General features: G+C 47.4%; 2 protein-coding genes and 6 long non-coding RNA genes across 12 annotated transcripts; 5 read left to right on the top strand and 3 right to left on the bottom strand.

The window, feature by feature from the left end:
- Positions 1-52,221: 52,221 nt before the first annotated feature.
- LOC107034373 (uncharacterized) lies at positions 52,222-58,532 on the bottom strand. Of its 2 annotated transcripts, none has more exons than XR_012076721.1 (4): positions 58,383-58,532; positions 57,520-57,605; positions 56,934-57,000; positions 52,222-56,056 (listed from the first exon to the last, which is right to left on the bottom strand). It is a non-coding gene; the product is annotated as an uncharacterized lncRNA (long non-coding RNA). The 2 variants fall into 2 exon arrangements; XR_004195137.2 differs by having other exon boundaries at positions 52,222-55,969.
- A 2-nt stretch (positions 58,533-58,534) lies between these two features.
- On the top strand, positions 58,535-62,053 carry LOC140698777 (uncharacterized). Its single transcript, XR_012076722.1, has 3 exons — positions 58,535-58,792; positions 60,757-60,919; positions 61,803-62,053. It is a non-coding gene; the product is annotated as an uncharacterized lncRNA (long non-coding RNA).
- Positions 62,054-88,489: 26,436 nt separating this feature from the next.
- Positions 88,490-89,552, top strand: LOC140699029 (uncharacterized). The gene is made up of 2 exons (XR_012077063.1): positions 88,490-88,721; positions 88,803-89,552. It is a non-coding gene; the product is annotated as an uncharacterized lncRNA (long non-coding RNA).
- A 29,925-nt stretch (positions 89,553-119,477) lies between these two features.
- Positions 119,478-154,212, top strand: SYT13 (synaptotagmin 13). Of its 3 annotated transcripts, XM_031690597.2 has the most exons (6): positions 119,478-119,729; positions 141,760-141,985; positions 145,112-145,246; positions 146,792-147,093; positions 151,047-151,176; positions 153,031-154,212. In XM_031690597.2, the coding sequence occupies exons 1-6, from the start codon at positions 119,547-119,549 to the stop codon at positions 153,333-153,335; spliced, it is 1,281 nt and encodes a 426-aa protein (XP_031546457.1). In that variant the 5' UTR covers positions 119,478-119,546; the 3' UTR covers positions 153,336-154,212. The 3 variants fall into 3 exon arrangements, with proteins under 3 accessions (XP_031546457.1, XP_072825943.1, XP_072825944.1); XM_072969842.1 differs by lacking the exons at positions 119,478-119,729; positions 141,760-141,985 and adding an exon at positions 143,862-144,018; XM_072969843.1 differs by lacking the exons at positions 119,478-119,729; positions 141,760-141,985 and adding an exon at positions 144,652-144,734.
- A 5,221-nt stretch (positions 154,213-159,433) lies between these two features.
- Positions 159,434-245,059, bottom strand: PRDM11 (PR/SET domain 11). 2 transcript variants are annotated; one of them, XM_072969840.1, is made up of 9 exons: positions 213,819-213,870; positions 212,576-212,700; positions 212,111-212,214; positions 211,284-211,546; positions 188,885-188,952; positions 173,926-174,113; positions 169,380-170,006; positions 165,889-168,401; positions 159,434-159,584 (listed from the first exon to the last, which is right to left on the bottom strand). In XM_072969840.1, exons 2-8 carry the CDS (start codon positions 212,692-212,694, stop codon positions 166,237-166,239), a joined length of 3,534 nt encoding a protein of 1,177 aa, XP_072825941.1. In that variant the 5' UTR covers positions 212,695-212,700; positions 213,819-213,870; the 3' UTR covers positions 159,434-159,584; positions 165,889-166,236. The 2 variants fall into 2 exon arrangements, with proteins under 2 accessions (XP_072825941.1, XP_072825942.1); XM_072969841.1 differs by lacking the exons at positions 159,434-159,584; positions 165,889-168,401; positions 169,380-170,006; positions 173,926-174,113; positions 213,819-213,870 and adding exons at positions 179,124-181,343; positions 184,437-184,858; positions 244,837-245,059.
- Positions 159,975-177,307, top strand: LOC140698776 (uncharacterized). Its single transcript, XR_012076719.1, has 3 exons — positions 159,975-160,182; positions 174,320-174,428; positions 177,212-177,307. It is a non-coding gene; the product is annotated as an uncharacterized lncRNA (long non-coding RNA).
- Positions 215,247-225,546, top strand: LOC140698775 (uncharacterized). Its single transcript, XR_012076718.1, has 4 exons — positions 215,247-215,365; positions 219,839-219,905; positions 221,002-221,144; positions 224,827-225,546. It is a non-coding gene; the product is annotated as an uncharacterized lncRNA (long non-coding RNA).
- Positions 242,386-244,243, bottom strand: LOC140699028 (uncharacterized). Its single transcript, XR_012077062.1, has 2 exons — positions 244,075-244,243; positions 242,386-242,595 (listed from the first exon to the last, which is right to left on the bottom strand). It is a non-coding gene; the product is annotated as an uncharacterized lncRNA (long non-coding RNA).
- Positions 245,060-288,358: the final 43,299 nt, after the last annotated feature.

Raw genomic sequence — 288,358 nt, 5'->3', positions numbered from 1 at the left:
CCTGACCCTTCTGCTGCTGCTTGGTCTGCTCCCAGCCAGGCAGCCTGCCCAAGAGCTGATCATTCACATAGCAGCCAGGACCAGGGCCAGCGTCACCAAGATCGGTAAGATGTGGTCCACGTCCCTGAAGAGCAGGGGACATGCCAGGAACGTCTCTCCCACCAGCCAGTGGGTTCTGGAAGTAATGACTTTTGTAGTCTCTACAGTTTATGGAGAGCTTACTGTGTTCTAAGTGCTCTTCAGGCATTACTGCATTGAGTTATTATCAGCCAATCAAAGGAGAGTCCTGTTTCTCACTCCATTTAGCAGATGCGGAGACTGAGGTGCGGAGAGGTTAACTCAAACAGTAAGCAAAAGAGTGGAGACTTGAACCCAAGTCTGATACCCAACCTTCACTCTTGACTAAGCCCTGCTGTGCACACCCAGGATGTTTGGAGTGAGACCCCACCTCGACCAAGTCCATACACTCCGGCTCCTGCCTTAGTTTCTGTATACCAGATATTCTCAGCCGGGGCAAGATCAACAACAGAGGGCAACAATGGGTTGAGGTGGGTGGCAAAAAAATCTTACTTTTTATGTACAAAGCGTATTGGTAGGGTTAAAAGTCCCAGGTTCAATCACCAGTACTTCCATTTAAAAAAAAAGTTAATGAAGAGTACAATTAAGAATAAGTGCCTGGAACATAGTAGGTGCTCAGTAAATGGTTATTTCCTTCCTTCACTGCCCACTGGAGCCAAATGTGAACTGGTTCCACTGGGAGCTTTTGTATATCGGCTCCAGTCTCTGCCTAGTCCCACCAAACTCCTCCCTTCCCCCTTTAGCCCTTGATGTAGAGGCCCTGGCATGCTCCTTGCCCGAGTCTACCCCCATTAGGACCCAAGTCCACCCCAACACCCCTGGTTCCTCCTTGGTGGCCCCAGCCCCGCAGAGTTCCCTGTTGGGACTTGTTACAGGTTAAACAGGTACAGGCTTAGCTCAGCTCAAATGAAACTTGAACACTTCAGGTCGCCGTTGTCAATTCTCCCAACACAGGGAAAAAGGTAATTGTCAATTAACGAGCCCATCAGCTGAAGCGGGGGGAAAATCAATAACACGGACCAATATAGAGCGTTCTAATGCCAGTCAGGATTCCAGGAGCGGGTGCCTTTCAAATGGGTACATGGAGTAATTAGCTTCTCCCTTGTGACCCGTCCCGCGGACTCTACAACTCTCCAATTAACATGTACTGTTGACAGGCACACAATTATTTGGGTTCACTGTGCCCCAGTCAGTGTTTGTTCAATCAGAACTTGCAAATATGTGGAAAGTGCACAGCATAGTAAGTGCAGGATGGCTCTGGGGGCTGCCAAACAGTGAGTGGGGCTTAAAGGAGCCTGGGACTTGGGATTTCCCTTTCAGAGAGCTGCCCTGGGTCTCAGCCCAGATGCCGGTTCAGCCCACCTTGTTCTAGCCAGACCGTTAATTAGACCAGTTCCCGTCCCTACGGACAAACTCAGAGAGGGCTGCTCATGGCTTGGACCACACTGTCCCCCACAATCTAATAGAAAAGAACTATCCCTGCCCTGTTAAACTGCTGGGCCCGTGCCCTTACCTAGGAGGCTCCTTCTGCCTGGAAGGCTGTGTCTCATCTCTTCCACCTGAATCATTCTGAACTCTCCAAAGCAGTCTCTAAATCCTCCAAGATTCTTTCTGGGCTTCCCCCAGGCGGCCGTAGCACTGCGGACTCATTTCATGCTTAGCACTTACACCACTGGGTTACTCCCCTGGTTCATCTCCCAGTTTCCCTCACAAAAGAGTAAGCTGTTTGATGTCAGAGACTGAGTATCCTTCCTCTCTAAACGTCAGCACTTAGCACAGAAGGTGCTTCGTGAATGGTTGTTGAATGGACACATGGGTAGGTGGTGCAAGAGTGAGTGGGTAAGTGGGTGGATGGATTTGTGGGCACATGGAAGAACAGATAGGAAAACAGATAACTGATTAGGAGGGAAGGTGCATGAGAGGGTAGAGTGGAGGGGATGCACTGGGTTGGGTGGGTAGAGTAGGAGCGCAGGTGGGTGATAGACGGAAGGATGGGCAAAAATACTGATGGGGGATTGGATGGGTAGTGTGTGGGTATGTATTTGAAAGCCCATTTAGCACACAGGTTAGATGTGTGGGCTCTGGAGCCAGATCTCTTGTGTTGAATCTTGGCTCTGGTATTTCCTGGCTATGGGGCCATGGGCAAATGCATCAGTCTATCTGGGCCTCAGTTTTCTTACCTGTAAAATGGAAATGATAATAGAATTTCCTCTTAAGCTTGCTGCAAGGACTAAATTATACCTATGAAACACTTAAAACAGTGGCTGGCATAAAGAAGGACTAAATAACTATTAGCCACTATAATTTTTATGATTATCATCATTACTATTAATAAAATGAGAAGTGAACAGATGCATGGAAGGATAGATGAATCTGCAGATGGTTAGGTGGGTGGATCCATGGATGGAGGATTTGATAGGAGAATGGGCAGATGGACAGGTTGATGTGTACATAGATGGGTGATGGGTGAATGGGTGGATGATGAGGGAGGGAGAGAATGAAAAGAGGGATGGACAGAGGACTGGATCTCTGTGCCAAGGGTAGTGGGTGGACCTACTGCATGGGAAGCCCTATTCTGAACTCACCCCCAGGTCATCAGAGATTGCTGCCTACTGAAGCCCCTCCATTTATTCAGGTTTTATTGTTCCCGATGGGAAATCCTATTGGATTCCTCCCTCCCAAATACCCAGGCCGGCTCTTGGTATGGTTCTTCATAATTCACATATCCAGGCTGTCCTTTTCTGAGGGTCCTCCTGGAACTGACCAGCTGGTAACTTGGTCCCTGGCCTCCTCTCATAGAGACACACCCCACAGCCTAGACCAATTCTCTTCCTAGATGCCGACACCCCATGCGCCTGGTCTGAAGTCCAAGCTTTGCCTGTGTCATTCTTTATTACTTGTAAGTCATGTAATTACCCCCAGCCTCCCAGGCAACTGAGGAAATTGACTGAGCATCTACTATGTGCCAGACTCTTGGCATTTATCATCACATTTAATCCCTATTACAACCCTAGAAGGTAGAGTGTAATTATCCTTGTTTCACACATAAAGTCAAGGACTCGCAGTCACAGAGAGCAAGCAGAGGAGTAAGGCTTTGAACCCAGGTTTCCTTCTCTGATACCAAGGCTCTCTCTACAATCTCAGCCTTCTTGGAGTCCTCAGAAGATGATCCTATCTTCCATGGTGTATGTACACACCATTCCAGGGAACAAAAGCTGGAACCGTGCCACAATTCTGGACAAAACAAACTGAAAAAAATACCTTCTAGGGATAAATTTATATTTCTTATTGATTTTATGTTAGAACAACTTGGCTAGAAGACACTCTGTTCATCAGTTGAAAGAGTTCAACCACCCTCCACCCACTAAGCTTACTTCATGTGATGGTGAGAAAAGTGGATATAAATCCCCACCACTATCTGATGTGGTATCTCCCCACGGGAAGTGGTCCATACTGGTAAAGCAGTGAATCAGCTCTTGTCTGCCCTGTCTCATAGGCTGGCTGCTAATCCTGAAATTAGTTTCAGCTGTGACCCAATCAAAGGGGTTCTTGGGTCTTAATGACAAAAAGCCCTCAAGAATCAAGGGTGAATGCTGAATTGTGGAATTCCAGACACTGTGCCAGTCAGGGGCCTCTCACAATGTCTCATGCATAGAGTTTAATACAACTCCTGCTCCTGCTCAGGCAGAGCCTCCTCCTTGAGCCATACTACAAACCCTTTGATGTAATTGTTAAATATCTAAAAATTTGGAGTGCTCTATGATGTTCAAAACACCATGTCATTAGATCCTCAAAATAGCCCCAATACAAAAACAGGAAACTATAGACCAATCTCACTTCTGAACTTGAGCAGGAAAATTCTAAATAAAATATTAGCTAATGAGATTCAGCAATACATTTCAAAAAATACATCATACACAAGTAATGTGTAACTCAGGAATTCAGGGTTAGTTCAATACCAGAACATCTATTAGAGGATCATATCAGAAGAGGCAGAAAATGCACTTAATAAAATTCAACACATATTCACGATTTTAAAAAATACAGAAACTCTTGGTAAAGTAGTAAAAGAAGGGAATTTTCCTAATCTAATAAAGGGTATCTATTTTTTTTTAAAGTAAGCAAACACTGTACTCAGCGACAAAGCTTTGGGCAGAGTTTCACCAAAGTCAGAAACAAGACAAAGATGTTCAGGGGTGGAGGGTATAGCTCAGTGGTACAACACATGCTTGGCATGCACAAAGTCCTGGGTTCAATCCCCAGTACCTCCATTAAAATAAACAAATAAACCTAATAACTACCCCCCACCAAAAAAAAAAAAAAAGATAAAGATGTTCAGCATTGAACCAGAGATCCTAATCACTTTCAAAAACCAAGTCAGAACTCTAATAGGGGCGGTGGGTATTTGGAGGGTGGATGGTAGAGCCCCAAATAAAAAAGAAGAGAAAGCACTTCAGCTGAAGACCAGGCGTAGCACGTATGCAGTTGCCATGATAATTTCCCCACAGAGCCCATCCTGGGGATCATCAACTTGTGTTTTAGCCAGAAAACCCCATTCCTGGCAGAGTGCTCCACCCTTGCTGAGGTTTTGGGGCATCTGAAGTCAGTCCATTAGACAATGTCATGACCCATCTTTTTAGCATAACTGCCAGCCGGAAACTTGGAAACCCTCCCTCAGTTTTTGCTTACAGTGGGGAGCCTGCCTTGTGGAAGTTAACTTGCTTCTGGCCCTTTCTAGCCCCTCTCTCACTGAATCATGGGGATTTAGCAATGCAAGGGAATCCAGAAGCTGTATCCTTTGTCACTGGAGAAGCTGTAGCACAAAGTAGTGAGGTGACCGACCCAAGTTCCCATTACCAGGAGCAGCAGAGCCTGGATTATGCAGCCATCCATCCCTCCATGCATCCTTCCATCCATCCATCCATCCACCCACATGTACGTGCATGTGACTCAATACACACTTACACGAACCCGCCGGGTGCCAGGTGCTATGCTAAATCCTGGGGTGACAGTGATGGTTAAGATAGCCCCTACCCATGCTTTCTTAGACCTTACAGTCCTGTAGAAAAGACAGCCATGAGCAAATAAATTGCATTAATAAAATGTTCCCAAATAAAGAAATTAAATGGCCCCAAATGAAAACTGTGAGAGTTGGGAAGGAGACATTCATGGTTCTGGGAGGTGCGGGGAGTTAGAGATTGCTCCAAGATGGACTTAACATAAAGTCCATCTGTGACCCAAAGAAGGCTCCACTGAAAAACAAGAAAACAAAACTGTAATAGAAAAAAAAAAAAGACTTCTTTCAAAATAGCAAAACAATTTGAAAGATAACCTGGGAATAATCCTAGCAAAAGATGGGCCTGATTTTTATGGAGAAATTTGTAAAGCATTACAGAAGAAAATAAAAGAAGTGGGAAGGCTGAGGGGACGATGGGAGATGAGGAGGAGGGAGAGAAGGCAGGCAAGAGCGTGCCAACACCCACACCAGGGGGACTCAGTCTGGACTGAGACAAAAGTCAATGGAAAAAGCAAAGAATGATTCGGATTCTGGGCTCTAGGCCCTTGAGTAAGATTTTCTTTCTGGTAATGGGCTGTACTTTCATGCCCACTTGTTACAAGCATAGCTAATGCACATGTGAATTTGTAACCATCTTTCTTCCCACTTAACAATAGAGCATGGCTATTTCCCGTATCATTAAATAGAGTTTGATGAAAAATCATAAAAACGGTTCTCTAAGGCAGACAAGCCTGGGTATTTCCTCTGTTTCAGAGACGAGGAGGACCATGAGGGGTGAGGGAAGGAGGTGCCCACCCATGGGGCATCTATCACATGCTGTCTAATTCTCACATCCACACTGGGATGAAGAACATTTCCCCTCATCTTGCAAAGGAGGGAAAGGGGTTGGGTCCCAGGGCTGGGACTTGAACCTGGGTCCCCAGAGGTCTTGGCTCTGTGCTGTTTCCCAAGCTGAGGGAAGGGGCACACCATGCCCATCCTCCTTTGTCTCCCTCAGAGTTCCATCACTGCGCTGGGTGAAAGGACATTCATTTAGTCATTCAACACGCAGGAGATGAGGGCCCACTCTGCCTGGCATTGGGCTAGAACTTGGGATGCAGCAGGGGATGAAACTAAGGCCCTGCCTTAGTCTCCTAAGATGGAGACAACAAATTACCACAAGCTTGGCAGCTTAAAACAGGAGAAATGTGTTGTCTTGTGGTTCTGGAGGCCAGCAGTCTGAAATCAAGGTGTTGGCAGGGCCTTGCTCCCTCTGAAGTCTCCAGGGGAAGATCCTTCTTTGCGTTGCCCAGCTTCCAGTGGCTCTTTGAGTTTCTTGATTTGTGCCAGCATCACTCCCTCTCTGTCTCCATGTTAAATGGCCTTTCCCCGGTGACTCTTTGCCTCAGATATCTCTCTCTATTCTCTGATGTGGCCCCAGTCATTGGCTTTAGGGTTGTCCCTACATTCAGGCTGACCTCTTCTTGAGACCATTAACTTAATTAAATCTGCAAAGACTATTTCCAGATAAGGTCAAATCACAGCTACAGGGCATCAGGACAGCGACATACATTTCTTTTTGGGAGACACAATTCAGCCCATCACACTGCCCTACATTCCAGTGGAGGAAAATGAAGAACTAATAAATAAATAGCACTTTAGATGGCAGGAAGTGCTGTGCCAAAGAGGGGAGAAAAGTAGGGAAGGAAGACAGAATATGTGGGGGCAGGTGTAGCAGTTCTAAATGGATGGGCTTGCTGGGAAGGTAACATCTGAGGAAAGATGTGAAGGCGGTGACAGAAAAAGCCATGCAGGTATCTGCAGAGAAAGTGTTCCAGGGAGAGAGATTAGCAAATTTTAAAAGCCTAAGGAGTGAACAGACCTGGAAAGAATCAAGCATGGAGAAGAGAAGGAGGGAGGAAATTCAGGCCGTGGTGGGGCCAGCATCAGGGAGGGTCTGTGGATCATGGCTACTCCGAGCAATGGGGCCAGAGCAGGGTTTTGAGAAGAGGTTGATATAACTGGTATGGAGACCAGTGAGGAGGCAACTATAAAAATCTAGGTGAGAGATGCTGGCTTGGACCAAGGTGGGGAGGGGGTTGATTGGGGAGGTGGTTCTGGATACATTTTGGAGGTAAGGTCAACAGAATGTCCTGATGGATGTGGAATGTGAGGAGAAAAAAAGAGAGGAGTCCAGATACCAGAAAGGTGTTTTCATCTGAGAAAGTCAAGGATGGAGATGCCATTAACTGAGTTGGAGAAGGGCTGTGGGTGGAGCAGAATTATAGGAAAGATTAAGACCTGAGTTTTGGGTATGTTGAGTGCAAGAGGTCAAGTAAGAAGAGATGCTGGTTGGGCAGCTGGATATTTGATTCTGGGGTTTGGGGCGAGGTCTGGTCTGAGATAAAATGGTAGGCGTTGTCAGCCCAGAGACAGTTTCAAATTATGAGGGGAGTGAATGTCAATAGAGAAGAGGCCCAAGGAACGAATTTCATGTGGAACACCTCAATGTTAAGAGACCGGAGAGGGAAACCAACAAAGGAGGTGGAAGCCGTGACCAATGAGGTGGGAATTAAGCCAGGGAAGTGTGGCACCTTGGAAACCACATGAAAAACGATTTAAAGAGGAGGTGGTGCTCAATTATGTCAAACGCTGCTGAGTGGTCAAGGGAGATGAGTGCAGAGGAGAGACTCTTGGGGTCTCAGAGGTCTTTGGTGTCTTTGCTGAGAGCAGTTTCACTTGGAGGGTTAGGAATGGAAGCTGATTGGAGCTGATTAAAAGGAGTAGAGGAGAGAAACTGGAGACAGCCCACAGAGACAGCTTTCATAGTGTTTTGATGTAAAAGGGAAGAGAAATGGAACAGTACCAGAGAAGAGAGCGGGGTCCAGAGATACTTTATAACTTTCTGGGAATGGAGAGGTAACAGTGTGTTTGTATGCTGATGGAGATGATCCAGGAGAGAGTGCAAATTGGTGACGGAGGATAAAGCAGAAAATCTTCGGACAATGTGCTCAAGGGAACCAGAGTGGTTGGGATCCGGAACACAGAGAGGGGTGGCCTTAGACTCAGGGACAGTCCATGTTGGTAACAAGGGAAAAGGCAGAGGACTCGGGCACACATGCTGGAAAGTGGGTACATGGGAGGCAGGAGCTTGTAGAAGGTCTCTTTCGATTGCTTCTATTTTCCAAGTGAACCAAAGTAAGATCTTCAGCTGAGGGTGGGGATGGAGGAGGAAATGCTGAGGGTATGAGGCAAAAGGAAATGACAGTTCTAGGAGAGGGCGCGTAACTGTTGGGGAAAAAGACCACCTGATTGCAGGTAGCATAAAAGGCTCGCTTGAGAGTTGTTTTCTATGTGATGGTTGGAAGGATAAGTGAATGAATTAATGATTTTTGAGATCCATGAGGGCAGGAAACCCTCTCTTTTGGTCACCACTATGTATGTTCCTAGCCCCTAGCACAGAGCCTGGTACGTAGTACACATTTCTTGATGACTGAATGAGCAAATAAGCATGTGGCTAGTGGAAGGACGGGGTAGTTCTGGCTGAGAGTGTTTTTCTTTTGACCACCATGATCGCCTTGCAGAAGATGGAGTGCAACCCTGAGCAGCTGTAAGGCCTGTAGCACTAGCCATCTTGCAGGAAGTTAATCAACTCTGGGGTGTTTCTCCTTTCTGTTCTCAACAGTGGAGAGCGAGCCTTTGTTCCTGACAACCTCAATTAGCGCCCGCTTCTCCTGAGCTCCCCCACCGTGACGAGAAGGCTGGTGCTGTGGTAGCCAGCATGTCTGGGGACAAGTGAGATAGCCTGGCTTCCCCTGAGGCTGACCCACCCTCTCAGACCCAGTAGGCACCCTCTGTGCTGGGTGTGCCCAGGGACAATGGCAAGAGGGTGCCGACCCTCCCTCCCAATCCACCCCACTGATCAGTGGTCTGGACGGCGAAGGGCTGCCCAGGCTCGCTGCAAAGCCCAGGCTCCCGGCCCCGCCCCCAGCCCCTGCCACAGTCTTCTGACTCCTAAAGAAGACCCTCTCTTGGGCTATTCCTCCAAGTCAACCAGGTCCCCCTTGAGCCTCTGCTTCTTCACATCTTGGGCAGCTCTTCCTATCCTGTCTGGACAGGGAGCCTTTGACCAAACACACCAGGGCTAAACCCCGGGAAGTGTCTGGGATGGGGGTGGAGGTGGGGGTGGGGGTGGGGGCTCCAGCATCCATAGTTTAAAAAGTTCCCCAGATGATTTTGAAACACTGCTAAGGTTAAGAACCACTTCATCATTTATAAAACCAGACTAATCATACCTTTCTCATTAGAAGGAATAAAAAGGAAAGCAGTGTGGATGCTCTTTACCTCGCAGGCATAATGCGCCCAGAATGTTAGTTACACCTTCTTTAACCTCCATAGCAGTCCTATGAGGTAAGTATCACTAGCCCCATTTTAGAGATGAGGAAGCAGGCTCAAAGAGGTGAGTGAATTTGTCCTTGGGCACTACACTGCTAAGTGGCAGAGCAAAGGTTTGAACCCAGATCCATGTGCCTCTAAGGTAGCTTTCCATCTGTACCTGGCACGTGGTGGGCCTTTGTTCACAGGGGCTGTTTTATCTCTCTTCTATCAAGTATGCAGATAAAGATAGTCCCAGGGAGAAAGGGGGAAGTGGGTTTTTTATTGGGCTACAGACATGGTCATATGGAGGTTAGAGAGATGATGTAGTCCATCCCACCTGGAAGGTGTCAGGAGGGCTGTGTGAAGGAGGGGAGGGGGGCATTTGAATTGGCAGTTTAGGGGCCACTGAAATCTTGGAAGAAGAAAGGGATGTGATCAGAGCAGGAAGAATCAATGTCAGGGAGGGAATCAACTAGGGAGACCAGTTGGGAGCCTATCCTACTGCACTGACTGGCTACTGCAATAGTCTGGGCAGGGAGGAGGGGACAGGCAGGAGTCGAGCTGCAAACCAGCCAGCAAAAGGCATACAGGACAGGCCCCTGTGCCCAGCTGCCTTTCTGCTGGAAAGCCAAGCTGTTCTCACAAGGCAGCTGGAAGCGCACTTGGGCAATCTCATCTCCAAACGACTGCATTTCATTATCATTTAAGTCTTTCTTGGGTTTCATCAAAGTATACGAGTGTCTTGAAAAAGAGAAGTGTCTCTTCTCTCAGGTGAGGGGAAAACACGCCAGAGCTTTCTCTTCTAATATAAACTAGACAAGAAGATGCAGCTGAACTTGGCAGAGCCTGCCGGAGAACGCTAATAGACTGGACGAGAAGAGAATTATAGGAAGAGACAGCTCCAGAGGGTGGTGGGGTAGGGAGGGAAAGAGACCCCAGGACTGTTGGCCCCAAGGAGGCTCACAGCGAGCTGGGATCAGTGTCAGGAGCAGAAGCAGCCCCAGAGTCTGGAAGGGCTCAGCTTCTCACCCGGCTAGAAGACTTTCTTCCTGGAATGTAGAGAGATGAGACCCCTCGCTCCCTAGCAAACTTCTTGGTGGGTTTCCAGTGATCCCATTAATTGTGGAGGCTCAGGGACTAGAACGGAATCCACGGCGTTTCCTGCATGGAAGCTTATTCATTGTGGGAGGATGGAAGCGACCTAAAAACATTAAGCCAGGAAAAAACAAACCAACCAACCCACACAGGTTTGACATGCCCGCCAGAGACCGGGAAGGGGTTGGGGTCTATTGTGTGTATATATATGTGTGCATATATATATATGCTGTAAAATACTATCTCAGGTAGGGAGATGTCCCACGGAACATTTGGCTTATATGTTGGTGCTTTGCTTTTATAAAATCAGATTATTTTCCTTCTGCCTTTAATAAAAACCAGCACTGGTCTCTGACACACAGGCTCCCAGCAGCCTGAGCTGGTGACAGAGGCCGAGAATTCAGCAGTGCCACAGGCTGGAACTGTTCTGAAATAGGAAATCGAAGACTGGGAGAAAAAGGAGGGGGAGGGAGGGGGAAGGGAAGGCAGAGCAGGAAATAAATGCAGAGTTGATGCAGCTAGGACTTTAAGGAGGCTGGCTCCTGGGTGCCCCAGAAATGCTGCTCAGACCCAGGGGTGAGGGAAGCAGGGTCTCGGCTCCCTGCTGGGAACCCATGAGTCCCTTGCCAGCCAGCCCTCACACCTCATGCTCACCCCAGCTCATGTCAGAGGCTCCTGAGTCTTAAGTAGATGCCCTGTTGCGCGCTACTGAGGGAGAGGCTGTCACCTCCACCAGGAGGGCGCCGTCACTCACGGTTGATGGGGTGGCTGCAAGGCTGTGGGGCTGGGGGGCAGGGGCTGGGAGGCAGGGCTGGGGTGGGGTGAGAGGCTCAGGGGAGGCTGGAGGTGGCTGCTAAGAGAGGTGTTCCCTGTTCTGTCTTGCCTCGCTCTCTCTCCCTCTCTCTGCCTTACTTTGTCTCCCTTTTCTGTCTTCCTTTGAGTCTCTGGCTCGCTTTATCTCATTGTCTCTCATTCTTTGTCTCCTTCCCTCTTTCTCTGTCTGAATCTCTTTTAGTTTCAGAAGAAAAATGGCTGAACTTGTTAAACCAGAGATCAAACACCCCAATGGGCTGGCTGTGTAAGAAGGGAGACTGGCTTTAACCTCTGGGCTCTCCCTCTGCTGTGCGCGGTGGGTCCTCAGTGCAGAGGGCGGGCAGGGAGGGGGTGGAGGTGGCTGAAAATAATCATTGCAAACCATGTCATCTTCTGGGCCTGGTAACATGGGCTGGAGGGGTGAGAAGCGCAGGGAAGCCTAAGAAGGGCCAGACACTGGCTCCAACCAAGGCTGCACAATCAGGGAGGCCCCCACCCCGCAGGAGGAAGTAGCCTATGAAAGGCAGCGATGCCCCGGCGAAGTCAGGAGGCTCGAAGCTGCGGCCCCACAACCAGCCGGGTCCATCTGCCTTTGCATGAAGAGAAATAAGGCATTTATAGGGGTGAAGGACAAGGATAGAAGGTTCCAGAACCAGGGGCATTAGGAATATTATTTCACTAATCCTTCAAACAGCCCTGTGAGGGGTATTCTCCTCGTCTGACAGATCAGTGAGGCTCGGGCCACGGAGCATGTCCAGTGCACCCGGCTGGGAGGAGCAGGGCTGGCGCGCTGGTCTGGGCTTTTCCTGGTAGGATTTATTCCTGTAACAGACGGAAACTCTGCCCGTCGTAGGTTCAGAGTAAAGGCGATCAGGTGAGGATGAGCCCAGAGGAGGGGACGGTGGTGGCAGGCAGGGGAAGGGGGAAAGATGCCATAGACACTTGCATCAAGAGACCTGCCCTCCGGACTTCGCCTTTTAGAGGCCGGAAGGGAATGCAGCTCACTGTGCTCGTGTCCATTTTGAGAGATGGATCCGTTCTGTTGCTCCGAGGAAAGCGAAGAGGGAGCGGGGAAGAGGCGGCAGAGGGAAACACAGTCTTTTGCACTTGCTCCTGACCCTCCTCCCGCCCTGGAATGCAGGCCTGTGGGCAACCGGGAAAGACAGAAGAGAGCTTTTACTGAGCTCACCGTGTGCCTGTGCTAGGTGTGGTCACAGAGGTGCTCTTCTCACCATTGTAACACGTGATCTTATTTTACAGAGAAGTGAACTAAGGCACAGAGAGGTTAAGCAATTTGCTCAAAGTCACACAGCTAGTAAGTGGCAGAGCCAGAGACTTCACTCACCCTTCTTCTATTGTCCATGGTCCCAGGCTCTGTCTCTCTGTCTATTTCTCTCCTTTCCCATCTCCAAGCATGGAGCTGAGGGTGAGTGGTCAAAGCAAGGGGACACATCAATCCATCTACTTGCCCCCAAGGCTGGTTGGATGCATCAGAGGCTGAGCCAGGCCTGCTGGGGCAGCGCCTGCCCCTGGGAGAGGAGGAGACAAATGACAGAGTGGGCCCCCAGGCAACCCCAGCCACCTTCTTCCCAGCACCATGTGCAGTCTGATGAAGTGTAATTTGTAATAGCAGTGGGCCTGTCTCGGCCCCTCCTTTGCCGGCTGGAGGAGCGGATGGCATCAGGCATCTCCTTCAAGGAGCATGAGGAGGCTGAGCATGGCTTTGGCCGTGGCAGGTGGGGCGGCTGAGCTTGGGAGCAGGCTGTGGTAGGTGGGATTTCAGGGAGTCTGAGAGCTGTGCACCTTCAGCCCCTGGGCTAGGCTGCAGGATGTGCTTTGGATCCCCAAGCATCTGGGCTAGAGATGGAAGGTGGGGGCTTCCACAGAGCCACCGGACAGGCTCTGGGAGGGAGAGGATGCCATTCCTGTGAGGTGGGGGGGGTGCAGAGGGCCAGACGAGGGGCTGGCTCCAGACAGGTCCGCAGAGTACACTTCTTGCACCACCATGTGAGCTGACCCTGAGCTATTCATGTAACATATCAGCACCCACCACCTGGCTCTAAGATGACACCGACACGTAGCACTAACATGTGGCTGTTGTACCACTAACATCCACTTCCAGCTGGAACATCGCACCCAAATCTGACACACTTGCAAGATTGAAACTCAAAAATGTGCTCCTGACCTTCAACACTGTTTATTTATCCCACAAGTGATAAGTGGTTTTTCCCTACATTAAACAAGTTTTGAAACCAATTTTTCAAACTCAGAAGATTCACATCCAAATCGTAAGGTCTGGCTCTCCTAGGTGCCTGTTCCCACAGGGCTTCATGGGCTGGTGCTGAGCAGGGCACCCCCTCCACGCTGGGCAGGGCTCTCCCAGCTGACCAGGAACTCTGCCTGCTTGGCCCTGCAAACCCCGGGGTTTGGGACAAAGGTCTGGCACATGCCTGTGGTGGTCCCCATATCACAATCCTTCTGGATGTGGCAGTGAAGGGAGAAGGTTTCTGGAAGAGGGGAAGGATGGATATAAGAGGAGAACAAGGAAGGGAGGAGGGACTATGTCTTTAAGAAACATATCTGGAATCAGTTGGAGCTGTAACTGATGGTGTGTAAGGAAAGCTGGATGACTGGGCAGAGCTTGCAAAAGCATGATACTGTTTCAGCAAGCGCTGTCAACAGATGAGGGAGAACAGAATTTGTTAAAGACTCAGGCCTATAAAGAATGGAAACGACCTGCACATCCATCACTAGAGGGGACTGGTTAAATAAATTAAGGGGCTCTCTATAACAGACGGTGGAACCAGATCTAAGAACAAGGAAACTCGCTATGGATGGATAAGGAACTGTCTCCAAGATGTACTGTGACAAAGCAAGGCAGAGGCAGTGGGCACTGCACGTGGCTATTTGTATCAGAGAGAGGGAAATGTACAAATAGAAATCTACAAATACAAAATGTAAATATATTCTCTTCTGGACTATAAATAAACTATCTCTTAGAAGCACACAAGAAACTGAAAATGTTTGTTGCCTCCAAGAAGGATAACAAGAGGAGGAAGAGACTTTTCACTCTATATCCTTCTGTGCCTTTTGGGTTTTCAACCATGACAATGAATTATTAAACAATTAATAATTACCATTAAAGAATATATTCTGGCTTAAAGATTAACCAGCTGTCACTAAAATGTGTAGATCTGAAGAGCTGCTGTCAGGGAGGACTTCGGCCACTCTGATGAGGCCCCACTCACTCACTATGTCCCCTCCCCCTCCCCCATATCACCCCCATCCCCAGCGGGCAGGACTATTGGGCTGTGGTACCAGCTGCAGATTTCTGCAGTTTTGATTGTCGCTATTAAAATTGATTTTTTTTTTCTTGAAATCACCTAATATGCAGAAAATATACGATCAGTGTCACAGCAGCCAATAGCCTGAATCAACCCACTCCGAGGTCAGAATTCCAAGCCAAAAAGTTTCCACTGAGAACAGTTTCACGTGTCACCCGTGGGTGAGGCAGTCCTCCTTATGCCCTTGGGGGCCAAAAGCCTGGTGAACCTGGGAAGGAGCCAGCCACCGCTGGGGTGGGACAGCCAGAAGGAGCCCCCTGAATTAGGTGGTCCCTAATGGATCAGTAATGGGCCCCTGTGCCCAAACCAGAACAGGGCAAAAGCACAAGTTGGGAGAGAGGAACGTGGGCCAGGATTTGCAGGACCCAGTGCAGAATGAAAAGGAAAGGCCTCTGCTCAAGAATGAGTAGATTTCAAAACGGCAAGAGCAGAGCACGTAGGCAAGCACAGGGCCCTTCTATGCACACGGCCCCCTGTGACGACACAAGTCCCACACCCAAGAAGCAGGTCCTGCAACCACCCTTCAGGGCAGGCAACCCAGGCGAGGCTCAAATGAGGTTCAGAAAAATACCTAAGGTCGCAGGCAACTTAGTGGATGCACTAGGATGTGAACCCTGGTAAAGCCCATGTTTCTTACACGACACTGCTCTCTAACAATAGTAATCAACGTCCTGGGCGCTCCCTCCTTGCAGGGCCCCATTCTAAGTGTTATCCATGTATTCATTTGATGCACAAACCACCTGCCATGTACTATCAGTATCTCTATATTACAGAAACTTTTCCAAGGACACACAGCTTGTGAATGGCAGAACGAGGATTCAGACCCAGGCGGTCTGATCTCCAGAGCCTACTCTTACCACCACACACTCCTGGGAGAGGTGGTTCAGGGGTTCAAAGGGCTGAAATCAACTCAGCCATCCAGAGCGGGTGGGTCAGACTTGGGAGCAGAGAAGGAAAAAACAGAGAAGGCTTTACCATGACTGGTTTCTAGATTTGTGTGGGATAGCGCGGGAAGCTCTGCATCATGGCCATAGGCCCATTGTGCAGGTCCTATACACCCTGACTGTTACAGGAAAATGGGTGGGCAGCCACGTCTTCACTGATGGCCTTGGGCTGATGGGACAGCAGTTTGCAAAGAGGAGGGAAAAAACAACGGAAAATACTGAGAGAAGCTGGAATGTTTACTCCTTGCTCCAGTTTTCTCCCATGAAGACAGGCAGTGACTAACACTATGGAAAAAAGTCCCCACCCCTCCCACAAATGGCAGCCCCATGCAATGGGCACACGAGCCCGCCCAGCCCACAGCTGCCTGCGTGTCCTTGCAGGGCAAAGGGACAGTGAAGGGGGGTGAGGAGGAGGGGGTGGCCTCTGGCAGGTTAGGGCAGGAAACAGGTATTTTGTGCCTGTGGCTAATGGGGAAGATGGTGTCTTCGTCGAAGTCACGGCAGACCCAAGAAGCAAGAATTAGACTGACTTCATCTCCTCGCTCCTTCTCATCTCAGTACTGTGGGAGCCCTGTGCTGTTTACCGTGTGATTCGTTGTATTCTCACCCAAAGCTTAAGGGATAACTATGTTAGTATTTCCATTCTATCAGTGTGGAAGCTGATGCCCTTGGAACATTAAGTAATCTGTTCAAGAACACGAAGACGACAGGGGCCAGAGCTGAGATCCCATGACAGGTCTGTCTGACTCCAACCTGTGAGTGGGTAACCACTATGTTATTCAACCACACTAGGTAACCTGGCAAGTTCCCACGTGTGCATCTGAACATGAGGACTGAGGAGCTGTACCACGCAGGATTGTGGGAACACTCAAATAAGACACTGTATGGAGAGCTCTTTGCACAGCAGCTGGTATGTAGTAAGTGTTTGAGACATGAGCTGCGTAAAAAAGACTGCTTGGCTTCAGGCCTGTCAAACCTCCCCTACCGAGTGTGAATTTCATCTCAGACACTGGAGTTTGGACCCTAAGCTTCAGCACACTGATGGATGTCAATGAAATGAAAATCAAGCTGTCCCCTGATAAACAGGAAACCAGGTATCTCTGACCACCTCTCTTCTTCTGGAGATCAAGGGATGGGCTGTCTCTGAAGACACTCCAAAGCTCACATCTGACTGATTTATTGGCCACCACCAGTTCTCCCAAACAAACGATGGCATCTCCAAGCACTTAACCACGACAGGGGTGCTTTCAGGGGACCAATTCTGGGCCCCTCCTTTCCTCTCTGGGCTCTTTCAGGAGCCAAGTGTTCACAGGTCTTGGTCCAACCTGCTCTGAAGATACAGTGCAATATCCTCTTGCTCAGGACTCAGCGACTGAGATCCACTCCAACTGAGATAGCACCACCAGAAGCATCCACGTGACAAGGGAAACTCTGACAATCACAGGAGTAGATGGAGCTTGGCGTAGTGTGATGAGGTGCAGAGGGGCAACATGCTAATGACATGCAAACACCTAGAAGTAACATGCAACTAAACCAGGTGGGCGGAAAGAAACCAGCAGCGCAGCCCCGGGACCCTCGGAGTCTGGAAGCAGTGGGATCTGGGGTGAAGGTGAGCATCTGCCCTGTGTCCAGCAGGCACCCCCACTACACAGGAGCTGCATGTCCAGACAGGCTGGTATTTCCAAAGATGCTGCAGATCTTGGCTTTGAATGTGACCTTCCTGATTTCTGATTCAATTCGCTGTACTACCACTACACTTTTTAACAAAAGGTTTTAACAAAAGGTTGAGGTTTTCTGGCTCATGGGCCTCTTGCTTATAGAACATCTTATGTAAGTAGGTTCCCAACCTTCTCTGGGGTCATGGACCCTTCAAATACGATGAATAAATTCCAAGGAAAAGTCACGGTGGGAGAAGACATTTGCAACTCATATAACTGCAAAGGATTGATGTCTAGACTCTATTAAGACAAAAACAAACAAGAAGTCCTATATGAATCAATCATAAGAAACATACAACTCAATAGAAAAATGGGTACTAGGTCTGAACTATGCTTTACAGAAAGGAGACCCCAATGGACAAGAAACATACAAAAAGTGCTCACTCTTCCTAATCATCAAGGAAATGCAAATTAAATAACATTAGCAACACACACACAGAGACACACACAAGACTGGCAGAAATCAAGATGCCCGACATATGGACAAACAGTGAGATGTGGAGGAATTGGAACTCTCATCCACTGCTGATGGGAATGTAAACTAGAAAACAGGCTGGCACTGCCTGTTAAAGCTGCATATCCATGTATCTCGTGACCCGTTTCCTTAGACAAACTCCTGCACCTATAAGAAACGTCCACAGAACACTGTTCATAGAAGTCAAATCCTGGAACTGTCCCTCATTTCCAGAAGCCGATGAGCCGTGGCTGAGTCACATAGTACAAGACAATAGAACAGAGAAAAGGATCGAACCTCAGGTTCATTCGTGACAGGGATGGATCTCAAAAACAATGTAACGTGGCACTCGAGAAGCAAGTCCAAATGTTCACAGTATAAATCCATTTAAAGTTCAAAAACAGGCCCAAGTCAAACAAGATGTTGTTTAGGAATAGGTTTAAAGGTGGGAAAACTACAGAGAAAGCAAGGGAATGGTAATTAAAAAAAAATTCAGGAGAGTAGTTACCTTTGGGGGAAGGAGGGAGATGCCATCAAGGAGGGGCTGGTGGGGGCATCTAAGATGCTGACAGCATCTTATTTCTCAATGGGGAGGATTGGTGCCCAACAGTTGTTCCATTATTCTTTACGAAATACACTTTGTATACTCTTCTTTATGTATATTTCATCACAAAGTAAACATAAAGAGATCAATCTTCCTTCTTTCTGCCATTAAAAAAAAGATCTGATGAAATCTATGGGTCCTCCTTCCAGAACAATGGAAAACAATCCAAGTGCTCTGTCTAAATGCGGAAGCTCATGGACCCCTTAGAGGTCCGCTGCAGGAAGAGCTCAAATATGCTGCTACAGTTGATTCACACATTTGTCATCCCTGGAGGTGGGTGGCCATCCTTATTTCACCAGCACAGTGATATGGTTCAGGTAGCAGTGTGGAGAGGAATGTTCCAGTACCGGCAGAACCAAGCCAGCATCCTTAAAGAGCAACTCCCCACATCTGCGTAGCCTCCCACCACCAGCCTCAGCTCCCCTCCCTCCCTGGAGCACTTCCAGATCCAGGATCTCTGCACCCGTGTTTCCTGCTCAGCCAGCACCCCTACTTGCTGGGCCCTCTGCAACCCCCCAGAATCTCAACTCTTTGGGAATGAGAGAAGTAAGGAAATGCTAGAAGGTAGCTAATTGCTTGTGTTACAAATAGTAATCTTGCTTTTTAAACCTTAGGAAGATAATGATCTGTTTTTGCTATATTAAAGCTGAATTGTTTAAGTGGGGGCGTAAAAATCGACTGCCAAACAGGGCAACCTAGAAGCAGAACAGACTTCCTGGAGAAGCAACGTTGTGAAGTAAAGTAAGAAGACCCGCCTTGTGGCCTGGGGAAGACACTCCATCACCCCTGGGCCTCAGTTGCCCGTCTGCTCAGTGGAGAAGTTGGGCTTCTAGAAGATGCCTATGAAATCGCCAGCCCTGACATCCCCACGGTTCTGTCTCTTAGCTTCATCTGCTCCCTTCCGGAAAGATATAAGAACAATTTTCCTGACCACAGCCCAGTGCCTAGTAGATGCTGGACTAATCGAATTGTTGACCTGTATTCTACCTGCTCCTTATTGCTTGAAGGGTCTGTCACAGACACAAGCCGTTAGCTGTCCTCATCTATAAAGTGGGGAGTACCACTTAGGGCCAAAGTGAGCTAGAAAGGATGTGAAAGACCTTGCCCCGTGCTTACTACACACGAGGTCCCATCTGGTTGGTTCCTGTATTTCCTTGTCCTTCACTGGCCACCTGAAATAGTGCCTCTGTTCTGCGGAGCCTGCCCTCCCCCGGCACGCACAGAGCAGTGCTCCATCCCCGGGCCTGAGCACCATCCGACTGGATGGCCTGTGCCTGGAGCTGGGGGCAGGCAGGCCCCTATGATGTTGGCCAGTGACTCCGGGTACAGATGGAATGCTAAGCATCTCCACTCTGGGAGGCCCTGGGAGCCTCTGTTTGTTGGACACGGTTCCCAGAATGACTGGGACCCCAACACTGAAACATCCAACTCCACACTTCCCTCCCTTGGAGCCAAAGCCCAGAAATATTGAGTCAAAAGTGAGGGCAATAAATCCATCTAGTAAATGAAACCCTCTGTAATGGACCCATCAAGTTCCTTAAAATGTAAAGACAAAATAACGAAACAAACAAACAAAGGTGAGGGCAGTTCTGCCTGGAAAGTAGTTCTTTTGAGGAGTTGGCTGTTAAGGGAGGTCAAATGTGAGGGATTGGGGGAGAAAGACAGAGAGAGAAGAGGAAGAAGATGGGGGGAGGGAGGTAAAGAGATAGAGGAAAGAAAAGAAGGGGGAGAGGGAGATGGGATGTAGCAAGAGGAAGGATAACTTCAGGTCCTGGTGAGAGCTGTGGATAAATTTGTTTTGGCATCAGTGGCCTGCCTTGGCTTCCCTGTCTGCTTCGGTCTGGGTGAGGCGGCTGGGGTCAAGTATGAATCCACGCTGACCTTAGGATAGGCTGATTGTTGGCTGGGGCTGCTCCCTGCTTCTCTCACACCCTGAGGTGGCACACACTCAAGCTCTTGTGGCACAGACTACGGAAGACCAGGGGAACAAGGCTCAGAATTAGAATGGGTGGGATGTCGGGGTGCTGCTGCATTCCCAGACTGAAGGTCCCAGCTCCTGTCAGGTGGCCCTCCCCACACAGGTCTGTGGGTGGTAACCAGACGCATTGCTACCTGGGGCATTGCACGGGCCCTGGAGATTTCCCTCCATCCCACCCAGATCTTTGTGAACAGTTTATTAAACTCTCCTCCAGGTATCCAATTTGAGTGAGCCGCCTGTTTCCCGCTGGGACTCACCTGAAACAAACACACCGTTTGTGACCCTCAAGTCAGCCCTGCCTCCAGATTATCTCATTTCCAGATAAGGAAACTGAGCCCAGAAGCTCAGAGAGGGGAAGTGACTTGTCTGAGGTTGCACAGCTGGTAACAGAGGAGCTGGGATAGAACTTATGTCTGCTGGTCCGCCAACCTGGCATCTTTACATTATTCAAGTTTCCTAACCAGAGACAGACAGAGTGGTTCAGCAATGGTGGACCAGGCTGGAGGTCAGGAAGTTCAAAGGTCAGGAAGCTGCTGTCCTACCTGGGTTCTCCCTAAGATGGAACCTCAGAGGCAGCTGGGAACCCGCTTTCCTCATTCCTCAAAGCCTTATCAATTCTTCTATCAAAATGTCTCTATCAAATCTTCCGTCCTCACTGCAGACTTTCCTTCATTGCACCCTGCCTGGCCATAGCCACAGCCCCTTGTCTGCCTCCTGCCACCATCAGCGTCCCTACACTGGGAGGGATCTTTCTAGAGTGCCCACCTGCCTTTGACATTTCTTCCTAGACTCTGTCTCTGCTTCTTCATTGCCCATGAGATAAAGTCCAAAGTATTTGGCATCAAAACTCTCCCCAGCCTGGCACCTGCCGACCACCTTCAGTGGCCTCCTTACCACCCTGCATGGCAGCCACCAGAATGTTTGCAAGTGTGCCCTGCTCTTTTCCACCTCCGTGACTTTGCACAGACCTTCTCCACCTGGAGCGCCCTTCTGAGTTCTTGGTCCGGGTAAACTCCCATTTCTCTTTCCAGATCAAGCTCAAGCATGATTAAGAGGAGGGTCTCCTTAGTTCACCTCCACTACCCCTGTTCCGCCCAACCGCCAACACACACAGACCACCTCTTCCACTATGGCTCTAGAATCCTTGTTCCTGCCTCTGATACAGCATTTTTTTTTTTTATTTTCGCTAAGCCAAAAATCCCTCAGGGAGCGAACCATGGCAGTAAATCTAAAATTCACCATGAATCTTTATACCCTGCATGATTGCCTTTCTCCCTTGCTGTCCCATGAATTTCTGAGGGTAAGGAGGTATCTTCATCTTCTGTGTCCCCTGGTCAGGGTCTGGGCGCTACCGGTGCTCAGTACATCTTGCTGACTAAGCCACTAAGATGAATGATTCTCAGCTGCGTGAGTGAGGAGCCTTTGGACCTGCAGCTGCTGTGTGGCCTGGGGCAAGTGCCTGAACCTCTCTGTGCCCTTCCTGGAGTCTGCATAGTAAGACCTGCCACTTGCTCATAAACACGTAACTACCCTTCTCCTCCCCTTCCTCAGAGCCCAAGCCCTCTCCCAAATGCTGCAGCACTTTATATTTTATGTCTATCCAGAGCCTTCTTTTAAATTCTCCTCTTTGAGTTTCCCTAAATCCTCCTACAGTTGATTTATTTATGCTCAAAGGAGAGCTTATTGGATCACAAAGGTGCCGCTGGCAGAGCCTGGGAGCCCCCACGCATGCCCAGAAGAGTTCTCCCATCCATAAAGGATTTTGGCTCCTAAGCCAACATGATGGGCCCTGGGAAAAACACAGTCCTTCTTGGTACCCATAGACACGTGAGGGCATCCTGGACAAGGACTCTGAACTCTCTGGAAACCCAGCTTGGGGTGGGGCAGAGGAAGTGTTCAGGACAGCATTCCACCTCTTCATAGAATCATCAGGCAGAGTTTGGGGGTGACAAATCTCATTCTCCTCCTGTGGTTCACTTTTCCCTATAGCCGCCCCCCACCCCCTGTATCCCCCAGCCTCCCAGTAAATGTGCTGCCCCTCCCTGAGGCAGAAATCCAGAAGCAAGGCTGTGTGAAATATCAGGCTGGTGGAGGATACCCCCTGGGAAGACCTGGGCTCCCCTGTTGCCTCATTATAGCAAACTTTCCCAAACACTGCCTCCGATCACAGATCCCAGGAAGCTAGGAAGCCATCCACTTGCAGTAATGGGACTTATGATTTATGGTTATGATTATGATTCCCTACCCATCCCCCACCTTTTTTCTTTTTTTTTTTGGCAAAACATCTGATTTAATGGGGAAAATGCTATTCAGAGGAGCTGTGGGCTGTAAAAATGCAATAGCAGGGAAAAAATGCTGCTAATGGTGTTTACTAGTCACAGAGCCTCAGAGATCAGCTGTCAGGCCTGAAACAGAAGCTTCTCTGGAACTGGTGTGTGACATTCCTGCCAGTGGTGGAGAGACACCCAGGCTCAGCCCCAGCCTGGAGAGGTGGCCCAGAAGTCGGCGGTCTGGGCCTGCCTTTTAAGGCCCATCTCTGCCTCCTAGCGGGCCTGTGCCCTTTCATCACCTCCTGGCCCTGCCTGGCCCACATCAATGGTGGGAAAGGGCAGGGACCCTAGACTCTGGGTCCAGTAGCCTCTTGCCAGGCTCCTCGGCTGAAGCAGGCAGCCAGCAGCTGTTGACAGAGCTTTCAGATCTACCTCTTTCCTCTAATTACAAGATGAACAACCCTGACCCAGACGTGCTTTTACCTCCTTTAACTCCTGTGAGCAGTCTGGGGCGATGGGAGCCCTGCTGGGTAGCACCCAGAGCGCTTGGGTTCAAGGACTTGCTTTATGACCCTGGGCAAGTCTCTTCCCCCTCTAGGTTTGCTTCTCTGCAAAATTAAGCAGTTGAATGAGATCTCAGGGGCTTCCAGGTAAGCCATGCAGTGCCTGTTTTCTCTTCATCGGACTGGGAACTCCCAGAGGGCAGGATTCTCTTACCTGCTATGTGTCCAGCACCTAACGTAAAATACTTGTCCCCTGGAAGTCACTCAGAAAGTATTGGATGTATGCATTCTGCAGAGCAGCAAACTGATGGCCTGAAGTTCCCAGGGCAGAGGTTTGAGAAGGAACTCGGAGCAACTCAGAGGCCCCAGCTGAGGCAAGTGCTTGTCCAGACCTCCCCTACTCGCCTGCCGACCCCCAGCTGCCTCACAGGATGTGTCTTCATTTTGCTTAAAAGAAAGTCACACTCCTGAGCTGATGCTCCCAACCCCAGGTCAGCCAGCGGGGTGAAGGGTCCCCATGATTCCTGGCTTCCGCACCAAGAGAAGCAGGCCTGGCCCGTGGGCCTGGGTCTCAGGCCCTCAGAGCCGCTGCCTCTCTTCTAAGAGTTCTGACTTGGGGAGAGGATTGCTCCGTCCCTGTGTCTGGATGGGCCTCTTGAAGCTCTGGCTGCTCAGCAAGTGGAAAAGCAAACAGGCAGTTTCCAAAATCCAAACCATTTGCCTTTGATGCTTGAAGGTCACTGTGGATAAACAGATGAAGGAGATCTCAGGACAAGGGAGGTGATGGGGTCAGGGGCTTTGACTGGACAGTGGACAGTGTCCTGCTGTCCCATCAGTCCCAGCTCGAGACAGCTGCAGTGACCTGAAGGAGCTGAAGGAGAGAACAGAGGACCTAGCAGCTCTCTCCAGACCCGGCCAGTCTGTTCCCCATCCCCCACCCCCACCCCAACAGGCTCCCGTGCCCCAGGCTTCCAGGCATCACTTGGCAGAGGAGGGCTCCGGCCCTCCCTTTGTCCAGACCTCTCTCTTGAGCTCTGGCAGTTAGATACCTGCCCCTTCTGCTCCTCCCAGTAATGTGTCAAAAATCAGACTCAACATTTCCATCCCAACTGGGCCTCCAGGGGCTAAAGATCAGGCTGTGGGGGAATCCTCATAGGCCCCTCCCTCACCTTCATTTCCTGCCTCTAATCCACTGTGAAGCCCTGTGGATTCTGTCTCTTAATCATCCTCAATCTGCCCCCTCTTCTCCATCATACTGCACTGCCCCTCTCCTGGCTTCATCGCCCCTCTCCTGGCCCCATCGCCCCTCTCCTGGCCCCATCGCCCCTCTGCTGAAGAATCTCCTGTGAAGGCCTCCCCAGTGGCCTCCCGCCTCCAGTCTGCTCTCATCAGTGAGGGCCTGCGTACAGAACTTCAGCTGAAATCCTGTTCTGAGAGGGCTGAGAGTGGAGGTGGGAGCCTGCGGAGGTGGGGGCACAGTATCCAGAGGTGGGCGTGAGGCAAGAAGGTTGTCTTGTTCTCCACAGCTATGGGGGTGGTGGATTGGAGGGGGGGAGTGGATTGGATAGGGGGAGGTGGAGGATGAGGGAGGGACCTCAGAGGCGCACCGACAGCAGCCATGGTGGGTCCCCCTCAGACAGACAGGTGGTCCCAGTGACTCAGGCCGAGTCACTCCCCACACAGAGTCTGAACGTGAACGTCTCCCTCCTGAGCACTGATGTGCCTACCACCTGTGGGAAGGGATGAGCGATGAGAGCTGATGGCGCACTGGCGGGGCCCCGGGTGCTGCAGAAGCTCAGAGAGGTTGCAAAATGTCCCCATATTGGCTGGTCAGTGGTGGAGGCCGGGTTCAGAGTCCCATTCCTCTAATTCTCACTCCCTGTAGTGTATGTGAAGCAGCGACTTAAGCTGTGCCTCAGCTTCTTCAACTTCAGAAACATCATGACGCTGCTGCTGCTGGTACTTCTACTGCCTCAAGACAGTTATGGGGATCAAATGAGGTGATGGATGTGTAAGTCAAGGTCAAGAGCACAAAAGCAAGCTGATCGGTGAGGGACCTGGGGTCCTAACCCTAGTCTGGGTCTCGAAGGGCTTACCAGACACTGTGTATCCTCCACCATCGTCACCACATGGCTGTCCCCATCTCTTATGCAAATGACACTATAGGAGGAAAAGGGCAGAGTCCTGGGAACTGAGCCCCAGCCTCCCCTGCGCTTCTGGTGGAGGAGAGAGACGGCGCAGAGGAAACCAGCAGCGCAGCAACCTTCCAGTTCGCGTGAGGAAGGCCTGGATGTGGACCCTTCCTTTGGGTCTGGGGTCCCGTGGCTGAGATTCTCTAGACCCCTGGCCCAGCCTAGCTTGGGAGGAGCTGTACCTCCCTTCGCCCTCAGACAGGAGACTCCAGGACTCCTCTGAGGCCTGGGGGACAGTTTGCAATTTTTACAAAACATAGAGGGAGAAAGGATGCTGCCTGATCACCGCATCCTGAGAAACAATCTGGTCTTTGGAACAAACACGTTCTCACGGTGTAAAATTTTACTGGTGGATACACTGTAACTGAACGTGCTGCAACAGGAAATCGCTGATGACATGACAGGGAGGGAAGAGAGCCGACGCCAAAGTGGTACCTCCACGCTGGCTGCACCTATTTATTTGATAGTCTTCCTTGCCAGTGGAAGGGGATCAGCCAACGGCAAAGCTGTTCATGGGCAGCCCTTTCCCACAGTGGTCTTTAATGTCCTTGCTGCACTGTGTTTTTGCTTTTGTTTTCAAATCGTGTTTCAGACCTTTCTGAAGCTGTGGCAATTGTGTTTTGGAACTTCCAGCCTCCCTTGCAAACTCTGAAAAAGTAACTTTTTGGGAATCAGAGGCAGAAAGGGGGCAGAGCGTGGCTTCAGCAAAGAAGCAGCTGAAGCATTGAGGGAACAAATACATCGATTGGCAGGAACTTCACCTCCTGTCTGCACCGGGTGAGCTGGGGTGACCTAAGATGCCCGAAGTGAAATTGGAAACCCTGGATTCATAGATACTAACTGCTATAAATAACAGATAAACAACAAAGTTCTACTGTATAGCACAGGGGACTATACTCAATATCTTGTGGTATCCTGTAATGAAAAAGAATATGAAAATGAATATATGTATGTATATGTATGACTGAAACACTATGCTGTACACTGGAAATTGACACATTGTAAACTGACTATACTTTAATAAAAAAAAGAATGCAAATAAACTCTAAAAAAAATGGATAGACAAGGTCTGACTGTATAGCACGAGAACTATATTCAATACTTTGTAATGGTCTATAGTGAAAAAGAATATGAAAAGAAATATATATATGCATAAGTGAATCACAATGCTGCACACCAGAAATTAACACAATATTGTAAATTGAATATGCGTCAATAAAGAAAAAAGATTCCCAAAGGAGACCGTCAGAGAGGTGGTGGCTACAATCCTTACCAGGCTCTGTGGGTGTCAGGTGCCGAGATGCTGGGGCAGGGACCTCCTCGGGGCCAGCCTTGTGACTGATGGCTTTCCTATGTCTGGGGTGATGACCAGCATGAAGGGATGGTCCTGCCTAATTGCTTTTAATTTTAAAATGCTGATTTTGCTAAATACTAAAGGAATTTCCCATCATAATTCCCAAATTATTCCAGTGGTTCAGGGAGAGAAAGAAATGCCTTCCTCTCAGGGAATACAATCATAGTCCCGCTGAGGCACCTTGAGACTATGAAGGGGAGGGTGTAGCCCCTCACCTAGGGTTCCCAGCGCTCTGACCGGCATCTCCAAGGCTGATATTTGCCCCTGGGGGAAAGGTTGAGTGGCCCAGCACAGGAGGCAGGTCTCCTTTGTGACCAGACAACGTAGGATCAAGTCCTAGCTCCCTCAAGACAGGGAACCTCTCTGAGCCTCAGTACCCTCATCTGTAAAATGGGGCTGCTAGTCCTTGGCCCCAGCACCTCCCGGGAGCCTTGTGAGGCTATCATGTGAACCTGGATAGGGCAGTGCTTTGGCGGTGGTCAAAACTTGCGTGTTGTCAGGAGGGCTGCTTCTCCTGCAACTGGCAGACTCTGCTCGCCAAAACTTGCAGTGTCTGTGAAATCTGTACCAGTCAAATGCGTGTGGCTATGGATTCTAGCTTGTCTCCCTCCGCTGGGGATTAGGGTAAGGGGAGATGGGGTCCTGGCAAAGGCTGCAGGCAACTTGGGCTGGTGGAGAGAAACAGAGGCTTCCTGGGGGAAGGACTGGTCATCAATCACCACAAATAAATGTCATTTTGAGCACTTTTTCTGTGCCATGCTCTTTATATCCAGTATCTTTTCTAATCCTCACCACAAACCCTATGGTGAAGAAATTATCCTTTTTCAGATGGGGACATTGAGGCACAGAGGGATTCAAAAGTTACTTGCTGGTCACACAGCTAGGATGGGATCCCAGGACTGTCTGAGTATGGAGGTCACACTCTCCACCACTAGGCAAATTGCCTCTCTAGACAATGGCCCTGGTGACCTGCAAGGAAGAGGACACTAGGTGTTTCTCTATCTCTTCACGGAAAATACAAAGGTCAAAGAGGCTGTGGGACAGATAACATCACTGTGTCAGTAAGCTCTTGCTGTGTAACAAAACATACCCCAAACTTATGGCTTAAAACAATAGCTGTTTGTTATTGCTCACAACTGACAGTTTGGCTGGCTGACTTTCCTGTTCTCTGTGGTGAGGCACAGGTTGGGACAGGGCCCTGCTGATCTTGGTTGTAGGCTGGTCTGGAATGCCTTGACTTCCCTACGGGTCTCTCAAATCCTTCCAGCACACTGGCCGGGATACCTTCTTGTGACAACAGCAGAGGAGCAACAGGGACGTGGAAATAACCAAGTGGTTTTTCGAGCTCTCTGCTTACATCGAGATTTTGGCTGTACCATTAGCCAAAGCAAGTCACGGGGCCATGCCAGCGTCCGTGTGAGAGGGCACTACCCAAGGGCCAGTAGACTGGGAGGCATGCAAAACTGGGGCTCTTGTCACCATCAGCTGAGCCCAGCCTCGTCAAGCAGCTCTATCTCTGCCAGCTCATGAGACTGATCAAACGAGGGTCCCCCAGGGAGCTCATCCGGTCTCACAGACCATACCCTTCTAAGCAGGGGAAGTCTTTCTGCTTCGCAAAGAGCCGGTGTCTTCATCTGTCCTCAGGACAACCCTGAGGGGTTGGGACCAGGAGCCCATTCTACAGGTGAAGAGACTGCAGCTGACAGACCTTACCAGCCAGTCACAGGGCTCGAAAGTGCTCAAGGCTGCTCACTCACTTGTTCCACCAGGTCCTCATCAATGCTCCCTGGGAGCCAAACACAGTGCAAGGGGCTGGGGCTGTGGGGCTGATGGACACACCACTCCTGGTGGCTAAAGAGCCCAGGTTGTCTACTTTGGGAACCAGAGCCCCTTGACAGCAACTTCCTGCAGGCAGGAACCTTTCCAAAGGCTCTCCTGTCCATCCTGCCATGGACTTCCCACTGTGCTGGTGTGAGGTGGACCGGGCGGGGACAGTTCCTCCCATTTACAAATGACAACCCTGAGACCCAGAGAGGCCATCTGACTCACTTGCTGGGGGTCAAACAGCAATGGCACAGGAGAGTCCAGACTAAAACCAGGGTCTTCTGGAACTCAAAGGCTTTCAGAAAAGTCCTGTTCCCCCTCCTCCCTCCTGCGCGTTCTCAGCCCCCGCCCCCCTCACTGCAGGATTCTGCGCATCTCTCTGCCCTCATCCCACCCTCTGCGAGCTCTCACTTCACGGGCAGGAGAGGGGAGGCATGACCACAGAAGGAGTTAAAATTCCCTGAGTCTCTTATAAATATTTCCTGAAAACTATCTGCTGAGATAACCTCAGACTGTTGATGTCGACATGACTGCACTTGCACATTTTAATTGGTCCAAGAGAGCCGGCCCATAATTGCTGCCTGGAAATCAGCACCAACCTGACTTGGTTATAAAAAGGGATGGGTGGGGACTCCAGAGAATTGGGGGTGGTGGAGGGGTTGGAAAGGGTGGGGGAGAGTTGGACAGGGAGAGAAGGAGAGGGCCAGCCCTCCCCTGAATGTGCCAGGCCCCCAGACTCGTCCAAGCTTCTGATTCTGATGGGCTCAGGAAGACCAGGAAAGATGAGTCACTGGTTAGGAGCACAGGGCTGGGGGCAGGGTGACTTAACCTTCTCAGTGCCATGATCCCTGTGACCGATCGGTCAAGACTGTGGACTCTTATAAGCATAAAATATGTGTGATTACAAAACAAGACAATTTTATTAAAAAAAAACAGTGATCAAACAGTTTTAAATTCGGCTATAGCAAAGCATGTGCTTCCTTATTAGTGCATTAAATTGCAAGCCCTAATGTCAGGTGTCAACACCACTGTTGCTTGCAAAGTAGTAATGAGCGCAGATGATATTTCAGGATATCTGCCACCAGTGTAGTGTGACATGAAAATGTCTGTGATTTCGATTGATGATAAAGTCAGAGGAGCTGCTAATATAACTGGCGTGTTGCTTACACTCACGCTTGAAGGAAATGCCAGATTTCAGTGAAGAGTGAACAGAAAGCTGTATTTCTTTTCCACTTAAGTTCAGGGAACCCGGGTTCAGAATTCTGGCCTCAGAGCCCGGCAGCGCTGATATTTACTAGCTGGATGGCCTGGGCCTCCCCTGGCCTCGGTTTCTTCATCTGCAAAGTGAGCTTGGGAGGCGGGCTGAGTTGGCTTTTAAAACTGCTCCGTCACTTGCTTGGGTGTGTCCTGTGAAAGTGACTGGGACTCGCTAAGCCTCACTGGCTGGAGAATAGGGCTCCTGACAGTGCCATCCTCAGGCTGTTCTGGGCTGGATGAGACAGTGCAGGCAAAGTGCCTAGCAGAGTGCCCAGCTGAGGGGCTCAGTCCGTGGTAACAACGCCGAGGATGAACTTGGTGCTTTGGCATCCAACTCAGGCCACCCAGAGTGACAGGCAGATGGGAAGTCTGCATCTCGAATGCTCACTATGCTCAATCTTCTGTCCTTTGAGCATCTTCTGTCCTGTGTGCATCTACTATCCTGGCCTCTGCTGCTTCCTGCCATCACCCAGTCTAAGAGGTCCTAGAACTCTGGAACATATCATCTCCAGAGTGTGGTTGCTCCAGGACCCTTTCAAGTCAGTTCCAACCAAGCAGCTGCGGTGGAGAAACCAGACAAGCCCATGCGGTAACTGGCACATCCCTGTCTCACGCAGAAGTGCCACCTTTAGGACTTTAAATACGTTTCCAGCTCTTGCACAGCACATGCAGTGACATCACCTTCCCTCTCGCTCCTCCCTGGGTCTGCTGGGGGGCCACGTGCAGGCATCTGGCCTCACCCGGACTCTTCTAATGATGGGGAGACAGGACCAACCTCAAATGAGACAACTCCAGGGGGATGGGTATAGCTCAAGTGGTAGAGTGCATGCTTAGCATGCATGAGGTCCTGGGTTCAATCCCCAGTACCTCCTCTAAGAATAAACAAATAAATAAACCGAATTACCTCCCCACAACCTCTAGCTCCCCCCTCAAAAAAGGAGAAGAAGAAGAGAGACAACTCCAGCAGTCAGTAAAGTGGGAGAAGTGGCGACCTTGGCCCCACTGGCCCTCTCTGGGCCTCATCCTAGATACAGAAGGTAAAGGGGCATCTTCTATTTTGGAGTGTCAGGAAAGGTTGCCATGGCTACCTGCCTGTTCTGAATCCCATCCAGCCCAAGTCCCGCCCCTTTCCTTGATGGGCAGCTACAGAGCTGAGCAGCAGCTCCTCCCCATCCTCTTCTGCTCTGAAGTGCAAAGGCATTCAGAGCCCCCTGGAAGGCAACACCCCCACTGCCAATCCCAGGGGAGCCCTCCATTTCCCAAGAGACCTGTCTTCCTCTGGGACTTGCTGTGGGCCCTGGAGGGAGCCATCATCTCATTTTGGAGGCCTGTAGGGCCCATTAGTGCCACAGTGAGCAGAGAGATGGCACCTCAGGGGAGCTGAGGCTGTGGGGAGGTTGCCGTGGGGGCTGACGTGGAGGGAGGTGGAAACATCCTTGGGATGCACGTCCTGCAGGCCCAGGCTGGGTAATGGGGGTGGGGAGACAAGAGGGAACAGACAGGTCGGTCGAGGGAAGAGGGAACAATGGCCCTTCTGCCTGACCAAGTACCCCTGCCTCTGCCTCGGGCTTCCGGGCTTTTGCGGGCTCCCCACAGCCCCTCTGGAAGGAGGGAAAGGGGAACTAATGAGCCTAGATGCCCTCTCTGTGCTGGTCACTGTGCCCTGCTTTACGGACGCAACCTCATACCACGTCACGGTGACTCTCTGAGGTCAGGGGAGTGCTGTTTGAGCCCCATTTTACAAACAGGAAACTGCGTTTCAGACAGATTAAGTGATTTGCTTAAGATCACGGAGCAAGGAAGTGGCAGCACCAGAATTCAAACCCCGGCCTACCTGACACACGTGGCCTCCACGGACCATAGAATCCCCACTCCAAACCTGCCCTTCAGAAGCCTGCCTGCCTGTCGTTGGATCGTGTCTGTGGGTCAGGCACTGTTCTGGGCTCTGCAGGCACCGCACCTCCTTAGACCCCCAGGAATGCTCTACTTTATGGAAGAGGAGAGGGAATCAGAGCCTAGTGTCACACAGCCCCTCATCGGAATTTAACCTGATTCGTCCATCCCCCAAAACAATGATCTTAGTTCAATTCAGCAAAAACTAATTAAGCGCCCAGCCTTGACTTAGTAGGTTTATGGGAGTAAACAAAATTAAGACACCCCCCACCTCCCAACCACTGACCTGTGGAGCTTACTTTCTAGTCGGGGAAACAGACCAACATGATAGACAAAAGGTAGATCACCCAGTGTAGTAGAAGGTGGTAGGTGCTGGGGGAAAAGTCAAGCAGAGTAAAGGGGAGGGGGTGGTGAGCCCGGAGGGGGAAGGAGGCGGACGGTATTAAATAGGGCAGACAGAGGAGACCCAGGGAGAAGGTGACATTCTAGCAATGACTTAAAAGAGCTGAGGGAGTGAGCCAGGTGGACAGCAGTACCTGGCACTTAAGAGATGCTTAGTAAATAGTTGCTGAAAGAAGGAATCAATTCTAGGATCCACCCGGTCGGTCGCTGGTAGTTGCAAGCTCTTCCTAAATATTAACAGTTACTACGTGTTAGCATCTCTATGCGCTGTGCTCCACTTGGCGTTTTGCAGACTTCATTTACTGCCTGTGTGGACACGGCATTCTGTGCTCAATTGTGGCCTTAAAGACGAAAGGCACGCAGGCACAGAGGGGATGCCTGGTGCATGATCACATTAGCTTCTCCCCCAGGATGGCTCAATTCTGCTCTCTCTGCGACTCCTGACCTTTCTACCAACCACAGAAATGCGTGCTGGGCAGAGACCTGTGGGAAGGCGGGACTATCTGAAGGTGGCAGGGTGGGGACTGTGGCTTTGTGGACGGCAGTTAAGCAAGGGGTTGGGCCCCTGGCTCTATGGGGGACCCAGGTTCCTCTCAAGGCTGTTCAGGGCAGTTCATCACAGCCTCGCTCACTGCTGAGAGACCAGCTGAGATGGTTTTTCTGAGGTTAATGCCCAGAGAGATTCGGGCAGGGGCGTGGGGGTTGGAACATTATCTGCAGACTTGGCTTGCAGGGGAAATCCTGACAGGGCTGCAAAAGTAAACTGTGCTTTCCTATAATTAGATACATATTTATTTTAAAAGGTTATAATTTCCTACTGGTTTGCTGCTTGATAAATACAGAGTTTATTATTATTATTTTTTCCTTAACTGCAGTTCAGGGAAAACAAATCCAGGTTTAGACTTGAATAGGGATGTATGTCATCATGATCTCAGGCAGCAGTTTTCCTCCAAACCCCAGCAAACCCAAGAGCAAGATGAGATGGAGCTGGAGTGAGTCTGGGGTAAACAAGATGTGGGGGAGGGGCTGGCAGGCAGAAGGGTGAGAGCGAGGACTGGTTATAACTGGAGTGACATCATTACTGCCCTGTAATGCCCTCCTCCATGCTTTACTCCTGCCTGGAGGAGTCACCCTCTGCCCGGAATGCCTTTCTTTCTCCATAGCTGCTGTCTAAATCCTACTTATCAATAAATGGATAAAAGGCCTCCTCCTCCAGGAAGCTATCCGGGATTCTCCTGCTTGGTGAGTGTTCCCTGTAGCCTGATTTCCCTCAGCCCATCGTTGACTCATCTAAGGCAGTTGCCATGATACGCTGTGGTTACTTGGTGTTGTGGGTTGAATTCTGTCCCATTCCCAGAAGATATGGTTCTTGTGAATGCAACCTTATTTGGAAGTCGAGTCTTTGCAGATGTAATTAGTTAAGAAGAGGTAATCAGTTAAGGTGAGACCTAGTCCGATACGACTGGTGTCTTTATAAGAAAAAGATGAACAATACAGAGACAGATGCCCAGAGAATGCCAGGTGACAACAGAGGCAGAGATTGCACTGATACAGCTGCAAACCATGGAATGTCAAGGGTTAATGGCCCACCGGAAGCTGGGAAGAGGCAGGGGAGGATTCTACAAAGAGTCTCAGAGAAAGCATGGCCTTGCTGACATCTTGATTTTAGATTTGCAGCCTCAAGAACACTGAGAGAATAAATTTATGTTGTTTTCATCCATTCAGTCCATGTTAGTTTCCTACAGCTGTCCTAGGGAGCTAATACACTGGGGTGCAGGCCTTGGCCTCCTCCTGGAAAGTTCCCCGCTGTAACACAATGTGGCACGGGATCGGTGCTCAGTTAACATTGAGAGAGGAGTAAACGGCTGGATGGATGTCTCCCTGGAGAGGAGGCTCCACATCCGGCTGGTCTTTGTGTCCCCAGACTGCCTCGCATGGACCCAGGTACTGTACTAGTTTGTGTCCCTGTGGCCCCCAGGCTGGTCACCACAGTGGACGCCCAACTGGCCTCCCTACCTCCACCCTTGTCTTCCAGCCACTTCCTCAAATTTTGCCGAACTCCTAGGTAATTCCAAACTGATTGGACTTTTCAGTCGCTGGACCATTGCCCACTCCATGTTCTCGGCCTAGAGTGCCCCCACCTTGTCCATCAGGCAAACCCCGACTCGTCCCTTGAGCTCCCCTGCGCTCTCTGGCCGTGGTGTCTGTAGGACAGTTGCTATCAACCTGGATGACAATGATTTGTCTCCTTGTCTGTCCACCCTGCTGACCTGTTAGTGTCTTGAGATGAAAATATCTTTTATTTCTCACCTCTGTGTCCCTATGCCTTCCAATAAAGGAGGCGCTGGTGGATGCCTGAGGGGTGAATGAGGGTGTGAATCTGGGCTGAGTGGTGAGGAGGAACAGTCCTCTTTTCCCTTAGGGAGCCTGTTAGATGATTTTCACATCTGCCTCACTCCCTTCCAGGGCTCAGTGTCCCAAAGGACCGCGAGGCTTGTGGGGAGATCTGACGGGCAGAACTGGAAGGGGCCTTCGTGTGACCTTCTGGTCTACCTTTCTAAGGTCTGTGATGAGGGACCCAAGATCAGAAGAAAGGAAACGGCTTGTCCTTTCACACTGGGGCAGGTGTCCAAAGCCCCACAATTTTGGTTGGAGCCTCTGGTCACTTTACTTGATAGGACTCTGCAGCATTAGGGGCTAGAATTGGGGGACTTGATGGGGAAAGATGGAAGGAGAAGAAAACTTAGAACCTAGAGAGAACTTAGACTTACGGTGCACCTACTTTGTGCCAGGCCCTGGGTGAGCTGCTTTGAGACTTTATCTGGAATTCTCAGCACAGCCCTAGGAGGCAGGTACTATTTATGGATGAATGAACGGAGGCTCAGTTGCCCCAATGCCCACAGCTGGTGGAGCTGGGATTTGAACCTAAGCCCACCTGGCCCCAAGGCTCTGAGCTTTCTGCTACATTACAGTGGACCCTCCATAAAGGGCTCTGGACTCTAGGTCAGGTCATGGCCTCAGGGGTGGCCAATCCGAAAGGGCAGCAAACTCTGTATTCCCAGATTCCTGGAGAACATTCTGCAGTTTGTGTTTTTCAAAATGGAAGCAAAAGCTCTGGGGTTCTCAGGCCCTTGAAGAAGCTCTTCTTCCCACGGGAGCAATTAAGTCAAGAGGGGGGAGGAGTAGGATTGAGGCTGGGGGCTCAGACTTAAAGGATTTTATCCACAGCCTGATGGGGCTAATATAAGAGGCTACCGCAAAGGTCACATTAATGGAGGTGGAGTGTCCAGGGGGAGGGAGGTGATTATTCTGCTGGGCATTGCAGGAGCCAAACAGTAGTCTGAGCAGGGCCCACTCCTGGGATCTCACACTGAGAGAGACATCGCCTGGTGAGGGGGTTGGGGATTTTTCACCCAGAAAAGACACAGCAGGAAATGAGAACTGTCATCAATACCTCAAGGGCTCTCCAGTGGAAGAGTAATTAGACAGATTCCTTCTGGTTCTAAGAGCCGGAGCAAGGACCAGCAGCTGGAAGGTATGGGAAGCCAGACTTCATGTCTCTCCTCTTAAAACACAAGGGGCTCCCTTGGTGGGAATAATACCTCTATCACAGGAGTCATTCAAGAGAGATGGTAAAAAGTTGAGTCAGCATGAAATTATGGGTTGGACCAGGTGCCTCACTGCAGATGATGAGAATGTCTGGCCTCGGGAGATGCTCCTAACTCGACTCTCATTATGAAATTTTCTATGGCAATACATTAAGTACTTGCTAAAAAGCCAGAGGCCCTGGTCTTTTGAATCAGGCATTTCCCTTGAGCGTGGGGTCTGGGAAACTGCCTTTTAAGGTGATTCTGATATGCAACTGGGCACTGTCTATGAGGTCAAGGGGGCAGCAACCTCCTTCAACCCCTTCTCCCAATTCTCCTTAGAGAGATGCTCAGTGCCTCCCACTCCACCCCTCAGCCCCTCAGGCCTTCAGTCCCAGGCCTGATCTACTGCAGGCCACGAGGCCCTGACTGGCTGAGGCAGAGTCTACACCTGGTGGTTGGTCCCTTTCCATCATGATGTTCTGGAAAAGCAGGAACAAAGTGCTGACATGACCTGGTCTGGAACACAGGGTCAGGAGAAGCATCCCTGAGGCCTGGACTATTTCTCTGGCATTTGCCAGTAACACGGGGTGGTGGCTAATTGTTGTGTCAACTTGACTGGGCCATGGTGCCCAGATATAAGGTGCAGCATCATTCTGGATGTTTCTGTGAAGATATTTGCAGATGACATTAACATTTAAGTCAGTGGATTTTGGCCAGATGGCCCTCCATCACGTGCATGGGCCTCATCCAGTCAGGTGAAGGCCTGACTAGAAAAAAAGACTGACCTCCCCCAAGCAGGAGGAAATTCTGTAGCCTTCAAACTTGAACCATGGCATTGACTCTTTTCTGTGTCTCTGGCCTATTTACTCACCCTGTAGATTTTGGACTTGCCAGCATTCACAATTGTGTAAGCCAATTCCTTTAAATAAATCTTTTATACACTCACACCTCAACCACTATACCTGGCAGTGTAATATATGTATATACACACACACATTATTATACACACACACACACACACATTATTATATACACATACACACATCCTATAGGCTCTGTTTCTCTGGAGAATCATGACTGAAACACAGCGAGACAGACCAAGGAGATCAGTAGAGGAGTCCCGCAGAGCCGAGCTCCCTGGGCACCAGGAACTGCCAGGCAGAGAGGCGGCACAGAGAATACAAAAGCTCATTCTGCCAAAGCCATTTCCCTCTGCTCTGAAGTCGGCTTCAGAAACGTAGAGCGCGGGCAGGCGGGGAGATGTACATGAAGTTCCTCAGAACATTCTTAGGAAATGCAGGATGAAGCCAAGCCAGAAAGCCAGTAATTGGGGAGCCAGTGGAGGGGCTGGGCCAGCTGGTTGAGAGCACATGCCTTAACCTGTCCGGACACAGGAGGGGATGCAGAAAGTCAGGGCTGGAGAGAGGGAGCCTCCAGAAAACTTGGAAAAACTAGAGACAGAGACCTGCAGAGGCCAGCTCCCAAATCACCTGGAGAATCCAAGTGAGGAAAGTTCACAGAGAATGTTCCCAAGCCCTTGAGATCCCAAATTCTCAAACCAGAGAGACCTACGGGGTCATCCAATCCAGCCCTCTGCCTTCAGACTGCAGAGCTGGCAGCCCAGACAAGAGGATCCATGTATTGGGAGTATTTGCAAAGAACATTAGGGAGGAAGAGAGGGAAAGAGAGAGGAAGGAGGGGCATCTTGATGATATGGCGACCACGACCTTAGCAGGTTTTGAGCACCTGCTGGGCACCAGGCACTGACCTCAGAGCTCTCTGTGCACTGTCTCTTTGCACTGTGAATATGGACACTAACGATATGCAGCAGGTACTGCATAGTCCTGTGCCCACTTTACAGATGAGGAGACTAAGGCACTGGTGAAGCAACATCCAGGTAGAGAGTGATGGGCCTGAAATTCACACCCAGATAAGTCGGATTCCAAAGCCATGTTCTTAACCAACAAAGAAGAAGAAGAGTGTGTGGAAGGGAAAAGAAATAATGTAATCCAGACATTTTATGAATAAGGAAGCAGGCCCAGGAAGGACAAAGAACTTTCCTGGGGTCTTGAAGCTGGCAGTGAGAGCTTGACGTGAAGGTGGTCAGTGGGGAGACTAGGCGCAGGGTCCACTACTGAAGGCTGCAGAGCTGGACCAGGGGTCAACTGGGAAAAGACGCAAGAGGGAGGGCCCCAGGAATGGATGGTCCCCCAACCCCAGCAAGTGTGTTCTCAAGCTCTGGGGAAGGGCTCCTGCCAAATCTCTCTCCTGACAACCCTGGAATTCCACCTTTCATGTCCCTCTTCTCCCAGGTTTCTCCTAAATGTACAAACACCCCAGGGAGGCATGCACACTGCAGTCCAGCTCGGACACCTTCAGCAAGGGTGCACCTACGTGGTGACTTTTTACAAATGTCTCTGGCACCTGGAAGTGAAAAAAAATTAGCCCAACTTCAGGCTACCCCTTGAACATAGGTTTAGGTAGTAAGTCTGAGGATAATCCACAGAGAGAGCAGTCTGGGGAGAAGGGGAAAGAGGAGGAAGGGGCTGCTACAAATGCTCGGAGGTACCCCCAGGCTTCTCTGACTAGCATTTCCTAAACTAAACATCATCTTTCCTCCCAGACTTCATCCTCCTCCTTGGCTGATGGCGCTGTGATTCTGGGAGTCATCCCCGACTAGCTCTCTCTCTCCCCCATCCCGTCAGCAAATGTGTCCTGCCAATTCTCCCACGTCGACAGATCCTGAATCCTTCTGCTTCTCATCCCTCCACTGCTGCCAGTTAGTCCAAGTCATCACTTCGCACCTGGACTAATGCTACCGCCTCCTACCTGATCTCCCTGATCTCGCCTTGCAACCATCCATTTTCACTCTGCAGCCTAAGTCATCTTTTCAAAACACAGATCTGGTCCGGTCCTTGCCTCCTAAAACCCTTTCCATGATGCTTCACTGTCTGCGGGATAAAGCCCAGACTGCTATGCAGGGCTCATTAGGCCCTCCGGGATCTGACAGCTACCAGCCTGCCCAGCCCCACCTCCTGCCCCTGCCCAGGGCACCCTCCACTCCAGCCACCTGTGCTCCCTGGGGTTCCCTCCCTGAGGACCGCCCTCCAGCATCTCCCTGCGTTTGCCCCTGCTGTTCCACCACACTAAAATCTCTCCTTCTTCCCCATCCCCTGGCTCTTTCGTGGAGCCCATCCCCTAAGAGATAAGCCAGGCATCATCGCCTCCGGGAAGTCTTCCTGGATGTCCCCCGCCCTCAGCCCCAGCCCAGGGAGATAGCCTGGCCTCTCGGCATTCAAGGCAGTCTGTGTTTTAATTATGTGTTGACTTGTCTGTCTCTGCTAGACTGTGAGCATGTGAGCTTTTTAAGTAATACAGGGATTGTATCTTTCTCATCACCAATGACTAGCTCTGCCACGTAATTAGAGCTCAACAAGCATCTCCAGGATGAAGGCAGGTGTGTAAGCAGCCGTGATGCCAGGTAGAAGGTGATAAGAGATGCGGTTATAATGAGAGGTACCAAGGAGACAGAGGATTGATTCTAAGTCTTTCTGGAAGCAATGGCATTGGCGAGGGGCCCCAAAGCATGGGGAGGGTTTCCACAAACAGAGATGGGAAAACAAGAGGCAGCTGGGGGCTCTGCCGAACGTTTGTATAAACACACTGTAGATGCTGGCACTGCGGGCCTAGAAGCAGGTCTGAGACCCGACCTTAGCATCCAGTCCACTTTGATCTCTGACCTTGCCCTTCCGACCATGACACTAGCGGACCTGGATCCCCAGGGCAGACTGCTTTTCCTTTGTACCACTGGAAGAAGCAATACATTTGGACCTTTAAATGGCCTGGCCAAATTCTTCATTGTACTGATTTGTCTTTATTCACCAGGCAGCTTGGTCTCACTCAGCCACTCTTCTGTTTCCTTGTTTTATCCTCTGTGGGTCCAAGGCCTGCAAGTAGCTGGAAGGGAACCAGAGCCTCAGGGGAGTCGGGGCTTAGGATGACCCAGTGGCTGAGTGTTTCCTGCTGCTTCCTGAGGCCCTCTGTTCTTCGGGGCTCTGCGGATCCTGCTGAGAAGACAAGCTTCTGCGCTAAGAGGCGTATTTGAATGTGCTGACAAGGTCTCTATATTAACCAGGACTTGAATGAGTGTCACCAGAAACCCACAGACAAGAAGATGTATTTTCTCCCAAATTGGTTGTTCGTATTCAGGAAGCTGGCCGTGCGTTGGGGGCTTAGCACGCATGCGTGCAATTAGAAGCCAGGCAATCGTGCCCCTTGGCTGACTGGCACTGGGAGCTTAGCTGAGTGCAGAGGCTCACCTGGTGCCCAGGAGCACAGGATCAAGAGATTTGCTTTGCTGGCAATTCAGCTGCGCTTTTGATTATGGAACGAAAAATTTAAAAAGCAAAACCAACATCAAAACAGAGGAGAAAAACGATTCAAGGTGAAATAGTCAAGTTGTGTGGACTTTCAGTGTCTGAGAAACCACAGTACACTGTTTCTGGAACCCCCTCTTGGGAGCAAGAAGCAGGTGGCTGAGGACAGTAGGGAAAAGGGGGGGGGGCTGGACCTTTCTGGAGCACCTACATGCTAAGCACTGGGAGTTGCCTAAATTGCGGGGCCAGAGGGCAGAGTGGTTAAGAGTAGGATGTCAGCGCCAGTCAACCTGGGTGCAGAATCTGGCACTGTCCTCTCCAACTGTGTCTCCTTGGGCACTGCTTAACCACCCTGAGCCTTTTTTCTCAGCAGTGCAATAGAAGTAGTTACAATGATTAAATAAGCAAATACATATAGTTTAGAACCCAACCGGGCCCACACTCCATGTTCACTAAGTATTGCCTATAATTATTGCATTAACTTTATTAATCTTCACAATAACCTATGAAGTATGTACTTTTTTCTCCTTGGCTCTCAAACAAGGAAACAGGCTCAGAGAGAGCAATTTCCTGTCCAGGTCACACAGCTGGTAAAAGGCAGGGATGGAATCAACTCCACGTTGGACAATCTCCTTAACACCTGATGCCTGTGGTAGGAGCCTACTCCACCACTGACGTTTGGTGTCAGGGCTTGTCCTGGCTCCAGAGATCTCAGTCCTATAATGGAGGCACCATTCATTCCCAGTACATGATCCCCACATGATGGGGTCCCTGGAGCAGAGCAGGCCTCCCTTGGGGAACCCCTCATTCTATTCTCCTCACAGATGTAGAAATCATGGACCAGAAGGGATCAAGACAGCATCCTGTGGACCTTCCTTCTCACCTGGGATGACAGAGCAGTGGGCTGGGAGTCAGCAGATACAGGTTCCAGCCCCAGCTCTGCCACTAACCCAATGAGTGACATTGGGTTAGTCACTTTCCCCATCTCTAAAGTGAAGGAGTTGGGTTCAACCATCCTGAGCTCTCTGAGGCTCTATGTTTACAGTTCTGAGGATCAGTGTCACATCTCACACATTAAGATGAGAAAGTAAGTGTTTCAGCCAGTTGATCGCAATGAGAAGTGATAAGTCATCCATTAAGTGCCCATTGGAAGCACATCCTTTTCGCACATACCATAAACTCAATGGGCTTTGAGAAGGGTTGGGAGAGCCCGGACAGAATCACTGTTTACGCTGCACAGCGCAGACTTGATGCTTCACTCACCAGAGCTCATTGCATCCCCAACCCCGCCCCACAGCACCCTAGTGACACAGGGACTGTTGGTGAGGCCATTTCACAAAGGAGACAACTGAGACTCAGAGAGGTTAGGTTGAACTGTTACCAACCAGGGTTCCTGGTCTCCTTAATCAATAGAAATTGATAAGAGGCCAGATGAGAAATTCAGGGATGGCTTTACTGGGACTCGGGCTACAGCACAAACGAGGGAAAACAAGTAACAGGGTCCTTTTCTCGCTCCCTAAGGTGGGGCGAGCTGGTCCCTTAAATGGGGTGAGGGTAGGGGCGGGTCCAGGGGTAGGGCTAGAAGGGCGGCTTAGGTGGTCTGCCCACCCCCTTGGAGGTGCTGTGTGCAGGGATGATGCACAGTATCTTGCTTCTGCTCCCGGCACCCTACTTTTGCTCCCGGCACCTCAGAAGTGGCAGTTGGGTTTTTGAGTTTTTTGTATCTTACTGCTCATAACTTGCCCTAACTGCGCATGCACATAGTTAATTTTAGTACTGTATAGTTTCTTTGTATCCTATTGTTCCGTCTGGGTCCCAGTATAAGTACTCAGCCCAGGGTCCCAGGTCTCTGGTCCCAACCTGTCTCAGAACCAGTATCCTTTGAATCCTTTGAATTTGATCACCTTTGAATCCTTAGATTTCTGACTCCAATTCTATGCTCCTTAGAAGTTTCCACACAAACAAAAATTTCCAAGCAAACAAATGACCTCCATTATTTGTTCTTTTTAAAGCATCGTGCTATTCTTCCACAATCTCTCTTCCACCTGCAAAGCAGGAACCGAGCTCCAGTTCATATTTAATAGCTCCAAACCCTGTCTGCCCTGGAACCAAACAGTCTGATCAGGGCCCGGAAAGCTTGAGCCTGAATGTCTAGCACATGGCTGGCCGGTGTCTTCCGAAGCTAGCCAAGTTGGAGCTTGCCTGGGGGCGGAGTGATCATTTCCCTGGCGGGGCAGAACCCACTCCCCATGTGTTTCCCATCTTCCATAGCTCTCCTGTCCTAGCCGGGTTCCTTCTTTTCAGATCTTTACCAGATATCCGGCACCAGCCCCGTCTTGTGTATCTGGCCTGGTCCTCTGTGCAGCGGGTGGAGCCACAGCTCCTTCCTGCCCCACCTTAGGAAGCAGAGAACCCACTGTCTTCCAGGCAGAGGTGGGGGCTCTGGAGTCAGGGGTGCCTGGGCCCTCTGCCTTTTATTAGTCATGTGATCCTGGCAAATCACCTCATTTCTCTGGGCCTCAGCCTTTATATTTGAAAAACTGGGAGGCTATTTCCTCTAAGAGCTATATACAGGTTAATGTGCACAGTGCTTTAGATCTGGCTTTGGTGGAAGCACCAGAGGATCTTCTGGGAGGTAAGGAGGGACGGGATGGGGAGGTGAGGGGCAGGTCCCTCGGTGCCCCAGCCGTTCCACCAGAGCAGTTCCCCTGGTATCTGGTTTAGGTGGCGGGTTTGGCTTGTGATTTGGCATGGAGGAAAGGGTGATGCAGCTGAAAGGAAGTATAAAACTCACGGCTATTGTGTTATTGTGTGGGAGCACTGGGCACCCAGCAGGCATTTCATTAATGTTAGCACTTTCCCCGTGCCTTTGGTCTGCCTCCATCAATCTCTTCCCCTGGATTCGTTATTCAGTGGCTCAACTAAAAAGCGAAACCAAATGAATGGAGAGAAGGTAGTAGTGGGAAGAAAAGTGCTTTAAAAATATCAGGTGAATCCCTCACAAGGTATCATGTCACAGACCCCATGGCAGCTCCACACCGAGGGCCCCCTGCCTGCAATAAGCACCAGAAAACACAGGCACAGACCCCTGGTCCACCCACACGCCATTCACAACAGGCGTTCCTCCTCCTCTCCTGAAGGGAGGGCCCACAGGGAAACAGCTTTGAAGATGTGGGAAGGGGCTCAGGAGGTGAGAAGGCCCGAGGGGCCTGGCCTGGCTGCTTCCTGCAAACGAGCAGGGGCTGCTGGACTGTGAGGGTCCCACGAAAGAACAGAATTTGCCCCAGTTGCCACAGATACTCTGAAAACAAGAGACCGACTCCAGAGAGCAGCTCCGCAATTGGAGCCACAGCGCCACCTCCAGGCTTCCATCCACATTGCACTTCCCCTGCCAAACAGCTGCTGGGCTGCACAGACCATGCTGGGGGCTCAAATCAAATCCGCTAATCCTGCAAGATGTTGTGCTGCTGATGTGCTGAGATAGACCAGCTTGGAGTGGAGAGGAAGGTCGTTTCTAATAAGTGCATTGCAGCCAGGATGTTGGGGCGGTGCTCCAGGCAGAAACTGGCAGAGCTGGAAGCCTGAATCTTTCATCTTAGAGATGGGGAAACTGAGGCTCAGAGCCCTGCCCACAGTTACATAGTGAGTTGTAGGCAGAGCTAGGACCTGAACACAGGCTCTTAAGATTCCTGTTCCTCTCGTCTTGGACAGTTGTTTACATGTTAATTCCACAATAACTTTACTGTGTAAGACACAGCCACCATGAGCCTGCCATACACACTGAGTGGTTCCTTTTCACTCCAAAGGACCAGAAGCAGGCTGAGGTTGCAGCTTCAGATGAGCATCAGAACGTGGGCTCCAAAAAGCCCAAGGAGAGATATTTGCTCTCATAGTGGACGCGAAGGGATTTCATTCACAGGACCCACCTACCTTCCTACGCAGCCTCACACTCATTCTCTCCATCTGGCAAACTCCTACTCCCATGGCTACTCACCAATTGCCATCCTGTGAGGCCTTCTCTGACCCTTTCTCCATGTGGAATCCATCATTTCTGCCTTGTGCCATCCCTGTACCTACTGGAGAATTACTCATTGGGTGGATCCCCACGTAGCAGGATGTTTTGCATTTCTATTTATCTAGATGGGAAATTCTGGCCAGGAACCAGATTTTATTCTTCCCTGTGTCTCCAAAGCCCAGCAAGAGCCAGGCAAAGAGCAGGTAGGTACTAAGAAAATGATGGATGATGGATAGATGCGTGGATGGATGGGTGGATGGGTGGATGGATTGGAAACGGGGTAAGTCTAGGGGATGGGGTATCACTCTTTAGATCTTAGAACAGTGATATCGTCTGTTCTAAGAAGACATACATCTAAGAACATCTGTTTCTAAGCCAATGTTAAAAAAGCATAACTGCTGCTGTGCATGTGAAGAGGACTGGGGCGCTGACATCACCTATAAGCCCCTCCTCCTGACCACCTCATTCCCCTGGTTGCCCAGGGAACCTGCTGAAATTCCGACAGTGATTATGGAGGTGTTTTACCAGATGGTACTGCGATGCCTGTACAAGAATCACCTGAAGAGTTCCTTAAAATGCAGTTTCCTGGGCTCTGCCTTCAGGGTTTCTGACTCAGTGAGTCTGGGGCAGGGCCTGGCAATCTGAGTTTTTTCATTAACCCCACTCAGGTGATTTCCAATGCATAGGTAACTTTGGCAGCCACTCACTAAAGAGGATCGGCACACAGGGGCATGCCAGGAATTGCCTTTGCTGACTGGCCCATCCAGAGAGGCTGAGAAATTGATCTAAAGTGCCGCAGATGTTAAATGGCAGAAAGTGCCTGACGGGCCCTCCAGCACCTAGCGGCCAGGAGGTGGGTAAGGCGGAAGCTGCCACACTCACTGAAAAGGTGGCCTTCCCCCACCCCTACAAGCTGCTGTGAGCCGGGCCTGCCTTGCGCTCCGTCCCCTCGCAAAGCCCAAAGTGGCAGGGCTTACTCTGTGTTTACCAAGGCAGACAAGCCAGCAGCTGTTTTCAGTGTCTGTTTCTACCTAAACAGAGCTGTCGTTCCCAAACATGGACTCTGCCAGCAAATGTTACCAGACCTGGAACACTGGCCCCAGTTGTGTTCAGGCTGGAAAGAGCTCAAGGATGATGACAGAACCGGAAGATCATTCTGGACCCGGGGAATGGCCAAACATCCTGGCAACTCTGAGTGGGCAAGCAGCCCTCCCAGGCCAGCTGGTGAGCTCCAGGAAGGAGGGGAAAGGGCTCACTGCAAGGCAAAAGAAGACATATGGCAGCGCCCAAATCTCTGCTTGTGCCCATGTTCCAACAGGACCTATGCTCTGGTCATACTGGGCCTTTTGTTGAGCACCTACTATGTGCCAAGCATTATATTTGGTGCCTTGCTGTCTTGGCTCAGCCTCACAATAACCCCAGGAGACAGATAATATCACTGTGCCTGTTCCACATATAAGGAAACTAAGATCCAAGAGACAAAGAGACTTGCCTAGATCCTGAGCTTGCCTAGATCCCTTGCCTAGATCCTGGTCAGACCAGATGCAGAGTCAGAACTTGAGTCCAGGTTCCTCTCCTTTTCCCAGGCTTCCCTGCTGCCAGCTGCGCTGGTCCCCACATTCATCCCAGGCTGTCTGGTCTCCCTGTTTCTGTCCATACTGTTCCCTTGATCCAGAATGCCTTGTCCCGATTGCCACTGAGCATCATCCTTCTGGTTCTTCAGACTCAAGTCACAGGCTGCCACTTCCTGGAAGCCATCCTGGATCCCATCTCCCATCAGAGTAGAGAAGTTAATTGCTACATTTCCACAGCACATGGTCAGCCTGGTATTTAGCCCCATTTTCACCTGCCTTGCAGTCACTGATTTCCATGACAATCCCCCTAAGTCTCAATCGCCAGCCCCACCATCACCACCACCCAGCTCCTGCTCATCACGCCCCTGTCCCCAGTGCCAAACTTAGGCACTTTTTCCCTCACCAGGCTTTCAGGCTGTCCCTTTGGTGAACTCCACAGGTCCACGGCCCATATGCAGACTGAGTACCTGTACCCCCTCCCCCCTCCCCCCACCATCTCAATGGCCAGTGGCTGCTGGTCACTACTGAGGGCAAGCTGGTCTGTTGGTCTAATGGAGGAGCACTGACTTCTAAGCCAGAAGATTGAGGTTTGAGTCTTGGTTCTGAAACAAATTCACTGGGTGACCTTGGCTAAGTCACTGAGCTTCTCTGGGTCTCAAGCTCCATCTGTAGAATGCGTGGGAGGATGGAATAGATGATCTCTCTGTTACATTGCTTGTCAAGCACTGACTATGCATTGAATGGGGCATCCTATATATGGCATTTGCATCTTTACCAAGGATCTAATCCATTGAGCCCTCGAGTAGCTACGGAATACCTGCCTGATGGAGATGAAGGCGGGCTCAGCCAGAGGAGCGGGGTCTGCCTGTGAGTGAGAAGAATTGAATTTGGGTGGGTGAGCTGAGGGCCGTGAATGCCCTGGCACTGGGGTATGATGCCTTGCACAATGAGCCTCATAAACGTTGACCATTATCACCGGGAGGAGCGCGCCCTCCACTTTTACCCACAGTGTAATAATAGCAGCTACCATTAACTGACCACCCGCCACATGCCAGGCAATGTGATAAGTAATTTGTTTGTACTCATGATCTGAATTCTTCTTCCCCCAAACTCTACGAGATCCCCTCCATTTTGGGGGTCTGGGGGTCTGAAGATCAGAGAAAGGAGACAACTTTCCCCAAATCTCACAGCTGCAAAGGGGCAGCACCCCCAACAAGCTTTAGTAAGCACCTAACAGGTCCCGGGCAGTGGCTGGAACACAAAGGGTGTAGAATCTGGCTTGGGCCTTCGGGGTACCTCCTGGCAGCCACCAGCCAACCGAGGAACAGGTCTCTACCAGCTATTCGTTCTGGAATGCTATTTTCTCCTCTGTGAATGTTGATAGACAGGGGACAGATAGCTCCTAGCTTGACTCTCTGCCAGCTGGGCACCGGGAAAGGATGTCAAGTCCGGAGAGCATTGTTCACGATCCGCGGCTGCGCCCGCCCGCCTGCCCCACCCACCCTACCCCACCCCGCATTTTATCCGACTTCGCTGGATGCTATTATTCAGCGCTGAGCCATCACCGGGAGCCGCAAAGCAGTTAATTATACACGTATAATCCCCTTCTTCACAAGAAGCTGATCTTCTAGGGTTGCGAGAAGATAAGATTTATGTCTCTTTCAATTCCTTTATTCTCTCATCAACATAGATTCATATTTCAGTTTCCCGCATCGGAAACAAAAAGGAAACCCGCTCGGCCCACTGCTGCCGGAGGGAGATAAATTAGGCTACACAAAGAGCCAGTCCTATAAACTCAATCTCTTTCCCTTCCTTTCATGTTTGTGATTATAAACAGAGTCAAGGGCAGTTGAAATATATCCCTCTGCCTGCCTGCCTGCCTTGTTCCGCTCAAAGCAGACAAACGCGGCGATAGCAAACCGCGTGGTACCGGGGAAAGAGGAACATAGGCCCCCACGATCCGACGCCAGCCTGGTGAGTGGATCAGATAGAAAGGCCTTTGTCTCCTGCCTTTCCGCGGTCACCCAATTGTTTCAAAACGCCTTGGAGAGAAGCTGGACGCGGCGCCACTGCGAGGGCGTTCATTTTCTCCACGGCCACGTGCGCGATGCTATTTGCTGGAAAGAAAGGGCCTTGCAAGTTGGCCGCCCGCGCGGCGTGGTGGTGCCAGGGCCCCCGGCCAGTTTTAGTCACGCGGACAGAGGTTGCCAGCAGATCAGGCCACAGAGCAAGGCCAGTTTTAGCAGCCCCTAGGAACAGATTCCAGGCTCTTCAGAGAAAAAAAAAAGGCCCACTTACTGAGAGCGGTCCCCAGTGAAAGGACACTACCCTTCTGTAGAGGAACTGGGGTGGGCTATTTTGATCATTGTCCTTGCTGTTCCACTGCTTTTGTTGCTTTTTTTGGCTTCACTGGAGTTACTAACTGTCAAGAGCTCCGCTGGCATATGAGGAACAAGGGGCCCACAGAAATGAACTGATTTGCTTGGGGAAATGGAGCAAATTGGTGGCAGAACTGGGAATGACAAAAGTTCTGATGCTAACGGTGACCGGGACTTACTGCAGAGGGCCAGGCACTGTGCTGAGAGTCATCTTATGTCAGCTTCATAGCAACAAAGAAGGAAACATCATCACGCTCTACAGGAAAGGAAATTGAGTCTTGGAGGAGGTAAGATACAGGCTGGAGGCCATAGAGTTAGTGGCCATCTCCCAGAGTCCCCGTGCTAAACTGTAACGCAATGCCACTTCCCCCAGGTACTCTTTTCAGGCATCCTGACTCTCCTCTGAGGCTATTTTTTAAAACTTCTGATTGGGGGAAGGGAAAATCTAATTTTTGAAAGGTAAGAAAGGGAGGAAGGGAAGAGAAGAAACTGAATACAGGATCCAGGTTAGCCTCTGTAATACAATGTCATCCCGTGAGATGCAAGACAACAGTCTTTAATAGACTTTGAGATTCAATTATCCTTTTATATTTCCAGCAGACTTGTCATCATCTAAATCATTCTTTCACTGTAAACACACCCCCATTCACGAATAGAATATAAAACAAATCATGTTTGAAAGTCGTGTCACTTCTGAGCCATCACTCTTCAAAGACACACACCGCGGCATTGGCTCCCGAGGGAAGAGGGTTAATAAAAGCCTTGGGCACCGTCTTCAGTTCAAAGCCTGGGGCCTGTCTCCCAGATGGATGGGAAGTGCACTCTGATGCTGAGGCTGAATCAGTCTTTTCCATTCTGGAGCTGTGAAAGGCTGTTCTCTCTGCTCCGAGCCACCCTCTTCCAGCCCTCAAAGGAAGGATAGCAACTCCTGACTCTGTCTGGATCATTCCAATTATTTTTTCCAAAAGCCTTTCCAAGTCTGATATCGCAGGTGAATGCCAACACATTCGATCTCTCTAACAGATCGAATGTTAGAGAGATGCCCAGCCCGGCCCCACTCTTTTAGGAAGCTGGGTTCTTCCCATGAAGAATGCACCAGCCTCGCCAAGAGAGGGAACCCAACCTTACACAAGGCCTACCCAGAAACTGGCTCCTAAACTTCCCTTCTCATTCCAGTCCTCTCCAGCACTTTTTTCCTCTTTTTTTAGCTTTTGCCATTTTTTAAAAAAGTTACAAAATAGTACCTGCTCATTGAAACATATTATTTGACTGAGCTGTGGGAAGCAGAAGTTTCCTCATTCTTCTCTAACCCAATTCCACGTTCCTGAGTAGCCAGTTACCAGCAGTCTGATGTGTGTCCCTCCACATATTTCTTTTGCTTCATGTAGATATTAGAGATTCCCCAGAACCTAATTTTTGCCCTTTTTATAAATATGGGATCGAACCATACATGTTGCTCTACAACTTACTGTTTAGAATGAACAAACCAGCATGGATATCTTTTTAGGTCAATACAGAGATGCTGGATTCATTCTGTTTAATGAGGTTGCAAGCATGAGATTATGTAGTATGACTGTACCACAATGTTCCAGACCATCATGTATCCTTTGGCTCTTCTGGATAGTATGTCTCCTGGATATCACGATATTATATCATGCCTGACCAATCATATCTATGAAAGCTATGGTTTCTCTCCATTTATAAACTGTCTCTCTTTGGCAAGGCTTTCCAGGCTGGCCCAGCCTTAGGGAGAGAACTCCTTATTCATATGATGTTCCCCGAAGTGGTCCCTGCCACAGTAGTCCTCACCTTTCAGGCAGAACTCAGACAGACTTGTAAAAGCAGGTTTCACTGCCATGAAATCTGGACTTCCTTTCGGCAATGGAAAAAGAAAAAAAAAAAAAACCAGAAAGCATAGCTAAATCCTTAAAACGTCATAAGCAGGCGTGGAAAAATACTACACGCAATTCTAGACATAAACCCACTACCCACCAGGAAGACTTCAGAAAAACAATCCCTGAGAACACAAAAAGGGGCTGTTTACCAAAGAATTGCTTTCATAATGCTGTTGCTGCATTTTATTAGAGAGGGAAGAAGCCTGAAGTGGAGACAGGCTACAGAAGATTTCTGTGTTCATTTAAACTGAATGCTAAAACACTCTGGGTCTGAAACGTTTCAAAACTGGAAGTAAATTCTTTGAAGCATTCTGCTTTTCTAGAGCTCTTTTATGGAAGTTACATTCGAATGGTTTTAGAAATCAAAATGAAATCTCACGAAATGTATTAAGACTCTGTATCCTTTAGAACTAGTTATTCCTTTTCCGGGACTCTATCCTAAGGAAATAGTCAGCAATGCTAATAAAATACATGGAAAAGGATGTTTATCTCAGCAATACTTATAATTTTGAAAAATAGAAAACAAACTAAATGGTCTACAACAGGGAAATGTAATAGTACACAACTATTTGAAAAGATAGGCACAAAGTGTTGAATGTTAAGAACAAATGATTCTGTTGTGCTGTTAAGTAAAAAAGAAATATAAATTGTATATTAAAACTATGCAAAAATATACATAGAAAACACTGGGAGGAAATACATTAACATATTAACAGTGGTTATCTCTGGGTGGTAGCACAATGTCTTGTTTTTCTTCCTCTTTTACTTTTCTGTAATCTATAAATTTTCTAAAATGAACCTGCATTATTTTTATAATGGAGTAAATTAAATATTCTTAAACCACACACAACAGATAGAGCTGATTCTGCTATTCTGGGGATCATGGGGTGGTATGTATGAAAAAGGATGGGTGTGGATAAGGTTAAGGGTTTACTGGGATGGGGGTAGTGATGGAGAAGGCCCCTCCACTCTGCCATCTTTAAGAGTGTGGGTCATAAAATGCAGTATCTTCTGCAGAACAACCAGTACGCCAAGAAACGTCAAAGGGATGATACCGTCAATTCACTCAACATGTAGTGTGCCCCTACTAGGTGCCAGGCACTTGGGGAAATGACCAACTTCACATCCGAGTTTATTAAAAAGCAAGACTGCACTCTGTCCCCATCATCATACATGACTTGCAGCACACTGATTATCTTGATTTTTCCCTCTATTGTTCTCAGAAAGGCAAGCAAAAAGAAAAATGAACAAGTTGTGATTTGCAATGGATTCAAGAAAGAACATATTGGAAGTAGCCTCAGGACTTTCAACTGACTCTGCTAAGAGGGTATGTTTATCATTGGAGCCAGCTCGGGGAGGGGAAAGACGTAGCCAGGCAGTTATCAAACTCTGATTTGCAGTTTCTGCTATCTGTTCTGAAAATTCTTGACTGATGTGTGATCTCATTCAGCGAATATTTACTGAATACCTATTATGTGTTGATGATATTCCAGGAGGTGGGGGTAGTGAAGCAAATCAGAGTCCCCCCACTGATAGCACTTATATTCTATTGCAGGAATAGGCAATAAATAAAAACATGAACTAAAATCAGCCAGGTCGTGATCACTGCTATGGAAAAAATAAATAAATAAAACCAGGCTATAAGAAAAAACTGACAAGACTATTTTCTAGACAGAGTATTAAAAAACAAAAGTCTTCCCCACAGAGGTGACATTTGAGCAGCGACCTGAATAAACTGATTGAGTGACACGAACATCTAGAGTAGTGTTCTGTGTTGAAAGAACAAGTGCAAAGGCCCTGGGGCAGGAATGCAGCAAGAAAACCAATCTAGCTGAAGCACTGTGAGGAAGGAGTGGAGGGAAACTGAAGTCAGGGATGTAGTTAGGAGCCAGATCATGCAGAACATGGTAACAACTTCACATTTTATTCTAAGAGTAGAAAGGGGTCCCTGGATGGTTTTGAGATGGCGAGTAAAGTGATTTGATTTAGATTTTAAAAGATTACTCTGGCTACCATGTGGGGGATGAGAATATAAACAAGAATTCATAAGAGGAAGCTATTGCAGAAATCTAGTGAAAGATCATGGTAGAGCTGGTGAGAAGTCATAGGATTCAAGATATACTTTGAAAATGGAATTCACAGGATTTGGCAATAGGCTGAATGTGTGACAAGAGCAGAAAACCAAACAACAAAACAAACAAACAAAAAACATGTCAAGGATAATTGTAAGGTCTTTGGCATGAGAGACTGAGTAAATGATGATACATTTAATGATAATGGGGAACACTGGGGGAGGACTGGATGTTTTGTTTTAACATAGTGGATGTTGTTGGTACCCAGCCCACATCCCTAGGCCTTGCCACTTCGATGTACACTGGTTGACTTCCAACTGCCAGCATTCGCATCTCTGCCTGACAGCTTTCTCCCAAGCTGCAGAAACCACTCGGTGTGTGCCCAGCACGCATCATGGGAGCAGCCCTCCATTGCTGACACTCAGAAGTTGGTGTATAAATATCCTAGATTCCTCCCCTGGGTAGGATGGGGGAATGACGGATAATTCTGACACACATAATCTACACCACTTTTCCCAGGTTTCACCAGTGGGATTAAGCTGTGGTCCACACATTATAACTTGATAACACATCCTTTTATTGGTCTTTTCCCCTTTCCAGTTCATTCTCCCCAATTCCCTACCAATGGTTCCTGCACCTCCCAAATAAATTACCTACACTTGAATCCTTGACTCTGGGTCTGGTCTGGGGGAGTCCAAACTAAGAGGGAAAACAAGAACATCTTCCAGTTCCTTAGACCCCGTTCTTTTTCACAGCCACTGATAATCTCATCTGTTGGTCATTCTTTCTCATTGCCTCTACCAGAACAGTAATAGCAGAGTCAAGATAATCAGTGAATCTCAGTCATATGTGGTAGAGACAAAACAGAGTAGTTTTAATAAACCAGATCACCAACAGATCTCCCTACCTTGTTCCCTGGCCTTGCTAATAATATTTTCCTTTTCTTTTCCAATCACTAAGTGCATTTGCATTACTTTTGCATTTTCAAAACCAACAAGAAATGGAAAGAACAACATGGGAGCATCTCAGGAGATGTCAAAATGGAAGATGTAAGAAAAAGATGGACCTCTTCTGTCCCCTCCGTCACTGGACAGTTCAGCAAATGCCCTGCGACGTGAAGGCCACAAACTATTAGCAGCAGCAGCAAGTACTGTTTTTTAAGCATTGATTCTAGGAGGAACTAAACTCTCTGATCAAAAGCCAGTAGGCAGGGAGACCTGACTTGCCGTATGCCATACATCTTGGGGACGTGTGCTTTTTTGTGCAGTAGCATTTTATATGTCACAAATGATTCAGAATCATCCCCTTCTATTTTCCTGCTGTTGACATGGACTGACTGTGGGATGAGGTGGTTGAAAAACAGAAAAGCGAAAGCTGCACAAAGATCCCTTGATTTGAGCAAAAAAAACTTGTTACGAATGCACCGTTGTCAGCATCCATCAGGCACGATGTGAACACAATCATCCTTTCCAGCAACGAGAAGACAACAGGTGCACGGTCCCATCAGCGGTGAGGATGCTGGAATCTGGAGCCCCTGGTGTATCAAGGGGTACCGAAGACCTCAGCATCAGCTGGATCTGGGATTCAACTCCAGTTTAACCACTTACTAGCTGGTGACTTTGGGTATGTTATTTAGCCCCTAGGAGCCTTGGTATTCTCAAGAGCTAAGGGGAGAAAATACAGCCACTTCATAGGGTGGCTGAGATAAATAGCGCCAGTGAGAGGCAGAGCAAGCACGCTATCAATGTTAGCTCCCTTCTCTGGTTAACTATTTGTGCCAAAGTCAAATCTACCCTGATTCAGTGAAGACCTGAGAAAAACCTGCTCAGTGATTCTCAGGAAGAAAGGATGACACCCACAAGAAACCATTCTTCCCAGGGCCTTCTGTGCTTCTTCCAAAGGCCCCCGTGCTGTAGCACGAGCTCTCCTTGAACGTGTGCCTTATGCTTCTGTATCCTCAGCACTGATCACTGGTTGGCACACAGTAGGGGAGCAAGCTTAGTGTCGTGGAAATGGCACACTTTTGAGTTAGACGGGCCTGAGTTCAAATTCCAGCTCTGCCACATGCCCTTGAGCCACTTCCTTAAACCTCAGAATCCTTATCAGTAAAATGGGTAATAATGTCTAAAGTGTTGTGCATATGAACTGAGGTAACAGATGAGCAGCCTGGCACCAGTGCCTGGCCAACTGCAGACACTAGAAAAAAAGTTAGGCTTTATTAATAAACATTTGCTGAATGAACTCATGGATAAAAAGAATTCCATTCAAAGTACACCCCTCCTTGCCAGACACAGTAGAAACACGCCATGTCACATTTTCCTTTATGTCCATCAAGATGCAGCCAGTTTTTTTCTCACAGTGGCAAAGGTTTCTTCCATTCTGACTGTGCAGTGGGATTATAGCAAGCTCTGATCTGCTTTTGGGATGTACACTGAACAAAACACATCGCCTGCCCTACCTCCATCCCAACGTACACATAGAAGGATTACAAATGGTTGCAGATAATGCTGGAGTCTCACAGCATCTCCCCGCTGATCGATATTAATTCCACATGGAATTCTCCACTTTACAGCGAAAGACCTGATAGACACCACCTTAACCAAGTCATCCAGGTTATCATCACCAGGGATGAAACATGCTGACGGCAGGGACCCCTGAATGGTGCACTGAGGCGGACACATCACTTCTGTGGTTTTCTTACAGAAACTCCAAAACCCCAGTCTCATCATGAGAAAACATCAGACAAGTCCAAACTGAGGGGCAGTCTACAAAATAACTGACCAGAACTCTTCAAAAAAGTGTCAAGGTCATGAAAGACAGGGAAATGATGAGGAGTTGGTACAGGTTGGAAAAGATGAAGGAAATGCAGTGTGGGACCCTGGATCGGATCTGTATAAAGTTTGCAGTTCAGCTTTAAAAAAAAAACATTGAGGGCATCCTCACAGGGGAAAAGGGGTGACAATAGGTCCCACCAAGCATTGCGTGGGAGAGAGGAGGCTAATCCCAGGAATTTAGTGACCAACTTGGGGTGAGAATGTTTTATGAAAGGATTAAGGTCTAAGCTCCATTTTTTCTTCATTGTTTTAAACCTGAGCACCAGTGATAGTCACTTTCTCTCTTCCACCCCTAGCCCCTCAAGTCCACCTGAGTCAGGGAATACATCTGAGCCACTTCCGCATAATTTGCTCCTGATGTTTTCATCAATTCTCAGTATAAATATTAGATGAGAGAATGTGGTAAAGTGCTTTTTGGAGAAAACATATCATTTAGGTGGAATCACCAAATTGGGATGTAGCCTCAGATTCAAGGTTTTCTAAAAAGTAGCCCACCCCCCCAGCTCCTCAGGGAGGAGGGAACCCCACATACCCGATTTCAGAGAAGTCTGAGTGTTACAGTTACTCGGGGGTCCAGCTAAGGCCTTCACTTTATAGTTGAGGGAAACTGAGGTCCATGGAGGGAAGTTGCTCAGGCTGACCCGACAGGGTGGTTTAACAGAAGCACTGCAGGATGCCATGCTGCCTTCTCCAAGCTGCTAGTATTCACAGCAGCCTATTGTCCTGACCAAGAATGAGCCCAGCTTACAAGTATTACATGGCAGCAGACACGTGGGCCTGACCTAGACCTCTGATTCAGACTCCTTGGACAGTGAAGGCTACACACCTCTAGCAGGGAGGTGTTCTGGAAGATACAGGCACAGAGCAAACATTGAGAGCTGCTCTTCTTCAATCTAGGCCGGGTGTGAGTAAGTGCATGCAGGTGCATGCTTGTGCAAGTTTTAGGATTTCTAGGATACATCTGAAGAGCTACCCTCTATCATTTCCATGTCCCTTCATCGCTCCCCTGTCCTCCCCACCCCTGATGATGTTTCTCTTGTCCTTCTCCATTCTGTGTCCTTGCTGGTCTCATGTCTTAAGGTCCACTCTGTGTGGCATTTGGTCTCCTGATCTCTCCCAGCCTTCTTGTGTCCGGGTACCTGAGATGAGATGGTAACAGCTTGGTGACAACAGAATCCATTCATTCACATATTCTTTCATTCATGCACCGAGGACTATTTGGGGCCCTGGGGATGGAGTAACACACAAGAAAGACATGATCTTTACTTTCATGGAGTTTACATATTGGTAGGAGGACTTAGGCAATACACAAAGGAAGAAAGATACAAGAGAAGTGCAATCATGAGGAGTGCTGTGATGAAAGGAAATCTGAATGATGTGATGGGAAAATAAAGGACGCTACTTTAGTTTGGGTGGTGAAGGAAGGGCCTATTTGAGGAGGTAACATTTAAGCTTATATCTAAACAAGAGAGATTCAGCTTTGCAAAAATCTGGGGTTCCAGGCAAAGGGAATAATTAGTGTAAGGGCCCTGAGGCAGGTCCAAACCTGGCAGATTGAAGAAAGACCGTGTGGTGGATCACAGTGAGTGGAGAGGTAGAGAATGGTCACAGATGAATCCAGATCATGTAGGGTCTTACAGGGCTAGACAATTAGTATGGGAAGACAGTGGGTGGTTCTAGACAGAGGAGTTATAGAATCTAATATACGTTACACACAAATACTCGGGCTGTTATGTGGAGAATGGACTAGGGGTGGCACGTGTTGGAGGAAATGAGTCATGAGATTTGTAGCAGGGATACCAGATTAAGAGAGGTTGCAGTGAGGTGCCTGGGTTAGGATGGTAGAGATGTGAACAGTCAGTGGTTTTTAGATATGTTTTGGAGGAAAAACTTACAAGACTTGTTGATGGGCAGGCTGTAGGGAATGAGAGAAAGAGGGTTTCAAGATTACTCTTGGGTTTTTGCTTTGAGCACACTAATGCATGGTGTTGCCACTTGTCCAAATAAAGAACCCAGGGAGAGGAAGAGGTCTGGAAATGGACAGTTTTATTTTAGACATGTTAAGTTTTAGATATTTAATAATGAATTAACTGAAGCTCCCACCTCATACTTCATATGTATCACCAGACATAGGGCTGTGCGATCCCAGACCTTGCCTTCCTTTTCAAACCTTGTTAAGCAGGAATGAAGAGAAAGATAACCGAATAAAATATTCAGTCTTTTGTAAAACACTTTTATGCTCAGAGCTTTGGTAGTAGAACCACATCCTACCTGGGCAGGCGTAAGTAGCCAATCCATCACCGTGTCACCCCATGCAATTGTTCAGGGGGCAAACTAATTAAAAATTTAATTTCATGATTTTCATCTTAATCTCTTTTTCCCATTAGCTTTGATCAATGCCCACAAATACAATTTAGCAGAACTTTTCATTTAGATAAATGACCGAGTGGGGTTCCTAATTAGTCTGTTTGTTATGAACCAATAACTCAAATTATATGCTAATTACTAAAAATCACACACTAATTTTTAAAGCACTTTATTGGCACAAAAGCTATGTTCCTGTTATCAAATGAAATGTCCTTTCTATGTTACACTCACCAATTACTCAAACCTATTTCTTTTGCCTTTTTGAAATCAAGTCTCCATGTGCTGTGTATGTGAACAGTGTGCTTGAGAAATGTCTGCTCACCTGTACCCCACACAAACAATAGTGAAAGTTGTACCAATAAGGAGATTCCATGAACTTCTCAGCTACTTGGGAGCTTCCGCTGCACCCTGACAAAAAACAAACAGACCAGGAACCACATAAAACAATTAAGCAAAACTGAATGTGGGGATGTGATGAGTGGTTGAGGACGGGTAACTTTTACAGCCTGTTCCAATGCCAAGGTTACAGCTGAGGACAATCACGGCTCTACTCACTAAGTCTGTAAGTCAGGGGCTATATATTTGGTTACCATCTTTCTTGTCATCTATAGCAAAATATCTACTGCTTTCAAGTACCATGGCACTTCTTAAGATGCCAAAATCCTAACGTTCCTTTAAGGAAGAGATGTTCATTTTAAAAATAGAAGTCAATGGCTCTGGTCTCCTGTAGTCCTTTCAGCCCCTTTACAGTGCTTTCTCCTCTTGCGTTTTCACTGTCATGTCAGTGAAGGATAAGAAGCTTGAAGAATAGTGCCTGGCATCAATGAAAACCAATACAGACGCTTCTTGCTGGACATGACCCCAGAAACAGGAGGAAAAGTTACCAGAAATGTGAGTGGTGGCTGGGCCCATTTCCTGAATAAATCTTAAAGGAGAAGAAAATGGTTTTCAAGCTGCGGAGGCCTGGGTATACACATATTTTATGGAGATAAATCCTAGCTACTAAGCATCATGTCTCCGCCTGCAGATTGCATCTGTCACTTTCAGCAGCCCGATAATAACCGGTTCTGGGGTCGGTTTTCAACTTCAACTTACTTGACCTGCCTCCGGGCCACCTCCCCCGCCTCCGTCCCCCTCCCCCCCCCCCCAAAGCCGCGTCCTTTCTTCCCTCCGCCCTCCTCTTACCGACAAGCCGCGGGTCGCCCGGTCAAGCTGAGCGGAGTGGAGGCAAGAAGAGAAGGGGAAAGTAGCAGACGCTCCTTACACTGTTAGCTTCCAAGAGGCTCCTGGGCAACCGGAGAGGTTCAGCCCCGGAAACGGAAGTAGGGAAGTGGGGCCAGGTGGCCGCCATGTTGTGTGTGGCGGAGGGAATGGCGGCCCCGAGGCCCTGAGCTCCTGCTGCGGTGCACAGAGGGTGAACGCTCCCTCTGACTGTCATTCTCTCGTTCTGTCGTTCTCACTGACACCTCACGGGGAGCAAGATCCTGTACTGTGCTTCAGAACCCGGTGAACAGTACCCACGGGCGCTTTCCCTCCTGACAGTCCAACCTCTTAAGACAGATACGGAAGGACTCACCACGCGGTGCCTGTGGAAGGTTTGAAGCATGAGGCCCACGGACCACATGGGCCCTGTGATATGGGGCATATTTAGAGGCTCTGTGGACTTTGGTTACTTGGTCTGGGGCCTTGGCATTGTGAATAGAGGGAGGGATGTTTGGAAAGGTAGTTGGGAAGTAGGCAGTGGTGTGTTGGTTGTGTGGAATGTAAAGAATTGAGTGACTTCCAGGCTTCTGGGTTGATAGCTGGGGGAGTATTAGAGTTCCACATACTGGAAGGGGTCACAGGAGATGAAGCAGATTTGTGGAAATAGTATGAGTTTAGACAGGGTGAGCCTGTGGGACCCTCTAGAGCAGAAGTTCAGCAGCCATGGAATGCACCTATTTGGATCTCCTAGACAAGAGACCTGAGCTGGAAGTCTCTGTTTTAGATTCGTGCACAGGGATAGGAATGGAGCAGAAGCATGGAAGAGATTGCCTGGTGGAGAGAATACTATTTGGGAACCAGGCGCAGTGCTACCCCCAAGAGCTTCTCCACTTAAAGGAGAAGAGGAGAAGGATCAGGTAGCCTTAGGACCAAAACCAGGAGAGTATGACATTGCAGAAGATAAGAGAAGAGCGCTTCAAAGAAGTGTAGTAAAGTGGGTCAGTTTTCTTGGGAAATTAGTGAGTTGAAGACTGAGAGATGCTATGATTGAACAGTCATTGCCATTACCTAGGGCAGGTTCATTGGACTGCAGGGAGGAGGCCAGTTTGGACTGAATTGAGGAGTAGTGAGGGTGGTGGTGAGAAAACAGAGACGAACGAGCATAGACAGGCCTTCCAAGGAGTTGTTCATGAAGAAGTGAGAAGGAAACTGGAAGGAGGATGTTAATTTTTTTTCTCTATTTTTAAGATTGGAGAGACATAAGCTTGTTTAAATATTGATGATTACGAAATAAAATTCATATTTTAAGGCAAGATAATAAAAATTTAAATGGATTTTTTTCTGCCCACTTGGGTCTCCTTCCTTGCTGCTAGTGTGCTTTGTGCATCTGCATTATGCATTAACCAGACCTCCCCAATGGCAGAAATTCTTGCTCAGCCATAAAGAAAATTTTTTCTTCTTCCAGGGCCAGCTGTGAAACTCACTAGATGATAACACTACTTACTTATGACCTTATTAATGTCACTAGGTATATTACTTGTATTCTGCCTATTTCACAAGATTATTGTTTCATACATTACCAAAAATGTGACTGAACCTCTGATAAAAATAATAACTAGGCAACTTGAAGCAATTGGCCAAATATATAATCCTATAAGGTCAATGATTATAATGTATAACTCCAGATATGGGATGAAACGACAAGAGGGAATAATTCCTGGACCATGACAGACTGTTAGGACAGGTGGTCTAGAGACTTTGGCTACTGTTAATGGGGCCAAGTCCAGTAATAGCACAGTGAGTGGCCTATCAACAAAATTCTTTCCTGACCTGGGAATGAGCATTCCTAGTGCCAGGGGACAAATTGGTCATGAAGTGCCTCCCAAACCTTGGTCAAAATTAAGACCAAGAGGGAGGGACTTTTGAAATAAAGAATGTTGCCCACTACCCAGTTCTACAAGAATCAAGTCATCGACCACTACAGTTGCTGACCTGTAATACACCGTGAAAGGAATTCAGGGCAAAAATCAGGATGAGGCATTTTGTGCTCAGGGAAAACTGGCAGAACTGGCCCTAGATAGTTAGATATTTTCAGGAGAAAATTTTGTGAACACAGTTTCTTGCATCTTCCCATACTTAGAAAAGGACTAAAACCTATTAACTATGGTATCTTTTCCTCGCAAATAGCAACAACCTTCTACCAAGATGTGTGCTGGATTGCACGTCCCCTCTCACCAAATCACGTATATACTGGGCTCCCCACTTACTTCTTTGAGCATTCCTCAGAGCTTTCTGAAAGACTCCCAAGCTGTAATCCTCAGGTTGGCTCAAATAAATGTTTCCATTTCTTTCTTAGGTTGACTACTGATTAATTTTTCATCGACAATGAGAAGGACTTTTGGTGTTGATTATCCCATGACCAAACTGACCCATTCCCATGAAGAATGAAGAAATTTCTTAATAAGGCAGGAGAACAGGAGAAGGAGTTATGCATAGCACAAGTGAGGAGCTGATCTCAGGTAGTAACCCTGAGAAAGGAATATGGAAAGGGGCAGGCCCAGGTAGATTTGTAGGATCTGTGCTGTTGAGCAGGTTGTGCATTTCACAAATCAGAGGGTACTGTTGACAGCAGGGTCATCATAATTTTGAATGGTAACTGACTATTAAGGAAAGAGTATTTTCTAATTTACACAAAGTGGTCATGGCAGCCATAAGTAATGGAGGCTTGGTGCTGAAAATAGAGGTGCTTCTGGTCTCATGGTGTGTATTCTACCTGGGAAAAGGTTAGATCATTGAAGGAAGACAGTGGAGTCTCTGAGAGGCTTGGGGACAGTGGAAGTGTGTGTAGTTGTTGGATTTTGGGGAAGGTGGAGAAGAACAAGCAGATTTTAGCCATGTAGATCCCAGACAAGTGAGATCTGTATGGATAGTGGAGAAAATCACCAATGTTCACATTATCTCATTTTCTCAGGGCATTTCTAGCAAACAGAGGTAGCTTTCTGCCACTAGTGTAATGTCTTGACAGGCAACTTGGAAAGGTCTAAACCTTGCTAATCGTCTTGTCTCCTACTGCAAGCTTGTTTTTCATTTCTTTTGAAGGACACTGGGATGCTGCCCCTATTTCACAGGGAAATTTTTGTGTGTGTGTGTGTGTGAAAGTGGAACTATAGGCCAGCTTTTAAAAAATGCCTCAGGACTACTTCTTCAAGGGAGATGGAGTAGATGTACTTTCCTGTCTTTGTCCCGCAAAGTGCAGCTGAGAACTCTGGACATTTTATATAAAGCAAATATAAGAAGACTCTGAAAGGTGGGAGGGAAGACACAATGACTAGGAACCTTGAGACCCAAGGAGCAGCTTGGTGACAAGTTACTTGGGTTTTCTTTTTGCCTCCCATATCCTAGAATTGGAGCCAAAGAAGCCAGTGACCCAGAAATGCTAAGGGATGCAGACCAAGAATAAAGCCCCAACAAAAGCCTGCTCTCTCTAACTAAAAGACCGGGAAAAGGATGGCCTGGCAAGACAGAATAAATTTTGACAATAACTACTCTGCTCCAGGCAAACACCATACATGAAACAAACAAATGAAGAACAGTGCCCCCTCGCCCATACCTGCTTACCCAGGCATACCTTGGTGGTACTGCAGGCTTGGCTTTTACTGCAATAAAACGAGTCACACAAAATTTTTGGCTTCCCAGTGCATATAAAGGTTATGTTTACATTATACTGTATTAAGTGTGCAATAGTATTATGTCTAAAAGAGATGTATATATCTAAATTTTTAAAATATTTTATTGCTAAAAAGTGCTAACCATGATCTGACAACACAAGGTTGATACAACCCTTCAATTTTTAAAAAATGCAACATTCGTGAAGTGCAGTGAAATGAGGTATGCCTGTATCTAAATATATGTAGAGAAAATATTGAAGACAAATGTATTATAAATGAGAGTGGGTAAAGAGAAGCAAAGAATGGTAATGTTTCTCCACTTAAACAGATAAAACCGTAACACCATTTGAATGTAATATTATAGATACATAAAATTTAATACCTAAAGTAACCATTAAAAAAGCTATATGGAGAGGTATCAGAAACACTGTAGATAAATCAAAATGGAATTATTTTTAAAAGTTCAGGTAACTCACTGAAAGGCAGGAAGAAGAAAACAAATTAAAAGCAGAAAAAAACAAAAACAGCAAATAAAATGATATATTAAGCCCTAACATATCAATAACTACATTGAATGTAAATGGTCTAAGTTTATATTAAAATTTACCAACTAAAACGTAGATTGCAACATTGATTGAAAAGTGACCTAACTATATTCTGTCTGTAAGAAACTCACTTCAAATATATCAGTATAGGCAGATTGAAAGTAAAATGATGGAAAAAATATATTACGCAAACAATCAACAGGAAGCAGAAGTGGCTATATTAACATCAGATAGATTTTAGAGCAAAGAAAATTACCACACAAAGAGAGGAATATGGCAGAAGGTCAGTCCACCAAGAAAACATTGCAATCCTAAATGCATATGCACCAAATAACAGAGCTGCAAAATATGTTAAGCAAAAGTCAAAATGAGAAATAGATATATACCAAAAAAAGAAATAGACAAATCCACAATTAAAGACTTCAACATCTCTCTCAACAATTATTAGGACAACTAGAATCTAATCAGCAGTTATAGAACACTCCACCCAACAACAGCAGAAGGTGCTGGATCAAATGCCCATGGGAAATATACCAAAATAGACCATAGCTTGGCTATGATACACACTTCAACTAATTTTTAAAAATTAAAAATCTTGCAGAGTATGTTCTCTAACCACAAAGGAATAAAACTTGAGATCAGTAACTGAAAGATGACAGCAAAATCACCAAACACTTCAAAACTAAACAACACACTTCTGAATAATCCATAGGTCAAAGAGGAAGTCTTAACGGTAACAAAAGAATAGATTAAACTAGATGAAAATAAAAGTATTCATATCAAAATATGTGGGACACAGTTAAGCAGTGTTGAAAGAAATTTATAGTACTAAATGCATACATTTAAAAATAGGAAAACTCTCCAATTTTCTTCCATCCTAGAGAAGAAAGAGAAAAGCCCATCACAAGCAGAAGGAAGGAAATATAATAGAAATGAATGAGACAGAATAGAAATGAATGGAAATGAAATACAGGAGAAAAACAAAAGAGAAAAGTAGTTTAAAAAAACTGGTTCTTTGAGAAGATTTTTTAAATAAACAAACCTCTAGCAAGAGAGAGAGAGGAGATACAGATCACCGATATTAGGAATGAAACAGGATATGACTACAGCTTCTGCAGACATAAAGAGATAATAAGGGAATACCACAAACAACTTCACACACATAAATTTGACAACTTAAATGAGATGGACTAAGTCTTCAAAAAACACAAACTACCACACCTCATGCAATATGAAATAGATCATTTGAATGCCCTGTAACTACTAAGGAAATTGAATTTGTAATTTAAAATCTCCCAACAATGAAATCTCCAGGCCAAATGATTTCACTGGATAATTCTATCAAATATTTAAAGAACAATTCACACCAATTCTATACAATCTTTTCCAAAAAATAGAAGAGGAAGGACTACTTCCTAATTCATTTTATTAATCTAATATTACTCTGACACAAAAACCATATCAAAAAAAAAAAAAAAGACCACCACAAACCAACATCCCTTGTGAACACACACACACAAATCCTTCACAAAGTATTAGTAAACAAAATTCAGCAATATATAAGAAGAATTATGTGCCATGACCAAGTGGGGTTCATTCCAAGGATGTAAGGCTTGTTCAATATTGTAAAAATCAATATAATTCAACATATTGACATTCTAAAGAAGAAAAATCACATGATCAAACCAATCAATACAGAAAAGAAAAACTGAAAATATTCAACAACCATTCATGAGAAAAAACTCAGAAAAATAGGGAGGGAGGGAAACTTCTTCATCTTGATATGGAGCATCTACAAAATCCAACAGCCAGCACTGTACTTAATGGTGAAAAACTGAATGTTCTCCTTCTGAGGTCAGAACAAGGCAAGAATGTCCAATAAAATGCAGGAAATTCTAACCAGTGTAATAAGGCACAAAAAGGAAATAAAAAATACACATACCAGAAAGGAAGAAATAAAACTGTCACTACTTGCAGATGAAATAATTGTCTACCTAGAAAATCCCAAGGTTTCTACAAAAAACCCTCAAAACCATATAGAACTAATACGTGAAGTTCTGCAAGGTCAAATGCAATAAGATAAACACACAAAAGTCAATTGTACTTCTGTATACTAGTAATGAACCCTTGGGACATTGAAATTAAAAATACAATAACACTTATAATCACTCAAAAACATGAAATACTTAGGTATAAATCTAACAAAACTTGGAGGATTTCTATGCTGCAAACCACAAAATGCTGATAAAAGAAATCAAAAATCCAAGTAAATGGAGAGACATATCATGTTCATGTGTTGGAAGAGTCAACATACAAAAGATGTCACTTCTTCCCCTAAATTGATATACAACATTAACAATTCTTACCAAAAATCCCAGAAAGGTTTTTTGTAGATATGAACAGGTTATTCTAAAACTGATATGGTAAAACAAACTAAAATAACTAAAAATATTTTGGGAAAAGAATAAAGTGGGAAAAATTAGTCTACTTGATTTCAAGAGCACACTATTGAGACTAAATGATATTGGCAGAGGGATAGACACAGAGATCAATGGAATAGAATAAAGAACTTGTATATAGACCCATACTAATATGCTTAACTGGTTTTGGAGAAAAGTGCAAAAATAAATCAATGGATGGATAGCCTTTTCAACAAATAGTGCTGGAGTGACTGGTCATCCACAGGAAAACAAACAAACAAAACAAGATGCCCAAACCCTCAATTTAAGTCTCACACACAAAAATTAACTCAAAATGGATTACAAACTTAAATGTAAAACATAACTATAAAACTTTTAGGGAAAAAAATCAGGGGAAAATCTTCTGGATCCAGGGCTAGGCAAAGAGTTCTTAGACTTGATACCAAAAGCATGATCTGTAAAAGGATACACTGAACTTCATCAAAATTAAAAACTTTTGTTCTGCAAAAGATCCTGTAAAGAGGATGAAAAGACAAGCTACAGACTGGAAGAAAATATTGGCAAACCATATATCTGATGAAGAAATATCATCTAGAATAAAGAACTCAAACTGAACTGTAAAACAAACAAACAAAAAACAAACAAACAAACAAAAAAAACCCAAAACATAAAACCCCTGCAAAACAACAACAACTAGAAAATGGGCAAAAGACATGAAGAGACATTTCACCAAAGAGGATATACTGATGGCACATGAAAACAAATTCAACATCATTAACTATTAGGGACATGCAAATTAAAACTACAATAAGATAGTGCTATATATCAATCAGAATGGCTAAGAAAAGATAGTAACAACACCAAATGCTGGTGAGAATTCAGAGAAGCTGGATCACTCATACATTACTGGTGGGGGTGTAAAATGGTACAACAACTTTGGAAAACAGCTCAGTAGTTTCTTAAGAATCTAAAGGTGCAGCTGCTGTATGGCCCAGCAGTTGCATACTTGGGCATATATCCTAGATAATTGAAAACTCACATTCACTCAAAAACCTGCACATGAATGTTTATAAGAACTCTATTTATAATGGCCAAAACACCCTGGCTACTCTTTGGCTGGTGAATGGTTAAATTAACTGCGGTAGGTACATACAATGAAATACAACTTCGCCATAAAAAGGGCCAAATTAATGACACATACAACAACCTGGATGAATTGCAGAAAATTGTGTGGAGTGAAAAAGTCAGTTCAAAATGTTACATACTGTATGATTCCATTTATATAATGTTCTTGAAATGACAAAGCAATTCAAAGGGAGAAGGCATAATGTTTAACAAAAGGTGTTGGAATAATTGGACAATCATATGCAAAAAAGAAAGAAAGAGAAAAGAACATTGACAGTTACCTCAACCACATACAAAACTTAATTCAAAATTAATCATTGACCAAAATATAAGGGCTTAAAATATAAAACTTCTAGAAGAAAACATAGAAGAAAATCTTAGTGGCTTTAGGTTGTTAAAAATTTCTTTAAAATAACACAGAAGTATGAGCAATTAAAAAAAATTAATACACTGGAGTTCATTAAAATGTTTTGCTCTTTAGAAAACATCATTAAGAAAATGAAAATCAAGCCACAGACTGGGACACAATAATTGCAGAACAAGCATCTGATAAATGGCTTCTTTCTAAAATATGTAAGAACTCTTACAGCTCAAAAATATTAAGACAAGTAACAATTTTTTAAATGGGAAAAATATTTGAACAGACACTTTAACAAAAATACATGGATGGCAAATAATGTATGAAAAGATGCTCAATATCTTTATTCATTAGGAAAATGCAAATTTAAACCACAATGAGATACAACCACACACCTACTAGAATGGCTAAAATTAAAATGACTGATGACACCAAGTGTTGGAAAGGATGTGGAACAATTAGAATTCTCATACATTGCTAGTGGGGACATTAAAAGGTACATTCCCAATGGTACAATATGGAAAACATTCTGGCAGTTCTTTGAAAAGTTAAAAAATGCACCTAACATATAACCCAGACATTCCATTTCTAAGTATTTACTGAAGAAAAGTAAAAGCATATATCCACACAAAGACTTGTACACAAATGTTTGCAGCAGCTTTATTTTAATGGCCCCTAACTGGAAACAACCTAAATGATAGCTAACAGAAGAAAGGATAAACCAATTCTAGTCTAGCCATAAAATGGAAAACTGCTCAGTAATGAAAAAGGAATGAACTAGGATACACCCACCCACATGGATGGATCTCAGAATAACTATGCTGGGTGAAAGAAGCCAAATGAAAAAAGAAAAAGAATGCATATTATCTGACATACATTTCAAAAATTTTCTCCTAGAAGAAATAAAAGCGAGAATAAACAAATGGGACCTGATGAAACTTACAAGCTTCTGCAGAGCAAAGGAAACCAGAAATAAAACAAGAAGAAAACCTACGGAATGGGAGAAAATTTTTGCAATGGGAGAAACCGACAAAGGCTTGATCTCCAAAATATATAAGCAGCTCATACGACTCAATAAGAAAAAAATAAACAACCCAATCCAAAAATGGGCAGAAGACTTAAACAAACAATTCTCCAAGGAAGACATACAAATGATCAAAAAGCACATGAAAAAATGTTCAATATCACTAATTATCAGAGAAATGCAAATCAAAACTACAATGAGGTATCACCTCACACCAGTCAGAATGGCCATCATTCAAAAATCCAAAAATGACAAATGCTGGAGAGGCTGTGGAGAAAGGGGAACCCTCCTACACTGCTGGTGGGAATGCAGTTTGGTGCAGCCACTATGGAAAACAGTGTGGAGATTCCTCAAAAGACTAGGAATAGACTTACCGTATGACCCAGGAATCCCACTTCTGGGCTTGTATCCAGAAGGAAATCTACTTCAGGATGACACCTGCACTCAATGTTCATAGCAGCACTATTTACAATAGCCAAAACATGGAAACAGCCTAAATGTCCATCAACAGGTGACTGGATAAAGAAGAGGTGGTATATTTATACAATGGAATACTACTCAGCCATAAAAACCGACAACATAATGCCATTTGCAGCAACATGGATGTTTCTGGAGAATGTCATTCTAAGTGAAGTAAGCCAGAAAGAGAAAGAAAAATACCATATGAGATCGCTCATATGTGGAATCTAAAAAACAAAAACAAACAAACAAACAAACAAAAAGCATAAATACGGGACAGAAATAGACTCATGGACAGAGAATACAGACTTGTGGTTACCAGGGGGGTAGAGGGTGGGAAGGGATAGACTGGGATTTCAAAATTGTAGAATAGATAAACAAGATTACACTGTATAGCACAGGGAAATATACACAAAATGTTATGATAAATCACAGAGAAAAAAATGTGACAATGAGTGTGTATATGTCCATGAATGACTGAAAGATTGTGCTGAACACTGGAATTTGACACAACATTGTAAAATGATTATAAATCAATAAAAAATGTTAAAAAAAAAAAGAAAAAGAATGCATAGCTCATAATTTCAGTTACAGAAAATTCTAGAAAACTCAAACTAATCAATTGTGACAGAAATCAGGTCAGTAATTGTTGCCGGGAACCAGGGATGGGGAAAGGCAGGATGGAGAGATTACAAAGGGGCCTGAGGGAACTTTTGGAGTTGATGGATATGTTCATAATCTTGACTGTAGTGATGATTTCATGAGTGTGCACATATGTCAAAAGTTTTTAAGCTGTACATTTTAAAATGTTGATTATAGGTTGCTTACATAAAGCTTAAAAAAGAACCCACTGCTGAGCTTCATCAAATATTAACGTTTGCCACATGTATTTGTTTCAGATTTTTCCCTCATCTGTATGCCTCCCAAGTCTATTTCCCTCCATCTCCCAGATGTAAGCACTAGGAAATGGAATTTGGTTATTTATCATCCTCCTGCGTGACTTTCTATTTTACTACATGTCTTTGTCTATAAACATCATATAACATTGTTTTGCATTAACTTTCTTTTGTCGTGAAAAAAAGAAAATTTTGTTTTTATCATGAAAATTTCAGTCTAATGAGTTTTGCACTGTTCATCAGAGGGAAAAAATTGAAAATTAAAGCATTTTCAGATTCTATAGTTTTTTGAAGCTTTGAACTTCTTAGCTTGCCTGAAATGCTGTGAGAATTAGATGGGGAAACTTTGGGGAGGCATTTTATAGGATCCTTAATCAAATTCATTTCACTATCTGCCTAAATTTTTACGAGGGTTCCAAGCATCTTTTAACTATAATCACCTGCACCTCAATGCTGCAGATTGGTCAATCTCCTTTTTGCATCAAAGGCAAGCGAACACTAGCTTTCTTTGTTCAACATTATATTTATGAATAAATTATTTAACTTTAGCAAAATGTTGGGGCAAGTATTATTATTACCATTTTACAGATGGGAAAACTAAGATTCACCATGATTAGGTGAGTTGCCCAAGGTGAGTGAGGAAGGCGAGACTGAACCAGGTCTGACTCAAATCAGTCAGAGCTTCAAAAAATGACCACAGCTTCTCTAAAGGGCGGGGAGTTTGCCCTCTAGGCTCCAGTTTCATGTGTACAACAAAGTGATTCAGTTATGCATACACATGCATATATACATATATATTCAGGTTCTTTTCCATTATATGTTATTACAAGAAATTGGATATAGTTCCCTGTGCTATACAGTAGGTCCTTGTTGTTTATCTATTTTATATATAGTAGTGTGTATCTGTTAATCCCAAACCCTAATTTATCCCTCCCTGCTCCCTTTCCTTTTTGGTAATCATAAGTTTATTTTCTACATCCGTGAGTCTATTTCTGGTTTGTAAATAAAACCAGAAATTGATACCTGTTTTTTTTTTTGATTCCACACATCAGTGATATATTTTTTCCCCATCCAAGTTCACAGATTCCTTGAATTCCCTGCATGAATGTGTTAGGGGTCTGTGGGCCCCAGGATAAGAGTCCCCGAGAGCAGAACCAGGGAGCAGAGGCGCTTGGAAACAGCTGGTTTTGCAGGCAGACAGAAAGCTGGTCCCAAAAAGGCCCCAGTTTCATGTTCAGGACAATCATCTCTCCATTTCCCTCGTCAAGAGCTACAGCGGGGCCTCATGCACTGCTTAACATTCCGAGGAACTTCAAAAACAGATGCCTGGAAAGAATAACTCTTAACTCTTAGATTTAGGGCAGAGCATGTTATCAAAGGCCTAAGCAAAGCTTTGCAAATTGCCAATTTTCAGTGATCTGGCCTAATTCTGTGGGGCATTTGTTACAGACACATTTTTTTTCCAAAGAAAATTATTTTATGGCTTAATGTGAAAGTAACCACCCAGCCCACTCCCTCCTGCTTCCACCAAAGCCCCTGGCAGGGCCCCTCCTGTTCCTGGCCTCAAAGAATGCCTTGCAGTTGGCAGGGAGCCCACGGGGTCTGCTTTAAACAGATCAGGCGCTGTGTTTTGTCATTTATGAGGCTTTCAGTCTCCCTGCAGCTCAATTAACTGCTGACAATTCCTTCCAGTGTGCCAGGGCCCAAGGCCCTCTTCTCTCTGCCTCATTATTTTATACATTTTGAAATGCTGGTTTTTTAAGTTAAAGTTCAATTTTACTGCTTTTTTTTTTTTTTTTTTTTTTTTTTTTTTTTGGTAGGGGAGAGAGAAGCATACTTGCTCTTGGTAGGAAAACTGGAAAATACAGATAAGAAAAAAAAAATCCTCCAATGTGGTTGTAACAATTTCTATCCCATCAACAGTATGTGGAAATTTTAGTTCCACATTTTGGTCAGCATTTGGTGTTTTCTGTCATTTTTATATTCGCCATTATGTTCACGTTTCCATGTCACGTGTTTACTGGTCATTTGGCATCCTCTTTTTTAAATGTCTAGTCAAATCTCTCACATTTTTCTATTGTGTTGTATTCCTTTTTCTTATTGATTTGCAAGAATTTGTTATAAATCCTGGATGTGCAACAATATAATAATATTCCATTGTCAGGTATATGAATTGCAAATATCTTCCCAAAGTGCATTTTGCCTTTTCATTCTCTGAACAGTGTCTTGTAATGAACAAAAGATCTCAATTGAAATAATGTCCAGTTTATTCTTTTTTCCTTTGTGACTGTTGCTGCTGTTAAGAATTTTTAAGAAAGAATTTGGGCAGCCTCACTGAAATTAAGATGCAGTGATGCAGTGATGCAGTGATGCAGTGATGCAGTGTTTGGTCTGCTGGGCCTGTCCTGTGTAGGACTTGGGTACACGGGAGAGGTCCGTGTGTTGCTAGGGAAGCACGGTGTTGGAGCAGCACTGCCCGATAAAAATATAACGCAAGCCACCTGGGAAATTTACATTTTTCTAGCAGCCACATTTAAGAAGAGTAAAAAAGCAAACAAAATTCACTTTGTATTGGTGGACAGTTTTAATCCAATACATTCTGGAACCCAGGTCATTTCAACATTTAATAATTTTCCCTGCTTTTTCAGTTTCAATTTGAGTCACACTAGCTACGTGCTTGGTAGCCATGCCTAGTGGCTGTCACAGTGGACTACATGGGTTAAGAGGTTGACAATGAGCTCTGGAGGCAAATGACCGAGGTTCCAATGTGACTCTGTCACTTAATACCAACAGCTGATATCTATGAATTGCTTCCTCCATGTGAGGCTCTGTCCATAAGAACTAAAGATCCTGAGTACTTAAGACACTCCAGTTCTGTACACACATCATCTCATTTATTCCTCCCTAAACTTTATGAGGGAGGAGATATTCTTACCACCTGAGGTGGTTAATTTTATGTGCAAGCTTAGGTGGACTTTAATGCCCAGCTGCTTGGTCCAACACCATTGTAGGTGTTGCTGGGAAGGGATTTTCTTTTTAGATATGATTGATATTTAAATCAGTAGACTGATTAAAGCAGATTACCCCCCATAATGTGGGTGGTCTTCATGTAATCAGATGGTCTTAAGAGAACAGACTGAGGTCTCCCAAAGAGGAGGGAATTCTGACTCCAGAGTGACTTTTGACTTAAGACTTAAAACATCGACTCCTGCTGGAATTTCCAGCCTGCCAGCTGGCCCTGCAAATTTTGCATTTTTCAGCCCCACAATCACATGAGCCAACTCCTTAAAATTAAATCTCTCTCTCTCCACGTATATGTATATGTATCGGTACACACACATATATAATACATATAGAAGGTACGTATCCTGTTGGTTCGGTTTCTCTGGAGAACCCTGACGAATACCCCACGTCTCCTGATCCCCTTCAGTGGGAAGCCTGGCTCCAGACCCCGTACTTGTAACCCCTCTGCCTCTTCCAGTCATTTGGAAAACTCTTTAACTTCTGTAGGTCTCAAATGTTTTCACTGGCAAACTAAGACGAATTATGGTACCTACCCTGTAGGGTTGTTATGAAGACAATTCAAGACAATAGAAAGTACCCGGAGTGTAGTAAGTGCTCAATAAAAATTACTGTTGTTTATTGCTGTCTTCCATCTTAAAATGCTCTGAGCAGAATTTATTGCTGGTTGCACTGTAGACACGGAAGAATTAAAAGTTTAGAAAAGTACATTATATTAGACTTACCGATGATCTTTATCACAGGCACTTTGAGAATAAACTTTTGCTCTGCTCAGTCAGTACAAAGCACCATTTTTCAGGGATTCAGGCACCGTGTGCCCAGCACTTGCATTCCATTGTCTATTGAAATCGTCATATTAACCCTACTCAGGAGAAGTCACTGCGGTTTCCCAGTTTACAGATGAGAAATGGAGGCTCTGAGTGACTCAGAAACTCACTCGGCTTCTAAGTGACAACCCCTCAGGAAATAATTTCCCTCTACCTTCATATATCAAGCCATCAGGTTATTTGTTTTCTTTAATAATCCTTTCCAAAGCGGTACATAAGTGAATTGAAATTAACATCAACTCCTTGTGGGGAAATTGAAAATCTAATCATTTCCCCCTTCTCTCTCATTTTCATCCGCTGCCGGGAGCATGCGTTAGTCATTCAGCTTTGAAACTGTCATGTGATCTTATAATTTTTTCCCTTGCAATTTTGTGCAGGTAATCCTAAAGAGGATTTTTCATATTATTGTGTATAATGGAAATTGAATGTCGCTTGTAGAAGAAATGAATTGTTAATACCTGAGACAGCCTTGTGTTCCTTGCAACTATTTGTTGTTAAACGAAAAGAGACTTCAGAATGTCAATACATTTCACTTTGTTTGTTTTGCCCCCTTTTTCATTCTTGTATTCTTCCCATACATTTCAGATTGCTGTAATCCACAGATTAACTTTAAGGTATTTCTTTGAGTTATGTTCATAAATGGCAGGTTTTATAGAAAGATTATTTTTGCGCGTTTTAATACATTTTTCTCCTTCAGTCTCCTCTCTTTGATGTCAAGGTTTGTCTAAATCCAGTTTAATATGACTTTTCATTTGTGAGGCTTAACATAGAAACCATTGTCAGGCTGAACCAAGCCTCCTTCTGTTTTTCAGTGATTATCTTTTGCTGTCAAAACGAACCAAGCCCTCTAGGCCTAGGATTTGTTAAAAAAAAAAAAAAGTCTAACAAATAGAAATCAAAGCTTAGAGGATGAGCCCAGATGGTATCTTAGTGCTCCTTTATCTTTGTACCCACACTTCTGTGAAGCGCTTTCCGTAGGCTGGTTATGCTGCCAATCGAAGGCAGAGTGTATTCTTGAGTGGAGATTCTATGATGTTTATTCTGAAGTTGAATGTTACAATAGTTTTTATTGCACGGTCCTCAACCTCTGAGCCTGGTACATTTATGTACATGGTTTTTGCCCAGCAGAGTTACATTAGGTTGTTTTAAATAATTTAGACTCTAATTTATGTTGGAACATACATATTCATAACTGACCGCTTACACCTGTATTTCAAAGAGAGTGATGGATGGAATGACCTGGGGCATCATTAAGTGGCACGCTCCCCTGAGACAGCATCCCTCTTCCTCTTCGTGACCTCTTCCCTTCCTCTCATTTTTACCAGCAAATCTCGGCTCTATCTCTGGGAGCTAAACAGAAGACAGCAGCAGAACGGCAGAGAGCGTGCTTGGAAGAGTCGGAGTTGATTATGCTCAAATTACAATCCATGCATATTTATTAAGCTCCTGCTACATGGAATGCTTTGTTCTAATCCTGTGTTTGAAGATCAGCACAGTCCCCTTAAATGTCTGTCCCCAAGGTGTAATTTACTACTGCTTTTCTTGGGGTTAGTTAAGCAACGTACATCAAAGCCACAAAAACGTGCATATCCTTTGATCAAGAAACTCCATCTTTAGAAATGTAACTTATGTGAGTAAATGAGGATGTGGGTAAATACTTAGCCAGAAGGATGTTCATCACAGTTGTTTCGAATAATGAAAATTGAAAAACAACCTAAATATTCAATAGTAAGGGATTGGTCATTAAGGTAACTGTATTTTCTGTTAAAACACACACAGAGACCAGACTTGAAAAAAATCCCTGAGCAGACAAAAGCAGTTTAGTCAGACAAGCAAGGCTTAATTTAGCTTATTTTGCAAGACAAATGAAGCTAATTTGACCTGGGTCACTTCTTGCTTATGCGTCTGAAAATCAAATCAAAACTTAAATTGTTTCCCCAAATTGAAATGAGGTAACCATTAATCAATTCCCTTTCATTTAAGAAAAATTCTAATATTGTAACCCATCACTGTGAAGACTAAACATTCACTGTCTCCACACTAGATGAGTTGCTTTGTAGCAATATACCACTGAGCCTCATCCCACATTTTGGTTTGATGCTTCTGGTTTGCAAACTGTCTGATGTGTGCACAACACACTTTTCTTAATCACTACTTCAATGATCCATTTGTTTTCCTTCTATTTTTTCTAAACTTCTGACAGCTCACACAATGGAATATTATATAGCCACGAAGAAGGAAACTGTAGATGGTTGATAGGAAAGGATGTTGATTACCTACTGCCACAGGAAGAAAGAAAAGGTTACAGTGGGGATACAGTGTGTGGTTCAATTTTTGTCAGTGAATAAATGAATTCATGTTCATAGAGAAAAGGCCAGATGGACATTAAGTGTAAAGAGTGGTTCTCGTTGGGTGGTAGGATCATAAATGCATTTTTATTTTCTTGCTTTTGCTTTGCTTATCTGAATTTTCTAACTGTTCTCTAGGTGTTACTTTTGACACCAGAAAATCCTCTAAAAGTTACTTTTAATGGAAAATAAATTAGAGAGCCCATCCGTGAGGTTACAGGGCAGCCATCTGTGTAGGAAGGATGTACACTGTAGGCAGTCAGATGTCCTGTCTGTCCTCTACTGTCACTTCTGTCCTCCCTTATCTGCCCCTTCCTGCCCTTCCCAAGGCTTGATTTCTTGGCTTCAGAAAGCCACACCTTCCTTCTTGATCACTGCAAATTACAGAACAGCCAGCTTGATCCTGGGTCAGACAGATCTGAGTTTGCTTCTCCTCATGCAACAAGAAGTCTAGCATTTTGGTGTCTGACTCTGCCCTCCTGGACCTCGTCTTCAGAAACCTCCTCTAGGCAGAATCCAAAATGAAACACAATCCATGAACCTGAGGACCTCTAGGCCTACAGGGACACAGACTCTGGAATATGAGATCATGGCTCTGTCACCGACAGGGACACATGACTTTGGGCCTGACCACAGGGCTTGCTCTGGTCAATGGACATGATGTGACATGACATGATTGTGACCTTGAACTGGGCTGGCACATTGGGCCTGCCTTCTTATGCTCCACTGATTGCCACAAGACGACATGCCCCAAGTAGCCATCGCCCCTTCGCTTGGGTACCAGGGTGAGACATGGAGTGTAGACAACCCACCCTAAGTAGCCACTGGCCCAAGGAAGATGAAAGACAGATGGCGCAGATCTGAACTCAACCTGCAACCTAAACAAACTGGAACCAGGGGTCCAGCTCAGCTCAGTCATGTTGGCCTGCTGACCATGAGCATGAGAATAATGGATTTTAGTTTTAAGTCACTGAGTTTGGGGATGGTTGTTATGCAGCATTGTTGTAGGAACAGCTGACTGACAGTTTCCTCTCCTCTTCCTTTCTTCTTTCCTTCCAAAAATATTTGAGCAGTGACAATGTGCCAGGACCTGTGCTAGGGGCTGGAGATGCTGTAACAGTGTATAGACCATCTGATTTACACAACAGCCCTGCGTAATAGATCTTATCACTGTCATCGCTTTTCTACAGATGTGGAAACGCTGCACAGAGAGGTTCAGTCACCAGTGTGAGGCCACAGAGCCAGCAAATGGCACAGCTGGGATCCACAGGCCCTTCTATTATCTCCATAGTTTTGCCTTTTCTAGAATGTCATGTAGTTGAAATAATGCAGTATTTAGCCTTTTCAGATTCGCTCCTTTCACTTAGTCGTATGTATGTGAGTTTCCTTTGTGTATTTTCATGGCTTATTAGCGCACCTCTTTTTACTGCTCAGTGACATTCCATTGTCTGGATGGACCACAGCCTGTTAATCCATTTACCTATTGAAAGACATCTTGGTCATTCAAGATTTGGCAAATATGAATAAGGTTATTATAAACATCTGTGTGCAGGTTTGGTGTGGACATACGTTTTCAGCTCATTTGGATAAATACCAAGGAGTGTGATTGCTGGACGGTATGGCAAAAGTATGTTTGGTTGTGTTAGAAACTGCCAAACAGTCTTCCAAAGTGGCCTTTTGCATTCCCACCCGCAGTGTACGTGAGTTCCTGTGGCCCCACACCCTGACCAGCATCTGGTGGTGTCAGTGCTTTGGATTTCAGACTCTCTAGAATGTAAACAGTGGTACCTGATTGTTGTTTTAATTCGCAGTTCCCTGATGACTCATGATGCTGAGCATCTTTTCATATGCTTACCTGCCGTGTATCTATCTTCTCTGGTGAGGTGTCTGTCCAGATCTTTTGCTCATTTTTGCACTGAACTCCTTTAGCTGTTTATTTTCTTATTGTTGAATTTTAAGAGTCTTTGCCTATTTTGGATATCAGTTCCTCCATCAGACATATTTTGCAAATATTTTCTCCCAGTCTGTGGCCTGTCTTTTCATTCTCTTAACAGTGAAATTCAAATTTTAGTATCCCTCAAAAGTTTTATTGCAACATGGACATGCTTATTTGTTTACCTGTTGTCTGTGGCTAATCTCTCTCTGTGTCTGCACTGTTGTGACAGAGCCCTACAGCCCGCAAAGCCTAAAATATTTACTAGCTGCCCCTTTACAGAAAAGCTGGTTGACCTCTGATTTATGGCATCATCTCCACTTCCTCCTTAGTGAGCTCGTCATTCCCAGGAAAGCAATTCTCATGAGCAACCATGACTGACCACAAACTCCCTTCTGGAATGGCTGAGTTGAAATATGTGATTCTCTTCTGCTCAACTGGCCACTTTTTGTTTCCTTCTTTCTTTTGTACAATTACTCTCTCATGGTTTTGTTCTGATGCCAGAAGGCCTTGCTCAAGGCCGTTCTGAATGGAGACAGCACTGCTGGGGCAGCTGCAGCTATCTTGCCTTTGGGGTTATGGATCTGGTCTCTTTCCTCCATGTGGGTCCAACCAGTGCCTCTCACTTTCCCACCGACCGCTTATACCCACGACTTTCCTGTGCAGGGAGTTGATGGCCCCCTAGAGGTGAATCCTTGTTACTACAGGGACATCAACTCTGCAGGCAGGAACTCTTGCCAGCTCACCTCCGGAGGGGATTCCCAGTCTCCACCTTCCCGCCCGCCCCATGGGCTCACTTTTGTGTTTGCGATTGAATCTCCCTCCAAAGTTTCGAGAATCTCATTTGCAGAATTCTCTCATCCCCTTTTCTCCTCCCAACAGCAGTAATCAATTCCAGCACGGGGGTGTCAAATCATTGAAACAAACTCCGTCTCATTTGCATTTTTCAATTTCCACATGGCTGCCAGTCTGATTTTTTCCCCTCCATATTTCTTGCCTTTTGATTTTTTTTTCATGCCTTTAACATTTGGTCTTATTTTTTTTCCCTTTTCCAATCAACGAAAAGAATGTAAATCTAGAAAAATGTGGGCAGATGTATGCTCTTTTTCTTGCTACGTTTCTACTCTTTAACTATAATAGTATGACAACAAATAAAGAGAAACAGAGAGACTTACACATTCTGTCTGATCTCTCCTCTCCTGACAGTTGTTTTTGATGACTTGGCATCTGATATATATATTTTCCCAATTTTCATCTTCTGCCTCCTACAGAATATGGGAGCTCAGGAGGGCCATAGGCCTGCCTGGTTCCTTGGGGTCAACAAAAATAACAATTATATTTTATTGAGCACCTAGTATGTGCCAGCACTTTGCTAAATGCCTTTACATTTAGAGGCACTGAAAAGAAGACAAGCTACTCTGCTCTCTCCCCTGCCCTGCCCTGCCCTGCCTTCCCTTACCATAGCTCGAATGGGTGATTGATAAACCTAGATTCTGAAATCTCATGGACTGAGTTCAGATCCTGGCTTTGCCACCCACAAGCCATGTCACTTTGGGCAGATCCCCTCACTTTTCTGAACCTCAAATTTCCCCATCTGTAAAATGAGGACTGGTAATGGCACCTTTCTCATAGCGCTGTTCTGAGGATGGCATCCATTAATATTGGTAGAGCTCTGAACTGTGCATAGCAGGTGGTGAGCATCCTGGGAGGGCAGGGATTAGGAAGTAGCTGCAGTGGGCAAGCCTGTGCTAACCTGCTGGTGGTAAGTGCTACTCCATCCCTCTGCTCCCTGCCTGACCTGCTGGGGACCAGGTATCCTAGTGAGAGGGGAGGAGGTCTGCCAGTTAAAACCAACACACACACACACACACACACACACACACACTCAGACCTCTTTTATAAGAAGTGCATTTGGATTAGTTCCTAAGTGTCACCTTTTCTGTAAAACTTGTCTGATCATCCCAGGAACTACCCATAGGTTTAAGCCAAATATGAGGGTACCACCCTTGGTCCCCGCTTCCTCTGCATCCCACTCCCACCCAATCAGCCCAGCAGCGAGTCCCCCAGCACGTATCCAGAATCTGTCCACATCTCACCATCTTCATCCTCTGAGTTCAAGCCATTACCGTCACTCACTTGTGTTCTTGCAGTTACTGCCTTTCTGGTCTCCCATGTTCGTGACGTTTTATAATCAACTTGGAAATCATTTCTTTCTGGAGAAGAGTGCCATGGCGGAAGGAAGTCTTTTCTCCCTGCTCCTTACTTCCTGTCTTGAATGTAGACTGTGATTCATGGAGCTGAGGCTGCCACCTTGTGACCAGGAGGAAAGGTTAAGAGAACTGCAGGGAGGTACACCCAGAGCCCTGTCATTTTGAACTTCTTATGTGAGATAATTAAATATCTTTCTTGGGGAAGTCAGGGGTTGGCAAACATTTTCTCCAAATGGCCAGAGACTTTTCAGCTTTCCAAGCCAACTTCTCATCACTGCTCTTGTAGCACAAAAGGAGCCATGGACAATACAGAAAAGAATGAGCATGGCTGGGTTCCAAGAGACCCAGACTTACAGACACTGAAATTTGAATTTCATACATTTTTCACATGTCACGAAATATTTCTTTTGATTTTTTTTCAGCCATTTAAACTGTAAAAATCGTTTTACCTTATGGGCTATATGAAAAAAAGAAGCAAGCCAGATTTGGCTCCTTGGTTCAGTCACTGTCAGTGAGTTTTTAGTTACTAGGAGCTGAATGCCTTCTAGATGATTCTGTTATCCAATCTTCCACTTCACAGGTGACAAAGCTGAGGTCCAAAGACCTGACACAGAATTAGCACGTGTCAGAGCTGATAAATTTAGGTCCCAAAGCCCTTGACAAGTCCAAGATTTTCCCCAGGATACAGTACTGCTTCCTGCTCTATGGCTCTTTTTCATCTAGACTGTGACGTTTTCCTTTATGTAGGTGGCTGCATTTCCTTCACATAAAATGTATTGAGTATTAACCTTAATTGAGGACCTACCATGTTCCAGGCACTTTACATTATTTAATCTTACAAGTGTGAGGCAGACATTATGCCCATTTCTCAGACGAGGAATTGGAGGCTCTGAGAGGGCTGTACCATGCCAGGGTTCACCTAGGAGTAGACGGAAGCACCTGTCCCACCCAGCCCTTCCTGCCACGCCTCACCTCCTCTCATGCTCCAGGGCTCAGCGCTGAGTGCGCCCTGGTGAAGTAGACATGACCCTCCTTGGCCGCTGAATATGTGCAAGAAAACCATGCAGAGCACACAACGACATTTCTTTCGTGAAGTTTTCTTCTGTTAAAGTCGGGTGCTTTTTATAGGTTCTAGGTGGAGCTAGAAACAAGACCGAGGAAATGATGCGGTGACATTCATTGCCTTGGCCACTAGAGGGCAGCAAGAGCCTATGTTGCCGAAGCCCCCCTTAGCCTTTTCTCCCACGTTCCGTTGAAATCATTCACAAATTGATGGGAAACTTGGAGAAAGACCATGTTTCAGCCTTTTAGTCCAACATCTTCACCTTTATGATGGAAAAAACGGAATCCCATGGGGGTCAGGTTGCTTCCTTAGGATCAGAAATTGCTAATCATTGGGTCAACAAATATTAATTGAATATTCATTGAGTCGCACGTGTTATACTACACAATTGTTGCATGGGAGGTGGAGGTACAAGGGTGGGCAGGAAAGACGTGATGCCTGCCCCCACATAGCTTGCAGTCTCGTGGAACACATGCACAATGACTGAAGATGAGAAGCATCCAGGCTTTCAAGAAAGCGAGGGATGAGAATTCCAAGAATGAGGAACCGCCAAGAGGAAGAGGGTTTGACTTGTGCTGGAACCTGGTAGACCAGCAGTGTGGCTGGTCTAGTCAGGGAAGGAAGGAGAGGTGAAGATTCAATGGTATGATCATGACCTGTACTGAATTTTCACTAGGAACCAAGCACTGGGTTGGGTGCATTATCTCACTGCATGCCCACCACAAATCTATGACTTGCATACTATTGTTATCCCCCTTTTATAGGCTCAGAGAGGTTAAGCCGCTTTGCCATGGCCGCACAGCCTGGAAGGAACATGGATGGGATCTGAACCGTGACCTGACTCCAGCACCCAAGCTCATCCTCCCTATCCCAAACCAAGGCAGAACAAAGGCTAGAACTCCAAGATGTTATCTCCTTGCCAGGACCCTCCTCACGATCAGCTTCTCCCCTTGCCTTTCAGGACGGCATCCTCTCACTGTCAGCTCCTGGGTGTGGGGGCAGGGGTGAAGGCAGAAGCAAACAATAGAGAGGAAAAGCTTTCCTAGAAAGAGATTATCAAAAGCCAGGAGGAGGATTCCCAAAACTCACACTAGCAATTGTCCCCTTTAAAAAACAGTGCTCACAAGAACACAATTCTCTGACTATAAAAACAGATTCAGGAGACCCGGAGGAAGATGCCTCGGCTTCTGAACACTGCCTGGAAGCCTAGAGAAGTCACATGGCCGGCTTTTGAAATGGAGCCAACATTCCAGGGCTCCTGGAAAATGTACAAAATTGCGTGGACAGCAGAACCAGGCCCAATAACAGATCTACCTCCTAACTTTTGAGGAGTGAAGGTCCTGGAACTACAGGGCATGTCTCTGATGGCTCAGGCCTGCGGAGTGGTCACTGGGGGATGGAGGACGGGCTTCAAGAGGAGGGAGGCTGCAGAGAGATCTAGGTCTCCTTCGGCAGCTGGCCCCCAGCCTCCTTGCACCCTGGCCCTTGCAACACTACACTGGGGACCAGTTCACTTCTTCTGCCTCATCTCCACCTGCTTAAACTCATCCAAGCCTCAAGGCACAGCCCCATCGTCCTAAAGCTGCCGCTAACACTTTCTCCAGGGCTCCAGTGTCTCCCTGCCCTCCGCTCATTCCCTATTTAATCTGCATGAGAGCTTAGCCTTTGCTCAGCAGGACAAAAACACGGCACTTGAAGTTGGAAAACCTAAGCTTGAGTCCCTGGTCCCACACTGGCAGGCTGTGACCTTGGGCACGTCACCACACCTCCCTGAGCTATTCTCAGCCGGACCTGGGGCTTGATCTGGGTAACAATGGTGAACAGAGCGACCATTTCAGTGATTGCATCTGGACAAGTGGGCATCACAACAGCGACCTCTCCAGCTTGCTGCGAGTGTGGCGCAAAATAACACACAGAGGAGCTACTTATGAGTTTAATGAATCTGCATTATGGGGGTAAGGATGCTGATATTGCAGGCACATTCTAGCCGTCTAGGAGAGCAGGGCGCAGTGCGGGCAGTGGCCGGGAGCTTGGTCTGTGGGGTCATTCTGTCTGATTTTCATCTTGGGGCCGTCTTTTTCCCGCCTTTGAGACCATGGACAAGTTATCTCAGCCTCGTGCCTCAGTTTCCTCATCTCCAAAATGGGAGGTAAGAATGGTATCCATTTTCCAGGGTTGCTGAAGGAATCATCAGTTTCTTAGGGCCGTCAGGACAAATTGCCAAAAACTGCGTGGCTTACAAGAGAAATGTGTTCTTCACACTTTTGGAGGCCGGAAGTCCAAAATCAAGGCATAATCAGGGCTGAACTCCTTCTGAAGTCTCTACGGGCAAATCTTTCCCTCCCTCTTCCAGCTCCTGGTGGGTCCAGACCTCAGGCCTTCCTTGGCTCATGGCTGCCTCGGTCCAACTCCCCTGTCTTCACATGGGCTCGCTCACCTGCCTCTCTGGGTGTCTTTTTTTTTTTTTTGATATTTTATTTTATTTTTTAAAAATTTGTATTGAAGCGTAGTTGATTTACAATGTTAGTTTCAGGTGTACAGCAATGTGATTCAGCTATACATACATATATATATATATCTTTTCAGATTCTTTTCCATTACATGTTATTACAAGAAATTGAACATAGTTCCCTGGGCTACACAGTAGGTCCTCGTACATCGGGTGTCTCTTATAAGGGCTCTCAGCATTGAACTTAGGGCCCACCTGGATAATGCGGGGTATCTTGAGATCCTTCACTGCATTACATCTGAAAAGGCCCTTTTTCCAAATAAGGTCACAGTCACAGGCTCCAGGGATTAGGAGGCTAACATGTGCTTTGGGGGCCACCATTCACCCCACCACAACCAAACAATGAATGCATGTTACATATTGGACACAGAGCCAGGAGCTACGACTGCTGTGCATTTAAAGGCTGTGTCTGAGGTTAAACTGCAGAAGCATGTCCAGCACGAGAACAGAAACCCAAGTGTAGAGAGATTGGTCGCCCTTCCCCTCGGGCCTCCGGGACCAGCGGCCTGGCTTGTCATGCTGCGTTTCCCAACTTGACCAAACTTGTTTCAGCCTTCAGAGTCCCCCGCGTCTCTCTGTTATAAACAGGGTTTTCACAAAAACCACCAGTTATTACAAAGTCTGCATCTTGCTTCACTAAGATCAGGCTGGAGGTGACCGCCGCCCCTAGGCTGAGGAGTGCAAGTTACAGAACAGCCCACCTGCAGGTGGGGGAGAAGCAGGCAGCAGAGGCGGTCTTGTTTGGTTTCAGGCCCCAGCCAGCTTGGCCTCCTTAGGAAATGCCAGGCATCAGGTTGAAAGGTCAAGGTGGTTTTTCACTGAAGAGAAAGGACGTTGGTCTCACCCTAAGAGTCTGTCCCATGGCTGAGCCTGGTCAGGTGTGTACAAGTGTCAGGGGTATGTCTGGTGGAAGGAAGAATAGGAAAAGAAAAAAAAAAAAAAAAGGAATGACCTGGGACTGAGGAGGGTGGGGAGGTCCACTGAGGTGGAAAGAGAAGGGACAGCTACACTGGTTCCAACCCTGGCGGGTCATGTGACCACTCAGAGCCTCAGTGTTCTCAGCTGACAAATAGCAGCATCGCAGGAAATGACCCTTAGGGACTCAGTGTTGGGTGGACACACAGGTGGTGCTACAAGGTGCCAACTCTTATTCCTACCACGACCAGAACGAAGAATAATGGGTGACAAGGCACTGTGGGGGTGACTGGCTCCGTTCCAGGACAGTGGAAGGACGAGAGCTCTGAGCTGGACCTGCCTGTGTCTGTGCTTGAAATGAAGCCTGGGGGCGGGGGACTCACGGTATTGTGGGAACCACAAGAGAAGCCTCTGTGCCAACTGAGAGGGTTAATTCTTGGGCCCCTAAAGTGACTTCTGGAGGTAACGTCAGAATAATAGTGCTTCGTGACCATTGTATGACCCTATTTTCACCCCTAGAGACCCCACCCCAGTAACCTGTGGTTGAGGTCCTGGCCGGAAGTGCTTTCAGGTAGTGATGATGTCAGGTTGGTGAATATGCTGTCATCGTCCCTGCGCTGATGGAGCACATTCACCCAGTCTCCCCGGCCCTGCACAAAGCTGCTCGTGAGTAGAAAGTCCACACCTCTCTCCTTACCATGCCAGCTTCTGGGACCCTCACCCCTAGAGGCCAGCCTTGGCTGATCTGGGCTTCATTTTAGAAGAAGCTATTTGTTCACCTGGCTGAAGGGAGAATCTTGAGTTAAGAGACAAGTATAATTTTAGCAAGTCTTTCTTTTGCTCGGTGGGTTCAGAATGACTGTGGTAGCTCCCTTCTGGAAAACTGCCCACTTGCCCCAGTGTAATTATTTTCTTTAAAAGTTGAGAAGCACATCTTACCCTCACTGCCACCCTCAGATCTACGGCAGTGAACCACAGAACAGCAAACACAAAAAGAATATCTTGAGGCGGCCAGGGAGAAAAGACTGTTACACAGGAAAGACAATTACACAGACATCAAGTCTCACTGCAACCCTAATGGAAGTCAGAGGACAGTAGAAAATTGCCTCAAAAATGCTGAGAAAAACTGTCAACCTTGTGTTGCACAACCAGTGAAACGATCTTTCAAGCACAAAGACAGAACACAAACGGAGCACTTGCTACTAACAGACCTCCTCCCAGACAATACAGACACTTCCTTCTCTCTTTCCAGTTCAGGTGACTTTTATTTACTTTTCTTGCTGAATTGCTCTGGTTAGAGCTTCCAGTACCACACTGAATAACAGCGGTGAAGCCCGTATCCTTGTCTCATACCCGATCTTAGGGGGAAGTTTTTCAGTCTTTCACTGCTGAGTATGCTATTAGCTGTGCATTTTCCAGAAATGCTCTTAACCAGGTTAAGGAGTTCCATTTCTGATTGTTGGGTGTTTTATTACAAAAATTGTGTTGGATTTTATCAAATGCTTTTTGGCATTTTGGCTTTGTGGGTTTTTTCCTTCCTTCCATCCATGTGGTGTATTATATTGATTTTAACGTGTTAAACCATCCTTGAACTGCTGGGATAAATCTCATTTGGTCATGGTGTGTTGTCATATAAGATTGCTATTGGAGTTGGTTTGCTATTTTGTTGAGAACTTTGCATCTATATTTGTAAGGGATATTGATCTATAGTTTATTTTCCTGTGATGTCTTTGACTGGCTTTGATACCAGGATAATGTTGGTCTCATGTGATGAGTTAAAAAGGTTCCCTCCTCTTCTGTTTTTTCGGAAGGCTTGTACGTGAAAAATGAAAAAAAAAGAAGCTGAAAGATATTAAAGGAGATCTAAATAAATGGAAAGACACCTGTGTTCATGAATTGGAAGACTTAGTATCATTAAGATGGGAATAAGCCCAAGTATTCTACAGATTCAGTGAAGTCCCTATTAGAATCCCATGTGTATATTCAGCAGAAATGGAAAAGCTTATCCTAAAATTCATATGGCATTGCAAGGGCCCACAAAGAGTCAAAAGTTTTTTAAAAGGATAAAGTTGGAGGACTCAGACTTCCTGATTCCAAGACTTACTACAGAGCTACAATAATCAAAGGTGTGGTACTTACATGAGGATAGATATATAGACTAATGGGATAGAATCGAAAGTCTAGAAACAAACTAACACCTTTATGGTAAACTGATTTTCCACAAGGGAGCCAAGACTATTCAATGGGGAAAGAACAGTCTCTCCAACACACAGTGCTGGGCCAGCTGGACACCCACATGCAAAAACAGATAAATAAAATAAAGTTGGACTCTTCACACTACATACAAAAATGAACTCAAAATGAATCAAACCCTACTATAAGAGCTAAAGTTATGAAACTCTTGGAAGAAAACATAGGGATAAATCTTCATAACCTTTGACTTTGCAATGGCTTCTTAGCTATGACACCAAAAGCACAAGTAACAAAAGAAAAAATAAAGTTGGACTTTATCAAAATTGAAAACTTTTGCACATCAAAGAACGCTATCAAGAGAGTGAAGACAACCTGTAGAATGGAAAAACATGGACACATCAAACATGAGAGAGTCTAGCATCCAGAATATGTTCAGAACTCTTACAACTCAACAAAAAGAGACCATCCAATTTAAAAATGGGCAAAGGACTTGAATAGACATTTCTCAGAATATACACAAAAGGCCAACAAGTGTATGAAAAGATGTACAGTCATTAGTCATTCAGGAAATGTAAAGCAAAACCACGATGAGATACCAACTTACACCCACTGGATGGCGAGGATGCGGGGAAACTGGAACCCTCATACATGGCTGGGTGGATTATAAAATGATGCAGCCACTGTGAAAAACAGTTTAGCAGTTCCTCAATGAGTTAAATATAGAATTACTATATGACCCAGCCATCTCATTCCTGGGTATATACCCAAGAGAACTGATAACGGGGGTTCGAACAAAATCATATGCTAATTTCATAGCGACACTATTCACAGCAACGCATAGGTGGAAATAACCCAAATATCCATTAACTGTTGAATGAATACAAATGTAGGCTATCCAAATGGGGAAATTATTCAGCCATTAAAAGGAAGTTAGCACTGATACAGGCTACAGCACGGATTAACATTGAAAGCATCACGCAAAGTGAAAGAAACCAAACACAAAAGGTCACATAATTTACAATTCCATTTACGTGAAATATCCAGAATAGGAAAATCAGACACAGGAAGCAGATTAGTAGGTGTCAGATGCTGGGGTGCAGAGATTGGAGGGTCACTGCTAGATGAGTATGAGGTTTCCTTTTAAGGAAAAGAAAAAGGTCTGGGAACTGGGTAGTGGTGAAGCCTGCCCAACATTGTGAATGTACTTAATGCCTCTGAACGTATACTTTATAAATGATTAAAATGGCAAATTTTGTTATATTTATTTTTACCACCCCAGAAAAGTTTCCCAATAACTGAAACTAGTACATAAAAGAATTTTCCTTTATGATACGCATCCATGTTGACACAACTAGTTCATGTCTTTTAGAGGAATGATATGGCTTTGAAACAAAAGCACATTGGTTTCAAAACCATGGCCAAGTTAAGTAAATTTGCTAACTCTTGTGTCAACTCGATATTATTAACATTGAATTCCAAGAAGTATTGCAGACTCTAAATTTCTCATCATCAACAAAATGTTCTTCGTATTTTTTTCCTGTGCAACCCAACCCACCCAACAGCTGTGCAAAGTTTCAGAGGGCAGGGACGGGCTAAGCCATTCTCAGGGTTGAGTCTACTGGATCCTCTCACTTTGACAAGCCCTTGAGTGTTGCTATGTTAGTTTTGTCTTTTGTCTTTTTTTTTTTTCAGTGACTGTGTTATGAAAAAGTATTTAAAGAATAGGACATAAGAACAGGTGTAAAAGAGGGGACATGGGAGGCTCACAGGCGAGTCACTTGCTGTATGGAAAAACTGGTCACCCCTGGGAGGGGCTGTCTCTCAGCGGCCAGCGAGGACCCAGATTCCAGAGCATCAAAAATAGAGAAAATAAGAAAATGATGACAGCAGACGTGAGTGGTTCTTGCCTGGGATTGTTGGCACAGAAAGGATGGGATCTGGGTCAGCCTGAGTATCTTAAAGTGGGGTATGGCAGTGGCAAGCCAGTTGGAGGTGGGTGAGGACAGGCAAATGAATCAGACAGATCCCGGGGAAGCTCGATTCGGTGAGAGCTTGAGACCCTGAGAGAGGGCGGGGGTCAGGGCAGGAGGCGGAGCCCAGATACTAGGGGGTCTGGGCTCTAGAATCTGAGTGTGTTCGCAGACGGAGGGGAAAGTCAGGGCCTGGGGCTGAAAAAAGGTGGGATCCAGAGCTAGAAGAACGGTGTTGGGAGAGAGGCACCACGAGGCAAGACTCGAGAACCAAAGCTACATGCGAAGGGCTGGTCTGTCCCAGGGAGAAGGTGGAGGTGGGAGGCTCAGGCTCAGGCCGAGGAGCCCGGGAATCCGACAGGGTACGGCGGGAGCAGCCCTGTCGCCAGCCCCTCAAAAGGGCAGCGGGTCCCTCTATCACATGTCTGGCAGCAGGGATCTTGCCAAAAGCTGCCCTCACACGCCGGTTTGCCCCTGTGGCTGCAGGGTACACAGCTCGTGAGTGGAATCAGGGTGGGGAGGGAACGGCCGCATCCCTGACTTCTCAGTATCATTTTTATGCTTTATCTCAAGATTTTTCTTTCACATCCCTTTCCCGAAGTGTTCCCTTCTGCGTCACCCTGCTAGGAAGAGGGATCAGGAAAGAAGGGGGAGCAACGACCCATCTTTCCCCGAGAGAGAGAGAGGGCGCCCTGCGCCACCCCAGCTCCTTCTGGACAAGCTCAGCACGGTGGACCCTGGAGCCGAAGAAATCAAGAGCAAAGGGGTCTTACAAGAGGCGGAGAAGAAAGTTCCTTTCAGTTTAGACCCTGAGAGCCCCAGGCATTAGCGTACCAGGTAAAATGGTCAGTGACCATTGGTAGTAGTAAAGCTCTCTCGTGTACAGTGCTGTCACTTATAAAGTGTTTCCACCTGCAGTCTCCCCCGTGAGCGTCACAAGTGCCCCGTGGTGATGCAGATCAGATGCCACCTTGCAGCAGGAGCCTGAGCCTTGTCCTCCAGGATCAATCTCTTCAGCTTACAGCGCCACCCAGTGGCGAGACCCACGCCCCCCTCCATCATTCGGTCAGCCCCCTGCTTGGGCAGAGCTGTACTCTCCACATTCTCCTCCTCTCAGCCTCTCTCATCTGGGGGCTTTGCTGGAACACCCGAGGCTCAAGACTGCTTTCCAGATCAGCCCTAATGCAAAGGAAAGGCTGCATCTAGTGATACCTGAGACAAAAAGTGGACTGATGCACGAGGTTCTTTGATGTCAGGGGATTCTGTTTCAAACTCTCTTAAGAATCCAATCCATGGCTACTAAATCACCCTATTTGGGTTTTTACTCTGAGACTCCCTGCCACACTTCAGGGGACGAGACATGGAGGAAAGCCCTAGTCCTTCCTCTAACCCCTGCCCTGCGCAGCCTGTTCTCTAGAAGAATGGATGTTGGTCTTGTCTTTCCTGAAGGTTCCAATCCCAGGTATCCCTCTACACCAAACAATTGACTTAGAAAGTCGGGGAGAAACAAGACTCAGCCTCTGCTGGAACTACGCCTAGGCTTTCCTTTCCTGATCTGTGTCTCCATTGTTCTTCAATATTAGTAACAATTGATTTCTTTGTAGGATGTAGAGAAACAGGAGGAGCTCCGCCCCACAGGAAGTAGAAAATAAAATCAATTCTCCAAGAGGTAGGGCTTGAGGTCAATCATGGGACACTAGCCTCCTCAGAAAAAGTCTACCAGCTTCGGGAAGCTGGGCTCTGGGAATGTGCTCTGGAGAGCTGAGCTCTAGGCCCTGATCACAGAGCTACTGTGTCATCACAAAGGGGTCTTGTGAGAGGGGGAGGGAATGGAGAGAAGATGAACCCACAAACCCCACCCTCACCATCTGAACTATCAGGTCCCTCCACCCTTCTCTGGACTGCTCCATCTGCAAAGCCATCAGGATTTTCTATTTAGTTCACATAGAACTCAGAGGTCAACTGTGTCCACCATTCAACCCACCCACCCTGACTCAAAAGAATGGCTGATGTCATTGAGAGAGCCCTAGACTCAGGGTCAAGATTTCAGAATTAGCCACGAGTGAACTGGGAACCTTGAACAAATCATTCCTGGCTCTGGAGCTCAGAATTTTCATCTGTTAAGAGCACTGGACTGTACCAGAGTTTTCTGCGGAACACTGTTTCCCAAGAAGATGGTGAAAAATGGGGGCAATACATTCCAAGGCCCAATAAGTAATTCTGCAATTACTCCTTGCAATTCAAATGCATCCAAGGGTATTAAGAGGTCTAAATTCCTGACAGTAAAGAAACCTCTTAAATTTTCTTCAGTCTGACATTTCCAAACGTTATTGACCACAGAACATTCCCTCCTTTGTGTATGTGTATAAAAACAATTAAGACCTTGAAGAATATAATTTTCAATGGATTACTGGATTACTTGGGGATATTATGAATGGGATGATTGCTAAATTTGTTTTACTCTTTAAACTCATCATATCTTTCTCCTAAATTAGGAGACACTCTCTCAGTTAAAAATGAACTCATTACAAGACAAGTAGGCAGTTGATAAATCAGAGTAAACACTGGTGCCATTTTCAGAGCAGAGCCATCCAGAGAGTGGAAGAGGAAGCCCCCCTCCCTGGGGGAGGGCCTGACCAGTCACATGTCCCCAGCTCCTTTGCTGGGATCCTGGCCCACAGCAATGTCCTCTTCTCAGGTGGGACTCTGGACAAGGTCATGAGAGAGAGAAAAAGAGCTGCGTTTCTTTCTGCCCAATGCCCCAGAACGTCACCTCCTCTCATCTTCATGAGAAAATTGTTATAAAAGGCCCCTTCTTTATTTCAAAGATGATTTTACAGAACTGATCTCAGTTGGGTGTGTTCCTAATTGGGCTTCTTTTTCCAAATTGAGAGAATTATTTTACATTGACGTAAAATAGACCCCTTTCATCCCTTTTGTCCCGTAGCCTCCTGTGTTGTGGATTTGTTCATCCCTTCATTCTCCAAAATGTTATACCTGCCAGGCATTAGATTTGAGGACTCAGCAGGAACCCCAGAGGCTAGTCCAGTGTTGGCTGTTTTCATCTGTACTTTACACTTTACCTCTCTATGTGCATTTATAATTCCCCAAATTTATTGTAAGTCCATTGGGGCAAAGCCTAGTCTCCGACAGTACCCACAACAATGATCTATGAAGGCTGGTACTTGCGTGCTCTGGGCACTCCCACCTAGCTGCTGGGTAAGTAAGAGAAAGGATGAATGAATGACTAGACCCCAGCAGACAGCTGGTCCAGGCTATGAGACAGAATCAGTTTCCCAAGAGGTGACAGAGCAGACCTCTTATTCAATACAAAGTGCATCTTTGACTGTTTCTCATTTAAAAAGCCAGTCACTCAAACAAGAAAATGTGGGCCTGAGAATTGATCCCAAACCACTGGAAATGAATTCTCAGATGCCCACTGAGAGCATTCGGAGCATGTTCCATAGAACATCAGAGCTGAGACCCTGCCCACTCTTAATTTGTGATCTTGGGCACATTAATCCCTTTCTCAGTCCTTTTCTTTCTTATCCTAAAAGGAGGATATCAATAATCCCTTCACAGAGATTGTGATGAGAATTAAATGGAACAATGTACAAAAGGGTCAGCAGATTACATGCACAAAAGCAAATTAATTGTGCAATTTCAACTATGTGTGCATAGCAGAAACAAAATTTTTAAGGAAGGCATGGAAAGAAAAATGCTTCCCAAATTAATACGAAATGTAATGCAAAAATGGGATAATTCTTTGGAACAAGAAAAATAATTTAAAAGTTCAGATGGAAGAATAAATATCCAAGAATTGCCAAGAAAAATTTTGAAAAGTAATAATGAGGAGGAACTTGCCCCAGGAAATATTAGAACCTAGGTCTAAAGGTACTACAATGAAAATAAGTCTGATTTTGGCACCAAAACACACAAATATAATATTGGCTCAGAATAGAGAGCCAAAAAATAGATCCAAGTATATGTGGAACGTGATCCATAACAAAGGTGATACTTCAGTTCACTGAGTTGAATAGTTTATTTACTAAATGGTGCTGGCATAATTGGCTGTGCACCCGGATTGATTAAAGTCCAATAATAAATTCAGGATGAATTAAAAACTTAATGTAACAACTAAAACTTTTGAAACTGAAAATACATTGTAGGAATGGGAAATACCTCATTAAGTAAGGTATGACACCCAGAAGCCGTAAAGAAAAAGATGGATAGGTTTAATTTTATTAATATTTGATTCTTCTCTATAAAAATGATGCTACTCACAAAGTTGGAAAATGAATATGAAGTTTGGAGGACGTAATTGTAACACGTATGCTAGGTAGAAGCGTGCTCTTAAAGAACTCCTACATATTGATAAGAAAATGACAAGCAGCCCCACTGGGGAATAGTTGAAGAGAGGTCCATTTTCAGAAATCTTTTGGAACAAATATGCTGAGGAACCCTTCTCAGTACAGAGAGATCAGAAAGTGGATGAGAGATTAGAAGTAAAATATTTTTAAAAGCATGACTGGAGAGGGAAGGGCGTAGCTCAGTGGTAGAGCACGTGCATGCGGTTCAATCCAAGGGCCTCCATTAAGATAAATAAATAAACAAACCTAATTATCTCCCCCATTAATTAATTTAAAAAGCATGACTGAGCTGGCAGTAAAGTCAGGGCAGCAATGAGAGGGCAGAAACTATAAGAAAATGCCAACCAGAGGGTAAGCGAATGCTGGACACTCAAAGATTACCAAAAGACTTCTTAAAAAATGAAAAACAGAGCTATCACATGATCCAGCAATCCCATATCTGGGCATTAATCCACAAGTCAGGATCTCAAAGAGATGTCTGCACTCCATGTCCACCGCAGCATTGTTCACAATGGCCAAGACAAGGAAGCAACTCAAGTGTCCATTGACAGACAAAGGGATAATGAAAATGCAGTATATACATACAAGGGAATATTATTTATCCTTGAAAAAGGGGGAAATCCTACCATTTATGATAACGTGGATAAATCTGGAGGAAGTTATGCTAGTGAAGTAAGACCCAAAAGGACAAAAACTATATGATACCGCTTAGATGGAAAATCTAAAATAGTCAAACTCATAGAAGCAGAGGGTAGAATGGTGGTTGCCAGGGGCTGGCAGGAGGGGGAGGGGAAGGTATTAGTCAAAGGATATAAAGTTTCAGTTTTACAAGATGAGTAAACCCTAGAGATCTGTTGTACCACATAATGTCTATAATTAACAATACTGTACTATATATGTAAAGCTTGCTAAGAGGGTAGCTTTTATATTATGTTTTTATCACAAAGAAATAATAATAATAATAATTAATAATAATAATTAATAATAATAATAATATAGGAGGTGGGAGGAAAACTTTTGGAAGTGATGGATATGTTTATGGCATAGATTGTGGTGATGGTTTCACAGATGTACACTTATTTCCAAACTCATCATACGATCCAACAATCCCATTCCTGGGCATATATCTGGAGGGAACCCTAATTTGAAAAGATACATGCATCCCAATATGCGTAGCAGCACCGTTTACAATAGCAAAGACATGGAAGCAACCTAAGTGTCCATTAACAGATGACTGGATAAAGAAGCTGTGATATATTTACACAATGGAATACTACTCAGCTATAACGAAGAATCAAATAATGCCATTTGCAACATCATGAATGGACCTAGATATTGTCATAAGAAATGAAGTAAGCCAGAGAGAGAAGGATACCATATGGTATCACTTATATGTGGAATCTAAAAATAGACACAAATGAACTTATTTACAAAACAGGAACAGATTTATAGACATAGAAAACAAACTTATGGTTACCAGTGGGGAAAAGGGATGAGTGGCAAGGAAAGATAAAGTGGGAGTTCGGGATTTGCAGATACTAACTACTTAACATAAAACAGAGAAACAATAAGGTTCTTCTGTATAGCACAAGGAGCTATATTTAATACCTTGTAATAGCCTATAATGAAAAAGAATATGAAAAGGAATAAACTGAATCACTATGCTGTATACCAGAAATTAACACAAGATTGTAAACCGACTATATATCAATTAAATAAATAAATAAATAAATAAATAAATAAATAAATAAATAGTCTGGGTTTTAACAGGCCAGGAGGTGCCAAGGACAGAACACAGAGCCTGGGACCCAAGTGGTAGGGAAGCCACATTAGAGACCCCCACATGAAGTCAAAATTCCAAAAGAGACTGTGTGAATTAGAACATACTGTAAACATAAAGAGACAGAATGTTTAAATGAAAAGAATGGAAAATAATACAGCATGCAAATTTGAACCAGATAGAAATTGATCTGACTATACATCAAAGACTGTATGTCAAAGAAAGTATACTTTACAACAAAACACATTACCAGAGAGAGGGACATGATGTAAGGATGAGGATAAATACACCATGAAGGTATTATAGTCTTAAATCTCCAGGTCCCCAATATCTTAGCTCTAAAACACAAATTGATAGAACTTTAAAAATCACAGCAGGAGGTTTTAATGTACTTTGCTCAGTTCATGTTAGAACAAACAGACAAAAAAAATTAAGAATATAAATGATCTGAAAAATATACTTAACAAACTGATCCAATTAAATATATAGAACATTGCAACTGACAGCGACCACATCCACACATATTTTTCAAGTGCACATGGTATATTTATCAAAATTTACCATAAGCTGGTCCTTAAAAAAAAAGCCTCACATTGTTTCCCAAAGGATTGGAAATATTCAGGGTATTTTTTTCCTGATGAGTATAGAATAAAGCTAACAATCAATAACAAAAAGATAACTGGAAAACTGCCAATTGCCTAGTAATTACACAATATACTTTTATAATCATAGGTCAAAAAAGAAATTGCAACAGATATTAGAAAATATTTTGAAATGAATGGTGTGATGGTTAACTTTATGTGTCAATGTGTCTGGGCCATAGTGTCCAGATTTTGGTCAAACATTATTCTGGATGTTTCTGTGAGGATTTCTTGAATGAGATTTCCATTTAACTTGGCGGACTTTGCGTAAAGCAGATTACCCTCCATAATGTGGGTGGGCCTCAACCAATAAGGTGAAGGCCTGGATAGAACAAAGACTAACCTTCTCCAAGCAAGAGGGAAGAGCCTTTGGACTTGAACTGCAGCATCAGCTCTTCCCTAGGTCTTCATAATCATATGAGGCAACTCCTTAAAATAAATCTCTCATATATACCCGTATCATATTGGTTATGCTTCTCTGGAGAACCATGACCAAAAACAAAGGAAATAAAGATAAGGTATATACAGTGTGAGCGAGAAAGCCAAAGAAAAGCTTAGAGAAAAATGTATAGCCTTCAATACATATATCAAACATAGGAATGAAATCAGTGATCTAAACTCCTATCTCAATAAGATAGAAAAAAAACACAGTTATTTAAACCCAGTGAAAGTAGGAAGGAAACAATAAACGCAAAATCAGAAATTGATACATACACAAAATAGGAACAAATCAATGAAGCCTAAAATTGTTTCTTTGAAAAGATTAATAAAATGTATAAACCTCTAGAAAAACTGGATAAGAACCAAGAAAGAAAACACAAATTACTGATACAATTGAAGCTTGAGCAACACGGGTATGAACTTACACATACATTTTTTCCAGTAAAAATGTACTACAGGACTGCACCATCCTGAGGTTGGCTGAATGCCTGAATGTAGAACTGTGGGTACAGACGGCTGACTGTAAATTTATAAGTGGATTTTCAACTGCTCTAGGGGTCAGTGCCCTGAACCCCCACATTGTTCAAAAGTTAGCTGTACAAAACACAAAAAGGAGGACATCACTGCAGACTTTACAAACCTTAAAAAAATATAAGGAAGACATTATAAGCAATTTTATTAGAATACATTTTTTAAATTTTGGTGAAATAGACAAGTGTTTAAAAAAAAAAAACAACTTGGCAAATGACTAAAGGAGCAAACAGAAATTTTTGATTTTTCTGTATCTGTTAAATAAATTGAATCTGTTCATCAGAATCTTCCCAGAAGGAGAACCTTGGGCCCAGATGGCTTCATGGGAGAATTCTTTCATGTGTTTAAGGCAGAAATAATCCCAATCTTACATAAGTTCTTCTAGAAAATAGAAAATGCAGAAACACTTTCCAACTCATTTTATAAAACCAGCAAAACTTAGATACCAAAACCTGAAAAGGAGGATTAAGAAACTATAGATAATTATTTTTTATAAACATACATACAAAAATCTTAAAATGATAGATCAAATATAGCAATATATAAAAGGGACGTCACATCAGAGACAAGAGAGTCTGATTCCAGGTACACAAGTTTGCTTTAACATCTAAAATTGATCAGTGTAACTCACCACATTGATACATCAAAGGAGAAAAAATAATAATGTGAGCACCTTGATAGATATGTTAAAAATCATTTGATAAATATTAATACCCAATCATAATAAAAATAAAAATCTTAAAGAGAAAGAAAAATACCACATGATATCACTCATATGTGGAATCTGAAAAAAAAAAAAAGAAAAAAGGAGACACTAATGAACTCATCTACAAAACAGAAACAGATTCACAGACATAGTAAATAAACTTATAGTTACCAAGGGGGAAAAGGGGTGGGAAGGGATAAATAGGGAGTTTGAGATATGCAAATACCACTACATATAAAATAGATAATAAAAACAAATTTCTTCTGTAGAGCACAGGGAACTATATTCAATATCTTGTAGTAACCTATAATGAAAAAGATTATGTAAACAATTATATGTATGTATATGTATGACTGAAACATTAAGCTATAACCAGAATTTGACACATTGTAGCTGACTATACTTCAATTTAAAAAAAACTCTTAGCAATATAGGAATAGAAAGGAATTTCCTAATTTGATAAAGGGTAACTACAAAAAATCCACAGAGGACATTATACTTAATGGTGAATGTTGGAAGGTGGAAGGAAGGAAAATTGCACAGTGAACTGAAAAGGCATCTTGAGACTGAGAAATGAGGCAAGTGGCTCCATACAGTCAACAGATCAGTTTATTACAGGGTGGCTTACTCACAGGGTGGGATCAGGGTCAGGTGGACAATGGTCCAGAAGCATTCGCCTCTGCACTCCATACCACCAAGGGGCCACTGGGACAATTTTAGAGTTAACCGAGGCTATAGAGGTAGGTGCTCGGAAACAGGACAAGTATTCCTAAGTCAAGATTTATGAATGGGTAACTAGTCTCGTGGGTGTTGAGAATACATCAGGGAAGGTTTTCATCATTGTTTGGGGGCTAACAGAGCATAGAAGCCACCTGGTCTTAATGGTTATTAAACAGTATCTGTTAACTAGAGAGCCCTTGATGACAGAGAGGTGACTCACCACACAGTACAGTCCTGGGGAGGGTCAGCGGAAGGACAGGAGAAACTGTAAGGGCCCAAGATGGTGTCAGTTATGCTAATGGCCATACAGGGAATTACTGAAAACTTTACCCTCTGAGATTGAGTGGAAGTCACGGGTGCATGCTCTATTCACTTTTGCTCAACTTTGTATTGTATTCAACATTAAGTTAATGACATAAAGCAAGAAAATGAAATAAATGATGTAAATAATGGAAAAGAAGAAATCAAACTGTCATTTGTAGAGGACATGATTACATGTGTAGATAATCTAAAGAAGCTATAGATAAACTATTAGAATTAATTAGTATGTTTAACACGGTCATTGGATTCAAAGCCAATATGAAAACTCAATTATATACACAGAAAATAAATATTTTAATATGAAATTTTTATAGTAGCACCATAGAACGTTAAATATCTAGAAATAAATTTATTAAAACATATGCAAGCCCTTTTCATGGAAAACCATGGAAAATTATTGAAATAAATTAAAGATGTAAATATGGCAATGATATCGGCTTTTCCCAAACTGATCCACACACATGTGAAAAGGTGCTCCACTCTGTTATCCAGAAATGCAAAATAAAACACAATAAGAAACCATAACTCACTTACCAGAACGACCAAAATTAAAAAGACAGACACTACCTACTGGAGCGAATGGAATATTTATACATTGCTAGTGGGGCAATAAATTGGTAAACCTGTTTAGCAGTATTTACTAAAATCGGACACACACCCATCCAAAGGCCCCCAGATCCCTTCCTGGGGACACGCACACGTTCACCAAGAGACGTGTACAAGCATATTATTAGCGATGCTATTTATAAGAGCAAAATACTAAAAACTACCCAAATGCCCACCATTCAAACGAGTAAATAAATTGTGGAGGATTCACCTACTATGGAATATCACACAGCCATAAAATTTAATGAGCTCCTGCTATGTGACATTCAGAGCATAATGATCATTGAAACAAGTCAAATCAGAACCGAGGAAGATAGGAAAACAGTTCTAGATTGAGGGAAATTAGAGAGACATAATTGCCAATGTGGTAGGTGGAATCTGAGTTCCACATTTTGAAAAAAGCTGTATAATGCATTTTGAGGAAAACTGGAGAAGTCTGAGTATGGACTATATGCTGGATGAAGTTACTGATAAAATACTGATGTTCGGAGGTGTGAAAAGTGATTAGGGTGAATAGGAAGATGTCCTGTCCTTGGGAGATGCATGCTGAAGTGTTGAAGGCTGAAAACCACAATGTTTGCAGCTAACTTTTGAATGGTTTGGTAAAAGTGGGTGGGGGAGTGAGTGTATGTGTGTGTGTGTGTATGTGTGTGTGTGCATGTGCGAGTGTGTATCATACACAGAGAGACGGAGACAGAATGGCAATAAGTTAACAGTTGGTGAATCTAGATGAGAAGGGACATAGGTATTCATCAAATTATTCTTTTAACTTTTCTAGGAGCTTACATTTTTTTTCAAAAGAAAATAGAAGGAAAAATGAATATGATGCCTGCCAATTACAGAAAATGTACACAATAAAACAGAAAGAAAGAAAAAGGAATAGAGAATCCAAATAGACTTTTTATGGTTATAACCTGAAAATCAGTTGCATCAGTAGAGGAGAATATCTGCTGTCTCTGTCTTTATTTAATATTGAATTGGAGGTTCTAGTCATGCAGTAATAAAGAAAAAAGAAATAAAGATTGAACAGGAAGAGACAAAATTATCTACCCAGAAAACCCAAGAGACTCTACAAATTACTAGAACTAAGAGAGTTTGGCCATGATTGCTGCACATAAGATCAATAAGCAAAAATAAAATGCATTTTTTACTCTAGCACTATAGAGGTAGAAAAAGTAATTTTAAAAAGATTCCCTTTATAATAGCAACAAAAGTAAGTAAGCAAAAAATAAACCTAGCACAAGATTTACGGGTTGCTTTATGGAGCAACCAGTGAATCTTTATTAAAACAAAAACAAAAACAGAGAGGGCCCAATCATGGAGAGAGAAGCTACGTGCAGAGATGGTGAGATTTGACATCATAAATATGTCAATTTCCTCCAAATTAATTTCTAAACTCAATTCAACTCCAATCAAAGTCTCCAAAAGGTTTTTCACTGTAATTGACAAATGGATTCTAAAAATACATTTGGAAGAGCAGGCATAGCCCAGGCAATTTTGCGGGTAGTAGCGTTTGTCCTGGCAGGTGCTAAGACTTAATATAAAGCCGAAGTAATTAAGACAGTGTGGGAGGGAAGCAAGAATAGAGATGTGAATCAGTGGAACAGAATGGTGAACCCAGAAACACACAGGGAAACTTTATATCCCCACATGAATGTGGAACCCTTACACTTGGCAGAGATGACAATGCAAATCAATATAAAAGGACTGGCTAGTCAATCAGTTATCTTAATGGAAAAAGTAAAATTAGATCTCACCTCCAACCAAGCACATAAGTAAATCCCAGGTAAATGAATGACTTAAATGTAGGAGGGAGAAGTTTAAAACTTCTTGAATAAAATATAGGAGAACATCTTCATTACTTCAGAACAGGAAAGGTTTTCTTCAACAATATACAAAAAGTACAAGCCATGAAAGAAAGAAATTGACCATCTTAACATTATAAAGGTTTCTGTGCCAAAAGTCATCACAAGCAAAGTGAAAAGGTGATCACTGATTGGGAGAGGGAATCTGCCGTGTAGATGACAGACACAGAATTAGGGTCAGTGACACATGAACAACTGTGAAGCACTAAGAAAAACACAAGCAACTTTACAGTCAACCGGGAAAAATCCACAAAAAGACATTTCTTAGAAAAAGTATGCAGGACACCGATGAGAGGATGATCGTCCATTGGTCATTAGGGAAATACAAATTAAATCGCATTGTGCTTTTCCATTTCACTCCCATTATTAAGAGTCTGATAGCATTCCTTGGGGGCAAGGATGAAGATCATGGAAATTCATCAGCCTCCACAGGTGTAAACTTGGCAGACAGCATTTCTCAGTAACTTAAGGATGCACATCTTACCACATTACCATCTACTCTTTTTTTAAAAAACTTTTTTTTTTTTTGGTGGGGAAGGTAATCAGATTTGTTTGTTTGTCTGTTTTAATAGCAGTACTAGGGATTGAACCCAGGACCTCGTGCATGCTAGGCAGATGCTCCACCACTGAGCTATACCCTCCCCCACCATTCACTCTTACTTATGTTGTAGGGAAACTGTTGTGCAGAAGGAAGACATACAAAAGGGCTCAAGTCAGCATTGTCTCTTAGAGCAAAAACTGAAATCAACTTCACTGCTCATCAGGGGGAGAACAAATAACTACTTGTGGTATGTTGGAATAATAACATTACATAGCAATAAAGATAAATGAACCAAGGCTATCTATATATACAGCATAGACAAATCTCATGAACACAAAATTGGGAAGAAGCTAGAGTTAATAAAAATATATATAATGTAATAATGTCTAGGTAGTGTTTTAAAATATGAAAAACACTGTAAATGGTTTATAGATACTCACACATGCAGGAAAAATACAACAAAACACATGAAAATGATAACCATCAAATTCCAGACTTTCCAGATTCCCTTTAGAGGGGAGAGAAGGATTGGAGCGAGCAGGGGGCTTTCTTTGTATCTGTAACAATTTCTCTCTTATCCTGAAATGGTGGGGTCACAGGTGCACATTATATTCTCCTCTGTACTATTTTTTTTGCTATGTCAAAATATTTCATAAGAAAAAAAAGAATATAAAATAAAACACAAAATCTGATAGAAAATGAGCAAAGCTACGAGTAAATGCCAGAGACTGGGCCCACCATGACGGGCCTGGGGAGGATGCCGCCGGATGGCTGGGCCCGCCTTGGGCAGGATGCAGGATCCAGGAAGGAGAAGGAAGCACATGCTATTCATCTGGTTTAGGTGTCTGACGCACGGGATGGTGGCTGGTGTAAACCCTGGGATAGTGGGAGACTCGTGCTGCATCATGCACCTGCCAGAAGTCATGGATGGTTTGAAGTCCTTTCCCAGCTACAGAGAATCTCACCATTTATTCATAATTATGACAAATATTTATTGGCTCCCCACTATGTGACCAGGAAAGTGGAGAAACAATGAGTGAAATGGACACAGTCCCTGCCTTCAAGATGACAGGCTAAAGGGGGAGGTGGGCCTTAATCTAATGATCACAGAAATAAATACGTGTGAGAGATGCTAGGAAGGTAAATCACATTCTGTCATGAAACAGCCTGCAAAGTCACCCAGACACAGTTTGGGGGTCAGGAAAGTTTGCTGAAGGAGGGACATTGGAGCTGAGATGGGAAGGCTGAGAAGGCATTAACCCCACAAAGAGCAGGGTAAATGAGGCGAGGGCTCCAGGCAGGAGGAAGCACCTGGAGACACTGGGAGGAGGGCCATGGGCCTGGAGCACAGGCCACACAGGCACAGAAGCAAGAAGAAATGAGATAAGAGATAGAGCAAGGCCACGCAAGGTCTCCTGGGACATGTTAGCCAAAAAGCAAAAAAAAAAAAAAGACATTCACTCATTCTGACATAATCAGATTTGATTCTTTGGGACTTCACTCTGTTGACAATACCAAGTGCTGGCCAGAATGCGGGGCACCCAGAACCCTCCTCCACTGATGGCAGCAACACAAAGTGGGACAGCCACTCTGGAAGCCAGCTTGGTGGTTTCTTAGACTCTTAGACAGTTCAACATACACTTGCCACAAGACCCCAGAAAAATGAAAGCTTATGTTCACACAAAAACCTGTGCAAAAAGACGTTGGTGGCAGGTCTCTGAGGGCCTTCAAGAAGTTCATTTCAGCTGCTCCTTTTAAGAGGATCTACAAGATAATCACACATCTCCTGCCCCATTCCAATGCCACTACTACCACGTCCGGTTACCACCCCTCCTAGTATTGCTAGCTACCATTTTTTGACTGCTAACCAGGTGCAGGCCACGTGCTAGGAACTTTTCGTGCATTATCTCCTTTGACACTGACAAGTTTTGTGAGGTATATATTACGAATCCATTCTACAGATGAGGAAACTGAGGCTCCAAGAGATGCCTCTTGCCAGGGGTCCCATAGTTAGTAAGGGATGGAGCTGGACTTGACCCAGGTCTGCCAGCCTCTGAGCCTGTGCTCCAAACTGCCCTTTTGGCTTCTGGTCAGTGATGGGGTGGGAGGCCACCTACACCCTCTTTCTGGCCCAGGTTTCTCCAATCTGTGACATGGAACTGATGGCAAATGAGCCCACAGATACTCACCTTGACCAGACGAAAGAGCTCACAAGCTTTGAGTTGCTGAAAATAAAGATGCTTCATAATTATTAGCTCAAAATGTGAACAAATAAAGACTAGCCTTATGCGCTCCTCTTTATTCATTCTCGGAATGTTAGACAAAGACGACTCTAGAGAGAACCTCCAACTTCCTCCTTGACGGGCAGGGAAACTGAGGCCCTAAAGAGAGAGTGGCTTGCTGGACATCACCTGGAGACTCCTGGCTCCCTGCCCAGTGCATCTTCAGCTGTACATACCAAACTTTCTCTTTATCGTTTCTGCAGAGAAATCTATTCCAGGAAACAAACAATAGTCAAGACCCCTTAGCATACCCAGTGGGTCTGTCTTAGAAACTCAGTGGCTTCTATCTGCACTGAGCCCTGAACCCAAGCCTGACACTGGAGGTGCAGGGACGAATGAGGTGTGGTGCTCGATGCCTGCCACGTGCCCTCAACCCAGCAGAGGAAGGCAGGTAAGCCGCATGGGCGCCTAGGCCTGTCCTCTTGTTTGGGGTGAGTCGTCAGCCTCCCACCTGGTTGGTGAGAAATCACAGAATAGGACTGATGCCATTGGAGGTCCCAGAAGCTGCTGAGATCACCACTGCCAGCGCAGAGCCCCGCCTGTCCCCGGGGGGCAAAGCAGCTGCTCCAGCCGCTGGAAAAACTAGGCCCTGTCGAGGCCGCAACTGGGGAGCAATTCAGAGGAGCCAGGGAGGGAGAACGGAGGGGAGGGAAATGCTGGCAGCAGGCCTCTGCAGGACGTTTGTTAACCAGCCCCGCAAACACGGGGAATGGGGCCCGGCGGCCCAGGGCTGTTTACAGGCTGCAGCAAACTGTTATTTTATGGCTGGGGGCACAGGCAGGAAATCGGGGTTTTATGGCTCACTGCACATCAATAACAAACCCAGTTAGAGACTCCGTGGCCTGCCATAGGCCCAGAGCACTGAACAAACATTAAGAAAGAAAGTCACTCCTTCCACCTCCCTCCCGGAGAAACACCTCCGCCAGATTTTCCTGCCCAAGCCCCTTCCTTACAGCGGGAAGGCCACGCCCATTTAGTGCGCTTTCGTTAGTTGTAGTTTCCCAAAGAAACAAAGATCTAGAGATTCTTTTGGCTGGATAAAAAGAAAAACCCAGCCCACCAAAGGGACTAAATAAAAGGATGAGTCACTGCAGTATCAATTGCTCGCACTTTATAGCACTTTACAGTTTTTAAAGGGGCGGTCACACTCAGCCTCTCTCTTGGCCTCATCTCAATCCTCCAGGGAGGCAGGAATCCTCACTCTCAATTTACAGATGAGGAAATTGAATTTTAAGAAGCGGAAGGACTTGCCAGAGGTCAGTAGGTAACTGGTTAGTTATGTTGTTTGGGACTCTGTTTGTTGCAAGTAATAGAGTTTTTTTTTTTTTTTTTCAAATTGGATAAGACAAGGGAAAGAAAATGTAGTGTCACATACAACCAAAGACTGGGCTGACTTCAGGCACAGCTGAATCCAGGAATTGGCATTTTTCTTCCCCTTTGGATTCTGCTTTCCTTTGTGGGCCTGTGTCTCAAATAGACCCTCTCTTCAGCGTGGCGTCTGGCAAGTACAGATTTGCATCATTTTCACAGCCATAAATCCCAGTAGAAAAAGCTTCTTTTTTCCTTTGGTCTCAGTAGAAGTCCTTAAGGACTTCAAGGACTTCTACTGAGAGTTGAGTCTCATTAGACGAAGAGCCTACTTTGAATCATTCACTGTGGTTCCGGAGATGGAAGATGCTGGCTGCCCAAGCCTGTGCTGTGGTCACTCATGAAGTCACTGGGCTCTGCAACCTGGTGTTTGGGAGTCTCCTGGTGGAAAGACTAGCTCTCTGCCCCTTGAAAATGGGACCAAGTTCATCAGTCAGTGAGTTCAGTACGTAGCTCCCCATCAGCTTTTTATTGCTTCATCCTAAAAGACGAGTGAGCCACCAGGGTAAAAAGAGAGAAAACCTTGCAACATGAAAAAGAAAATATTAGAGGATGGAAGGAACAAAATTGCCCACCGAACTGAGACGGCATCTTGAGACACAGAAACAAGGCAGGCAGCTCCTTACAGTCAGTGGATCCATTTATTACAGGGTGACTTACTCACAGGGTGGGATCAGGGTCAGGTGGACAACGGTCCAGAAGCATTCGCCTCTGCACTCCATACCACCAAGGGGCCACTGGGACAATTTTAGAGTTAACCGAGGCTATAGAGGTAGGTGCTCGGAAACAGGACAAGTATTCCTAAGTCAAGATTTATGAATGGGTAACTAGTCTTGTGGGTGTCGGGAATACATCAGGGAAGGTCTTCATCATTGTTTGGGGACTAACAGAGCATAGAAGCCACCTGGTCCTAATGGTTATTAAACAATATCTGTTAACTACAGAGCTCTTGACGAGAAAGAGATGACTCACCAGACAGTACAGTCCTGCGGAGGGTCAGCGGAAGGACAGGAGGAATCGTAAGGACCCAAGATGGCATCAGTTATGCTAACAGCCAAACAGAAAGCATAACATAAATAAATGGTAAAACTGACTTTAAAGGAAATGGAGCAAGTACACAGCAGGCACAGTAGTTTTCAAAATTTCTGCAGAAAGCTTTGAGAAGATGTTGCAACCAAGAAAATCAAAAGTTGCTATAAAGATGAAGTAATAAGGAACCCTTGAAAAGTGCAAAGAAGACTGTCAAAATTAAAAGTGAATTCAAAGGTTGCTTTATAAAGTCAAGGAAATCTTCCACAAGGTAGAAGAAAAGGCAAAAGGAGGGGAAATATGAGAAAAATTAGGCATGTGAAAGAGTGATCGGGAAAGCACAGCATCAGACTCATTGGAGTTCCAGAAAAAGAACTGGGAGAAAGAGAACAAAAGCATTCCCAGGGTTGAGGACCAAGTATTTAGACTGAAGGGCCCACAGAATGCCCAGCCCAGTGAAAGGAAAGGGACCTGCTTACACTGTGGTGAGATTTCCAAACCCTAGGTGTGAAGGATAGATCATGTAAAGAGTAGAACTTCTAAAGAGAAACAAACAAAAAATGCGAAACAAAAAAAGAGCATTTATCTGTTTAGTGTTGCTGTCAAAGGAATGAAATGCAGAGTGCCATCAGAAACTGGAGGGTAGAATCAAAATGGAGCACAGCTATTAAATTGTCAGAGAACATAATTTCTACTGTAGAATTCCATGTCCAAGTGGTCAGTAGCACTTTATTAAATTCTGAAGTTAAGAAAAAAGACATTTTCAGATTTTCCAAGACTCAGAGCATTTGTCTTGCACCCTCCTTTTCTGAGGAAGTTACTTGAGGATGTGCTCCAGAAAATGAAGTCCTTTCTTTGGACTGAAAAGAGAGGAAAATGTGGCCCATAACCTGAGAGAGTGATTGAAGGAAGTACTAGAATTTCAGCTAAAAGAGTTGGCCTGGAGAGCAATTAGTCCAGTTAGAAAGAAAGAGATGGAAGATTCTAAGAGGGTATCTGGAAAAATACAGAGTTGTGATATATTCAGAGAATTTGGTGCCACATAAAAGGGTATTACAAGCAGTTACTTAAAAAAAAAAAAAAGAGGCAGTGAACCAAACAAAAACTTAAGAAATATAACCCCCTGCAAAGTTTAATACAGAAGCAAAGAGAATGAGCCCAGATCCAGACAGCATGAACTTGTGAAATCCAGCTCTGGAAGTTACCGGCTGTGTGATCTTCTATAACCTATCTGTGCCTCAATTTATTCATCTGTATAATGGGGATGGCATTAATACATAATTGGACTGTTGCAAAAATTACATGAATTGATACATACAAAGTCATTAGCACTGTGTCTGTAGCATATTAAGAGTCAGTAAATTTCAGCCATTATTTATTATGGGTTTTTTCTGAAAGAATCCACTTGCAAATAAAACAGACCAATCAAAATAAAAAAACACATAACTGGAAAAACTGTAGTGATTATTGTGTCCATTGAATTGTAGAACGAAAGTATTGGTTAAGGTCATGTTAACCACCTTAACAAACACAGTCAAAATATATAAGGGCTCAAACATGCTAGAAGTTTATGTCTGGATCATATACATTCCAAAATAGTTGTTTCCAGATTGGCAGCAGCTCTGCTCTAATTAGTGCTTCAGGTGTCGGCCCCACAGTGGTCAGCACGGGCATCCAGCCAATGGGATGGGAAGGAGGACGGAGAATCACCCGCTGCAGTTATCACGGGCTAGAAGTTGGCACACAGCACGCCACCTCACAGGCCGTCATCTAAAGCGCAGGCGCATCTGATTGCAAAGGACACTGGTAGGGGGGTGTAGTCCAGCTGTGTGGGAAGAAGGGTGAAGGATTTGGTGAACAACATCTGAAACAAAAGGCTTGTGGTGGAAGAACAAGATGTCAATGCTATAAACTTGGACAAAGTGAATAATAACAGTGTTCAGAGGTGGGAAAGGAAGGTGGGAACATTATGAAGGGTGATAATTTCCTCCTCTTTCTTAGCAGGCTATTGGTCTCCTCTGCTTCAAATTAAAACATGAAGGGGTAAGCGTATAGCTCAGTGGTAGAGCACATGCTTAGCATGCATGAGGTCATGGGTTCAATCCCCAGGACCTCTGTTAAAGTAAAGAAAAATAAAAAATAAAAATAAGTAAGTGAACCTAATTACTTCCCCAAACAATAACAACAACAAAATTAAAACATGGAATTAAAAAAAAACCCTATGATGACTCTAATCTTCTAATTTTTCCACCTTCTGTTCTTTCACCTTAAAAGGATCTTTCAAATTAACGCCTCGTAGAGAAGAGCGTTTATCTGAAGTTCAGAAATTCGTTTAGCATGGCCTCAATTGCTTTTTCTTCTGTTAAATTCAAGTAAAATTGAATTTAGCACTCAAAAATGTTTTTAATGCATAGATATCTTGATCTCAAAGCTCACTTTGCACCTCCTAAAGCCTGGAAGTACCAGTCCAGACCTGCACCCCTGGAAAAGCTCAAGTGAGGTCCCATTACCAGCATGAAAAGCCCTCAGCCGTTACTTGGCGGAAGGATGCTCAGACCCGCTTCCAAGGCTTCATTGTCAGCCACTGTCATGTGGACTGGTGAGGAGGCTCGTGGAAGTGTGGTTCCTAAGGACAGCGCCCCTAGTCTCTGCCCTGCACCCTCACAGTGTACTGAGTTTCACTGCTTTGCGCGAAGGAGCAGGGATGTGAGAGGGAGATATTGGGCAGAGAGGACCCAGGCCTCTGCCTGCTTGTTTCCATGAGAGGGAGGCAGAGCCAGAGTTAGGGGGCTGCTGGAATTTGCTGATGTGGCTTCTCTTCTTCTCAAAATTGCACAAATGCTGGGAGTTAGCAGTTTCCAGGCAGGAAGTAATCACTAAGAAAAAAAAGAACCAGGGGGATTGCTGGAATCAGCAGATTTCAGAGGATTTGCGTTAAGTGCTTTGCAAAGCAACCCTCGCACCACCTCCGGCCCTCATCAGGACCACTCAACATTGCTGATGACAAAATAGCTTGTCTAAGGTCCCCTAGGGGCATGTAGGGCACCCAAGGACCCTGCTTCCAAGAGGCATGGAGGGGAATCTCTCTTGATGGCCATTGTGTAAGAGTTGTCTGATTGCTTAATGTAGACTGCATGAATTTGCCATCCACCAGCCAGCCCCTAGAGAGACCTGTATCCCGGAGCTCACCCTAACCCATCCCTCTCCCCTCACCCAGGCTTGGGACCCTTTCTCCCAGGTTTGATGACTCCTCAGGCAGGGGAAAAGGTCTGCAGTCAAGCCACGTGCTCACCCAGCTCCACAGACACCTTTACCTGCTGCGAACCTTGATTGTCATTCATTCATGTCAGTCATTCATTCAGCAGGGATTTACTGAGAATGAAGTGCTTTGCTATGGTCTGGGGATACATCAGTGGACAGAGAAGCCACCCTGTCCTTGTGGAGCTTATATTCCAACCCGGACAGGGTTTTTAAACCACGGCACTGTTGATATTCTGGACTGGATCATTTTTTTTGAAGAACGAGGGCAGTCCTGTGCATCCTTTACCATCGTCATCCTTTACCAACTAGATGTCAGGAGCCACTCCCCCTCTCCTGATAGTGACCAACACAAATGTCTCCAGACATTACCAAATGTCCCCTGGAGGGCCCCCAGTTGGGAATCGTTGAAATGGGGAGACACACATCCACACTCACACATGCACACACATATGCACACCCCTCACGATACATTTAGCAGGAGGCTCACCACAGAGAGGGTCTTAGACAAGCTCTGGGTCCTGATGTTTGCCATCAGGACCCCAGCTAACTAGAGCTAACGTGATTTTGTTGCCAGGCCCTGGACATAGATTACCTGATTTATTCCTTCCAAAATGACAATCCCAGTATTAATTGCCCTCATCCCATATTACAGATGGGGAAACTGAGGCTTAAAAGAAGTGAAGCAACTCTCCACAGCTAGTAAGTGGAGCAGCTGAGATTTGAACCCAGGCAGTCTGACTCCAGACCATACACACTCTGGAACTAGCAGTGTGTTTGTCTAACCTGCACCCTCGTGGTGTCAAGAAGCTAAGATGAGATCATTGGAAATGATCTCAGGAAAGCTCGGGGCAAACTAGACAGAGAGAAAGAGAGGAACAATTTAAAGGTGAACATTTCAAATTCAAGTGCTGGGCCACCAAGGACAGAAGCCATAGAGAAAACCTGAGACTAATTTGTGTTTCCCCTCCTGGTCTAATTTAAAACACTTTATTTCAGGACCAATAAAAATCTACGGTGGATAAGAATGCAAAATCACATAACTTTTTTAGGGTAAAACTATAGAGACTTCCAAGAATATGCACATTTATGGCTGTTTCTTCAGGCTCCTCTGGCCTGGCCTGGGTGGGAAAGTTAGAGAAACTCTGATTAATAATGGTAACAGCTAGTATTCACGAGATCCTTCCCATGCAGCGAATGCCGTTCCGAGCCCTTTGCTTGTGCTAAGTCATTTAAGCCTTACAAAAGCCCGTGAAGTATGTGTAGTTTCTTTTATATCAATTATACCTTTAAAAAGCTATTCTGAAAGAAAAAAAGAAAGAAATGAGGAATAAGAAATTGGAAAGTGTGAATAGGTGCACATTCCTCATTACTGAGTAATTGAAGTTATTTAACTATAAAATAAATATTATTTTTCTTAAAAAAAAAAGCCCTATGAAGTTGATTCAGGCAATCAGGGGCCCGGGAGACGAACATGACTTTGCTGGGGGTCCTAGTGTGAGACCCGCAGAGACACGGCTGGCTCAGGGCCATGCTGCATACCCCTCAGCCTCTGATGTCAGTGGAGGAAGTTCTCAAGGAGCAGATGACTAAGGATGGAGAACACAGCGAGATGCCCAGAATTGTGTTGAGGCTAGGGGCATTAGCAGGCAGTGGAGGAAGGGTGGAGCTTTCCGGAAAGAGTGTGAGGTGGAGTCCCACAGGATAGCAGAGAGGATCTGAACCTTGATTCTCTCCTGAATCCAGTTGACCTTCCCTAGGGGCAGGTAGAAAAAGACTGGAGACAGACACAGGCCGGTATAGGTGTGGTGTACAAAGATTGAGCTAGAAACTTGGTGGGGTGTCAGGAAGCAAAAAAGAACAACCACAAAAAAGAACTCAGGGTCCTGCCCTGCCCTCAAGGCACAGCCAACATACTTATGTTTCTCAAACTATGGTCCATGGACCACCATTCCTCTCCCCCCACAGTGCCACCTGAGGAGTTTGCTGGAAAATACACATTTCCCATGTTAATTTAGATGACAAAAGACTTTTCATTTATTTATTAAAATAAGAACTCTCACAGAGTCATGGACTTGTATTTTTTTCCCCATTAGGTATGTGGGAGGAGAAGAAAGTCCAGCAGTCCTGTCCTGATTTGACAGAGCATCTTACAAGTATTTATACTCTTTACGCATCCAGGGATGTCCACTACAGCATTGTGACCAGAGAAATGGCTGGTCCGAATTGCAGGTTTCTCTTTAAAGGTTATTTTCACAGGACATGGGCAAATATCTCTGAAATCTCAGAAGTTTTATAAGATCCTTTTGTTCAAATTATTCTTCTGTCACTGGCAATAGGTTCACAAATATTGACATGTTCTGGTTATCTATTGCAATATAACACATCACCCCAATTCTTAGTGGCTTAAAACAATACTTTGTAGTTCTCTCATGTCACTGCAGTTCATTGGACTCAGATGGACAGATCTCACTTGGAGTCTTTCACACGGTAGCATTCAGATAGTGGCTGGGGCTTGTGTCACCTAAAGGCTCAACCAAGCTGGACATCCCACATGTCTCACGCACAAATCAGTCCGTATGGGCTGCCGGCTGGGAACTCAGCTAGGCTGTTGACTGGACTTTTTACGCATGGCCTCTCCATGCACTTGGCCTTCCCAGAATTTGGAAGCTGGGCTCCTAGAGGGAGCATCTCTGGTGAGCATTCCAAGAGGCCCAGGCAGAAGCTGGAAGGTTTCCTATGACCTAGTCTTGGAAGTCTCAGAATATCACTTCTGTGCCTTCTATTGACCAGCAAATCACCAAGGCCAGCCCACACCAAAGATGAGGGAAACAGACTCCAGTTACCGGGAGGGAAGGAATTGATGGTCTTCTTTGGAGGTTATCAGTCGCATCCACCAGGTTCCACAGTGCGTGGAAACCAAGACTGCTGTTCTCATGAATGATCTCAATTTTACATCATATCAACTCAGATTATTTGCCAAAGAAAGAACTCACTCCTGCCGTAGCTATAGAAAAGAGGGGATGTCAGCTTCATTCCTCTTTGAGACAGTTTCATTAATTATGAACACTTCAAATTTTGAAGGTAAAACCTCAAATGTAATTAGTGTTATAAGCAATCAATCTGTAACTCTCAACAGAAGTGGAGCAGAAGATGATAAGGAGTTTTCCTTATACTCGGTGATATGAGGCACAGATCTTATTAATCTTCAACACTAGGGCCACCAGTGACCCCAAATCAGCCTCTCTGGTAGAGGTGGGGCCCAGAAATTGGTATTTTGTCATTTTTATTCATGGTGTTTTATTCATAGTATTAATTCTTCTTCCCCTAATTAGAATCCCTTCCAAGTCTATTGATTAATGTAAAGTGTCATGATGATACTGATGACAATAAACATCTTGTCATTTATTTAGCACTTAGGAAAGTTCAAAGCACTTTTCACTGATTGACTCTGTTTCACAATAACTCCCCACATCTCCTCTGGCTTCTTTGCTCTGTGACGCAGATTGATCCTGGCTTTGCCTACAGAGCTCCTCAAATTCACCAACTTGACTTTGCCTCTGAGATTTCTTCTTCAATATGCCATTAATTCTCCTCCAGAACACACCCCCTCCCCAATTCCTCCTTCTCCTCCTCCACCTGGAAGCCCACTGTGATTTGAAGGAGGGGAAAGGACATCATCTCTCATTAGGACCCTTCATTAACCAGGGAAGAAATAAACCTGTGAAAGTTTTCAAGGGGGCAGTAGAGAGCCTGGGGTGAACCCTGGAATTGAACCCATGAGGTCTGGAAGCTCAGTCCAGCTCAGCTACAGAGTCTTGTGACCCAGGCCAGGCCCCTCTACTCTGGATCTTGGTGTGAAATGAGGGTGTCGACCACCATCAGTGGCTTCGTGGGGGCTTTGGAGCAGCTTTGAAGCTCCTTCGAGGTGCCTGCTGTGTAATGTGGGAAGTGCATTCTTCTCCCTGCCCCCCTCTTCCAGAAGCTTGGCTTTTGTTTACAAGTCAAATTTCCACATGAAGCTGCTGCAGGGCAGGGGTGGGGGAACGTTTTTCAATAACAATAAACAACGCTTCTCCTGGATCACACGAACTCTAGTTTTCCTTTCAGCCCTAACGTGTCAAAGGTAATGATTTCCTACCACCCAGTACTGACCCTGTGCCCGGCATTGGGCCAAGCACTTCCTACCCATTATTTTACTTAATTCTCTCCCTTTAAAGATGTCAAAAACTGAGCCTCACTAAGATGAAGTTCTTTGCCAGAGGCCACCTAGCTGTTCTCTGGTGAGAGCTGGACACCCTCCTGGGTGGGCTGGTGCCACGCTCTGACTTGACTGCCGTGTGGCACTCCTTTCCAGCCTGACCACTGACCCTCACTGATGCAGACCAGGTGGCCACGGCTTCTCCCACTCCCCTCCACCCAGTGGAGTGGTTTAGACAGTGCCAGGGGTTGCAGGCCCTCCCATGGGTGGGAACAGGGCCCGGGTGGGGTGGTGGAGGGACGTGTGAAGGGCTGTGCGTAAGGGCTCAGCAACGCCTCAAGGCTGTGGGACACGGACAGGGCTTCTCTCTGTCCACTCGCCATACTTACTGAGACGCCATTATGTGCCAGGCACTGTTACAGGGCTGGGGATACATCAATGGATATCACAGACCATAGCCCTGCCTTCCTAAGGGCTAATTCCAAAAGGGAGACTCAGGCCATCAACAAGACAGAGAAGACAGGTAAAGAAAATTATACGGACCATGAAATAATATTAAAAGTAAGACAGGGAGTGATGGGGCGAAAGGCAGAGGACTCGTCACTTTAGATAAGGCGGACAGAGAGGCCTCATAGAGGAAGAAGGTGATGCAGGGAGTGAAGACCTGGCGAGGAGGGGCCGTTCCCCCTATGTCCTCCAGGTGGCAGCATCCTCCCATCCCTGGGACAGCACAGGTGGCTCCTCTTCCCAGCCCCAGAGTAGCATCCCAGGGATGCTTAAGTCTACGGGAACCAGGGTACCTCGGCCCATCTGAAAATGCTAGTTAAAATGGAGACTCCTGGAAAACAATGCATGAAGAATTCCTGGGGTGTGAGTGCTGTTGTTTCTTTATCTGGATGCTGGATAGAAGAGGCGTATTCACTTTGTAAAAATCCCCTAAGTTATGCTTATGATCTATGAACTTACTGCCCATAGGTTATACTTCCATAAAAAGTTAAAAATGACACACTTTAAGGATTTTATTTTACGTAAATCATAGTTTTATTGCTTTTCCAACCTCTTGCTGATTAGAGCTCTGTGCCATCTTTCTTAAAGTTTATTAAAACATGTTAGTACCGATAAAATGCTCAGAGCCCTGTCTGGCACATAGAAAGCACTTCACAAATGTTCACACCATTTCCTTTTGTACACACACCAGGCACCACCCGGGATATCCAGTCTCACTTTCTTTACAGCAGAGCAAGAGCTTAGGTACCCTTGCCTGGCAATCTGATAGCAGAATCCTAGATTTTATAAATTTCCTCAACCCATTTGCAGATAACCTGCTTTTACCAATTTTAACAGAAGTTCTAAAAGCAACTCACCTTCAGGGGTCTTTCCAAAGTACTGGCCTTAGTTTTCATAGAACTAACTCTCCTTCATGCTTCTATCTCATTAGTTGACATATTAATTAATGAAAGTATATAATTCAATCATGAGATCAACTGCCATGAAGAGATTTGGAGATGAACACAACTAACCTAAGCGAGCGTATAACTTGCCTGGAGGAGGAGGGATGCTGAAGGCAGGGAGAGAGGGCCTTGCTGGCCAGGAGGTGTCATCAGGTCACGGCATCACGCAAAGTTGGTTTTGTGGAGGTTGGGTCAGAGAGCTATTCCTTACCATTCTTAAATGTTAGGTCCTCAGGACTGATTCTTACACGATTATTAATGATCTGGTGCTCCCATCAGGCATTGCTGAAAGTGCTTGGTGAGGGTGCCTTTGGGAACCAGGAATAGCCATCAAAGCTGCTCATTACATGGCTTCTGCACCAGGCCCCGTACCAGTACCCCGGTAACCTCCCTGTCACCCTGTGAAGACTAGAATATCATTTAACCCTTGAAGCTCTTCATGCTTAACCAACACTCCAAAAGTGCGTGGCTTAAAATGACTCATAATCTTCATTTTGCTCCTAGTTCTGTGAGTTGGCACTTCGGTGGGGCTCAGCTGGGTAGTTAGCTGGGCGCTGTCATGTGTCTGCGGTGAGCTGCTGGTCAGCTGCACAGCTGTACTTCCGGGTAGGCTGGGGTCATGCAGAAGACTGGGCCACCTGATCTCTCGTCCTCCGGTGATGCTGTGAAGTGCTCAGTTCCAGAATATTTTTCTACCTTTCACTGACTTGGCTTTCTGTATCAGGGGCCCCCAGACCAACCCCTTTCTCCTTTCTGCCTTATGATGTGGCCCCAGAATTGCTCAGAGCAGGAATTCTGGGAGTGGGCCTCACTCCTGGGCCTCTACTGAACTCCCTACCTCCTCGCCCTCTCCCAGTGTCCTTCTGCCCTCCGGGGCCTGCGTTATCCCGCTAAGGGGCCCAGGATCTCCAACCCCTCATCCCAGGCAGCTTCCTCCTGCACTTCCTGCCGTCAGCGGGGCCCAGAGCTTGGGGAGTGTCCAGTTAGCAGTGGTCCAGCTTGGAGAACCACAAAGTCACCAAATGAGCAAACTAACAATGCAGAGCTGAAAAGTGAGGGGCAGTAGAGAGGAAAACCGACCAGCCCCCGATATCTGCTCTCTCCTCATGCTGTTGACAATGCCAGCAAGTCATATGGGTATGCATATCGGGACAGGAGCTTGGCAGCTGTGTCCTGGATGCCTGCTGCAACCTCCTCACTAGTCCACCAGCGTCTACTTTGTCCCTGTCCCATCTGTTCTCAATACTTCAGGCAGAGGAGTCTTTTCAACACACAAAACTGATCACATTGTGCTGCCCTGCCCCAAACACTGAGTGCCTGTCCATCATGGCTGGCAAGCCGCACCGTCTGGTCCCCACCTCCCTCCTCGGCCTCATCTCAAACAGAACTCCTCTCAGTTGTGTGCTGGAGCGGCTCCTACCAGCTCACAGAACTAACTGGTAAATACTCAGGAATTTGCTGGCAGCTGGAAATCGACCATGGTGGGAGTATTGACACCAGAGAAATCAACAAATGCTGAAAATCAATACCTCATCCCCTCTTTCCCCTCAAGAGCTGGTTGGCCAGCACGCTGCCACCCCTGCCCACTGTGCAGATCCATCATAGGGTCATTGTGTGTACTGTTTCTCTGCCTGGAACACTCCTTCTTTGCTGGATTAGCTTTAGTCTTTTAGACCTCAGTCTGATTGCTACTTCCTCTGGAAAGCCTTTATTGGTGTCTGGGAATAAGTCACATCTCAGCCTTGAACCTCTCCATCTTAGCCTGTATTGCAGTTGTAATTTCACAGGTATTTGCTCGATGAATGATTATCGTCCGTCTTCCCTTTGGGAATGTAAACTCCATGGCAAGAGGGATCACACCTGGTTTTGCTCCCTAACTTTTTTCTATCACTGAGCATGGTGCCTGGTACATGGTAGAAACTAAAAAAAAAAAAAAAAAAAAAAAAAAAAAGTTGAATGAATGAATGAGTTAGACAAACATGCACTAGACAGGAAGTCCTAAGTTTTGGCTTCTGTGGCAAAGGCTACTTTTGCTTATGCAAAAGTATTTCCCAGTCTGTATTTCCCAGTCTCCTCTGTGTTTATGTTATGGGATGTCATGTTGTCAAATTCTGATCAATCAAAGAGATGAAATCTATGTACTGTTTCCAGCCATGGACTCTGAAATATCACAAGTGGTCCTCAGTCCCCTCTCTTTTCTCCATCTGCATGGCGAGAAGCAAAGGAGTCACAAGACAGAAAAAGCCCAGATTCCTGAGTCACGGATTGGAGATGAGCTGCCCACCCAGGTCCCCTGACTCTCCTTGAACTGTGATAGGAGCAAGATATACTTTTATTGAGTTGATCCCTGAGGGGAGTTGAAGTTATTTGTTACTGCCGTAGAACCTCATCTACACTGACTGCAAACACCTTCCCAGCTCTGCCATTCTTTCTTCCCTTTGGCCAGCCACAGTCGCTCTAGGCCCCAGGTTCCCTCTTGGTAAAATGAAAGGATTCCACATGGTGATCTCTGAAATCTTCCCAATGTTAAAATCCGGTTGTTCTGCCTGTATATTTCCTCCCTCCGGCTTAGCAAGATACACAGACACTATGTTTGCTTAATAAGAATATCTCCTACATTTGAAGTCCTTTCCCCCAGTTAAAAGCATTTTCATGTCTTAGGATTCAAAGTGGTTACTCAGAATATTTAAACAACAACATCCAACATCCAACAAGTAAAAATATCTAACAAAAGAACAATGGTGGCATTTTATAAACAGGCTGGGGGCCCTTCAGGGATCTACTCCTCAGCCTTCCAGAAGCCCCCCCACCCAAGCATCCTGCTCTGTCTGCCCTTGGCAATCTGGTGGCCCCAGAATTCCAATTATTTGCAAGCCTCATCCTTAGACTGTCTCAGCATTCCACTCAGCTGACTCTGTCAACTGCCTTTCTCAGTAGAGATGATCTCATTTTTCAAAGGATCTCACTAATGCCTTTTCTTAGAGAGTTGTCATTAAAGGCTGCTGCCTGCGTATCAGTAACCAAGAAGCAAAAGTCACATTTTTGATGAGATGTAGCCAAGGTGACCCAGAGTCCCAATGACTTTAACTGGGTTTCAAATCTCCCGTGGTCTATCCTTAATCTGCCATGGGTTTACTGTGTGTGGAAGAGGCAAAAAGCAAGCTGTTATTCTTGGGCTGGGGGTCCCTCTTATCATTAGAAATGAAGGTCACTGCAGCTGCTAACATCTCAGTAACCATAGTAACAATGGACCACATGACAGATGTCTGATCCCCATCAGACAATGCCTGATATTAAGTGTTCTTCATCCTTCCATTCACCCCCACCCCAGATCTTATTAGGTGGCATTTAGGGTCTCCCAGGGGAGTAGCTCAGGCATGGATTGACAGCATTAATTAAACCTCTTATTTCCCCAGGACATTTTGCAATGCCAGGCCTGGGAGCCAAGAAACCTCCCAGGGAAGCTTTTATGAGAGAGAATGCTAAGTCTACCACCAGAGAATGAGGCACTTTTTCTCCACAGTTGACAGCAAATTAAGCTCAGTAGGAAAATGTGCCTGGCATACAGCAGGCACAAAATAAATACTAGCAGAAGAGGCAATGTAATTAAATGGAGCTCATTGAGCAAATGGGATTCCTTTCAAGCCACTGGAAGTCCTCCATGAGATGACCTTGTGAACCATTCATCCTTTCAGCACTTATTGAGCACCTGCTGTGTGCACCCACAGGTGCACCCATAGTATAGAGGCTCTAAAGATATTTATTTACTGAATGAATCCCATGCCCCTGAGGGTGTCTGGGGCTCCAAGGCATATTGGGAAGTGTGTAGAGAGGAGTCTCAAGGGATGGGCAGGACTTTGGATTCAACTAGAGGCTCTTGGGTTTATTACTGAAGAAACTTTGAAAGTGTTTATGCATGTGAGTGACAGGCTCAACTTTGCATTTCAGAACATCTTTTTTTGATGCCCTGTAAGGAAAGGATTAGAAGGGACTATTGCTTTGATCAAAGAAACGATGTTCTAGAACTGTTGGACCCAGGCCTTTAGAGAACTGACAGTTTCTGCTTCCTTCCTCTTGGAACCTGGCTGCCATGCGGCGAGATGCTGCAGCCATGTGGAGGAGAACCAAGGTGCCTGGTACACAGCCCAGCTGTGTTCTGAGTAGCAGATAACACCAACTGCTTGCCATGCGGTATGCCATCTTGCATGTTCCAGCCCAGTGGACTGTAGTCCCAGAAGATACCATGTTGAGCAGGAAAACCACCCAGGCGAGCCCAATCAACCCACAAACCACATGAGAAGTAAGAAAAGAAATGTTCTAAGCCACCAAGTCATGGGTGCTTCATTATACAGGAGTAGGTAACAAACACTGGGAGGTACCAGGTGGTGATCACATCTGCAGCTCAGCAGAAAAGGTCTGGCTGCAATGGACATAGATTTGGGAGTCATCAGCTTCAAGGAAGTTGAGAGCCCTGTTTTGAATGAAATCACCTCCACTCCTCCTCGCAGGTGTCCAGCAGGCCTAGAGCATAGCCGACTCACGGCAAATGCTTGCTGAATTAAATTAAGCACTTTGCCTAATGAAAAACATTGGAAATCCCTGTTCTGTGATCTAAGTCCTCCTCATGCCTGCAATTCTAATTTCCCCTCACTCTGAGCACACTTCTTTCATACTCCCTTTCTCTGAATCAAAGGGTGGGCTCCTGGCTGCTGCATTTGGTACTCTTTATCCTTCTAAGATAAGTCCTTTCCTTGAGGGCGGCATGTGGGCTTGGACTCTGCAAACCTGAGTCTGGGATCAGAATGACTGGAGTTTTCTGGCTGCCCCTCATCCCCTCTGAGCCTCAGCTTCCTCATCTGTAGATGAAGATGGGAATATCTGCAAATCTGATTAGGGGATAAAAGTAGACTCCCAGGGCAAGGCTAGAGGTGGTGCAGATGTGAACAGAACCATTGCAATCACCCTCACCAGGACATGATACAGTCTGCATCAATTCCCTCTCGTCCTTCTCCCTGGTAGTAAACGCCTGGCAAGTTCAGGAAACGGGAAATCTCCAGTTTTGTGTGTTTGAAAGGCTCGTGAATGATTTTACAGCCTCCTTGTCCAGAGAGCGTGAACAAAAGGGTAGAAGTCTGGTAAAATGACCCGCTATCGAGACGGAGCTGCAGGCCTGGCTTTGAGCCCCTGTTTGCCCGCTAACGCACAGTGTGACCTCGGAGAGCTCCTGTCCTTCTTGGACCGAAGTGTCCTCCTACGTAAAGCCCGAAGAACGGCCCGAGACGACCCTAAGGTTCCTCCTACCTGACCGGCTCCGGCTTGGGTTGGGGTGGGGGGTCGGTCACGTGCTGCTGGGGAGGGATGCTGGTTGACGCGGTGCGGAGTGCGGGCGCACCGGCCGGCCCCCGGTCCAGCCTCCGGCTCTGACGTCCTCGAGCCGCCCTCCCTGCCCGCCCCTCCGGCGGCGGGAGAGCGGCGAGCGCGCCCGGATCCCAGGCCGGGGAGGTGCGCGGCGGCGGGACGAGCCCAGCGCAGGAGCCGGGCGGCCGGCACCATGGTGCTGTCCGTGCCCGTGATCGCGCTGGGCGCCACGCTGGGCACGGCCACCAGCATCCTCGCGCTGTGCGGGGTCACCTGCCTGTGCCGGCACATGCACCCCAAGAAGGGGGTGCTGCAGCGGGACCGGGACCCGGATCCGGAGGAGGCTAGGCCCGGTGTGCTCCGGTCCGCCCAACAGGTGAGGGGGGCGGCTTCGCGGCCTCCCCGGGCCGGGCCGGGGTGGGTCTCCCGGGCGGTGCGGCGGGGGAGTGGGTGGGAGGGAACGGTGGTCGCTCTTCTCGGCGCGACGGAGCACGGCGGGGAGCAGGTTCCACGGACGCGCTTGGGGACCCGCCGAGGGGACCTGGAGGCCTGTGGGCAGAGGGTTTCGGAGACGATGACTGGGGGAGAGAGGCTGGGGGACAGGAGAGGAACGGACGGCGAGCCCTAAATGGGCGGGCACAGAGGGGAATGGGAAAGCGGACTTGGATAGGAATCGGGGCTGGGAGGAGGAGTAGGAGAGAAGGGCTGTGAGGGGCTGGAGGAGGGGGCTGTGAGGGTTAGGGGAGGCTGAGAGAGAAATGGTGGAGAATGAGGTGCTGGCAGAACTGGGGAGATGAGAAAGGGGAACTGTGAGAGGGAAGAGGGAGGAAGTATTGTGGGCTGGTGTAGGGAAAGCACTGCCAGAGCTGAGAAGGGGGAAATCCACCGAAATCCAGAGAGGAGGTGTCTGCTGTCGGGGCCGCTGGGGAGGGGGCAGGTGAATATGGGAGGGCCTGGAGGAGCCTCGCACCCTCCCAGCAGCCGCCAGCTCCAGCCAGCCTGAGGGGGTGCTGCGACCTCCCCCAGGAGGTGTCTGGAGATGCCCCTGGAGACCGAGGGCTTTCATCCCATGCATTAGCTTGTCCCTGGAGCCTCTTTGGGCAGGAAGTGGGTGGTGTCCCCATTGTACAGTTCTGCTGAAGGGGTCCTGAAGGCCTGTGGGCAGGTTAGGAAGGACTGCCCTGCATGGGCTGTGAACCCAGGACACACTTCTAAAGTGGGGAGTACAAAATATTCTTTGGAGACCCGGGAGGAAAAGTCTGGCTCGAATGACTGGAGGAAGACAGGCCCTGGGGCAGGGGGTGACAGTGGCTTCCCAAGCCCCTCTGGATTCCTTACACAGCCTATATAATTCCAGGAGCAGAACATCCACAATGCTGTGACTCCACCTTCCTTGTGCCAATGAATTATTCAAAAGCTCTGAGGCCCGGTTGCTCGGGGCCTGTGTCAGTCACTGCACAGTGAGGGTGGAAGGAAATGGCTGCTGTCCTTGAGGCACCTGCAATCCAAGAAAAGTGACATTGACACTGGCAGGAACAGGAGTCAGTTGGGCAGCGGGGTGTGGGCCTGGAACCATCTGCAGTGGGAGTGGTGGGCTCCCCGCTGGTGGGCACGGGGTTGGGGAGGGGCTGGGGGGTTAGCCCTTCTCTAGAAGTTGTGACCTGCTGCCTGTCGGCCTCCTCCCCGATCCAGCACATTAAGAGATGGCTATTCTTCTGCCTTTCACAGTGGTGGCTTTTCAGGCATCGTCCCCTCCCCTTCCCAGAGAGAACCAAAGCGGAAGGTGTTGATGTAAATGACCTCTGGGATCCCTTCCAACTCTTTGACTTATTGATTTGATGACTAGTAGCCCACACAATGGCCAATAATCTGTTAAAGACAAACTAGATTATGCCTCTCCCTGGCTTAAAACCCTCCACAACTTCTCACTGATCTTGGAACAAATCATAGCAAAACTCATCATGGCACATACTCTGTGCCAGGCTCCGAGCTAAGTGCTCTCCACTTAATGCATTGAACAACACCATGAAGGACATCTGTGATGATCCCAAGTTAAAGATGGAGCAGCTAAGGCTCAGAGAGGGTGAGTGACTTGCCCAAGGCCACACAGCTGCAGAAACGTTAGAGCCAGATTCTGGCCACGCTAGTCTGGTTCTGGTGTCCATGCTATGAGCTACTCCACTCCATTCCCCGGCCATCTCCATGCGGCAGGTGTTTGCCTCTCCCACCCAGATGATGCCCCTTCCCCACTTCCTGGGAAGTTTCAGCTTCCCTGGAGTTTTGACACCAACCCTTCCCATTGTCCTCTGGCTTTCCACACAGATGGCTCCTTCTCATCCTTTAGGTCTCTTTTGGTTTGAATTTTACCTCTTCAGGGAGGATTTTGTTTACTGCCACATGCAACAAAACAACCTCCGCCTTCGCCTTCTCCATACTGTTCCTTTCCAATGGCTTCCTTCTTTCTGTAGCACATGTGACAATTGGATGTGATTTTTCGTATCTGCTTACTTGTCTAATATTTGTTCCCTGCACCTACTCTGTCTGGAATCTAGGAGGTGCCCAATAAGAAACTGTTGACAAATAAATGCATCCTCATGTCCAGCCGTTGGGGATTATTGTCTGCATTATTTCTTCAAATATGGAGACATATACCATGCCTTTGCAGCCCAGGGCTTGCTCAGGAGGGGCACAATAAACGTTTGTTGATGCTCGAGACCCATCCATTCACATCCCAGTAACATCTCAGTAATGAGGATTTGGGCACCTGGGCAAGCATGAGGGTGACGAAGTGAGAGCTCACCGTGTGGGTTTGGCTCCCATTGTGCTCTGGCTGATTCAGCTACTGACCCAGATAAAGTCCACAGAGAAAAGACAGTACTATTGATGATTGACGTTTCAAAAAAAGTAAAGGAAGTGGTGTTAGAGGTGGCAGCAGGGGGATGGGCATGGCGCACATTGACAAAGAGGAGAGTCAGTTAAGAAAGGCTCCCTGAAGATGTTCCTTAAAGAGAGAGGGCCTGGAGGTGGGAGGAAGAGGGTTCTAGATTCCTGCAACCACTGAGAACTGGGATGTCTGTGGGATACAGAGTGACCACCCACGTCTCTGTAAGTCACTGGTTGTGGTTGCTGGAAAAATTCCTTGGATTAACAGGCCATCAGAATCTGATTTCTGGCCATGAATGGTTGGCTGAAGTTGAAGTTTGTAGTGATTTTGAGAAGAACTGACTCTGAATTTTCCCCTGGGGGTTCTTAACCTAAGGTCCACAGACCTCAACATGGGGTCTGTAGATAAAATGCAAGGGGTTCATGGTCTTGGAGAGGGAAAAATTATATCTTTATTTTCATTAACATCTACCTGAAACTTAGCATTTTCTGTAAATAGGAATATAAACAACACAGCACAGGAATATTGACAATAGCTCTGACTTGGTCCTCAAGGGAAATCACAGATAGGTTCAGAGCAGAGCACAGCTGCAGCAGATGCTTCGCAAGAGCTTTTAGGCTCATCTCTAATTCTAAATGATAGTACTTATTAAATCTCTGGCTAGATTCTATTATTTAATAAATGAATAAAGAGGCACATATAGTCATTTCCCTTGATTGATTTTATTGGATGTGCTGTTATAGTCCTATGTCTTTTATTTGCTGCTCTTTCAAACATTCTGAGGACATACCCAAAGGCTTCTCCAGGCAGCTGAAGGAATCTATCCGGAATCTTTGCTGAGTGCGAGGTGGGAGAGGGTGCAAGCCCGCAGTCATCCGTCACTGTTCGTGCCTCTGGCTGGCTTCAACTCATAGTCCTTCTTGGCTTTTTTGAAATGCTCACCGTGGACCCTTTATCCTGCCTTCTTACACAGTCTCTCACCCTAACCTGCGTGCAGCCCTAGGGATTGCATGCGAGGGATTCAGCCTTACTACGCCGCCCGCTGGAGATCAACAGCATCACCCCGGACCGCCGTCCTTGTCCTCAGCCCAGCTTTGAAAGCTGGGTTATTATGCAGTGACGACCAGGCGGCTTGAGCAGGAGACAGAGCAGAGAAGCAGAACAGGGTGCATGGGTGTGTGTGTGTGTGTGTGTGTGCGCACGTGATCACCTTCACTTCACTGCTGCTGCTGCATCTATCAGTGCTCGGCAGCCAGGCCCATTAGTTCCTTCCCCTAGAATTTCCTTTCCACGCTGTCTGCACAGGCTGCCACTCTCCACATTTCTGGGTCCTTTCAGAGGAAGCCTTCGTTTTGGCTAACCTAAATCCCTACTTATCATGGAGTGGGGACCCTGTTCTCAGAAAGCTTTCGTTTCAGTGTCAGGTCTTCTCCCCACCTGGTGCTCACCTTGCTGTCCCCTACATCAGTCTTCTCAAGTGCATCTCAGAGGTTTCTGGAACAACCCTGGTGCTGTCACCTTGAAGCTAATATGTGATCAAAGGCTTTATTCAAGTCACCTGGCCCCTCAGCAGTGGTCCCCAGGCCTCTTTATCCACATCTCCCAGCCCCCTCTGCCAATGCTACTTACTACCAACTGTAAACCCTACCCTCCTTCCAGCAGAGTTGAGAAGTGAAATGCCTTTTGACGCAACACTGTCTTAGTTCATTAAAAATACCACAAAGTGGGTCACTTATAAACAACGACAATTTATTTCTCTTGGTGCTAGAGGCTGGAAAGCCCAGGATCAAAGATTCAGTGTCTGGTGAGGACCTGCTTCCTAGACTTTTGGCTGTAACCTCGCCTGGTGGAAAAGGGCGAGGGTGCTCTCTCCTGCCACTTTCCTAAGGGCACTGATCCCATTTATGATTAGGGCTCTGCCCTCATGACCTAACCACCCCCCCCCAAGCGCCATCTCCTAATAGCATCACATGAATTTGCAGGGGAGGGGGATACAAGCATTCAGACTATAGCAAACACTAACAGATCAATCCTAAGTTTTTAAGAAATAATATAAATACAAGCTGTACTTTAATCAAACAACATATGTAGAGTGGAGTTTTTTCCCTCCAAGATCAAGGAGTGTGTTTCGTTTTCCTTGTATCCCTGACAATATCTGGTGTGATACTGGGCGCGTGATAACCCATCAATGTATACTTTGAGTTAAATCACCATATGGTGGCATAGCACTGAATAAGAGAGGGAAGGTGCAAAGGGATGCACACAGTTAAGATGCCACAAGATTTGAAATCAAATTTTCAAATTGAAAATTTAGGTCTGGGGTTTATACAGGGGGCAGGTAATGACTGGCACAGAGTAGGGGGAGCTTCTGGGCTTTTGTTTATAAGCTCTACCTCTTGACATGGTCCTGGTGACACAGCTGTGTCCACTTCAAAAAAGAAAATTCATCCAGCTCTACACTTATGCTTCGTGTCCTTTTCTGAATGTAGTTATACTTCAGTAAAGTTTTTATTAATATTTGTCATGTTGCAGTATCATGTTTGTGAACATTAATTTAGTATCAAGCCAGTATTTTTATTACCAGGAGGATCTGGGGGCTGTAATCAGGAGACATGGCCCTCTTTTTTTTTGTGGTCCATTACACACCACCTCCAGGGCCCTGTCTGCTTTCTGCTGCTTCTCCTGCGGCCACCTCCTCCTTCAGACTAGGACCTGGAGAACATTAACGTGGTCTGATCAACCCTCCCGTCTGTTCTCCTCTTCCTTAGGCGACAGGAGCAACATCCTCCCAGATCACTTGTCTACATACAGACTTGTCAGAGTGAGGATGGATCAGAGCCCAGAGGCTGCATTTCATCAGCTAAAAATTTCATTCATTAAAGGTTAATGAGCACATGCTAGGCACTGGGATACAGCAATAAAAAGACAGACATATGCTCTTCCTTGTACTTGGGGAGACAGACAATGAAGCCAGCAGTTGCCATGAAGGTGTTACAGTGCCACCGTGATGGGGGTTGACGAGGGTGCCATGGGGAATCCTTAGGAGGAGTATCCCCACCTTCAGCCCAAAGAACGTTCTCCAGTTCTCACTGGCTGCTCTGCCGAGGTCTCCCCTGTACTTCAGTGATCACAGGAGGTCAATGTGAATTGCTAACCCCACTCCTGGGACCGATTAGACTCTGGGCTGCTGTCAGGTATGACTTCCTTGGATTCTCAATCTTTTAAAAGGATTGATTTCTCAGCTGATCTCCTGGCTAGTAAATTCTCCTACTCATATAAACAAACAAACAACAAATGGATCTATTTCCATGGAGTGATAAATCACAGTGATAGGAGAGCTAACATTGATTGAGTTCTGTGTGCCAAACACTGTTCTAAGCTCTTTAACCACATTAATTTTATCCTCATAACAGCCCTATGAAATATGCATAATTATTATTTCCATTTTACACATGGGAAAAGTAAAACACACAACACTTAAGTACCTTATTTAGTGGCAGAGCTGGGAATCAAATTTAGAAAGTCTGGCTTCAGAGCTTATACCTCTAACCAATGACTGAAAATGAGCAGAAAAAACTTGTCAAAATCTTTCTTGAGCCACTGTGTTTCCCCAGATGTGGCTTAAAAGTGTCTCCAACATATGCATCTTTGCTGGTCAGCTTCAGGAACCTTTCCCAGAGCTTTGGGTGGTTTCACCACCTTGCATCCAACAAGCTTCAAGCCCTGGGTGCAGCCCTGCACCCTCCAGAGAAATTTACACAGTAAACATGTTTGGGCTGGTAGCTTAGCAACAGGGAAGACAGTATGAATTTTGCATCGAGAAATTAGCATAGATTATTTCAGGGAGATGAGGACACACCCGCTGGAAACACTAGATCCTTTGAGACGTAAGGTGGACCTTTGGTCTGTGCATCAATCCCTTCTCAGTGACAGGTCCCAGACCTGTCACATCTTCTCTTTCTAGTTTCTTCTCTGGTACAGCATGTGGATAGTTTCGGTGCATGGCTCTTCTCTTCATGGGACTGACGATTCTCTAGCACCATTTGTTAGCAGAAAACATTGCTGCATCTTCCGACATTTTTAGATTTTGAGATCCTGGCTCAGGTTGCTGTCAGGTACCAGGGTACAGGAAGAGGAACAGAGAGGCCGTCAGAGCATGATGGAAGAAATACCCAAATGGGAAATCAGAGGGGCTTATGGTAAAGGCAGAAGAAGGAGAGAGACTAGCAGGATGGGAAAGCAGCAGACCCGGAAGACAAAGAAAAGGGGATGAGTTAAAGAGTGACGGTACGCCCCAGCGGGAGAAATCAGAATACATGTAGACGGTGCCTGTACCATCCATGCTATCTGACCTCCAATTTCCCGAAAACCAGTAAGAGTTCAGCTCCCACTTCATCTTTAGTGTTATCGCATTCACTACCTCCGGAACTTATTTCTGCCAACAAGCATTTGGAGACACTGCTTTGAGGATGGAGAAGAACTTCATAGAAACAGGTTTTAAGAACTAAGGGGTTTTGCATGTCTGTGTCTGAATTGGCACACATACGCATACAAAGGTCTCCCTATAACCATTGGTTAAGAAATAATGAGCTAGTAGATAACTAAAGGAAAACAGATGAAAAAGGTAGATCTATTCCTTTCTCCCATCTCCTCGCCTCCCTCCTTCCATTACGTTTCCTGAGCACATACATGCACCTCGTACTGTGCCTGGGATGCACTAGTCACTGCACTGACACTGTGTCTCAGCCCTCACGGGCTTACGTTGTAATGGGGGAGGCCAGAGTTAGGAGAAGAAGAGCACAAATAAATGAAAATGTGTGATGGTGGCAAGTGACCTGAAGAGAAAGTTTTAATGCTGTGAGAGTATTCAGGTGGAAATGACCCAGTCGAGAGATCAGGGAAGGCTTTCCTGGAGACAGAGATGGCCCAGCAGAGAGCTGGAGTTGGAGGGGAAGTGAACCAGTGCAGTGGGGAGGGGTGTGAGGGACGGCTTCAGACAGAGAAATGAGGGCGTGCAAAGGTCCTGGGACAGGAGGCAGATTAACACTTAGGGGAGCCCAGGGAAAGGTCAGTGTGCCTGGAGAGCAGAGAGAAGGGGTGCCCAGTGTATGATGAGGCTGGGGAGGTGGACAGGAGCCTGGACAAGCAACGCATTGTAGACCGTGGACAGGTTCACACATTCATTTATTCAATCACGTATCACACATTTGCCCACATGAGGGGCGCTGACCTATGTAATGACAATATGAAAGTTACAGTTATTTTCAAAGCTTTTTAAAAAAATCGAGCTGAAATTCACATAAAATTAACTATTTTAAGGTGCACAAATCATGGGCATTTTGTACATTCACAATGTTGTGCAATTACTACCTACATCTAGTCCTAAAACATTTTTATCACCCTTGAAGAAAACCCCACCCTCCTTACGCAGACACTCTCTGTTCACGTCTTCGCCTTCGGTCCCTGGCAATCACCAGTCTGTTTTCTGTCTTTATGCCTACGCCTATTCTGGACATTTCATATACTTGGAATTTTAAAATATGTGACCTTTTGTGTCTGGCTTCTTTCACTTAACATAGTGTTTTCAAGGTTCATCCATGCTGCAGGGTGTGTTAGTACTTTGTTTCTTTTTATGGCCAAATAATATTCCACTATATCTATATGACTCATTTTGTTTGTCCAGTCATTGATTGATGAACGTTTGGGGTGATTCTACCTTTTAGTTATTGGAATAGTGCTGTTATGTACCTTCCTGTACAGGTATTTGTTTGAGTACTTGTTGTCAATTCTTTCAAGTATATACTTAGGAGTAGAATTGTTGGGTCCGATGGTAATTCTGTGTTTAACTTTTTGAGGACCCTCCAAACTGCTTTCCACAGCAGCTGCACCATTGACATTCCCACCAGCAAGGTACAAGGGCTCCAATTTCTTCACCTTCTTTCCAGCAGTTGTTAATTTCATTTTTTTGTGGGGTTTTTTTGGTTTTTTATGCAGCCATCCTAGTGGATGCGAAGTCATATCTCATGGTGGTATTTTCTAGGGTTTTAATTAAAAAATACAAATTCTTATTTAAAAAATTTTCATCAATATCTGGCAAGTTTTTAAGAAGCATTTCCTCTCTGTGTTGAATGCCCGTTACAGTGAATCCACATGGGCACAACTGGAAAAACATTTCATGGCTCCTGGATCTCACAAGAGGAGTGGAGTGTGTGGCAGTGCTGGCTCCTGGTTCTCCTAGCAAATCTGCATCTGCTACTCCATCCTTTAAATATGTTACATCTTATCACCATCACCTTTCTCACTCTTTACCCCAACCAGCTTTAGCCCCTCGTGGGTTCTAATCTGCGTCACCCAGGTTCTTGGGGCCCCTACAAACCCAAGTCTAATTGAGGTGGTATTTACTATATTTCAGCATTATTTCTTCATGTTGGCATTTCCAGGCCAGTGTGATGTCAGGAGGAGGAGCCTTGATCCCCTACGGTGTCAGTCCGCTGCACACACACAAACCTTTCCACCGAGGAGTTCCCTAAGTGCTAATTAGGCAAAGGGTGTTTTAATTGATTCATATTATAGAAATTCCTGGGAGAGGTTTACACGGTGTTTAAGAGCGTTACTGTAATATACAGTGATATTTTGGGAAGTTGATTGAGGTTTCAGGTAGACTTGGAATGCATTATAATTTTTTCCATTTAAAATAATGGAATATGAGTGACTACTTTCTGAAATTCACTAGGCAGCATGTTTCCATGAACAGATTAGAGTCAAATAATGAGGGGGTGGTTGCATATATGAATATGTGCATATGCATACATGAATGTGAATACATACAGTTACATCTATGAATAAGAGAAAAAGGGAGGAGCATCCAATGGGAATTCTGTGAAATTGACTCAATCCATCTGGCAGAGACTCTAGGGTACTTTGACATATTTCATTGACTACCTCCGGCCCTAGACTCATTAAGTTTAAGATGTACTTTTCCTTTATAGAAAAATTGAGCAGGCAGATAGCAAGAGAGGTGAGAAGAAATGTTGAATGACTGCATGAGTCAGCGGATGGATGGATAGATGAATGCGGAGGAGGGGATTCATGGGGGCTGCCGCCTCTGCCTGCAGCCAAAATAAAAATCACAAGCACAAGAGTGCAGGGGAAGACTCTGAGCTTGCGGAAGAATCCCTGTGCTCACCTTCAGTGACACAGCCAGGAATCAAGACAAGCCTGGAGGGTGTGGCAGCTTCACTTTCCACTGGTTTCCCTCCCTGCAAGTCTCTGTTCAGCGGCTAACATTGGAGACAGTTTTAAAAAATATTCTGCAGCAAAGGCCGATGAGAGAATACCCCAGAAGACCATGTTTTACTTGGAAAATCATTATAAGCCACACGGTTTTGGACTTGCTGCTCAGGGTGGCCTGATGAGAGGAATGTAAGTTACTGAGTCAGGATAGTGAAGACTCTGGTCTTCAAGTAGAATTAAGACTGATGTTTTGGAGAGGAGAGCATCTGAATGTGAAGGGAAGTTTGGGGAAAAGCCGTTTGGTTGGGCAACGAGAAGGCTTGATGGAAACAGCTGCAGAATGAAGCATAGGATGACTTCAGTGAGCTCGAAGCTCATTCTGTGTTCCAAATCCCCTCCTCCTTTCTCACAGGGCACCCCCACCCCAAGCATCTTAGAATGTGTTTCCGTTTCCAGCACAGTCAATCCACAAAGAACAGGCAAGCCAACGGGAGAGACATACAGTGAAGGCAGTGATGGCATGTCAAGAGACGGAACTCCATGGGAAAATATCAACACGGTCTCGAGGGCTGTTAGGCACTTTCCTTGCAAATGCATCATCTAATAAACTTGTCTCTTACCACGAGAGTGGGATGGATCCTTTAAGCAGCAACACGACTGTCGCCCTTTGTGCAACAGTCTCCTTTCAAAGCTGGTAGAGACAAAGAACGGGAAGGACAGGAGATTAGGTATCCCATGGGTAGCCACTGCATAGTAGACTTGCTTGATTTTGGATACCCACCAGAATTCATTTTAGGTAAGAACAACCCAGTTTTTTGAGACCACTCAAAAGAGGAAATTGCCTCTTAGAAGGAAAATGTTCATTTCATGATGAAGCGGCTGAGATATGATAGGAAGTAAATTAGACTTAGACCCCAAACCTGAATTTGAATTCAACCTCCACTGTTTTCCAGCTAAATGACCTTGATCATTCTGAATCACACTTTTCTCATCACCAAAGCAGAGGTGATAATAATGAGGTTCTCTACGATAATACTGAAGACTAAATGATATAATGCTGGGAAGCACGCAAGAGACTCAGCCCCTGGCTACCACCCAGAGTATGTTTCAGGTATCTCTGAATTATTTTCTCATATTATCCTTTTATCAAAGCAATGCCTTGCCTGTGTATTCACTACACAGAAAAGAGAGAGTTCATTAAAAATATTCCAGATGTGAAAAATGAAAAGTTTCTGTTAGAACTGGAAGGGGGGGGTCATGAATGTTATACTGCTAGGATATTCCTTCATTCAAAAAATATTTCTCTTTTAAAAGTTAATTTATTTATTTTATTTAACCATTTTAATTTAACTGCTGTGGCCGACGAAAAGAAATGGGGCTCCTGTGACTCCTGTGGGTGGCCTTGGGAGGACGCACGAATTGCAACAATACACCAAATGGTTACCACATTAATAAGTGGTATGAACAATTAAGTTATAATTAAAATTATTCCTATGAATGATTAGATTTCACATACAAGATGAGTGGAAGGGATGAAACACTTGGGCTTTGGGTTCCAGTTCCAATCTGCCCGTCACTTTCTGTGTGACAGTGGGCTAGTATCTTAACTTTTCTGTGCCTCAATGTGGCCATCTGTGAACGGTGTCATTGTCACCGAATTGTTGTGAGAATTTAGTCAGATAATCCAGGTAAGGCAGTGCTGAGAATGTAAGTGCTAGGCTGGAAATCATCCCTTTATGTCCAGAACCATTCTCCGCATCCTTCTCCCCTTCTTCCTCTCCCTACTCCTGCCCAAACCTACCCCATTTTCTACCCACCTGTGCACTGGCCCCAGAAGGCCAGGTCTAGGTTTGTGAACAGTGCCCAGCTACTCCTGACCCCAGGATATTTCCCACTACTTGTTAGTTTCCTTAACCCTCCACACCTTTGTAAACACCTGCTTTATGAAACTGCCCTCAATTACCCACTTGGAATGTGCCATCTGCTCCTGCCACAACCTTTATTGATTGGCTACTCAATCAATGTTAGCTGTTACTACTGCTCCTAATAATTAATCACAATAAAAGGAGAGTCAGTAGGTCAGGGAGAGTATACACAAATTGGCCAAGATTGGGGTCCACACGATAAAGCCCTCTGTTTGCACAAGGCTTCATTGTTTAGAAAACACTTTCATTTTCCTGTTTGACCTAGCACCTAGCGTGGTGCTCTGCATGGCTCGAAGCTTGTAACATGTGCTTGCCACACAGACACACCTGCAGGTCAGAAGGTTTAGGGCTGTGACTCATTTCAAAAAGCTCCAAATGAGCTGAGGAAAAATATTTGGCGTTCATAGTGATATTTATAGAGCCAAATATTCTGATGTTACTGACCTTCTGTGGTCAAATCATATTCTGTGACAACATTATGCAGACTGCTCAAGTGTTGGCCCATGTGATGCAGAAGGGAAATCTGATAGATTTGGATCCTGTTTGAAAGAAGGAACAGCTACATCTATGGATGCTACTCACTGGCTTTGAATCTGCTGAAGTGACAGCTGGGAGGAGAATATTAGAAGAAGCCCCTCAGTGGCCGTCTCTTGAAATCTCCTTGCTGATTTCCCATTAAAGTCACACGGAAGAACCAATCTGTTGCCCAAACATTGCTGTGGCTATGGACATCCAGTGAGATTCAGAGATTATGTTTTTTGGAAAAGGAGACCTGAAAGGTAATAATGGAGGTACTTTTCTTTGATGCACCTCTTTTGGATTCTTCCCTCTCACTACACATCACTCCAGCCCAAGCACTGTCCACTCCACTTCCTTGGGGAAGTCTCTGGAGGCCCTTCACAGCCTGCGCCATTCCTTTGCAAACCCATTTCTCAACCCCCACCTTTCCCTTCAGCCAATTTGCCAGACTCCCCACATCCTGAGCGTGCACCCCTCTGTACCCACACTGCTGCCATTCTCTCCATTTGAGATACCTCTACCTCTCTTCTCTGTAGTCATCCTTGAATGTTGGGCTGAAGCCCCTCCTCCAGGAAGCCTTCTCTGATCTCACTGACTCACAGGAACTCCTCTTTAGGTCTTCTGTAGCACACAGTCCAGACATTTGGCCTTTTAAGACTGTTTTCTCTACTTCTTGATCTTTTTATAAGTATGCATCAGGAAGATCGGAGAGCATTCATTTTGCATATCAACTTATTGTTAGTGGCTTCCTGGAGCCCTGAGCTGAACAGACTGTGTCTGATCACAGCAGGAAAGAATGCTTGGATTGATTAGTCATGTCTGCCATGGGCAGAGGGTAGGAGAATTGTAGCATAAGCACTTCATGTTTCCCATTTATAGAATATCTCACCTCCACCATTGGATGGTAAACTTCCAGAGGGCAGAGAATTATTTATGTATCTTCCATGATACATAGGGTGGGTGACTACATAGTTAGTTGGCAGCAAACGTGCTGATTTCTGTTTGGACAGAAATCTGAGGGTTGCTTAACTGGAGGGTTTTGGCTTAAAACCAAAATATAAGGAGAATCTAGTAAAACAGTCTCTGTCCTGCTTTGAAGCCTTGGTTTACAACTTGGCTGTTTTTCACACCACCAGCTTAGAAATCAATGTGCTTTCCAAGTATCTGCACCTGAGTGGAAGGAAGTCTTCAATGAGTGGTTTTCTGTACTTTTTTTCTGAGCTTCACCACTTTTGATGGGTGCTATTCACATACTTGAAGGATTCTGCAGAATTCACCTCCTTTCTCTCCCACTCAGAAATCTTAATCAGATTGCAAATGTATGAAAGAAGTATTGTTATAAGAAAAACCCCAAAAGTGCTCTAATCAATTTTCCAAATGGGTAAAAACAAACAAAAAAAAGCATCCAACTTCAGTACGCTAGCTCTCATGTGTAACATATTGGCATAATTACAAGCTTGGAAATCATTTCCTTCATTTATGGTTTCGTCAGTTATCCAAGTATCATAAAATCAAAGAATCCTACAACTATTCTGAAACAGGATCTGAATTCAGTGTCAAGGAAACTGGCACATAACCAGCCTTTTCAGCCTTTAATACCCAAATGACTGTCTTATATTAAAAACATAGCTCCCACAAATCAGAAACTGAGGAAAAAAATCTAAAGTATTCGAATGGACACTGTTGCTTAAGACCATCGAGACCAACACTAAATAAGCATGCGTGTTCCCATCTCATCAAAGTCAGTGATGATGCAAGGCTGAGATCCTCCTCCTACAAATGGGCTCAGTTTAAAGAAAGACTTTTAAGTCCCTAGTAAACCAATACAGTGGAGAGGGTAGTGGAATTTTAAAAGTTAAAGCCTGGCTGAGGGACTTGGCTCAGGGACAAAACCCACTGCCAACAGCCACGCTCTGGTGGCTGGAGATGGGAGGATAAGGATGGATAGTTGGGGAGAGAAGACTGTGTTTGAACCCCAGTTTGCTGACCAGGGGAGTTTTCTGTGACCTTTCAAAATATTCTAGCCTTGAAACAATGCTTCTGACGAGTGCTGATGTGGTCATAACATAGTCTTGACCGTGTCTTGGCACACGTCACAAGTGAAACACATTTTCTGCACAAGGAATGTCAAACTCAGTTCAGAACTGAGAGCAATAAGAAAGCTGATGCCCAAACACCCAGGCAGGTCATTCCAGCAGCCAGACACCTGGGTGAGGAGGGGCATGGGGTCATCAGTCTAATGACATGGCACCTGCCAGCAAATCAGAAGCAATGATCTAGACGTTTCCATTTTTACCTATTTATCCAGAGACATAGGCCCCAGAGAACCATGTCACAGAGTGTCATTTGGCAACACTGGCTTGATCCAAGTGCTTGGTCGTGGTCCAAGCCTAGGTCTGTCATAGATTAGCTGTGGGATCCTGGACAAGTTTCTATCTCTCTGAGTTTAAATTTCCTCCTCTGTAGAGTAAAGAATTAGGATATTTTTATTTATTGATATAAGGGTATAGAAAAAGGGAAATAGTAGCCACTTTTCTGTAGGGTTTTGTGAGAATTAAATACAATAAAGTCTGTTGAGCTTTGCAGAGCATCTGGTACAGAGGAAGTGGGCAGGAGATGGCAGCCGTATTGCCCTTTCAGGCATGGTGATGCGACCGATGGAGCCGCTGCAGGCACGACTTACGAGAATCTCTAAGCAAGATCACGCCGTTGTGTGGTTTCCAGCCCTGTGGAATTACTATTTTTAAAATCTGTTTTTGAATTCTGGGTCATCCAGAAGTGCTGGGATAATGGCAACACCCATTGTCCCTCCTCTTCTCATGAGGCTTTAAGTGTTAGTGGTACCCGCTGTTCTCTGCACACACTGCAGGCTTTCATGCTGCTGCCTTGGCCCAGAAAACCCTTCTCCACTTCTCCACCTGTCAAATCGCTGTCTGGGTTTTGGGGTAGAAGGCATCGACCAAAAGTCAGAGTCTCTCAGTCTTTATGAAATTCTCCTCCCCACTCCTCTATACCCCACCTTGTACCCTCCCCAGGCAAAGTTTGATGTACTCCTGTTTACTCTGTCTCGTATTTTCTGGTCCCCATCATGGCGGTTATTAGTATACCAATCCCCCCACCGCCTACTCCTCCCCATACACGCAGTGTCTGCTATGGTCTCCATCGCGTAAAAGATTCTCAATGTCAAACAGTGATGGATGGAATCAATGCATAGCTGGCTGGGGCAGGAGATGGAGGTGGGATATCCTCCCCCCAGCCCCTGCAGGCTTTTCCTTAGATCTATCCAAGACTTTAGAAAGATAACAGACCACTGCATCTTTGGTTCCTTGGTCTCTCCCAGGTAGCGAAGCTCATGGCCAAGCTGTAAAGCCTGCAAGCTCCACAGTCACGTGCCCGGGTTCGAATCCCAGCTCTGTGTCTAGTTAACTATGTGACTTCAGACTAAGTCCTCTGTGCCTTAGTGTCCTCCTCTGTTAAGGAGGATAACAATAAAGCCTCCCTCATGAAGCACTGAGGTTTAAATAGAGCCTTATGAGTAAATTGCTTACACTTGTACCTGAAACATGATTAATGAGAGATGATCTTCCCTCCTCCAAATTTTTAGCTCAGGAAGCCTTTCCTGACCCTCATATTCTTAGTGGACACAACATTTCCTCCCACTCACCCCCATTACCATGTATCCCTGTCTTGATAGGACTTATTTCTGAGATTGCTTTTTTGCTTCTACTGGTTTCTTGCTCCCTACCCCACTGGAAATGCCCACTCCACGAGAAAAATGGGCAGTGTTGTTCCTGCAGCTGACAAGCATCTAGAGATTCTATAATCGTTGAACAAATGATTGAAAGAATGACTACCAGTGGAGAAAGGGTTTGCACCGCGACTGGCTGTTATTCTTGGTTGTGGCTCATTCTTGCTTATTTGGGAGCAGTGCACTTATCCGGCTGGCAGGTGGCCTAACCCTTAAGGCTAACCCACCGATCAACCTCCTAGTTTGTTGCGTTAGATACCAGGTAGTGGGCAGGGAGTGTGCTGGGTCACCCACAAACTGGCCTTTTCAGAATTTAAAATAACCAGGGAGGGGAAAGAGACTAGCAGGAGGCAAGTCTCAAGGGAAGGGGATCTGAGAAGGGATTGGGGGCACAACCCTTAATGAACAGAAGAGAAGGGGTTGGAAGGGATAACGAAAGATGTGCGGTGCTGGGTTACCATGGAAACACTGCGTGGAGCCTGGACAGGAAGACAGGCTGCTTCTTCAAAGTGAATTTCAACTTTGCAGCTTGAAATATGCCCTCCCCCTGGGACCTGACCCTGTGGAAACACCCATAAGCAGCCAAGAAGTAGAGATTCTGGTACCAGCGGCTCCCCAGGAACTGGAGATCTACCAGAATTAGAACTGTTGGTGGGGAGCCAAGAGGACATGACTGAGAGGAAGAGCGTGTCTGTGATCAGCTCATCACACAAGAGGACGTTTCTCCATCTACCCTGCCTGGAGTTCTGGGACCTCCCCCAAACCAGGGCCTTCCCACGTGAGCCCCAGGGACCACTGCGTCACAGTCACCCTGGGGAGCTTCTTAGACACGCAGATTCCCTAGGATCCACCAGAGCCTGGTCTCCAACCAAGCTGTGTTGTTTGAGAGCTTGAACTCTGACCACCCGGCCATATTTCAAACTCTGTAACGCATGTAACTATGCATAATTACCAGTGTTAAAGCCCAGAGTGACTGAAGCTGGCAGGTCCCCATCACCTGACCCAGCTCCCATCTGAGGGAGACTCCGCTGCGCTGAGCTGCAGACTCCAGCTGCAGCGGCCTGTGTTTGGCCTCATCTGAGCACTCTGTATCCAACTTTCTCCTCTCTGCCCTCTCATTTTCTAAAGTTCAAGTATAAAGGGCAAAGCCATCTGTTTCCATTTCCAGCTGGGTCTGATTCCCCTACCCTTGGATGCTGTGATGCGTTCAGATGGATGCCTCAGCGTGAAACCCCAAATTGATAAACAGTCTTTAGGTGAACAAATTAATTATGTCACAAAAGGGGTGACCTAACATCTCTAGTTAGGTTAGATGTTTGTTTACAGATCATTAACTGCATAATTAATTTCCCTTTTTTCAACATAAGCCCCACAGGAAAGGACTGCATCTGCCTTCTTCACTTCTGGGTTCCTAACTCTCAGCGTTGGACCTGGCCTGTTGTAGGGATCAATAAATATTTATTCATTAAATGAAAGTTCGCTACCCCTCCCCGCCACCATCTGTCTTAGCTGGGATTACTGGAAAGCTGTCTGCCAGAGAGCGCTGGGCTCTTCATCAGGAAGTGCCCTCCACCTATGCAGGATGGAGAGGGGGAGGGAGGGCGCACACAGAGAGGGTTACTGAGCCAACTACCAGTTGGTGACAAAGGAGATTACTGGATCTGAAGGTGTCATCTTCTATAAAGCCACTGAACACCGCCAGGAGGTGCAGTGAGGAGGAAGGGAGGGTAATTCAGTGTCTGGCTTCCAGCACACCGTGGTCAAATTCCCTCCATGGGGTTTTAACTCTTGACAGTTTGATTTGCCCTTGGGTGGACCCAGAGTGTCTCCGGGTGTCTCACACCTCAGCAGTCACTGAGAAGCCCTGGGCAGGTGGCAAGAGGGGTGTGGCGTGGGCGTGACATGAGGCATTTGGGGCTGTGCCCACGTGAAGCTGATCAGAGTCCATGTAGAGCTGGCCCTGGTGGAGAGGAGCAAGTGGCCCACGGTCCCGGAGACAGGTGAGACAAGGACAACCCAAGGAGACACATCAGAACAGGCTGATGCACCAGTGAGGATGTTTCTCCCATCTCTGCCCCTGCAACGCCGCGCACGGCTGGGCATTCCCTAACTGTTGAATGCCTGCTTCCACTGGACAACTTCCATGATTCATCCTGCGTCTCTCTTCCCAGACCCTCTTCCCTGGGTTCAAGGAGCATTGAAAAAGAGGAATCCTGCCCCTCCTACATCCGCTGTGTAAGGCTTGAGCTTGGGTCCTCCTGTGAGATCTGCTCCCCTGAGCGCCTCCTTCCTCCCAAGCATTCCTACGCTCCACCTATAATCCTTTCCCAGAATCCCTCCCTCAACTCCTAAACCTCTTTTCTGCTTCTTGGGCACTGAAGTTTAAACTATTTAAGTGGAAACATTGATGCATTTGAAAGACATGGTGGAACCAGTGGTTTGAAATGCAATAAATAAGACTGTACAACGGAACGAGGTAGGTCATCAGCTGCTGCTTTTGCTCCTCGAAGAGGCCTGTGTTGCAGTCATCAGACTTGCCTCTCCACCGGGTCAAAGGCTAGAAATCATTCTCCACTAAAGGCAGCCACTGCCACACAGGATGCTTTTGTTTGGATGCAGAGGGGTTCAGTGCAAGGTTCAGGGAGGATGTTTTTGCCTAGGCAGAATTTCTCTGCACCAGGGTCACGATCTCCTGTGATGCTCAGTAAAAATGCAGTGCATCCATTCGGAATGCTCTTGGCTGCAGGTCACAAAGCCCTCAATCCAAACAGTCTTCAACAATAAGAAAGACGTTCCTGTAACCAGAAGTGCAGAGGTAGGACAACTTTAAGATTTGGTTGAGTCAGTGTTTTAATGACACTGTCATCAGAGACACAGCTTCCTTCTGTCTCTCCGCTCTGTGGTCCACCTTGTTGGCTCTGTCCTAGGACTGGCTCACCCTGCAGTCATGAGACTGGACCACGTGTTTCCTGTCCAGCAGGGGACAAAATCTCTTCTAGTGCCATGGAAAGCAAGTCCTTTCATTTTGTCTGGGGTGGTTTCCCCAGGGCAGGTGCCAATCCCTGGGCCAGAAACAGTCTCCAAGTTGCCAAGAATGGATAGAATCAGAACAAACAGAAGCCCCCTCCCCTTCCCCGTCCCAAAGCTGGGGAGTAGAACCCAGAAAACCTGGTGACTTGGAGAGAAGGTGGTTGTGGGAGAAGATAGAGATTGACAGAGGCCCAAGAAAAGCCCAGCCTGCTGCTCTGGTGTACATCTCACACACTCGTTGGTGGCTCCCAAGGTTCTCAGCAGCACAAAGTGAGACCCAGTGGGCAGGGAGGAGCGCGGACCCAGGCTGTGCAGAGACGGGAGGTGACACAGACTGAACCTCACTCAGCATTGAGCCCGATGATCATTTCCCCATTAAAAATGCAAAGTAAGCCAAACTGGATCAAACTGGGAGTTAATCAACATAGCTCTTCCGTAAAATGATTGAACTGAGATGAAACCAAATGTAACTGCAAAAGTCTCCCCCAAACCAGCTCACAGCCTCAGTTCTGGCCCCAACAAGTAACAGAACAGGATGACTCTGGGAAGAGGGTGTGGTCCAGCAGCCTGTGGGAAGCTGAGGGTTTTCATGCTGCTGAACAGGAGGGAGTCTCAGCTGGCCGAACCCTGGGATGCTACGAATGCCACTTAGAATCCAGCATCCAGAACAAACAGGGATTTTCTTTCTTTCTTTCTTTCTTTTCTTTTTTTTTTTTTTTTTTTGAGAAGCAGCTGCAGGGCAGTGGAAATGACACAGATTTGAAGCGAGAATGTCTGGAGTCTCGAGTATACAGCTCGTCAGTTGTATGACCTTGAAGCTCCTCCATCCTCCATTTCCTTATTGTGAAATAGTGTAATAAACATAACTCAGACTTAGATGAAATCTTGGAGGTGGACACCGCTTTGCAGAGGACAAAAAGACATGGAAACATCAATCATTGCTCTGCGTGCCTCCACCTGGGGCCCAGCCCTCATCCTCACCCCTCCCTCTACTTTCCAGGCCTGCCCTCCTACCAGTTCTATCTCACATCACATCCTGGCTCCTCCCAGGCCCCCCGGGGCTCCTCTGCTTGCCCCCTCCCCACCCCACCGCATGCATTGTCTGCTCTCCCCCATCTGTTATTTACAAAGACTGTCTGCTGGCTGCTTTTGTACTGCAGTTCCTAATTGCCCAATATACTATTATTTACTCTTCTGTTTGTGACTGTCTCCCCAGATCACCTGTACCTGCTAATAGAGAGCTGTGTCTCTCACGTCTTTGTAGCTCAGCAGTAGGAGTAAAACAAGCCTTGACATTATCTGTCGCTTGAAGTGACCTCTCAGAGAGGTGAAGTGACCTGCCAAAAGTTATTCAGCTCGGGTGGCTGGGTCAGTACTAGAATTCTGGGCCCCTCGATGCCCAAGGACGCTCTCCATGGGGTGGAGGTACAAAAGGGGACCTGGCTTTGCAAATCATCCAACTCCTCCCAGGGAGACGAGTGGAAGTGCGTAACAATGGTCAGCGTTGCTGTGAGGTGGTCCCTGCCTGGCAAAGACCTGAAGGCAGAAAAAAGATTAGGGGCCACTGGGGCAGTGGGCTCTGGGGCTAGGCTGGTCTAGGCTTGATACGGCCACTGCCCCTACTTTCTGATTCCAGGCAACCTCAGTCCATTGAACCCAGAAGTGCTTCTGGAGCCCATACGTGCCAGGTGTGCTCAGCAGAGATCAGGACAGAGGTGTCCTGGCTTGGGCTGCATTGTAGGCTACCAGGCAGTGTTTCCATGGGAGAAATGAAGCATTTTATCCCCCCTAAGCCCTTTCAGGAGTTCTGAAGAACACATAAAGTGATGCAGGGGCAGCAGCCCTCAGGGTACTCACAGGAAGTGGGTCTTCAGGAGAGGCTGGTTCCTGCTCCTGCCTCTTTAGTGCCTTCTTGTGGAATCCCCTTCCAATGTCCAGTCAATGAGGATAATTAGGAATGCCCCTGTCATCAAGCCCCAGCACCCCTCAGGAATGGTTGGGGACAGAGTCTCAACCAGGGCAGGATGTCCAGGAGTTGACCTTCCTCCAGGTAAAGAAAAGATGCCCTTTCCTCCAGGTGGACTAAGCCCTGCCCCAGGGCACACAGCTGAGCAAGCGGTGCACCAACTGTATTTCAGCCCCCACTTGCTCCTCATCCAGGCATCTTTGTGCAGTGCACAAACCACACAACTGAATCTGGCAGTCCTAGCCACAAGTGTATATTGCATGCTCCCTATGAGCAGACACTGTGCCTGGGACACAGCAGGAGCAAGACAAGACGTAACCCCTTTGCTTTTGTAGCTCACACACTTGTGCAAGAGATGGACCACAAATAGGCCAGGCGCTGATGAAAACAACGTAAGGTGTGAGCAATGCTGTAAAGCAAAGCGCGGGATGTGGTGATAGGGAGGGACAGGCTTGAAGGAGGGGCTTAATTTAGAGCAGGTGGAGATGGGGTGGGTGGTTTGGGAGGAGGGATTGGGGGCCAGAAGCCAGATTCAGGAGAGTTCAGGCTGTTTGAGAAGCAGGGAGCTCAGTGGCTGGCGAGGGGTTTGGGGTGATGTCAGAAAAGTGAGCAGGGCCAGGCTGGGCAAGCATTTATAGTCACTGCAAGGTGTTTGGATTTTGTTCTGAGCATGGTGGGACCACTGATATTTCTGAGGTATGGGTTGGAGAAGTGGAGAGGGAGAAGAAATGAGAGCAGGACTAGGAGAAGAGAGAACAAAGAGGCATGCACAGATGATGTAGCAGAGGGAAGACTGCCCGCCATCGGCCCAGGTAACACCTGTCATCACAGTTGCTGGGCGCACAGGGGATGGATGGACAGGGAGATGAATGAACAGGGCTGACATCGCAGCAGGCCCTGGGATGACTCACGATGTCGTGGATTCTGCTGAGCTTGGGGAAGACATTTTACCTTCCCAGTTTGTACTCCTCAGAGTAGAAAGAACCCACTGTCCTTCCTCTGCCTCCCATGAGGTGACCGGGTCATCTAGTCTCCCTGCTATGGGGGGAAAACAGGCAGGAAGTCCTCTCGTGGACTAATCAGAGTGACTTGTGTTTGCAGTTCAATGTCAAAAAGTCCACAGAGCCCGTCCAGCCCCGAGCTCTCCTCAAGTTCCCAGACATCTACGGACCCAGGCCGGCTGTGACAGCCCCGGAAGTCATCAACTATGCTGACTACACGCTGAGGACCACAGCGGAGCCCGATGCACCTGCTAGCCCCCAGGCTCCGAATGACAGCCGCCTCAAGAGGCAGGTCACAGAGGAGCTGTTCGTCCTTCCTCAGAATGGTAGGGCTCTCCCGCCCCTCACTGTTCTGTGGGTGGTACTCATTGGGATCTGAAAGCTTCTCTGTAGACGCTGGGCGTGGCCAGCCCCAGTGTCCATGGCATTTGACAGTGGGCAAGCAGTGGGCACAGAACCTTGGAATTACGGTCCTTTATTCTGGCTGCGTGTTGCCACATTGCTTCTCCTGAGGCCTCCAGCTTTCTCCTGGGAAAGAGAGAATCCCTTTCAAGTGGTGTGTGCAACTATGGAGAGGGAATAAAGGGTCATGGTTAAGCTATGGGCTTCAGAGTCATGGGTTTAATTCTCTCCCCCTTTTATATACCCATGTGTGACCTTGATCATGTCGCTAATCTTTCTGGGCTTCCATTTCCTTGTATATAAAATGGGATCCACTATCACCTGCCCAGTAGAGCTATTGTCAAGTGTAAATAAAATAATGCATATGAAGTGTTTAACTCAGGGCCTGAAACAAGGATGTCATCAGAACATCCTTAATTATTATTGTTTCTATTCTCCTTCTCAGCATCAGCATCCAGAGTGGAACGCCGTTAGGTGTCCAGTGCTGTGCTGGGCACTGGGGCAGCTATGGGTCCCTAACCCAAAGGAGTGTGCAGGCTTTTCTCAGGAGATAAAAAATACAGCCAGGACGATGGATTGTCCTGTGGTTTGGGGTTTTGTTTTGTGTGGCTGGAGGGGGAGGTGGTGGAAGTAGAAGCAGCAGAACAGGCTCTGACGTTGACCCCACGCCTAAGGCATCTCCCTGGCCTGTGTCCGGTACCCACACTGGTCAACGGACAGGTGCCTCCCGCCCGGCCCAGCCCAGAACCACCGTGATTACGCTGGCATTTCTTCAAGAACAAGTTCAGATAGTGCCTTTGGCAGGAACAAATCCTGGTTGACTTTTAGCCTCCAGGTTTGCCAGCCCAGTTTTTTAAATTGAAGTATAGTTGATTTGCAATGTTGTGTTAATTTCTGGTATGTAGCATAGTGATTCATATATATATAATTTTTCATATTCTTTTCATTATAGGCCATTAGATATTGAATATAGTTCCTTGTTCTATACAGTAAGACCTTCTTGTCTATCCATTTTATATATAGTAGTTAGTATCTGCAACTCCCCAACTCCTAATTTATCCCTCCCTACCCCCCCTCCCCTATGGTATCCATAAGTTTATTTTCTATGTCTATGAGTCTGTCTCTATTTTGTAAATAAGTTCATTTGTGTCCTTTTTTTAGATTCCACATGTAAGTGATATCATGTGATATTTTTCTTTCTCTTTCTGGCTTACTTCACTTAGTATGACAATCTCCAGGTCCATCCATGTTGCTGCAAATGGCATTATTTTATTCATTTTTATGGCTTAGTAGTATTCCATTGTGTGTGTGTGTCTGTATCACAACTTCTTTATCCAGTCATCTGTTGATGGACATTTAGATTGCTTCCTTGTCTTGCCAGTCCACATCTTAAATTAAAATAGACCCATTGAGGATGCAAGAGCTTAAGCTTGGAGGGTGGGGAACAATTTGCATGAGGACCCTTGGGAGTGGTCCTTATAACTATAAGCATAATCATAACCATAATTGTAACTACAGAAGAGCTCCTCTTTCTTGGGAGCCCCAGATTTCTCAGAACTGGAATGAAGCCAGGATTGAACACCCTCCACCAAGGGGAGCAGCAGAGCACTTCAGAACCTGGAACTTTGAAGAACTCAGAACACAATAGTTTGTTTCCTCTTTTCAGTTCCTTATGCCTTTTGCCCTGCCCCCCACCCCCCAAGAAGGCAACAATCAAGTTCTGATTCCACTGAGATCTAACAAGAGCTGATTGGCTCAGCAAATACTGACCAGAACCAAGAGAATGCAGAGGAGGAGTACACCAGATCAGTCAGACACTGTCCCCATGATGTGTTGAACTCGGTCCATTTGGACCAGCAACGATCCTCGTCAATCCCTTGTAGAGCTCGAAGTCTCAGTTCTTGAAGCTGAATCCCCTACTGCGTCTCTGAGTGGTGCCACCTTTGGTCTGGTCCAGGTTTGTTTCTGTTTTCAACGTCTGGGACAGTCTGAGAGCTCTGGGCACCAGGCAAGCACCCTCTGGCGCTCGCCTGCTGTACTGGTCCATGTGGTGTCCTTGGAAACCACCCAGGTCCTGGGTGCAAGTTTGTCTCACTTTATACATTTCGGTTCACAACTGGTCAATCTGTTCCCTGCTTAGATGCACCAGGGAGATTTTTCACTACTTGCAGGAACCCCTAAATGAACCATTTTGGAAATTAAATACTCCTTTTATATTTCTGCCCTTTAAATTCGTTCTGAAAATCCAAAAATTTTTAAATTCCAATTTGCTTCGAGTGGAGTCTGCTGCATTGCTTGATCCTTTCATTCTTGTATTATGTTTGAATAATGAGAATCTTCAGATGTTTGGCTTCTGTCCAAGTAAGGGAACCAATGAGCAACATTTGTAGTTTCAGGGACTTCCGCATTAAAGATAAAGTCATTCATTCATTCAGCAAGTATTTATTGCACATCCACTAAGGTCAAATCCACTGTCTCTAACCTCGCCTTCTAGCATCTTCTCCTGACTCATTTTCTGACATTTATTTCTAGCCATGAACTCCTGGGGAGCAGGGATTGGACTCTGGGAAAGGTAGATCTGGAGACATTCTGAGAAATGATTTGCCTGAAACAGGGTGACCAGAACCACAAGGCTGTGACAGTTTCCCCTACTGACAGCTCACCAGAGGCCAGGTCCTGGGCTAAGTACTTTTCTGACTTTATTTCACTTCATGCTCACAGTAACTCGAGGGAGAAGGAACTATTCCCATCCCCATTATAAAGATGAGGAAACTGAGGTTCAAAGAAGTCAAGTAGCTTGTCCAATGTCACATAACTATTATGTAACAGCTCATGTCTGACATCAAAGCCCATGTCTCACCCACTGGGCTGTGATGGTCCCTTGAAAGGTAATGTCCAGAACCACAGGTGTTGCCTTGGTGCAGCCACTATGATTTTGTACCCAGATAAGAAGTTTTGGGTTAGGTATAGGTGGCAGAGATGGAAAAAATGTGATTCAAAAAAACAGGACCCCAGCATGGATGGAGGTAATGGCTTTACCTTCACAACAGGTGTGGTGGAGGATGTCTGTGTCATGGAAACCTGGAACCCAGAGAAGGTTGCCAGTTGGAACCAAGCCCCCAAACTTCACTACTGTCTTGACTACGACCGACAGAAGGCTGAACTGTTTGTGACTCGCCTGGAAGGTATGCTTTTAGCTGATGCTCATGAACTTCTGCATATCTGTCTCCTGGGTGGAGCTGTGCAGACAGGACAGGAGCATCTGTGGCTGAAGGGAGCACTGGATGCTAGATTTGCACTCTGTAACAAACAAGACCCTGAAGCGTGTGATGCTCAGACACACAGGGTTTTTCCTCTTTCTCATATAACAGTTCAAAGTGGAGATTCCTGGTTGGCAGACATCTTTCCTCCAAATAGTGATTCAGGGACTAGGCTTCTTCCATTTGTAGCTCCATAGTCCCCTCAAGACTCCTTGCGATCTGTATCTAGCAAGTGGAAGGATGGGAAGAACAGGGAGAGGGCACAACTACTGCTTACAAACAGTAACCTACACTTGGCATCTGTCACTCCTGCTCTCTTCCCATTGGCTGGAACTCAGTCACATGACCACTGACTGCAAAGGAGTCTGGGAAGTATGGCTTAGCAGTTGCCTAGAAAAAAGAGGGACTGGGTCTTGGTGAACAGCTAGTCATCTCTGCCATAGGTGCTTTTGACATTGAACATGTCTTTGTGTTGGATACAGAAGGTGTTCTGAATGGTCAGCAAAGCTTCCGTACTCCTAGAACCAGATAGTCTTGCCTATAGAGCCAAGATGTCCCCGGTCTCCCTACCCTGACAATTCACTTTACCATCAGCAAGCAAAGCTAAGACTTTGCAAAGGAATTGAGGCCAAGAATGGGCTCCTTTATGGCTCCTAGGAGCTGGAAGTTGGGGGGATAGGATAAACTGGCCTTTTGTATTTAATTTTTTTTGAGGAAGTATTTTTTCTTTTTGTTTTCTTTTAAGATTTTTTTTAGCATTTTCATATACTTTATGACATGTGGTCTTCACAATAGTCCCATTTTATAGATTAGGAAGCTGAAGTCTATCATCAGGTGACCTGTCTAAGATCACTCCAACTAATTGGTGCCAGAGCCAGGACTAAGCCTAGTTCCCTTAAAGCTTGGTGGAGGGCTCTTTCTATTAGGGCACACGGCCTGGGGTCTGTATCTTCTCTTCCTGGGCAATGACAGCTGCCACTTCACAAATTGTCATTGAGGAACCAGTCATAAAAGCACCACAGGTGCAAATTTCCATACTGGGAAGCATTAAAAACACCAAAGTTCAGAATGTAAAACAACAGTCATGAGGTAGCGGCCAAGTGATTCAAAAGTGATTGTGTGGGAAATATTTAAAACGGAGAACAAATGAATTGTGGTATCAGTAGCAACACTAATACAAAGCAGCAGCAGTTTGTGGGCCCTGGCGCCTTGGGGAAGCCTCAGAATCATGGGGAGGATCTCCTATTTCTAAATGTCTTATTGGAAGGCATTCCACAAAGCCAGGGTGCTCAGCCCCGGGGTCTTCCCAACACCCGGGGTCGTGACCGTTAAGCAGGATTCCGCAGCTCTAAGCAGGGCTGTACTTCTCCCGCCCCGCCCCGCCCCGCCCTCTCCCCTCCCCCGCTCTGCCCCACCCCCGCCCCATCCGTGGGAAGCCCCATGTCTGTGCTGCTTTCTCCTTGGCTGCAGCTGTGATCAGTGACCACAATGGGGGCTGTGACTGCTATGTCCAGGGCAGTGTGGCCAACAGGATGGGCTCCGTGGAGGCCCAGACTGCCCTGAAGAAGCGGCAGCTGCGGACCACGTGGGAGGAAGGTCTGGTGCTCCCTCTGGCGGAGGAGGAGCTCCCTGCCGCGACCCTGACCCTGACACTGCGGACCTGTGACCGCTTCTCCCGCCACAGTGTAGTCGGGGAGCTGCGCCTGGGCCTGGATGGGGTGTCCGTGCCTCTGGGGGCCGCCCAGTGGGGCGAGCTGAAGACTTCAGTTAAGGTAGGGTCGCCTCTCACTGGGAAAGGTAAAACCCGTTCGTGGAGTGTGGAGTGGCAGGACCAGGCCAGTGCTCACAGACCAAGCTTCAGAGACCTTCCCAGTCAGGAGATGGGGGTCTGTGAAGGGAGGCGGAGTTTAAAAGTCTGGTGGAGTCTTGAATAGGATGGAGGACTGGAGCAGACCTATAGCCCAGGATTTGGGATTCCCTGGTATCTAGTTTTGCTTCAAGCTTACCATTCAAAGACCCTTCCATCCCTGGCCTCTCTGGCAGAAAACACATTATGAGGATACTGGCTCTGGTGCTGACAATATTATCCCCATTTAAAAGCATCTGTACCCCTTGTGCACCTACTGTGTGCCAGGCATTGCCAGGGGACAGACGAGCACCAGGCAGAGCCCCTCTCCTCATAGGTAGTACAGGCCAGAGGGAGAAATCAGAACAGAAGTTGTGACAGTGATGACAGCTATGATGATGGTGAAATCTGACATATGATGAATCCTAAGATGACTAGGAGGGCCTAACCAGAGTGCTCTGATGGGGTGTTCTAGAAGGCCTGGTGTGCAGTGGTGAATGTGCTGGACTTTGAAGGAGTGACCAGGGTTGGGGGGTGTTGGTTCTAACCTTGGAGGGTTCTCCCCACCCCTCTGCTGCAATAGAAGCCATGAATGGGAAACAAGTATCTCTTGAGATGTTCAGGGAGGGGTTTCTTAGAGAGCAAACCATGGTTCCCCACAGGCCAAGGCAGCGAGGGGGTCCAGGAAAGTCAAGGCTGTCTATTTAGGCCCCAGGGTCAAGGCCTTGTCTGACAACCTGCCATGATGGTGCCAAAAATGAACCTTCTGGATGGCCAGTCTCTCAACCAGCTGGTCAGTGCATTATCTGGAGACCGTTTAGCCCTCAAAGCCTAAAATAGTTGCTCTCTGGCCTTTTACAAAAAAAGTTTACCCTTTATAGGATTAGGGTCGTGACCTCCATGATAGAGTGAAAAAATACTGAAAAGAGCACTAATTTTTGAGCACTTGCCATCTATCAGTTGCTGCACCAAGTTCTGTCCCCAGTCAGCCAAGCAGAAATGACATCAGCACTGCCGCATTTACAGGCAGGAGAACTGAGGCTCGGCACAGCTCAGTAACCTGCACAGGGTCGCCCAGGTGGGACAAGGCAGGCTCGGCCTTGAGGCCAGGTCGGTCTGGTTGTACATCCTGCGTTGTCCTCCAGCTGCTGGGCGATGTAAGTGCCTGGCAGTGTGTATGCGGCGTAGTCGGCAGGCGCCTTTCCTGATGGATGCCACGGGGCGGGGAAGTACACTGTCACTTCCCACCTTCTCCGCTTTTTCCTATGATCTCTCCAGGCTCAGAAAATTGATAAATGTTGACAGCCACTCTCAGCTGAAAACCAGGCTGTTCCAAAGCACACTAATTAGTGTGCGATCTGGGACTTGTGTGGAATCACAGTTGGGGCCCCTGGGAAGAGGAGCCCGATACTTCGGCTTATCCAGATGGTAAACCAGCTCTCTCCAGAGATGGAGGGGCTCCCCCTAGGGCTTAGGAGAATTTGGTGCTACTCCCAAAAGGTGGAAATCCAGCCTATCTGGGCAGAAGTCTCAGGCATGTAATCTACTTCCATGCTTTCCCCTAGAAGAACAGAAATTGTGCATTTATTCCACAGATACCTTGTCTGGTTTTCACAATGGGTCAGGCACTATGCCAGGAGCTGGGGACACAGAGTGATGAGGACAAAGGCCTGCCTTTGTGGCTCATCCATCCTAATAATCATCACGCTCTTTATAGCTATCACTGTTCCACAAGTATACTTTCCCGTCCACTTGCACCTGCTTGCCACAAATGTGAACAATCTCAGATGGAGATGGTTCTCTCAGTGTACGTGGCAGGAGAGAGCCCCAAGGCCAGGCTAGGGAGCCCCTCACCCCAGCTGGAGGGTGCAGGCTGATGTGAGCAAAGTAGTAGAGCCATCTGTCACTGTAGCCCACATGTTTTCTCCTCTTGGTCAGAATGGGTTAAAGGAGGTGTCAGCAGCGCCCCAGTTCTCACCGGAAGACACTCGGCCAAAAGTGACATGTGCGTCACCAGGGACTACAGAATGAGCTACTCTGAGGGCAGCTTGAATGCTTCATTGAGCATTCGAGAGAAAGATAGGGGGTGGGGAAAACCAGGAAGAGGATGGAGAAGTAAAGAGGATTATTTTTGTCAGCAGGTACTTTAAGCAGCAGAACTGAGGGGGCAGCTGCTGTTAAACTTCTCCAGCTGTGGTGTTGCTGGCACCCCACACAGAGGTGATGAGCCCTTCACCTGTCCTGGGGGGGAGCAGAGGACTCAAGTCGGGTACCCCTGTGGCCACAGCCCTGGCCAACAGAGGATGTCCAATAAGTGCCCTTGAATCAGGAGGTTGGTGCCCATCCCAGCTCTGCTGCTACCATTCTGGACATGCACCTGAGCCTCAGTTCCTTCAGTGTGTTGAGAGATCTGCCCACGGAGGATGCTGGAGAACCATGGGCTTAGGGCTTGGGCTTTGCTGTCAGACCAGACACCCAAGGCTCAGATTTGCTGCTTACTGTCTGCATGACCTCAGGCAGTGAAGTGCCCTCTCCGAGCGTTAGGATATTCTGCTTAAAATCGGAACGAGATCTGTACCCCTTTTACTCCTGTTGTCCGGAATTATTCCATCACATGACTAGCCGCTTAGGGCCAGCTGAATTGCTGGGGTTGTATTGAAGACGTTTTTCCTGGATGAAAGGTGTGACCCAGGCAGAGGGCTGGCCAGCTCCTCCATCCAGCCTCACTCCAGAAATCCAGACTGGCTTCCATTTACCCAGAAGCAATGTTCCCACTTAATAATCTCAATAAGTTGTGATTGCCCTTCCTTGATAACTAATAGTAATAGTCAAAGCAAGGAGGCAGATGCTGTAGTGTGTGCTTGGCACTGTTCTAAGCCATTAAATAATTGTTCATTTAATTTTCACAACCGCATCAGGTGGAGATATTATTTCCATCTTGCAGATGAGGAAATGGAGGTTTGGGGAAGTGAAATAACTTGCCCAAGACCACAAAGCTACTAAATGATCAGATTGGCACTCAGACCCAGATAGTCAGATTCCAACGTCTGTCCCCTTAGCACTGCCCTTGGACTGTGACCACCTCCTGCAGGGACTCTTGGTCATTTTTGTCCCTCAATGGATTTGTTCAAGTTGCAAGCAAATTCTTGGAGGAATCTCAGTAGAAACACTGTAAAGCTACAGAGAAGGGACAGACATGCTGGAAGCTTTGCAGAAGCATCAGCACTTCCTGCAAAGCGCAGTTACTGCCAGCATCTCTGGTGCCTTTCCTCCCATCGTATGCCCGGCCTTTTGTTGACAAGGTTGGCCATTCTGTTGACCAAGCCAGGCCCTGCTCAGCATTAGTACATCACTTTATTGACTCTCTCAGTCCTGTGGGGGCTGGAGGGATTCTTTCTTCGAACACAGTAAGGTCCTACAACTCCCTACTGACCCAGGAAACTGATCAGTCAATGCAGTGGTTCTCAAACTGTGTTCCCTAGAACCCTAGGGTTCTACACAGATGCCCCAGGAGTGGGGGTGGGGTGGGGGTGGGCAGTGGTTGGTAATGGAAGTAAGAGAGGGTCCTGGCCCTCTGTCCTTGCCACATCCTGAATGGCATCTCTTTGGTCTGTTTTATATGCTGGGTTTGAATATAAGCTATTTGGAAAAATTACCTTTTGTGGCAAACGAAACACACTCATATTGAAACACATGCTACATAGAATTCCTCTGTGCCGTCCTCCCTTCCGCAAAGGTGGAGAAACCAGCATTGATAGGTAAATGGTTTCTAGGAGGCCTGCTGGATACAAGTCCAGTGTGACCCCAGCCTCAGCAACAGCTCATGGGTCAGAAGCATCCTTAAATGAAGCTCCCTCCTCATCTCCTCTTCTGTCTCAGGAGCCGTCTGCTGGAACTGGAGAGGTCCTTCTGTCCATCAGCTACCTCCCGGCTGCCAATCGCCTCCTAGTAGTGCTGATTAAGGCCAAGAACCTCCACTCTAACCAGTCCAAGGAGCTCCTGGGGAAGGGTGAGTGAGGTGTGGGAGGGGAGCCAGGACCCCCTTCTGCCTCTTGGAATGTGTGCAGATAGGGAGGTGGTGGTGGGGAGACAGTGAGGACAGGTAAGCAGGGAGGTAGAACACGAGTCCATTGTGGAGTCAGCCTCAGCTGTGTCTTCCACCCCAAACTCACAAACCACTTTTGAAGGACACATTCTCTTCTTTAAATTTATATCCTGGGCCAAGCCCATCCATTAGGGCCCAGGTATAAGCAACCTGGGGCTCCCCTACCTTGCAGATCCACCATGAGAAGACTCAGCCTTCCTCATGGGTCATAGGAAGCCCAGCGTCAGACTGTAGCCACAGAGTGGAGTATCTGGGCTGGAGGGGAAACCTGGCCCAGCCCTCATCACCCAGACCTGGCTGGACCCACCTTATGAGCCAGTGTTGGGAAGCCCGGGGTCTCCTCCTCCAGTCTCAGCTGGCTACCACTGTGCTCCCTACACCCACCCTAAGCTCCTCTCTCTTCTCAGCCTTTACCAACCTGCCATCCCCACACCAGCTGAGTGTGGGTGACGGCAGAAGGTGTGTGGGAGCATGGACTGAGGCGGCCTGAAGCTTAGGGCATCTGCGCCCCACATACCCAAATAAACATCACTTCAACATTCTGGAAGCCTCGATTTTTCCTTCTGGATTCCCCAGCACAGGCTCCAAGTCTTAGGGACCAAACAGGCTCTCTCATCAGAGCATGAAAGCAGCATTGGTTAGTCGTATGATACATGGACTGAGTTAAGTGCTCATAGCAGGATATAAATAAATAGATATGTGTAGCAGAAAACAAACAAGAATTGCCTCCACATTCAGAACCTTTGAGCAATAGATTTGGGGCAAATGAAATCAGAAGAGTTGGTCTGGCTGATGTTCCTGAGTCAGAGGTCAGAATTCAATGCTTTGTCCTCATCCCCATCCCTGTCCCAGACACGTCTTTGCCTCCTTCTCTTTCCCCCCCTATTTTTATAGCTCCTATCAGGACAATTATAGCTCAACACTTTATCTCTCAAATATCTCTGCTGACATAACAAACTAACCACCTGGGGGTGATAATTATAGCAATAAATAGAGAGTAACAATTATTCTCACACTGGCTTGGGAAACCTTGACTAAGGAAAACACAGCCCTAGTCCTGATCCTGATGCTACGGGAAAGCATGTCTAGTGACCTGTTTGCCGATTTCCTGGAGGCTGCTCTGTTGGTGTAGGGCCCGTGGGGGTCAAGGCAGGCTGCCCTAACCCTCCACATGAAGTCAGGATCCTCGAGTAAAACTTGCAAAAGAACAGATGAGAACTCAACCAACTAGCAGGAGACCTACTGTCTTAACAGTAGACAAACACGCTTAGATGGAGACCCAAAGGGGTGATGATGAGAGGATGGCTTTGTTTTTCTGGTCTGAGTTTAAAATCAAGCTGCAGGACATCTGAGCTGTCATCCTGGGCTTGGTATGATGTGGGACATGAAGACACTCGGAAGGGCTCACGACAAAGCTTTCCTGGCCATCCTTCAGCCTGACCCAATCAGGGGCCACCCATTGACCAGCCTTATATGTTGTGCTATGGTCTGTTTTCCATACTTGAGACAGGAGCTTTTGTCGTATCCCCATGGCGAGACCAGGGCGTGCCATATGGTGGGCATCTGATAACTGTTGAATGAATACATGGCCCATGAGGTAGGGGGAGGGGTGGGAGAGAGGGGACCTCAATGCAGATCTTGAGCCAGAGACCCTGTCTCCCTATCCCCAAAAGGGAGCATCCTCCAGGGTCCCACCGCACTCCAGAAGCTCACTCTTGGCCCTTCCCTCTGTCTCTTTTCCCCTCTGCCCCTCCTCAGATGTCTCAGTCCGGGTGACCTTAAAGCACCAGGCTCAGAAACTGAAGAAGAAGCAGACGAAACGAGCCAAGCACAAGATCAACCCTGTGTGGAACGAGATGATCATGTTTGAGCTGCCGGATGACCTGCTGCAGGCCTCCAGCGTGGAGCTGGACGTGCTGAGCCAGGGTGCCGAGGGGCAGAGCTGCACACTCGGGCACTGCAGCCTGGGCCTCCACGCCTCGGGCTCCGAGCGCAGCCACTGGGAGGAGATGCTTAAGAACCCGCGCCGGCAGATCGCCATGTGGCACCAGCTGCACCTGTAGCTGGCCACCGGGGCTGCCTCCCTCCTTGGGCACAGCCCGTCCCTCTAGCCCCAGCTGTCCTCTGTGACCTCCTCTTGTGCCCTATCCACATTCTGACACCAGAAGACAGACATGTGTGCAGAGACCCGGACCCTATTCCTCTCCCATCACACTCTCGTTTCTAAAAAATGAGCAAGGCTGGGCAGGGCAGGGCAGAGACGGGACATCTGGGTCACTGAGGAATGCATTTTGTTCTGGGTTATTGAAGAGATGCTTATCAAATTACCAAACACAGCTCATGTGCAGGTACTGCAGCGGGGGTCGGGCCAGACTCAGAGAAAGCTTAATTTGGGGAATAATGGATGCAAAGAATGGGCTTTTCAAACATAAGCATTTCATAAGTGTGGAAGGAAATGAAATCTCTTGGATTATCTCATAAGAATTAGAGACTGTCAGGGTGGGACGGAATTTTAGCCAGCATTAAATCATGCTTCTAATCCAAGCAGCAACTAGCCCAGCAGTTCTCAAACCTTAGTGTGTGAAGAATCACCAGCAGATTCCGGGACCCTGCTTTATACATTCCAAATCCGTATTCCTGGCTGAACCCCAGGAGCCTGCATTTTTAACAAGGACTGAGTGGTTTTAATGCTGAGGCTGGGGCGCTGCTCTTGAAGAAAGCCCTCTTACAACAGCCTAGACGGGGATTCACAGTCCTCATCGGGCCCCCAACACCTGGGGCAGCCAGTGTCAATGCTGGACACCTTAACTGTCAGTGTGAAATTTGGGAACTTTCATTTTTTATTTAAATATTTGAATTCTTAATGTTTTTATTTGTGCTTTTCCGCTCCTTCTCTTGGACTGAATTTTGTGCTTTCTATTAAATAATTGTATTGTCTCATCACAAAATCAGTTTATATTATACTCGGGGAGACCTTCTATGACCAGGGAGAGGTGGGATCTCCTGTTAGTTACTGGGCGCTGGTTGTCACGTCCACCATCATCACCAAAGGGACCCTCTGAGTCAGACCTGTCCCTTATCAGCATAGCAGTCATTTGAGGAGGAATTCAGTTTAGGGCATGTATTCATTTAGTCTGACTCTGTGGAAGTGGAGAAGGAAATGAGGTCCTTTGCAAATGTGCCTCCTTCCTTCCCGTTTTAGGGCCTGTCACCTTAATCAGTAAATAACCAGCAGCTAGGTTTCAAATCACTACCGTATTATTCCAAATAGCTGTCCACATCATTAAGTGTATTATGAGCCCTGCTGAGCGGATATAATATTTTTCTGGGAACCAGAATTCCTCGGTCCTTTTGGCGGCCACCTGTCAAATAGGACTAATGACATGGCAGCTGTCTCTATGAATGATATGACAGATGAAATAGTTGTAGAGCTATAGGTAAAGTCATCCAACATCTCAGCAGTTGGCCTAGAAATTCATGACACTGAGTTTTACAATTCACCTAATGACAATTATAGCTCGCTATGTAAGTGTAATTAACAAGAGAGAGGATAGAAAAGCTGTGCTTCCCCACCAAAACTCCGTCTTGGCGAATTTTAAATTACCCAGAGATATCAGACTACCAGATCAAAGTCTTCAGTAATCTTTGCATCAGCTTACCTGGTACCAGATCCATTTGCAATCTGCTACCAAATTAGAGTAACTGAGTCTGTGCGAAGACACTGGATCTTTCTTTGAAAGGAACACCTTGTCCTTTGCCAGGGAGCCTTTTCTAAGAAGTGCATGAAGCAGAGGTGAAAATAAAGTGAGAAGCTATCTCAGACCGGGCTGTCGCCCACAGGGTGATCTGGCTCTGTCACATACACAGTGATGGGGCTAGAGAATTGGGTGTCCAGTCTCATTAATCTGTGACCCTACTTCTTGCATCAAATCCGTGTGTATTTTTTGAGCACCGACTGATCAATTGTGTGCATCTGTCCATTTCAATTGGAGATATGACTCTTAGTGTAGACTGAGTCACAAATCACCCCACATGATGTTATGTAGAGAGTGCAAGACGGGAGAGCAGCTCTTCAGGGGCAATTCCTTTGGGATAGAAGGGCGTCCTGGGCTGCAGGCTGCAGAAGCTCATACCAGAAGGAAGTGAGGACCACCAGAAGAGAGTCCTTGTGATTTCTTCTTGCTGCCTGTGTTTCCTGTTGTCAATGCTAAGTGTGTGTCTGTTTTGCAGTCATGAACTAAAGCACAAAAAAGACGCATGAGACGTAGTCATATGTCTGGTGTCACACTTTGGAGCAAAACCTTTCAGTGTTAAATAAATAATTTCCAACAGAGTCAGTTTCCTGGTGGGTTTTTTTTCCCCCTTTCCTTAATATTTTAGACATAAAATGCAGAAAAATAATTTGATAAACAGTCATGAACTCCTGCCACTTTTTATAAAACTTAACAAATAGAGTTAAAATCCCCTCAGCCCTTTGGTCAGGAGGCCACCATCCTGAATTTGGGGTTTCTCACCCCAAGCCTTTCTTTATGTTTTTACTACATAGATATAGAAACTCTGAGCACAATAGAATATTTGATGTGTTTTTAATTTTAAATTGTATCACACTACTTTTGCTCCACGTTAAATTTTGAGCTTTACCCATGCAGATATATGTATCTAGTTCATTTACTTTTTCTGTTGTTATATTATATTCCAGTGTATGAATATACCACAGTCCCACTCTCCTGTTGATGTATATTTAGTAATTTCTTTCTTTTTTTTTTTTTTCTGTTAAAAGAAATGCTGGTGTGAATGTTCTGAAGCAAGGCCTCTTGGGGCTTTAACTTCATTCTAAAAAGGAAAATTAGGTAGAAACTAGAGACTTCTCTTTCTCTAACATCCCCCAAAGAAATATTCCCATCACTGAAAGAATCAAGTGCAGTGGCCCAGGTTTCACCTCTGCTCTGGGTAGTGGTGGGTGGGGGCTGGAGGAAGGTACTTCCAGAGTCCTGTCATCTTAGGCCCTCCTGGTGGCTGCTGCAGCCCTGGCTTCTGGAAGAAGAGGCTTAGGCATTAAGCCTGGGGCAGGGCCTGAATTTTCAGGTTAGTCAGAAATCAACCAGGTCACAGGGAATTAAAACCAAAGGCTCTTAAAAAGGATAAATGAGCCATAAAGAAAGCCTTCGCTTTCCAGGACTATGCACATTATTCTTTATTTTATATTGTATACATATTTATGATATTTTAAAGACAGCCAGGATTTTTATATTCATAATAAAATAGGAGAAGCAGGTCTTATCCCACATAGCCAAATATTGTGTAGACGATGTTTCAGAGGTAACTCTGAATATGGTCCCCAGAGCCCAAAACTAATATCTGAGAGTCTGGATTTATTTACATGGAAGAGAGAAGAAGAGTTCATTGATGCTTTATACCGGGCTTCCCACTGAACCACTTTAAATAACAAACTCTGCTCCTGCCTATAAAATGAATCAAGTCTAGAGTATTGCTTTTAGGAGCTGAGAACTTGCAACCCAGCTGGGCTTTGTCGCTGCCACCTCCATGGTCCTGGGTAAGTCACTTGTCTCTGGGCTTGTTCCCACATCTGTAAAATAAATTTAGACAAAATGATCACTCTTCAAGCTTCAACGTTTTGTGATTCGCTAATAGAGGCTTTTCACACGTACCTTTGGCCTCCAGGCTCATGCATAAAACAAACCAAATGCAATTCCATATGTACCTGCCCTCCCTGCCCTGGAACCTGGTGTCCTGACAGCCCCCCACCCACCTCCAGACAGTATGTGCAATGTTACCTGAGGCTCTGAGTCAGTCTCTTCTCATTTGCTTAATTACTAATGGAGCCGACGGTAATTTTCCACACAAGAGTTTCTATATTTTTAGAACCAATTGGAAGCACCACCATTTCAAGAGCTCGGAACCCTAGCATCTGTCCTGTCTCCCTCCCTGGGCAGATGCCTGACCAGGACAGAGCAGCGGGATGTGGTTGTGGATGGCTTTAAGGGGCTGGGCATTTTCTTGGTACCAGCCTTGGAGAACTAACCCCTGCTCCCCTCCCCTTGCCTCCTGAAGGTGAGCCGGCACAGATGGCCCCTGGCGGGGACCTCAGCAGCTTCTCCAAACCAGAGAGGGAGGCAGGCGCCTACCTGGGAGGAGGTGGGAGGAAGCCAGACTTAGGTCTGGAAGCCAGGCGTTGCCATAGAAACCAGTCTAGTGGTGGCTCCTCCTCAGCCGGGTGTGGTCTCCTCTCAGCACAGCCTTGGCTGGAGCCTGGTTTCCCATCCCAATCTCCCAAGTCTCTTTCTTGGTGTCTCAGGGCAGCTTGTTGGCAAGTGGGTGATGGCAGAAATGCTATTTCAGAAACTCAAGGATTTAAACCAGGGACAAGCAAGAAGAAATCTGTTTTTCCAGCGGCAAACCAACCAACCAATCAACCCTCTATGCAGTTCCCTTTCCCTCGTGAGCCAGGTGAGGTGAGCTGCGGAGTAGAAGAAGGTACCCAGGGGTTCTCTCCAGGCTAAGAAGGAAATGGTGAATCAGGCAGAGGTCTCCAAGCCAGCTGTGGCGTCGGTGTTGGTGGCTCTATATTACAAGTCACAGGCAAACCCTCACCTAGGGTAGGCCCAGGAATTCTGGGTTAGAGCAGGGAACCCCAAACGTCATAGCACATGCTTCATCCTGATGTAAGAGGGAACAATGACAGTGATAAGAACCCTAGTCACCATGTTGTAAGTCACTACTCTGTGCTGAGCCCTGAAGACCCACTCAGAGAAGTGATTTGTCCAAGGTCTCACAGCTTATGAGAGGTAGAGTGGGGGTTTGAATCTGGTACAGCTCTAACCCTAGAGCCAGTCTCTGACTTACAACCAGTGGCCACGGGTCTTTATTGGAAAGGTAACAGATGCATAGGCAGTAGTTTTGAAATATTACGTGGAACCATGGCCTCTGAGTATCGCCATGCTGAAGGAGCCAGAAAAGTTCTCTTCCCTGGGGGAATTGAGAGCACCTGCCTAGATGGGGTGGAGCGTTTATCCAAAGGACAAGAGCAAGCTCGAGTGGAGGAGAGCTCCAGTATCTCAAGGGCAACCTCGAGCTTTGTAGAGAAGGGGCAGGGTCAAGGCCAGGTGTAAGCAGGGGTCAGGTGCTTGGGCAGCTGAGGAGAAGAGGGAGGGAAGGGAGTGGACTAGACCTCTTCCTTACCATGTCCTCTAAGCCCTGCTTTGGGGAGACTAAACTCAAGCAAGTGCGTATGGAAGGTCTTTCTTTTCCTTGCTTCCCAGTGATGAATTCATTAGCATGTTCCAGATAGGGCTGCAAAGGTGGGTCAAAGCCAATGGCCAGCAATGGGGTGGGGCTGACCCTGATTCACCTGGGCTGGTTAGGCATGGAGAGCTATGCCCCTTTGCTCCTTTCTCCCCACTCCCCCTCCCTTGGGAAAACAAGAGAACCAGAACATTCCATGGGGATTGTGGAGTGGCTTTCACGAAGGGAAGCCTCCAAGTGACAAAGGGGCAGAGAGAGACCAGGCTGGGAGGAGGGTGGCAGGCACTGAGCAGGCTGAGGTTCAGAAAAGGGAAGAGGGAAGGCCCAAGACAGGTAGCTAGGAGAGGAGGAGGGCTCAGCATACTGGGAGGAAACAGTATCAGCACTTTTCTGTGTCTTTATTGAATGTACGCCCACCTTCTTTCTAAAACAATTTGGGTGAAACATTACTTATCACCCACACCAATACCAGTTCCATTAGCAAACCATCAAGGAAGGACCCCTCTCCCCCGGGTATCAGGTCTGCCAGTGGAGAATCACACAAGGCAGTTGGAGGCAGAATTAGAACCCGTTTATCTGCAATAGCTCTGTGCTTTTCCTCAAAGGGATTTTTGTGGGATAAACGCATGCGGGGGCAGATAGATTTATTTTAAATGGTTTTGGTTGCACCTCTTTTTGGCCCAATGGGTGGGCGGGACATGTAGGTTACCTGCTGGAAGTGGACGCGAATGGGGGAAAGTGAGAACTGCAGGAAGGGACTTAGAAGGCTGCCTCCTCCTCCTTCTGACATGGCCACAGGCAGGCATCTAATCTGACACCCAAGCATGGGACCCATTCTGAATCGCCCCCAGCACAGGCTGGGATAGAGGCACGAAGGCAGAGATTCGACCTCGGTGAGTAAATTTAAATGCTTTTATTAACAATCTTCTTACATTACAAGGATAATATGACAAAAGGAAAGTTTCTGCGTACATATTATGATAAACCAACATAGCTCTATTTGTATCCAGTGTTCTAGGTCCCGTCACACAGGTACTATAAAGCGTAGTCTGCAAAATAATAACATCAAGAGTTTTTTTTTAAAGAAAGAAAGTATTAACATATTAATATGTATGTGATAATAGACTCCTAGGTATTTCCCCCCACCCCCACTTTATTTTTCCTTTGTGATTGAAATGAAATGGTTCAGCAGCGTGGGGGTGGAGAGAAGGAGAGAGACGGGGCTGAAAAAAGACGGAATCAGACTGCTGGCTCTTCCGGAGAGACAAAAGTGAAGACTGATGGGTGCCCCGAGGGCAGCCTGGCCCGTGTCTTTTTGTGAGCAGTTGGAACCGGCTGTCCTCCTCTGGACGGAGGGCCCGGCGCCCTTGACGCCCCGTGGTGTGCGCTCTCTCTGAGGTACAGTGCATTGTGGGATTGCAACCGGGGGATGCCCACCCCCGGCCACGGGTCTGGTCCACCGCAGCGGGAGGCTCCGGCCGGGCCTGGTCTCTCTTGAACCAGGCACTGGAGGGTGTTCGGAGACCCGGTTGGCAGCTAGCTGTGGCTCGAGGAGACCCAGGCGGACGTGGAGGGGAGAAGAGGTGGGCATTGGCAGAACAGACCCGCCCTGGACGGTTAGGTACGGGGGCTCTGCTGGAGACTGAGGTAAGTTGGTAAGATGGTAGGGAAGAGCAGGACAGGGTCGGAGGAGGCCCAGAGATGGGAGATAAGCGCCTTTGGCGAGCCAAAAGGCAGAGGCTGGTCTAGAGAGCAGGGGATGCAGTGGCCCTCTGTCTCCCATCATCTGTAGCCCCTCCTTCCCAACCTCTCCGGGAAAAAAACGACCGAGAGAAACCTGGAAGTGAACGGGTTTCTGATTCTGTCAGGGCTGCACAAGCCCTTCGTCGTGCTGCCAGTGGCACCAGTGATCCCTCAGGCCCCCAGACATCTCCGCCATGTAGGGGTGGGAGCAGGGAACAGGCTGAGGAAGGCGCCCTCCCCAGAGGAAGTGGGTGAGCTTGGGGCATCCGGCTCAGCCTCTGCCTCGAGTCACAGAATCAGAACAGTGTATGTGAACTAAGCCTGCCTATTGCGGTGCCGGTGGGGTGAGGGCTCACTGGGCCTCCGTGCAGGAGAGGGAAGAGCGTTGTCCTGAGTACAGCCAGCAGCAGCAGCTGTGCAAAGTGGGCGGGGCCAAAGCCCTGCTTCTGAACTTGAGTTGCTACTGAATTTATGAGTGTGCGGATACGTCTCTCTCACCCTTCCCCATTAGCTGATGCCCCCTGCTCTGCCCAGAAAGCCTCTGGATGGTGGGCAGCGCCGGCTGGCGATGCTGTCCTGGCAGACGGTGATGGAGTGAGCCAGGGAGGCCAGGACGGCTGTACTTCAAGGTTTGGCCTCTAGGGGGCAGCAAAAGCATCTAAAGGGGTTGGGGGCTGCATCTTTCCTGGACCTTTCTGGGTCCAATTTGCACCTTTCCTATTGCCACCAACGCTGCTCATTCCTGTGCTGGGAGGGTATTTGGGGAAATTGTGCAGTGGTCCCTCCACCAAGGGTCAGGGACCACATCCGACTGCCAAGCAGCAGTGACCACCCAAGCGTAGGCTCGCAGGGGGATGAAAGGGGCACTTCAGCTGGAGCTCAAGGGGTGAATATCTCCTTCCAAACTCAGACCAAGTCTGTGGGAAAGGAGAGAAAGTGCACGGAGAGGGCCAGGACCTGGCTACTCTCTTCTCCAACACTGCAGGTAGGAGGCCCCGTTCCCAGCAAACCCTGCCTGCTCAGCTCCCCATCAGCTCCCCTGCAAAGGCTCTGCCTCCTCCCTCTTCTCACAACACAGCGACAGGCTTTCCTGCTGCTCTCCCAGCTCTCTATAGACTATTTTTATATCTATTTAAAACATAGAAATGTATAAATATATAGGATATTATTTATAGATATATAGACGTGATTTAATCTCTTACTCTGTGTGTATACGTACTGCATATGTCCATATATACAATATATATGCTGTAGCATTTGTATTATACACTGCACATACCCCTGCTTCCATGCACTCTCCTAGGGAGACTGGATTGCATAGGTATTTCCAGGGCGATACCACTTGAAGGGGTGGGGGATTGGGGAGAGCCAGATGGAAGAGGAGGGCCGTACCATTTTCCTCCCAAAAGGGCACTTTTTCTTCCTCTGGCTAACACACAAAGATCACCTCAAAGGCTTCTTAAAATATCACAGCTCCATCCACTTAGCTAAAGCACCCTGTCAACAGAGAGCAGAGAGAGGCCTCCCCCAAGCAGGAGAAGGGCCCTGTGTATCTCTTGACATATAATCTTCCCTCCTCAGGATTGGGGGAGAAAGCCAGCCTAGAACCCGGGGCCCAGCACCGCCTCTCCCAGGAGGCTGGTGTCTGGAATGGGACTGTCCCAAGCTCACCTGCCCTCCGAACAAGCCTTTCTCGTCTAAGGAGGCCTGGCTTCCCCGCTTTGGCTGTCCCAGGCTGACCTGGCTGGGCCTGCTGCTTGAAGGGGCAAGGGGGGTGTCAGGTCCAGAGCCTCCTGCCCAAATTGGGTGTAGGCACCAAGAAAAAGCACAAATCCTACTTGGAAATCCGCCCGGACCAGAAGCCAAAAGCAGATCTAGAGACAGAATCCCTGCTCCTACAGGGTGTGGGAGAGTAAAGCAAAGGGGAGGGGGAAATCTAGAAAAGAAGTTGTATGTCAACTCCCAAGCCACTTCCTGGACCCCCGAGGCTCCAGGTGACCAGCTAAAACGGTGCCCGCCCCTCCAGCCCAGACTGGGCCAAGCCTGTAATCCATCCCAGTCTTTCCACCATTATTTTCAGCATTCTACATGCTTTTACCTGTTTCCTCCTTCTTGGTATCTCTTCTAAACAATGAGAAAATATTAAACATCACCTTAAATAATGATAAGGTCCTTCCTCCAAATGAAAGGGTCAACATAAGCAAGTCAAAAAGAGGGGGCTCAGCAAGACAACTCAACTTGGAAACATGAAGCAGGGGCCCCAGCTGCCCTCGATTCAGGGCCCAGCACTGAACGCGGCCATCCAGGGGTCCTGGAGGTCGAGCCTGCTCTCATCCTCAAGTGAGAATGAGGAAACGAGGGTCTACCCAGAGCTATAGGATGTCGCCCATAGCCAGCCAAAAAAAAAAAAAAAAAAAAGAGAAAAGCTGGTGTTGTGGATGCCTGGACTCTCACATTCAACCAGGCAGGCAAAACTTGGGGATTCAGACATAGCAGGAGTGCAGCCAGGGCTGGGCTGTCCTTAGGTTTCACAGACACAAGATGGCAATGAGCCTTTTTTCCCTCCATTGAGGAAAAGAAGACCATTTGAACCACAAGGGCTTCTGGCTCCCAAGCTCCACGATGTATCTGCTTGGCGCGGTTAGCCACAACCTGATCTCACTTCCCACCTGCTCCAGGAACCGAAGAAAGTCACTTATCAGACAAGCTAGTGAGGACGAGTCTCAATGCCAGAGACACAAACCTTTCATTCTAAGCCACTGGCAATCCTAAGCCGGGGGTTGAATTTAAAGACTGTCTCATCCAAAGAGACCACATTTGGGATGCAAGGGCCCCCTGACCACAGCTTTTTAAACCTGCCCAAGGGAGGTTAGACTACCCAAGCATGTGCTTCCCTGGGCTAGACCCTGAGGGTCCCCTCAACCCAAGTGACCTTCTCAAGGAGGCAGAGGAGTGGATACGCCTGGAAGGGAAATCATGGGTAATTGCGTGCAGCATTCACAGGATAGACGCACTGGAGCCTCTGGGGAATAAAGACTCTGTGTAAATTGCAGTGGTGTGTCACCCAAATTGCTCCCTGTCCCAAGGCAAAGTGGCCTTCAGAGTGACATGAGCGCTGGGAGTTAGAGCCACATCCCCAGACTTCAGGACCCTCCAGAGAGCTCTTCCTCTCCAAGGACTGGAGTCTGGCTGGGCGGGGGACAGGCTGCTTCTGGCCCAGAGGCAGGTGGCCAGCTCCCAGCTCTTTCTCTGGAAAGACAGGGTAGACACTGGCATTGGCCCAAAGGATATTTTTTCCCCTCTGGATAAAAATTTGAGTTAATTTTAGCCATGGCCTCCTGAGAGGAAACAGTCGCAGCCCTGACAAGGTATCAGGCAGACATCAGTGATTCTCTCCTGGTTTTCTAACGAGTGGTCCAGGGGATCTCCTGATCTCCTGACATATGGGGTGGGGAGGAACAGAGGCGAGCAGGAGAAGGCGTAAGGCAACTGTTGGCTAGAAGAAAGGACCCCGATCTACTGTTTCTGGCCCACCTTGCCAGCCATCTCTGCCCTCAACCCATCTTAGCCTGTGCGATGTTCAAAGAAAGCTCCTGCAGACATGGTAGTTTGCGTGTGTGGTAGAGAGGGTTGGGGAGGGAAAGGTGGACCCTTGTGCTTTGCACTTGACCACAGTTACTGACCCTGATGGGAGGAGAAGTGGGAGAGATGACATTGGCTTAAAGGTGAGAAGTGGATGAGGCTGGGCATTTCAAAGCGTGAGAAAGGGCACCGGGCCTTTCCTTGCCGGTTCCTGCTAACTCTCTCCTTGTTCAGAGGAGGGTGTGACCAGGGAAGGGGGTGGGGTGGGGTGAATGTCACCAGGCAGGGGTGCATTGATTTGTTGAAGAAGGCAGCATATGAAGCCTGGCAGTGGGACAGTCAGAGAAAACCAGTTGGTTTTTTGTTTTTGTTTTTTAACATGCTACATCACTGTTGAAAACAAACAAAGTTTCAAAAATAATATATAATATATATAATATATTTATATAATGAAAAGCTATTGACTAGCAGCAATGATTCTAAAGTTATCTTAGCACCAAGACCATGGGGGTGGGGGGAGGGATCTGTTGGGGGGTGAAGATCTGACGGGACAAGGAAGGGGGGGTGACATGTTCAGTGTTGATGACAGTTCCACTATGGTTCTCAATGGTGGCATGAGACCTCAGAGACAAGATAAACCAAGAAGGAAGGAAGCCACCACAGTTTTGTAATGTCTGAGCTGAGTAGGTTGGGATGCTGGGGCCGCACCTGTGGCCAGATCACACCATCTTTGCCCACCCTCTGCCAGCTGAGAGGGGTGGCTCCCGGCAGACCACAGGCAAGGCAGATCTTCCTCCCTCCCCCCAGTACGACCTGCACCCACAATTTAGGATCTCTGCATATCACATATGCATACATCAGATGTGGAAACATGAACAGACGTTTTTAACAGCTCACGCACATTTTTTTTAAAACTCCCTTGCGAGGTATACTGGTAATGAAATGAAAAAAGAGCATTGATCAAGACTCCTCTAGCTTAAACCACGACTTGCCTCAGGGAGTAGGCAAGTGGCTATTTCTAAAGCTTATATCGCGGTTGTGTGTGTGTGTGTGTGTGTGTGTGTGTGTGTGTAGGCTGATGCCTTGAGAGTCCTGTCCTACCTCTTGTTTACTCCTTTCCTTTAGGACATCTCTACCCTGTTCAAAAAAGGAAGTGTTCACAGGCATAGATTCCTTACCCACTTTCCCACTACCTTCCTGCCAGGCTTCAGGGCTTGTCATCAGCCTGGTTGCAGAAGAAGGACTCAATCTCTAGAGACTCTCATTGGAGTTACACGTAACCCAGGGCACAACTTGCATTGACATCTCCTGCCACTGAACTCTAGCAGGCATTTCTTGATTATTAAAGGAAAAAAAATAACCCCAACATATATGATTATAAAGACAGAGTATAAATAATTCATGTAAGTTGAATACATACTTTTCATTTTACTTGTTTTAAGCCAAAAATCACTGCCCTACTGGGGTCTGGACTTTTTGGCTCTTCACTCCACCCTCCCTCCCCACCCTAGCCCTGGATCTGAATGGAATTATATTATGTTATCCCACACCAGGTAAAAAACAGGAATGCAAAGAGCTCGAGCCCTCGCCCTTCCCCAGGATTTCAAGCTCGGTTGTAAGGCAATTTTGCCTTCACTATAGCAAGTAAGATGTTTGGGATCCAGGGGGCTGGAAGGAGGGACTCAAAGCCCAAGGACGGGAGAGACACCAGAGGTGGGGAGTGGCAGGTGTCACAGTCTGACCGACACTTTTGTTTCTTTCTGGGACAACGAAGGAACGCTCGTCAGGAAATGAACAAAAACCTCTCAAGCTGAAGTCGGGTGGGTGAGGGGAGAAGTCAAACACCCCAATCCAGCTACCCAGCCCACCCTATCCAAAATCAGAGATCTGATTCAGCTGGACCTGCACGTCCATGAAGAGGCCAAGAACCCCCCTTCGTAAAACCCAACAAGGAAGTAAAAGGCAAGAACATATACCCAAACCCAAACCCCGCAACCCCCAAACAAGAACATAAACAACACGAGCTACCTAAAGGTGATGACAGACCCGTCATTTTAGCTTATGCGTTGGTTGACTGTGAGGTGGGAACACGTGTGGCCCCAGCACATGCTTCTGTGAGTGAAGATGAGTTTCCACATGTGTCGCAGCTGCCAAATGTTGTAGACTAGAGTCAATTGCCGACATTATTCCTTTCTGAAAGCTCCCAGTAGCTTCTGGTGGACGTGTCACCTTGGTTTTTAAAATTTTTCAGTGTGGGTTTATATATATATATATATATATATATAATATAATATATATTTATATAATATATCAAAGCTTATGAGTATAGATTAAAAAAATATTCAACAGCTTAGTGAACTCTGCAACGCCGGCTCCCTAAATATCCGGATAAAACTCTGACCCATGGTCCGCGGTCTGCAGCACCGGCTTCTGTTCCAGCGCAGACATCCTGCTTAGGACCTCGGCAGACAGTGTGTAACTGTTGCCGGACTTCTCCTCGAACCAGCTGTCCAGGGCTCGCTTGGCATCAAAGTTGGCGATCGGAGGGCCGTTGACAGCGATGGTCAACAGGTCACTGAGCTGCTCCAGAGTCAGGCGAGAGCGGTGGTTTTTGCGAACTCGCTGCAGAGCGTTGCGGCCTTTCTCGCAGCAGGCAGTGGACGTGGGGAGGACTTTGAGGACCTGGACGATCTTGTTCAAGAGCGGAAACCTCTGCTTGTACTTGCAAATGTGGCCGATCAGGTCTTTGAAGCCATTTTTGGTATAGTAATCAGCCTTGAGTTCTCGCCACTCCATCAGCAGACTCCCCCGGGGGTCCAGCCCTTCCCTACAGACATCCCGGGAGAAGGTGGGGATGGTCTCCAGGTGATCAAATATCTGAACCATGTCCTCCTTGCCGTAGCTCACGAGTTCCTCGCTGTTCCTGGGCCAGGCGGCCAGGTCGAACACCTGGCAGGCCTTCACGAAGAGCCGGCTGCGGGAGTCGAACCTCTGAGCTAGGATCACTTGGGTCTTCTGGCAGATCTTCTCCCGGATGGACTGGAACTTGGCTTCGGCCACCCTGAGGTTCTTCATCGCGATGCCATTGAAGCTCTCTCGGAAGTTCTCCTCGAACTCCTGCAGGTACTCCCCGGGGGAGTCGGCCAGCCGGCTGATCTCCTGGATGGCCTCCTCGATCTTGTCGTCCACCTGGGACACCAGGAGGTACTCACCTTGGAAGACGTAGGCCAGGCGTGAGAGCACGGCGATGACGTCCAGGAGAAAGTAGATGAGCTTGATGGACTGGTAGTCCATGAGGAACTGCAGCAGGGCCAGCGCGATGGCCGAGGCGTCCGCCCTCTGGGTCTGGCTGCTGATGTCCTTGAGGTGGGCCACCACCTCCAGGTAGTCCTTGATGAGGGCATTGAGGACGTTCTGCTCTCCGATGATCCACCGCACAGCCCGGATGTCCCCCAGGAACTCCGTCTCCTCGCAGAGGGTGGAGGCCGTGGACCGCAGCTCACACATGAGGCGCGGCGAGTAACGGTAGAAACTCAGCAGCTGCTTCAGGTTGTTCTCCAGCTCCTCCAGGCAGGGGAGCTCCTTCCCGCTGATGGCATCCAGGATCTCCAGGTGGGGCCGGTGCACCATGAAGGGCAGGCACAGCAGCCAAGGCAGCGTCTTGCGGATCGTCATGAACATGCTGGCACGCAGGCTGGCTGTGACGTTGGCCCCGTCTATGCCCAAGCCGACAGTGGGCTTCTCATCCTGCAGCCGGATGCCCAAGGTGGAAAAGGCCCGGTCCAGCGCCTGGAGATAGCTCTCTGTGCTGGAGAACCCCAGTTCCTGCAGGGACAGGAACTCCGTGGCCGGGGGCCCGTCGCTGCTGGTGTATTGGACATAGACGGCCACCGTGTCGGCCAGCAGGTCGTCGCTCTGCCCGTCCAGGATGATACTGAGGCAAGGCGACTGGCGGATGCGCTCCACCAGGTCTTCACGCAGCGCCCGGGCGATGTGATGGATGAGGATCTGGCAGTCTCCCTCGTTCATGTACTGGTCCACCACCTTGAGCTCGCACTTCCTCAGCAGCTCGGCCAGGGGCCGGAAGTCCAGGTAGGGCCTGCCCTCCAGGGCCAGGTGGTAGGCGGTGTTGAAGAGCAGGGTCATGTTGCGACACATCTCCTCCGTCTTCTCGGGGTGCATGCGGAGCTTGTACAGCTGCAGACACTTCTTGTGCAGGTTGCTCTGGCTGTGAAGCTTGATGGTGTGGATCTTGAACTGCTTGGAGCCGATGATGAAGGCCGAGGTGCGGGAGGACTGCACCGTGTACTGGCGGCAGACGTGGCACCACATCTCGTTGAGGGTCGGGGAGTACCGCAGGAACCAGAACTTCTTCAGCCACTCCTGCTTGAAGCGCCGGATTCGGCGCCCGGTGGCCGATGACATCTTGGAGGGCTCATCCGTGGCGGTCATCATATCATTGGAGACGGATTCGTCTGCCGAATCAACCTCCTGGTCATCATCCTCCATGATGGCGGGGCCGGACACCATGCTTTCTGAGGCTGGAAGACAAATGGGAAAGAAACGTTTATACCTGGTGGGAAAAAAAGTAAATGTTTCCAAAATGAAGGAAATAGTGCCCAAAAGGTAAGCGTTGCATTCTGTGACATAGAAGCCAACGTGTGCCTTATCCTCTTTGGGGATTAGCCATGGTGGCCACCATGCTCTGGGATGCCTGCCCTCACACTCCACTAGTGGGCGCTCAAGGAACTTAAATGTTCTGTATCAGCTGAAACAGCACAACTAGGAGAGCAGAGCTGATGGAGGAACTTAGCACATCAAACATTCCATAGTCATACAGTGAGGAGATGGGACTCATCCCACCACTAATGTGGTTAGGGGAGGCGTGCTGCCCTCCAATGAAGGTAGCTTGAGCCCCAAGTGATTTCGGGACCAGAATGCATTTCAGTTAAGACATGTGCTTTGAATACCTAAACACCTCACTGGAGCTAAGGGATGCAGGTAAAATTGGAAGTGTGCTATGTAAATCTCTGCCTCAGCTGCAGCTGTGTACTGCGAAGCCGTCCTCGTGGTTGACTGACTCTAAAAGATCCAGGCAGCCAACAGAAAAGGACAAAGGCAGCTAAATGCCCTGTATCCCCATCGGGAAGGCTGGGGGCTCTCCCCCAGGGAACACCCTACTTGGGACTGCAAGAGAGAAAGATTGGGTTTAGGAGCCGGGCTTTGGGGGAAGACATGGGAGAAAGGCAACGGGTCAAGAACACAGCACACACCCCTCCTGCAGCGGAACTTCCTTTATTGACGAGGAGGATACAAGGGCAAGACGTGAAGCCCCCACCGGAGCTGTAAGGCGGCCTGTCAGAGGCACCTGAGGGCATGGGCTGCGGCCTGTGCCCACCTCCGAGTCACACGCAGGCTTCCCGAAGGTGACTCCCACAGGGAGCGCTATGCCACCCTCCACACTGCCCACCGCGCGCGTGCTCTTCCCTCCAACAACCATCTCATCCACACCAACTTACCTGCGGGATCTGAGAACTCTGGGAGCTCCAGCACCTGTGCTGGCAACGTGGGGGGCTCGGGAAGCGTGCCAGACTTAAGCATGTCTAGTTCAGCTTGGAGTTCCCGAACCTTCTTCTTTAGGCGGATACAGTTAGGGCAAAAGGAGGTGGTGGGAAGCTCGTGGGGGTCGGACGCAAGGGAAGCCTCGGCAGGACTGTCGGCCTTGAATGACGAAGGCTCCTCTTCTTCATCCTCTAATGGGCCTGCCTCCTTGGAAGCTCCTTGGGGGATCTTCCAGTCCCCCTCCCCCTGGGTCCGGCTGACATTCTGCACGCCATGTGCCATGGTCATCGCGCACTGACTGTACGCATCGTCCTGGTACTTGGGGACCTTCCTGATGACCAGCGAGGTGCTCAGTGCCAGCTGGTGGGCTTCCACCTTTGCAGATTCCAGGGAGGCCTCCAGCACATCCTTGAAAATGAGGTCAATCTTCTTCTTCTTGGCCTGGGGGTGCACGTCCCCCTCATCAAAGCCACGCTTGTAGGGACTTTTGCCCTGTCTCAACACGGGGAGATGATGGGGACCCCTCAGGTCTTCTGGGTTATCCAGACCCTGCTCAGACTTCTCCCTCTGCAACCTCTTCTCTCCTAGGAAGGAAAACCAGGGTGTGAGGAAGTGGGGAAAAGCCCCGAAGAGGAGAAATCAATAGAAAACATAGAGCTCTTGTGAGGAAGTCGCTTGACACATCCCTCTGGGTCTGGACTTGCTGGGGGAGGTGTGGCCAAAAGGGAGGCGGATCACTCCATGGATCTCTAGGTCGAGAGTCAAAGGACCGGAAAAAGTGGGAAGAACTCTTTTAAAGAGACCATTTCAATGGAGCCGTATATATATGAGCTCTATGTTTGTAAGTTGGGAGAAGGCTCTGGGGAAGGGGAGTAGGAAGGTGAGAGACTTGCCATCCCGTCTTCCTAGAAGATGACATCCCACCTGATTAAGCCGGGCGGGATGGTAGCGTGTCTCAGCTAAGTGCGGGTGCAGTCCCCATCCCTCCAGGCTTCCCCTCCGGTCCCAGCAATTGGAAGAGGGCTGCTTCGACTTGGTAAAAGGTAACACGGAACACCGAGTCCCACTCCTTCCTGCTCCCTGTGAGCAAAGCCCGCCTTATGACAACTGTCCTGTCTAATTCTCCCACTGATGAGAAGCCTAGGAGGACGTGAGAAAGCCTGGCCTGAGCCTCTGTGGTTCTCCCTGAAAACTGAGGCAGGAAGAAAAGGGAGGATGGGCTCCAAGACGGCAGGGTCCAACAAGAGGAGGCACAAGGCGCCCACACCGACCCAGTGCATTCTCAAAATATAGCAGCTGTGTTTTCTTACCTGAAATTCCATTCTAAGGACATTTCCTTTTCTATTCCTTTCTGTCATGTAAATTACCTCAAAAATCTTGGTGAGCTCCCCCACAATAAATTACAGTAGCCGGATTTTTCAAAATGGCCAACACAGTTTCATAAATTGCCATAGCTGTGCGGATGCTGCCTGGGGGGGCACAGGTGCTAAGAGGGACCTAGGAGGTCCTGACAGCTGCCTGTGGAGCTAGAAACTCTCGGAGGCTCCCTAGACCAGGGGTGGGGCCCTGGGAGACAGGACTCTGAGCCATGACTCGACCTGAACACATGTTGTAATTAGGCTTCTGGGAGTGGCATTTGCTAAAGGCCTCTGAGTGAAGCTCAAGGGTTCTCCATGTGCATCCAGATGTTCCATGCTGTGACCAGGCCTTGGCATCCTGCTACAGCTGGCACGGGGCGCAGTGCCCCGGCCTGTGTATGGCTCCAGGTTTCCCACAGGTGACAGCACAGAAGGGAGCAACCTAGTCAGGATGCGCCTCTTCCGTCCTCCCATCAGTGTTTAAGGAACGACCTTCTCTCCAAGACTCCTGAAACTCAGGCAGCCCCCTGCAGCCTCATTTCTATAACAACTGAGGGGCAGAAAGGGTAGAGATGAAGAGAACTTTTAAAGAATGCAACATGTTCATATTATAGATCAAACACATGCCCACTAGAATCTCTGCAAGTCAAGGGCCACCCTCTCACTTTCTCACGGACCAATCAGGCAGCAAACAGCTAAGGATGTTGGGGGGTCAAGGCTACGCAGCACCGGATTCCTCATGCCTTCCTGCTTGAGGGCAAGGTTAATCAAATTTCTTAGGATGAGCAGGAGACCTCTTTGGGCTCTAGGCTCCCAGAAAGATCTATGGGTCAGAAAAGACCTTTAAGCATTACGAAACTGATTCTAAAGCCTCATGAAACATGGGGAAAACACACGTAGTAAATCAATGACCCAAACTAGACAAATAAAATATACATTCTTTGAATACATGCATTAGATGCATTCTATTCTTAAAAGATAACCACAAGGAATAATTTATACTCTTCAGGAAGCAGTTCTGGGCTCCAACTAACAGCCCTACTTAATAAAAACTAATAATTCATGCTCTGGCCTTGATCAGGGCTCCAGCCTCTAGTTACGAGGAAGCCCTCTTCCATGTAAGACTTTAAGTGATCCCCCCTCCAGAGCAGGACTGGCACACAGATCTAAGACATCACTGGCCATACCCAGAGTCTACAGGTCCAAAGCCACAGGCTAGGGAGACACACCTAAAGGCCACTCAGCTCCACGACTGCTCCCAAGAGCTTTTGGACCCAGCCCACCCACTTCTCTGGTCTTGCCCCGCAGTGGCTTTCAGCTTCATTTTTGTTTCTTACTTCTCAACCTGGAGGAAAGAATAGCCACTCTTTCCTCCTGCATCTTCACATGTCTTGGGTTATCTCATTTCAAGTCTGTCTGCCATGGTCCTTTGAACCATTCCTGAAAGCTCATGCCCTTCTCTGAGGATTCCCCTTGGGTCTCAGGGCTTTCTGAGGATGATGCAGCTTGAGGTGCTTTGGAGAAGACACTGGGGAGAAAAGGACATTACAAATCCAGAAGAATTCAAGAAGATTATGGCCAAAGGATGGAACCTGTGTCCTTAAATATGACTTCTCTTGGTTTTCTCTTCTTCTGGTGACATGATTCTTTTGGAGACTTTGTGGTGGTCTTCATTCATTTCTTCTTTTATCCATTCAACAAAGGTGTACTGAGCCCCTACCATGTATCAGACTCTTTTATACAAAGCATCTCCAGAGGTCAAATGGAAACCATTGCAGTCACATCATAGAAACAGGCCTTCCCGAGTGTAATTGGCATGTATATGCCCAACCCCCAGCTCCAAACAAGGCAAGAGATGAGTGTATCTATTGGGTCTCCTTTTACTGCCCATCCAATCACCAGATACCTTTTACCAAGTCAGGCAGCAGCTGTGCACTCAATGTCCACAATTTGCTTCGTTCTGCTTTGGTTTTAAACATAGCTTAATTTCAACAGGTCACTCCTACCCCCTTTTTATCTTTTCCACTCATATTCCAAATGAAGCTTTGTTTCCAATAAGTAGCTTGGTCAGGAACTTGATATAGTGGGGGGTCCTTGGTTCCCAGGACCAGATGGACTCTGGGTCTTTGGATGTGTGGTTTTAGTACAAGGAAGGTCCCACTGGACTCCTCAATTTGCCCTGGCATGGCTGAGGATGGAGCAAAAAGGCAAAGGGCTGGGAGCTGGGGAGTATTTTAAACCACTTTCAAATGACTCATTTAAATAGAGCCTGGATGGACACCTACTCACCAGGCCACCACCCATGTATAAGGTTACCTTCCCCCCTCCCTCCAACCTTCTTCTAATGGCGATTGTTCTTTCACAGCATATCATTAGGACTAATAGGAATGAGACCAGGAGGAAGCAGGGAAGAAACTAGTTTTGCCCAGGAGGCCATCTAACACTGCAGGTTAGAGCTTAGACGCCGACTCAGACAGATGTAGGTTGGGAACCTGGCTCTGCTCCTGCTAGCCATGTGATTCCAGGTGAGTCACTGTACTTCTCTGCAGGTTCTGCATTGTTAGATGGGCATAATAATCCATACGATATCATTCATAGTAAAAGGCTGCAACTGAGGGCTTACAATGGTCAAGGCAGACGTTGTTTGAAATGTGTAATGCATATTACCCATCTAATTCTCACCGCACATTTACGGGGCAGGTATGCCTGTGATGATTACATGGGACCATGGGACACCCTAGAAAAACTGCTTAACACAAATTAAGTACTTAGTAAATGTCACCTATTCTTGAAACAGTGGCAGTTTATGACATCCTTCCATCAGTTGGAGTTGGAGGAACAATTTATTTTGATTAAACTTATCAGCTTGGCTTTGGGGACATGTCTCTCTCCGTGATCCTCTGAAATGTCTATAATAGGGCTTCTGACTGTTTCCAAGGAAGGAGAGCACAGCAGGTGGCCACGGCCGGGCCCAGAGCTGCTGCTCAGACCTAGACCATCAGTTCCCCTAGTCCCTCTGGGTCTCTCTGTGGCGGGTGTACTGTATTTTCCATCGGTTTTCCTAGGAAGCTCCTAGAGAAGCACTTCTGGCCTCCCCTGGGGCTCGGCGGCGGGCGTGGCCCTCACCTGGAGTGTGGGCACTCACCTCTGGCCAGGTTGCGGTGGATGGTTTCCTGGGACATGCTGTGCAGGCGCTTCATGTAGTCCTCACTGTACCAGACCCGCAGCCGCTCCCCGGGCCGGATGTCCCGGCACACCCGGAAGTAGATGCGCTCGCTGTGCTGGAAGGCTAGCAGGTTCTGCTCCCTCTCCTCCCGGGAGATGACCACGTACCTGGGGATGAGGGGGACAGGTGAGAACGCATGGGCCACTCTTTGGTGAGTGCCTGCCGGTGCCAGGCGCTGGGCTGGGCAGGTGCCAGTGGCTACAAGTCCACGAGTGTGTGGGCATCTGCAAAAGTCTATAAAGCAGCTGACCTGCTGAAGAAAGGAATACTGGCTAGAGCCAGTCCTTTGTCTTACTGTTCTGTGTGATTTCAGGTAAGCCTCTGAACCTCTAAGAACCACTGTTTTCTGAGACTGGAAAGGATGCCTGCCCTGCCTACCTCCTAGGTTGTGGTAAACACAAGATTCAACACCAGACATACAGGTGATTGGAAAACTGAACTCATCTCATCTATTCTTCACTAATTTTTAACCGTAGGTCTTCCTAGACATCCGCAGGCCCCTGATGGTGGTAAGGGTGAGATCCTTGAACTGTTTCTAGTAAGTCACAAAGCCTAGCAGAAATAACTGCCATGACAAGGGTGCCCATGAGATCAATTAATAAATGCTAGATATCAAAATCTTTAAAAACAGGGGGTCCAGGAGGGACAAGGGAGGTACGTACATAAGAGGCAAGTTAAAGTTAGCAACCAGACATTAACCTAAGTCATTTTAAGGTAAAGAAACTGAGGTTCAGAGAGGCTAAGTGACTTGCCTAAGGTCACACAGCTAATAAACAGGAGAAGGAGAACTGAGGTCTATGATTCCCCACTAGAACTCATGGCTCCTATGTGGGCATGTAAAGCACCAATTAGCAATGCCCAGATAACCTTAAAGTTCTGTTAAGCACTAAGAATCTACAGCCCTCACCCATTCTCCCAGAAATGACATTTCCAACACCCAACCTGCCGCCTCACTCACCTCCAAAAGGTGAGATGACGCAACATCTGTAGAGAAGTGAAGTTACAGATCAAATGGGCAAGAGGAAATTATTGGGAGTTTTAGGGTTCTGTGTTCTGCCTAGGAAATGTGTAGTCAAAAACACAGACTTTTTTCTTATGCTATGATTTGTCTAAAAAGTCAGGGAAGAAATCAAAGTCTGTCCGACTGGCACAGCCCAAAGAATTATACTTGGAGCAGTCCAGGGGGAAACGCTAATTCACAGGAAAAAATCCGAACAGATAATGAACAAATGAAGGTATTCGGCATGACTAATAAGAAAAGAAGCGCAAAGTAGAACATTGTCTTGTTGGCACAGATGATTTGTTTTTTAATGAGGAGTTCTGTATTGGTAAAAGGTGGCGAGAATAGGGTCTCCCACACTAACAGTGGAGAATAAACTGGCACAACTCTATAGGAAACAAATTGGCAATACGTCCAGACTCGAACAAGTATTTGTCCATTTACGTTCACAGCAGTATTATTCACAATAGTCATAAGATGGAAGCAACCCAAGTGTCCACTGATGAATGAATGGATAAAAAAGATGTGGTATACACCCAATGGAATATTAGTCAGCCATAAAAAAGAAGAAAATTCTGACCCAAGCTACAACATGAAGGATCCTTGAAGACACATGCTAAGTGAAATAAGCCATTCACAAAACAACAAATACTACATGATTCCACTTATATGAGGAGTCAAATTCACAGAGACAGAAAGTAGAAGGGTGTGCTGCCAGGAGCTGGGCAAAGGGGAAACAGGGAGTTAGTGTTAAATAGGGACAGACTTTCTGTTGGGGAAAATGAAAGGAGCTCTGGAGATGGATGGTGATGGTTGCCCACCAATGTGAATGTACTTAATACCACTGAACTGTAGGCTTGAAAATGGTTAAGATGCTATATTTTATGTTAACGTGAATTTTTCCAAAATTTTTTTAAAGAACGAAATGCTAATATGCAGATCAACAATGCAAACTCTGCATGCCACCATGCTGACTGTTCCACTATTTATAATAGAGCAAAAGCATTTAAACATCTAATGCTAGAGAAGATTTAATAAACCAGAGTGTATTTGTACAATGGGGTGTTGCTCATCTACAGAAAAATGTTTCCAAAGAATCTTTAATGACATGGAAAAATGGTCCTGATACAATGCAAAGTGAGAACAGTAAGACCGAAAGCTATTTATATTATGGTTCTAATCATGTTTCTAAAACAAGCCTGGGTAAACCACTTGAAGGAAATATACCAGTGTTTTAACAGTGATTATCCATTATAGATGGATCTACTTCTTTGTAATTTTCTGTTCTTTCCAAGTCTTCCTTAATAAGCAATAATTACTGTTATTCATTCTCCCCTACTCTCTAAAAAAAAGACAAGACATACACAAACACCAATTCCAGTACAGGGTGGCAGTAGTGGCAGTCATGGCGGCCAGCAGCACTGGGAATCTACATTTGTGGTACCCCAGGCATAGCATCCCTTACACACAATCTCAGCCCTCCAACTGCAGGACTCTGCCTTTTCTTCATATGCCAGATTTCTTCTGAATGTGCAAACAACTTTCCAGTCCCCAATTTAACAAGAGACTGGGATTTGACATCCAAAATTAATCAACCTTGTGGTTAGCACAGAACGGAACTGAGGTGGATCCACACTTTCTTACTCTCAGATACAGAAAGCAAATCATCCACTCATTTTTTTTCCCCCAGCAAGATTCACTTGAATCACAGTGTATAAGGAAAGAAGAATACAGTCTTCTCTTTTTTCAGTTTCTAAACCGTCAGGTTCTAAAAGCTAGAATTATTTTCTCTGGCACTCAACTTTAAGAGGAAAAGGTAGATGAGGAACATGTAACTATCAGGGATTCATTCAAAAGAGCAACTTGCAGAATACACCACAAGGTTTAGAAAGATTCAAGTCAATTTCACTTTCCATCTCCTGGTGTTTTCCTAGACAACAAGAATCAGTATTTAGGAAGAGAACCCCAAATCTTCATATGGATCACAAAGTACCTTCAAAGGTCAAAATTTGTTCAGCATCTGGTTGTATTTGGTTGTTCTGAAAGTTGGTATTTGAAATACGATATATATGGCAACTCTCAATAAATCATAGCAGCCTGTTCCCCTGAAAAGATGTTTATGCTATATAATTGTTGAGGTAAAGCTAAATGGAGCCAGCTAAGTTCCAACATCAATTACTCCTAATCGGACCTCCCTCTTTTAAGTACTTTGCAGTAACACCCAATGGCTTGATCCACTGCCAGAATCCTTCTGTCCCCACACAACAATCCTCGTATGAAGAACCATGCCTGTCCCATTACACAGCTGTAGGTGAGTAAGAGTCTTTCCTGGAACAAAATGTTTCCAGGGAGTGAAAATCTTTCCATCTGTTGAGTTTCCAGGTCACTACCTCACAGGAGAGAAGGCACAGGGTATGTCAGAGGGCAGTGGAAAATGCCCAGCACAGGCTGACCTGCAAACGCCAGTGCTCATTTGATAGCATTTCAAATTAGACCCGCAGAGTTGGGAACCTCTGAAGCAATCAAGGGGTGGGTAGAAGTGATGGTGGTGGAGTGGTTCTGGACTGAAACTTTTATGATGATAATGGATTGTTTTTATTCCAAACTCTTCATTGACTTGGGGTACTGGATAGATAAGCACTAAGACAACATTTTTCAGACCTCACACACTGTGTCTTATCAAGCGTACCATATTTTCTAGCTGGGTCAGGAAACGACTATCAGTTCCAACACAAGAGGAAATAACCCATGGGGCACCCATTCTGTTGGAGGGGAGAGACGAAGGCCAGGCTCAGACACTCCTGCTCAGTGGCTGTGGCTCTGATGGAAAGGAAGTTGCCCCAGTCACTGAGGGAAAAGACTGACCAAGAAGAGGCTGAGTTCTACATTCTCACATGCATTTGAGCTGGCTCTGAGCTGGGAGGGTCTTTGGGTCATGCAACCACCCATTAGGTGGTCACTCAGACTCTTAAGAGAATGCCATCCAGCCAGCTCTTGGCATGGCTGGAGGCCTCGGACTCTTAGGAGAGACGTCCCCATCTTAAGCTGAAATTGGCTACCCATTCATTTCCACTCACTGGCCCCAGTTTCACCTGCCTGTTTTGACATGCTAGCCCCCGCAATCCCCACTAGAGTCAAGAAAAAGAAACTGAAATCTGTTCCATCTGAAGTTGACAAGACTCTTCATCTCTCTGTCCCCTTTGCTTCCAACTTGGCCCCATCCCTCCCCAGGACCAGAGGGAGAGGCCAGCCAGTCACTGTTTAGTACCTTGATCTTGGTGGGAAAGACCCCAGGCCCGGTTTCACAGCATCTTTGCATCTTTGCGTGAGATCGGATTATCTTGATTTCCATGACCATGCTTTTTGGCCCAAAATGGCAGAGGATGACCTGGATTCCAAGAGACCAAGGCAGGCTGGAATCTTGCAGAAAGTGGATGGATTCCTGGTCAGGACCTGAGTATTTCCTGCCTGGAAGAACCGCTCCCTGTGACTGGAAGTAAGCCAGGGCAATGATTGGGTTGGGGCCGGGGTTGGGGGGGAGGTAGTCCCTTTCCTGATGAGGACACTCCCAAGGGGAGACAGAGGAAGCCCCTTCAATTACTTTGAGAAGCCTCAGATCTAGGTGGGCAGGGTCTTACCTGTGACAGTCAGCTACCCAGATCAGTGGGAAGGTGACCAAAAAAATTTAATGTCTTAGGGTGGCTGGTTCCTGAGGTACACTGGCAAACAGACAGCCCCTGACCCTTTGGGTATCTCCTGCCAGAAATGTTGAGTTTTTCCAGGATCCCTAACATAATTTTAGGGAACAAAAGGTAAGATTCATTGAGCAACATCTCACTTCTGACATGCAGAGAAATTAAATACAGCTGAACAATTTTAAGTGGGGATGCTCTGTCTCCCTCAGCCCATCAGTTCCTCTCCTTTTGTCTAAGGGCGAGAATGCTGCTGATACAGGGCATCTGAGAGCTTATGAGATCCGGGAAATGCCAGGGGCACTGGAGCCCCTCTTGCCAGCACACTTTTCCTTGGGCATCTAACCCCTGCTCTGGGGGCCTTGAGGTTTTCACAGGAAGCGAAGAAAGAGAATACACACCAAAGAAAGATCCTGGAGACCGGGTGTGTTCCAAGTGTGAGATCAATTTCTTTTTATTGCCATCTTAACAAAATACTTGGGAAGGCAATCTTTGATTCCAGCATCAGAAGGCAGGGCAATGCCAGGCAATAGTCAAGCCATCGGGCTGTCGGACAGGGGAGTGTTCAGTTTGGGGGAGCAGGAACCCCTGAAGAACCACAGAATGGGGAGAAGGAGCCAAGGACACAGGGACATGGCAGTCGCCCTCCATTCTCCCTACACAGGGCAAAGCTTGGGCTGGGGTTAGAAGCAGCACTCCAGGAGCGGCCACGGCAGGCACTGGGCATAGCAGTCCTCCCAGCCCCAGCTATGGCTCTCGGGGGGCAGGTGTGAAAGGGTGGGGGGGTCAGAGGATGAGAGTTTCTGCCAGGGTCAGCCTCAGGCCAGGGAGCAAAGAGGACACAGAGCTAAGCTGCACCCACATCAGAGCTAAGCCTTTATCTGCCACCCGCCACCTCCCTCCCTTACTCTAAGAACCCGGCTCCCTCCCCACACTCCAGAACCAAACCTGAAGCCTCGAGACATTTGTAGCCAATGCATATGCAGCCCAAGCAAGCAGAGGCAAGGCATGCTGGGACCTGGAACAGGACAGGAGCCCTGCTGGACTCTGGGTTCTTTTAGAAGCCAGAGGAGGGGACACCTTCTGAATCCTGAGACTCGGGTCCTGCTTCTCTCCAGCCACTGGCTGTCAGTGTTAGTGCCAGGGTGTTGCTGAGGGGATGCACTCACCTCGTAAATGCTGCTGTTGCCTCCCACTCACACCGGGGAGAGCTGGGCAGGGGCAGGCAAGGAGCAACACCCGCCCCGCTCCCCACCCCGCAAGTCCAGATCTAGCCTCTGATGGGGAGCTGGAAAAATCCACAGACCTGGCTTCCAGTCCTGGCCCCCTCAACTGACTGCTGCTTCATTTGTCATCTATGAAATGCAGATGATGATGGTAATAATGATGATACTAATACCGGACTTGGCTGCCTCTCCGGCTGTGCTGAGGACCCACTGAGATCACACATCTGCGAGTGCAGGGAGAAGCATAAAGTGCTCTTAGAACGCCAGGTAGCCACCCCCTTCCTCCAACGCCACCCCATTCTTCTCCCTGCTCCACAAAAGGCAAGCACTGCAGCTGAGCACTGCTGAGCACACGCGCACGCGCGGGCAAGCGGAGGGCCAAGGCGGGGGCACCACCCCCTGGGGCTCAGAGGGGAGGACAGACCCCTCCTGGAAGGGCCGAGCTCTGCTTGGCCAACCTCAGGCCTCACCCCCTTTGATAGCAGCAGAATCAGGGTCTGGGAGGCTGATGCAGCAGCCCTGAGGATGGAAAGCTGGATTCCGTTCAGATGCTCCCCACTCTTAAATACCCTCTTCCCTGCAAGGCCAGCTGCCATGGGGTGCAGACCAAGAGGAGGCTGACCATCCAGGCCAAGCAAGCATCAAGCAGGTAGCTCTTCCTGCATCTTGAGCACCTGCCAAAGATGAGGGAGTAGGGCTGAATACGTGCTCTGTTAGAGCCCTGGACAGCCGACCTGTACTTGGTGAGGAGGTGACCGTCCCCCCAATTCCCTGCAAGGGTCATCGATCTTGGACACAAGAGACTGGCCCCTGTCTCAATCCATCTCTCTTCCTCCAGTGCAGACTGGCTGGCTTAGAAATTGTGCTTTCTCTTCCGAGACCTGGTAGTCCGTGCGGGGGCTGGCGCTGGGGGAGCCTCCGGGGGCTCGGCTGGGGAGGCCTCGGCCGGACGGGTAGAGCCCGTGGGGGCTGCTCCATCTGGCCCCCGCTGAGATGCCTGAACCCCATCCCGGATCTCTGACAGCGTCTGGCACATCTGGCTGACGCGGCTGGTCAGCTCAGCCACGGCCTGGCCGATGACGTGCATGCTGTTTGCCATGTCCCGGTGCACGGTCACCAGCTCCTGGCAGAACTGCTGAAACACCTCAGTCTGCTGGGCGTGGGCGTGGAGGAGCTGCCAGTCAAGGCCCGTGCTGGGCGGGCTGGCGTGAGGCCGAGGGGTCCTGCAGGCGGCCTGGGCCTGGGGCGAGGGCCGGGGCAGGGCCTCGGGCTTGGGGCCCACTGTCTCAGACTGGTCGGAGGAGGAGGAGGAGCGGAGCAGGGTGGGCCTGGCCAGGCAGACCTCTTCCTCCGGCGATTGCTGCAGGGGCACCCGCAGTGGCTGCCTCGAGGGCCCGGGCATCTCCTCATCTTCATCATCTTGGAGGATAAAAAACAAAGAAGGGCAAATGATTACAACCAGGAAAAAAAGGCACCCTTGGGCTTGGATGCACCCACCAAAGTTACCTAGCATCCCCCATCCTGCTGCCCCTCAGCCTAGTTCAGCACAGCTCCCCCTCCCCCTCCCAACCACGGAGAAGCACCTACTGCCTAAATCCCTGAGCTGCTCAGGCCAGGCATCTTTGCAGAAATGGGCAAGTGTGACGAGGTCCCCCAGGTCACCTTCCTTTCACAAGAACAGCAACATTCTACCAGGACCCCAGTCCCAGTGATGGCATGTCAACCTAACTGCTCACTTCCTCTCTCTGCAGCTCAGTTTCTGCAAAGCAAAGGTTAACAACTGTTCTGTCTACCTCCTGACCACTTGCCCACCCAGCAGGGTTGTTAAGAGGATGGCACAGGAGGACAGACGGGAAGGCACTGGGCAAAGCTCAAAGAGCCACACCTGCCAAAAGGTCCTATGATGCTCTTGGCTGCTCTGAGTTTCAGCCTTCGCGAGGCCATTTCGGAGTTGCTTGGGGCCACCTTGTGGCCTTACTGAAATCTACAACTTTAAGTCACTGCCGGGAGACTAGAGAAGGGAGGCAAGGGATGGCGACGGAAAGGACAAGTCCAGAGGGTGCAGAGCAGATCTACCTGGGCCACCAGCCCTGACGTCCCCCTCAGCACCCCAAGGCGAGCTACCAGGGCAGACACATCCCTTCTACCTGGGAGCACCGGATGGCACACAGAGACCATCAGACAGACTGCTGCTCGTGGCCAGTCACAAGGAGGGGCCCAGCCCTGCACACGCGGGTCTCCGCGGCGCTCTCATGGTCAAGGTTGCGAGCTGATTCCCATGGTGGGAGTAAAAAATATACAGGCTGACCCTCCTGACAGGCACACCTCCCTGCCTGTACCTGGGAGGCTGAATTCAGGATTACCCTGGAGGAGATGATGCAGGGGGTAGGGGAAATGGAGGAGAGGGCTGGGGGTGAGGAGAAGACAGATTGATCTCGCCCTGAGCTGCGTCCTGGGGTCTCACTCGGGCCAACACAGTAAGAGAGCTTAGTGCCTTGAGCCCCCCTACTTGGTGGACACCATTCTGGAAGGGCAGGGCTGGAAGGAGCTGGGCAGGCTGAGGTTATGTGCTGCCTCCCTTCCAGGGCCTCACTCCACGGAGCCCCAGTCCAAGTGCTGTAACAGCTGGGAAAAGGAAGGCTGGCCCAGCCTGCAGTGGAGGGGTCCTGGGCCCCCTGCTCAGCCAAGATCACATTTGGTAGCCTCATTACCTTCGGTCTCTGGGAGACAGAGGGGTGAGCAGGACAGAATTTAGAGAAGAGACTCCCCTGGGTGCTGGTCCCCTTTTTCTCATAATTGGGTAGCATCTTCCTGAAACTTGGGAAAACACTGATTCACAGAGAGCTGGCAGACCCAGGTTCAAGTCCTGATTCTGAATCTAGCTCTGAGACCAGCTCTGTTTTCTGGGGCTTAGCAGCCTCACCTGGACAACAAGGAAGTCAGACTACAGGGTCTCCTCCTTCCCTCCCAGTCCTAAAAAATCTGACTTTGAATGGCCACCTGTCAGGAGCCCCAGCCAGACAGGACATTAGCAAGATCCCTGCAGCCCAGGGGCCTGGGAATGGAAGGCTGGGTCTTCGTGAGCCACCTTCCCAGGGCTAGCCTGGCTGGCTTCCTTTGAGTCCTCCAACCTTGCTGGTCCCTCAGAAGCCAGACAGCCTCCAGCTAGGATTGTGGGCTGAGGGTGGGGGGCAGGTGTGTGCAGAGGCGGAGCTGAAGGGGGTGCAGCCCCAGCACGGAAGGGCCTTGAGTGTTCCCCTTTCTAGGGAGCCCCGACAAGAACTACAGCCCCAAAGGAGCCCGTCTAGGCCAGGAGATTGCACCCCAGTGTCTGGGTCAGAGCTCGTCCTGAGACACAGAGGCGAAAAGGGAGACGAGTGCTGAGGGAGGAGAGAGGTGGAGAAGGCCACAGGGAGGGGGCCCCGTGAGCACAGAGAGAGGGATCTTAGAGAGAGCCTTAGGATGGGCAGAAAGAGGCAGCTTGGCACCGAAGAGGGGAGTGTGGAAATAACACAGAAATAAAGACACTAGGAATAGACAGACAGAGAAAGAACTAAGCTTTCGGGGCCTCGGACTTGGCTGGCTTCCTCTCACACCCCCTCCCCCTCGCCGGCTGCACGGGGCTTCCCTGGCTCCTCTCTGTTCCTGGAACGTGCCAAGCGCCTTCCTGATGCGGGGCCGCGTACATGCTGTTCTGGCCTGCGAGGCCCTCTCCTCCCCTGCGCTGCGCCCCACGCGCACCGGCCTGCTTAACTCTTACTCATCCTTCGTCTCAGTTCAACAGTCACTCCTGCAAGCCTTCCCAGCCCAGGTGGAGAGCCAGCCCACCACTCCTGCTCTCAGAAAGGGCAGCTACATAATTTGCAGGGCTGAATGCAGCATGCAAATCAGGCACCTTGTTCAAAAATTAGCATGGGGGGTAGGGTGTAGCTCAGTGGTTGAGTGCTTGCTTAGTATGCACGAGGTCCTGAGTTCAATCCTCAGTACCTCTGTTAAATAAATAAATAAATAAATAAATAAATAAACCTAAAAAAAAAACCTAGTAAATTAAAAAAAAAAAAAAAACAAGTATGAGTTTCAGGAAGGCAATGGCAGAGCAGCTAGCCCAGTTTAGGGCTCTCGTGAGCTCACGAAGTCAGCCCTGCTCTCAGAACCTCTTGTATCTGTCCTTCGTTCCTTCTTTACAAATTTCCTTGCAATGATTTAATTAAAGGTGTTTATTCTCACAAATCTAAGGGATTTCCCAAGAGCAGGGCTGAGGTAGGTTTTACACACAACTCTGCCTTCCCGTCTCCCAGCACAATTCCTGGCACAGCATTCAGGAAATACTTTAGAATGAACCAAGGGAGAACAGTAGAGAGAACAGAAGTGGGAGAAGGAGGGAAGGATGGAAAGATGGGTGGGGCAGAGAGGGACAGGAGAGAGAGACAAGGAAGGTGCAGGCGAAATCACAGTGGAGTGGGTGGGGAACAGGCAGGAGGAGGCTGGGGATGGGAGACGGACAGTACTCACAGCTGGTCGAAGGGCTGTCGGTGCCATCCAGTTCTGCCCTGGGGAAGCCGTGCCCGGAGCGGGCTGTGAGCAGCGCCGACTCGATGGCCCTCTCATGGGCAGTGAGCATGATGGTGGGGGCCCGGCCCCCAGTCCCTAGGCCAGACAGGGACTGCTGCATGAAGGCCAGCTTGTCCTTGGTCCTCCGTTTCATGTCATCCCATCTGTGCTTAATGTCCTTGACGGAGCGGGGGACCTGGCTGACGGAGGTGATTTTCCGAGCTATGCCTTCCCAAATCTTGTCCCTGTCGGCATGGGACAGTCGCATGGTCTCCCTCCCAAAGAGAACCGCTTCGTGGTGGGTCACCTCCGTGACCAGAATGTCCAGCTCCTCCTTGGAGAACTTGGGCTTCCTCTTACGCTCGGCCAGGGGCGCCACGTTCCTTGGGTTGAATATCCCACAAAGCACAATTGGGTAAATGACCGTCAACGCGGTGGGCCTCCTCCTTCCTAATTGCCGGCCCCCAGCTGGGGAGCCAGGAGGCACCTGGGCGCCCTCGTCCGCTCACCATCACCACACCCTCCTCCTACTGACAGGTCCCTTCCACTACTCCTTGGAGGGCGGGAGGAGACGCGGCGTACGCGGTGGGAGCGCTGGACGGAGCCGGACGCCTTCGGTTTCAGGCCCTGCCTCGCCTCTGCCCCACTCTCCCCATCCGGAACCACAACCACACCAACCTCGGGGGCTGTTACTAAGGAGGGAAAAGCACAGCAATGTAAAAGCTTAAAGCCCTAAACAGGAAAAAAGGACCCTTACTGGGGTTAGGATGAGGCCACTGCCTCTATAAAGGGATATTTACATAGGGCCAGAGAGCCCAGCAGCCTGGAGGGAGACTCTTTAAACAAAGAGACTATTTAGAGTGGGCTTCCGTGGTGCGTGGCCTCGCTGGTGCCACCCGTGACTAGGGCGTGGTCACAGAAAGCTTGTTCTGTCCCGTGGCTCTCTTCCCCTTGCCAGCCTCCCAAGTCCCTACCTCTGGGTGTGTGTCCTCCGACTGGAGCCCTGGCGGGTAGCAGCTCCTTTGGGGGTGGGCTGCTGTGGCTTTTTGGCAGCTCATGAGTAGAAGAATGTGAGGGGCCCATGAGCACCCATCGGGAGACAAGTTCCACTTTGATGGAGACCAGGAATGACCTTGGCTTCCATCTGCTCCGAGCAGCCAGGGCCCTGGGCACGGGCCCAGCACAGCCCTTACCCCTCTGACAGGGAGCCTGCTCTGGCTCCGCAGCTCAGCGTCTCCACACTGTGGTTCTGTCCACCCTTTAACTCACGCCAAAGGTCCCAAAGATTCCCACAAGAGAGAAACCTGGGGTATGGAGGGAAAACTAGAGCCCGAGTCCCTCCTCTGGCTGCTGCTGAAACCACAGCAAGAGGCCGGAGCACAAAGATCCTTCAGCCCTCACCTTCCCACCCCACCCACCCAGAACACCGCAGCCCAGGAGGCAGGAGAAGGCCTCGGCTCTATTATCTGGCCAAGTCAGCGGCAGGGGCCTGGGTCTTGCACTCAGACACGCCTGGGATTAGAGGCTGAATTTCCTGTGCAAACCCTGTTTCCACCTCTATAAACGAGAATGATGATTCAAGTGCCACCTCCCAGGGTTGCCAGGAGTTCATGCCGGACTTAATCTGGCCACTATTGGCACTGGGTGCTGGAAAATTCTTTGTTGGTGAGGGAGGAGGCATCGTGGACAATGTAGGATTTTTATCAGCATCCCGGCTTCTGCTTGATAGACACCAGTAGCATCCACTCGCAGAGTTGTGACAACCAAAAATTTCCCAAGGTGCTGCCAAATGCCTCCAGGGGACAAAAGAGCCCCTGGTTGTGGGCCACCAAGGTCATGAACACAGAGCACCTAGCATCGCACTGCCATCAAGTCAGCACTCATCAGGTGGGTGCCCAAATTCTATTCCCAGCCAGCCACTTATGTTTTAAAGAAACTGACCAACTCCATTCAATCATCAGCAAGACCGGTAACAGTGCAAGTGAAAGTGTCTGCAAATTAGAAGGAGCTGTACAAATGGAAGCTGTACATTACAGGGGAAGGAGGGTTCCCAGGATGAAATGGCTTTCCCCTCGCTCCAACTACCACCAGAGGGGCATCTCCCTGGCAACGAACCACCCCCATCCTCTTCCTGGATTCTCTAATAAGATGCGAGTCCACCAGCTGTGACTATCCGGGGGCCGTCTTGGATGAGAACGGGGCTGGGAGCAGGAATAGGATAGATCCCAGGCCAGCAAGGCAGAGGTAGCAGAACCCACCCCATACGAGGCCCAGGAAGCCATGTTCTGCCTGGTTCCTTGTGCACGAACAGAAAGAACACTGGCCCAGATGTCCAGTGATGGTTTCCAGTCCTCATTCTGCCACTGACCGTATGATCTTGAATAAGACATTGCCCCGCTCTGGGCCTCGATTTACCACTGTAGCATGAAGATCAGTACAGAGCCGTGGTTCTCAACACCAGAGGCGCATAGAATCACTATGGAAAGCTTCAGAAATTACCAAAGCCCTGGGCTCAGTCCCAGCCCGATTAAGTCAGAATCGCTGGGGAACCAGATGATTACTCAGTTAGTACAGATGATGAATCCCCTTCTTTGGGGTTGTGGTAAAGCCTTGTCTGCAGGCTGAAAGGCTGGAGATGGGTAGAAGAGTGGGACAGATCAGCTCTACTGGCCAAAGCCTCTGGAGCCTTGAAAGCGACAGCGCAGAAAGGAATGACCCCGACTGCACTCAAACACACCCTCCTTTGCCTAAAGCCAGCCCAGAGCCACAGGCTGAGGCCTGGGCCACGCAGCCCATCTGACCGCCTGCTGGACACCTGGTGCCCGCTTCTTGCATCTGAGCCTTTGCTCACAATGCCCTCAGATGAAATCCTGGCCCCTTTGAAGGCCCAGCTCAAAGGCCTCTGCCTGCTTCATCTGGGCCCTCGCAGCACACTGTCTATGCCTCCATCAGACAGCTGTATTAGAAAAAGCAATTTCCATGGCGGAAGGTGTGAGTCCTGGGAAAGCCAGGAGGAGAGGGCTGAGCCCATCCATCTAGGGCACCCATTACAGGCTCCGACTTGCCACAGACACTCAGTAATGGGTGGTGAATTGCTTATGCTAAACTGACCTGCACCCAGAGATGGGGGAGAAGACGACGGCAGTTAGAAGTGTCCATCCGCCTTCTTAGAGCCACTTTCAGGTATGGCTGACCTGATGATGTGAAAGGGGGCTGGGAGAGTGGGTGCCTGCTCCTGCACCACAGGCTGGGGCCTGCCTGTCCCTCGGTACCTCCGCTTCTGAATCTAAGTAGCAATGAGAATAGCCTCCCCGACAAATAAGAGGATGAATCCTTAAGTGCTCTGGAGAGTGCAAGCTGCAGCCCGCCCATCAGCAGGCCTCAATCAGGTGGAAGCACACGTGGGCAGGGGCCCCAGCGACGGGGTCAGGAGGGCTCCCCACGGCCCCCCTACCTCAAACCAATTTCTCCTTATTTGCTTGAAAATTCTTAGGATTTAAATCCAGCAAACTCCCTCTTAGGAAGTCCCTAACTGCCCTCCCTCCAAGCACAATCTCTCCTCCACCCCCCAGCCCCAGCCCCAGCCCCAAAGGGCACAGAACCATACAAACACCGACAGAGGGACCGATCCATGGTGCAGTTGTGCCCCCTGGTCCAGCCATCCGAGGCCTCCCTTCCCTCCCAATCCAGATTCCAATCCACGTCCCGGGTCCTGAGTCCCAGAGCGAGTCCACCAAGGAGGCATGAAAGCAAGCCCGACCTCCCACACTGCCCATGGTACCCTGGCACGGGCCAGCAGCGGAGACCCAAAAGGAGAGCCCTTGGTCCTGGGCTCAGCTCAACTGCCTGTGGGCGACGCTGGGCTCTCTGGCGTGCCTTGAAGGATCAATCTCTGGCACAAACTCTTGCCCCAAACACTGGACCAGGGTAAAACCACTAAGTGATCAAAAACTGAGCTGAAGACTGTGCTGGAAGTGTCCTCTTCCATGGAGGACAGAGGCCTTTTAAACAACGGCTAGGGGCTGCACTGTGATGATTCCTGCACCACTCCAGCCAGAGTCTGCCCGTGAGACATGTCACAGTCCTGGGGCGGGGACACCCCCCACCTCCACGAGGGAACGCTGCCAGGAACCTGGGGCCTGTGGCCTCCAGACACACTGACAACTGTGTCCCTGTAACGGAACTGACCGGTCTGGCCACTGGCCTCCTCTAGCGCCTCCTGATGGAAGCCTGGAGGAGCTAGAGGGTCAGTTCCCCAGAACGAGACACATCTGAAACCCCGCAAAGAGCAGTCCAAGGCCTTCAGGGGCCTCCACCACTGGAGACTCTACAGCCCCAACACGCTCCCTCAGCCTCCTTTCCAGAGTTTGGGCAAGGCTCCCGGGAAATCAGCATAGAGCAGGACTCACCTCATCCAGTTGGCTTTAGTCTCGTCTGAGCCATCTATGGACTTGTAGCGGTTGTTCTTGTCCACAATCTGGAAGACAGAGAGAGAGTCTAGATGGGCTATCCTAGAGGGGGATCTGCTGCCCCTGGGCTCCTCCCTAGACTGGGGCCCAGGGCTACCACACAGAACCTTCCATGTGCCCTCCTGCTGTGACACTCCCACTGCTGCAGGACTGACACCCATGCTGTGGCAGGAGTCCCATCCCCCTTCTCTGTCTTGATGGAACACCCAGCAACATGGCCCACAAGCAGCATCTCCAACAGCATCATGTTGCAGAAACAGCAGTGAAATCCAGCCCTTCCTCTCGCTCTCTCTGGTTTCTGTGGGAGATGGAAGCTGGCACTGGGTGAACTGGGCATATGCGACTACAGAGGGCTCCTCCTCTCCCCAGTTCCTAAATGATCACGAGCCTCAGGGCCTGGGCTGGGCCCCTTCATCTTCTGTAAAACTGTCTTTATTTCATCATCACTCTTGAATCAGAGTTCAGCTGGATATGGAATTCTACACAAATGAAGTTTATTTTTTCCTAGCACTTTGAAGACTGTCTAAAAGGCTGCCATAAGCTCTTAAACAACCTACTGTTACTCCGTTCTTTCATGGATATTCTGTTTATAATAAATTTTAAGACTTCCCCTTTATTCTTAATTTTCTGCAGTTTCACTGTGTGGTTTTGAAGTGGAGACTTACTTTCCAAAATTCTCCGCATTACTAGATGAGCACATTACTTGATGAAGACTTACATCTCTTTTTCAATTCTGGAAAATTCTAAGCTGTTATGCTTTTGAGTGCAGCTTCTCAGTTATTTTCTCCAGTCTCTTCTTGCAGAATTCCTATTAAACATATATGGGAGTAGCCCAATCTATTCTCCATATCTTTTAACTACTCCTTCATATTTTTCCCTCATCTTTCTAGGTGATGCTCTCAGAAAATTTCTCAGAATTCTCTTCCAATTCACTAATTCTCTCTTTGACTGTGTCCAGTTCAGAGTATATCCATTTATTGAGGTTCTTCCTTTCTCTGTCTCCTTCCTTTTTTTAATGACTACTCTTCATGCAATGAATATTTTTCATTCCCAGAATTTTCAGTTGGTTCTTTTTCATACCCATCTTTTCTTATTCTGCCTCTTTTTATTTCATAATGTTGTGTTCCTTCTTTTTCCGTTTAACAGCTTTACTGAAGTATAATTGACCAATAATATACCATTTGATAAGTTTTGACAAATGTATACACTCATTACCACAATCAAGATAACAAACATAGCCATCACTCCCAAGGGCTTCTTTACACCCCCTGTAACCCCTCCCTCCTGCCTCTCTTCATGTCTCCCATCCCCAGTCCATAGGCAACCAGTGAGCTACTTTCTGTCACTTAAATTACTTTGCATTTTCCAGAATTTTATATAAATGGGATCAAATGGAAGGTATATCTCCCTTCTTTCACTCAGCACATTATTTTGAGATTTGTTCCTATGAACGTGTGTATCAGAGTTCATTTCTTTGTGTTGGTGAGCAGTATTCCATTGTTTGCATGCACTACTGTTTATTTCTTAATCTACTTATTGATAGACATTTGGGTTATGTCTAGTTTTTGGGTATTGCAAGTAAAGCTGCTAAATGACATCAGTAACAAATCTTTGTATAGACACATGTGCTTTCATTGCTCGTGGGCAAATACCTAGTAGTGGAATTGTTGGGACACGTGGTAAGAATATGCCTAATTTTTAAGAAACTGCTAAACTGTTTTCCAAAGTGATTGCACCATTTTACATTCCCACCAGCAGTGTGTGGAATTTCCAGTTGGTCCACATCCTTGCCAATACTTGGTAAGAACAGGCTTTTTCATTTTAGCCATTTGATAGGTATGAAGCAGTATCACACAGTGGTTTTAATTTGCATTTCTCTGATGACTAATGATATCGAGTATCATTTTATGCACCCATTTGTCAGCTGCCTATCTTCTTTGATGAAATGTCTATTCAAATCTTTAGCTATTTTTTTTTAAGTTGTGTGGGTTTTTTCTTATTGCTGAGTATGTTGAGTTTTTAAAAATATATTTTGGATACAAGTCTTTTATCAGACATACGACTTATAAATATTTACTCCTAGTCTGTGGTTTGTTTACTTACTCTCTTAATGGTGTCTAAGAGGGGAGGTTTTAAATTCAAACAAAAACCCACTATCTTATTTTCCTTAATGGATGTTATCCTTACTTTATTTCTTTGAAGATCCTAAAGCTGTGAGTGTTATATATTATCCCTTACATCCACTGTAACAGAATCCCTGGATTATAACTGAGTACTTGGCTACCTGTAATAACAGAATACATTTCTTGGCTTCTCTTCTGGCTAAGTTCTGGCCAAAAGAAGGTAGGTGGAAGTGTCAGTTGTCATCTTCCTGAAAACTTCTTTAATAGACAGCTGACATATGCCTTTTTACCATCCTGCTGCCTGAAATGTAGATGAGATGGCTGGAGCTCTAGCTATCAGTTTGAACTATGAGGCCATGATCCAAGCATTGAGCCAGTGATTAGCTGGATCAAGCTTGGCCTCTGAGGACTTGCTGAGGCAGAGCCACCTCACTAGGTTCAGATATATTCACAGAGGAAACTTTAACTCCTGTTTCACTTGAGCCACTGTTATTTTGAATCTCAGTTACTCACAGTCAAACCTACTCCTCATACAGACTCTAAACAGTTATTTTAAATTCATTTTCAGAATACTATTTTTATCTTAATTAGCATGAATTCATTTGTCATTGTTTTTGAAGGCTGTCTTTTTAACACTACATTTCTTCACTAGTTTTGGAGATTTGGTCCAGAGGCTCATCTTAAGTAGAAGTCTTCCTGCCTATCTCTTGGTTTTCTCATTTTAAGCAGTGAACCTGGCTTCACACTCCACCTCACATGGGGCACTTCTGTTTCATATTGCCCTACAGGAGCTGAAACTCATGGCCATCTCTGCCTGCTCTAGACTGGAGCACTGTGGGCCTTTGTTTTCAGTTCTGTGATCACTTTATATTTCTCCCTCCCCCCCTCTCTCTCTCTTCCTTCTCTTTTTTGGCTGTGGCTCAAAGCATGAGCTCTCGATCCACCTGGATTGGAAGCCCCTTTGCCTCCTCCACATACAACTTCTTTACCTTTAACTCTTTCTCTGGATATTCACATCTATTCCCACTCTCTCAGTTTGTTCATTCACAAATTTTTATCTCAAGCCTTAGGCATGAATATCTAATTTCCCATGTGAAACCCATCCCCACCCCCTGGATGTCTCACTGGTGTCTCAAACTTACCTCAGGTTCAATCCCCTCACGTCTGTTCCTCTTATTTTCCCCATTACACTCTTTGAAACCACCATCCACTGAGGTTCCAAAAAGAAAGTCATCCCTACCAAAACCCAGTAGTTGCACACTTCAAATGAATGAACCGTACACTATGTGAATTACAGCTCCCTAAACCTATTTTTAAAAAAAAAGGAAAAGAAAAGAAAGCCATCCTTCATTTCTCCCTCTCTCCATGCCCCCATGTCTAATCCCTCAGCAAGTTCTCCAAACCACATTTTGAAACTGCCCCTCTCCGCTCCTTCCTGCTTCCATTCTGATCTGAGCCGTGACCAGCTCTCCTTCGGACACCTACGAGAGAGTCCAACTAACCTCCATGATGCCCTTCACTCAGCTCCCCGCTGATTCTCCTCAAAGCTGCCAGAAGAATCATTTATTAATGTAAATTAGATCATGTTACTCACCAGCTCAAGAAGGCATCCACCTCACTTACAATAAAATTCATACTTAGAGTCACCGCCTTCAAGGCTTATGTGACCCGGTCCCAGCCACCCTCCCAACTTCTCTGGGGCCTCTCTCTCCACCTTCCCTTTCCTGCAGCCACGATGCTGAGAGTCAGACTTCACCCTGCCTACCACCTTTTTTCCCCACTCTAAAGAAAATAATAATCATGAACTATTTCAAGCATTTGGAAATTATTATAGACAGTAATACAGCTGACAATCCTGTACCTGGCGAGAGTCAACAAAGATGACCACCAGCTGTGTCTGTCCCAGACTCCTCTCTCCTCCGGAGTAACATCTAGTTACTCCGCTTCAGGAAAGTACCTAGATGTCGCTGAAGACCATCTCTGCCTCCAGCTCATTCTCTCTCCCTCTGCCCCTTTCCTCCAACGTAACCACCATTCTGAAGCTGGTAGGAACCTTCCTGTTCTTACTATTCAAGGGTTTTTTTTCTAAAGACAACATACAGAATTATTTTGCATGTTTGTAAAGTTTACAGAAATGGCACCAAGGGAACAGATCCTTTTGCAACTTTTTCCCACTAAGTTTTACGTGGCTGGTCCCTTCTTATCTTTTGGGTCTCGGTTTCTGTGACCTCCCCAGAAGAAGTTTCTCCTGACCTGAACAGCAAACAGGTTCTTCCCTTCCACGCCCTGACCTCCACACACCTGTCCCCTCTCAGCATTATCTCTAGGACACCGTCGTGTTGCTTCCTTTTAGAGACCTGATCACAGGGCACACTGCTGTTGGTGATAGTGTTTTCTTCTTGTCAATGTGGTGAACGACTGCCTCCCTCATTGGACCATAAGCTAGTGAAGGCCAAGCCCATGGCTACCTGCTCATGGTGGTGGCCTGGTCCCGGTTCCTAACATAGAGCGTGGTACATGGTAGAACACTGGTGGAACCAATGAATTATTGGATGAAGAGCCTTTTAAATAAAAAGTAAGCTAAGGAAAAAAATTTATATAGTGTTACACTTGAGTAAAAAGGAAATGAATGATGTGCTGGGCTGGCTGTACTAACAAGAGCTGACTGTGAAATTTTCCAGAATTTCATGAACCAGTTGTTAAACACAGCCATAAATTAAAAATTACATTATTAAAAATTATAAACTTACAATGCAATAAGTTATATCTTTTAAAAAAGCAATAAATACCCAACACTTACCACTTCCTAATTATTTTACTAGATTTTACTATATTGATGTTCTTGCGGGCTTTGGCGTCTACTGTACCTGTACGGTAGAAGTACTTTAGAATAATTGTCATGGCATATCTCTTCCCAAATGGTCACTTAGTGCCTTCATGTTGGCAGCTTGAAGCCAGCCATGGTGGGAGCGTTTGTACAAAGAAAACTGGCACATATGTTCCCCTCCTCCACAACCATCACCAGCAGGTTGTTAAATACTTGCCAGCACAGCACTGTGTGTGTGTTTCTCTGTTCATGGGAAGTCTGGGAGATGCATTTCAAACTCTCAACTCTGGTTACCTCTAGCGGGGAGGAAAGAGGGAAGGAGGAGAAAGCCTTGGTTTTGTCTACTTATGAGACTACATGGCCTCTGTGGTTAAAAACTCTCAGACAAACCAAAAGAGAAAATGTGCAGTTCAGGCTCCTCCTTTTCTGGCAGTCTCCCAAGGTGGTGCCCCCGTCTTCAGTCTTCAGGGACCTTCCCTTGGAATCTCAGGGAAACCTGTACTTTGTCATAATGCTAATCACCCTTCATTATCATTTTCTCAATGCTCCGCTCTCTCCTGGGGGAAGACAGAAGCATGTGTAGGTCCCGCAGCCAGTAGCAAGAGCACCTAGTGGGCAGTAAGAGCCATGGAGCCAGAGGAATCAGCCAGAACCTCAGCTTCACCACTGCCAAGCTGAGTGACCTGGGGCACGTGACTTCATGAGCCAGTTGTTAAACACAGCCATTATTAAAACTGGCCAGGCTTCAGTTTCCTCACCTATAAAATGGGGGTAAAAGCCAACCTTGCAGCACTGCCGTATGTCTGATATAGAAGGCACTCCATAAACGGTCACTATTAACACTGTGATCATGGTTGTGATGATTAACGAAGGGACCAAATGTTAGTTACGACTAATTCCGGGTGGTGGGAGGTCTGCGGGTCAACACTTAGTCGTCATCAGACTTTTTGCAGCTTCAGCTAGGTCGAGAAGCCCGGGGGGAGCTGTGAGGGGCACAGGAGCTGCCTTGGACCTCTGTTACTGGGTTTGGATCCACAGGTTTGCTGAGGGATGTTTCTTGGCTTATCTTTCCCATCAATTAGAATTTTCTCCAATCAGCATTTATTCATTCAACAAATATTGCAGAGGAAGCAGCTATGGTGTCAGGCTCTAGGGAGAAAATGATGATCCTGTAAGACAATGTCTTTGCTCTCACAAACTCATAGTCCAAAAGATACAGAAGGGAGGCCACCATGATATCCCATGGTCAGTACCGGGGTGGGGAAGTCTACGGAATATGGGAGCTCAGCGCTGGTGCCCTGTACCTGGAGGTCAATCAAGGACTCTCTTGGGCAGTGTGGAATCTAAGCTGACGTCTTGGAGCAGAAGAGGGCAAGGAGGTTCTAGGTGGAGGAAGCAGGCGCGGGGGATCACAGAGGGTGTTTAGAGCACATCACACGTTACTGATAAGCCCCGGCCAGTGGAGTAGAGAGCAGGCTGTTGGCTTCATGTCCTAGAACTGAGATGATCCAGGAATGGCCAGCCAGGGCCAGATGCTCAGGACCAAGCCCCAGAAGACTGGTTTCCCAGCATCCTCCTTCATCTTATTCCTCAAGATCTACTCCTTGGCCCCTCTGAACCCAGCACTTCTTAGACCAGTGAGATGTGAGAAGGACTTGGATAACCTGGACCTGACAGAGAAGGACGACCACCGTCGTAAGATGGTCCTTTAGCCTGGCAGAGGAGGGGTCAAAGAAAGCAGAGCCATTATCAGATATGGGAAGGATCACCACATTGGGGAGGGCAGGCAAAACCAGGACCACTTAGAGGGACATAGGCCTGAACTCAGCATGAGTACTATGCAAGTAGAACATAAGATACATGTTTCAACATGCTGAGAAGTCCTGCAGTGGAACAAGCAGCCTTGCAAGGTAGTGAGTTTCTTGTTACTAGGAGTATTTAAGCAGGAGGAGCTGGATGATCTGCTATCAAGGAAACTAAAGAGAGGAGTTCTCCAGTGAGTAGAAATCCGTCCTAAATGACCTATGAAATTCTGTCTAAAACTAAGATTGTGTGATTCCATGTGGACAGATCCTAAGAAAACAATATAAAACACATGCATTTTGGCTCCCTGGGTCAAGCAAGGGTCCAAGTAAACAAGAATGCTATTTCTGACCATGGTAATAATTAACAAAGACATCAATTTCAAAACATTAGCAGCTGCCCCTCATGGAGCCATTTCACTGAGCCAAGTACTCTAATACACTGTCTAAAGAATTCTCACAACTCTACGAAGTAGCTACAATTATTATCCCCACGTTACAGATTAGGAAACTGAGATTCAGAGCCAGTAGACAGCCTGCCTGAGGCCACAAAGAAGATGCGTGGGGTATCTGGAGTTCAGACTCTGCAGGTACAGCTCCTGCTCTTAAGCACTCTGCAGAGTGATGGATGGATGAATGAATGCGAAGCCCAGGTTCCCCAAATGACTTCATCAGAATCAAGCGGGAACATCCTGGGGCCCTCTCTGAACTTCCAGCTTTGCTACTGGTTTGACCAAATTTGCTGCAAAAAGATCAGCATTTTAACAGGGAGGAACACCTTGTTTTGCGGAAGAATGTCTGCCACAGTCAAGGACTCACTGTTGGGCTCCTCTAAATGGTGCCATAACTGGATGCTGCTGAGACCAGAGTTTTAAAAACCTGATTTGTTTGCAACTTTCCAGGAACCCATCGAATCCAAAAAGCATTCTGATTTTCAGCTCTGCAACTCCTCTTAGAGCAAAGTGGTTACCAAAACGATTGGTGAAGCCATCTGCAGTTGACAAAGCTCTTTCACACATCTCAGATGCTCCTCTCAGAAGCCCAGGAGGCAGACAGCATCACCTCTGTTCACTAGACAGTTCCCAGACCAGCAAATTGAAACACAGAGAGATAAATAGGCCTGCCTGAACTCGAACTTGAACTCTGGCCTCTACTATGCCCAGACACATGGAATGAAGAACACTGAAAATGGAATGGGGACTCTGAGATTATTCAGGCCCTGGGCTCATAACCTGGTGTCTATATCTCGACTTCAGCCAAGAGAAGAAGGAGGGTCCCTTAAAAATGTGCACAACATTTTAGGAATATTGGTATATGAGTATAACTTCCTAGGTGACTCAAGAAGGATCAGAAACCATGATCCAACCCTTCTCCATACCTTCCCCACCACCATTTAACTGACAGTGGAATTAGTACAGTTGGCCCTATAATTTGCAAGTTCAGCATCCACAGATTCAACCAACCAAGGATCAAAAATATTTTTTAAAATTTTTCCAGAAGTTTCAAACAGCAAATTAAAATTTGCCACACTGCATACATCCAGAGGAAACTCTAATTCTAAAAGATACATGCACCCCAATGTTCATAGCAGCACTATTTACAATAGCCAAGACATGGAAACAACCTAAATTTCCATCAACAGATGACTGGATAAAGAAGTTGTGGTGTATATACACAATGGAATACACACACACACACACACACACACACACACACACACACATATAATGAAATACTACTCAGCCATAAAAAAGAATAAAATAATGCCATTTACTGCAACATGGATGGACTTGGAGATCATCATACTAAGTGAAGTAAACTAGAAAGAGAAAGAAAAATACCATATGACATTGCTTATATGTGGAATCTAAAAAAAAAAGACACAAATGAACTAATTTACAAAATAGAAACAGACTCAAAAACATAGAAAACAAACATGGTTACCAGTGAGGGAAGAGGATAGGAAGGGATAAATTAGGAGCTGGAGATTTGCAGACACTAACTACTATATATAAATTAGTTAAACAACAAGTTTATACTGTAGCGCACAGGGAACTATATTCAATACCTTGTAGTAACCTACAATGAAAAAGAATATGAAGAGGAATATATGTATCTATATGTATGACTGAAACATTATGCTGTACACCAGAAATTGACACAACATTGCAAACCAACTATACTTCAATAAAAAAAAAAAAAAGACATACTGGAAGGATTAAATAAATAAATAAATAAATGACTTGGAAGTTCTGCTACTAAAAAAAAAAAAAAAAAGCCTGTCACATCGGCAACTATTTATACAGCATTTACATTATATTTACACACCATTTACATCGTATTGGGTATTATAAGTATCTAGAGATGATTTAAAGTATACAGGAGGATGTTGTGTAGGTTATATGCAAAGACTGCACCATTTACATAAGGGACTTGAGCATCCATGGATTTTGGCACCCATGGAGGTCCTGGAACCAATGCCCTGCCAATTCCAAAGGACAACTGTACGTACTTTCTTTTATTATTCTATTTCTCAAATTTCAAAAAGGCCCTGGAGACCCGGTAAATGAGGCATGTTGACATACAATCCCAAATTCCACATTCAGGTTTTACATCCTGTAATTTCACTCATCACCCGTAGCCAGTCCTGAAACACGTGTGAATCTAACTTGAGACGATAAAGGTGCAATGTGCTCATCAACTGTATGCAAAAAGGATAAATACAGCTCATGGGGTATGCTCCATTAGATGGTGCATCCTCATTTTATGGATAAGAAAACTAGAGCTGGGCGAGAACACTGACTAGCCCCAAGACACGTTTCCCTCAAGTGGGAGGAATGACGGAGTCCAGAGCCCTGTCATCAATGCAGACAGTTCTTCCCTTCCCCGGTCCCTCTCCTCTGCCTGGAAAAGGCACACAGTCTTGGAACCAGCCTCCAAACCACCACCCCCTATCCTGAACACACTTGGCCTCACTCTTCTTGGTAAGACTTGGTGGCACTGGTGAAATGCACTCTTGCACTTGAGGAGTGGCATCAGGAGACGGGCTTGAATCCTGTCTCTTTGCTGTGCCTGACATGCAGGGTCTTGGGGCAAAGGTGGGAAAAAGACCCAAGAGAATCTGCCCATCTGGGAGGCAGCAAAAATGCAAATTAAAATGGGCATGTGGCCCAAGAGAAATTAGACAGAAACAAACTTTATACATCATACAAAAGATCTGAAGGGTCTTCCCAGTTCACAAAGCAGAGAGAAGCAGTTGACAGGGCTGATGTGAAATGCATCAAATGGAGTTATTCAAAACACAACCGGCATATCCATCACAGGCAGCTCTCCACCAATAACCAGTGAAATGATCTAGAGATAGTGAGAAAAAAAGCAGGGAAAAAAGCCAAAAGCCCCACAATGAGTTACCACTTCACATCTACAAGGATGACTAGAATCAAAAAGTCAGTAACAATAAATGTTGGTAAAGATGTGGAGAAATCAGAGCCCTCATATACTGTTGGTGGGAAGTTAAAATGGTCCAGCAGCTGCTCTGGAAAACAGTCTGGCAATTCCTCAAACATTTAAACACAGAGTTACCATACGACCCCACAGTTCCACTCTGAAATACAGACACAGAAGATAGGTCCACACAGAAACTTGTACTCTAGTGTTTACAGTAGCATTATTCATAATAACCAAAAGGTGGAAACAACCCAACTGTCTGTGAACGGACATACAGACAAACAAAACGTGCTACTGCCATGCAGTGGAATACTACTTGGCCATAAAAAGGAATGACACCTGCCACAATTCGGATGCACCTTGAAAACATTAAGCTGAGTGAGAGAAGCTGGTCACAAAAGACCACATACTACACGATCTTATTCACATGAAAGTCCAGAATAGGGAAATGTATAGAGTCAGAGAGTAGCAGAGTGGTTGCCTAGGGCTGGAAGGGAAAGGAGGGGGAAGGTGGGGGTGACAGTTAAAGGAAAGAGTTTCTTCTTGAGGTGAGGAAAATGTTCTAAAACTGACTGTGGTGATGGCTGCACCTATCTGCGAATATACTAAAGATCACTGAATTACACAATTTAAATGGGTGGCTTGGATGGTACATGACTTCTAGCTCAATAAAGTAGAAGAAATCTTCCAAATATTCAGCAGCAGCAATAAGACAAGGAAAAGGAAATAACCTTCTGTCACTGGCTTGACAAGTCTTCCCCAGAGAAACAGGAGTGTCGGTCTGAGTGGAAGACCAAGGGATGTCACGTGGGCATCTAAGTAGTCACGCTTGGGGTTGGGGATTAGGAGCTCCAGCTTTGGTTCAAACTCCTGGTTCCACGATTTGTTGTGTGGCCTTGGACAAGTAACCTGGCCCTTTAAGCTCGTTTCTCAATCCGTAAAAAGGGGTAATAATACTTATCCCACAGCACGCTTGGGCAGATGCGAAAGCTAAGTCACACACATCCTTTAGCGCCCAACAAACGACAGCCACTGTCGCCATTATGACAGTGGTTGCCCTAACAGCGTTTGCTCAGGACCCTCTGGGATTTCAGGGCGCTGAATTTGGCTCTGAGGGGGTAAATCAGATAAGATCTCTCCTGGAGGAATTTTCAAACACCAGGAAACCCCAAATCCACTGTTATTAAAACCAGAAAGTTCACTAGAAATTAGTGTTTCTCAGAGTAAGGTCTTCAGATATGTTCTCAAGATCCAAAAGTTCTCACAAAGAATTTGTAATTCACTGTTTTCATTTTTTAAAAAATCAATATACGGGAATGCCCATGAGATTTCAGCCCCCAAATAGTATAGTGCTTGTGACTGAGTTGGCACTTGTGCCTATGAATTCCTGGCCCGGCTCTCGCCCCTCCCTACCACCCGTGGCTGTGTGACTCTGGACTAGGCTCTGTCTTACAGGTGGCCTGGACTTCTTCATTCCTCTATCTTGGGTCCAGCCACGTGACTTGTTTGGCCAATGGGATATTAACATGCATGATGCAAGCACAGGTTTGAAATGTGCTTGTGAGGGTGGGCTTGCCCGCGGGGCCTCTGTCTTCACAGGAGAAGAGCTTCCCCAGGGAGCCCCCGGCTCTTCAGTCTGGGCCCAGAACAGACACATTTGGAGTGGACCAGGCACTCGGTGGGGACCCAAGCTTACCCTGCCACTGGAGGCTGAGTAGCCCAGCCGAGCCCAGTTAAATCAGCCCAACCGCAGGCAACCAGCAGACACATCAGAATAAATGAGGATCTGCAGTCAACCAGCAGATACCTGAGCAAAAATCAATGACTGCTTTTCTATGCCTGGGGGCAGCAGACCAGGGCCTGAAGGCTAAATCCAGCCCCCCTCCCTGTTTTATACAGCCCACCAGCTAAGAACGGTTTGCACATTTCTAAATGGTTGAAAATAAATCAAAAGAAGACTATTTCATCATGTGACAATTACATGGAATTCAAATGTCAGTCTTCATAAATAAAGTTCTAACTAGAACACACACTTCTGGCTGCTCTCACACTACGATGCCAGACCTGAGTAGTGAGACAGACCCGGTAGGCTCCACAAAGCCTAGAACACTTACTATCAGGCCCTTTACACAAAAAGTTTACCCACCCGGGTTCCACATCATTGAATTTGAAGGTAGCTGGTTACATAATAACAGCTGACTGTACCATACCAACTATTACTGCTTGCAATGAGCCAATGATAAAAAGAACAGATACAAACTTAATATGTCAAGGACGCATTCTGGCAAAGACTAAGAAACATCGCGGCTATTGCATCAGCAAGAGTTTCCAGTGTTTCAAATACAGACAAACAAATAAAGAAAATAAAATATCACATGGCACACAAAAGCACAGGCACGTCAGAACGCCACCAAAGAAATTGTGTCTAAGTTGTCACTATTGCATTCACTCTATAAACAGCAATTTAGTTGCAGTAAAATGTCATCCAAAACAGGACACTGATTTTGTTAGTTTGAATTACATTAGTTTGTGTAGTTCTCTGCATTTTATGTTTGTCTGTTTTGGTTGTATATCTGTTTAACAGCTATGAGAAATGTTGTGTTCATCTAGCTTTTACGTTTAAACCTTTTAAAGTAACTTTGGAATAAAATTAACATAACATTGGGGCCCCATAAACATTAAAAGTCAAACACCTGACCAACAGGTACATGAAAAGATGTTCAACATCACCAGTCATCAGGGAAATGCAAAGCAAAACCACAATAAGGTATCACTTCATGACTGTCAGAATGGCTTTCATCAAAAGTACAAGAAATAATAAGTGTTGACAAGGGTATGGAGAAAAGGGAACCCTTGAGCACTGTTTTGGGAATGTAAATTGGTGCAGCCAGTATGGAAACCAGTATGGAGGTTTCTCAAAAAATTAAACACAGAACTGTCATATGATCCACTATTTCCACTTCTGGGTATTTAACCAAAGAAAACTTAGCTCAGAAAGAAATCTGCAACCCCATGTTCATTACAACATAGCCTGTAACAGCCAAGAAATGGAAACAACCTAAGTGTCCATTAGTGGATGAATGGATAAAGAAAATGTGGATAGATATACAAGAGGATGCTTTTCAGCCATAAAAAAGAAGGAGATTCTGCAGTTTGCAACATGGATGGGCCTTGAGGGCATTATGCTAAGTCAAATAAGTAAGACCAAGACAAATACTGCATGATCTCACTTACATGTGGCATCTAAAGGAAAAACAACAACAAAACAAAATAAAACCCCAGAAACTCAGAATTCATAGATACAGAGAAGAGATTGACAGTTGCCAGAGGCAAGGAGTGAGGAGGTTGTCAAAATGCGTGAGATGGTCAAAATAAAATAAATTAGTCCTGGGCATATTAATATACAGCGTGGTAACTACAGTAACATATATACACATATTTTTAGAAGTCACCTCAATATAACACAAGTGAGAAACACAACTGCAGAAGAAGCGCTGAGGAGACCAGGAATGTTGAAGGTCAAGTTTAGAGCCAACTTATATTAGAAATATTGGACTAGTTCAGAATAGTTTTTCATGCTTTACTTTTGTTCCAATATAATAGATTTTGAGAATTATAGGCTCAGTTTCAGCCAAAACTAGCTCAATAGCATATTATTTTTGGGGGGGGATGGAATATCTGTGGTTCAGTTCATGATTCAATAATCAAACAGCCACCATTTCTAAAACAGCTATACAAGCCAGGCTATTTAATGCTTCTGGTAATAAGAGAAATCTCAGGAGGGAGGCACATATTTTTATTCTTGGAAAAGCTGACATTGAATCAGCAGTGTTTTAAGATCCGTAACATCTTAGAACATGAGAAAAGCAACTTTTTTCGAGCATCATCTTCCATTTTTCTTCTAAGCACACGCTGTACTCCTGCTGCACCTGTCACCAATTCCCCATCTCTACATCACACGTGCCCCCGTGCACATGCCGTGCCCGCGGCTTGTGATTCCGTGTTCCCTCAGTTCCTGACTCCACTGGTCACAATTCAACTCATCCCTCAAAACCTAGTCCAGGCTTAGAAGCAAGGACACCCCAAGAACAACGTGCACATCTAATGCTCAGAGATTTGATTTCTAGGTACCATTTCTCACTGAAACAAATCAGAGCTCCTAGGAGAGATGGCTAGAACATCTTTTTTTTTTGTACCAGAAAGTAAGGAAATCCTAAAAGAAGGACAAAGAGTCTGAACGAGCTCCCGCTGGCCAAATCTAGGGCAATTTAAAGCTCAAAATGAATAACGCTGGGAATGGACTAGAACACACTGAAGGGAAAAAAAAAGAATCCACGAGTCCACGCTGATAGTAAAAATAACTGTAAAATGAGGGATGGGGTGGGAGAGAAAGTTGACCACTGTTTTTTTAACCAAAGAATGTCAAGTCACAAATGTAGAAGGAATGGTTAAAAATCATTTCAAACCAAGAAAAATAATTGATACAGACAAGAATCATCAATAGTTGCTAAGACCACTGGGTTAAAGAGAAGACAAACGGACCTCGCGTTTTCCTGTTATCTGTAGTGAGAAAGACACAACATCCTTGGTGCCAAAAATCTAGAATCTGAATCTACTGTAGAGAAACAATCAGACAAATCTAAAACGTGGAACATTCGGCAAACAACTGCCCTGAACTCCTCCAAAGTGTCAATATTGCGAAAGAGAAAAAAACAATGCAGGGAAACTGTTCTAGGATAAAGGAGACTAATGAGACATGACAACTAAATGCAATGTGTGATGCTTGAGTGGGTCCTGAATGGGGGGGAAACTATAAAGGCCATTACTCAGGGCAATTGGGAAAATCTGAATATGGATTATAGTTGAGACAGTACTGTATCCATGGTTAAACTTCCTGAACATAACAATTATATTGTGATTATATCGGACAGGGGTCAGCAAGCAACAGCCGGCAGGTCAAATCCAGCCCCTCATCCTTTTTCATACAGCCTGGGAGCTAAGCATGGTTTTGCTTGCTTTTTTAATGATTGAAAAAAAAAATTTAGGGGGTATCATTTCACTTGTTAGATTTTCAAAATGTATACGAAATTTCAATTTCATTGGAAGTGATATGAAATTCCTATTTCAGTGTTTATAAATGAAGTTTTATTGGAACCCAGCCACGCTTATTCATTTATGTGCCACCTATAGTTGTCTTCACTGTACGATGACAGAGCTGGCCAGCGGTGACAAGGGCCGCACGGCCCACGAAGCCTAATATCTGTAACTATGTCTCAAACAGTTCAGAAAATACAAATGAAAAGACTGTGTGTGCGCGTGTGTGCGTGTGCGCGCGCACGCATGCACACGTGTACCTACACGGGCCTGGGGGTAGATACATAGAGAGAAATTTAAGCAATTGTTATAAAAGGTTAGCAATAGGGGAATCTAGACACAGGGTGTGTAGCTGTTAATTGTACTGTTCTTGTAACTTTTGTATAGAGTTTGAAATTTTCAGAATTTAGGGTTAATAGAAATTAACAAACAAACGTGAAAAGCACGTGCTCATACTCTCACATACACAAAAGTCCAACCTGTCTCAAATATCCCTTCTTTCCTTTCCTTCCTAGAACAGCCCATTATGCTTCCCTTTGCTGAACGCCCCCCAAGCTTGGTCAGACCTGCCTGCTGCCGCTGACGTCACAAAGCACTGCACGTGTCTGCTTACACTTCATCTATCCCAGCTACTCGGGGGTTTTCGGACTCTGTTCTGGAGGGCGTGCCACGAGCTTTTGCACATGCAATTTCCACTTTTAAAACAAATCTCCATTTTATGATGGACGCTGAAATGGAACACACTGAAACACCATTTCACGTCTGCTTCTCCCCAGAACAGTAGGAGTCTGGCAGGCGGACAGGCTGGCTGACAGCAGCTGAACAATCCCACCACATTGTTTCCTCTTTGTAAGGAGCCCTGGGAAATCTCCCACCCAGCATTTACCCAGCAAAGCAGACATCCTCGGGAGTTACCTGGGGCTTCTCATGTTATGGCTGGAGAGCACTGGTAGCTAAGCAGGCTCGCCTTTTCCCACTGGCTGCCGGATTTGGACCCTCTATAGCTAAAAGTACACAGACGGGTCATTATGGTATGCATTTTTAGCCTCATTCCTGGCTCCATTTAGGGTCTCCACCCTTGTTTTTCTTTCTTCTCTCTCTCCCAGTTTTAATATGCTATCATGTTATATTTTATATATCCTGCTAGGCTGCCCTAAATCCCTTCTGGAACCAGACTGGGTCTAAGTGAAAAACTGAAATAGAAACCCTGTGCTGGCCTCCTCTTTCTTCTGCCTCTTTACCAAACCATATGGCTGCCTGGCACTCTCTCCCCGAGCACCTCATGCCTGCAGCATCGTCCCTGGCCTGCAGTGTCTGAGGGCAGCCTGGCAGTCTTGGCAATGACTTATGGAGACAAGTAAGTAGAGGAAGGAGCACTTCTTTTCTAAACAGCCAGAACTGAGTGCAAAACTCCTTTTTAATGATTCCTTCAAGAAGGACATGAAGGAGGGATGCAAAGTGGAAATGGTCATTTGGTTCATCTATACCCAGGCCCTGTCCCTGCACTGCACTGTACACAGCGGGATCAGTTTTCTTCTGGGTTGAGAGAGATCAAGAGGGAACTTGTACTGGGCAGGAAGGATGAATGGAACAGAGTCAACCAAGGCTGGGAGGTAGGAATAGGCAAGACAAGTAAGGGAGATGGAGAGGACCAGGAGGCCAAATGAGAGGGTGGGTTCTAGAGTCAGACTGCCCAGGTGTGAATCCCAGCTCAGCTACTCACTAGCAGTTTAGCTTTGTGCAGGACTCACCCTCTCCAGGCCTCAGTTTTTTCAGCTGTGCAATGGATAGAATAAGACCTCCTTCACAGAGGCATCGCTGGGATCAAATGAGATCATGCTGTGAAGTGCTGAATATAGACCCCGCCACACAGTAAGAGCTCAGTACACGTTAATGGCTATGCTCACCCTTACGGTATCACCACCCCTCCCACTGGGGGAGCCACCTCTCCCCTCTCTCTCACCATTCAGCCAGCCCATCATCTGAGCAGGCAGAGCTCTTCCTCATTCCTATTTTGCCCCAACTGAGGATGGACATGCACGCGCGCGTGCGTGCACACACACACACACACAGGCACTGTTCAAGCCATTTTGCACATCTGTTCTCTCTAGATCTTCAACGCCTCTCACTTCTTTGGATCACAAAAGTCAAAGCCTCCATATGGTCCTGCGACCTCCAGCCACACCCTCCCCGCACCCATCCATATGTTGCAGCTCAGAGGCCCTTGGAAGGAACCTCCAAGGGAGCAACATTGCTGCCTCTGATCCCACCCTTGAACCACGGGCCACGCCCACTCTTGATGGGTGGAGCTGGTCTGTGACCAGGCTGCAAACTCCAGGGCTTCCTGTTCTCCCTTTTTTCCAGATCCCAGACCCATGCCAGGCCACAAACTTGGGGAAGCTGCCTTTAGAGACCCCAAGCTTGCCTTGCTAGGCTGTCCCAAGGGGCAGAGTCTGGTGAGGGGAGGAGGGGGTCCTGTCAGCCCTTTGGGCATGACACTAGATTTCCTCCCCTGAGACCTTCCCACAGGCTGAGAAGCCATCAACTTCCTCTCCTACACATCCTTCAAGACCCATCCCCAATCTGCGCAGCCAAAACCGGAAGCTCCTGCTCAGGGCCTAGTACCTGGGAATTGTTCTGTGTCTGAGGCTGGATTGAATCTGGACCACATTCAGTGAATGAATATATATATTTGTTGAATATAACCACATTCACTGCTCCCCCTCCTCAGGTGTGTCTCCCCAAGAAGGAACTCCTTAGAGCCTCCAGTATCACACAGACGTGCTGTCTTTGAAGGAACCCCAGGTCTGCCAGGTACCAGCAATGGATGTTGGAGCCTCTTACTTAACCTCTTCAGTTCTGGGTTCACTCATCTGAAGGAGAGGGGCAGCCACCTTCACCCAAGGGACTGTTTTGAGGGAGAATGTTGTATACACTTAACATATAATTGCTCAAGGAGCAGTCAGACTTTTAAAACAAGTCGGTTACCCTTGCTGGCTCCCTCTTTTCACCTCCTGCTCTTACTTCAATCCACAGCAATGTGGCATTCACCCTTGAAACCGCCCCTGCCAAGGACACCAAGACCTGAGTGTGTCACCTGAGCTAATAGGCTCTCGGTCCTCAAGCTTCTCACCCACTGCAGCCCTGACCCCACCACCCGGCCCTTCCCTGGACTTCAGTTGCATAAATTTATATGTTTGGTCTCCGTCCCCTTCGTATCCAGGCATCTTCCTGCAGCTGCAGACCCCCACACACTGACGCGCCCTGGGACAGCTCCACCTAGCATCTCATTGGCACCTCCAGCTCTACGCACCCCAACCTCCATTCTCCCCAATCTCAGGTCACCTCTCTGCACATTTTAGCAGATGTCCCCACAAACACACAAGCCCACTGGATTAGTGTCCTCTTACTGCTATACCAAATGGCCACAAATACAGTGACTTAAGACAACACAAATTTATTGTCTCACTTTTCTGAAAGTAAGAAATCCTAAAATCAAGTTGTCGGCAGGGCTGAGTTTTTTCAGAAGGCTTGAGGGAAGAGTCTGTTTCCCGGCCTTTTCTAGCTGCCTGCATGTCTCAGCTCCTGCCTCCTTCTCTATCTTTCAGCAGCAGAGCATCTTCCAATCTTTTCTTCCTCTCCTGCCTTTCTCCTATAAAGATGCTTATAATTACAGTGGGCCCACCCTGATCATCCAAGATAGTTTCTCCATCTCAAGATCCTTAATTTAGTCACACATGCAAAGTCCCTTTTACCAAACAAGATAACAACACTTTCACAGGTTCCAGGGATCGGGACACAGCCATCTGTGGAGAGCCATTATTTGGAGAGCCCAGCATGCTTACCTTCCTTCATCTGCTCCAAATCTCTAGGAGATCCTCCAGGGACAGAAGAAAGGTTGATCTACCTCCTTTCCACATCCAAGGTCTCCATGTGACCCTTCTCTGGTAATACAAAAGCTTACCCATCGTGCCTTTTCTCCACTCTATATCCAACCATTTCCTCAGCAGGACTCCCTCCACTGGGTTTTTTTTTTTTTTAAGGAAGTTAACATCTCATGAACAAACTCCCTAGCTCCTAGTCTTCCTTCAACCATCACCCTTCCTGTCTCTCTCCTCTGCTTTGTATCTCTAATCAAACCTCTGAGAAGTACCTATATGGGTCACCTCCACTCTAATAAGGTTCCCATCTCATTACCCTTCTGCAGGATTTCTCAACCCTGGTGCTATTGACAAGTGAGGCCAGACCACTCTTCGTTGTAGGAGGCTGTCCTGTGCATTAGGAAAGGTTGAGCTGCATCCCTGGCTTTTACCTTCTAGATGCCAGGAGCATAGCCCCATCTCAAGGTGTGATGGCCCAAAATACCTCCAAACATTTCCAAGTTTCTCAGAAGGGGGACAGGGGGTACACATTGCCAGGTTGACAACCACAGTCTTATAGTGACAGATCTTGCTGAAGTCGCCAATGATGTCCCTGGCACTAAATCCAGTGGACACTTTTGAGCCCTCCTCTTGCCTGGCTTCTCAGCAGAATTTGACACTGTTGGACATTCTGGCCTTCCCACCTCTCGGGCTCCTCTTGCTCTGCCTCCCGTGCAGGATCAAGCTCCCCTTCTGCACAGCTTTTGAAGTTCCTCAAAGCTTAGTCTTAGGCCCTCTCCATCTCTCTCTTAGCCCGTTCTCCCTGGGGCCTGCGCTCCACTCCTCTGGCCCCGCTGACCACCTCTGCATAGATGACTCACCAAGTGACATCTCCAGACCTCCTTTCCATGCTCTGAACCCATGTATCTAACTGCCTAGTCGACATCACCACTTGGATATCCTGACATCACTCTAAACTGAAGTCCAAAACCCAAATCAGGATCTTTCCCCCAACCTAGTTCCCTTCTGGCATTCCCCATTCTCAGAAAAAGGCACCATTCCTGACTTGTAGGGAGAGGAACACCGCAGGAGGGGTTCCTGACACTTCCCTCTCCCTTACTTAAGCCAACTGGTCTCTTTCCAAGTCAAATCTCTTTCATCTCTGAAACAGTTTACAAACCAGTTCACCTGTCTCCATGTCTCTGCTCCACCCTAGCCCAAGCCTCCACCATCGCCGCCTTAGACAGTGACCACAGCCCCCTGATGACCAAAACCTCCATCCCATTAGTTTGCCAGCCTGCAGCCAAAGTCATCCTTTCAAAACATAAATGAAAGCTTTTCATTGCTCTTAAAATAGAGAACGAAAGTCACAGTTCAGCCCACTGGGCTCTATATGACCAAGAATCTGTCTCCTCCAGGCCCTGTGTTTGCAGCACTCCAGGCACGCTGACCTTCCAGTTGCTCAAACACACTGTGCTCTCTTCTGCCACAGGACCTTTGCCCATGCTGTTCCGTCCATCTCCATGCCGTTCACCAATTACCACCTGGCGGGCATTCTCTTCTTTCAATCACAGCCTATAAGGAAGCCTTCCCTGACTTCTGACCACATCAAATCCCTTGTTTGTTCACTTGTCTCCTAGCCTCACTGTCTCCATCAGCTTTCAGAGTCATCATTTTACATGCACTTATCTTACTCTTTAATTCATTCCATCCTCCCCACAATAAACTCTAGGAGTGCAGGACTAATGTCTGATCTGGCCCACCATTGTGTCCCCAGAGCCAACCCAGTGCTGGGCACAAAGGAAACCCTTTGGGTTTACCTAGTAATTAATGAATGACCTTTCTCCCCCCTAGCCTGCCTTTCTCTATTGTCCTCTTATTTATGTTCAAGTTTGATGCCTGAAAGTCATCTTTGATAATCCTTTCTTTTTGGATCTTTAAAAATCCTTTTTCCTCACCCTCACATCTTGTCTACCAACAAATCTTGAGGATTCTCCCCGCTAAATCTCTCCCAGATGTGATCATCTCTAGTACCTGAGTTTAAGCCACCATCTTTCCTTATGTAAACCCCCACCCCAGCCTCTTACCTAGAATCCCAATCCTCCATCCTGCAACCCACCAACTCATACCTCTGCCTGTAATGCTCTGATGGCTTCCCCTGGCCCGCAGGATGAAGGATGCACTTGTCACGGCATGCGAAACATAGCAGGATCTGGCCCCTGCCTCCTTCTCCTGCCAATTCTTGCCACTTTGTCTCCGGCTTACTGCTGTCACCCCACTGGACTTCTCAGGGGTCCTGTCTCTCAGGTGTTCTGTCTGCTTGGATCATTTTTCCATTCCCCTTCCACTAAATGCTACTCATCCTTCAAGTCTCAGACTAGAGGAAATCTTGCCCAAACCCCTCAAGTAGACCAAGAACAACAACAATAATAATAGCTGATATTCACCGTGTGCTCGCTAAGGGCAAGCAGGACTCAGAACTCTGCAGTGACGACTCAGCTCATCTTCACCATCAGCTATGATTATGCCGGCACAAAGGTTGAATGACTTGTCCAAGATCGCATTAGATAGTAACTAGCAAACCTGGCTGATGTAATGAACTTGGGCTCCAGCTCCCAAATTCCTGAGCACTGTGAACGCTGCCATCTCCCTCTACTCCCAGAGCGTCCTGTATTCCCCCTTCAGTAGCTACTGTCACATGTGCGTGTCCTTGTTCACAGACTGTTCTCCCCACCAGACTGCCCACTCCCTGAGGGCAGGGACCATGTCTGTCTCACTGGAGGCTTTACCTCTAGCACCAGGCATTACTGCTTTTTCAGCTGAACGTCACACTCTGCATCGCCACAGCGCCCAGCTCCAGGTCACCCACTCCAGAGGAGGGCTTGGGTAAACCATAAATGTCATACAATGGCCCACCAGACATACACATGAGGATTCACGGGGAAACTGCCCCACCGCTGGTTCTGCTGACTACTGCCAGATGGGGCTCCTCCACATGCCCCTTGACCACCAAGGGTCACAGCCACTCAGCCTCAGTAAGGGGACAGCAAGATCCATCATCCACGAGTCCGGGAGTGATGGCAGAAAAGCTCTGGGGCCAGGCTGGGCCAGCGTAGGGCTCCCCCTGCTGGTTTCCTTCCATGTTCGTGGCGCCCTCTTCCCAGGCACAGCCCAGGAGACACTCACCAGCCACGAGAAGAAGCCAGCTGATTTGTCCTGGGTGGAGATCTGTCCCTCATAGGGACCGAAGATGTGGCCCTTGGGGATGACCTCATTTATGCATCGCACGTCATTCTCCCCACTGGCTTCCTTGACCACCTCCATGCCCTGGGGGATGGTGAGGGCGGCCCGGTCTGGGATGCCCACGGGCACCGGCGTGTCAGACACAAACACCGGGGGACCGTGGTTCGGGCACTCATCCACAAAGTACTCCTGGCAGGACTCGCAGACTGGAGGGATGGAAAGAGGAAAGAGAGCCTCAGTTGCTGCAGAGAGGAAAGACCCCCACGGAGGTGGCTGAGGGGCTGATGGGACGCCTACCCTGAGGACAGCATCGGGCAGTAGAAAGCACACAGCAGGGGACTCGGGGGTCCCAGCCCTGGCTCCATCCCAGCCAGCCACAGGCCCCTGAGTCTTCTTCAGTAGCCAATAACCCACTATCTTCCGTGAGGGCTCAAAGGACATGCCTGCCAACGCTAAGGAAGCCAGTAGCTCCCTTTGTTTCAAATTTGAAAAAACAGAAGAAAGACCATGACTGGAGTCAGATGGGTCTGGCATCTGTAGGGGGATTTAACCCTCACCGAGCCTCAGTGTCCTCCCCTAGAAAATGGGACCAAATAATAGACACCTCGGTGGCTGATGGTGAGGATGAACTGAGGTCTGGACCTGTGTCTGGTACATCATAGGTGAAGGCATGTCATGACTATTATGACTGCTGATTCCCTAACCAGGGGTGGGGTGGGGGGTGGGGGTGAAGGGCAGAGTAGCCAAGAATAGCCCCAAGCTCCACTTACACCAGAAGTCCACTTGCTGGAAGCTTTTGGGCATGATGAGGTCACGCTTCCCCTTCAGTTTCTTGGGCTCCACTTCCATGGCGGATGGGTCTGATCTCCTAGAGCTGGCCAGGACAGGGGCCAGTAAAGAAAGCAAAGAAGCCATCAGAGTGAGAGGCTGGTGGGCGGAGAAGCCAAGGACTTGGCCAGGAGGCTCTGGGGCTTCGGGGCAGGTGGAGGAAGCCCAGCCAGACTGCTCGTTCATTTGGTGCAGGAGGTAGTGGAAAGGTAGGAGTCCAGAGGCTCAGGCCTTCTTGGGCCACTGCTTGGGTTTTTCTAGAGCCTGCGCTCACCTCTGGTCCCAGGAGCTGCCCAAAGCAGGGGAAGAAGATGAGCAAAGAGGAAGGTCTCGCCTCAGGGTCTCCAATCAACCCAGCCCAGTGATGCCCCCCTTCTCCCTCTCCTGTCCCCCAATAGGGGCCTCACCAGGGTTGGCCATACTCCTGGTCGCGAAGTGGTGAGCAGACCTCTGTCTTCACCACCGTCACCATCTCCCCCACGGCCGCCTTGGTCTGCGCCAAGCACTCCTTCATGTTCTCAGTCATTCTGTCCTGGGGACGCGAAGGCGGGACCAGCACAGGAAGAGGATCAAAGAGACAGGGGAAGAGGGGTGAGTGGCGGAGAGGGCAAGCGGGGGTCCCGTGGAGTCTGGTTACCCTCCCTGCCATCCCCAGAGGAAGCGCTTGAGAACACAGACAACAAAAACAGCTGTAGCCCGGCCAAGAGGAAATGCCATTTCTATCCCAGGCTGGTCCTGGGGACGACTGGAGCCACCAGCCCCATGGGGTCAGGGGCCGGGAGGAGCTCAGGCCAGGAGGCAGAGCTGGGAAGCACAGCCTGGATCCCAAGACCAAAGGGCAAAATGTAGGAGGGACCCACAGGAGCCTAGGCACAAAACTCTGCAATGGTGAGCAGGGGAGGGATCCACAAAGGTCCCGCTGGGGCCAAGGGGTGCAGGCAGATGAAATGAGCCCGGCGCTCCTGGCAGCTCAGCCCCTCACCCAGGGGCGGCCAGGGAATGCTGCCAGGCTCGCTTTGCCAGCTCAGAGCAGGTACAGGCGGGGCCTGGGGGTCCTCGTGTGGGCCGGCCCTGACTCCAAGCCCCACCCAGCTCTCTCTAGGGGAGTCTCCCTAGTCCGCAGCTTACCGCCCTCCTCCACCACCGCGCCGGGCTTCAGCCCCTCCCTTGGCACCCCAGGGTCCTCATGCCAAGCCCCGGGACACTCTTCAGGCCAGGACAGCGCTCAGCTCGGGCTGGAGCGCGCTCGGCCCCGGGACTGGGCGAGCAGCGTGTGTGACTCACTACCCGGGGCCCCGCTGGCCACACCCCTGCTCCTCGGCTAATCAGCCCCCTGCTCCCCACCGGGGCCCCAAAGCCGCCGGCAGCGGGGAGGGGTGTGGGGAAACGTGACGGCCGGCCCCCTCCTCCGAGCCGGCGGGGACTGGGGGCGCGCGGAGGGGGGCGGGGGCGGCCCGGGCCGGGCCAAGCCGCCCCCGCCACAGCCCCCCGGGGCGCCCCCGCCCCCGGGGCCCGGGGGTCGTCGCGGCCGCGTGTCCGGCGGGGAAAGTGTGAGATCCCGCGAGCGGGCCGGGGCGGCGCACGGGTCTGGCGCAGGGGCGGCGCGGGGGGCCGGGGAGGGCGCGGGCTCGCTCTCTCCCTCTCACCAACCTTCCCGGCGGGGCGCTCCCTGCCCGGCCCGGCCCGGCCCGGCCCGGCCCTGCCCAGCGCCCGCCCCCCGCCCGCCAGGCCCGGCATTCCTTGCGGGGGCATGTGGCTTCTTGCCGGCCCCGGGGGCACGCAGTTGGCTGGCGGCCGGGAGGGGGGCGCGCGGGGAGCGGGAGGAAGCGGGCGCCCGGGAGGGGCCCCGCCTGGGAGGAATTCCAGCCCCTCCCGCGGGGCTCAGCCCCCACGCGGGCCGGGGGGCGCCGGGCGGGCGTCTGGTGAGGAAGATAGCGCGGGGGAGGCTGGGCCCCGCGGCCCACCGAGCGCCCTCCCAGCCTCGGCAGCCCACTGGGCTCCGTGGCGGCGCGGCCAGAGGGACGCCGGACACCCAAGTCTCCGGCCACCCACCGACGCACGCCCCTTTCCCCACCTGTGCGGCCTAGGGTGAGGATCCGCATCTGCCAGGGGCCGCACGCTTGATGCTTAGCTGACCTCACAGCCCACAGAAGGGTCCCCAGCCAGCCATGAGGGGGCAGAGGTTGGGGGGTCACGGAGCCAGGAACCTAGTGCTGGAAGATGTCAAGTGACTCGCTCAAGGTCACGCAGTCCATTCTTGGTGAAGACTGGACTGGAGCCTGGGGCATTCTCAGAGTAAATTGGTAACAGGAGAACCCCTGTTGTAAGCGTTTTTGATTCAGGGCTGGTTCACCTCCATGCCACACCCTTAGCCGTCTTCTTCCAGAAGGATGGCTGGACTCACCCTTGGGTCCTTAGGTGGGTTCAGGCCTCAGCCCACAGGTCCAGATGGGGGCAAGACCGAATGGATTTGTAAAGGCTCACTGAACACCCCTGCCCTGAGTAGCACTTCTCACCTGGATGGACAACATTCACACACAGCACATCCTGAGGCAGTTAGTCTAGAGGTTAGCAGCCTGGGCACCCAGATCCCACTGCCTGTGTTCAAACCCCACTGATTGGCTATGCGACCCTGGGCAGGTGTTAAGGACTGAAAGTTTGTGTATGCCCCATCAAAAAAATAAATAAATAAATAAATAAATAAATTCCTATGTTAAGCCCTAACCCTCAATGTTTCTGTATTTGGAGACCGGGCCTGTGAGGAGGCGATAAAGGTTAAATGAGGTCATAAGAGTAGGGCCCTAATCCAATAGGTCTGGTGCCCTTTAAGAAGGGGAAGAGACACCAGGGCGCTCTGTCAGGTGAGGACAGTAGGAAGGCAATAATCTGCAAGCCTGGAAGAGAGCCTTCACTGGAAACCAAATTAGCCAGCACCTTGATCTTGGACTTCCCAGTCTCCTAAACTGTGAGAAATAATGTCTATTGTTTAAGCCACCCAGTCTATGGCATTTTGTTATGACAGCCTGAGCTGACTAAGACAGCAGTTTTCTGACTTCTTCCGTTTCTTCATCAGGGAAACGGTGATACTATCAAATATTAGATTCTATCACAGACATTGCTGTATTAAACGGACAGAGATGAGTTTGGAGAGAACTCGGCACAGTCCTTGTATCCACTGAAGAAAGCTCATTGAGAAGGTGGGGATGAGTGACATCATTAAGCAGTGGTTTGAATTCTCACCATTGGATTTGATTTAAGTCAGCCATTTGCAAACTCTGGGACTATATTAGGAACTGACTGCTTGGGACCATTTTGCATGGAGCTCTCGTGCTCTGGCCCCTCTGCCTTCCCCTGGCTCCACCTGTATGCCATGCTCCATCCCGCCAGGGGCCTGTGAATTTGCTGTGTACTCCACCTACAGCACACCTGGAAAACTCCTACCCATCCTTCAGCCCTTACTGCCCCTCCATACCCTCTTTAGCCCCATGTTCTTCTCCTCATGTCACCCTTAGAACAGTCTTTTGTTAGCATGATTATTTGATTAATGTCTGTTTCCCATAAGAGGTTATGAGCTCCCCAAGGACAGAGTGCAGGCGTTTCTGTTCACCACGGACTGGCCAGCCCTTGCAACAGTTCCTGGCATCAGGGCAGAACTAGTAAAAGACTAGCCAGGTGCCAGGCATAAACTTTGAAGTTGGTACCCACTCTCCAGGTCATGCCCTTGCAGGACTGGCACCTGAGACTGAGGGCCTCCTTAAATTTTGCACTCCAGGTGACTCGCTTGCCTTACCCTGGGCTCATCCTTGCCTAGCACATGGCATATTCTCAATAGACATTTGCCAAGTAAATTAATGAACAAATGACCCATGTTGTAACTCACTGCCCCCCGCTAATATGTCCTTCTGGCCTCATTGAGAATCTCAACTCTAAAAGAGAACTCAGAGGGGGAGACAGGGTGGGAGGGTTATTGTTCAGAATTCTTTTCTTGGGGCGCTCTCTCATGACCTCTGCCAGGCAGGGTGGGTGAGGCTGGCATTGAGAAGCAGTGAGAGGTTGGTGGAATTAGACTCCTGAGGCCTGGAGTCTGAATTTGATAATAAGCGTAAAGTCTAAACTGTGTGACCACGGGCACATGACTTCAACTCTCTAGGCCTTAGTGTCTTCTTTGGTAAAAAGGAAAGAATCAAAATTGCTCCAGAGAAATCAATGAGACAAAGGCTGGGTCAAGGCCTTGAAAAGAGCCAAGTGCTACAGTTTGTAAGGGATATTAATAGTAAACTGGCTGCCAGAGGCAAGGGGGTGAGCAGGAGGAGAGATGAGAGAGGGGATGGAGGGAAGAGAGACCAAAGAGAGGGGGAAAGAAAGGAGGGAGCAGTGGGCAATAGTAAGAGAATAAAGGCTGAAGGGGAAGAGAGTGAGGAGAGGAAATCAGAGAGAAAAAAAGAAGGTGGGAAGGGACAAGGAGACTGAGAGACAGAGTGAGAGATGAGGGAGAAGGCACTCAGACATTTTTCTAAGTCTTAAATGGTCCTACAAAAACCATCTCCTTATGAGAAAAGGATTCATTTGAATCTCAAAATAGAGATGTCTATTGGCTACTTCCTTTCATGTCTTGTTTTTCCTTTACATCCCATCTTCGTTATGTAAAAAAAAAATTGTGATAATTTATAACATAAACCCATACTCAACAGGACATTTGAGCAATCAGAGACTTTAGGAAGAAAGAATGATGCCAATTAAATCCAGATTCTGTTGCAAGATAGTAATCTAGCTTTCCATTCAGTTCTGAGCCTCCTGGCAGCTAAAGCAAAAAGGGAAACACGATGGGTTACAAGGTATTCATTATTTGACACCTATTTATTGACTGCACAGTTAAGTTCTTGCCATTCGTGGAGGGGTCCAGCTGCCTGGAGAACCAGAATCGAGCATGACTGATGTGCATTATGACTCCCTTCTGTGTCTGCAATGAAGGCCATGGGGACAGGGAGGGAGAAGATAGGATGTGGCAGAATGAAGTTCCATTTAGGAAGACAGAGAAAACAGAGGCTTGTGTCCTTCACTGGGTCCATCTCAACAGGCACTGTCAGGCCTGAGCCAGGTGAAGCTCCAGGAACTGTTTCTGCAGGCAGCTCTGGCCCTGCTTGCCCAGAGAGGGGCTTGGGGGAGGGGTGGTCGGCAGGCCTCCTGGAGGACTCCAAGCTGCTGGCAATGCTCCCTCTCAGCTGGCTCCTCTGAGTCTGCACACGCAGAGATTAGGCATGTTGCAAACCCGGCAGTGAGATGCAGACCAAAGAGGAGGGGACAGAATGAAGCTCAGGAGCCTGTGGCTCTGTTTTCACCCTTGGCAGGGTGCCAGGGTCCTGGAATGCCCAGCAGCCAGTGCGGCCAGAGGACTGGGAGTCTGTACCCACTTGGGGGATCCTAGAGGCTGACATCATGAAAATCTGGCAGGTCTGCTATTATATCCCCCACAGTACCCTCTATTGTCCCCTCTGATGACAAAGAGACAAGCAGTTAGGGGGCTGGCCCAAGTCACACACTGACCTGGGCTGGGGACCCCAAGCCCTGGGTCTCAGTCCTGGCTGTGCTGTAAACTTTTTAGGTGACCCTGAGCAAGTTCCTGCCTTGCCCTGAGCCTCAGTTTCCCTTTCCTGAAAAATAAAAGGTCTAACATGGTTCTTAACAGTAAACCATGGGGGTAATGGTGGGAAAGCATAGAATTATTACAGGGAGTTGTTGAATTTATATATCCAAAAAGCACTGCCTATAGAAAGAATAAATTACATGCCTTGAACTTATAAGTAAGACACACTTGCAAATATATGTAGATACTTCTGTGATGAACAAAAGGTAAATCAATTAAAAAAACATTACTGATTCACAGAATCCTATGTCACCATATGTTTTATTAATCAACTCATACCAGCACAGACACTCACAAGCTATGTGACCTTAGGAAAATTCATTCACCGCTCCTACCTTGGTTTCCCCAGCTGTCCAATGGGACTGATATCAGGACTGATATCATAGGGCTGTTTTACATAGCATAGCACCTGGCATATGATAAATATTAGCTCTCTATAAATATTAGTTCTTTTTATCATCTGTTTTATTTATTATTTTAAAGGTGTAGCACATATCAGGTGGGCATATTGGTGAAAATTTTTTGACATTAAATGAGGGCCTTCACAAGCAGTTAATACCCTTAATAGAAAAACACTTTAAATAAATCTATACTATAATATAGATGTTCGTCCCAGTAGAAAAAACGGAAAAGAAAATGAAAAAGCAATTTGCAAAAGAAAAAAGACAAACGGCCAATGTGCTTTATGGAAAACCACAAAACTTTAATACTCAAATAAACATTAATTAAAACAAATAAATATGACTTCTCCTCTATTAAATTGGCAAAGATTAAAAATCAAGATACTAGTCAGATTTGGCAAGAGTGTAGGGAAAATAACCCTAACGTACCTTACTGGCTGGAATAGAAATCCGTGTAAACTTTCTGCAGGGCAATTTGGCAATGCATATCAAAAGCCTTGAAATGAGAAAAACCTTTGTAGGAGCAATCCCAAATCTAGGAATTCATCCTAAGGATGAAATTAAGTTGTATGAAAAGATCTACCCACAAGGCTGTCCTCTGCAACACTGAGAAACAGGAAACAACTTAAACCTCAAAAACAGGAGAGAAGCTAATACATAACATACAATGAAATATTAGACAGCAATTAACAATGCTTTAGAAGAATATTTATTGACATGGAAACACATGTTCAACAAACTGCTAAAGAAAAATGAAAGGTATGAAGGGAAAGAAGCCAATCTGAAAAGGATGCATCCTGTATGATTCCAACTCTATGACATTCTGGAAAAGGCAAAACTATGGGGACAGTAAAAAGATGTGTGGCTGCCTAGGGTTAGAAAGTGGGCAGGGTGAAGAGGCAGAGTACAGAGGATTTTAAGGGCAGTGAAACTACTCTATATGATGCTCTAATGGTGGATACATGTCATTATATATTTGTCCAAACCTGTAGAATGTATACCACCAGTGAATCTTACTGTAAACTATGGACTTTGGGGGATAATGATGTCTGTGTAGGTTCGGCTGTTGTAATAAATGTATACGCCTCTAGTGTTAACTGTGTAATCAACAAATGAATGCCTGCTGGGGTGGCCAATGGACTGGCCACATAGCTGAGGACAGATGTGTCCGAGCATACCTCCAACTCTTGGAGTCTGGGCTAGTCCTGAGACTGGTACCAGCTGTCCATCACGGGGGAGGTTGTGCGTGTGTCCGGGCAGGAGGTGTATGGGAACTCTCTACTTTCCTGTGAACCTAAAACTTCTCTAAAAAATGAAGTCTTTTTTTTTAATGAAAGTTGTGAAAAGACAGATACAAAATAATTCCATATAAAAATATGTATTTAGCTGTATGGATTTGCACACACAGGTTTGGGAGCACACATTTTGGGATATCACTAGTGGTTAGTTGTGGGGCCTATGTTAAAGAGAGTTTCCATTTTCTTCTGTTTTGCTTAGGAGAAAAAAAAAGTCACTTAAAAATTGTAAAAAAAAACCCTCTTCATACTCATTTAGTTGAGAAATTGCTAATAATTGCTTAGAAGATAATATCTAAGATTCTTCCATCTTTACTCGCTTTTCATTAGACACTGCGATCTATCCAGTTATTTGGGAGGAAGGAGGAATCAAAATTAAAGACTGAAAACCAGGCATGTAAGTGCCACCTGACGCATAGTGGGATGAATGAATCCATCAATCAGGCAACCAACTGAGAAATCAGGGCCCCGGATTTCTACCATGAAGCACCTCTGTTTCAATATTTATGACTCCCATTTTGTCTAGTAAACATACTGTACAAATTGTGTAACAATTCATTCATTTTCCTAGTCTTTCCAATACACACAGGTTATGTGATAACCAGGGTGAACACCCTGGTTAGTTGCTATCATTCTAAGCAAAAGCAAAGAATTCTGGCTCGCTCATTCACTTGTCCTGCTGATTACGGGGAGCTGGGTAATTTTCATTATACTTCTTTATGTTCAAAAAATAGCTCGGTGGATAGACTAGTATGCAGAAATGAGACAGAACCATAACTGCACACTGTAGTATGGATGAGTCATGAGGCTGAGAAAAGAAATGAGACCCCAAGGAGTATATGCTGTATGGCTCAATTTATATGAAGTTTAAAAAAATGAGCAGAACTATGGTAGTTAGAGGTTACTGGCTATCCTTGCAAATAACTAGGAAGGGGAAGGAAGGGGGGTCTTAGGGTGCTGGCTATGTTCTATTTCTGGATCTGGGTACTGGTCCCATGGGTGTGTTAAGTTTGTGAAAATATATTGAACCATGCTATGCATTTTTCTGTATGTATTTATATGTCAATAAAAACAAACAAAAATTCTGCAGGGGCCCTAAGGGCAAGGAACTCCCATGGGGGGACCTCCAACCCCATCCAGCCCCTTATTTTGCAGCTGGAGGAACTGGGGTCCAGCCAGTGGAAGCTCCGGCCTCAGTCACAGCAGATTAGGTTTCAGGCCTTTATCTGCACAGCAGTTTCCACTGAGCATCAGGGCCTGTAGAACAGTCTCTCAAGGTGGTTCCTCCTGCAGAACCTTTTAGAGGTAATGTGTCAACTCCATTGTGGTAAGACTCTGATAAGGAGTTGAAAGAAGCACTTACGAGTTAAGTAGAGAAGATGGAGAAAAACAGCACCTTTTTTATGAGTTTGTTTCTTACAGTAGATACCGCTGGTGGCTTACCTGGATCCCTTTCCCCCTTTTCTCCCACTAACGACGCGGACTTTGTTCAGGTGCTACACTGTCCTCTCCAGACCGACGGCCCTACCCTCGGGAGAAAGCGCGCAGCTGTGGTGGCACGTGGCAGCCGGGTCCTGCGGAAGACCCAGGCAGGAATCACCTCGGGATGCGGCTGGCAGGGCAGAGCAGAGGAAAGGTCTGCTATAGTAATAAGTGTATTTGGTCTTTGTCCCCAGTTCCTGGAGCAGAGCTCCTAAAACCTTTGGAATCTCCCAACAGGAGCACCTTTTGCTATTCCTAAGAAGCCTCTTGCTGTCACACCTGAGTTTATGCTAATGAGGTGACTTAGGATGGGGCCCCTTGATAGACTTAGGACGGGGCCAGAAAGACCAGGAGATTAGAGTTAGAACTTTCAGCCCCATCCACTGACCTGGAGCTAAGGTGTGGCGGGGGTGAAGACTGAACACCATAAAAATTCTTATACAAGATTCACAGAGCTTCCTGGTTGGTGAACACATCCAGATGCTGGGAGGGTGACGTGCCTGGAGGGGCCATGGGAGCTCCACGTCCCTCTCCCCAAACCTTGCTCTAGACACTGCTTCCATCTGACTGTTCTTGAGTTGTACCCTTTATAATAACCAAAAATAGTAAAGCACTGTCCTGAGTTCTGCGAATTGTTCTGGTGAATTATAGAACCTGGGAAGCGGGTCGTGGAGACCCCAGATTAACGTTGGTCAGAAGTATGGGTGGCCCAGGACTTGTGAGTGGCATTTGAAGAGGCGATAGTCTTGAGGGAGTGGGCCCTCAGCCTGTGGGATCTGTGCTAATTCCAGATAGTTAGTTTCAGTTGGTGTCGGAGAATCAGAGCATGGTTTGGTACTGCAAAACATCTCTGAGACATGGTTAAGGCATTAAATCAACTAGTCCTAAAATCTGCCCTACTCCTGTACTCCCTATTTCACTTCTTTTTATTCCAGCCAGACTAGGACAGGGTCTCTGTTACGTGCGGCCAATGCCATCCTCACTGGTACCCTGCCCTACCAACAGTGCAGGCCCCACCTACCCACAGGTCCAGTCTGGCTGGGATCAGAACTCTGGCTATGCCTCTGTAAGGCATCCACCTCCATGGTGCCTTGGCCTATAAAGGGGCAAATGGAGGCTGCAACATTATACCCCCAGTTGCCCCACTCCCCCAAGTCCAAGATCTGACCTGAAGCTATAAACCAAGCTGTCTCCTTCAGGCACTGCTGGTGGGAGTGTAAACTGGTACCTCTAGGGAGAGCAGTTTGGCACCGGGAACCTTTCAAAAATGCACATAACCTTCGATCCTGCAATTCCACGTCTAGGAATTTTTCCAAGACACATGTGTAAGAGTATTCATTGCAGCCCTGTCTGGAATAGCAAAAGACTGGGAACAACCAACATGTCCATATGGATGTTGGTTAAATAAATGATAGCAAATCCATACAACAGGCAGCTGTTTCAAAGGAGGGAATAAACTCCGGCCCCTGCTTCTCCTCTGCCCCTCCCATCCATTCTCCACACAGTAGTCAGGGCAAACCCTTATAACCCAAGTCAGATCAAATGGCCTGCAGTTCAAAAACCTTCATGGAGCCCCAACTCCCGCAGAGCAAACCGCAAAGATCTTCAGTGGCACTCCAGCTGGACCCAGGCTGCCCCCATTCCCTCTGGACCTCATCTCCTACCACTCCCGCTTCACTCCCACCACAGCCACAAAGGCTGCCTTGCTCGGCCTGCTATGAGGCACGCTGCATCCTGAGACTTTGCACTGGCCGTTCCCTCTGCCTGGAATGCTCTTCCCCCAGAGATCCACAGGGCTCACTCCCTCATGGCCATCAGCCCTTTGCTCAATATCACATTCTCTGGCCACCTAGATAAAATTGCAACCCCCTGACACTTTCTACCCCTCCTTCCTTGCTTTATTTTCCTCCGGAGAACTATCACTATCAACTATATGTAGTTCTTATTTATACTATTGGCTGGCTGTCCCCCCGACTAGAATGTAAACTCCAGGAAGGCAGAGATGTATGTCTATTTAGTTCATTGCTGTATCCTCTGCCACTAGAACAGTGCCTGGTGCAAAGTTAAGCACATGACCCAAAATCAAGGTAAAGAAGCATACGTATCATTTGAGAGGCAGCAGAGAACGGTGGTTGAGAGCATGGATTCTGGCCCTGGGCTGCCTGGGTTCAACTCCCAACTGCCTCAACCACTGTGTGATGTCCGGGGAGTACCTTAACCCCTCTGTGCCCAGGAATGTTAATAGCACCTACACGGTAAGGCTGTTACAAGGATTAAATGAGTTAATGTTTGTTATTTACCTAGAATGGTGTCTGGCACGAAGTAAGATATATAAATGTGCGCTATATAAAATAAACGTGCCCTGCTTTAATAAAATTAAAAGGACATACACATTTATATGTGCTTACGTATGCACAGAACAGCTCTGGGCTATGACGGCTGCTGTTTCTGGGATTGAGGGCTGAGAGAGGAAAGAAACTTACTTCCCACTGAATTTTATGCCAGATGCATGCATTTCTAATTTTAAAAATAGATTAGTAATGCCTAGAAGTTAGTAACTGTTGAGGCTGGGCGATAGGTATATAGAAGTTCATTATACTCTTCTATCTTTTTTGTAGACTAAAGAGTTTTAAAATACATATCAGTATTAATAGTTTAAAAAACAAGTTCCAGCCTATCCCACCACTTCCCCTCCCAGCAGGCCAGCAAATAGAACGGAAGGGGAGACGGCATCTGCTGATGGGGTGGGGGTAGGCGGCGGGGGGCTCCTTCCAACCACCTGCTGTCCCCATGGAAGGGGACCCTGAAGTCCAAGCAAATTCCCTGAGGTCCACCTGGCTCCAGGTTTCCCAGCACCAAGTAGACCACAGCCAAATAAGGCCGGGGAAGAAGGGGGTGTGCCTGCTGAGGGCCAGGGTCAGGCTGCAAGCAGTGTAGGGTCTCTGGGCTGAGCTACCAGGGGCTCAGGGAGGCCACACTTGCAGATGTCAAAGCTGTCGAAACGGGAGGATGGGAAGGTCTTGACTGAAAGACGCCTGGCAATTTACATGCATTTAAGGATAATTAGAGACATTCTGCACTGATTGCTTGCTGAGTGCCAGGCAGAAGCTGGAGACCAGACATATCCTCTGGTGTCCCCAGCTCCTTACCTCTATGATGCTAATGCAGAAGGCAGAGAGTTTTTAAGCAGGGTGTCCCCAAGTCACACCTGTGGCTCTGAAGGGGCAGGGGAAGGTGTGCTCTCAAATATCACTGCATCCTACAGGCTGTTAGAGATGAAAGGTTGCGCCCAGGCCTCCTGGTTCAAGCCCCTCCTTTCTAGATGAGGAAATGGAGGCCCAGAGGGGAAGTGACTTGCCCAAGGCCTCCCAGAGGAAGACTCCAGGAGATACAAACCCACCACCATCTAGTCTGAGCTCGGCAGCCCCTCCCCCACCCCTCTGTCCTCCCAGCCCCTCTCCACGCTGCACTTACATGTTCTTAGCTTTCTTGCCTCTATACTCCTCCCAACACATCCATGGAGCTGAAGCCTCTACTTAGCGAGGTAGGATCCTGGTGAAACACCATGTGGCATTTTGGCCACAAGGAAAAGGGTCCCACTGTCTGCACCATGAGACTGGAGGGAAAGGGCTGCAGGTGGAGGGGCTGAGGACCATCAGGGGCCCAGTGGGGCAGGCGCCAGCCTTCACTTCTCCTGCAGTCTCCTTTTCCTCCCTCCCTTCCTCCCTGCTTCATCCCGCGCCTGCCCTGCCCACTGGCTGTGTATCCACCCAGTCCTCCCTGGAATTTCAGAATTAAAGAAACCTCAAAAGTCACCTAAATCCTTGTTTCTCCAGGTGTGGTCCTCAGCAGCAGCGGGGGCCATCACATGGTGCTTGTTGGAAATGCAGAGTCCTGAGCTCCACCCCAGATCTTCCGAATCAGAGCCTGCCTTCAAACAGGAGAATCCCCAAGACATTTGTGTGCACAGTAGAGTTTGAGAAGCACTGGTCTAAACTGCAAGCGACTGGAAGCTTCAGTGTATATCATGACTGAGCACGCACAAGTACCTCTAACGGGGAAGTCACCACCAGGCAACCAGGCAACCACCCCATCTTTAGACAAGAAAGTCGTGTGTGTGTGAGTGTGTGTGTGAGTATGTGTGTGTGAGTGTGTGTGTGAATATGTGTGTGTGTGCGTATGTGATGGAAGAGGCGGTCCCCCATGGGTCCTGAGCATACTCTGCAGAGTTGGTCCAACTGTAAGCCTGCACCATCCTCTGACCCTGAGCCATTTCTATGGCTGGTCACATAGGTAACTAAGTAGGTCATGGCAACCACAGCATGAATAGTGTACAACTGCTTGCTCCCCAGAGCAGGGGAACTGGCTGGTTGACTGTTTGCTACAGCAGGTGCCGAGCTCTCAGCCCTAAGTTCTTCCAGTGCGGTGTAACCCACGGTCACCATCTGGGTTCATCATGTCACCCCATGGGACTTGGGAGCATGGTAACCAGTGCTACCATGCTGATGGTCCTGCTGTCCTGTGCTGGGAGTAATAAACCGTCTTGCTGATCTGAAGAGTCTTGGCCATGAGTAGCATCTATGCCATGAGATGGGGGTTCTTCCTTGACTATATGTATGTGTGTAGGTGTGTCTATATGTCTGTGTGTGCCAGCAGTGGCCATGTATGAAGAAGTAATTAAATATCTTCCCCTGTACTCATGGAAAGGCTCATACATGGGGGCTCATACCATGACCTCAGTCTGAGGGGATTCAAAGGGAACCTGGCCCTTCTTGAGTGCCCACCTTGTGCCAGGTGTTCCATTTTTTTTTATTATCTCACTTAATCCTCTCCACCACCCTGCAGGGTAGATATAATCTAAAACCCTTTTTACATTTGAGGAAATTGAAGCTCTACCAGCAGCTCAATCTCAAAATAGTAATGAACATAAATTATCTGGACACAGGCATTAAAGAAATAAACAAAGAGTGAGATGATTTCTGAGAAAGGTACCTGTGAATTCAAGATGATGGGGGCACTAATGATTATGATGACTGTATGTCAAGCTAGTCCAAACAAATGGTGTCCTGGGACTCCTCCCACTGGGCTGACAAGCTCCGCACTGAGGAGGCACTGCGGAACCCTGATGCCCCACAGGGAGGTGCACCTGGCAAGGATGGGAGGCCTTCATCCTGGTCCTCCAGGAAGGAGGCAGGAGGGATAAGGACAGGGGTTTTACATGCATTGTGGAGGACATCCATTCATTCACTCTTGACTTCTGTGTGCTATGGAATGCCAGGCACTGTCCTAGGTGCTGGGAACCTGGGGTGAACTAGGTCCCTGCCCTCATGAGGCTTGCAGCCTGGCTAGAACGTCTGAAGGTTTCCCTGCTAGCATCCATTCCCCTTTGTGCCACCAAGCCCCCTGGTGCCCTTGGGGAGCCCCCTTTCCAAAATGCTTCACTTTGATTGGTTGGACTAAAGACCAGACAATCAGCGCTCCTACCTGCCCATCGTAGTGAATGGTGCAGGGAAGGGTAAAGGGCCCGGCCAATCATAAGCTGCAGTTTTGGGGCTTTGGAGGAGTCTGCTGGGAAGAGGAACTGCTGAAAGAATAGAACTTAAGCATGGATCTGCTGGCAGCCAGCCACTGCGCTGCCACATATAATAGCCTGCCTATGAATGGAGCCAGTACCAAAGAAAGCAGAGTAGGATAGACAGACTGAATCCTGACGCTACTGTGTGAGCCCTGGATCCAACGGTGCCTGAAGCCATAGATGCTCCGGACTTCTCAGTTTGCTGAGCCCATAAGTTTCACTTTTGTCTAAACCTGCTTGACTTGAGTTTCTGTCTGATTGTATTTAGTCCTTTTGACAAGCTACTGAGTACAGTTTCACTTTACTTGTTTTTCAGATAGGAACTGGAGGCTCAGAGAGCTTAAGTGGCTTGAACAAGGCTGCAGAGCAGTTGTCTGGAGTCTATCCAAGTCAAAGCCCACGCCCTTTCCACTACTGCAGGGTGGCAGCCTAGTGTTGAGGGTGACAAACTGCAATCAAGGTGGGGAGCTAGGGGAGGGACTTCCATGGTGGGGAGTGAAGGGACCTTCTAGGAGAGGTGGCTCCAGAGGGATGATTAGAACAAGAACGTGTTCTAACTAGAGACAGGCCTGTAGAGAGGCAGCAGAAGCAAGGATCCACAGCTCACAAACTGGTGGTTGAGCTTTATTTTTCCAGTTTTTTTTTCTTTTTTCATTTTTGCTTTTGTTGCCAACTTTGAAGAAAAGAAGATTTCATGTCAAAATGTGGATGTTTAGCTTTTCTGACAAATCAGAAGCACTAGCAACACAGGCAGGCAGTCCCCTGTGGCAATGATCTGGAGCAAGGTGGTGGTGACCCTGATCAAACGAGCAGGGCACTTACTTTCCAGATCTCCAGCCGGCCTTTGTCATTCGGGGACGTCCCCTGCCTGGATTGGGTTTCTGAGCTTGTGGCAGAGACCAAAGAGCTGTGTAGACGCTGTCCTTTGAGAACCCTGCCTCAGGTGAGATGGGGGTGCCGGGGAGGGATCTCACTGGGCTCCGAGCCTCTCTCCACTCTGGCTGCCCCTAAGTTCCCAGTGTCCAGAATAGTTCCCGGCACGGAACTATTCCACAGGTGGTAAATGTTAGAAGAAAATGAGTGGGAGCTGGAGGGTTCCAGGGCCTCCTCACAGCGACCTTATCAACCTACTCTATGAGGCAGCTTGGTGTAGGAGTCAGGAACGTGAGCAATCCAGTGAGGCAGCTTGGGTACGGACTGTGGCTCCGCCACTTACAACTGTGTCCTCTGAGTAAGTCATTTCACCTTCTGTGCCTTCAGTTAGCCCTCCGTAAAATGGGGATAATAATAGTCCAAGAGGGTCGCTGGGAGCCAAGTGGTAAGCTGTCAGTAAATAACTATTGGCCTGAGCTCTTCCACCCATTCACTGACCTTAGAGAAATTCCTTCCCTTCTCTGAGCCTCAGCTCACCCAAGGTGGTTAGGTTTGATTCTCTGCTAGAACCTTCCAGCTCTGGTATTCTGTGCTAGGAAAATTCAGCATTCCTGCAAACTCTCAGAGCTGGGCCACAAAGCAGCACCCCAGCAGGTCACAGGGGTCTCTCTGCTGAAGCACTACCATCACTGAGGTCACCACAGACCCAAAGGTCCATCATAGTAAAACCATTTCGTTCCAAATTCCTTTGGACCGGCCGAGGCTCATTCACTCCAAATTATAACCCAAAGGCCCAGGAACACAGCTGGAAGGAGCTGGCCCTCAGGGGCCCCTCTGGGGATCCCTGGGTGTCCTGTCCTCGCTTCTGAGAGCGAGCAAGCGGGGCTTACCGCGGGCGTCTCGCTGCGGCTGGCGCCCGGGCATCCAGCTGGCAGAGCCATTTCCATCTCTCTCACACGCCCCCGGATGGGAAATGATTCATGAAAACCAAGAAGGTAAAATTAGCCCAAAGGCTGCCGAGTAATTTATGCAGCCAACAGCCCCAGGAGGGAGGGAAGGCCCCTGCTGCCAGCTCCGTGTGGCCTCCTGGGGGCTGGTGGAGGCCAGCCTGGCCGTCAGGAGCCTCTGCCTCTGGGGTCTTCTATTTCTGGACTCAGCCTCCAGGACTGCTGGCAAGGCTTCCGGAGCTCTCTCTGACCCTTGCCCCACCCACTCAACAGATTCGCAAATGCCACTGGGAGCCGGCTAAGTGTCAGTGGATCGCTGGGAAGACACACACGCATTTCATCCTCACTTCAACCTTAGGGAGAAAGTTTCACCTCCTCTGTTTTATAGGTGAGGAAACTGAGGCTCAGAGAGGCCAAGTGGGTGGCCAAAGGTAAGTGGCAAAGCTCGAATTCAAACTCGATCTCGTGACCTCCAAAAGCGGTGCTTCCCCAGACACAGGGTGCTGTATGCCCAACCCTGAGTTCTCAGGCTGGGGCGAGGGGGGCGGACCCGGCGGGGTTCCCTGGCAAGTCCCACCACGCCCTGTCATGTGCTTCTCACAGTCTCAGGACTGTCTAGGATCAGAACCTTGTCCTCGATTCCAAGTCCAGTTGTTTCAACTGGCAAGGTGGAGAGTCCCCAATATCCCAGTTTCTTCGAAAGGGTTTGAAAAAAATGCTAGTCTGGGTCCCGAGGCATAAATCATACCCCTAAAAAGGAGGGAAAGAACAGCAGGTATCAGCAAGCCCCATGGTCCCACTTCATGGGGCCGTACACCAAGGTCCAGAGAGGGGAAGGAACTTACTCAAGGCCGCACAGCAGAGCCTGGGATGGAACTGAAGCTCCTGAGTCCTGCTGCAGAGAACCTACTGTCAGAGCTGTTCACAAAGAGAGCAAATCTGAATTGGGGGTGGGGGGGATTCCCTGCACACAGGGGTAGCTGAGGTGGGAGTCACCCAAGACGTCCAGGGGCCCTTGATCTGGTCCTGCCCCAGGCATCTGGCCCACTTCTGCAACCAGTGAGCAACTGGCGAGGGCTTCTCACCAGGCAGTAGGTGAGGCCGTCTCAAATCCCGTTCCACACCTGTGGGAACTGGGGTGAGTCACTTTGCCTCCCCAAGCCTGGAGGAAAGATGGACGTGGGAAATTGACAAGAAAGCGTGTGTGCGTGAGCCACCCAGGGGGCTGTGAGTGTCCCAGAGGAACGCAGGGGTCCTGTACGAACTCGGTCACAGTGCTCACCCTCACCCCCTCTGGCCCCTGGCTCTGCCCGAGGAAATCCAAGGCCAGCCATGAGTGACACCCCTCACCCACCCATGCAGAGAAGTTGCCTCTGTCCCCCAGGGCGGGCAGCTGTGCGCCGGTGAGACAGCTCAGAGCAGCACCACCCATTCCCAGGACGGTTCAGAGCAGCTCAGAGGCACCGTCTCCCCAGAGTGACCGCAGGTGCCGTGGCCCGGTCCTGAGCTCAGCACTTTCAAATATCACCGCCCTGGACCCTCCCAACAACACTGGAGAAAAGGTAACTGGGTACTCGTTTTAGGGACATTCAGAGAAGCTGAGTCACTTGTCCAAAGTCTCACATCCAGTCACACAATTATTCACTTGACAAATATGAACCAAGTGCCCGCTGTGCATCAGGCGCTGTCCCAGGATGAGACAGGTGTGTTGTGGCCCTCCTGGCCATGAGAGGCGTTGTAGTGGCTCACTGGCAACCTCCAGCCACTCTTTCGGGATTCAAATCCCAGCTTCAACCCCCTATGACCTTGGGAAGTCACCTCTCTGGGCCACGGTTTCCTCAGTAAATGGAGAATAATAATGGTTTATACCAGGAGGTAATTCTGAGGATTAAGTGAAGTATTACAGGTTACAACTTAGACTAGCACCTGGCACATAGTAAATGCTCAATAAACATGGATAGTTATTGTTGAACCAGGACGCAAGCTCACGTCCCTCCAACCCCAACACCCACGCTCTTAACTCTAAGCTAGGCTGGCTCAGTTTCTTGGGTGTGACCCAGTAGCATGGCCGGTGAGGGTCTACGTCTTGATCAGGAAGTGGGTTTGAGTCCCCTTTCTGCTGGCCGCCAGTTCAGCCCAGCCCAGCCCCTGGGCCTTTCTGAGCCTCTCTTTCTCCACTCTTAACATGGCCCCATGATGGCTGCTCTCCTGCCTCCCTGGAGAAGTACCCAGAGTCCCCAGTGTTGCTGCAGGCCCCTGCCCACACCACGGGACAGGCCCAGAGAGCAAGGCCAGCTGAAGCAGCCACACTCTGCCCTCTGCCACCTCTGGCTACTAAGAGGGTTTGTGTTTAGTGCTGGGGACGGGCAGGGCCCCAGGCCAGCCACCGTGCTTCTTGCCTCTCAGGAAATAATCCCAGCCCTCTGTGCTCACTCACCACAGATGCCACTGACCAGAGGGCAAGAGGTCAAGCAGGGCTGCCCCGCTGGGCACTTTCTGCCAAGACTATCATGTTGGGTAGCCTCGCGTAAAAGAACTGAATGAGGAGCCAGACAGCCCAGGTATATTCCCAACCCTGCCAGAGGTTAACTGTGTGGCTTTGGGAAAGTCACTTAATGTCTCTGGGCCTCAGTTTCCACATCTGTGAAACGGCTTTGACCAGGCTGCCTACTTCACCAGGTGGCCGTGTGGAGCCAGTAAGATGGTGACATAAAGGTGGTTTAGAACCTGAAAGGGGTTGGGGGGGATGGAGGTGTGAGAGAAAGAGCCCAGGGGCCACCCTTTCCAGCAGCACTACCCATACAGTCACCTGCAGAGATTCGTCCCAGGGGCTGAAAGGTAAACCCAGGCCTGGACCAGCCAGTGTGGCCCAGAGGGGCCCCTGAGCTCTCAGGGGAGAGGTTGGCCCCATGCTGCTTGCTTCTCCTGCCCACCACACAGGCCAAGGGAGATCAAATCCCCGGCCACAACAGGTCCCATTGAGAGCTGGCAAATCTGCTCAAGGTGTGGGTTACGTTACGCCACCACCGCCAAGCAAAGGGTCAGGCTGACCTCCTTCCCTCCCTGTAGGCCCCGATCCAGAACCTGCAGGGCCAAGCCGGGCAGAAATCTGATCACCCACTGCATTCCCAGGCAGCAGTCTCCTCTGGGAAATCAGTGGACAGTGGGATGAAGCCATTGTAAAGGCTGGAGCCATCCTGGGTTGCCCACAGAGGTGTGTCTGGAGCTAATGCAATCAAGAGACCCCAGGCTAATATTATTAGGATGTTACAAGGTGCTTGGCGCAGCATTTTGCACTTTGTGTGTGTTATCTTATTTGGTTCTCAGAGAAGCTCTATGATAGAGATGTTACTGTCATGTCTATTTTACAAAGGATAAAACTAGGCACAGAGAGGTTAAGCCGAGTTCCCAGAAACACCAGGATTTGAAGCAAGGCATTTGGACTCCAGAGTCCACTTATCACAGCAGCCACCCAAGAGTGGAGTTATTCAAAAACATGCCTTTTGAGTAAGGGGAGAAAAACCTAAGTGCGAAAGGGAAAAGGCTGCGGGGGCCATGGCCACTGATTCCAGGTCTCTGGGGACAGGGAGGGAGCAGGGGGCCGGGAGCAGACATTCCCCCTGGCTAAAAAGAGATTCAGGAATACTCAGGGACCCACAGGGGGGCATTTGGTTCTCTGCAAAGTCTCAGTGGATAGATGTTAAATACTGCACAATACTTTTTTAAAAATGCAACAGGCTCCCATAACCCAGCAGTAGCTACTCTAAATATGACCAAGGAGGCAAAGCAATAAAATCAGAAGTAACCTAAATGTCCAGCGGTAGGAGAATGGCTAAATAAGTGATGGCCCTCTCCACTGATACATACACTCATTTCAAAAAAAAAGAAAAAAAAAAAAGAAGGGAAAGAAAAGAAAACAATTGTGGTAAACTCACTATGTAAAACTATGACTAGATTTTCTAGATCCAATGCTAAGTGAGAAAAACAATATGCAGAATGAAACCATTTGTTTAAACACACACACACACACACACAATAATGGTGCATATTCCTGTAGGTTCTGTGTGCAATGTGTAGACAAAGGCCTATAAGGTTATTAACAAAGTAGTAACAGTGATGATTAACCTTGCAGAGGAGGCTGGAATGTTGTGGTTCTCAAGAAAGAAAATATTTCACCTTTTAAATAATATGTTTTTTAACAGCAAAGATGTATCTGTATATTCCTTACATAGTTAAAACTTAGCAAAACAGCATTAAAAAGACACAGTGAGCTGTCTTGGGGACCGGGAGCTGCTGGTCCCTGGAAGTGTGCAGGCATCTGCACTGGGGTGGAGGGATGTACCGTGAGGGGGTGGGTCTGGCCTTTTTGAACCTCAGAGCCTCATCAGGAGAGTGGGAGCAAAGCCCTCCTGTCCCCACCCACCATGAGTGGCTGTAAGGAGCACAGAGCACCAGACCCTGCAGGAGGGACAGGTCAGGAGTTGTGGCCCCTCAGTGACCCAGTCAGAGGCACGCAGGTCAGCTGCTGAGAGTCTGTCTCCTGCAGTCCAGCTCTCCCTCTCCCCTTCCCCCAGTAATTCCTAGCCCCAGCCCTGGGTCCAAGCAGCCCCCATGCCCCTGGCCAGCATGCCTGGCCTCAGCCTCAGACTCCCAGGATGGGGGCTGCGCCTTTGGGAAGACCTCACAGTGGGGACAAGAATTCAGGAAGGAAGGAGGAGGAAGTAGATGTAAAACGCTTATAGGGCTGACTGCCTCTGACTGTGACACTGAACCCAGATGACAGCCCAGGCCACACAGTGAGCCCTAATTCCCAACAGGCTGAGCTTCAGTCCCAGCCAGACCCCTAGCCCTACTCAGGCACTGGCTCCTGACAATATAACCAGTGAAGATCCATGAAGCTCTGAATTTCAAGACAGCTTTGGAGTCAAGAAGAGAGCCAAGAGATATGGGTCTGGGACCCAGCTCTGCTTCTGACTTCCTATAAGCCCTTGACAAAGTCACTGACCCCCATGGAGCCTCAAATCCCTCATCTGCAAAACAGGCTCACAGGATCTACCTCCCAAGCCTGCTGTGTTGATGAAGTGAGATATTGTCCACTTAGCCCCTTTGTGAGCCACACAGAGTCCCACAAAACACAAGGCCCCATCTGTGCCATGGACACAGGGCACTGAGAAAAGGAGGTGGCAACTTCTGAATGTGCTACAAGTATGGGAGCCCAGGGGCAGCCAGAAAGGAGCCCGTTGCTGGCCCCAAGCAGGGACCAGGAAGCAGCAGAGGGATTCTCCGGGAGAGAAGGGCGCAGGAGGAGACAGGAGTGAGTCCGAAAGGGCAGTGGAGCCCTTCTTGGCCACTGTCCCAGGCTGAGGGTCAGGGTGCTCTGGGAGGGCAGGGAGCCACTGGCAGGTGCCAGGGAGGAGTCTGGTTTCTACCTGAATCTGGGGGAGCGGGCCCCTGGGAGCCGGGCCAGCGAGTCCTCGCCTCACCGCTGGCCCAGGGAGCCAGGGCAGACAGACAGAGCTACAAGGGCAATCAAGGGAGAGGAAGAGCAAAGTTCGGCCACTGCCAGAAGTTGAGACAGGCTGCGGCCAGCAAAGGGCAGGCCTGGGAGGACTCCACCTGGGAGGCAAAGCGGCTTGGGTCATGCAGAGCAGGCTCAGGGGCCTGCGAGGAGAGGGGAGGGCCCTGGAGAAGCAAGAGTGGAAATCCTGGGCTCTGGTGGGGGGTGGGCAGCAGGACAAAGCCTGAGGTGGGTCCAGCTGCCCCAGAGCTGCCCAGGCCTCCCTCCCCCACTGCCAGGGCTTTGGCAATACTGAGCCCAACATGGGACCAGCCCATGGGACAGGGAGCCAGGGGGTCCGAGGACTTAAGCCACAAGCCTCCAAGCAAGATCAACAAGAGCATCCCAATGACTCCCGCGAACGCCTGCCCAGCCCCATCCCGCAGGATCCCCGGCAGCTGGACTTCCCGCTGAATGGCAGCCAGACAGCCCAGCCTGCTGTGGGGCCCAGCTGACAGGGAGCTGCAGGGCGGGAGCCAGAGACTGGGCCACCCTGAACAGGGCCCCGAGGAGGATGGTGTAGGTGGGGCTGGCAGGAGAGGCGCTTCCCACAGCTCCCTCCTAGGCAGGCTGCTGTGCTCCCCGTGGACTTGTGGCCACACGTAGGCCCAGGTGCACTGTGGTCTGTTCCCAGGGACCCCAGAACAAGGCAGATCACCTCCTTTTGGGACAGGAGGCTGCGCCAGAGCTGAGTCTGCCCTGACACACGCTCTCTGCTCCCTTGAGCTGGCCCAGGTTGGGACACCAACTGTTCCACACCAAGTGCCACAAATGCAGGCCTTGCCCATCACAGGGTTCGTGCAGGAAGCAACTTCAGGCCCCCGTTGACTGCTTACCTCCTAAATGGACCCCACACCATCACACACCAGGCTCCTGGTGCCTGGCCAACACCCCAAACTCAGCCTCAGACTACAGGCCTCCCACCCACACTCCCAAGCATGGCTCTGGACTCCTAGGGCGTGGCCGGCACAGCCCCTGTGAGATCACAGCACTGGCAGCTTAGGGCAGTGGGGACAAGAGCGTTCTGCCTTGGCCATCCAACCACATCAGATGCCGACCACTGAACAGAACAGACTGGGAAGCCCTGCTGCTCACGCTGAAGAACTGCCTGCCTGTCCAGCCAGGACTGACTCCCAGGGCAGCCAGGCACCTACAGAACTATGGGGTCTGCCTACCAGCAACTCACTGCACTGGGGACCAGGGAGCAGCCTTCCTCAAGGCTGAAGACTAAAAGGAAGCCCCCTAATGGCCCTTTCAGTCCTGTAAAGCACCTACTCAGCCTGGATCTCATCTCCCACCTCAGGACCTCTGCCACCAGGACAGTCTTCAGCTCTCAGATCCTTAGCCTGGCATTCGAGGCCTCCCTGGTCTGGCCCTAACCTGCCTCTCCAGGGCCATTCTGCCATCTCTTCTCCAAACACCCTGATCACCTGCCCTTCCCTGAACCATCAGATCCTCACGTTGCCTGCCTTTGCACATACTGTTCCCAGTGCCTAAAATGTCCTTCCTTCTTCCTCCACCTGGCAAACTCCTACTTCTCCTTCAAGGCCCAGCTGGACGTCACTTCTGGGAAGCCTGATCACACTCTCCCTCCCCCACCACCAAGGAAGAACACTTGCTCCCGTCCCCACCAAGTCCCTGAGCAGCAAGGCACTGCCTACCTTCAATCACAGTTAGGATCTGGGCCAGAGCTGCTCAAACTATTTGTGGTAAAGAGATTTGTTTTTTTTTTAAAGTTTTCCAGTCTGTTGCCAACTGACGCTTTTGTTAATTACAATATAAAATGACGCTGCTGTGTCAGTGAGTTTCTCAACAGTTCTCTCAGTGTCTGTACATGTCTCGCTGCAGACCAGTCACACAGAGATCACAGATGGGCAATGGTCGGCAGACCACCCTCTCCATGGCACTGTTGGGGCCCTGCCCCTGGTTTTCCCAGAGGGACCTACGTGGAGGGCCCATCACATTAGGTTTATATTTGGACCTCCAGAGCCTAAGGGGGCACTCTGTGAACATCAGCTGACCCAAGTATTGGATGGGAGGGTCCCAACAGCCCTGTAACAGGGGTAGTACCTGTGCTAGGCATCTCCATTTCACAGATGAGCACATAGGAGCACAGAGAGGGTGACTGGCCTGATTTCACAGCTGGCCCACGCTGAACTTCTCCGAACTGCCCAGCACCACGGGGGCAGATATTTGGAAACTGCAACCCTCCAGTCCACTCTCCCTCCCAGCACAGGCTCCTGACAGCATTTCCCACTGCAGTAACAGTGAGGCAGCCCCATGCAGGAGTGAAGAGCTCACTCTCCAGACTCAGACCAGACCTGGGCTCAAATCCTGGCTCAGCCTTTCATAGCTGTATGGCCTTGGGTAAGTCATCTGACTTCTCTGGGCCTCAATTTCTCCTCTATTAACTGAGACTAATAACACGAGTTGGGCAGCAGGCTTCAGGCTGAGTCTATGCAGACCTATAGGTCTCATTCAGGTTTGGCTAATACTGATGTTTATGAAAGACCTGGCATCACCCAGTCTGAAACTCTGACCTGGACCTTCCCTTTCTGCTCACCCTCCCCACAAGACCCAACATCTTCTCTTCAGGGCAAATTCTTCCCTGGTTGCTGAGTTTGCCGATTTCCTGGAAGATCTCATGGCCCTGCCCTCCCCTGCCCCAGGCTAAGGGGCTTCTCCCTTCTATCCTGCCTACCTTCCTGGAACACCTCAAGCCTCTGATCCTCTTCACCTCCTCTCCAAATACCAGCCCCCTCTGGAACACAGCTGGTCTGAGGGGCAGCCTTGCACCACCCTGGGAAAATGCCCCCTGTTTGGCTGGGTTAGGGCAGTGAAGAGTTCGGTTGTGAGGTCGAGTCAGGGCTGCAACTCCACCCCCACCCCCCACCCCCCCGCTCCGGAGCCCACCCTCCCTGTACCTTGGGCCATGACAACGCTGAGTTCATCCTGGCTGGGTCACAGTCGGCTGCCCCCTCAGGAGGCTCACTCCCTGCGGGGGCTGAGGGTCCCATGGGCTGCTCCCCGTTCCCCTCAGCCGTCCCGGAGCCTCCCAAGCCGGCCATCTCCATCCCCTGGGCATCGGGCAGCAGGATCCCTTCCTGGCCCTCAGCACTTTTCCTTGGGGAAAGTACGAGATAGTGGAAGAAGCCACTCTGGGAAAGCTGACATTGTGGGGGTGGTTCCATATTTACATGCTCGGTGACGTCCATATCAGCCCAGCCCAAGACAAGCTAATCTTCCTGCCTGCTGGGCCCTTTCGCCCTCAACCCCGCCCAGAGAAGGAGCCCCCTGGTCACCACCTCCTCCCGCCCCAAGGTCCCTCATGCACGGTACCCGGGGGCTGCTGCCTCTGACCCCTCGGGATGGGGTGAGCTCCTGCCACTGAGGATATTCAAGCTGTTCAAGCATCGGCTGGACATCCTGTCCTTTCGAAGGGGAGGGCCCAGAGACTAAGCCAAACACTCTCAAAGGTCCCCATTCTGCCCTGATTCTAGGAAGAGGGGGACAGGCGTACAGAGGAAAGGATGCTAGATTTGGAGGTAGAATTTTAGCTTGGTCACTCCCTAAATTGTATGACTTCCAGCAAGTCACCTCCCATCTCTGAGCCTGTTTTCCAGCTATAAAATGGGGTTCATGAGAGCCGGCCTGTTTGCCTCGTGGGACAATGAAAAAAGGATTTGGGAGAAGAGTGACATTGGGAAGAGAGTCCTGGGTTGCCCTTGAGGATCAGGTAGGGTGGGGAAGAGAGAGGGGTGGAAGGGAAAGCCCTAGAAGGCCCTGACGGCTCCAGAAGCCCAGGTGTGCCTCACTTTGCAAAGGGGTCCCCACCCCTCAGCACCTACCCCTGACCTGAGGCTGATGCAGGGAGAAAGACAGCCAGCAGCCCTCTGTCCTTCTCCACCTCTGCTCCCCTCATCCAGAGACTTTCCACTGGAGGTCCCTCATCTGTCCAGATGTGCCGGCAAGATCTGACCCATGAGGCTCCTGGGTGGGAAGATGGTCCTGAAACTGGCTGTGTAAACCAAGAGCTTAGAAATCAAACCAGGGTTTAAAGCAACCAGGGGACCTGCTGGGAATTGTTACATAACACAAGCAGGCGACCCCTAAAGTCTCCTGGGTTAATGTGGTCTTCTCCAGGTGATTGGAAAGATTAGTTTATAGCTGTGTGAGCTGAAGCTAGTCACTTAACCTCTCTGAGCCCAAGTTTCCTCATCCAGAAAAGGATGTGGAAGAGGAGCCATTGTCAGGTGATCAAATATATGGTTCTCCTAAAACATGGTCCTGAAAATACAGAGGAAAACGTTTTCTTCCACAGAAGGTAGTGCAGGACTGACATTACCCTCCCCAATTACAGAAAGGGAGACTGAGGCCCAGGCATGTTTGACCTTGAACATAAGCCTGTGGTGAGTGTATAAGTGTCTGAAGGTGTGGCCAGGTCACCTTTAAGTAGAGAGACCCCCGTGAGTCACTCACTCTCTCATAGCCAGGTACCACTGTCCCCAGCAAAGGGCACAGGATTATTTCTGTGCCCTGGGGCATGCCTCCCTATGGTCATGACCTCACACCCAAGGAGGTGGCCCCAGAGCTGTCCCTGGGCCGCACAATGGTACTCAGTGCTGCTTCCTCTGGACAAGGCCAGCACTACTAATGATTCTCACTTTGCAGTTGAGGAAACAGGCAACCCCAAGAGAGGGAGCCTCTGACCCACATCTCAAAGCCGCCACTTGGAGGAGCCGGATGAACCTGAGGGCCACGCCCCTACCCAGGGCCCAGCGTCTCCACCCACACGCTCCCCTGGCTCCCTCTCAGCTCCCCTCTCCCCATCTTATGTGGGATACTTACGTGGCTACTCAGAAATGAAGCCAGACACGCTCTAGGAAGCCTGCAGGCCCCAGAACTGTGCCCCAACCCACTGGCGCTGAGCCTGTGTGGAGGGCCGAGTTCTGGCCCGCCCCCTCCACCTTTCCTCTTGGACTGGCCCCCACCACACCCTCATCCTCATCCTCTCCTACCTTGATTACCCTAACAGCCTCTGAATCGGCCTCCCTCCCTCCAGCCTCACGCTAAGCTGCTGCTGCTGCTGCTGCTGCTGCTGCTGATCTCTGGGACCTGGATCTGTTCTCCACGTCAGCTTTCTCCTCATAAAACCCTCTGTGGCTCCCAGAGGTTCCCCAGACAGACTGTAAACTGCCAGCACAGCAGTCCTAACCTTTTACAACCTGGCTGGGACAGATCATCAGGGTCAGGCGGAGGGCTCAGGAGCCAGGAGACTGGGTTCAAATCCCGGCTGTGCAGCTTACCAACTGGGAAACCTTGGGCAAGTTACTCCACCTCTCTGAGCCTCGGTTTCCTAAAGGGTAATAATAATACCAATATCAGGGTGCTGCTGGGAAGAGTAAATAGAAAATGCACGTGAAGCACTTTGCGCATAGTAAGTGCTCAATTCATTCACTCATTCCACGAATATGAGGCCTTACTAGGTACCATGCACTGTTCAGGTGGCACTGAACAAAACTGACAAAACTCTCGGCTCTCTGGGAGCTTACAGTATCATTAAAGGAGGCAGCCAAAAAACAACATAAATTGGTAAAACATAGTACATGTTCTTTGCTATGTACGCAGGTGAAAAAAGAGCAGGGAAGCAGGGGGAAAAGGGGGCAGCGGTTGCAATTATAAATAAGAACATGCCCACAAGAAGGTGACATTTGAGCAAATCCTGGGTGCAGGTGAGGGAGTCTGCCATGGAGATGATGGGTAAGAATGTTCTAGCAGCAGGAACAACCAATGCAAAGGCCTTGAGGCAGGATCAGGATTGGTGCGTAAGTCATAATATTATCATCATTATTATTCTCCTTCCAGTCTCATCTCCCTCCAGATCCTCCCTGACACACACTCTCCAGCCAAATGAACTAGCTAAGCCTCTCCAAACCCTTCTGGGTGCCCATGCCTTTGTACAAGCCACACTCCATGCTGGAATGCCTCTTCCTTTTTTCTCCAACTCCTACTCATCCTTCAAAACCCAGCTGAAAGGGCTCCTCCTCAGGGAAGCTTTCTTCAACTTAGAGCCAATGGCTGTCTTCCTTGCACCCTTCTGCTATAACTTCTAACTGCCTGGTTAACTGCCCACCTTCCCCTGATGGTCTGTGAGTTTTGGAGGGGCAAGGACTGGGTTGCACACTGCACCCCCAAGCCTAATACAGCACATGGCTGTGTGCACTGACCATGTGATGAGTGAAGAACTAAAGGACACCCCAGGCCTCTCCTTTACACCTTTACAGAGCCTTAGTCCCAGGGACACCACCACAAGCATGCCTGCCTCTGTGAACACTGGCCTTTCCAACGCAGATACAAATCTGCAATAGGAAACAGGCTTTTTAAAAATAACAGCACATTTTTCTTTTTTCTTCATTGTTTTCTTTTTTTTTTTTTTTTCTTTCTGCATGGCTTATTTTTCCGGTGCAGCCCTTGGGCCAGCTGCAGGGACCTTCCTCCCAAGCCCCATTGTACGAACCCAGGGCTCTGGGGCCTCTAAGGACTCCCAGGCCCCAACAGGGATGGAGATGCACCAGATGGTCCCAGACCAGCTCTGGCACCAAGGCCACCAGGAACCCTCCTGCTCATAGTACAAGGTTAGGTGGGTGTTACCTCCTGGAAACTTTATAATCCCATATGACATTTTGAAAGGGGCTTCTCCTTGGTCGGTTTGGGGGTTCCCTGCCTTCACTCTAAGAGAGCATGCCTAGGGAGATGGCATCAGACTGCCAGGGTTCCAACTTGGTCAACCCATTATGTAACCCTGGATCTTTTACTTCACCTCTTGGGGCCTCAGTTCCCCATCAGTGAAATGGAAATAATAATACCTACATTGTGGAGCTGTTTTCTGCATAGGGTATGTGACATGCTTAGGACCATACCTGGCACACAGTGACCCTCAATAAACGTTAACTGCCTTCATCATCATTATCTTCATCTTCACCCGCCCTGGATCTCCTACTGTGCAGCCCCTTTGCTGAATCATATACTCTCCAGAATAGAGACCTCAAGGGTCTAATAAATCTCACCGTCTTGGCCCTCTTTGAATTTTCTCTCATACATCCCAGAAACATGGTCCTTCTGGGACATGAGGAGCTTAGAATCTGTACTCTAGGGGCTAGTCACTTGGCCTGCCGTGCCTGACACCTCCTTCTAGCTAGACCCACCTGCCCACACCCTAGGGAAGCAACATTCATTAATCCTGTCCTAGACCCCCAGCTCACCGTAAGCCAGCAACCAACGCTCAGAGATTCATTAGAAGGTATTCACGGAGCAGCACTCGTGCACAGACACTGGAGACACAGCAGCATGCACGAGCCAGCCCAGGCCCTGCCCTCGCAGAGCTTATGGTCTGATGAAAGAGTGAATTGCAAGCAATAATTACACCAATAAATGTAAAATCACTACTAAGATGAGTGATACAAAGGGAAGGTACATGGGGCCATGAGAGGGGAGTTCAACTGTAACGGGAGGGTCTGACCTCATCAGGGAGGGCTTCCCTGAAGAGGTGATGCTGAAGCTGAAAGATAATGAGAAGGCCTCCCAGGGAGGAGTGGACTGCATGGACAGAGCAGAGGGGACGACATGAGAGCGCCATGTTAGGCTAAATACAGTAAATGGAGGGATGCAAGATGGTGTCCCCATAGGGTCTGGCGGGCAACTTAAGAATTTGTCTTTCTCTGAAATACAGTGGGAGTCCCTGAAGGTTTTTAAGGCAAGGGTTAATAGATTTGTTTGTCAAAAAAAATCACCCTGGCTGCTGAAGATGAGCCTTCGCAAGACTGTGTGTGTGTCTTGTCTCTGCCCAGGATGCTCCTCTAGTCCCTGTATCAGTCAGGACAGGCTAGGTTATGCTGCAGTAACAAACAACTCCTAAATCTCAGTGGTTTCAAACAACAAAGGCTTAGATATCACTTATGCTGCATGTCTATCGTGGGACAGCAAGAGGTTCCACTCAGGTAGTGACACAGGGACCCAGGACAGCAGAAGCAGCCACCACCTGACCTCTTGCAGCTGCCATGCCACAGGAAAAAAAAGCACTCAGGAGGGTCTCACACTAGCAGCTAAATGCTTTAGTCTAGAAGTGACAGGTGTCACTGTAGTTCACAACTCACTGGCCAGCCACATGGCCCCACCCAACCCAAGGGGACCTAGATTCAATCCTACATGTGCCTGGGTGAACTGGAAATATTTAGGGGATAGCATTAAGGACCACTAGACACTCGCCCACTCCATCTTGCCCTTCCCCAACCTTAACTCACTCATTAGATCACAACTCTCTCAGTATTCCAGAAGGAGAGACCAGCATGTGCAGGGGAGAACACGGAAGACAGAGAGATCTATGGGAGGGTGGGAGATGAGGCCAAGGAAGGGGCAGGGGCCAGATCATTCAGAGGCTTCTAGGTCATGGTAACAATTTGGTTCTTTATCCCAAAAGCACTGGAAAGACTTTTCAGTAGTTTTCAGCAGGAAATGGGGGATCTGATGTGATCGTCTTTGGAACAGATCACTCTGACTGCCATCCTGAGACTGGCGTGGACGGGAGGTGACAGGTGGACAGTTAGGAAGTGCCACTGTTGTCCTCGGGAGAAACAGTGGTGGCTTGACTAAGATGCTGGGGAAGAGAAGATGGAGAGACGTGGACCCATTCAGTGTATAGGCTAAAGTTCCCTAGACCTGGAGACGCACTGGATTAAGGTGAGGGAACGGAGACACCAAGGTTTCTGCCTTAAGGACTAATAGGTTGGTGGCAGCCTTAGCCAAGATGAAAGCCTTGAAGGAGGCTTCCCCCTTAAGGGAGGAAGATAATGGGCCAGCCTTGGACCCCGTGCATCGGTCATGAGATAGCCAAGGGAGTAGGCCAAGGAGGTGGCTGAATAAGCAGGAATGACTCCTGACTCCTTAGTCCAGTGACCTTTACTTCCTTCATACTTGCCAATAACTTAGAACTCGGGAAACCTTGCCCCCCTCTCCACGCTCCCCACCAACTTAAGTCCAGGTGATGAAAGATTCAGATGATAGAAGTCTTCCTTGACACCAAGGAGAATAAATTTATGAAACGCATCAATCCAAAGGGTCTAGAGGACTGAATTGTTAACTCAAGTCAGTAGAGCACACAAGTGATGGCTGAACAAGGGCTCCAGGGCCAGGTGAGAGGAGTCCCTCATCTTTAAGAATGCTACTAGGGAAGGGAACTTAGATCCTGCCCCAGCTGCAACTTCAAGGCCCCCGTCAGTTTAGAACTGAATGGACCTGGGTGGGGTTTGTCGGGCAATTCTGATATTCCCAGGAGAGTGTGTTCTGCAATAATCCCCGGGAGAACAACACTTCTTAAATCGTGCATCGGGCCGGGGGCTAGGCATGTTCTCTGTGTTAACTCATTTAATCTCACAACTGCCTGGCCAGGCAGGCCTTGTTGTCTCCATTTCAGGGACAGAGAAGCAAGGTCCAGGGAGGTCAAAGGTAACCATGCCAAGCCCGAAGTCCTATACTAGCATGAAGGGGAGGAAGGACTCCAGTGGTGAAGCCCCTTTTCACTTAACTAAAGCAACTGGCCTGGGCTCTATTCCCAGAAGGGAAGGTTTACAGACACGTGCCCACACAGCACTCTGCTTGCCTGCCTCTGAGAGCTGGTGAACGAAAATCATGCCCCTCTCCCCATGAAAGGAGACACAGCCTGTTACTTCTGCCCCATGGACCACACACCCCAGCACTTTCCTTCCTCTCAAGGGGAAATGTGGGCAGAGGCCAGGGCATCATGCTCCACGGAAAATTCTTTTGCCCCAGCGCAGACAAACCCCCCACTTTTAGGGTTTCCAGGCATCAAGAGCAATCTCTCATTATTGCCTCCTGTCCCCACACAAAGAACTGGGTGTGTTTAGTTTCGACCGCTCTAAATTATACACCACAGCCCTTCTCCACATGAAGCAAACGTCTAAGAAAGAAAAGAGGTTTAACATTTTTCTCCCCGAAGTCTCAGCCCATCCCAGGGGTCTTAAGCCCCAGTCGCCCAACCCGGTACAAGACAGAAGCAACTTTTCAACCTGCACCGCTCAGCGCTCAAGACATTTGTATTCTCCTTGCAGTCACTTGCCTAGGGCGTGCTGGTCTTGACCGGAGAAAGGTCATTGGCCGCTAAGTTCCTGCAGAGGAGAGTACCTTGGGGATTGCGAGTTGGGGGATGGAGGCGACACTCCAGAGAGATTTCCCGGAGTCTACACCGCAACTAAGATGGAAAACGTATTAAGAAACGGTCTCCGGCGCAGCCACGTTTAGCGGGAAATCGTGCGCCGCCTTGGAAGAGTCCCCACTGCACCCCGCGGGACCCGAGCCCCCCACCTCACCCCGCTAGGCGCCGAGCCCAAAGTGCCCCCGAGAACTAGGCCAGCAGCGGCAGCGAGCCCTCCAGCATTTGGCGCCCCGCCCCGCCAGTGTCACCGCGTTCTCATTCCGAACGCTCGGCCCGGGCCGCCGCTCCCATTGGTCGGCGTCCACGTCAGTCAGCGGGCGGTACGTCCGCGCAGAGAAAAGGCTACATTGTAACAAGGCGAGCGAGCGAGCAGCAAGCGGGGAGGAAGGAGGCGGAGGGGCGGCCCCCGAATCCCGCAGCGGCGGCGGCGGCGGCGGCAGCTACCTGCCGAGGGTTAACCCACCTCGGGGCCGGGGCGAGCCGCCCCACTGGCCCGCGCCCGAGACGCCCCGATTCCCTGCTCCGCCCGCGATGGTCCCTCGGCTGCCCGCCACCCCTACAGCCGCTCGCAGCCCTGCACCGGCGGCCCCCGCGCGCGCTGGCAAACTGCCGAGCGCTTTCCGAAGCCATTTTCAATGGCCACATTGGCTACCGGGGCTGACTCACCTTCCCGGGAATGCTGCGGCAGCCGCGGGGCCCGGGCGACGCGGGCGGCCCGGCGGGCGGCTCGGCGGAGGCGGCGCGGCCCCGGCTGGCGGCCCCCGCGGCGGGAGCGGCCGCGCTGCGGGCGCGCTGGTCCCCGGCGAGGCAAAGTTTCAGCGCCAGCCTCGGCGCGGCGGCGGCGGCGACTCGCTGCTGCTCTCCTCCCCTGCTTTGACCACCATCTTATTAGTACAGGAAATGACATGGAAAACGGAAGAAAGCGGCGTTTGGGGCAGACGCGGACCCCCCAATTCAGGGGCCGGAGCCGGGACTCACCAGCCGCGTCCCAACCCGGCCCCGGAGAAAACTCCCGGGGCCCCTTCGGCCCCCGCCCCGCGCCCTGCCCGGAGAGGGGAACCTGGCTCCTCGAACCCAAAAGGAAAGGGCGACTTTTATAATCCAACCCGCGGAGAAATCGAGAAAAAAAATAATAAATGAAAAGAGAAAAGGTTAAAAGAACTTTCGAACTGGGACACTTCTTTTTTTGATCGGAATTAAAAGTTCTAGAATTTTAGAAAGTCACTCCTTGGTGGGGGCTCCCTGACTCCCCCGGTCCCACTGCTGTCCGTTTTGAAACAGATCGTCAGGGGAATAAATGCGTTTACATTTTTAACCCTTTCTTGGCTCTGCCGTCCCGCAGCAGGCCCCCTCCTGGTCCCGTTTAACCCTTTGAATGCCCAGCTGTTTGGAGATACAAACTAAAGTTGCAAAATAGAGGCATCCCGCTGAAAGCCGAGGGCAAGGGGCTTGGGGGGGTTCCTTTAAATGTTAACTATTTACGTGGGACTGCGGTTTTAAAGTCGCCAACCACACGTGTCCTTCAAATCGAAATTTGTTACAGGGAATGAGATTCTGAGACCCGGACGGGCTGGTCCCTGACTGCCTTGGAAAAGAGGTTTAAGGCACTCTCTGTTCCTCAGTTTCTCCATCTGTGAAATGGGATTCGACAGTGCAGCGTAACAAAGTAATGAGGAAAAGATGGGGCAGAATTCTCATAAAGACAAAGTGCTTAAAAGCTTGAAAGGCTTCCTTCCGCGCCTAGAAAACGGACGGATTGTGATGGAGAAGGGAACACCGCGGGATGGCGTAACCAAGACAACCATTCCCAAAATAACCGTTTTCTTCTGGCGTTGTCTGCAAGGCGTGTGGCTGAACTGGGAGATCTCTCCTGTCATGGAAAGCTCTGCTGCGCTGCTCGAAAACGGGAGCCTTAACCTCTAGTGAGAAGTTGCCGGGAGGGATTTGATTCCAGAACCGCACCTGGGTGGGGCGCTGTCCAGTGAGGGGTGGCAAGCCCCCAAAACGTCCATAGAAACCCTGAATGCTGACACAGGCGGCCTCCAGTGGATACCACCCTGGGGAGACTTCCTTCTACGGAATGGAGTTCCCTGTCAATTTCACTGCTGCCTTGGGGGAGCCTGGGCCCCAGATGGCGGCCATGGTCAGGACTCAGGACTTTTCCAGCTCTTGGAGTCTGAATGTTGGGGGTTGGAGGGAGAAGCACTGTGTGTACCGTATCATTTGTTTTACTTGTTTTGGCATCACAAACACAGCTTCTTGGAATCACACGTCTTGTTACTTGCTGTGTGATCTTAAGTAAATGGCTTCCCTTCTCTGAGCCTCAGTTTCCTTATCTGCAGAGTGGGGCACATTAATAACTCACGTTGCTGGTTCTGTGTGAGAAAGCATGAGAATATTTAAGAGCCCAGCACCAGACTGTTCACAGTAGATGCTCAAGTAACAGTAATTAATGCCATAATTATATAACTTTCGATACAACTGTAAAAGTTTCCCGAGGGTCTAACTGCTACATGCCAGGCAGAGTATTGGGTCCTGGGGAGTACCAAGATTAGACATGGTCCTTCCATGAGGTCTTGGTCTGGCCAGGAGATGGAAGCACTCACGGCTATCTCAAATGAGTTGAGTAGTCAGTGCACACCGAGCTGTGCTAAGCTTCATGCTGGAGGTCAGGTGCTTGGGCAGGGAGGGGAAACTGAAGAGGACTCTGAAGAGGAGCCACTTATTCCTTTGGAGGAGTAGGATTCACCACGGAAATGATGTCAGAGGTGGGCCCTGAGAGGAGTTTGGAATTTCCACCAGTGGTAGGATGGCATTCCAGAAAGGCGAACAGTGCTAGCAAAGACCTGGAGGTCTCAAAATGCCCAGGGTGTGTGACATATGGCCAGCTGTGACTGGAGAGGAGAGTAGGTGGGGCAGAGAAACTGGAGATGAGGCTAGAAAGACAAATGGATAAAGAGAGAACGTGGTCACAGCCTCCAAAAAGCAAAAAGATCTTTAAGAAAATGAGCTGGTAAGTGAGGCAAGGAGAGAATTTTTCCGTGTGGTGCTGGTTTTCTATTTAAATTTCCCCATGCATTTGGCCCAATCTGGCCTCTCTCTGCCAGGAACAGTTGGTCTTCAGTCTGTAACCCTGTAGCGGGGCTGGGTGCTCAGGCATTGCAGGCCAGGAGGCTTCAAGCAACCCAGTTGGGGAGCGCAGAGATGCTGCGTGGTTCAGAGACCTAGGTGTGAGGTCCGGCCTGCTGCATCATGCTGTGGAAACTGTGGCACATGACTCCTCCTGCCTAGGCTTCAGCTTCTTCCTGTGTGACACAAAGAATTTGGACCAGGGCTCCCACATTCTGCCCTCAAGAAGCTGCCCTATAGCCACGTAATCAAGACCAAGGCACAGGAAGGAATCTGGAACACAGCTCGCCAAGTTGCTGGAACTATCTCAGAAGGGAGCCCAAGGCAGCCCAAGGGCTGGCACAGGTGCTCTGGGTCAGTGAGCAGAAAGTGGCCCCAGGGCCCGAAAGTAATCACCACAGACAAGTGGTCTGGACAAGGCAGGTCTTGTGAGGCTGTGCCTCAGCTTCCCTCTGTGGGTTGAGGTGGGAGCTCCATTCAAATCCCATGAGAACTAGTTGGGGTTGGGGCGGCAAAGGGGATTGAAGTGAACAAAGTACAGGACACACATTTTCAGGGACCTTACCATTTGACTCTCTCAATAATAAAAGCAGACATCATCATTACTGTTTTTACAAACAGGGAAACCATGCTCAGTGAGGTTAAGAAACTTACTCGAGGCCACACAGCTAGTTAGAGATAGGATGAGATTCATACCCAGGTCTGCCTGACTCCACAGCTCAGTATCTTCCACTCTTGGACAATTCTTGTTTATCATCTTTCTCCACAATGCAACTTTTCAGCCTAAGAGTTGGTAAAATATTTCCCTGGTTTCTCCCTTACACGGTGATAGCTGACAGGAACTTTGTGATGGAAGGTCAGGGACTTTATGACCTCCCCCTACCAAAAATGTACTAACAATCCCAGTCCCCTTCAGGTCCCTGTGAGGATACTGAGATGCTTTCAGTGAATGAAGTTCAGCTCTTTGGAAGGAAAAACCAATCTGAGGCCTTTCTCACCTACTGATAATAATGATACCCAAGCAAAGCAAATAGGACAATGAGCTGCAAGTTAAGTGCCCCCGAATCACTGGAGATTCACTTCCCACATTTGCTGTAAAACAAGGACAAGTGTTTATTGCATCAATAATGACCCTTCTGAAAGCGTTGAGGGATAAATTTCGTTCAGGATTTAGTCCCTGAAAAAAACAAACTAAAAACCAACTGCATTTCCCCCTGAGGAACTGGCAAGCATCTCCCTTGCTAATAAGAAGAGCTCCGTAACTGATCAGGTTTCCCTTTTTACACATGCTGCCAGGAAGCTCAGAGCCAAATTCCACTCCTAGTCCCAACAACTTTGGCAGTTGCTTCTGCCTCATTCCTCCCTTTCCCACTTGTAATCCTACTGAGTCAGCTTTGTTTTCTCTGCCTTTTATTAGAAATGCCCCCCCTTTAATGGCCAGAAATAAATATTTCAAATAAATCCACATTTGGAAGAGTTGATGAAGGGACCTGGATTCCGTGGGGCTTGTGTTAAGCCAGGCACAGTTCTGTTCTGGTCTTGTCTTGTCCAATCGCCCAACAGCTGAGGGATTCCTCTCTTGGAAGGAAGGAGGGCCTGGCTTAAGACCAAGGGATTCCTCGCCCAGCTGCCGACAACGGCTAAGATCAGATGCCCTGGTTCAGATCATCATGGCTATTTTTTGGTTCTACTGACAAACAGTTTGCCTCCCTCCTGCCAGCTCCCCAGGAAGCACAAACCACTTTCCTCTACCCATACCCCCTGCCAAATATCCCCCATGAGCCCCGCCTGTTGAAACTGGGCAGGAACAGGCTCCTCTTTTCTCAGAAGCCTCTGCCACTTACCAGCTGTTTACTTACCACGTGCTCAGCAAGGGGAGGTGATTAGGGTGGAGGTCGGGGTTAGTAGGGTGGGCATGAAAGAGCAAGTTTAAAACTTTAGGACAGGGAAGGCCTCTTGAAGGAGGTGGCATTTCAGTGGGAGTCTTGATAGAGGTGAAGGAGCCCGCCCCACCCAGAGTTGAGTAGAGGACTTCCTCAGCAGGGGACACAGCCCTTGCAAAGGCCCCGAAGCGGGAGCTAGCCAGGCTTGCTGTATGGAGTGGCCTAAGGCCAGCGTGCAGAGTATGGTGTGGAAGGGGAGAGAGGGAAGGCGAGGACAAGGAGGAGAGAGTGGACCTGGGCCGTGCTTTTCCATTGTTGGGATTTATTTGAACATCAGTGGAAGCCATTGATGCTTTACAACTGGGGAGAGGCAGGACCCGATTTATGTTTCCACACAATCACCTCGGTGGCCATAGCTACTAACGTTGACCAAGTGCCAGGTGAGTGGGTAGCCATGTTCACAAACCATCTTATTTGACTATCCCCCCATTAGAGATGAGGTTGATGTGGACATGTCTATTTTTCTGGCTGTCCCGCATCTGACTTCCCTTCCAGTGACTGGGGAAAGTCCCACCTTCCAAGTCTTGGGAAGAAGCAGGATGTGCCCACCCCCATGCCCACTAGGAGTCTGAAAGCACTAAAAGCTCCCTTTCCTAGTGCTATAGATTGAATGTTTGTGTCCCCTTCCCACCCAGATTCACGTGTTGAAACTTAATCCCCAATGTGATAGTATTTGGATGAGACTTTGCGGAGTGCTTAGGTCATGAAGGTGGGGCCCTCGTGAATGAGATTAGTGCCCTTACAAAAGAGACTCCAGAGAGCTCCCTCGACCCTTCCACCATAAGAGGACACAGAGAGAAGACAGTTGTCTGTGAACCAGGAAGAAAGCTCTCACTAGACACAATCCGCCAGTGCCTTGATCTTGGACTTCCAGCCTCCATGACATTGAGAAATAATTTTCTGTTGTTTACAAGCCTCCAGTATATGGTATTTTTTTTTATAGCAACTGAAAGGTAAGGCACAGACACATGATGGAGACTCAGCCAATTAGATGCATTCCCTCACCTTTGAATTGGGAGCTAGTGACACTTCAAGACATGGACCATGGGCAGTCCTTTCTGGTGAGAGTGAGCGTGCAGTACAGTCAGTTATCAGGGGCAAGAATGCCAGTAGATGTATGCAGCAGAGCTGCGGGGCTGGTGGGGCAAACTATGATGCCTGCTGGTCAGTAATGGGCCTCAATACACTTGGTTCTGTGGCATGCATGATCTTGGCAGTGGCTTTGCCTCTGTCTACCCCACACTTGGTTCTCCAACCTTCCAGATGGTCATGAGCTACCTGATCTTTCAGTATGTTCCTCTTCTGCTTAAAACAATGTACTAGTTATCAATTGCTGCATAACAAATGACCCCAAAAACCTAGCAGCTAAAGACAATAAACATCTCTTATCTCACAGTTTCTGAGAATCAGGAATCCTGGGAGAAACTGAGCTGGGTGGTTCTGACTCAGAAGCTCTCAGGAGGTTACAGCCAAGTTATCAGCTGGGGCTACAATCATCTGAAGGCTTGCCTGGGGCTGGAGAATCCACTTCCAGAATCTCTCATGTGAAGGATAACCAACCATCCAAGTTTCCCTGGGCCTGAGAGGGGATTCCCAGGAGAGGGGACTTTCAGCTTTAAAACCAGGTGGGTTCCAGGCAAACCAGGGTGTGTTGGTTGCCGTGTTCCTGTGGTTGTTGAAAAGAGCCCTTAAATCCTTGATGTAGGCCTTTCAGTAGGACTGCTCTCAGTCTACCATCTAGTGAATGATCAGTGTGGGGGTACGGTGGGGAGAGAGAGGGGAAGAAGAAAGCTGTAGTCTTTTATAACCTAATCTCAGAAACACATACCATCCCTTCTGCTGTAGTTTAATTGGCAACACAGACCAACCTTGGTACCAGGAGGAAGGATTATTTGGGTCATCTTGGAAGCTGATAACCAAAATCACTAAAGTAATTTCTGTTGCTTGCAACATTAAGACCTAAGAAATCATGTATCTTGTAGACAATCACACAACTGTTCTCCAGAACTCTTAACCATATATATAGCCAGAAGACTACATATGACACCCCCCAGCTCTCAGATGAGTGCCAACTGTACAGCTTGCCTTGTAAACCACCCTTGGTCATAGACAGGGCCCTAGTGGACTGGTAAAATCAGAGAGGTTGGAACCATCAGTTTGAGTGCTGGTTGTGGAGTATTGCTTCCAAACTTGAGAGTCTGGGCAACTCCCTCCATTTCGGGGACCTCGGTGGTGGAACTGATGGCTTCTACAGATCCTCTTTCTAAGTCTCAGACTCCTTATCTGTAAATTGGGTTGGGAATGTTGGATCCAATCATCATTCAAAAGATGAAATGTGTGTGGTGCTTTTTTTCCTGTCCATTAGGGATTGGAAAGGAGGGAGAGATGAAGGTTGAGGCATTATAGAGGCTATTTTCCTAGTCCCAGGAAACTCTGGGATGAGACTCCTAAAAGCCGCACATTCCTAAACCTACAGGACCCCATGCAGGTAGGGGAGAAGTTTCAGGACTGCAGGGTAAAAGCGCATTAAAACACATTTCAGCACCAGGAAAAAAGGATTGCCTAAGAAGCGAAGCCGCTCACCCCCCACCCCTTGACACAAAAGGGGCTGCCAGTGCAAATGGTGAGCTTTCTTAGTGGAGGTATATAAGCCAGGGTGGGGGGCTCTTCTGTAGATAATTTACACCTAGGTCAGATGTTAGGTTTGGCGAGCTCCAAAGTCCCCATCAGAGGTGTGTATTCTTGACTCTAGGAATAGTGGGGCCACATTGCTAGGTCATGGGCACTGTTGTGAAGACAGAACTCTGGGCCAGGAGTCAAGAGATGTGGGTTCTAGTGCTCATCCCTGCTCTTTGGCCTCTGGGGGACTACGGTCAGGTCCTCCATCTGCTCAGAGCTTTAAGTCTCGCACTCTGTAAAACGAGGGACCAGTTTCCACATGCCACCGCTGTTGGAAGACTTTTCGTTGATCCTCAAGAATGAAAACCATAAAGCAAGGGACATTGTTTTCATAAAGCTAAATCCATTCAACTTGAAGGACGATCTTTCATTCTGAGTGTTGATATGTTCCCTATTATTTTGGAATTTAAATGTTCGTTCTTTTATGACTGGGTGGTAACAGCATCTATACAAGATGGAGTTAGTTTTATGGGCTTTTTCCCTTATTGGGCAAAATAAAAAGTTGAGAAACGTATAGTAAGTAGTTCCCTCAATTATTTTGGAATGGATATTAGTATATGAAATTAGGAAAGATGGGAATCATTCCAAACAACCTCCAACATTGTTTCCCCCTCTTTCCCTTCCTTCTTTCATCAAGTCACTCATCTGTCCATTCAATCCAAAAACATTTATTGAAGCACCCCCACATACCAGAGGAAGCCACTTCCCACACAGAGTTCCAGGGCCCCGAGGAAGACCAACATAGAGACATGTAAACAAATGGACATTTAGGTGAGTTCATATTTTTCTATTGTGAAAATACTGAAGTAGATGCCCTTAGGCATATATTTTGTGTGCTTCTCTCATAATTCCCTTGGAATAAGTTCTGGAAGTGGAATTTCAGGGTCAAATTGTGCACAACTTCACATCCTGAAATCTTTTGCCAAATCGCCCTCCAGAAAGGTACCAATGTCAGTTCTCATTGGCTTTGTGTGAGCCTGCTTGTTTCACTAAACCCTTATGCTGAACATCATCTGTCTGCTTGATTCTCAGTAATTTGATGTGCAGGTGATCTGTCTCATTGCTGTTTTAAATTACATGATATTGTTAGCAAGATGAGCATATTTCCATGTGTTTATTAATCTTTTTGGTTCTTTTGTGAATTGCTTGATCACATCCTTTGTCCATTTTAAATTTGGGATCTTGTGTCTTTTTTATTGATTTATAAATGTAGTTTACATATTAAGGATAACAAAAGCCTTTGAAATCTATAATTTTTCAATATTTTTCAATAGATTTCAAATCTATAATTTTCTCAATTCAGAAAATTTTTGGTAAATGTATTTATGATATTTTTTGCTATATGGAAATTTGAGTGTTTTGTTCTTTCCTTATGGATTTGTGAGCATAATGAGAAAGACTTTCTCCTTTAGAAAATTATAAAAACATTCTGTTAGATTTTTTTCTAGTTTTTTTGTTTAATATTAAAAAAAATTGATCCACCTAGAATTTATTTTGGTGCAGAGTATAACATAGGGATCAGATTTTATTATTTTCCTTAATGGATATCTAGTTGTCTTAACATCATTCTATGATAATTCATCCATTTCTTATTGCAGTACCATCTTTATCTCGTGCTAAATTTCCATTTCATACATATATCTATTTTTTGTCTCTCTAATATGTATATTGATCATTTGTCTCTTTGTTCAGTACCAAACTGTTTAAATTTCTATAGCTTCATATATTTTAATATTAGATGAGACATAGCCCCCACTTTACCTGATCTTTTTATTTTAATTAACTGGGTCTAATTCCTAGAGGCAGAAATTTTGACTCTTAGATGGTATTTTCCTTTATACTCCAAATTGTAGGTTTACATGGCTAGCTTTTGATTAAACAATTTCAGACATTATCTGTTGATTTTCTGACATGGTGAATGAGTCTTCCATCCATTTACAGTCTGTCTTCCCTCATGCCTCCCCTCCCCACCACCACCTTGGGCTCAGTCTGGTCACATCTCAGTGTTGGGCTGTGTCCCTTCTCAGTGTGTTCATTACAACAACCATGTGAATGTTGTGAATTGCTAAGCCAAAGACACACTGTAATTAAGTTTCCTTGATTTTACAGCTTTTCTTTTTTCCTAGAGTTCATAATAGGCCTGTTGGTTTTCATTTGTTTAGTTTTTTTTTAAACACTTAAGATTTTATTCCAACACTGTAGAATGCCTTTCACTACAATTTTCAACATCCTCAAACCTGTTAGATTATATAACAGAACCTTTCCCACCCACCCCCAGAGGTTTTTTTTCTTATATGAGGGATCAGAAAACTTTCTGAACAGAGTCGGATAATGAATACTATAGGATTTGTGAGCACCCTAGGAGTCTCTGTTACATATTCGTGTTGTGTTTTGTTTTCTTTTATTTACAACCTTTTATTCAGCATGAGTTGAGATCCACTCATGTTGTTGCTTGAACCAGCAGTCTGTCCATTTTTAGTGTTGAGTAGCATTTCATTCCAAGGATATACCACAATTTCTGTCTTTTTTATTGTACTTTCTCAGAGATTTCCATGACCTTATGTTTTAACATTTACACTCTTTTTAAAAAAAAATTTCAGCACTCATATTTTAAATTTCCATCAAGAAATGAGATTTCTCATTCCCTGTTTCTTACAGCTTCTTTTATTTTTAATGAATGCAACGTTTTCTCTAGGAGTGCCTTCTTCCCCTGTATTCTGTGTATTATCTGCTTCCTTCAGTTTCTTTCACCCTTATTGATTGTATTCTCTTTCATGTCAGGCAGGGCTTTTGTGAAATGTCCAGTGATCCTTGGCTGCCTTTTCATATCTGAGAGTGAAGCTCTGAGTAGGCTGTGTGCCTGGGTGGGTGGGATTTGTAGACAGGGCTTACTGGAGGCTGAAGCTGGCCAATTCCCCTGGGTGGGATGGGTCTTCCCTTCATTTACAAGGATGATCTACCACCCTCCTATCAGTGATGTGTGTGCAGGGGACAGGGGTGGGAGTTGGGGATAGTAAGTCTAGTCCTGGGCTGACTTCAAAGGGATGCTAGATCAGAGGGACCTCTAAGTTTGGACCTGAGTGGAGATGAAGCTGGAGGTCTCAGATGTCTCCTTACTCAACCATTTTTAATTCAGCACTTTCCCACCTTCCACAGCGTCTGATGAAACAGAGTTAGAAGACCTTCTGTGTCCATTTCTCTACAAAAGGCATCTCTGGTGGTCTGCAGAGACAGAAGGTTAGCCCCTTGACTGCCATGAGTGGGGTTGGGATGGGCAATCTGGGGATCTCACCAGGTCTTGTATAAGATTTTGATAAAAGATCCCTGTATTTCCAGCCACCGGATTCACCTCAGCCTTCTAAGATACCTGGCCCCTCCTATCCTGAGCTTTTCTGGTGGTGAGCAAATCAGTGTCCTCCTTTCCCAAGGCCCCCACCGGGCATTCAGATTTGACTCTTCCTTCTCTGCATCAGCATCTCGTTGTTCAGCTGCCTTCCATCTCACATCCTGATCTTAGGTATCTGACGTGTACTTCTTTCATCCAATGCGGGTTCTGTGTTATATTTCTCCTTCTTGTTTGAGGCTGATCTTCAAGAAGAAAGGAGATGGAAACCTCTTCACTTCACCCTAATCTGGTAGGCATCCATTATTCTTAAAAGGATAATTTTGTCCTGTTGTCATCCAGTTATCATTCCAGGTAAAATTTAGAATAAAATTGAAAGTTTCCTTTTATTTCTGCCCCCACCTCAAAAAAATCACACTGAGATTCTTCTAGAAAATAGATATTTTTTTAAAAACAGTTTTACATTTACAGAAAAATTGTGAAGAGTTCCCATACATCCCTTGCCTGGTTTCTCCTATTATTTACGTCCTACGTTAGTGTGTTACCTTGGTTACAATTAATGAACCAATACTGATACACTGTTATTAACTGAAGTTCACAGTTTATTCAGATTTCCCTAGTTTTTATCTAAACTCATTTTTCTGTTGCAGGATTCCATCCAGGATAATCATGTCACACTTAGTCATTATGTCTCCTTGGGCTGCTCTTGGCTGCGACAGTTTCTCAGACATTCCTTTTCAATGACCACAATTTTGAGGAGTATTGGTCAGGTATTTTGTAGAATGCCCCTCCATTATAGTTTATCTGATGTTTTTCTCAAGGTTAGAGCGAGGTTATGGGTTTTGGGGAGGAAGCCATCAGGATTTTGATGGAATGCCATTCAATTTATAGGATAATTTGAGGAGAATTGGTATTTCCACAATATTGAGTTTTCCGCCAGGGATGTGGTACATTTCTCCATTATATTCAAGTCTTCTCTTACAATCTTCAGTGAAGTTTTGTAGTTTGCTTCTTATGGACCTAACATATTTCTTGTTAGGTTTATTTCAAGGTATTTTATAAGCTTTTGCTGGTATTGTGAGTAGAGTCTTTTCAATTACATTTATTTTCTAAATTCTCCTTGCTGTTTTATTGGAAAGCTACTGATTTTTATAAATTTATATTCTGACTGGCTATCACATATTGTTTATGACAGCTCTGAAACAGCTCTGAATTGATGCTCTTGATTTTTTTTGAAAGATAAGAGGATCTCAGGCAGATAGTTATTTTGCCTCTTTCTTTTAAATATTTATGGATCATAGTTAAATTTCTCATATTATCACATTAGTTAGAAGTTCAAAAATAATAGTGATTAGGAGTGGAAACAGCAGGCATCTTTGTTTTGTTACTGTTAGTGCAACACTTTCACTTTTTTTTTTTGATGTTTCCTGCAGGTTTCTGATGACCTCTTTCCTACATGTTGAAAATATCCTTCTGTTCCTATTTTAATAGCAGTTTATATTAGAAATGAAAACTGAATTTTATCAATGCCTCTTCTGGTATCTGTCTGAATTATCACCTATTTTTCTACATTATACTCTTATATAACTGTAGAGACAGCCGTAACTATTGCTCCATTTTTGTTTCCTTTCATGTTGCCCAGGCTCACTGAAGGGAAACTTCTCTGCCAGCCTTTGTCCCCTACAGCTTTGGTAAAGCTCACCCAAGTCTCCCTGTTCCATTGGCCACCCTCAGAGGGCGAGGTGCACATACGGAAATCAAAGGATGACCTGCCTACACAATTGCTGAATGAGCTCACATCAGCTGCTGATGATCTAGTCCTTTGTTTAGAAATAGCAACAGACAGTGGAAACTCCCTGGATGAGTGAAGAGAATCAGTGGCCTAAACTGAATAATCAGAGCAAATGGCCCATGCTGAAGTAGAGGTAATGCAGGAAACAGAAGAAAACTTTAGTCTACCCCTATGTCCTTTGAGATTCATGAGCATATTTTATTGATAAGATAATCTCAGGCTGTTAGAAAAAGAAGCAAGTGGAAGCAAAAAGTTATTGAGGACTAACATAAACCTGATTCCAGAACTAAGAAGGCCACTCACACAAAAGCTTATAATATAAACAATTGGTATGTAGCAGTATATTACAAGAATTAGTTACCTTTACATATTTCACTCTGGGAATTCAAAGATGATTTGACAATTATCAAAGCCAATAATGCACTGAATTTTTGCAAATTATTGTAGAGATGGAACACCTCCATCTAAATGTCACTGGTTGTGGGGGTGCTCAAGTGGCAAAGACCCATTTGGCCTAACATGCTATCTGCACCAAAAGAGACCAGAGCCAGTGAGGAAGGCGAAGTCAAAGGTACAGCAGGGAGGTGACACTATGGAGAGAAATTTCCCTATAATTTGGGGGTGTGTTAGGGGTAGTGTGTGGCCCATTCCTAGACAGGCTGTTGCTCCTCTCTCCCAAGCAAGATGGCTGAGCTTTCAATGTGTGACTCCTGCTCAGCCTTTGCTGCCTCCTGGATGACTTCAGAGATTGGAAAAGTGTACCCATCAGAGGATTTCTAAAGCATCCATTGCTGTATTTAGGTGCTTCTCCATAGTTAGCTAGATGATCCTGGGTAAGTTGCTCTCTTTCTGGATTTCCTGTAAGAGGCTGACCTCAGTGCCCTTAAAGGTCACTTCTGTTCCAGCATCACTTTGAAGTCAGACTTTGAGTAGCCCAGGGGCAGATTGTGACAGGATCCTGGAACAGGATGGAAATAGAAATAGAAAGGAAATGACTGTAGCTTCATAAACAATCACTGTACCTTTCAGGAACATATCTTTCCAATCTGCAAAGTTCTAAGGGAAGTACTTAATGATTCTCAAGGTCACTTTCATTTTTAAATTGTTGTTTTAAAAATAACATTTAGGACTTTCTTCTTTGATTATAAAAATAATACAAATTCAATGAAGAAAACCAAGAGGAAAACATTAAAATAAAACAACCACAGTATCACCACCCAGAGCTAAGGTTCATGCTCAAGTTCAGAGCTTGATTTATGCCAATTTGGTGTGAATGTAGTGAGAGGGACACTGTGGGTGGGTTGCCTGTTCAATGCAATCTCTCCCATGGCCACTCACTCCTCCTTGGCTGGCAAAGCCCTGGTTTAATTGGTATCCAACTTCCTTGCAGCCATAGGCTCAGGGGAAGCTCTCTCTCTATAGCACAGCTCCAGGGAATCCAATCGTGATTGGTCAAAGATGACAGTAGTCTGTGATTGGGTTAGGCATGGACAAGTGTTACAGTTTTGACCAGTGAGATACACGGGGGATGACTTTGGGGATGTGTTTATCTTCCTCTGAGAAATACACAGGAGGTGAGGGTCTTCTTTCTGCCTTGACCTGGCTCTATGAGGGGGAGATTCTGGAAGCTACTGCAACCATCTAGCAAGCAAGGAGGGGCTAGACTGAGAGTAAAAACCAACACCCAGGAAAAAACTCAGGTCCTAGAAACATTATTAAGCAACTTAATTAGACAATCCTTATCTTTGGACTCCTGCAATGTGAGGTAATAAATTGCCCTTATTGTTAGAATGGCTTTTAAGATGGTGTTTTTCATTTGCAGCTGAAACCATTCTGTTGTAAATAGGATCAGATTGCATGCATAATTTTGAACACTTGCCTTTCATTTAGCGATATGTCATGAACATTTTCATAAGTCAGTAACTTTTTGTCTAATTTTTAATAGCTGATTATATTTAATATGTTGTGCCAAGAGCAGCCCAAGAAATAGGGCATTTCCAGCCCCAGAAGGCCCCTTGGTACAACTTCCCAGCCAACACCTCCCAGAGGCAACCACTACTCAGATTCATCACTACAAGTAAGTTTTCCCAATTCTTGAACATCCATGTAAATGGAATTATATAGTTTGTATATTTTTAAGTCTCCTCCTTTTGATCATCATTATATCTGAGATTCACCCAGATTGGTGAGAACTGAGAAGTTTGCTAGCGTCATTGCTGAGTAGCGTTCCCTTGTATGAATATACCAGTGATCCATTACACTGTTGATGGACATTTAACTTTTGTCCAGTTCTTGGCTATTTTGAATAAAGCTACTATAAACATTTTGGTACATTTTTGGATGGACAGGTGTATAGTGATATCTCTTGAGTAGTTACCTAGGATTCAAATTGCTTGATGATGGGGTAAGCATATGTGTAACTTTTTACAAAATTTTTAAAGAGTTCTCCAAAGTAATCATATCAATTTACTTTCCCCAAAACAATATATGAGGGAGTCCCAGGTTTTTCATATAACTGTCGGCACTTGGTATTGTCAAGCTTTGTTTTCACTCACATTAGAAGACGTGATGTAACGTCTCGTTGTGGTTTTAATTGCCCTTTTCCTGATGAATAATGACGTTGAGTACCTTCTCCTGTGTGTATTGGCCATTTGGATACTGTCTGTTAAAGTGCTTATGTTTTATGACCAATGTCTTTTATTTATTTTTCAGATATATATATTGTGGGTATCTCCTCCCAGTATGTGCTAACTTATTTTTTCACTCTCTTGATGTCTTTCAATAAACAGAAGTTCTCAGTTTTAATGAAGTCTACTTTATGGTTCATGTTTGGTTTTTTGTTTTTTTTTTTTGTTTTTTGCATTCTGGTTAAGAATTTTTTTGCCTATCCCAAGGTCATAAAGATAGTCTTCCATGTTTTCATCTAAAAGCCTTATTGTTTTGTCTTCCACATTTAAATCTATGATCCATTTCAAAAGAATTTTGCATGGCATGAGGTAGGGATCAAGGTTTATTTTTATCCATGTGGATAGCCAATTGATGTAAGAACTATGGACCATTTATTTTAAAAGCATCCTTTGCCCCCTGAAATGCAATGGCCCATTGTCAAAAATCAATTGACTATATAAATGTGGGTCTGTTGCTAACACTATCCTACTACATTCTTTTATTTGTTTATCCTTGCACAAAAACCACATAGTCTTCTTAATCATTGTAGCTTTCGATTTTAAGTATTAATATCTAGCAATGTGAATCCCCCAACTTTGTTCTTCAAGACTATTTTGGCTATTCTGGTTTCTCTGCATTCCCATGCATATTTTAGAATCAGATCTTCAATTTCTTTCTGGGATTTTGATTGAAATGGCGCTGAATCTATAAATCAGTTAGGAGAGAGATTGATATTTGGAGAGAAACAGTATCGAGTCTTCCAATCAATAAATATGGAATGCCTATTTCATGTCTTATTTAATGTCTCTCAACAATGATCTATAATTTTCAATGTAGATATCTTATAATTTCTCGTTATTTTTATTCTTAAGCGTTTGATTTTTAAAATTCACTTGTTAATGGTGGCTTTTAAAATTCTATTTCCAGTTGGTTTTAATATTATATAGACATACAATTAATTTATGAAAAGTCACTTGTTTAAGCCACCTTTCCAGTTTTGCTTATTAATTCCAATGGGTTGTTCATAGATCCTTTTGAATTTTAGACATACACCATCTTATGCCGTATGTGAAAAATGTTTCTTTCATTTTCTCTCTTCCATCTTATACCTTCTAATTCTTTGTTGTTGTTGTTGTTGTTTTGCCTTATTTTACTAGCTAGGATCTTCGGTATAATGCTGAGTAGAAGTTGTGAGAGTAGCCTTCCTTGTCTTGAGCCTAACATCAAGGGGCACAAGGGGAGAGCATTCACTATTTCACCATTAAAAGATGTTAGCCGAGCATTTTTGTAGATACCATTTTAGAATAAGAAAGTTCATTTCTCTTCCTACTTTTCTGGCAGTTTATTATGACTAAGTGTTGAATTTTGTCAAACAATATTTCTGTATCTACTGAGATGATTTTACAATTCTTTATTCTGATAATGTGGTAAATTGCATTGAAAGAAAATGTTCAAGTAACCTTGCATTCCTGGAATAAAAACCACTCGGTCCTGCCCTATTATTATTTTTAATGTGTCACTAGATTTAATTTGCTAATATTTCGCTTAGGATTTTTATATTTATATTTAAGAGAGAGATTGGCCTGTGGGTTTTTTTCTTTCTTGTAATTTACAGATCTTCCCAGACTTACGATAGGATTTCATCTCAATAAAACCATCATAAGTTGAAAATATCATAACTTGAAAATATGCATAATACACTTAACCTACTGAACATCGCAGCTTAGCCTCTCCTACTTTAAACGTGCTCAGAACACTCATATTAGCCTCCAGTTGCGCAAACTCATCTAATACCAAGCCTATGAATCATAAAGTATTGCATATCTCATGTAATTTATTGACTACTATGCTGAAAGTGAAAAACAGAATGGTTGCATAGGAACAGAATGGTTGTGAGAATATCGATTGTTTACCTTCGTGATCACGTGGCTGGCAGGGAGCTGCATCTCCTGCTGCTGCCCAGTAGCACAAGAGAGTATCTCACTGCGTATCACCAGCCCAGGAAAAGAGCAAAATTTAAAACACAGTTTCTACAAATGCATATTGCTTTTGCACCATCATGAAGTCAAAAAAAATGTAAATGGAAGCATTATAAGCTGGGGACTGTTTGTATGATAAAATGTTAGACTTTGTTATCACAGTTATATGGGCTTTGTAAAACAAGCTTGGAAGTGTTCTCTTTTTTTTATTGAAGTATAGTCAGTTTACAATGTTGTGTCAATTTCTGGTGCACAGCACAATGCTTCAGTCATACATATACATACATATATTCCTTTTCTTATTCTTTTTCATCTAGGTTGCCACAAGATATTGAATATAGTGCCCTGTGCCATATAGTTTAAACTTGTTTATCTATTTTATATACACCAGTCAGTATTTGCAAATCTCAAGCTCCCAATTTATCCCTCCCCACCCCTGGTAACCTTAAGTTTGTTTTCTATGTCTGTTTGTCTGTTTCTGTTTTGTAAATAAGTTCGTTTGTCTTTTTTAGATTCCACATATAAGTGAGATCATAAGGTATTTTTCTTTCCCTTTGTGGCTTACTTCCCTTAGAATGACAATCTCCAGGTCCATCATGTTGCTGCAAATGGCATTATTTTATTCTTTTTATGGCTGAGTAGTATTCCACTGTATAAATATATTATAACTTCTTTATCCAGTCACCTGTCAGTGGACATTTATGTTGTTTCTATGTCTTGGCTATTGTAAACAGTGCTATGAACATTGGGGTGCATGTATTTTTTCAAATTAAAGTTCCCTCTGGGTTTATGCCCAGGAGTGGGATTGTTGGATCATATGGTAAGTCTATTTTTAGTTTTTTGAAGAATCTCCATACTGTTTTCCATAACAGCTGCACCAAACTACATTCCCACCATTGAGCATGTTTTTCATGTGCTTATTGGCCATTTGTATGTCTTCACTGGAGAATTACTTGTTTAGGTCTTCTGCCTATTTTTTTGGACTGGGTTTTTTTTTCATTATTATTAAGTTGTATGAGCTGTTTGTATATTCTGGAAATTAAGCCCTCTTCAATCTCATCTTTTGCAAATATTTTCTCCCATTCTGTAGGTTGTCTTTTTGTTTTGCTTATGGTTTCCTTTGCTGCACAAAAGCTTATAAGTTTAATTAGGTCCCATTTGTTTGTTTTTGCTTTTATTTCTATTTCCTGGGTAGACTGCTCTAAGAAAGCACTGCTAAGATTTGTGTCAAAGAATGTTTCCCCATGCTTTCTTCTAAAAGGTTTGTAGTGTCTTGTCTTATGTGTAAGTCTTCAATCTTTTGGAATAGTTTGAGAAGGATGAGTATGAGCTCTTCTTTGTATGTTTGATAGAATTCCCCAGCGAAGCCATCTGGTCCTGGATTTTTGTTTGCATGAAGGAGAAGTGTTTTCTCTTCCTCTATTTTCTGTAAGAGTTTATATAACATTGACATCGTTTCTTCCTTAAATCTTTGGAAGAATTCATCAAAGAAGATATTTCATCCCAGACTTTCCTTTGTAGGAAGATTTTGAATTAAAGATTCAGTTTTTAAAAATGAATATCAGACTACATTTTTACTTTTTCTTGTGTGGTAAGTTACATATTCCTTATTGCACTGGCTGAAACTATCAGTACAATATTGAATAGAAGTGTTGAGAGTAGATATCCTTGTTTTATTGCTGATTTTCAAGGAAAAACATCTGGTCATTCATTAGCATGAAATTAGCTAAAGGTTTTCTGTTTCTCTCTCTCTGTCTCTTTCTCATCTAGTTGTATCTGTCTGGATCTAGATCTCCTTTTTATCAGGTGGAGTAAGTTTCCATCTATTGCTAATTTGATGACTGTTTTTTAAAAAAATCATGAATGGGTGTTGAATTCTGTTAAAATAATTAACTGTTAATGGGTGAATTACACTGACTGCTTTTGAAATGTTAAATCCACATGATTGGGAAGAACCTCAGATGGTCATGATGTATCATCATTTTTATATGTTTCTGAATTACATTTGCTAACATTTTTGCTTTTTAATAGATTTTTTTGAGGTTTAGACTTACAAAAAATTAAGACAGTACAGAGTCCCTAAGTTCCCCTCATCCAGTTTCCCATATTATTTATTATTAACATCTTACATTAATATTATTAGCTTATTATTAACTAAAATCTATGATTATGCAGAGTTTAGTCCGTCGTCTTTTCCTAGTTTCATTAAGTAGAAATTTACATTTGATCTTAACCAAAAGGCCAGGAAGCAATCATTAGGTAGAAATTTAAACCATTGAATTTGATTTGTTGTTTTCTAATGTAAGTAGTTAATGGCATATTCTAAGCACTACTTTAGCTACATTCCACACATTTTGAGATGCTGAATATTTGTTATTATTCAGTCCAAAATATTTTCTACTTTTTTCTATAATTTCTTCTTCAACCGATAAATTAAAGTTGCACTATTTAATTTCTAATTATTTGGGGATTTAAAAAATATCTTCTTATTGCTAATATCCAATTTAATTCCATTGTAGACAGAGAAGACATTTTGTAAGATTTTAATCTTTTGAAAAAATTTGAGGCTTTATTGTGACCTACCATGTAGTCTGTCTTGGTGTGTGTTGTATATGCTCTTGCAAAGAACATACATTTGTGTGTAGTTTGGTGTAGCATTCTGTAAATGACAAATTAGATCAAAGTACTTTATACTCTTACTCACATCGTCCATATCTTAACTGAGTTTTGGTCTGTTTGATCCATCAGTTTCTGGGAAAGGAGTGGAACATCTCCAAACCTCTTTGTAGGTTTTGCTATTGCTCCCTTTAGTTTTGTCAGGCTTCTTTCTTCCTCATGGGTATTGAGGAATTTCTCGTTGTGTAATTAGGAATACACATGTCTATAATTTGGTGCTTTTAACATTGTGAAATGTTCTTTATTTCAGCTGACAGTGCTTGTTTTGAGACATATTTGATCTGATATTAATAATACTGCTTCCAGCTTTCCAGTGCTTGCATAGTTTTTCTTTTTCCATCCTTTTACTTCAACCTAACTATATCTCTATATTGAAAGAGTTCCTCTTATATACAGCAAAGAGTTGGTTCCTGCTCTTTTAGCCAGTCTGATAAGCTCTCTTTTTAACTTGAGTATTTAATCCATTTGCATTTAACATAATTATTGATGTAGTTGAATGTAGGTCTATCAATTTTGCTATTGATTCCCCACTTGCTCCGTGCATCTTTTACTGCTGTTTCTCCTGTTCTGTTTTCTTTTGAGTTAAACATTTAAAAAATAACCTTTTAATTCTCTATTGACTTTTTGGCTAAGCTTCTTTGCATTATTTTGTAGTATGTACTCCAGGGATTTCAATACAAAGCCCTAGGTTATCAGCCATATTGTATCACTTCACATCAAGGCTAAGAATTTTGTAACAGTCTCCTGGTTGTGTTGCTTTTATCATATATATTACACCTATATACATTATCAACTCCAAAATACAGTGTTATGACTTTTGCCTCAATTTTATGCCTTTTAAATAAACTAAGAGAATAAAATACATTTTTTTCTTTAATAACTACCTACATGTTTGCCATTTGGGGAGTTCATTCCTTCCTGTAAATCAAAGTTTTCTTCAGGAGTAATTTGCCTTCAGCTTGAAGAAATTCTTTTTGTATGTCTCGTAGAGCAAGGAACTCAGCTGGTAATATATTCTCTGAGTTTTCCTTTATTTAAAATATCTATTTCCCATGATTGAAGGATATTTTTTTCTGGATATACAATTCTGGATTCATTATTTTTTCATTTTATAGTGCCTAAGATAGTTTTTTGAAAATTTTGTTCAGCGTGTATAATTACTATCTGAAGGACTGTTTAATAAGACAAAAGCCATTTCACCATTACTGAATATGGAACCAAACTATATTATTTGAATTACTGAATTTTTGTAATGCACTTTACTGTCATGTAGACTTTCTTTTTTTGATATTTTATTGAGAATTGATGATTCATTCTTCCAGATAAACTTTAGATTGATTTTGTTGTACTTCAAAAAAAAAAAAACCCAATAGGATTTTGGCTGGAATTTTATTACATTGGTGCATTTACATGGGTGATTATTGGTGTCTTTATAATATTGGCACTTCCTTCCTATAATGATATGTGCCTCCATTTGTCCATGCTATGTTTTATGCTGCTCACTACAGAACTACATGTTGTAGCTGTCTTCATCTAGAGCCTACTTACACTTTGCAAAATTTATTGCAAAGTATCTGACAATTAAAAGAAAAGTGTTCATAAGAATTCGACCATAATCTTTTCTCTCCAATACTAAAAGTTGGATTTACCATACTTACTTGCTTGTGGCTGTAGCAGTTGGGATCCAGCCCTGAAAACAGAAACCACGCTAGTTTACCACAGAATGAGAAATACAGACAGAACTGGTTAATCTGGCCCTGGAGGACTAAAAGGACGGAACAGAAACTGAGGAAACACAGAGGGCTTAACTTCAGGAAACATCTACCCCCCTCAGGGGTATGGGAGGAGGGGAAGAGATTTTTTGGAAGAGGTGTCACACGAGGCTGCGGTTCAGACCTCTCTGGAGGGGATGCTGCCTGGCCAGTACTGGTGTCTCAAGAGCTCAAAAGGGGCCCTCTGCGCAGCTGTCACTTAGACTTCTGGGAAGAGGGTGCTGGTTGGCTGCTAATGGCACCTCATATAGCTGGACTCTGATCCCTAAGAGAGTGAGTTTCTTCCCCTTTTATTTCTTCCTTGGAAACAGAGATTTGCAAATTACCAGAGTTCAAAGTTGTAGGGACAAAAGCAAAAATTCTTCAAGGTGGTCATTAGCTATAACAGTGAGAGAAGCCACTGCCGCTCAGCATTTCCTGGCCAGGTTGCTGTGGATGGGGTGGGAAAATACTTTATTTTTGTTGCTGAGGGAAAGCATATCCTGCATCCTGTTAAGACAGAAACTCAACCTTTCAGGATGTTGTCTCTCAAGTAGTATTAACCAAGTCCTCTGAAGGCCATTCCATTTTTGATCCTAATCGTAATTTTCCATCCTAATTTTCCAATAAAGCTCCCAGCTTCCAGATGATGGAGTACGTGGTGAGGCTAGGGACTCTCATGGGCCCAAGTCCATGGTTGCTCTTTTGCTTTGAAATGAGTATCTTGATCAGGAGCAATGTTGGGTGGAAAATCATAATGGCAAATAAGGCATTCCATCCGTACAGAGATGGCAGAAATATTGTAGGCAAAGAAAGCAAGTAAACATGCAGAATGTTTATTTAACAAAAATTAGTGAGATAATTACGCTGGGAAAGAAGGGGAGAGAGAGAGAGAGGGAGAGTGTGTGTGTGTGTGTGTGTTTGCCTCTTTGAGAGCAGGGAAAACTCGGGATAGAGTGTAAGAAAGGTAAATCTTCATCGTCCATCATAGTAAGTCATAGGAAATCAAGAACTAGAACTATAAGCAGGTTATGTAGAACTCCAGAGATTAAGCAACAGAAGAAACACCTAAAGCGGTTGCAAGTGGTTGCGTGTCAGGTTCCAGTGAGCAAGAGGAGGCTGCTGGGGTTCGTTATGAGTCTTAGAGACCCATTTGACTTTTTTTTTAAAGTGATGTATTACTTTGATTAAAACTAAATTTATGTAAATAGGAAAAAGAATCTGGCTCTTAAGTTTGAGTCTGGAGGGTCGTCATTGCCAAGATTCTTGCCTAAGGGACACAATTGTTTCCATGCTTATGGGGAAAAGGCGCCTCATCCTTGGACCACTTCACTGCCCTCTGCTGGAAAACCGAAGTAATACCTCTGCAAACCTGCAACCTGCTCGGAGGAGAGGGGCGCCCGCTGGGTTATGCCTGGGGCTGGGTTAGGAAGCGTGGTCCTGCCGTCGTGCACCGCCGATCCGGGGCACTCTGACCGGGTCTTTGTCCACAAGCCAGTGAGGTCGTTGTGCCCTGGCGGCTAGAGCAGCGTGGCCTGCCCTCCCTGGGCGCGGTCGCCCATAGGTCAGGAATGAGCCGGTTGGCAGTACGGGCGGTGCGATGCTTGGGGTCAGGCTGCACCTCGCTTTCAGGGGCTTTCTCCAACCTGACCTCATTCCTCAAAATCCAGAGTACTGGACTCTTCCCCTTATTGTAACACTCCTGCAGTCTTCACTTCCCGCCCTCCTCCCCAATATACATTTTCTTGGTCATTTCAATCAGAGTTTGAATGAGAGGTGGTGATGTCAGTACATACATCTTACTGGGGCCTGTGCTCTTCTAGCTCCAATGCTGGGCCTCCGCTTCTTAGCTCTGGTCTCAGAAGTGCTCACCTTTCCTGGGGGAGAAGCTGCCTCCTAGTAATTCTCTGTGCTAACCCCAGCATTGCCAGGATTGTAGGCCCTGCCCTCCAGAGATGTCAGCTGACCAAGGGCATAAACCACAGCAGTCAGGGAGAGATACAGACAAGGGCCACTTCCGGTCATTGAGTTTTCCTATCCTAGAATTGGACAGCCAGTTACCACACCTAGGCTGAGAACAGGCTCACCCTGGCACCCACCTGCCCAACCACCAATGCTCCCAGCTGAGAGGACTTCAGGCTGGCCTGGTCACTGGAGCTGGGAGGTGACATTCTTAGACAGGGCTTAGAGAGTAGTGTGGAATCAGAAACTCAGAAAGGAAGCAACTTGATGAGACCAATAGCCCACCCATCCCCATCTAGTGCCTGGATCCCTCTACCCTTTCCCTACCAGGGGATCTTCAGCTTACATCACATGCCCCTAGTGGCAAAGAGCTCACTCCCTGTTGAAGCGGGCCCTGCTGTCTCTGGAAGGATCTGACTCAGAGAGTATTTCCTTCTCCCCTCCTTAATCTGCCGCATTCTATCTCCCATGTCTCGTTCTTGGTTCTTGTCCACGTTCCCTTCTCCCCGTGATGGCCTCCGAGTATTTGAGGAGAGGGAGCAAGTTCCCCCACTCTCCCCGGGTGGTCCCCTCTCTAGGGAAGGTTGGTTAATTAGACTCTTTCAGTTGCAAGTGATAGAGCTTAGCTCTTACTAGTTTGGGGAAAACAGGAGGAATTTGGGGCACGACCCTGGAATGGCCAAGGTGCTGCTGGGTCCAGGAGGGCGAATTCTGTCTCTGGGCTTCCCCACCCCCGGCCGCACTGCTTTCACTCCCAGGCAGGGTGGGAACGCTGGTCCCTGGTGCTGCTCAGCCCCCATCCTACCCAAGGCAGAGACCGGTCTTTCTGACAGCCATTGAGCACCGGTCAGGGTCAGTTACAGTTTCAGAGACACCGAAACTGGTGGTGGCTCAAAAAGGATGTCTGTGCACAGGTCAGAGGTGAGAGGTCAGATATCCAGTCTACCTGAGAGGTGGGGACCAGCATTTTCAAATTTCCAGCCTGGAGTGCCCAGAGGGCCATGGCAGTGAACCAGGGTGTCTACAAAGTCACAGGATGTGCCTGTCATCTTCCTGGAGAGTCCATTTCCCTCAGTGGAAGTCATTGAAAGCACTATTTTTAGATTTAAACAAAAACGGAAACATCAAGGAGCAGAATGCGGAATCTGTCGTTTTGCAACCCGAGACTTCAAAGACGTGTCACACCTGTGTCAGCTGCTGTGGGCTGGCTGCCTGGCTGGCCAGGGAAACTTGTTCATTCTTGCACAAGCAGGCATTTTTGGGGAAGATGAGAAAATGCTGGAGGAGAGGCCCTGGGACCCACAGTCTGAGGGGCACTGGGCCTGGGTCTCCACACAGCAGCAGGGCAGGCCTGTGAGGAGATGGGCTCAAGGACTTACTTCAAAGACAGCCGCCCTGGTGGGCCCTGGCTGCGCACAGCCCCATGCTCCCACCCGGCATCAGCTCAGCCTCACGCCCAGCTCCCCGGACGGACGTGTAGACCCACCAGGAGGACATAACTGCCTCTAGAACCTGGTCCCAAGGGCGGAAGCCAGAGCCCAGCGGAGCAAGGGGTTCACGGAGCCCTAGCAGGATGCGCCAGCTGAGACGTGCAGGAAACAGTGCTGGCTCTACCTGACCGCTCTTCACGGGGCAGCAGGAATTGGAGTGATGCCTGAAATATTTAACCCTAGAAGCTCATGGGACCTACTAATCAGGAAAGACTCCAGCCTCAAGCCAGGAGGCCCTATTGGATGAGGGTTACCACTCAGGGTGCTGGATCATGGCAGGACTTGGGGACTCCAGGTAAGAGGCCAGGGCCAGTGGTGCAGTGGGGAACACCAGGGGAAATGGGCATCTAATAACCCAGGCAGCTGTCCTGGCTGCAAAGGAGCCCTGCACATGGGTCTGATCCAGCCAGATCAAGACTCAAATCCAGCCCCCATTTACTGAGCACCTATTATGTGCCAGGAACTGTGCTGGGAGTCTTCATGACTCCCTCAACCAGTAGAGTGCGGTAGAAGATGCCGGTGTGACTTCCCAGCTGGATCTGAATAATGCCGTGCACTTCTGCCCTGCTCCCTTGGGACACTTGCTCTTGGAAACCAGCCACGCGGTTGTGGGGAAGCCCCAGCTAACACGTGCAGAAAGACCTCAAGGCAAGAATATCCCAAAGTCCTAGCCAACAGCCAGTGTTGGCCTCCAGCTCTGAGTGAAGACGCCTGTGATGAGTCCCACCTCTGCCATCAAGTCAGCCCCAGCCTTCAAGTTTTCTAGCTGAGGCCCCAGGCATTATGGGACAGAGACAACTGTCTCCACTGTGCACTGTTCAAAATTCAAACCCACAGAACCCATGATCAGAATTAGATGGCTGTCTGTGCACTCAGTTTGGGGGTGGTTTGTAACACAGCGATACTAATCGGAATAGGTGGATAGTGACAGAAATAACAAAGAACAGAGTGAACTTTCCCCCGCCTGCTAAGGGGTCAGAGGAGGCAGGACCAAAGAGGAGCTGGAAGTCAGTCCCTGAATCCTGGGGCGCCCCAAGAGATGCCAAAGAGAAGGACTTCACGGCATACCAAGAGAGGAAGGACCCCAAGCTGGGGCTGCCAGCCTGGGCAGAAGCTCCACAGTTCGGGCAGTCACAGGGCTTGTGATGACTCCCAGAGGTCCTTTCCCTGTCACTGGGGCTGCAGAAACCTCCTCTGTTCCATTTGATCCTAGGCGGGGAACATTCAATTGTGGGTAAGCCCAGGAGGAGGGGGAGCTCAGAAGAAACTTTGGAAGAGAACTTGAAATGGGTGATTCCTTGCACACCTAAGTTTATGGATTAAATGCCTTCCCAGTGCCATAGGCTCCGTGCAGCCCAAAGGAAATCATGTTTGGATGTTTTGCCCCAACCTGACCTCATGGTCTACGATGCTTGACTCTGGCCCAAGAAGAGAACTTTGTCCTGTTTACTCTGTAGCCCTGAGGCTTAGCAACAGGCACTTTGTAGGGGCTCAGAGATACTGCCCACTGGGCAGAGGGCTTCTGGGGACAACCATGAACTCCTCATCCCCTTCAAGCAGAGGCTGGCACAGCCCTGACAGAGAGGGAGCCAGGGCCAGGGCCTCATCCTGTCAGTTCTTACTATGGCCACCAGATGGCAGGCCAGGGCCAGCCGGGAATGCGGCGGTAGGCCATTCTAGAGGCGACCTGGGACTGGGAAGCCTAGTTTCCTTCAAGGGCTCTGGTGTCGTTGTGGCTGGGGGGAGTGGGAGGAGGGGCAGCAGGGGCAGCTGCGGCTGTGGAGGCCAAGGCTGTTGATCTGAATTAACCAAAGGGCTATCACATGTTCCAGGGTGCCCCACCCACCCATACTTTTGGCCACACACCTCATCCCCTTTAATCTGCAGCACCGAGGTTTCTGGTCTGGCCTTAGGACCCCACACTCCCAGGCCTTTGCTTATCATTCTGGGGTTGTGTTTGTGCCACAGCTCATTTTGGGGCTGAGGCCTAAGGTGAGAGCTGGGTAGGGTCTGCAGCATCTGAGTCTCCATTTCTTCATCTGTACAATGGGGAGGCTCTTGCCTGACTGCGAGGTCAGTGGGAGAATGCAGTGTCTTCACCCCCCGCAGTGTCGCTCAGTGCTCACGGTAACCCCAGACAGCAGGAACGGCCCATATTCTAATCCCCATTTTGCAGATGAAGAAATTGATCCCCATGGATGAGAAGCAGCTTACCTCCTATTACCCAGCAGAGCCAGGATTTAGACCCAGATCTGCTTGGGGTTCCCTCCCCTCCCCCACACTCCCATTCTGCCCTCCTCCCCCCTCCTTCAGCTTGGCCCTTTCTCATCTTCTCTGTTGAAAGGGGCCCCTCCGGTGCCCTGTGACCCCAAAGATCCAGGTCTCCTGGGAACCTGCAGTCAACACCTTGACCTGGCACTTTGCTGGGCACAGCGGCCCCTGGGCCTGCCCAGATGGCTCTGTTGACTTGGGCCCTGTGCAGCCCGGCTTGAAGGCGAGACCCGGGAGAAAAATTCTGGGATGTGGGATTAGACAACCTGGAGTATTTTTTCACCAAGCCTCAATTCCTCAGCTATAAAATGCAAGTCAATTTACAAGATTGTTGTAAAACAGGAAACATTGAAAGCGCTTGGTGACAACAGTGCTAATGGTCACCCTCACCACGACCTTACTGTGTGCCAGGCTCCAAGCTATGCCCCTTTCTTCCATGATCTCACCTAGTCCTCACCGAAACCCTGTAAGGTTGACATTATTATTGTTTATGTTGTATTTTTATTGAAATAGAAATTACATAAAGTGCACGAGCCTTGTGTGTACAGCTTGGTGACTTTTCACAACTGCATAACCACTACTGTGATAGAGATCACTTCCAGCACCACTGAAGGCCCCCTCAAGCCCCACCATAAATGCCTCACCAAAGGTAACACTGTAAGGATGGGGTTATTTATACCCACTTTTTTTTTTGTGGGGGAGTAATTAGGTTTACTTATTTTTATTTTAATGGAGGTACTGGGGATCCAACCCAGGACCTCGTGCATACTAGGTGTATGCTCTACCACTGAGCTATACCCGCCCCCCTCCATTTATGCCCATTTCAAAGAGAAGTAAACTGAGGCTCTGGGAGGGGCAGTGCATAGCTGCTATGAGCTGGGACCAAGATTAGTCTGTCTCTTACCAAAACACATGGTGATCCATATGGGCTATAAAACAGTTACTTCTTCCTCTTCTCACCTCTCTGCTCTGTTTCCTGCTCTTCCTCTGCCTCCATTGTTTTCTTCTCCATCGCTTCCCCCTACAGCCTCTTTTTTAAGGGCAACCTGTTGTCATTTCACAGACTTACCACCAGATGGAGTCAAAGGACCAACTGCTGAAGAGTGGCTGGGCTCTTAAGGACTTGGAGGCCTTGGGCCTGGCAAGTGCCAGGGTTTCTGGGCTTTGGGGGTGAGGGTGGAGAGCAGAGAAGTCGCTGGTGCTCATCTTGGGCCCTGCCCAGCAGACATGGCAGAGGTGACCCCGACCCAGCCTGGTCCATTGACACCCAGACAGATAAGAAGATAAAAATACAGGCTGGGGCTCAGAGATGAACACTGGACTGGGAGTGAAGAAACCTAGGTTCTAGTGTTATCTCTCTCACATACTCTCTGAGTCACCTGCCTGCCTGGCTCAGGGGGTGGTCTCTCCACCTTCAAGGTAAACTCTTGTCTTTTTGCATTTGCTATTCCCTGCACCTGGCATGCTCTCTTCTCTACAGTCTGCCCATCCAAAAAGCCAACCTAAGAAGCCCAGTTCAATTGCCACTACCCCCAGGAAGGCTTCCCGGACTGCATCGTCATTGAATTGGTTATCTCGGCTGTCCCCAGTGCAATGGCTCAGTGAGAAGGAGACTCACCCTGAGACTCTTGGTGGTCTTCTATACCTCTTCCTAGGAGTGGCTGGATTTTAGAGGGCAGGTGGGGTGTGCCTGGGCCCCGCTGGGGTGCTTAGCCTTGTGCAAGGCTACGGGGAATACTGAGAGGCTAAGCTTATGTCTTCCCTCATCTGTGTCCTGCTGGCATCTGTCATCTCCAGACCCTGAAAAGTCAACCTCGCAGAAGGCATGTCAGGAAGAGCCTTCAGGGCTCGTTAATCACACAATGGCCCAGGTCACTCAGCACCTTGGCAACAAGACCGTGGCTCAGCCCTGCCTCAGGTCCTCAGCTCAAGGCCCCCCAGAAGGCCCTACAGGACCCTCCCAGGTCTAAGGACCTTGCCATACCACCTCCCATACCACCTCCCCTGGCTGAAGTCCTGTGGGGCCCCCACCCAAGCCCTAGCAGGTGGGAAAGGGATAAATTGGGAGCTTGAGATTTGCAGATACTGACTGGTATATATAAAAGAGAAAAATAAGTTTATACTGTATAGCACAGGGAACTATATTCAATATCTTGTAGTAGCTTATGGTGAAAAGAATATGAAAATGAATATATGTATATCCATGTATGACTGAAGCAATGTGCTGTGCACCAGAAATTGACACAACATTGTAAACTGACTATACTTCAATTAAAAAAAAGTAAAGTCCTTAAAAAAAAAAAGAGTAAATGGGCCCTGAGCAAGAGGGGCTCATGAGTAAAATGCATGAGCTTTAAGGTAAGCTGTCTTCAGCAACTTCTTCCTCACTCCTGGTCTTGGTTATGAACCCAGGAGACATTGGGCCAGAACCTGTGGTTTTAACTATGAGTCGTGTCCTCCTCAAGGGCTCTTGTGGTCATATTGTCCACTCCATTGACCCACCACAGCCTCCCCTCGCCCTCCCTCACCTGGTGTTCTGCAGCAGACCCCTGGCTGGACATCCCACCTACTAATGGTCCCTGTCCACTCCACCCACAATGCACTGCCAGCCATTGTCCAGAGGACAAATCTGATCACCTGCCTTCAACGCTTGAAACCTTTTGTTGTCTCTGTAGAGCTTCAGAATAAAGCCCAATTCCCTACCTTAGTACAACACTCTTCAAGTTCTCACTTCTGGGGATCCCTGTAACCTCTCCTTACACTATATCCCTGCTCCCGCATTCTTTGCTGTAGCCACAAAGAACCAATACAAGATGCTGTGTTTCTCTGGCTTCACATGGATTTTTCTGTCTCCCCTTTCCTCACTTCCTCTCAGCTGTGAAAATTCACCCAGGTGTCACCTCCTCCAGGAATTCTCCATTGCCTATTTCTAGGCTTATCTGAATGCTTCCATCACCACGACCTCTTAGACTGTAGGAGTGATTTAAATCACAGACTCTGAGCACCGACCACCTGGGTGCAATTCCCAGCTTTTCCTCTTCATCGCCATGTGATCTTGGGCAAGTCACCTGACCTGGTTTCCCCACCTGTAAAATGGGACTAAGAGCTCATTTACGTCATCATGTGTCAAGCTCCTAGTACCATGCCTATCATTAGTACCCACTTAGTGTGAGCCATTTGCAAACTATTTTGCTTATCTGTCTTGTAATCATTGGTTTCCAGTCTTCCCACTAGCCCCAAGCTTTTCAAGGGCAGGCACGGTCTTTATTCATCTGCAGTCTTCTTCCTTGGTATCTGGTGCAGATCCAGGCACACAGCAGCTGCTCAGTAACAGTCAAATGCATGAATGGAAGTCAAGTGCAACATTGTCTGGGAGGTCCTTTCGCAGCAGAAGTGAACACCCGGCACTGTGTGAGTGAGTTTTCCCTGCATGTCAATCATCTCCCTGGAACCAGATGGCAGGCTCCCAGGGATGCGGGAGCAAGACTGTCCCTTCCGTTGGCCATGGTGCCAGTTACTGTGCCTGGCACACTGAGGCCTGGGTGGGTACCCGGAAGGCTAATCTGGGGGTACTGTCCATGGTGCTGAAGAGAACTGCCAAGTGACTAATTCCTCTGCCTGAGATAGATGTTGGGAAGTGGAAGGATTTGCTTCAGGGAAGCCAGGAATGGATTTTTCATCCCCAGATCTCAGCCAGCACATTTTGTTCTGACATTTCCCTGGCACCTTTGCAAATGACGTGATGTTGCCTGTGCAGCTCTTTCCCCTGCTTTCAGAATTCCTTGGAGAACTGTCATATCCCCCAACCACATTCCCTACCACCACTGCAGTCACCTCTAAACTTGGATGTATCACCCAGAGACCTGGACTAAAGAGACTGGAATACAAGCTGTGGCCCCATTTGCCAGCCAGCCAACTCCAAACTTTCTGCAACCTGCTCGTCTCATCTACAGGTGGTCGCAAGCTCTGGCAACCTCCTGACAGCCCTGTCTGCAAAGGTAAACTAAGCAGGAAAATGCTGGCCATAAAATGGCCATGAAAATAAATTTAAATCTTGTGCACATAGTGGGGTTAAGTGGTCTAAGCTTTTAGACAGACTTCTGAGTTAGAATCCCCTGTGTGACTTTGGGTGATTTTGCTCCTCCTTGAGCCTCAGCTTCCTCAGCTGTTAAATGGGAGTAATAATATCTTCCTTGAGTGTTACTGGGAGGATAAAATTAGACAATATAAGTAAAAAGACTGATGGTTGTGCCTGGCACATAATAAATGCTAACTAAATAGTAGCCGTTATCCCTCTGACTTAGAATTTCAGAGCTGAAAGGGAATCTAGTCCAACCTCTTCAGTTTACATACAAGGAACTAAGGCTCAGCTAGGTGAAGGGACTTCTTTAAGGTCACACAGGCAGGAAAGGAGAGGACTCAGGACAGAGGAGGATCTTTAAATTTGTGAGCTATGGATGTGTTATAACACCAGGATGCTATGGTCAGAGGTATGGGGTTGCCCACAGAATGGAAGTCAAGGTGTTTTTATTTAGCTGCAGGAAAAGTCCTTAATTTAAACCTTAAAAGCAAATCCCCTTGCCCCACCTTCATCCCATTTATCCCTCAACCACATTGCCAGGGTGGTATCAACATTATCCCCATTTTCCAGATGAGAACACGGAGGCTCAGAGGGCAGAGGAGGCTAGTGCAAGGCCAAACAGCTGCCTCTCAACCAGGATTGACAATGAAGATCATGTGAGGTGAGCAGGCAGGAGCTCCTGAAGCAGGCCTGGCAGATGTGCTTGCAAATTATAGCACCCTTTTTTCCCTCTTGAAGGGACCAGTCCTCACATTTCAGAGTGAGAAAAAGCATCTCCGCAGAACCCAGTGCCTCTGTGATGCCGCAGGCTTAAAGCCCAGTCTCCTTCGAAGATCATGGAAAAGATGCCGAAAATCACAGCCAGTGGAGCGGCTGCCTGGGAGGTGACAGAGAGCTGCTTAGCAAGTGGGGCGAGAGGGTGGGCTGCAGGGGAGGCATTAGGGGCATCTGAGGATGCTTTTTATCTCCCAGCGCATGTGGCCAGGCCTGGCTGGAATCACAGAAACCCATTAGGCTCCATCCGGGGAACCTGGGCTCAAATCCCAGCCTTAGTGCTTAGAGCACTGAGACCTGAGATTGAGTCTCCATGATCACTGAGCTCCATGATCATCTTGGAACCTCAGTTTCCAGATTTGGAAAATGGGAATAACAAGCCCTACCTGAGAGTATTAAAGCAAGTGTATGAGATGATTCACATGAAGCACCTGGCACAGTGCCTGGCACATAATAGGTTCTCAGTAAGTGTCAATTGCCTTCTTGTCTTTCCAACTTCACCTGTATTTATTCAGCAAGTATTTAGGGAGCATTTACTGTATTTCTATTCCAAGTCACGATGACCTAGCAGTTAACATGGCAGCTGCTTGTTCTCATGAATTTACATTTTGCTGGAGAAGGTCAGGAAAAGAGCAGCAAATAATGAACAAGAAAAGTTTAACTGTCAGTAAGTGCTATAAAGAACTTTAAACTTTGTTGTGCTGGGGAGTGGAAGATGGTAACCTTAAGTAGGAGAATTGGGTTGGACCTTTCTGAGAAAATAACAGTGAGCAGGGGCCCCAATAAAGATCTGGAGGGAAGAGCCTTCTAGGCAGAGGGAACAGCAAGTGCAAAGGTCCTGAGGTGGGCACAAGCTTAGTGCCCTAGAAAGGTGGCCAGTGTTGCTGGGGTGTAGGCAGTAAGAGAAGGGGTCACAGATGAGGTGGGAGGGGTGGACAGGGCCTGATCAGGTAAGGCCTTGTTGGCCCTGGGGAAGCGCTTACTTGTTTTACCTTCTCCGGTCTTGATGGACCTTCAGCTCTTGGTAACTTTTCTATCTTCCAGAATCTCTTAATAGTCTGTAAAGTGACTTAACTAGGCAGAGCCTTTAACACTAGCAATGAATCTTAAAATGTCAAAACAGGATGGGTCCTTGGAGATCTATGAATCTAAAACTCATTGTTCAAATCGATCAAATGAGACCCAGAGGCAGAAAGTGACTTGCCAAATGTCACAAGTTAGAGACACTATCAATTAGGATCACATACATCTGTGAGTGACAGAAAGCCCCCAAATCAATGGCTTAAACAAGTTCATTTCTCTCCAGTAAACTAAGGGAGATAAGACTCTGGAGCTGGTACAGCAGCTCCATGACCCTTAGGGACCCAGGCACCTGCTAATTTGCTCTACCATCCTCAACATGCCACTTTTATCTCATGATCCAAGAAGGCTGCCCATCTGCAGCCGTCATGGCTGCATTCCAGAGCAGAAAAGCAGAGGGTCGAAAAAGAACAAGCCCTTCCCCAAAATGACGCACTCCAGGTATTGCCCTTATACTATGGCCAGAACTTAGGCATGTGGCTGCACCTCACTGCAAAGGAGGCTGGGAAATGTAGTCTTTACTCAGGACAGCCATGTGCCCAGCCTAAAATTAGGGGTGGCAATTCAGTAGGAAGGAGAGGAGAACAGATAATGAGGGACAGCTGGCCATCTCTGCCACAACGACAAAGTTGAGACTGAAACCCACACGTCCTGACATGCTAGTGCTCTCTGCACTGCCCTCCCCCTGCCTGCCCCTCCCCATTATGAGCACACAGCAGCCAAATGCAAGGGACCCCGTGGGGAGAGTGGCCTGGAGAACGTAGAGGGAGGAGGAGGGGCACCGAGAGGGAGGAGATGTGGCTGAGGGAAGCCCAGCTGCTGGGACCTCCCCCATTGCTTTCACCAGGCTGGCAGCTGGCTCTGAGGCCCAGGACAGGGAGGCACTGCTGTCACTTCCTTTTGGGGAGGCAGCTGGTAATGCAGCTTTCGATGCCTCTGCATTGTCCCCAGGGGACAGAATGTCAGGTTGGTGGGACCCCACTCTGGCAGCAGGTGGAGGGGAGGGGTTGTTAAGCAGCTGGCAAGGCCAGCCTGCCCAGCCCCACGTCCAGCCTCCCCTCCCCTCCCACATGCCTGGGTGTTGGCTGAACAGAGCTGGGGCAGGCGGCCTGGGGGCCTTGCCTGACATTCTTTCCCCTGACACTGAGCACCAAGTTCCTTCTGCTCATTTTCCTCCCTCCCTCTACCCCTCCATCACTCCAGTCCTTCCCTCCTCTCCCTCCCCCTCTTCTCTCTCTGTCATTTATTCCTTGTCCCCAGTGTCTTTCCTTTCACCCCTTCATTCCTCTTTCCCTCCCTTCTTCTTGCATTTTCTTTCTTCCTGCCTTTTCTCCTTCCTCCCTGTCAGGACTCCTCCCCTATCCAGCCCTCCTGGTTACCCTCATCCTCTCACTGCCCATGCCCCACTCTCTGAGGGCCGTGCCATCCTTGCCACTGGGCACAGGATGGGATAAGAGAACACTGAGGAGCAGCCTGAATGGAAGGTCACATCTGGTCTGGGTGTTCCTGGAGCCTCCTGTTCCTTGTCCAGCATCAGGGGTCAGGAGAGAATGTGGCTACCTGCCGGCTTGTGGCTCCAGCCCTCCCCAAGATGGGACAAGGGACATAAGTTCATAAAGCTTCAACTGTATGCTAGCTACTTGCACAGCACTTTATCTTCACCACAGTCCATTGGAGCTAGTTACTGTTACTCCCATTTTATAGATAAGGAAACTGAGGCTCACAGAGGCAGAGTTGTTAGAAGCCACACCAGAAACAGGTGGGAGCCAGAATATGGTGGATCAGAGCCTCACTGTCAGGCCCCTGCCAGTCCCGGTCCTGGTCTGACTCTCAGTCCCCATGCCCCTTCGGCAGCCCAGCCCCCCAAGTCCTCACAGAGTTTGAAAGACAAGGAGGGGAAGACAGTAAGTGCTCAGTGAGGATTGCCTAGGTCTTTGTAACCAGTTTCTTGGCTGTCAGTGCTGCTCAGCCTCAGACTCATATACACAGACATACCCACACACAGGACACATCCAGAACGGACAGGACCTTCCACTCACTGCCTGTGTAGGTTTGAGGGCATTTACATAGTGGTAGTGATGGTGATGGTGGTAGAGGTGGTGATAAAGTTGGTGATGATGGTGGTGATGATAGTGGTGGCAGTGATGATGCTGAAGGTGGTGATGATGGTGATGATGATGGTGGTGATAACAGTGATGATGATGGTGGACGTGTTGATGATGGGGATAGTGTTAGTGATGGTGAGAATGGCATAGTTGAATTGGTGATGGGGGAGGGGGTGATGAAGACAGTATTGGTGTTGGTTGTTCTTGTGATCGTGGTCCTTGTGGTGGTGATGGCGATAAACATCTCGTTTAGCCATACACAGATCTGTAATACACACACGACACATACATACGACAAAGAAAACCAAGAACATGATCAACACTGATTAATGAGAAAGTGTGTTGACAAACGGACGACGTTTCCAAAAAACCATAAGCTGTGCTCAGAATGAGGCACGACCAGGCCACTCGGCCACCCCACAGATGACGCTGTGCCCTCCTCTACACTGCCTCCTGAGTGAGTGCTGCTCCCTAGCCAGTGACGATCCCAGCCCTGCTTTCACCCTCCAGCCTCCTGGATCAAGATGATCTTGTGCCCAGTTCTGAACAGTACTCATTGCAGACTGAACTCCCTTCCGAAGTCCTCCTTGGAATCATCCAGCAGCAGCTCAGACCGCAAAGGGGCTTTTTCACACCCGCTCACCAAGATATCCCTGAGCTCTCCCAGGGCTGTGCGCTCCTTTGCAGCTCCAAGCTTAAGGAAGCTCACATTTTCATGCAATTGTGTTCCCAGATCTTTGGTTGGCTGGTTTCAGTAGCACAACATTCAGCCCGGGGGTAAAGAGGGCAAGCGGGGTGGGGGTGGGGGGCACAGGCGGAGGGCGCGTGGGGCGTTCAGAAGGCACTGGTAATGTTTCTTCAGCTGGTGGTTCTTATCAGGCCATTCATTTGTTTATTATTTTAAAAATAAACATATTCTGTAAAAGGGGCATATGTTATATACCAATTATTGTATATGTATATACTGTTTCACAATAAAAAGTACAAATTAAAAAGTTAATATAGAAAGAAAACAGAAGCCACATCCCTGCTGAAGGGTAGGGGAAGACTGGACGTATTCAAGGCACCGCTTAGCCTGAGACCAGCAGAACAGTCACAAGGCTGGTTCTCAGGGCCTGGGGACAACACCCGCTGGAGGGAGGGAGTCTGGACAAGCGAACCTCCCCCCTTTCTCAGGACCCTCCTTCACCCACTCGCATCCCTGACCCAGGCCCTGATGCTACTTTTCTTGGGGAGAAGAGGAGGGCCTTTGTTTATTTAGATTCTTGATGTCCTTAAATGGTTGGGTTTTTTGGTTTTTTTTTTTTAATCTATGTGCCTGAAGTTGACTTCATCCCCCCAAACAGCTAGGACATCAGCAGCCAGAGGACAGGCTGGAAGGGAGGTGAGAGGAGGACAGCTGGATCAGAATAGGAGGAGGCAGGTCCTGAACAGCTCTGGCGGCCCCTCCTCCACTTCAGGAAAGAAGAGACAAGGCCCAGACAGGGATGGGAGGAGCATGTGAGGAGTCCGTGAGGAGCAGGCATTCCCTCAGCATGTCAGTGACATCATGGGAGTTCCAAATTGCTTGTCTGCTTTGATCTCTGTTAAATCATTTCCTACCCCTGGGCCTTGGCACCTGCTCTTCCTTCTGCCTGGATCATCCTTTCTTTGGTGCTTCTAATGACAAGCACCTTTCCATTCAGGTCTATAAAACAACCTCCTGAATACAGCTTCCCCTACCCCTGGCCACCTACAGGAGGCGCCACCTGCCCCACACACCTGGTCCTGGTTCAGCACACTATCCTGAGAGAGTTCAGGGTGCTGACTGCAGGCTGGATGGGTGGAGGTTGCTTTTTGACAGGCATCTGTACCTTCACACAGCGATTTCTCTTCTGTTTTCTGTTTACTTTTGCAGCTACCTCTGAAAATCAAATCGTACTTCTACAATTGTATTTACCTAAGCGGTTTGAAGCAGTCACTTATTTAGCATGGGAACTACACTCCTCTCGGCAGGTTAATCACAGCTATTGTGAACACTTGAGAGCGATTCCTGAAATGAATCCAAGCCAGAAAATGTGTTATTTTACCCAAAGAATACACTCTGGCATGCCGGTTATTTCTTTTTAGTGAAGCTTGGTATTATTTAACAGGCATAAGCTTTGATTCCTGAACTTTTAACCTTTTGGACTTGAAATATGAAATAGAGTCGTTTTTAGATAAAACTGAAATAGAGCAGTTTCAGCTTTGGCCATGAGAAACTTCAAATTTGGGGCTAGGAGGTGAATTCTGTTTTCATTTCCTTGGTGTTTCATTTCCAAGAAAAGCAGTACAAGATTTCCTGCTTTTTAATTTCCCAGATGATTTATAGATTTAGCACAGCATTATTTACGGGAAGACATCAGAAGAAAATAATCTTTCTGCAACAACAGAAAGAATTTCGAGAGACATTATTAAATTAATAGTCTTCTTGCTTCCATGGTCAGATCTTTCCCTGCTTAGAACTTTGCCGGGGATCTCCCAAACTTAGGATGGAGCCTGAATTCTTCAGGAGAGCCCACATCCTTAAAAAGACCTGGCTCCCATCTTTCTTCACTTATCTGCTGCCCCAGTGCTCTGTGCCTCAGTATGATTGACCCTCTCTAGTTTCCCAAACAAAATCTGCCCTCGCTCTCTCCCTCCTTTTTCTTTACAAATGCCGTTCCCTCTGCCAGGCTTGCTCAGCCTCCCTTCCCACTACTCATCAGTCTTTCCTAGCACAGCCTAGATGTCACTTCTTTCAAGAAGCCTTCCCTGATACTCCTGAATGAATGAGTGATGCATTCCCCTTCTCTTCGCTTGGACAGCTCCCCAGATGTTCTCTATCAGAATGCTTTTCCTGCTATGTCATCCTCGCCATCCTCTGTCTGCCTGCTTCGCTAGACTGTAAGCTCTGTGAGGGCAGGCACCATGTTTATTTGCTCACTACAGGATCCCTAGGGTCTGCCATGATGCTTGACACATAGTAGGTGCTTAGTTAGTGCTGGGTGAATGAATGGACACATAGCCAGAATTTGATCGTTGTCCACCAAATGCTGGTTATCATATCCCTTACAGTTTATCATTAATAGCTCTTAAATGGTTTTCTCTTCTTCATTAATCTGACCATTCACTCCATCCATCCACTCAGTTATCTATATATTCATCCACCCATCCATCCATTCATATATTTCTGTGGGTAGGCAGAATCAATGAGGATGAAGTTGTAGGAAGTCTTAGGAAAAGAAGAAAATCAGGATCTCTGATGTTAATGTCAGAATATAGATCAGACCCAGCAAGTCAGGACCTAGGCAGGGAATGAGGGACAGTGAGAAATGCATCATCCAGCAGAAGCTAAAGCAATTCAAGCCTCACACACATACAGGATCCGGTGAATGTTGACTCTCCCCTCCTCTCCCAGTTTCCCTCCCCTGCTCCTTTCTTTCTTCCTCCACTAAGCTTTCATGGGGACCTCTCTCCGAGCCAGGCCCTGTCCCCAGGACTGTTGAATCAGACCTAGATTTCAGCTCTAAAGATGCTCTGAGTTTATAGGGTAGGCACAAAGATTAATACAAAATTGCAAAGTGTCCTGTGCTGTAAGAGAGGCCCAGATAATGTTTCCTGAGAAGGGAAGGCTACATGGAGGAGGGGACATTTGAACTGGATCTTGATGGATGGGTAAAATTTTGATATGTGAGAATAAGGAAAGAACTTTCTAGAAGGAAGTGATTAAATGAGCAAAGGCACAGAGGTGGGATAAATCCAGGCAGGTCTAGGGACTCCAGCAAGGGTGGGTGGGTGGGGTGCAGGCAGTGGGAAGAGGAAGAGAAGCAAGGAGAAGTTTAGGGAGAGGGCATAGGGTCAGATCACAGCCCCAGCCTTGGAGACCAGCTGGAGAATTGAGTAACTCATTCATCTGACAAATTTATTTGTTTACTTGTTTGTATTAGTATTTACATTGTCAGTTTAGGGCCTATTGCTCCATCCTTGGTGGCCTGGCCTGCTCACCTGCCTCTAGCCTTGTCCCTCCTCTTCTCCCCTGCAGGCAGCAGAATCTCCTTAAAGAAATGTATCGTGGTGCCCTCTCCCTGTCTATAGCCAGTCATGGCTCCCTAGTGCCCTGAACATAGATTCTAAATTCCTTATCCCCGCCCTGACTACCCACTCTGTGCTGGGGGCAGATACTGATCCCCTGGGGACCCTTGCCCCACTTCCCAGGATGAGCTGAAGGCCCCTCCCACACGACCACACACGTTGCTGCCTGTTTATTTGTCCAGCTTCTCCCCTGGACTGTGAGCTCCTCAGAAGGGAGACTGTGATGCTCACCCCTCTGTCGCCTTTCCAACCCCAGCTCAGGAGCGCCTGGTGTGGAGCAGACACTGAGGATGGGGTCGGAAGGGCAGAAGAAAGAAGGCCTTAGATGGGGTAGGGTGGGATGTCTCTGTCTCCCCCCTCCCAGCTCCCTGCATCCCCTTGGGAGGGGCGCAAGTGGTGAGGAGGGGCGGCTGCTGCCACAGCCAGAAGGTGTAAAGTGGGACAGTCGCACCAGGGAAGAGGCCCTGGGAAATCTGGCAGCTCTGAGGCTGCCTCCAGGCGGCAGGAAGGAGGCGGCAGGGATGCCCTGCCCCGGCAGGCAGGCGGCAGTCTGAGTCCAACCCCTACCCAGGGTCTGGGTGGGAAGAAGCCATCCTCCCCGTCGTGGTCTGGCCAAGAAGCACCGTGACTCTGAACTCTGCATTCATTTTGCCCTTTCTCCCTTTTTCTCTATTCATCTTTCCAGCTAGACCCGCTTGGGGCTATTTTTGCTTCCTCCTTGTTTGGCTGCCTGAGCAGCCTTGTGGCTTTAATTGGCCCATTTTCTGCGTGTTGGAAAGACGTTTGCCTCCTGGTCTCGCTGCCCACCCCCACCACCCATGAGGCCTGAGAGTAAAAGCTAGAAGTGAGGCTAATTATGCAGAGAAAAGCGGACGGAGACACACAGCTCAGGAGAAGGAAAAAAATGACAGAAACAGAGACTGAGAGAGAGAGGGAGGGAGGGGATCAGCAACACAGAAGAGCAGGAGCCTGGAGGATAAAGACCCAAGTAAATAATCGAAGGAAGAGAGAGAAACACAGAAAGACAAAGAGAGACAAAGAAACAGATGGATTTTTGTTCATACTGAGCGACAAGAAAAAGACAGAGACGCCCGGCCGCCTTGAGGAGGGCGACGGGGGGATGGGGGTGTAGGGAGCGATACGTCCAGGGAGGCTGGGGAAGGGGGTCAGCGCATCGAGGTCTCCAGCAAGCATCCTGCTTCTCTGGGCCTCCGTGTGACACAGGGCTATCAGATCACAGATTCGTACTATCTGCAGGGGATTGTTGGCAAGGATGGCAAACCGTTTTGTAAACGGTAAGATCTTTACAAGTGGCGGGGGGAGGGGAGGATTACTCTGAGGTGTGGGGCTTTTCGTGTGTCCATCTTCGTGCCTTTTGCATTTCATAGAGTTAGGGTCGGGAAGACAGTGCTTGCCAGGCTAACTTGTTGTTGATTCCTGTAACAAACACTAGCTGATCACCTACTGACCGTGTCCAGCCTCCTCTCGGGCTCTGAAGATGCAAGGTGACCAGGCCCTGCCACTGACCTCCTGCTCAAGGTGGGGCCCACATTAGAGGATGAGTGAATGTTTGTCGACAACCTTTTAAGGAGGAGTTGCTGAGACTGAAAGCGCCACTGTCCCCTGACATTTGCTGTAGCTGAGGGGTGTCTGGAGTGGGGAGTCCCTAACTCCCCCTGGGTGCAGTCACGGACAGCTTCCCAGAGGAGGCAACATGGAAGGAGGCCTTGAAGGCTTTCTCGAGTCTAAGGCAGGGAAGGAGTTCCAGGCAGAGGGATCAGCCTATGGAAAGCACAGGGATGTGGAAGTGAGGGGAGGGGGGCACCCAAGTAACGGACAGTGAAGGTGGGGGAACAGGGTGATGAATCTGGGAAGGTCTGTGGGGCTGGATTTTCTGAATGCCAGAAAAGGAGTTCGGGTAAATCGATGGTGATGTCCAGCAAAAGAATAGCACGATCAAATCTGATTCTTCTCAGAGAAATTCCACTGATACAAGCCCAGATTTGAGGGGAGGGATGGGACCTGGGGCTGGGAGAGCGTGATGGGGCTGTGCACAGGTCCAGGAGAGAGAAAGGGGCTGGATGGGGAAGGAAGGGCCATGGGTGAACGGTCCTGCGCTGGGCCAGCTGGCTGGGGGCATTTAGCCACAGAAACCCAGAGAGGGGCTTCATGGCAGCTTTGAGACCAGCTAGTTCCTGGCTGTCAAACTCAGGTGACTTCAGGGGCCATGGAAGGTAGCTGGAGTGAGACAGCAGGAGATGGCGGGGCCTGGGCCAAACTGGGGTACATCTTTGCGCTGCAATTTCTGGAAAACAAGATGTTTGTTGAAAGAAATGGCTGGTTGAATCAGTCCCTCAGGCACCCCTAGTTTTTGACCTCTGACTTCACTCCTCCTCCACATTTCATGAGAGGGCAAACTGAGGCCCAGAGTGGGCAAGAGACTTGTCCAAGCATGAGCCCCCTGTACTCGTCATCCAGCGGGGTGAACACCCCCATTTACAGAGGCAACACTCATTTCAGCAAAATGACTCAACCCCTTCCTCCACCACGGACTGAGGGAAGGAGAAACAGAGGGGTAGGGAACTGCTGATCACCTGATGAGAAATAATTGATGGTGGTGGGAGGGGGAAGGCCAGCTTAATGAGAAGGCAGCTGGGGTGGACACGTCATGGTAAGAACAAACAGGGAGGGAAGATAGAATGAGGGTCCCCAAGGGGAGGTGCTCCAACTCCTGGGCTGAGCTAACCAAGGCCCACAGCCATTAGCCAGCTGCCAGGCAGGGGGCCTGGGCCAGGGCTGGGGCAGCTCAACCTCAAAGGCCCAAATCATCCCAGCCTGGGGCCTGCTGGGCTGCTCATTATTCGAAGCAGAAACCCTGCCAAGCTGGACTTTAGAGAATAATCATCACAACCAATAATAATGCTTCCCACCTGCTCTGAGCTTTTAACTTGTTTGGCTCCAAGCAAGCAGCTTTGTCTCATTCAGAGAGAACGGGCAGCAGGGTGTGCAGCAGGCCCAAAGAGCAGGAAAGAGTCCAGCAGAGGTCAAAGACAGCCCATTTTATCTCCTTGAGTCTCAGTTTTCTCGGCTGTAAAATGGAGATGCTGGTCTCTGCCTCTGTTTATCTTTTCAGCCTCATCTTCTACCTCAGACCTCCATGATCTTTCTCGTGCCACCTAAAACTACACACATCATTACAATCAGAACTGTGGGTTGTCTCCTCTGAGGTGTCTGGCTTTGTTCTGCTTTGAATGCAAATCTGTTCCAGGATAAAAAAAAACATCACTGTGAACTCCTCTTCATCCTACAGAGCCCTATACTGCCTTCTCCATGAAGTCCTCCCTGATTCTCTTTCAACAGAGCTAATCACTCCCTTCTGGGCCGCCACTGTTCTGTGTACATTATCATAAGATATTATGCTTATATCTTTTCCCATCTCTTTCCCCACCAGTCTGGAACTTGCTTGAGGCCAGGGAGACTAGCACTTACTTACCTCTATATTCCCAAAGCCCAGAACAAGTCTAGCACACTGTAAGTACTTAAGCAATAGTTTCTGAATTGAATGATCACACCAGTTTATGTTTGTCACTTTCTGTATCTGTTTCCTCCACTAGATTGGGAGCCTCCCGAGGGCAGGTCTGAGGCCTATTCATGTTTATATGTAGTACCTGGCACAGAGGAGGTCCCTGAGAAGGGTAGGCAGGTGGCTGAACAAAGGAAAGCACTTTGTTCATTGTAAAGCAAGATATATGGGAAAGGAAAGACGAAGAAAAAACCCTTAGATGGAAGAGAAGTTAGATGAACATGTCATTCAGAGTGTGTGTCCTTAAGGTGGTGGGTGTGTCTTTCTGCCTGTCCCTGAACATATGTCTGCATATGTGTGTCTGGGTGTCATTTGTGGGGTTGTGTGTGCAAGTATGAAAGGACGTAGATGTGGTTTGCCCTGTGTGTGCGTATGCATTATTGTTTGTGGCGCAGTGGTGTTAGTGTATTACTGCGTGTAAGTGTTCTAGAGTCTATGGGTAAGTCTGTGTGTGTGGCTGTATATGTGTCTGTGGTTTGTGTGGCAGTGTGTGCCTGTATGTGTGTCTGTAGATGTAATGTGTATCATCAGAGTTTGGAAGAAGAAGTAGGAGGGAGAAAAATAGACAGAATCTGCAGAAAATAGACAGAATCTGCAGTTGTCACCGGCCAAGTGCAAAGAGCAAGAAGGCACAGCATTGCCAGCCCACATTCCATGCACATCCCATCCCCAGAGTCTACTCCATTCATTCATTCCTTCACTCACTAGTGCTGACTCTGCTGCGCCCTCTGCTGATTGCTCAGGATCTGACATGTCTCCTCCAGGCATGTCCAATTTCGGGGGGGGGGTGA

Source organism: Vicugna pacos, chromosome 10, assembly GCF_048564905.1.
Source record: "Vicugna pacos chromosome 10, VicPac4, whole genome shotgun sequence".
Taxonomy (NCBI): domain Eukaryota; kingdom Metazoa; phylum Chordata; class Mammalia; order Artiodactyla; family Camelidae; genus Vicugna; species Vicugna pacos.
The sequence above is the reverse complement of the archived record's forward strand: the minus strand, read 5'-3'. Positions and strand labels throughout refer to the sequence as shown.

Excerpts from the sequence above, each read along its gene's own strand:
- SYT13 (XM_031690597.2), top strand. The coding sequence starts at position 119,547 with ATGGTGCTGTCCGTGCCCGTGATCGCGCTGGGCGCCACGCTGGGCACG. Across the intron at positions 145,247-146,791 it reads GTTTGTGACTCGCCTGGAAG|CTGTGATCAGTGACCACAAT; the intron begins GTATGCTTTTAG and ends CCTTGGCTGCAG. Across the intron at positions 147,094-151,046 it reads AGCTGAAGACTTCAGTTAAG|GAGCCGTCTGCTGGAACTGG; the intron begins GTAGGGTCGCCT and ends CTTCTGTCTCAG.
- PRDM11 (XM_072969840.1), bottom strand. The coding sequence starts at position 212,694 with ATGACTGAGAACATGAAGGAGTGCTTGGCGCAGACCAAGGCGGCCGTG. Across the intron at positions 188,953-211,283 it reads CTGGCTTCTTCTCGTGGCTG|ATTGTGGACAAGAACAACCG; the intron begins GTGAGTGTCTCC and ends TCTGTCTTCCAG. Across the intron at positions 174,114-188,884 it reads ACTAAAGCCAACTGGATGAG|GTACGTGGTCATCTCCCGGG; the intron begins GTGAGTCCTGCT and ends CCTCATCCCCAG.